Source organism: Oncorhynchus keta, chromosome 18, assembly GCF_023373465.1.
Source record: "Oncorhynchus keta strain PuntledgeMale-10-30-2019 chromosome 18, Oket_V2, whole genome shotgun sequence".
Lineage (NCBI taxonomy): Eukaryota > Metazoa > Chordata > Actinopteri > Salmoniformes > Salmonidae > Oncorhynchus > Oncorhynchus keta.
This window is the reverse complement of record NC_068438.1, coordinates 20,413,328-20,665,083: the sequence shown is the minus strand read 5'-3', so window position 1 is coordinate 20,665,083 and position 251,756 is coordinate 20,413,328. Positions and strand designations below refer to the sequence as shown.

General features: G+C 42.4%; 4 protein-coding genes, 2 long non-coding RNA genes and 1 pseudogene across 12 annotated transcripts; 3 read left to right on the top strand and 4 right to left on the bottom strand.

Annotated features, from left to right (window-relative positions):
* Window positions 1–2,103: 2,103 nt before the first annotated feature.
* On the bottom strand, window positions 2,104–3,771 carry LOC118396968 (uncharacterized). Its single transcript, XR_004828300.2, has 3 exons — window positions 3,685–3,771; window positions 2,365–2,449; window positions 2,104–2,253 (listed from the first exon to the last, which is right to left on the bottom strand). It is a non-coding gene; the product is annotated as an uncharacterized LOC118396968 (long non-coding RNA).
* Window positions 3,772–4,448: 677 nt separating this feature from the next.
* On the top strand, window positions 4,449–11,846 carry LOC118396966 (uncharacterized). Of its 2 annotated transcripts, none has more exons than XR_004828298.1 (4): window positions 4,449–4,484; window positions 8,032–8,117; window positions 8,250–8,374; window positions 11,015–11,846. It is a non-coding gene; the product is annotated as an uncharacterized LOC118396966 (long non-coding RNA). The 2 variants fall into 2 exon arrangements; XR_004828299.1 differs by lacking the exon at window positions 4,449–4,484 and adding an exon at window positions 7,830–7,913.
* Window positions 11,847–15,205: 3,359 nt separating this feature from the next.
* Window positions 15,206–23,861, top strand: LOC118396862 (P2X purinoceptor 5-like; annotated as a pseudogene).
* Window positions 23,862–38,612: 14,751 nt separating this feature from the next.
* LOC118397423 (protein FAM222B-like) lies at window positions 38,613–43,911 on the bottom strand. Of its 2 annotated transcripts, none has more exons than XM_035792146.2 (3): window positions 43,357–43,911; window positions 41,410–41,540; window positions 38,613–41,229 (listed from the first exon to the last, which is right to left on the bottom strand). In XM_035792146.2, the coding sequence occupies exons 2-3, from the start codon at window positions 41,492–41,494 to the stop codon at window positions 39,044–39,046; spliced, it is 2,271 nt and encodes a 756-aa protein (XP_035648039.1). In that variant the 5' UTR covers window positions 41,495–41,540; window positions 43,357–43,911; the 3' UTR covers window positions 38,613–39,043. The 2 variants fall into 2 exon arrangements, with proteins under 2 accessions (XP_035648039.1, XP_035648040.1); XM_035792147.2 differs by having other exon boundaries at window positions 43,612–43,911.
* A 136-nt stretch (window positions 43,912–44,047) lies between these two features.
* LOC118397422 (flotillin-2) lies at window positions 44,048–76,772 on the bottom strand. The gene is made up of 11 exons (XM_035792143.2): window positions 76,560–76,772; window positions 70,596–70,677; window positions 69,414–69,504; window positions 67,104–67,227; window positions 60,227–60,345; window positions 59,664–59,777; window positions 58,253–58,372; window positions 57,718–57,932; window positions 57,222–57,405; window positions 48,140–48,289; window positions 44,048–47,843 (listed from the first exon to the last, which is right to left on the bottom strand). The coding sequence occupies exons 1-11, from the start codon at window positions 76,606–76,608 to the stop codon at window positions 47,805–47,807; spliced, it is 1,287 nt and encodes a 428-aa protein (XP_035648036.1). The 5' UTR covers window positions 76,609–76,772; the 3' UTR covers window positions 44,048–47,804.
* Window positions 75,879–111,488, top strand: LOC118397420 (polypeptide N-acetylgalactosaminyltransferase 17). Of its 4 annotated transcripts, XM_035792140.2 has the most exons (14): window positions 75,879–76,097; window positions 97,363–97,447; window positions 97,623–97,654; window positions 97,814–98,034; window positions 98,368–98,551; window positions 101,176–101,360; window positions 104,256–104,430; window positions 104,951–105,148; window positions 105,349–105,466; window positions 105,770–105,955; window positions 106,426–106,563; window positions 106,761–106,856; window positions 107,441–107,602; window positions 111,201–111,488. In XM_035792140.2, the coding sequence occupies exons 2-14, from the start codon at window positions 97,445–97,447 to the stop codon at window positions 111,333–111,335; spliced, it is 1,833 nt and encodes a 610-aa protein (XP_035648033.1). In that variant the 5' UTR covers window positions 75,879–76,097; window positions 97,363–97,444; the 3' UTR covers window positions 111,336–111,488. The 4 variants fall into 4 exon arrangements, with proteins under 4 accessions (XP_035648033.1, XP_035648032.1, XP_035648034.1 ...); XM_035792139.1 differs by lacking the exon at window positions 75,879–76,097 and having other exon boundaries at window positions 96,729–97,447; XM_035792141.2 differs by lacking the exon at window positions 75,879–76,097 and having other exon boundaries at window positions 96,731–97,447; window positions 101,194–101,360.
* Window positions 111,489–112,752: 1,264 nt separating this feature from the next.
* On the bottom strand, window positions 112,753–234,403 carry LOC118396965 (calcium-binding protein 8). 2 transcript variants are annotated; one of them, XM_035791355.2, is made up of 6 exons: window positions 233,708–234,403; window positions 210,555–210,679; window positions 193,411–193,554; window positions 184,885–184,997; window positions 127,847–128,003; window positions 112,753–121,042 (listed from the first exon to the last, which is right to left on the bottom strand). In XM_035791355.2, the coding sequence occupies exons 2-6, from the start codon at window positions 210,670–210,672 to the stop codon at window positions 120,915–120,917; spliced, it is 660 nt and encodes a 219-aa protein (XP_035647248.1). In that variant the 5' UTR covers window positions 210,673–210,679; window positions 233,708–234,403; the 3' UTR covers window positions 112,753–120,914. The 2 variants fall into 2 exon arrangements, with proteins under 2 accessions (XP_035647248.1, XP_035647247.1); XM_035791354.2 differs by lacking the exon at window positions 233,708–234,403 and adding an exon at window positions 231,978–232,356.
* Between the last annotated feature and the right edge of the window lie 17,353 nt (window positions 234,404–251,756).

The window sequence follows — 251,756 nt, the reverse complement described above, 5'->3', positions numbered from 1 at the left end:
CAATCAAATTGTGCCAGCTGAGAAAATGTTGTGCGTGGCAGTGCAGAGGAACGTCAGCGGGTGAATTCAGATGGCTCCCTTGGAAAGATGATACCCAAAATTATTTTTTGGGGATATAAAGACAACGCTGTATCAACAAAAAATGGATTGCAACTTGCAAAACATGTGGGAAGAAAATTACAGATGGAGGCGCAACAATTTCCAACTTCATTCGACATTTTAAGAAGTTGTGGCTAATATTGCCGACAGCTATATATTTTATTACTTTACTAGTGTATCATGTAGGATAACGTAACGTTAAATCAATGAGCCTCCACACAGTCAGTCAGTGCGGGAACATGATCATTGCAACCAAGATTGTGGGGGGGGGTGTCTTTCTCATGGCTACCCATGTATTTCCATGTAAATATACCGTTTATTTGGAAAGTAATAAATATATAGATATTTTTAAAAGCATTCATGATTTGCGTAAATGTAATATACTAATTATTACTCTTGTAATACAATTTCATATTTTTAACATTTGGTGAAGAGCACGCGTAGCACATATCTCCTGCACATCAGTGTTTATTGCTATATTGTTACTTCGCCACCATGGCCTATTTATTGCCTTTACCTCCCTTATCTTACCTCATTTGCACACACTGTATATACTTTTCTACTGTATTGTTGACTGTATGTTTGTTTATTCCATGTGTAACTCTGTGTTGTTGTATGTGTCGAACTGCTTTGCTTTATCTTGGCCAGGTTGCAGTTATAAATGAGAACTTGTTCTCAACTAGCCTACCTGGTTAAATAAAGGTGAAAAAAAGAGCCCATTATGACTTGTTTAGGACTCAAAACTCAAAGTTAAAGACTTGATACTTGACGGTCTTGACTTGGGATTTGAGTGCTAAGACTTGAGACTTGTGACTTGTAAAACAATGACTTGGTCCCACCTCTGCTGTTCAATGCATAGCTGCAGTAGAAGGTCATTCTTAGAAAGGGAGAAATTACATGCAAACATACAGGTGTAACTCCATTAGATCTTCCACACTATAAATGACCATCTGGATCACTGTGATTCTTAACTAAATCGGGTATCTCGAAATATAGATCCTTGACTATTATGCAGAAGTTGATCTGCCTCAACGTTCACCCAATAGACCATTTTACAAATACAAAATGTAAAAAAATAAGCTAAATCAAAAAGGGTACTTTTGAGATATAAATATTTTAAATGTTGAATAAATTAATGGAAAACATTGTATTTCAGAATCTATACATACTCTATATTTGAGCACACAATAAGGTGTATAATGACAACAATATGTTGTCTGTATCATGTACGGTTCACAGATCATAGGGTCTTACATGAGGCATGTCTAGGTCTGAAGGGCCTAAAATTGCCACTTTCATCATGAGTTTCTAAAAAAATGCTTTGTGTGATACAAATGTAAGAAGCATGTAAAACATTTTCCTCACAATTAAGTTTCTATGTAAGAATTGCCAGAACAATCTGAGATACCAAAAACATTTTCCATCAACAATCTGAAAGGAGGCCCAAGGGAAAAAATCAATTTGACGTAGTAGGGAAATAGATCTGATAGAGAAATAGACCATCTAAATGGTACACACCTCTGTGATTGAACGCCACAGTAGGTGAATTGAAAGCGGAATGTAAAAGAGTGATCAGTCCTGGTTTTGGGCGAGCCATTCTGGCTGTGGTTGGAGGAATCTGGACTGTGCCCAGGTTCAGGGGGGGTCATTCTGGAAAATGATGATGATGAACCCTTGTCTCAGTACCCAAGGGGAACTTCTCGATGGTGGATTGTCAACTTTGCTGATTTCCTCTGAAGGGAATGTTTACAGACTGTTGATAACTGATATAATTTCACACTATCATGCTGCTGAATATGTTCTTTCCACAATGCAACTTTTGTATTAAGGCAAATTAAGGCAAATATTTTCTGACCTTTCAGGATGCCAGTTGGCATTTTAAATATGAGAGGCAATCTCTTGGTGATCTCAACTTGGCCCTCATCGACCATAGCCTTGATGACCACTGTCAATATCTTCCTGGCACATTGGAATAAAAGTGATGATAACGTCAGCCTTTAAGTGCTACAGCAAAAAAATGTAAGAGATTTAATATTAGTGGAAATAGTTAGTCTACTTAGTAGCTAACAGAAAAGACAAGGAACTGGTCTGTCTCTCACATGAGATAGTGGCAACGAACGATATCTAATGCCCTGCAGTGTCCACCAGGTTCATCTGTGTGAATTTGAATACACATGACATTAGCAATTAGCCAAAACCACACATACTTTATAACCAATGATATCGCCATTTGACTGATCAGGAATGAACATTTAAGATACTTACTGTGGCGTATCACGGACAAGCCACCAGGGGGAGACTCGTTGAGGCCTGGTGACAGACGGAGTCCACATCACACGGCGGTGGCTCCCTCGTAGCAGTGTGAACAGACAACACAGAGTTACACATGGAGTAAACAATTAACAAGTCAATAACACAGTAGAAAAAAAGGGGAGTCTATATACATTGTGTGCAAAAGGCATGAGGAGGTAGGCGAATAATTACAATTTTTCAGATTAACACTGGAGTGATAAATGATCAGATGGTCATGTACAGGTAGAGATATTGGTGTGCAAAAGAGCAGAAAAGTAAATAAATAAAAACAGTATGGGGATGAGATAGGTAAAAATGGGTGGGCTATTTACCGATAGACTATGTACAGCTGCAGCGATCGGTTAGCTGCTCAGATAGCAGATGAATGAATGGAGAGATAGAACGTTCTCCGCTGAGTTTATACATTAAACGGTAGCGCTGTTTAATGTATAATGTTGTCAATTAAATTAGGTTGCTGTTACTCCTGAGCAGGTCTCGAACCCTCTACCTTCCAGCCTGCTCGTGCGGCAGAGTCGATTTCCGCGTTTATAAACCCAGGGTCGTTACACTACTCCCCCCTTTCAAAGAGCGCGTCCTCGCGCTAGCTTGCGAGTCTACGTTTTACAGGAACGCGCTCACGCACTGTCATGGATGCAAGGTCCGATCACTTCTGACACCAGTGTAATGAAACAGCAGGGAGCAGGTCTCGAACCCTCGACCTTCTAGCCCGGGGTCCGGCGCACTATCGACTGTGCAGCGTGCTCGTACGGCAGTGTCGATTTCCGCGCTTATAAACCCAGGGTCGTTACAATACATATTATTATTCCACCCACTCTAGTTTAACCACCTATAAACTATCAACATAAAAAAAACATTATAAGGTCCAGACTGTTCCAACCTATTAAATATTTGTTATGCTATTTATACTTTGTGTACCATATCCATATTTGCATTAATTAGCATACAGCGTAATGGTTTAAATGTCAACCATAAGAACACAGTGGTGTTGAATTGTTCAAGCTAGAGACACAAAACCAACTTTCACATGTTAAGTCTATCCTAACCTATCAATAAAATGTATCCGTCAATACAAGCTAGCAAGCACACACATTTTCTTTAGGAACTGTACTTTTCTAGTATCTTTCTACATATATTTTCTTCCTTTCAGCTTCACGGTGAGCACAAACACAACTAAACTATTATATACATTAACGTTACAATAACACCACAGGCGCATCACGCCAAAATGACAATCAAGAGTACTACACCTAAGTTAAGTTAAAAAATTCTTACATTTATATTTTCGTAATATTTAGTAGCCAGTGTTAGGTCCCTGACATAATAATTTGGTGTGGATTCCAGGAGAGATGTGTATTCCCTGTGAATGCAGAAGTAAAAGTGAGTTCTATCCTTTCTCATGACACCTATAATGTGAAAGGATTCATGAAATCAACATATAAAACAGCATATTTCTCTTAAAATGTCAGCAAAAATGACATTTAAGAAATATATTAGTCAAAGTAACTTATACTATACATTGCATGCGGAAAGTATTCAGACCCCTTGACTTTTTCCACATTTTGTTAAGTTACAGTCTTATTCTAAAATGAATGAAAATCCAGATCAGTCTGCACACAATACCCCATAATGACAAAGTGAAAACGTGTTTTTAGAAATTGTAGCTAATTTACAAAAAAAATATTAAACAGAAATACCTTACTTACGTAAGTATTCAGATCCTTTGCTATGAGACTTGGAATTGAGCTCAGGTGCATCCTGTTTCCATTTATCATCTTTCAGATGTTGCTACTATTTGATTGTAGTCCTGTGGTAAATTAAATTGATTGGACATGATTCTGAAAGGCACATAGCTGTCACGAGTCCGACCGAGGGTGGCTTCCTTCCCGGGCGGGTGGCGCTCGGCGGTCGTCGTCACCGGCCTATTAGCTACCACTGATTGTCTTTCCTCCCCCTCCTTGTATGTTTATTGGTAGCACCTGTTTATGTATGATTAGTTTGTCTTTATTAGACAGCTGGCCCGCCTGGTTGTTGTTCGGGATTATTTCAGTGTAACCTTCGGCTCTGTTGTAGAGGTAAGTGTTAGTGCCTGGTCGTGATTTTTCCGTTGTACATTTTCATTCCCTGTGTTTGGGGCCGTTACTATTGTGAGCACCCTGTGGTGCGTTGGTGCTATTAAAGACGCACAGCATTGCACTCTCTGTCTCCTGCGTTTGACTCCACACCCACGACACCCGGAGCATTACAATAGCTGTCAATATAAGGTCCCACAGTTGACAGTGCGTGTCAGAGCAAAAACCAAGCCATTAGGTTGACAGAATTGTCCCTAGAGCTTGAAGACAGGATTGTGCCTCAGCACAGATCTGGGGAAGGGTACCAAAACATTTCTGCAGCATTTAAGGTCCCCAAGAACACAGTGGCCTCCATCATTCCTAAATGGAAGAAGTTTGGACCCACCAAAACTTTTCCTAGAGCTGGCTGCCCGGCCAAATTGAGCAATTGGGGGAGAAAGGTTTTGGTCAGGAAGGTGACCAGGAACCCAATCTGTAGAGATTGGAGAACCTTCCAGATGGACAACCATCTCTGCAGCACTCAACCAATCAGGCCTTTATGGTAGATATATGTTTGTATAATTTAATTATGCCGATGTGCTTTCATCAATTGAAAGCCCTTCGTCTATTTTATGAGAATTTGCAAGATTTCTTGTTTGCATAAAATTGATGCAGACCAGTCTTTAAATAATAGGTAATAGAATTTATTCTCGGAGCGCGCTCCCACTCAAAACAAATGCATCAGTTTAAATACAGATCATGATGTCATTTCACTGTCTTAAATGAACCCCCCTCTCGACAGGACAAAGTAAGGTGAAGAGTTCATTCTAACTTACTAACACACTCCCAGATAACTTTTGACCCCTCAACATTATCGATCACCACTGAACTGACAGGTTTAATTAACAGAAACCCTAGGAATGCACTCACTGCCTAATCTAAAAACCCCAGAGCTAAGTTTCAGGTTGGGTCAACCATAGGCTAACGACATGTGTTTACACAGTCCACAACCCATTTGTTCCTGTGCAGTTGGAATGGTTTTATTACTCCTTTCTCCTGTCACACAATTTCTTCCTATGAACTCATATTGTCTATTTAAACATACAGAGTATAAGTTTATCTAGACACAATTCTATTTAAAATGGGGATATTGTTTATTCATTTATCCATAATAAATCCATAATAAATTCAACAATATACCAGACGGAAGCCACTCCTCAGTAAAAGGCACTTGACGGCCCGCTTGGAGTTTGCCAAAAGGCACCTAAAGGACTCTCAGACCATGAGAAACAAGATTCTCTGGTCTGATGAAACCAAGATTGAACTCTTTGGCCTCAATGCCAAGCGTCACATCTGGAGGTTACCTGGCACCATCCCTACGGTGATGCACGGTGGTGGCAGCATCATGCTGTGGGGATGTTCTTTAGCGGCAGGGACTGGGAGACTAGTCAGGATCGAGGCAAAGATGAACGGAGAAAAGTACAAAGAGATCCTTGATGACAACTTGATCCAGAGTGCTCTAGACCTCAGACTGGGCGAATGTTCACCTTCCAACAGGAACCTAAGCACACAGCCAAAACAACGCAGGAGTGGCTTCGGGTCTCTGAATGTCATTGAGTGGCCCAGCCAGAGCCCGATTGAACATCTTGAACACGATCTAACATCTCTGGAGAGACCTGAAAATAGCTGTGCAGCAACGATCCCCTTCCAACCTGACAGAGCTTGAGAGGATTTGCAGAGAAGAATGGGAGAAACTCCCCAAATACAGATACAAATACAGTTCCAAGCTTGTAGCAACATACCCAAGAAGACTCGAGGCTGTAATAGCTGCCCAAGGTGCTTCAAAGTACTGAGTAAATGGTCTGAATACTTATGTAAATGTGATATTTCATATAATTTTGTACTTTGTTTTCCAAAAATAAAAATAAAACAGTTTTTGCTTTGTCATTATTGGGTATTGTGTGTATATTGATGAGGGGGAAAAACAATTTAATCCATTTTAGAATAAGGCTGCAATGTAACAAAATGTGGAAAAGTCAAAGGGTCTGAATACTTTCCAAATGCACTGTATATACAAAAGTGTGGACACCCCTTCAAATTAGTGGATTCGGCTATTTTAGCCACACCTGTTGCTGACAGGTGCTTAAGATCAAGCACAAAGCCATGCAATCTCCATAGACAAACACTGGCAGTAGAATGGCTTACTGAAAATCTCAGTGACTTTCACCGTGGCACCATCATAGGATACCACCTATGATGGCACTGTCATAGGATGCCAAGTCAGTTTGTAAAATTTCTGCCCTGCTAGAGCCGCCCTGGTCAACTGTAAGTGCTGTTATTGCGAAGTGGAAATGTCTAGGAGCAACAACAGCTCATCCACGAAGTGGTAGGCCACACAAGCTCATAGAACGAGACCACCGAGTGCTGAGGCGCGTTGCACGTAAAAATCTTCTATCCTCGGTTGCAACAGTCACTACCGAGTTCCAAACTGTCTCTGGAAGCAACGTCAGCACAACAACTGTTCTTCAGGAGCTTCATGAATTGGGTTTCCATGGCCGAGCAGCCATGGATCACCATGAGCAATACCAAGTGTCAGCTGGAGTGGTGTAAGCTCGCGCCATTGGACTCTGGAGCAGTGGAAATGCATTCTCTGGAGTGATGAATCACTCTTCACCATCTGGCAGTTCAAAGGGTGAATCTGGGTTTGGTGGATGCCAGGAGAACGCTACCTGCCCAAATGTATAGTGCCAACTGTAAGGTTTGGTGGACGAGGAATAATGGTCTGTGGCTGTTTTTCATGGATCTGGCAATACTCCTTTGTTCCAGTGAAAATAAATCTTAACGCTACAGCATACAATGACATTCTAGATGGCATTCTACATTCTATGCTTCCAACTTTGTGGCAACAGTTTGGGGAAGGCCCTTTCCTGTTTCAGCATGACAATACCCCTGTACACCAAGCGAGGTCCATACAGAAATGGTTTGTCGAGATTGGTGTGGAAGAACTTGACTGGTCTGCACAGAGCTCTGACCTGAACCGCATCGAACACCTTTGGAATGAATTGGAACGTAGACTGCGAGCCAGGCCTAATCGCCCAACATCAGTGCCCAAGCTCACTAAATGCTCTTGTGGCTGAATGGAAGCAAGTCCCCAATGCAATGTTACAACATCTTGTGGAAACCCTTCCTAGAAGAGTGGAGGCTGTTATAGCATTAATTCCCATGATTTTGGTATGAGATGTTCGAGAAGCAGGTGTCCACATAGTTTTAGTCATGTGATGTATGTCTACAATGGTTAAATGTCACTATTTTGACTTAATGAGAGTATGCTGCCTTTAGAGTAGTAAATATGTGATATTCCTCCAGGCCTTTGGAGAGTATCTCATTAAGTGTGCAGTCACAGATGTACAGGAAATCACGGTTGAGGCTGAAACTTCAATCAGAGAAGTTCAGGTTGGTAGATGCACTTTTATTGACTTCCTCTGCGATATCGAGATGAAGATCCATGCCCATTTTATGATTTGTATGTCCAAAATGTTTTGTTGTGACCATCCATCATCAATCATTACAGGTTCATCTGAGAAGATTACAGCTAATGCCACTCTGGGATTTGATGAAGATCGATTCGAAGCACTGGAATTGAGATCGATGGAATCGGTGAGTTAAACGTTCAATAATAGAGATGTCCAATTTAAATAATAGAATAGATAGTTCAACATTTTTTATTTATTAATTGTCCTACGTTATTGGAAAAGTTTAACTGTCTTGCTCTGTCTGTTCTGTTTTGAGGTTCTGCTTCTTAGGTGGAGGTGATGATAATGAAACTGGCAGTGGAGAAATCATTGCCTGCCATCATAGAAGGCTCCACTGGAGACTTTCTATTCCTAGCCATAATCATTGTCATACTTAATAAGGTAATAATGAATCTTTTGGATGTTTTTGTATATCAAACCCATTTAACTACTTTAGCTGGGCTTGCTTGAGCTTGTATGTGGTAATGGAACCAATAGAATAGTCGTGGAAGTGCAAACCCTGTCAATCTGGCACTCAAGACAGGTTAAATCAAACACCCAAAATATTTGAAAGATTTCAAGTTGTATTTGAACACATCTGACTGCAATGTGTGTACAGTACATCAATTTGATCAAAATATCAATGCATCACTGTTCTAATGAGTGACGCTCTGTCGCTGGTAAGATTAGTGCTAAATGCTAAATGAGCCTTTTGAAAGCTGGAGTCTTGTGTAACTTGGGGGATTTGACCATAAATAAACATTGGAACTGCACGCTGGATCTGCATGGTGTTCCACTGAACTTTAGCCATGGCAGCCAAAATACCCGTAAGGAATTTTAATCGTTGACTGATTTAATGAGAACTTTGAAATATGACAAAGCCACGTGATCCAATAGATGCTTTGTCTTGAGTATTTTCTTCAATATTCTTTGGTATTCTTTTGAGTATTGTACATTTCTACATATTCAGATAATTGACTTATAGCCTACTGTGATGACTGTGTTTTAAAATATTTGCTATTGTAACGTTTTATGAAATACTGTATTACTAATTTCAAATATAGCACACCTTTTCAATTTGACTCAGATTTGTATTATGAGAACTGAGAAAAATGAGGAAAAAAAAAACCCGCACAAAGCCCTTAATAGTATCACTGCTCTTTATTAAGCTTTACGTATTGTGGACATCGCAACTGAGGTGACACTTATGGAATCATGTAGTGACCTAGAGGGGTGTTGAACGGATCGAAGTGTGATTTGTATTTGTTTTTTTGGGGGGTGGCCGACCTTTGCTTTGGTGGCAGCTTTGCATACTCTTGGCATTGTCTCAACCAGCTTTACCTGGAATGCTTTTCAGACACACTTGAAGGAGTTCCCATATAGGTTGAGCACTTGGCTGCTTTTCCTTCAATCTGTGGTCCAACTCATCCCAAACCATCTCAATTGTGTTGAGGTCGGGTGATTGTGGAGGCCAGGTCATCTGATGCAGCACTCCATCACTCTTCATCTTGGTCAAATAGCCCTTACACAGCCTGGAGGTGTTGGGTCATTGTCCTGATGAACAACAAATGATAGTCCCACTAAGCGCAAACCAGATGGGATGGCGTATCGCTGCAGAATGCTGTGGTAGTTATGGTGGTTAAGTGTGCCTTGAATTCTAAATAAATCACCAACAGTGTCACCAGCAAAGCACCCCCACACCATCATCCCTCTTCCGCCATGCTTCATGGTGGGAACCACACATGCAGAGATCATCCGCTCAACTACTCTACGTCTCACAAAGACACGGCGGTTGGAGCCAAAAATCTCAAATTTGGACTCATCAGACCAAAGGACAGGTTTCCACCGGTCTAATGTCCATTGCTGGTGTTTCTTGGCCCAATCAAGTTTCTTCTTCTTATTGGTGTCCTTTAGTAGTGGTTTCTTTGCAGCAATTCAACCATGAAGGCCTGATTCACACGGTATCCTCTGAACAGTTGATGTTGAGATGTGTCTGTTTCTTGAACTCTGTGAAGCATTCATTTGGGCTGCAATTTCTGAGGCTGGTAACTCTAATGTACTTATCCTCTGCAGCAGAGGTAACTCTTGGTCTTCCTTTCCTGTGGCGGTCCTCATTAGAGACAGTTTCATCATAGCTCTTGATGTTTTTTGTGACATTTTTTGCATTGTCTTAAAGTAATGATGGACTGTCGTTTCTCTTTGCTTATTTGAGCTGTTCTTGCCATAATATAGACTTGGACTTTTACCAAATAGGGCTATCTTCTGTATACCATCCCAAAAATGTACTTTTAACAGGGCACATCTGTTAATTTAGATGCATTCCAGGTGACTACCTCATGAGGCTGTTTGTGGTAATGCCGGGAGTGTGTGGGTCTGTCATCGGGGCAGGGGGTGGCTGCTTTGAGGAGACTCAAGTATGGAGAATATTTTGATTTGTTTGGCACTTTTTTGTTTACTGCAACGATTCCATATGTGTTTCGTGGTTTTGATATCTTCACTGTTGTTCTGCTGTGTGGAGAGTGGTGAAAATGAGCAGGAACCCTGGACTGGGTGGGTATGTATAAACTGTATATATTTGCAAAGAAATATATGGGGGATTGGAAGTGATGCAGACAATTACATTGATGGAACCTACAATTTATCTCCAATATTAATGCTGATCTATCCTTGGAAAAAAATAAAAAAATAAAAAGAACTCAGGAAATATTTTTGTGTTTTTGGACATATTTAACCCCTTTTTTTAATGGGCAAAACACGACCTCCATACATCCATTCGTTTTTATGTGATACGTTCAGATGAGTCCCGTGACACTTTTGGAGGACATACAGCAAAACAGAGAACAGTATTGTGTTTTGGAGAGTCTTAGGGTCACATTATACTGAACACAAATATAAACGCAACATTTAAAATGTTGGTCCCATTTGTCACGAGCTGAAATAAAAGATCCCAGAAATTTTCTATTTGCACAAAAACTTTGTCAAATGTTGTGCTCAAATTTCTTTGCATTTCTCCTTTGCCAAAATAATCCATCCACCTGACAGGTGTGGCATATCAAGAAGCATTGAGCGTGTTTGGGATGGTCTGAATCGACATGTACAAGAGTGTGTTCCAGTTCCTGCCAATATACAGCAACTTCACAAAACAATTGAAGAGGAGTGGGAGAACATTCCACAGACCACAATCAACAGCCTGATCAACTCTCTGCGAAGGAGATGCCACGCTGCATGAGGCAAATGGTGGTCACACCAGACTGGTTTTCTGATCCATGCCCCTACCTTTTTTTATCTGTGACCATCTGTATTTCCAGTCTTGTCTTGAAATCCATAGATTATGACCCAATGAATTTTATTTCAATTGACTGATTTCCTTATATGAACTGTAACTCAGTACAATCTTTTAAATTGTTGCATGTGGCATTTATATTTGTGTTCGTTGTAGTACAAAAAGAAAAACTACCTTTATGTATCGGCCTCATGGCCTTCATCAGAGCGTGTTTATAATTTGCGCACTTATGTAGACATTGCTCCATCCACATCTGTTCAATGCATCGAATGGGTTTGGAGTTGAGGGAAAATAAGCAAGTGTTACCAAATATAACAATGTGCATTTCATATGTATTCTATTGAAGTGTGTACATAAAATGCAAAAAACAAGTTTGTAAAACCACAATGAGGACATCAACTTAGTTTTCATAAATCATTGGGTACAGAGCAAGAAAAAAACATTAATTTATTTAAGCTCTAGTACTGCCAATATTAAAAACAGTCAAATGCATTCGTGAATTCAATCGCTTGTTGCAGTTTATTCAGTGTTTAATTAAAGGCTCCCTTTGTTTCATTTTATAATTAAAATGCTTGACTCTATTTAACAACATGGATGACTTGTGTGCTGTGTGATGATATGCACAATATTGCAGTAGGCCTTTATGTCAATAAGTAAATTACACAACAACAGTTAGAGTAAACAGGACTTTTAGGCCTACAGCTCCATGTCATTTCAATAACTTAGCTTCTCAAAGATGTCCTTTAGTGATCAAACTAGCGTTGATGGCAACAATGGCTAACAGGAAAATAATATGACGTTGTGCACGCTAACATAATTACTCAGCACGCCGCAAACTGTGCTGCAGTATGACACAACGTTTAAAGGAAGAACAACGTATGAATGCAGAGGTTGTGCAAAGTGCAACAATATGATGAAGTGTGAATATTTCTGCCACCCACATACAGGAAAACTGTTCCAAATAAATGACAATATTATGTGCTCCACCACCCATGTTATCCACATGATAAAATGTCCATGTGGGCTGTTATGTAGGTAAAACCTCTCGTTCTCTCAACCAGAGAATTAGTGAACATAAAAGTTCATTCAGGAGAAACGACAAGGATTATGCAGTTACAAGACAGACAGACAGACAGACAGACAGACAGACAGACCCATTCAGCTTTTCCTAAATTTACCCTTTGCAGTTTCATCACCAAGATTTTTGCCTTGAATGCAATGTATTTATTCACTTATGCATCAATACCCTGATGTATACAGTGGGGCAAAAAAGTATTTAGTCAGCCACCAATTGTGCAAGTTCTCCCACTTAAAAAGATGAGAGAGGCCTGTCATTTTCATCATAGGTACACTTCAACTATGACAGACAAAAAGAGATAAAAAAAATCCAGAAAATCACATTGTAGGATTTATAATGAATTTATTTGCAAATGATGGTGGAAGTATTTTGTCACCTACAAACAAGCAAGATTTCTGGCTCTCACAGAACTGTAACTTCTTCTTTAAGAGGCTCCTCTGTCCTCCACTCGTTACCTGTATTAATGGCACCTGTTTGAACGTGTTATCAGTATAAAAGACACCTGTCCACAACCTCAAACAGTCACACTCCAAACTCCACTATGGCCAAGACCAAAGAGCTGTCAAAGGACACCAGAAACAAAATTGTAGACCTGCACCAGGCTGGGAAGACTGAATCTGCAATAGGTAAGCAGCTTGGTTTGAAGAAATCAACTGTGGGAGCAATTATTAGGAAATGGAAGACATACAAGACCACTGATAATCTCCCTCGATCTGGGGCTCCACGCAAGATCTCACCCCGTGGGGTCAAAATGATCACAAGAACGGTGAGCAAAAATCCCAGAACCACACAGGGCGCAGTTTTAAAAAACTGGCTTATTGGAAGTCCTCTTTTTAATGCCTCGGGGTGGAAGCTGTCCCTCTATAATAGAGTATTTCTGTCCATTTATTTTCTGTACAGTCTTGTAAACAGGGTTCCATTTGATTTCTTGTACATGTACAAGTTTATGTACAAATTTAGTGTCACATTCAATAGTGAATTTGAGTTTGGGGTCAATGTCATTAAGTATTGCCATAATGTCTGACAGCTCTTCTCCCGTTCCTCCCCATATGCAAATAATTTTGTCAATATAGACACCACTTCAGGATTTTATTGAAAAATAGACTTTCAGTTTTTTTCCAAAATGACCCACATAAAAGTTAGCATAGCTTGGAGCGAATGTGGAGCCCATCAATGTTCCATTCGCTTGGAGGTAGTATTCATCATCAAACCTGAAAGATTTACGTCAAAACATTTTCAGCCAGTTTGGGGTATTTGTTAGTATCTCGGGCTCTCAAATAGTGAGATAGGGCTGACAGCCCCCATATGGGGAATGCTGTTATATAGACTCTCGACATCTACTGTAATGTGAAAAAACATGACATTTCTACCTTTAGATTTGGTGGTATAGAGAAAGTCAAGATATCAGACAGGGGAGGTGACATAAATAATACTCTGAGCAAAAGAGAATGTTTTGGGATTTTAACCTTCCAGACATTATTCCCTAAAGGTCTTAATGATAAAATGCCCATACATGTTATGTTGTAAATGTCAACATTAATTATTGCCACCACTTCCGATAACTCTATTTTTTGCAGACACACAACCGAAAACAACCGCCCACAAAACACACTAGAAAACAGGCTCCCTAAATATGGTTCTCAATCAGGGACAATGATTGACAGCTGCCTCTGATTGAGAACAATACCAGGCCAAACACAGAAATGGCAAATCATAGAAACTAACATAGACAACCCACCCAACTCACACCCTGACCATACTAAAACAAAGACATAACAAAAGAACTAAGGTCAGAACGTGACACTGGGTGGTTTGAGCTCTGAATGCTGATTGCCTGAAAGAGTTGGTAAACATTTATTTTTACTGCTCTAATAGCATTCGTAACCAATTTATCATAGCAATAAGGCACTTCCACGGCTGTTCTTAAGCACGTTGCATCGTGCATAAGAACAGCCCTTAGCCGTGGTATATTGGCCATATACCACACCCCCTCATGCCATATTGCTTAAATATAGAGCAGTCATAATAGCAAGAGCAGTGTGCAGGTTAATAATTTTTTTATCATCTTATTCAACTGTTACCATGCACCTGCAACAAAGATATCTCAGATTTGCGAGTTTCTTTTGAATTTTGTATTATGAGAATTTATGAAATATAACAAAGCGATGTGATTCATGAGCCACTTTGTTTTGCATTTGTTAATTATTTTGTTACATATTGTATATTTCTACATATGGAGATAATTGACTTACACTAAGGTTTACTATAAAATATTACTCATATGTCTACTGTATATTTATGTTTACATAGGTGTGAATTGCCTCAGCATTTTGTTTTCAAATGTTTGCTCCAAAGAACTAAATAAAAAATCTGTAAAGTGAAACATGATTTTCCTGTTATAAATTTCAACATGCTTTGTAAAAGGTTAAATAAAGTCTGAGCTGCTGCTGAAGTGTATTTTTTTATTTTGAGCCTGATGAGTGAGAACAGAGTTAGTTGGTTAGTAAGGCTTTTCTTCACTATATTCAAAACGGAAATAACCTACCTGACAAGAAACCCTGTTGTGGAGTGAAGTTACATACTTTACTTCGAACTTTTGACATCTTGCAAACCATTGCCATCTATGCCTCAGATTGAAAAGCACACATGGGCTCACTGTTCTGACACGTTTCCCCTCCATTTCATCTCTAAAACCAACAACAAAAATACTATGAAATCAACATCGGAACAATTCCCAATGTAGTTAATTTTTCTCTGGTCATTTTGGCACCCATGAACAAGTTCTGGACTGTGATGGCTTCTGTGGGTTCAAGGGTTGCAGTAGCTGTATAACCGACTGTTTTGTTCAAATTTACAGTATCACGGCCGGGGAATGGCTTCCAATAGCTGTAAAAGCAAAATTCTTTCAAATGTTCTTTCCTGTCTTAACTACAAGACTGGAAAATTCATAATTGCAGAAAGCAAGAGTCGGCACTTTGTACAGAGTTATACAATTATCCGTCATTGGATACCTTGTTGGGTAAGGAACTTAACAAATGAATTTCCACATTTTCAAGATGTATCCACTTATACTGATCTAAGGGCATATTAAATGTTATTAATCAAATACAATCTAGTCCATATTTGTTTGTTCACATAAACGTAACGTGTAAAATATATTCCAATCAATATTTTAAACCCCTAGTAAGCTCCAACCTGCATTTAGATCTTCTTGATACGAAGTTATGAAGCTTAAGATTTTTAGCTATCATGAAGATCCTTCCATCCAGCATTATATTTTTGATAAGCGTCAGTCTGGTATAATTCTAAACTTAAGCAGATTTTTTTTTATGCTCATTGAGATAGCTATATTGTCCTCCTGGTCTACACAGGTATGTATTCCTGAGCTATATTGTCCTCCTGGTCTACACAGGTATGTATTCCTGAGCAAGAAGTCCTACCAGGCCAAGGAGGAATCTATCCAGAGTACTGTGATGACCAAACTGAAGGGAGTGGCGGTCACCAACACCCAAGAGTCCGGACGGATGGTGTGGGAGCCTGTGGACTATGTCATTCCACCCCAGGTCAGACTAACTACAATCCCATTTAAGTCCTTTGATGTTAGGTATTATTTCTATCTCATCCACTGTGCTTGACTGCTAGAATAAATAGAATTATAAACTGGGTGGTTTGAGCCCTGAATGCAGCTTGGCTGAAAGCCTTGGTACTGAATAACAGACCGTATACCACAGTATGACATATGTATTTTTACTGTTCTAAATACATTGGTGTAACCAGTTTATAATAGCAATAAGGCACCTCGGGGGTTTGTGGTATATAGCCAACATACCACTGCTAATGGCTGCATTCAGGCACTCCGGGTTGCAGTGTGCGTAAGAACAGCCCTTCGTTGTGGAATATTGGCCATATATCTCACCTCCTGCACCTCCTGCGGTTCCAATGGTAACCGCCCGTTCCACCCCGTCCCTCCCCCCGGAAGCCTCATCGTCAGAGAAAAAAACTCTGTATCACATCTGTTGAATGTGTTTGTTTACCTTTATGCACACATTTTTGTGGTCACTCTTCCTTCATTTTTCTCACTGTTAATCATGAATGGTGAAACGTCTATACAGCATCTGCATGCCAATATTTTATCTCAATTAATTTAATGAGAATATGCATTTAGAGCTTCTTGATAGGAAGTTATGAAGCTTGAGATTTTTAGCTATCATGAAGATCCTTCCATCCAGCATTATATTTTTGATAAGCATCAGTCTGGTATAATTTTGCCACAATATATTCATTGATGAATATACTGTATATGTTTCATATAACTGTATATATGTTTCAAGTAGATTGATGAACAAAGAAACTGTAAGTCAAAACATTGCATTCAAGGCAAAAAAGTTGGTAAAGCTGCAATGGGTAAATCGATAAAAAAATACTCAGACAGGAACACAGGCAGACAGACATATAAACTCACAGACAGGCATGTTTCCCTCTCTCTATTCACAATTCTCTATCTCTCTCTTCTCTCTCTCCCTCCCACCTTCCTTCTGTATCCATCTCTTTGCCTGCCTCTGTCTCTATCTACCTCCTCTTTATCCCCCCTCCTTCACCCTCTCCCTCCTTCTCCCTCCCTCCCTCCCTCCCTCCCGACAGACTTATCCACTCAGAGTTTGAGTTTTCCCCCAATTATCCAATTATGTGGATCCCCAATTATTTATTTTTCTTTGAATGCAATGTATTCACTTATACCCTGATGCCTATCTATGCTTCAATATCCTGTCTGTGGAGGTGGGAGAGAGTAGAGAGAGGTGTATGTGTATATGCGTTAAGTAGATTGACACACAGATAAGTCAATACATTGCATTAAAGGCAAAAAAGTTGGTGATAAAGCTGCAATGGGTATATTGATGAAAGACTCGGACAGACAGACAGGCAGGCAGAATATTTCACCAATATACCCATTGCAGCTTTATCACTAACTTTCTTGCCTTGAATGCAATGCATTGATTAATGCATCAATACGTTGATGCATATCTTTTCACTTTGAATATAATGTATTGACTTGTGTCGTGTCTCGTGATCGATATTCTTCTGCAAATGCGTGCCACACTGACGCTTATCAGTTGATACCAGGCTGGTTTAACACTCTTACATTTTTTTCTTATAGGGTGATGCAGTTTTTTTCATTGTTACCAATTTTATTGAGACACCAAACCAGAAGTTGGGCAACTGTCCTGAGGTAAGGAAATTCCCTTTCTTTGCTTTGTGTTGTCACCTTTAATCACCCTTTAAAAGTGCAATATACACTGTATTTGGTCTGTATTTGTTAAACCATACCAGTTTGTTTGGTATTGTTTCACAGAGCCCTGATGTGCCGGATGGCCACTGTAAGGGAGATAAAGACTGTGCAAAGGGAGAATCAGTGAAAACTGGCCATGGTAGCAATTTTTGAAGACTCAAATTGAATTGAAACAAGATATTATATATACTGTCTCCTTTACTCTTCACAAACAAAATATAATTTTCTGTAGGATTTAGGACAGGCCGCTGCTTGAGAGACAATGGGAAATCCAGTGGTAAGTGTGAGACATATAGCTGGTGCCCCATTGAGAGTTGCCACCAACCACAGTAAGTGTGTCATGACATGACAAAATCTAATAAATGTTTTGCATTCTACCAGGAAATGGCAGAAAAATCCAAAAGTATTAACGGAGACAAAACGAATAATATCATACATGTGTTGAAGTCCCAAGACCAACTAGAAGATAACAAAGCAAAAGCAATACTATTCAGAAAACACCTACACAATGTCCACTCTTGTCGCAATGACCCACACTTTGACCTTGTAAATATTGTTGTCTGTACTTCTCTATCAACCTCACACCTGACACTTACCTCTCTCCCGACACCAGTAGACCAGTAGGCTCGATCTTAGGCCCCACGCTTTTCTCAATTTACATCAACAACATAGCTCAGGCAGTAGGAAGCTCTCTCATTCATTTATATGCAGATGATAAAGTCTTATACTCAGCTGGCCCCTTAAACACTCTACAACAAAGCTTTCTTAGTGTCCACCAAGCTTTCTCTGCCCTTAACCTTGTTCTTAACACCTCCATAACAAAGGTCATGTGGTTTGGTAAGAAGAATGCCCCTCTCCCACTGGTGTGATTACTACCTCTGAGGGTTTAGAGCTTGAGGTAGTCACCACTGTCCTTCTCTCAGCACATATCAAAGCTGCAGGCTAAAGTTAAATCTAGACTTGGTTTATTTTATCGTAATCGCTCCTCTTTCAACCCAGCTGCCAAACTAACCCTGATTCAGATGACCATCCTACCCATGCTAGAATACGGAGACGTAATTTATAGGAAAGGGTGCTCTCGAGCGACTAGATGTTTTTTTTTACCATTCGGCCATCAGATTTGCCACCAATGATCCTTATAGGACACATCACTGCACTCTATACTCTTCTGTAAACTGGTCATCTCTGGATACCCGTTGCAAGACCCACTGGTTGATGCTTATTTATAAAACCCTCTTAGGCCTCTCTCTCCCCTATCTGAGATACAGTACATACTGCAGCCCTCATCCTCCACATACAACACCCGTTCTGCCAGTCACATTCTGTTAAATGCCCCCAAAACACACACATCCCTGGGTCGCTCCTCTTTTCAGTTCGCTGCAGCTAGCGACTGGGACGAGCTGTAAAAAACACTCAAACTGGATAGTTTTATCTCCATCTCATCATTCAAAATCTCAATCATGGACACTCTTACTGACAGCTGTGGCTGCTTTGTATGATGTATTGTTGTCTCTACATTATTGACTTTGTGCTGTTGTCTGTGCCCAGCAATGTTTGTACCATGTTTTGTGCTGCTACCATATTGTGCTGCTGCCATGTTGTGTTGCTACAATGTTGTTGTCATGTGGTGTTGTTGCCATGCTGTGTTGTCATGTGTTGCTGCAATGCTATGTTGTTGTCTTAGGTCTCTCTTTATGTAGTGTTGTGGTGTCTCTCGTCGTGATGCGTATTTTATCCTGTATTTTTATTATTAATCCCAGCCTCTGTCCCCGCAGGAGGCCTTTTGCCTTTTGGTAGGCCGTCATTGTAAATAAGAATTTGTTCTTAACTGACTTGCCTAGTTAAATAAAGTTTAAATAAATAGAAGAATCCACCCCGATTCATCACTGTCGAAGAAACTAAGATCCATCTGAATTTAAAAAAATAATCTAAACATCTGGGGTAGACAACAACATTGACAGCACACGCAATAAAAATAAAAAAAATCACCCAATGAATACCTACACCACTTCCTTCTGCCTTGGAAATCTGCAGTTGTTATAATGATTCACAAACCTGATAAAGACCCATACAACATCACAAGCCACAGACCAGTCAGCCTCCTCAGCCATGTTAGAAAGCTGTTTGAGTGAGTACTCATCCAAAGCCTGAGCAGCCACACTGAGGAAATGGGCCTTCTTAGAGTCCATCAGGCTTCATAAAAACAAGATCAACTACAGTTAAGACTTTCAGAAGAAATTCTCCAAAATTTCAAGAAAACATTTTTTTACCCTGGCCGTCTTCTTAGATATAGAAAAGGGATTCGACAAGATGTGGCATAATGAGTTGCGCTATCGACTTGCAGACTCCAATCTTAAACTACCACCTTCCATCAAAAACATCAACACCAGCTTCCTCCACAACCGCACAAATAAAGTAAAGGCTTCCACAGCAATATCCCCACCATTTACCCCTGAAGCAGGTGTCCCGAAGGGGGCAGTCCTATGGCATTCCTGCTATATATATTAGACATCTATTAACCCACATCCACCATAGGTCAAGTTTCACAGTTTGCTGACAACCTCTTCTACTGGTCCAGATGTCCTCAACTTGCTGCCAAAAAACTTGAGCTAGAGACATGGTCTAACATGTGGTGCGTAAAGCTGAACCCACAAAATACTTAATGTGTCCTCTTTACAAGACGCACCATCCAAAAAACAAAGAAACCCATTGAAATCAAGCTTTATGGCAAATTAATTAATGTAGAAAAAGTGGCTAAATTCCTTGGCATCACCTTTCAGAAGAACATGCACTGGACAACACATATCGCAAACATAAAGAGAGTAAGGGACGAAAAAGACTTAACCACTTAAAAACAATGTGCGGAAGAAAATATAGAAAATCACCTCAGATAGTGTTTAAAGTCTATATCAGCTACATCCGATCTCTCGTTAAATACACCCTACCAGCCTGGATAACAGCCTCACCACAGCAGATTAATTGGCTACTGACAATCCAAAACATAGCAATAACAATGCCCTACAGACTACCAAGGTACACCAGTAATCATTACACCCACAACATATCTGGACTCAGTCAATCATTGGTCAGAAGTTCATCAACAGAGCCATGCATAACCCATTACTGAAGGAAGCTGTGGAAGAGGCCAAATGGACCACAGACACACCCATGTCCAAAATGCTCCAAGGTTGAAACTGACCCAACACATTCCATTATTCCGACATAGCCGTGCACAACTGACTCCAATCAGACATCACCATATGTTATTTTATACATACATTTTCTTTTTAAATATACAATTACAGTTTATATATTTTTTCTTGTTCTATTCAATTTAGAGATATCTAACCCTTCCCCCTACCCTTACCCTAATCCGGGTTCGTATCCTCTTCCACCCCTCACCCAACCACCACCCCTTACCGTAAAACAAGGGTCCATATCCTACACACGCACACACACACACACACACACACACACACAGGCACGCACATACACGCACACATAAGCACATATACACACACACACGTGTACACAGTAGTAATCTTCCTTCCCTTTCATCTCTTCAGGGATGAACATAAACACATGTCTATTTTAAGAGAAGCTGAAAACTTCACAATATTCATAAAGAATTTCATCAGATTTTCCAAATTCAGTTTCTCAAAGTAAGTTATGTTAAAAACACATACAAAATAGACAGACTGATGGATTTCTGACAGAGTTTTCTTCAAATGTTTAAATGTATAAACTAGAGCTGGAGTCTATTAATTGGTTAATATGAAGTATTTCAGAGTTAACTTTCTGCAATTTGATATAAAAACATTTATCTTTAAAAAGTTTCACCCAATTATGAGGGCCAATGTTCAGGACACAGCTGACAAATACCATTTGAAGAAATGTCACTATGATGAGCTCCTTGAACCCTATTGCCCCATATTTAGTCTGGGAGACATTGTTTACCGGACTGGACACAGCTTTCAGGACATGGTTTTGAGGGTCAGTTTTCACAATTGAAAAGTGTATTTGTTGTTGTTATTGATGATGACGTTGATAAGGATGAGGATGTTTTTTTTCAATTACTTTAAGCAGTTAAATGTAGACTCTGTAAGACGTGCATACCATCCAAGACTAAGCCACCAACAAAATACTTGTACATAAAAAGAATGTAAATAATAGAGCATTTCACTATCACTACTCTCTCTCTCTTTCCAGGGTGGTTCAATTGGAATTCTGATGAAGTGGAAGTGTGACCTTGACAGAGATCACTCAGAATGCAAGACACGGTACAACTTTACTCGCATTGACATTAATGCATCCAGAGAGTCCACAGGATTCAACTTCAGGTGACACACATTTGCGCACACACACACAATCACGTGCACACACACTCACACTCACGAAGTTGACAAATACTACTTCATTTGAAGTCATACTTCAATCTTCCACATTTTTGGTACTCTCATAACAGACATGCTCAGTATTACAAGAATGAGTCTGGAGAAGTCTACCGAACACAATTTAAAGTGTATGGCATACGCATCAACATCATGGTGCATGGAAAGGTATGCAATATGTCTTATTATATGGCTTTTCAGGATGAATGCATCTATTTTGTTTCCTGATGTTTTGACTCCCTTATTGTTACTTTCTTCTATTTTCTACTACAGGCTGGAAAGTTCTGTATCATTCCCACCGTTATCAATACTGGCTCAGGTCTAGCTTGTATTGGTGGTGTATTATTCAACAGACCTGCACATACCTGTACAGTCAAAACAATACTTTCAGATCAACTTGTTTTTTGAAAAGATGACATTCGTATTGAGATTATACATATCAATTTCACAGAAGAGGCTGGTGGTCTGTAATGTCTGTAATGGTAGAAATGGAATGGTAGCCGTTCCATGTATTCCATTACAGCCATTCCAAAGTGCCCGTCCTCTTCTAGCGTCTCCCACCAGCCTCCTCTGCAATATAGGTATATAGTATATTCTATATATTTTATTGTATAATATTATTTTATATATGTTCATGGGCCTCGTTTTATTGCAGGGGACCTGGCTCTGTGATTGGATTCTTCTCTACCTGATGAAAAAGAGGGATTTCTATAAGGACTGGAAGTTTGAAAACGTCAAGAAGTATGGCATTTACAATAAATATTTGCCTGAGTTGCATATATTTTCCTGGTAACAGAGATGAAGAGATTCTTGTTATAAAATGTAATGTTCATTCACACTCCCCCTTCTACAGGAAAGACAGAAACGTGTCTAAAATCACAGAACACTATAACGGTACAACAGAGGATACAAAACAAATCCCAGAAGAGCAGCAGCTCACTGACCAATCACCTGAGGTTTAACACCATGGCAGCAGCTCACTGACCAATCACCTGAGGTTTAACACCATGGCAGCAGCTCACTGACCAATCACCTGAGGTTTAACACCATGGCAGCAGCTCACTGACCTATCACTAGAGGTTTAATCATGACAGGGCAGCAGGGTAGCCTTGTGGTTAGGGCGTTGGGCTAAGGTTCCAAGTTCGAATCCCCTAGCTGACAAGGTATGAATCTGTCATTCTGCCCCTGAACAAGGCAGTTAACCCACTGTTCCTAGGCTGTCGTTGTAAATAAGAATTTATTCTTAACTGACTTGCTTAAATAAATGTACTTTTTTTTTTAAACAGTAGCTCACTTAGCCGTACCTAAAGAAGCTGGTTGAGAGAATGCCAAGAGTGTGCAAAGCTGACATCATGGCAAAGGGTGGCTACTTTGAGGAATCTCAAATATAACATACATTTTAATTTGTTAAACACTTTTTTGGTTACTACATGATTGCATATGTGTTATTTCATTGTTTTGATGTCTTCACTATTATTTTACACTGTAGAAAATAGTCCAAATAAAGAAAACCTTTGAATGAGTAGGTGTGTCCACATTTTTGACTGGTACTGTACATACAAAGGTACAGTATATAACACCATAAAGTATCATATGTTAATGAACTTGACAGTTTTGCCATGCATGCTTACTCTATCTATCTAGAATCAAGACTAGACAAGAAATGAGTGAATGAGCAAACTGGTATTTTATACTGTCTTGTCTGGTCACTGATCACTTGTGAGGTAACACCTTAAGACATACTTTCTGGGTGAGTTCAAATCTCAGATATCATTATTTTAGCTGAATTAGTTAACGATGATGGCATACCAATAGACTACATATGAAGATATAGTGTTAGATTAAGATATTCACGTAACATTTAAGGTATCAATATTAAGCTATTTAAATTAGGATAGGATGAACTTTAATGTTTTATTTTGTATTTTTATTTTATTTTTCCAGAACAACAGCAATGCCATCCATCTTGTCTAGTGAGTGAGTGGGAGGAGCAGGACAGACAACATCTTCCTCCTCTTTATCTAACCCCAAGCCTAACAACAGTGTACCACACCCAAAGGACTGGACCCCAATGGACACCCAAATGAACTGGACTGGACCAAGTCCTGATAAGGAGTCTACCACATAAGTTGATGTGCTACATTTTGGTACTCATTTTTTACAGACTCATACACAAGAGCAACATAATACTGTATGTAATTAATTTAACATCTCTTTAACAATGTGACAATGTTGTGATAAGGTCCGTGGAAGTTAGGCGTCTAAATGTCAGGTAATCCAAAAAGACAAAAAGGCGACCAGTTGGATACAAAAACATACTGTAAAAAATATTATGTTATTAAATATTATTAAATATTATATACTTAATATTTTACTGTTTGTGAAACACAAAGTTAAGTCCTATAAAAAAAAATTCAGGCAGGTCTACTGAACCGCTAAACCGTAGGCTAAGTAACAAACACAAGTCCAACATTTATCGTAAACTGTTAAACTACCTGTTCACTGCTCTCTACCGGGGATGTACAACTCATTCCTGGGCCCAGCATACCACCTGAGCCAGTGATACGCACCGGAACCGTGGAGAGCGGTGGATGGCCTCAATCCTGGGCCCAATATCCACAGGTCGTCTCCGCTGTGGAGGTGGGTGAGTGCTATGGTCCTATGGTTTCTCTCGACTCACCCGGCTCCAGGATAGACTTTGACTCTTCAAACATACCAGAGTCGCTATATGCGATCCCTGACTCTGCTTCTGGTACGCAAGCTATTTTAATTAGTTCCCCGCATCCAGTGCAGGCGGGAGGGATTGTTAATTGCGCTACCGAACTGCCACTAATCAAAACGGCCTAAACCCAGCCGTCAGAAAACACAGAAAATTTAACTTTTTTCAATGTGTCAATCACTCTCGTGTCATCTGGGACCCACGAGCTAAGCCCTAGGGACTACTAGGGGGGCACTTGAACATTCGTGGTGTCATTCCAAAAAGTGATCAAATTCAACATCTACTCACAGACTCCAACCTTGACTTTCTCTGCCTCTCAGAGACATGGCTCCATAACCACTCTCCATATGCTGCTTTGATTGTGCCTGGCTACAATGTTTTCAGGAGAGACAGGATTGAGGGGGTGTGATTATTTACATTAAAGAACATATCCGATGTAAACCAATTGAGTGGTCATGTGATAATGAACTAGAATGTATCGGCCTGAACGTTACACTGTCTCCCCAAATGTCTTTTACCCTCATTGGAATGTATAGGCCACCTTCCACCAAAAGTGTGTTTTTTGATCAGTTTAATACCATGCTTAGGGAATGTGATTTTGGGAAAGAGGTCATCTTAATGGGAGATTTTAACATTAATTATGAAGACAAGTGTTGTAGGAAAACCCTCAAACGGATCACTAATACCTTTGACCTTACACAGCTAGTTAAAGGGCCAACCAGGGTGACTTGTTGCTCTAAAACACAGATTGATTTGGTGTTCAGTAATAAATCAGAGAGAGTGACTAAATCATTCAATATGGTTACTGGGCTGTCTGATCATAATCTGACACTTATAGCTAGAAAGCTGTCTAAGAGCAGGTTTAACCTCTCTACTGTTAGAGAGCCGGATCAACTCAGAATACCTAAGAGTGAATTAAACTATTTTGAAAAAGCAATTAAGGGAATAAACTGGAATGATCTCTTGTCCTATACAGACGTGGAAGCTGATAGTCAGGTTTTTCTATCCACAATCCAGACTACAATAAATGGCTTCCTAAAGAAAATCAAATCCAAACCTGGCCAAAAGAGCACTCTTCCTTGGCTAAATGGAGAAATCTGGAAATTGATGAAAGAACGAGATTATGCTCTAAAAATAGCCCTAAAATCTAAATTAGAGCATGACAGACGTAGGTTTACCATGTTGAGAAATAAGGTGATGAAAGAAATCAGACAGGCCAAGGCAAACGTTTTTATTAACATAATTGGTGAAGCAAAGGGAAATTCTAAATTGATATGGGAGAATCTAAAAAAGTTAACAGGGAAAGACCATAGTAACACTGCAAAAAGACTGTTATTCACCATGATTTCTAATCTAACACAGGATGCAGTCGAAATAGCAATAGCCTTCAATACTTTATTGACCCTGTCAGGGTACTGACACAGAACCCCTCCACTGGTTTCTTGGGCTCAGTGCTAGTGAATGACACTCAACCTGTCTTCATCATAAGGGAGGTTTCTGAGTCAAAGGTGAACAAGGTGATTAGCTCACTAAAGAACTCTAGAGTCATTTTTTTTTTTTAAAGCCAAAGATGTGTTTGGGATGGACTCTACCTTTCTTAAAAACTACAAAGAGTCACTCATTGGCCCCATTACTAAGGTCACCAACAAATCTATTGGTCTCCGTGTTGCCAAGGGTATGGAAGTCAGCCATAATAATGACCATCTTTAAATCGGGCGACCCTGCTGACGTGAGTAACTACAGGCCCATTAGTATACTACCTGTGGTGTCCAAGGTTGTTGAAAAGTGTGTAGCAGAACAACTGATTGCCCACCTCAACAACAGCCCCTTTACATTACACTCCATGCAGTTTGGCTTCAGAGCGAAACACTCCACAGAAACGGCCAACTGCTTTCTTCTGGAAAATGTGAAGTCTAAGATAGACAAAGGGGCCGTTGTTAGGGCTGTGTTTCTGGACCTAAGGAAGGCTTTTGATACTGTTAACCATGATATTCTCATCACAAAATTGTCCAAGTTCAACTTTTCCCCTGATGCCTAGAGATGGATGAAATCATACTTTGAAGGCAGAACTCAATGAGCAATGAGCTGTCGCCCACTCTTAGCTATGATGTGGGCGTGCCCCGAAGGTCAATACTAGGGCCCCCAGCCTGTACATTAATGATCTGCCTTCTGTCTGTACTGGGTCTGAAGTTCAAATGTATGCAGATGATACAGATGATATGTGCATGCAAAGAGCAAACAGCAAGCTGCACCAAGAACTCACTACTGTAAAGGTCCAGGTTACAAAGTGTCTCAGTGACTTGTGTTTGCATCTCAATGTGAAAAACTGTTCTTCACAAAGAGGGCAACAGATGCTACTGAGCCAGATGTCTATGTGTCAGGGGAGAAGCTCCAGGTGGTATCTGATTTTAAGTACCTTGGCATCATACTTGATTCCAATCTCTCTTTTAAAAAGCATGTGAAAAAGGTCATTCAGATAACCAAATTCAACCAAGCTAATTTTCGATTTATACGAAATTGTTTGACTGCAGAGGTAGCAAAACTGTCCTTCAAATCTATGATACTCCCCCATTTAACATACTGCTTGACTAGTTTGGCCCAAGCCAACATTAAAACCAATTCAGTCTGTCTACAAACAGGCTCTCAAAGTGCTTGATAAGGAAGCCCAATAGCCATCATCACTGTTACATCCTCAGAAAGCATGAGCTCCTGAGTTGGGAAAATCTTGTGCAATACACCGACGCATGTCTTGTATTCAAGATCCCAAATGGTCTGACTCCCCCTCAACTCAGTATTTTTGTTAACTTCTTGCGACTAGCAATCCCGGATCCGGGAGCGTAATCATAGCCTCAAACGAATTAGCATAATGCAGCAGACATAAATACCCCTAGAAACTGTTCCTATTCATGAAAATCGCAAATGAAATATATTCAAACACAAGCTTAGCCTTTTGTTAATCACACTGTCATCTCAGATTTTCAAAATAAGCCAACGCTAGACAAGCATTTGTGTAAGTTTATCATGGCATAATGCTATGCTAGGCTCTGCTGGCAGCAGACAACATTTTCACGAGAATAAGAAAAGCAACCAAATTAAATAATTTACCTTTGAAGAACTTCAGATGTTTTCACTCAGGAGACTCCCAGTTAGATAGCAAATGTTCATTTTTTCCAAAATTACATTTTTTTTTAGGCAAAATAGCTTTTGTTTGTTCTTCACGTTTGGCTGAGACACTACAACACCAAACTTTTTTCCAAATTAGCTCTATAATATCGACAGAAACATGGCAAAAGTTGTTTAGAATCAATCCTCAAGGTGTTTTCCACATATCTATTCGATAAAATATCCGTCGGGACAATTGGTTTCTCATAAGAAGTGATTGGAAAAATGGCTACTTGTGAAATTTACGCAAGATTTTCTGCCGGAGCCATCATGTGACCACTTGCTAAATGTGGTCCCTTACGGCTATTCTTCAACATAAATGCGTAAAAAGACGTCACAATGCTTTAGACACCTTGGGGAATACGTAGAAAACGTAAGCTCATTCGTAGCTCATTCACATCCATATAAGGAGTCATTGGCATGAGGCGGTTTCAAAAAATGCGGCACTTCCTGATTGGATTTTTATCTGGGTTTCACCTGTAACATCAGTTCTGTTGCACTCACAGACAATATCTTTGCAGTTTTGGAAAGTGTTTTCTATCCAAAGCTGTAAATTATATGCATAGTCGAGCATCTTGTGACAAAATTTAAAACGGGAACGTTTTTTATCCAAAAATGAAAATACTGCCCCCTAGTTATAAAAGGTTAATGTATTTACTTGTGAGTGCCCTTGTTCGTTGTGTAGTTCTGAACAGAACTACAGAGTTCACTCTTCCATTCGCTTCTGAAGCTGCTTATTTGAAGATAAGCCAGCTGTACCGATGGTTCCAGTGGGGTGAAGAGAGTAGCGTACGGTGACTTGAGACTCGTAGCAGGATGGGATGGTTTGAATAGTGTGAGATATTTGACTCAGGACAGCTAATCAGCTGTATCAGTGATTGTCTGAGAGGGGAGTTTGTCGCTTCTTCCTCCTCGTGTTGATAGTCAGGATTTAGACCACTTCAGACATGGGCTGCAGCTCCCTGTCTTTCCTGGTTCAAAGAAAGGTGAGTTTAATTCTTCACCTCATGTTGAGGTTCAAAGTTCCAACCATTTCAGACATGTACCTTCCCATCCTACGCATTTCTGGTCTAATGTTAATTTCGTTACCAAGGCATTTTATGCACTCTGGCCTTAAGGGACGGCTCTGTTCATCTGACATACCCTTCGGACCTCACTCGGGATGTGGCTACTTAATGTGTAAAGGATATGATTAGAAGTTATCTCTTATGACTCCTAAAATCACAGTCATATCTTAACAATAATACTTTCATCATTGTTCATATCATATGCACAACATATTGGATGGAAATTTGACAGATAAAGGGGGTATCCTTTCCAAGTTACAGTATTTCATCCATACAGTTTCAATGACATCACAAAATTAAGAACAACATGACATTAGTTTTCTACATCTCCCCACTGACCATTCCCCACATTCTTTATGTTAGAATTATTGTTCCATTATCCACTTTTTGGACGTTAGAGAGTTTTGGGCGGGCAAATGTCTCTGGAGACAAAGGGACATTCCTTAAGCCAATACTGGAGGGTAGAGAGAGAGTCCTCTCCTGCTTAATTTACGGTGAGAGAAGGTCTGGTTATTGTCAGCCATTGCCAAGCTGATCTGATCCATTGTGATACTCATATGACAGTCATGACACCACAATGGAACTGTTCAAGTTCACCATTGGCATAGGAGACCTGGAGTTCATGGAGCAGGTCCAGCACAAAGAGGTGTGTACATGGGATCTGTATTGTGAGACCTTTATTTTGATAGTGAGACTTTAATGAGATTTTTCTGGCTCTGGGGTATGTGCTCATTTTATGTGTTATTTAATTTTTTCCCCGAGTAAGGTGTGTGGTACTGATTGAATTGAACCTTTGTGTCTTATACTGAAGTTGTCATAGTGCCTCTGAATCATCATTCTTTATCATCGGCCTTACAGGTGTTTTAGGTTCTACTCATATCCTACATTGTGCTCACCTACGCCCACCATGCTTATCACCCTCATGGGAAAGACAGTGGAAAAGATGTCCAGAGAGCAAAAGGATCTAGCAACTACAGGTAAACAAACCCACTGACGAGTCAGTCTGAAAGTGATTCTAAAAAGAAAATGGCTTACGATAATGTGTATAAAAATACATTACATGTATGTGCTTGTGTGTAAGCAAGTGACTTGCTTAGAAGTCTGGATTGGGGTGTGTGTGTGTCCACAGAGAGCCTGTGTACTATCCTGGACCTGGAGAGCTACCTGCCCATGTGTCTGAAAGAGAAACTGTGCCCAGGAGAGGTGCAGAAGAAAGGATTGTTGGCCGGAGATGAAAGTAGAATGTTTTTCAGGTAAACCCCCTTGGGCTGATTTCCAGGCCAGAAATTAAGCCTAGTCCTGGACTAAAAAGCTATTTCAATGGAGATTCTCCATTAAACATTATTTTTACTCTAGAACTAGACTTAATCTTTGTCCGGGAAACCGGTCCCTTGAGTACCTTCCTATAGTAGGACAAAGGATAGCCTTGCGAGAATACGACACCTGGTTATGTACAGTACCAGTCAAAAGTTTGGACACACCTACTCATTCAAGGGTTTTTCTTTATTTTTACTATTTTCTACATTGTAGAATAATAGTGAAGACATCAAAACTATGAAATAACACGTGGAATCATGTAGTAACCAAAAAAAGTGTTATATATATATATAGTTGAGATTCTTCAAAGTAGCCACACTTTGCCTTGACGACAGCTTTGCACACTCTTGGAATTCTCTCAACCAGCTTCACCTAGAATGCTTTTCCAACTGTCTTGAAGGAGTTCCCACATATGCTGAGCACTTGTTGGCTGCTTTTCCTTCACTCTGCAGTCCAACTCATTCCAAACCATCTCAATTGGGTTGAGGTGGGGTGATTGTGGAGGCCAGGCCATCTGAGGCAGCACTCCATCACTCTAATTCTTGGTCAAATAGCCCTTACACAGCTTGGAGATGTGCTGGGTCATTGTCCTGTTGAAAAACAGATGATAGTCCCACGAATCGCAAACCAGATGGGATAGTGTATCGCTTCAGAATGCTGTGATAGCAATGGTCGTTAAGTTTGCCTTGAATTCAAAATAAATCACTGACAGTGTCACGAGCAAAGCACCCCCACACCATCACACCTCCTCCTCCACGCCTCACGGTGGGAAACACATATGCAGAGATCTGCTCACCTACTCTGTGTCTCAGAAAAACACAGCGGTGAGAACCAAAAATCTCAAATTTGGACTCATCAGACCAAAGGACAGATTTCCACCGGTCTAATGTCCATTGTTCATGTTTCTTGGCCCAAGCAAGTCTCTTCTTCTTATTTGTGTCCTTTAGTAGTGGTTTCTTTGCAGCAATTCGACCACAAAGGCCTGATTCATGCAGTCTCCTCTGAACATGTGCCTGTTACTTGAACTCCGTGAAGCCTTTATTTGGCCTGCAATTTCTGAGGCTGTTAACTCGAATTAACGTATCCTCTGCAGCAGACGTAACTTTGGGTCTTCCTTTCCTGTGGCAGTCCTCACGAGAGCCAGGATCATCATAGCGCTTGGTGGTTTTTGCGATTGCACTTGAAAAAATGTTTAAAAGTTATTGAAATTTTCCGTATTGACTGACCTTCATGTCTTAATGATAGACTGTCGTTTTTCTTTGCTTATTTGAGCTGTTCTTGCCATATTATGGACTTTTACCAAACAGGGCTATCTTTTGCTGGGCTGATGAAACAGTGGATTAGGGCGGCAGGTAGCCTAGTGGTTAGTGTTGGGACTAGCAACCGAACGTTTGTGAGATCAAATCCCTGAGCCGACAAGGTAAAAATCTGTCGTTCTGCCCCTGAACAAGGCAGTTAACCTACTGGTCCTAGGCTGTCATTGAAAATAAGAATTTGTTCTTAACTGACTTGCCTTGTTAAATAAAAGGTTAAAAAAGTATATTTTGTATACCACCCGTACCTGGTCACAACATAGCTGATTGGCTCAAATGTATTACAAAGGAAATAAATTCCACAAATTAACAAGGCACACCTGTTAATTGAAACAGATTCCAGGTGAATACCTCATGAAGCTGGTTGAGAGAATGCCAAGATTGTGCAAAGCTGTCATCAAGGCAAAGGATGGCTACTTTGAAGAATCTCAAATATAAAATATATTTGGATTTGTTTAACAATTTTTTGGTTACTACATGATTCCGTGTGTGTCATTTCCTAGTTTTGATGTCTAAACTAGTATTCTACATTGTAGAAAATAGTAAAAATAAAGAAATACCCTTGAATATGTAGGTGTCCAAACTTTTGACCGGTACTGTATGTGAGATTATGCAACAGGTGGGTCTAATCCTGCGCGCTGATTGGTTAAAACCGCATTCCAGCCAGTGTCTATCCCCCAAATTACCACATGCTAAATCTATGACGTTGAAATGCCTATTTACTCTGTTCCATCTGACTGCGCAATCCACTGTCTCATCAGCCCAGCAATTGTTAAACTTGATCTCCAGCGATAAGGACGTTGCCAGTATGACAATGGAACATTCAGAACAAACGACTGGGTCCTGTCCAAAGATACAGAACAAATAGAATGAAAGTCTGGGTCGCGTCTCTGGCAACCGAACCAATAGAACGAACGACCAGCCGGCTTGGGTAGCAACCCTAGATTTGTGTCCGGACTATATGAAAATATGTCAGTCATTATTTGAATATGTTGGAAACCCTTTGTATAAAAGTGATAATGCCATTGAAGCTGGTGTTTGGAGGATATATTGGCACGGTAACAACAACTGTGCCAATATATCCTCCAAACACCAGCTTCTCTGGCATTATCACTTAATTAGGCAATGGCTACAGTGGTTATATTGTTGCAGGTGTGACCTTAAGTATTTTTATACATGTTTAGAGTTGAGGAAGTAAATTGGGAAAAATGAGACCTGGGTATAGTCAAGGAGGATCCTGGAAACTGTGACATAATCAGACCCCACCCTCGTGTGCCATCAGACCACACCATAACACGTATGTATGGTGACAAACAGATCTGTAGAGCTAACGGAGGTTATTCCTCATCTGCTCAAGTCCATTATTGAAACTAATAAATCTGAACTATATTTATTGGCCTTTATTCGATACATTAATATACATATAAAGAGGTGTTGTCCAGTATGCTACAGAAGGTGCCAGTATGAGGCAACAATGATTAGCAGAACCATATCCACTCAAGCTGACGTTTGTATTTGCAGGGAGATGGCTCTATCCTGAAAAGGTTGTCCACTTGCCGCAGCTCCACATCCATGAGCTCTGGAGTCTTGAGTTCATCCTACCTAACCTCACACACCCTAGACGGTGATTTCTGACATGTTTGCATTGGTGTTCGTCAAATCTTACATTAGCACACCAACCATATGACTATTGGATATTATTTCAAGACTGTCAACAAATCCATAAAAAATGTATAATCAATGTTTGGGAATTATAAACAATTGGAAGTGTTTAACTTCATTCCATCCATGAATTGATATAGAATGACTTTTAGAAATGTTTTATATCCTTTGAAAATCCCCTGTTTCATAGACATCTCAAGCCTTGCTGTTACAAATAAAATAAACTGAAAATAAAAAGGTATCAGTTTTGCAAATGCAAACTTTATTTTGGTTAGGGGGGAATGTTAGTGCAAAGCATAGTTCAAGGATAGGTAAACTGGAATAACACAACCACTGCCATTCATCTCACATTTCCACTTATGTGGAGCAAAAACACTCACCAGCACCATTAACATCACAGTCCCACATTCTGTTCCTACAACTGTCTAGAGGGCAGCAGACCACTATTTTGTCACAACCTTAAAATAGCATGATTCTTTAAAACTACTACAAACCAACATGGCGAAAGAATGTTAGCATCCAAAATGGCACACTACTTTCGAAATAGTGCACCACTTTTGACTATGACCCTAGGTCAAGTCGTACACTATGTAGTGAATAGGATGCCATTTCAGACATAGAATGTAACTAGGCTTTGGGCCATGGTGATTATGGTTGAGGGGAAGGCTTGGTGAGTTTGGTCAGTGATTTAGCAGCAGCCGTTCAGATTCCCAACATTGTCTGGAATCATTGTGGTATGTAAACGCGGACGCCTGTCCAATATCAGTAGTTACAGTTAGAAGCTTGGCCCCCCCCAAAATGGATAGATGTGCACCACTGTGTAGTGTGCACACGTGTGTGCATAAGTATCTAGGCTTTACACCCTTTCTCTCGCACACACCCACACATACTATTTCATATGAAATGTCTCCGCTGGGCTTAATATTAGAAAGTGTAACTGTAAACCTGACATTCTCGGGCTGTAGCATGGCTGTAGCATGGCTGTACAACATTATAGAACAAGTAAATCAGGTCAAATGGAACAGGTACATCGCTTGGTTCACTGCAGCAACAGTTGGTCCATTTCCACTACACAGATTTACGATCTCGCATTTCAAAAATCCATGACAACACATAAATAGGAACCTTTATTCCAATAGTACAACCCATACATCATTACTATACACACACACACTTGTGTGTTCAGATTAGAATTCGATAGCAGCTTCAAGGGCCAGGCACATCAGGAACACAACAGTAGTAAGAGCCAAACAGAATCTAGCTACTGCCCTCAGGGAAGAAAGCTCAATCCATAACATTAAAAGGTGCTACACAGAACATCTCCCCTATGTGGAAGCTAGGAGAAGTGCAACAGCACAAGGCTGCATTCAAAACAAATGTACCATCTCCCCCACAACATGGAGACACACGCTTGAGCCTTTTACTTTCGGGTTTTGGTCCACCAGCTTTAAACAGCTGTAAAAAAATGTTTTTTGTTATTAAAAAGATATTTCACAGCAATTTAGATGGTACAATGATTCCCTCCACTATTCAGTGCTTATTTTTCTCACAAACTGAAAATGAGCGAACCGTGTAGAATTTTAGCAACCAGGAAATTAGAGACATTTTTACATTGGCTGCTTGACCGATTTCCACACAGGCAAGGCAAAACAGCTTTCCCATTTTGACAGATGCCGCTCTGGCGGGAGAAATCAATAGGTGTTTATAACAGCACTGGCGGGCAGGTAAGTAATACTGTGAAACACTTATCATTCCCCTAGTACTGCAGATATATTATGGCAATTTTCTGAATGACAATGCAAAAAAAAAAAAAAAAAGTGTAGCGCCTTTAAGGCTACATAACCCCTATAAATAAAATTACCTCTATGACTTAACCTTTCCATCGCTTACTGAATGCAGCTAGTTGAGACATCAGTTTGCATTGTTTTGTGTCTGATCATATGCGTTACTATGGCACCCGTGTGGAAAAACCTATGGCTTTAGGATGCAGTGTTCAAATAAATAAATTAGCTAAGAACTAAATTAGTGTAGGGCATTTGTCACGTCGAAACAACGAAAGAAACGTAGTCCAAAGACCATAGTTACAGCCCAGTGCCACACACCTATGAAACTCTACTTCACACTATTCATACTTATTATCCTTTAAAAGGAGGACTTTTACTTAGCAATTTAACAATGGCCTTAAATGAAAACATATGCAGAAACAATTTTCGATATAGGATGCGACACCATGCACTGTTTAAGGAAATCCGGCATGGTGTAAGAAGTCAACATTTAAGGTAGAAGGTAACTAATATAACATTTAAGGCTTTTTCCCCAAGAGTTATCAGGGAGGAGGAAAGAGTAAGCCAAATTAAACTGAGGAAAAACGCAGAATGCTAGACCCATAGAAATATCATTACTTAGACGTAATTATATTTCTATGGCTAGACCCATCTACAAGCATGAGGTGGTAACCTGCCTTTAAAATAACTGGACTGAACCTCGGTTCTCCTTTCTAGGTAGTAGAGAGACAATACAGTTAGGCTAGCAAGTGAAGGAAAAGAGGTATCCCAATAAGCAAGCCAGATCTGTTTTCTGAAGCGAACCAGCTTCTGTTAGCGTCACATTCAAGCTCAGTCTTTAGCCGTACTACGACAGTGGATTTTGCTCACACACCTGCCACTAATTCTAGCAGGCTTGTAACTGCACGTTGCACATGGCTAGTCGAATGCCATACTTTTCATGAAGACTCAGTTGACCAAAGTTAACTCTTCAAACCTGCTTCGTAGGATACCCCTCAGCTTACCAGAACCCCCAGACAGGTAAAGATCCACAAGGAATCCATTCACTTGTTTGCAGTAGTATAGTGGTGAAACAAATAAATATTTTAACCTTCCGGTATGTTCGGTTGTACTTGCATACTTGCAAGTGATCAATTTGGTCTAAGCAAACAGACAATTCCTTTCAAGATCAGGGGATTGATCCTACTGGGTTCACATTATTCAAAAAACAATTAATGTTTTTCCCAAAGGGAGGTTTTGTTCCTTTTGTAAATGTTTAGCATGACATTTCGATTCTCTTAGTCCTCATACTGAAAGCGTCACTGGAGAAATTCAAGTAGAGACAACTTAATTTAAGTAACAGAACAAGGTAGCGATAAAAAAAAAACGTTAACTAAAAATGACTTCAAAAGTACTCCGACTTAAGCTCTTATCACACACAAGAGGACAGGACAAAATGGTTGTAGCAGTACCTTACTCTATATGGGGAGAGATTGAAGTAAGAATATACTCAGACATGAACCTGATTCATATTAGCATACAAAAATACCCATTCAAATGTAAACATGGGGTGTTATTTCCTGGCCTATTTTCAGCCGCTGCATTGGCAGCTATTAGGCCACTAATGTTGTAAAAGGGCGTGGTTGGTTCCATGACAACCTGGGGATATCTATGGTAATTATGTGGAAAGGAAGTAGCCCTACTAGGTTCTCTACTTAGTCCTAGATCACAATAGAGTATTCCAGAAAATACTACAAGAAGCAGATGTCCATGTTGTGGTATGACACAACATGGACAAGCATCTGCCTCTAACCCTAGGAAGCTCTTTGCCACCTTCTCCTCCCTCCTGAATCCCCCCTCCCTCCTCCCTCTCTGCAGATGACTTCGTCATTTTGAAAAGAAGGTCGATGACATCCGATCCTCGTTTGCTAAGTCAAACGACACCGCTGGTTCTGCTCACACTGCCCTACCCTATGCTCTGACCTCTTTCTCCCCTCTCTCTCCAGATGAAATCTCGCGTCTTGTGACGGCCGGCCGCCCAACAACCTGCCCGCTTGACCCTATCCCCTCCTCTCTTCTCCAGACCATTTCCGGAGACCTTCTCCCTTACCTTACCTCGCTCATCAACTCATCCCTGACCGCTGGCTACGTCCCTCCCGTCTTCAAGAGAGCGAGAGTTGCACCCCTTCTGAAAAACCTACACTCGATCCCTCCGATGTCAACAACTACAGACCAGTATCCCTTCTCTCTTTTCTCTCCAAAACTCTTGAGCGTGCCGTCCTTGGCCAGCTCTACCGCTATCTCTCTCAGAATGACCTTCTTGATCCAAATCAGTCAGGTTTCAAGACTAGTCATTCAACTGAGACTGCTCTTCTCTGTATCACGGAGCGCTCCGCACTGCTAAAGCTAACTCTCTCTCCTCTGCTCTCATCCTTCTAGACCTATCGGCTGCCTTCGATACTGTGAACCATCAGATCCTCCTCTCCACCCTCTCCGAGTTGGGCATCTCCGGCGCGGCCCACGCTTGGTTGCGTCCTACCTGACAGGTCGCTCCTACCAGGTGGCGTGGCGAGAATCTGTCTCCTCACCACGCGCTCTCACCACTGGTGTCCCCCAGGGCTCTGTTCTAGGCCCTCTCTTATTCTCGCTATACACCAAGTCACTTGGCTCTGTCATAACCTCACATGGTCTCTCCTATCATTGCTATGCAGACGACACACAATTAATCTTCTCCTTTCCCCCTTCTGATGACCAGGTGGCGAATCGCATCTCTGCATGTCTGGCAGACATATCAGTGTGGATGACGGATCACCACCTCAAGCTGAACCTCAGCAAGACGGAGCTCCTCTTCCTCCCGGGGAAGGACTGCCCGTTCCATGACCTCGCCATCACGGTTGACAACTCCATTGTGTCCTCCTCCCAGAGCGCTAAGAACCTTGGCGTGATCCTGGACAACACCCTGACGTTCTCAACTAACATCAAGGCGGTGTCCCGTTCCTGTAGGTTCATGCTCTACAACATCCGCAGAGTACGACCCTGCCTCACACAGGAAGCGGCGCAGGTCCTAATCCAGGCACTTGTCATCTCCCGTCTTGATTACTGCAACTCGCTGTTGGCTGGGCTCCCTGCCTGTGCCATTAAACCCCTACAACTCATCCAGAACGCCGCAGCCCGTCTGGTGTTCAACCTTCCCAAGTTCTCTCACGTCACCCCGCTCCTCCGCTCTCTCCACTGGCTTCCAGTTGAAGCTCGCATCCGCTACAAGACCATGGTGCTCGCCTACGGAGCTGTGAGGGGAACGGCACCTCAGTACCTCCAGGCTCTGATCAGGCCCTACACCCAAACAAGGGCACTGCGTTCATCCACCTCTGGCCTGCTCGCCTCCCTACCACTGAGGAAGTACAGTTCCCGCTCAGCCCAGTCAAAACTGTTCGCTGCTCTGGCCCCCAATGGTGGAACAAACTCCCTCACGACGCCAGGACAGCGGAGTCAATCACCACCTTCCGGAGACACCTGAAACCCCACCTCTTCAAGGAATACCTAGGATAGGGTAAGTAAGGGTAAGTAATCCTTCTCACCCCCCTTCTCCCCCAACAAGATTTAGATGCAAGTGGCTGTTCCACTGGTTGTCATAAGGTGTATGCACCAATTTGTAAGTCGCTCTGGATAAGAGCGTCTGCTAAATGACTTAAATGTAATGATGTAAATGTATGAGTAAGTATTCTTCATCATTAGAATTACAATCAAAAACCCTTAATCTGGCACTAAGGTTTAACAGATACCTTTAAGGGCTAAGGACCTACTTTTAAAACACATAAGTCAGCGATTAAACATTGAGAGCAGGAGCAACCGACTAGGGAGAACAGTCAATTGATCACTTGCAAGAACTCTACAACATGTGGACACCTGATTATAATCTTGAATCATTCACCAACCATGACACACAACTGGTGAGGTGAAGACTGCCATCTATCTAATAATCTTGAATCATTCACCAACCATGACACACAACTGGTGAGGTGAAGACTGCTATCTATAGCCTGGGTGATGAGCGGGGATATTTCTATCGTTGCCTAGCTCTGGGCCCTGGGCTAGAGCTCTACCCATGGGGGGCCTGTGCATCTTCCCCATGGCACCTGGGTTATGCTGGAATGCCTGGAAATCCCCAGACAGGTAATCAGACACGTTCTGCTTAATCAGCTTGGTCTGACCCGAACCTGGGAACCCGGGTCTGGCTCCTGGTCGGTACTGTGATCCTGGTGTGCTGCAGTCTATGGAGGCCCCTGACGGGCCCCCCTGGAAGGCCAAATCCAGAGGGCCAAGACCATCACTATTGCCTGCTTGTAGGACACTGCCCCATGGAGCCTGCAGGTAGCACCCGTTGGTGGAGCTGGGCATGGTGCCACCCGGTGGGCCGGTTACAGTGGGCGAGGGGGTTGTCTTGTCTGATGGGTGTTTAAGGTAGAAGGCTTGTGGCTGTGAGGCCAGCAGCACGTGGGGATAGTTGAGGGTCTTGGCAGGGAAGACAGGCCCAGAGGGGATTTCTCTCCTGGGGTTCTTGCTGGGGTTGGTTCCCTCAGGCAGGTGCTGCATGTGCCCCAGCTGGTGCTGGTTCCAGGAGTGTTGCTGTTGGAGTTGCTGCTGTAACTGATGTTGTAGCTGTTGCTGCTGATGAACCTGTTGGAGCTGCTGTACCTGATTATGTTGTTGCTGCTGGTGAACCTGTTGTAACTGCTGTACTTGCTGCTGCTGTAACTGCTGCTTTATGTCAGTGTGGAAAGCAGGTGGCAACCTGTTCATGACAGCTATGTTGGGCTGTAAGCCACCAGCAGGGCCCTGGGACTCTCCAGGGACCTTCTCTGTGGGGCCCAGCAGGCCGGAGGGAAGGAGGTCCAGATTGTGGGGTGTGTTGACCCTGGAGCTGGCATTGATGAGAAGGTTACGGCTGATGGGGCTGGGGTTGGCTATCTGGCCCTCACACACCGAGGTGGCACCCATTCCGGCCCGAGCCTGACAGAACTGGTTGATCTGGTGCACGATGATGCTCAGGTCTGTGCCCGGCCGGTTGTGGTGCAGGCAGGCCGCCATGGATAGCGGGATGGTGGAGGTAGATACAGTTACGTTTGGCGGGACGTCTGCATCTGGCAGCTTCCTGGGGCCGTAGGGGGGGCCTGGCTGGGGCTGCAGGGCAGAGGGAGGGCCAGGGCCGGCACCGGAGGCCTGGGGGAACTGCTGAGATGGGGGGAGGCCCTGGGAATGTTGCAGACTGGGTGGAAGCTGGGACTGGGCTACGTCAGGCTGGTGCCGGAGGCCCTGGGGGAGAGGCTGTGACAGGCTCTGGGGTTGCTGCATGCCCTGGGAATGTTGCAGACTAGGTGGAGGCTGGGCCTGGGCTAAGTCAGGCAGGTGCCGGAGACCTTGAGCCTGAGCCACAGCCTGCTGTACTAAAGCTTGTTGGTGAGGAAGAGTCTGGTGCTGCAGCGTCTGAGGATGAAAAAGATGCTGCTGCTGTAAGGTTTGTGGCCGAGTCTGATTTTGCTGTCGTAAAGTCTGCGTGTGAGGCAAACTTTGCTGCCGCTGGATATTCTGGGGGTGCGCCAGATTCTGCTGTTGCTGCTGTACAGTTTGCAGCTGGGACAAGCTTGGTTGCCGCTGTAAAGTTTGAGGGTGGGCCATGTTCTGTTGCTGTAAAGTTTTAGGGTGAGGTTGAGGAATATTCTGTGGCTGTGAAGTCACACGATGAGCCATGTTGTGTTGCTGTACAGCATGCTGTGGATGTGGGTGGGGGAGGTGCTGTTTCTGGTTCAATGCCTGGTGTTGGGTTTGGGACATGCCCTGGAGGTGGGGGACAGGCTCGGGGAGATTTAAAGAGCTTTGAGCGACAAGCGACCCGCTGTGGAGGTTCATGGCTTCTTTGGGAAGCAGATGGGCTTGGCTGCCGTCTGTGTCTTTGATGGCGCTTTTCCCGGTCGAAGTGCGAAGGACGGCTAGGAGGCCCGCTCTGGTGCTGCTGACCTGAGACTGGTAGGGGCTGTGGCGCTGGCTGGACGTGTCCAACCCGTTCACTGTGCGGCGGATGTGCTTTCTCTGAGGTACTTTGACACTGTTGGGGAAGATCTTTATGGTCAGAGGCTTGTTGGCGACTTTCTTAGCAAAGGCATCTAATTCTGCTGGGGTTGGATAGTTGGCAGATCTCATCTTCTGTGTAGTGTCCCCTAGGATGGAAAGAAGGACAGAGAGAGACAGAACAAGGAATTTTTGCATAACCAAAGTTTCTTCATTCAACTAGTGACTGGAAAGGATTTACAACTCATTAAGTAGAAATATGAATAGGAAACTGATTTTAGATTTCTATGAAACTATAGTATTCAATTCTATCAGATAAAAACACTTACATTGCTGAAGTCCAGTGTTCATCTGCGTGTGGGAGAGAAATCGGGTTGTAGGGTCACCTGATGATGCTGGCAGACAGGCCAGCATGTCACACTTCCACTAATGCAACATGGGAAACACTCTCCTCACCATGCTGAGAGAGAGACGCCACATTGACCATGTAAAATGACTCAGCCATAAGGCTATTTATTTCCTGTACATTGTAACCTTTCTTAAATGGCAGTCAGTTGGTAATCAGCCCGGATTTATGCCTCAGCCTTTTACAGCAAACACCCAGCCTTCCGCTAGACAGACAGAGCAGAGGGCTTAAGATGGAGACGCCGTTTCTCCTTTCCCAGGGCACAGCAGGACATACTGCATGATGGCTACTGGCTAGAGAACCTCAAGCTGGTTCCACCAATCTCTGTATCTGCATCCCAAATTACACCCCATATAGTGTACTACTCCTGACCAGGGCCCATAGAGTGGTATAGAGTGGTGAGGAGGAAGAGGAGCTCCACAGACCCTTAGCCTCCAGAAGTAATTTAGCCATTGCGATGTGTAGTTGATATTTTGTCAAGTTTTCTTGAGTCAATTAACTCGACATTATTAATGAGTAATCCAGTAAAGTCAGATTTAATCAACAACTACAAGTCAGTTGAAAAAAGGGTAAGGGTACAAGACCATGTACATATGGAAAAATCCCTACATGTTGTCACAGTTCCAAGACCAGTCAGATACTTCCAGCTAACCCTATGCCAATGAAGATGGTGGACCTCAAAACTGAACTTGGATCAGTTAAGTAGCAATGATATCCTCCGCCAACTGTCGTCTTACGACATATCTTGAAACGGTCATGACTTTAACAAAACACAATTTAAGTTTCTTTCCAGCAAATGACTTAGTTACATGATTGTATAACTAGCAAAGGAGTCTTGAAGTTGAGAGTACAGTATATGAAGTTTGGTAATGAGGTTGAAAACTAGCATAGTTCCGTTAGCCAGCTGGTTTAAATAAAATGTTATTGGTCACAAAGACATATTTAGATGTTATTGCGGGTGTACCGAAATGCTTGTTTAGCCAGGGAAAATGAGCTCAGGTCTAGTGCTTATGTGTAGCTCAGTTGGTAGAGAATGGCACTTGCAACCCCAGGGTTGCGGGTTCGATTCCTTTTTTAAAATTTATCTAACCAAGTCAGTTAAGAACAAATTTTTACTAACAATGACTGCCTACTCCGGCCAATCCCTAATGATGCTGGGCCAATAGTGGGGGACCAGTAAGAAAATGTATGCACTCACTACTGTAAGTCAATCCGGATCAGTCTGCTAAATGACTAATGTAAATGCTTTACAATACTAAGTGATGCAGGACAGCTGTGTTTAAAGTATGTAATGGTGCTTTAACGTCACCCAGAACACCTTTCAGTTCTGGAACAAAGCTAAATTTGTCAGAACCCAGAAGTCCCAATGACTCAAGAATGCAAAGTCTTACACTGACCAGTTCTTGAAAAGGATGGAGCTACTAGTTACAATAAATATACTCAGACAGTCTGATGACTAGGTCTACCATAAAATGTTATTGCATCATTGCGTAAATATCAATAAGTCATTCAACGTTGGCTCTGGCCTGGGTAGGGTTTCTCTGATCTAGAATGCGAGGACATTAATATAACTAGTTATGAACAAAGACCTTATAAATACAAACTAGCTGGTGTCATCGTTGAGTAGCATTGTCGTCTAGTAGTCAATAGACCACTTAAAATGTAAATGAGCGCTAACTATTTAGCTACACAATATTAGCGTGCCAAAAATTACTTTTTTTCCAAACAAACTACACAACACAGGCATTGTAGTTCTAATCAGTAACGTTGCTTAGGCTAACGTACTGTTTACACGAGAAGTTAACCATTAAGTTAGTCAGTTGATAAAGAAGCAAGCAATATAGCGATCAAACAAGCTAGTGTTAAATACCTCGAGTCATAGCACCACAAAGCATTGAACACTTCTTTGTGCTGCTAGCGATCAGCTAGGTTAACTAGCTAACGTTAGCCAGCTATCATAACCGGCGTCTGACAGCTACTGAAGTAAACATTTTGCAAAAGGAAACGCTGGAAAGTCATAATTCGCAAAATACATACTCCCCCGCGAAATCAAGAGAAAGGTATTTGTGAAAACATTCTTGAGAGATGATCGAACATCGATATTTTGGTTATGATGTTAGCTCACCGATGCTTTTTCTACTGCTTGCTTTCTGCAACAGAAACTTTGAGAAGGCATGCGCATTAGGCACCCGGAGTTCTAGGCCCTTTATTCGGTATATTTTAGGTGTGCATACTGAATGCCTGACTAATATTCCTTGGTGATCTGACAAGAGATGGAAGTGCTGAGATTCTTCATGCAAGAGGTTTTAAAAACGAATTATGATAAGGATTGATTGAATGAATGACAAGCCTTGGCTCAAGTTAGTCTTGCTAGAATGCAATACTTTACTAACTGGTTTTACATGCCATGAATGTGTCAGCCAGCTTTGATCATACTGTTCACCCCAGACCATATATCAATATCTATGATGTACACCCACCCTGTTGTCTACTGAATTATTACATTGCCATTAGAAAAACAGCACAACTATTTGTTGTAATTTCATTAGAATGACAGATGATGACAAATATGGTAATTTTATATAATGTTACAGATGAATAACATTCACACATATGTAGGGTCACTTGTGTCCTGTTGAGAAAAAACATCTACATTACCACAAAACTGGTGGCATAAGTACATGCACTGTGAATGATTCTCTACATTTGACACAACAGTAAAGTGATGATTTTCACACAAAAAATTACAAAAGCACATTCCAAATTACCTCTGGATCAAACATACAATTTGTAGACAAACCACTGAAGACATTGTATGCTTAGCCAGAACAATGCATTTGGACGTGAAGCCACAATGCAACTCAAAAATCAAAATTACAGCTGCTACACAACTGACACATTTTCACAGTATTAGAAAAATTACATTGGCTGCAATGAGTCAAATCAACGAGGGCAGCAAAAAATAAACATAACAGTTTCACAGTCCTTCATAGTAGTAACTTACAGTTGACTTATTACAAAGAACGTTACGATATGTCTGGGAGGGGGAAAGGACAACATTTTTCCAATTGAACATTGTTTGAGAACTGATATTCTTTACAAAAAAAGCACTGAGCAAGTAAGAATCGGTCTACTTACATGATAGCTGGACTTTTCCCATCTTGGTTTGCCATTTCCCATGATCTTATGTTAAATAGTGCAAGTCACCAAATCAGTGATGATGGCATCCACATATATTAAAAATGAACAAGATCTGCCATTTCCCTATCCTTGTACAAAGGGCTACTCTCCACCTTGTTTAAGATTATAACGTAAATAGTGATACTAAACAAGAAGAAAGTTAGTCTACCTCCACAAAAAAAGCCAATATAATCAGATTGTGATTATCCGTCTTGGAATGAGCTCAACAAACAGATCATAAACATGGAGGTAATGTGGAATGACAATAGTATAACAGCACATATACCCATTCTCAATTATATTTCATTAAAAGCAAGATAAATTACTAAATACATTGAATAGCATTGTCTGAACAGGAGTGATATCTTTCTCTGACAAGTGTATGATATACAAAGTTATCTTTAGCTAAAATTACATTGTGCACAGAACCTGAAGGGCTGTCTTACATGGTTTAACATTGACATATTACTATATAAAACTGCAACCCCCCCCCCCCCAAAAAAAAAATAAAAAAATAAGTGTCTCAATGTTAGTCAAGTCACACTAATCAAATTAAACATGAAATTAAGAAATCAACAGAATGAACAAACTCATTTCTTAAACATATCCCAGCTCATGTTTTTTTTATATATATATAAAAAAAAACTTGTGTATAATAAAAAATGATAAGGTGCAATGACTAGTATTTGGCTATGAGTAACACCATTTTACTTCTTCTTTGACTCAAAAACCCTTCAATATTTCACATACTGAACCTTCTCCAGGGCAAAGAGTTCTCTCAATAAATTACCCTGGACCATAGCATCCCACAAAATTCATAATCTCTCCCTCAAACTTCAAGTCAATTCAGTACTTCAACTTACTTTGAGCCAATTCAGAAACATGCATCGTAGCCAAAGAAATAAAGGTCTGGCAATCAGGTTTCTGTGATTAGTTTTAAAAAAAAGGCCATTATTGTTGCTATAAATGAAAGTGTTAGGAATAATGTACTAAACATATTTTTTTACAACATACAACTAAATGAAAACACATGATTGCTTGTTGAGTGGGAAGAATTCCCAGTTACTCAGAGTTTTGTAGTAGAAGCCTAAATAAATTTGAGGATAGCACCTTATTTTAAGTAGCACTTCATACAAATTGTCACCTGATTGTGAAAACCCATAACTCATCATAAAAGGATACAAATAAAATCAGTTAAATTAAAAGTTATACACAGAGTACAGTAATTTCCATAACCTATACAATAATCACATGATAGCAAGAATGGATAATGACTCAGTAATCATGAAGTGTATAATTGGCAAGGTGAGTACACCTTTGGAAGAAAATCACTGAGGTTGCTCTTCTTAACAGCTAACTGTTCACTGAAATTACATGGTAAGGTAGAGACTAGAGGTATATAAGTTAAACAAAAAAAGGCTCAGTTCATGCTAAATGATAACAATGCATCCCATGTGATCTACTGATTGTAAAAGTCTTTCATGATTAAAAAAGTAGTGAACTCGAAGATACATAGAGTATATAAAGGAGCAGCAGTACATGCAGATATTCTGGTCCTGTAGAAATTAAGGCACCAGAGGTAAAAAAAAATTCACTTCATATAAAAAAATATATATACAGTGGGGAGAACAAGTATTTGATACACTGCAGATTTTGCAGGTTTTCCCACTTACAAAGCATGCAGAGGTCTGTCATTTTTTTAATCATAGGTACACTTCAACTGTGAGAGACGGAATTTGAAAAGACAATCCAGAAAATCCCATTGTATGATTTTTAGGTAATTAATTAGCATTTTATTGCATGACATACGTATTTGATCACCTACCAACCAGTAAGAAATCCGGCTCTCACAGACCTGTTAGTTTTTCTTTAAGAAACCCTCCTGTTCTCCACTCATTACCTGTATTAACTGCACCTGTTTGAACTCGTGACCTGTTTAAAAGACACATGTCCACACACTCAATCAAACAGACTCCAACCTCTCCACAATGACCAAGACCAGAGAGCTCTGTAAGGACATCAGGGATAAAATTGTAGACCTGCACAAGGCTGGGATGGGCTACAGGACAATAGGCAAGCAGCTTGGTGAGAAGGCAACAATTGTTGGCGCAATTATTAGAAAATGGAAGAAGTTCAAGATGACGGTCAATCACCTTTGGTCTGGGGCTCCATGCAAGATCTCACCTCGTGGGGCATCAATGATCATGAGGAAGGTGAGGGATCAGCCCAGAACTACATGGCAGGACCTGGTCAATGATCTGAAGAGAGCTGGGACCACAGTCTCAAAGAAAACCATTAGTAACACACTACGCCGTCATGGATTAAAATCCTGCAGCGCACGCAAGGTCCCCCTGCTCAAGCCAGCGCATGTCCAGGCCCGTCTGAAGTTCGCCAATGACCATCTGGATGATCCAGATGAAGAATGGGAGAAGGTCATGTGGTCTGATGAGACAAAAATAGAGCTTTTTGGTCAAAACTCCACTCGCCGTGTTTGGAGGAAGAAGAAGGATGAGTACAACCCCAAGAACACCATCCCAACCGTGAAGCATGGAGGTGGAAACAAGGAGTGGCTCCGTAAGAAGCATCTCAAGGTCCTGGAGTGGCCTAGCCAGTCTCTAGACCTGAACCCAATAAAAAATCTTTGGAGGGAGCTGAAAGTCCGTATTGCCCAGCGACAGTCCCGAAACCTGAAGGATCTGGAGAAGGTCTGTATGGAGGAGTGGGCCAAAATCCCTGCTGCAGTGTGTGCAAACCTGGTCAAGCACTACAGGAAACTTATGATCTCTGTAATTGCAAACAAAGGTTTCTGTACCAAATATTAAGTTCTGCTTTTCTGATGTATCAAATACTTATGTCATGCAATAAAATGCTAATTAATTACTTAAAAATCATACAATGTGATTTTCTGGATTTTTGTTTTAGATTCCGTCTCTCACAGTTGAAGTGTACGTACCTATGATAAAAATTACAGACCTCTACATGCTTTGTAAGTAGGAAAAACTGCCAAATCGGCAGTGTATCAAATACTTGTTCTCCCCACTGTGTGTGTGTGTGTGTGTGTATATAATTTCAAGTGTATTGAAGGCAGTCTATGGGAGTGCATAAAACAGATATCAGAGTAGAAGGGAGAGATTGTTTTCAGGACTGAGCATAGGTCATCTTCTGCAGTAGTGGGATCTGTTGAATAGAAAACAAAAACAATTAAATTTAGGTTAGAAAAAAATATTGTATTCTAAGGTTTAATTTCAATATTTCTGAAAAAATTGCATGTAGGCTGGAAAATCCAACAGCACCAATAGGATCCTATGCAACATATGAGCTAATTCATAGAATTACTAGAACAGACATTACCACTCTTTTCAAGTCAATGTTCCATGATAGGTGGACCATCTGGCAGCAATAATGAGTGTAATTCTATTTCTATAGACACACTAATATATGTTTCACATACCATAGACCACACCACTAATTACCTTTGATAGGTCAATTCCAGTGAGGGCGTTGACGGACACTGGAAGTTCAGCCAGGAGGCGATTCACTTCACCAGTCACACGGTTGCCCTTCCCGCTCAGGATGACTATCTCATTGGTCCTGGCCAGCGGTGCCGCCACCTTGGCTGCAATCTAGAAAGACACGGGCACATTGAGATGTTTTTTTTTTGTATTGTGCTCACATCACAAGACAGGTTTAAGGTATATGATGTCATATTACATCAACCCCTGGTTGAACAAATCACTTGTGAGTCACTTTAAAATGGTGTAATCTCCACTTGTACTACCACCTCTAACACTGGCTGACAAAGATACTGTAGATAACCACTGGTGGGTTATGACTGATACTACTGTACTTTGTCCAGTCAAAAAGAAACAAACAAATAAATGTCAAACACTGGCTTGTCATTATTACAGTGATGAGATTAACTGTTTATTACTGCTTTATTCATATTAAATGTGACTAGGTTTACCTGGGGGCATGATAATGAGTGTGTCTACCAATGTTGTGTTCAAGACCAGTCAGAGCCAAGACCGAGACCGGGAGAGGGACAAGGGGTCCGAGACCGAGTAAAGACTGAGACCAGAAAAATGTCCAATTCAAAACCACCATTTGCCAAATCACCACCATAATAAGAGTTAAAAATGTCCAATATTTCTGTGTTCATATTTCAGAACATATGGATTCTTTGGACATTCAGAATACTGAAAAAATGCATGCTGATGGAAAATATAGCGACTCTACAAATTATTACTAACCCAAACACAGTGGGGAACAATGGGCCTTCTACACTTTCAGAGAAGGGCTAAGGATTTATAAAATAATGATTATAATACAATAATGATAATTATATAACTATCTTCAATGATGTTCTGATTTAATCTCTTCAGTTTTTGTTGGAAAGGGTTAACACTGAAGGGGGAAAAAATCCAATCAGGATATAACTTCACTGATCTCTAGGGAGCTAAATCTAGCTAGTTAAAAATCAGCCATTGGATAGGCTAAATAAAGGTGTCTGGGATTCAACTGTATTAGGACAAAATTTGGAGTGACAGTGGAATCAACCAATCACATTTTGACTTAACGGGTAGGACTGTTTTTACAAAAACATATGGAAACTTCTGCCTTCTTGCTGGCCAACTGGTCACTGCTCAATAGTGAGCTGTAGTTTTCCCACGGTCTAGCTAGATGAAGTTTGATTTGAACAAAATCTATTTGTCACAAGCGCAGAATACAACAGGTGTAGTAGACCTTACTGTAAAACGCTTACTTACAACCCCTTAACCAACAGTGCAGTTCAAAAAAAGAGTTAAGAAAATATTTACCAAATAAACTAAAGTAAAAAATAATAAACAAAGTTGCAAGGTTATATACAGGGGGTACCGAGTCAATGTGTGAGGGTACAGGTTAGTCAAGGTAATTTGTACATGTACACTACAGTTCAAAAGTTTGGGGTCACTTAGAAATGTCAGTTTTTGAAAAGAAAGCAATTTTTGTCCTTTAAAATATCAAATTGATCAGATATGACGGTAGGGGCGGCAGGTAGCCTAATGGTTAGAGCGTTGGGCCAGTAACCAAAAAGTGTTATGGACAGATAGATTAATCTAAGTTTGAGGTGTTCAGATCACAAAGAAGAACATTCGTGAGACGCAGAAAAGATGCTGGAGGAGCACTTGACGCCATCTGTCAAGCACGGTAGAGACAATGTGATGTTCTGGGGTTGCTTTGGTGGTGGTAAAGTGGGAGGTTTGCACAGGGTAAAAGGGATCTTGAAGAAGGAAGGCTATCATTCCATTTTGCAATGCCATGCCCTGTGGACAGCGCTTAAATGGATCCAATTTCCTCCTACAATGACCCAAAACACAGCTCTAAACTATGGAATAACTATTTAGGGAAGAAGCAGTCCGGGTGGCCATTTAAAAAAAAAAAAAAACTTTATTTAACTAGGCAAGTCAGTTAAGAACAAATTCTTATTTTCAATGACGGCCTAGGAACAGTGGGTTAACTGCCTGTTCAGGGGCAGAATGACAGATTTGTACCTTGTCAGCTCGGGGATTTGAACTTGCAACCTTTCGGTTACTTGTCCAACTCTCTAACCACTAGGCTACCCTGCCGCCCCCTAATTGCAGTCTATGGCTTGGGGGTAGAAGCTATTAAGGAGCCTTTTGGTCGGAGACTTGGTGCTACGGTACTGCTTGCCGTGCGGTAGCAGAAGGAACAGTCTATGACTTGCGTGACTGGAGACTTTGACAACAATTTGTGGGTCTTTCCTCTGATATCGCCTAGTATATAGGTCCTGGATGGCAGGAAGCTTGGCTTTGAGTACACGTCCTGGTAATCCGTCTGGCCTCGCGGCTTTGTGAATGTTGACCTGTTTAAAGCGAGTCACTGGTACTCCCTGCTTTAGTGTTTGCTTGTAAGCTGGAATCAGGAGGATAGAATTATGGACATATTCACCAAATTGAGGGCGAGGGAGAGCTTTGTATGAGTGTGTGGAGTAAAGGTGGTGTAGAGTTTTTTTCCCCCCTCTGGTTGCATATTAGACATTGCACATGCTGGTAGAAATTAGGTGAAACAGATTTAAGTTTGCCTGCATTAAGGTTACCGGCCAATAGGAGCGCCGTTTCTGGATAAGCATTTTCTTGTTTGCTTACGGCCTTATACAGCTCGCTGAGTGCAGTCTTAGTGCCAGCATCGGTTTATGATGGTAAATAGACGGCAACAAATCATACAGATGAGAATACTATTGGTAGATAGTGTGGTCTACAGCTTATCATAAGGTAGAGCAATACCTTGAGCCTCCTTTAATATTAGACATCGCACACCAGTTGTTTTTGACAAATAGACACGCACCCCCGTCCATAGTCTTACCAGGCGTAGCTTCTCTGTCCTGCCGATGCATAGAAAATCCCGCCAGCTTTATCCATGCTGTCATTCAGCCACAACTCGGTGAAACATAAGATATTACAGTTTTAATGTCCTGTTGGTAGGATAATCTTGCTCATAGATTAATTTTGTTTTCCAATGATTGCACGTTGGCCAATAAAACAGATGGCAACTAACTCGCCTATGAATTCTCAGAAGGTAGTCCGATCTCCACCACCCTTTTCTCCATCTATCCTTCACGCAAATGACGGGGATTTGGGCCCGTTCCCGATAAATCAGTATATCTTTGCGTCGGACTCATTCAAATCTTTGTCCAGTTCGAGGTGAGTAATCTCTGTTCTGATGTCCAGAAGTTATTTTCGGTCATAAGAGACGGTAGCAGCAACATTATGTAGAAAATAAGTTATTTTAAAATGGAACTGAAAGCAGTTTAGCTAAATTAAATCTTATGAAAATGTGTTCATATACACCCCCAGAAAGAATGAAACTTTTTTTTATGACAAGCGACCACTTAGATATGATCATTTTCACGTTTTCATCAATTCTTAGAATGTTTGGGAATTACGTATACTAAGGCAGCTGTGAAAATTATATAGTATTATAGAGTGGGAAAGAGGCCTTGCGTTTGGACTATTAATAGACACTGCAGTAGATAAAACTGAATAAAAACCTCTGTCTTGTCCAGAACCGGAGTCTACACAGACCAGTGCGCTATAGCCAATCAGAGCTACTGTAGGCCTTCATACAAACAAGCCATCACAAGGGCCTGCCTTTATTCACTTTGAACTGGACTGTGTGTTTACAGGCAGTTGCAACAGCGCAACTTTAGATCATTAGAAAGCATTCACCAAAAGCCAAAATACACCTGAATGGATTTCTGCAAATATGTAAACACCACAGGAGTCCTCTTACATCTGGGAACTTTACAGTCCTATTGAGCGTTCTTGACCAACTATTACTGTTTTTGCCTACTTTCACTGACACCTGTCATATCAGTTGTTCTGTGCTCTGGCACACTCAGACCAGAGTGCTCTGAAATCAGAGTAAACAACCAGAGTGAATTTGCCAAATCAAGAGATATGCTAACTGGATAACAGTCATTCAAGTTTTTGCTAGCTAACCAAATGACACCTGCATCTCTAGCTGTGTATAGCCACTGAAAAATTATGAGTGGAGAAAGTCCGTCACTCCCACTCCAATGGCATCCGCCTAGCCGCTAGCTAGCTAACATTAGGCTCTGTGCTTTTAGCTTGCTACATAAATAGATATGCTAGCCTATTAGCCACATTGACTGACTTTTGATCATTGCCCTTGCTAGGTTGATTGTATTGATATTCCTAGCCTTAGTTACATTTGTCCGAATGGAGGCAGCAAACAATGTACTAGGCCAGCTGTGATTTACAACCAGATAATATTTTTCGTACTAATAAGACATGTATTGGTGAATTATATTAACTTCTTCGAGATAGGGGGCGCTCTTTTAATTTTTGGATAAAAAACGCTCCCGTTTTAAACAAGATATTTTGTCACGAAAAGATGCTCGACTATGCATGTAATTGACAACTTTGGAAAGAAAAAACTCTGACGTTTCCAAAACTGCAAAGATATTATCTGTGAGTGCCCCAGAACTAATGCTACAGGCGAAACCAAGATGAAGTTTCATACAGGAAATGCCCCAGATTCTGAAGACGATGTGTTCTAATGTCTCCTTATATGGCTGTGAATGCGCCAGGAATGAGCCTGCCCTTTCTGTCGTTTCTCCAAGGTGTCTGCAGCATTGTGACGTATTTGTAGGCATATCATTGGAAGATTGACCATAAGAGACTACATTTACCAGGGGTCCGCCCGGTGTCCTGTGTCGAAATTATTGCGTAATCTCTAGGTTCCATTTCTTCAGAAGAGAAAGTCAACTGCCACGAAGGATTTATCATCGATAGATATGTGAAAAACACCTTGAGGATTGATTCTAAACATCGTTTGCCATGTTTCTGTCGATATTATGGAGTTCATTTGGAAAAAAGTTCGCGTTTTAATGACTTAATTTTCGTTTTTTTTCTTACCCAAACGTGATGAAGAAAACGGAGCGATTTGTCAACACAAATAATATTTTTGTAAAAACTGAACATTTGCTATCTAACTGAGTCTCCTCATTGAAAACATCTGAAGTTCTTCAAAGGTAAATGATTTTATTTGAATGCTTTTCTGTTTTTTTTGTGAAAATGTTGCATGCTGAATGCCAGGCATAATCCTATGCTAGGCTATCAATACTGTTACACAAATGCTTGTTTTGCTATGGTTGAGAAGCATATTTTGAAAATCTGAGATGACAGTGTTGTTAACAAAAGGCTAAGCTTGAGAGCAAATAGATTTATTTCATTTGCGATTTTCATGAATAGTTAATGTTGCGTTATGCTAATGAGCTTGCAGATATATTTACACAATCCTGGATACAGGTTTTTTTCGTAGCTAAACGTGACGCAGAAAACGGAGAGATTTGTCCTAAACAAATAATCTTTCAGGAAAAACTGAACATTTGCTATCTAACTGAGAGTCTCCTCATTGAAAACATCCAAAGTTCTTCAAAGGTAAATTATTTTATTTGAATGCTTTTCTGTTTTTTGTGTAAATGTTGCCTGCTGAATGCTAACGCTAAATGCTACACTAGCTATCAATACTGTTACACAAATGCTTGTTTTGCTATGGTTGAGAAGCATATTTTGAAAATCTGAGATGACAGTGTTGTTAACAAAAGGCTAAGCTTTTAGAGCTAGCATATTGATTTCATTTGCGATTTTCATGAATAGTTAACGTTGCGTTATGGTAATGGGCTTGAGGCTGTAGTCACGATCCCGGATCCGGGATGGCTCGACGCAAGAAGTTAATCATGCATTGAACTGCATCCATCTATTCTGCCAACAATACCTTAGTGTACGTCATGGGAAGTTGAGTGAAATATAGCATTTTAAAAACCTTGTATGTAGTTGGTTTTGTAGCATAAAACTGAGAATTTGATATTTTGGACTAATATCATGATTGTCTGTTTTATATCTGCATAGTAGTTAAAACACTCAGTTCCACTTTAAACTTTAGGTCACGGGTTACTTTGTGTGCTAAATGTGAAATGTATTGGGATGTAATAGTTACACATTTATTGGGAAAAACTTAATGGTATTGTATTCTTATGATTGGGACCTGCTGGCTTATGTCTGAGTTTACAGACTGCTTATCCTTTAACTTCTTTGGGACTGGGGGGGCAGTATTGAGTAGCTTGGATAAAAAGGTGCCCAGAGTAAACTGCCTGCTACTCAGGCTTAAAAGCTGTAATATGCATATAATTAGTAGATTTGGATAGAAAACACTGAAGTTTCTAAAAAACCGTTTGAATGATGTCTGTGAGTATAACAGAACTCATATGGCAGGCAAAAACCTGAGAAAAAATCCAACCAGGAAGTGGGAAATCTGAGGTTTGTAGTTTTTCAAGTCATTGTCTATCGAATATACAGTGTCTATGGGGTCATATTGCACTTCCTAAGGCTTCCACTAGATGTCAACAGTCTTTAGAACCATGTTTGAGGCTTCTACTGTGAAGGAGGGGGGAATGAGAGCTGATTGAGTCAGGTGTCTGGCAGAGTGCCATGAGCTCAGTCTCGCGTGCTCCCGTGAGAGTTAGCTGCGTTCCATTGCATGTCTACAGACAAAGGAATTCTCCTGTTGAAACATTATTGAAGATGTATGATAAAAACATCCTAAAGATCGATTCTATACTTCATTTGACATGTTTCTACGAACTGTAATATGACTTTTCGTCAGAACTTTCGCCTGGACTTGCCCGCGCCTCGTGAGTTTGGATTTGTGTACTAAACGCGCAAACAAAAAGGAGGTATTTGGACATAAAGTCCATAATTTATCAAACAAAACAAACATTCATTGTGGAACTGGGATTCATGGGAGTGCATTCTGATGAAGATCATCAAAGGTAAGTGAATATTTATAATGCTATTTCTGACTTCTGTTGACTCCACAACATGGCGGGTATCTGCATTGCTTGTTTTTGTGTCTGAGCGCCGTACTCAGATTATTGCATGGTTTTCTTTTTCCGTAAAGTTTTTTTGAAATCTGACACAGCGGTTGCATTAACTTTTTATGGCTGCAGGGGCAGTATTGAGTAGCTTGGTTGAAAAGGTGTCCATTGTAAACGGCTAGCTCCTCAGTCTCAGTTGCTAATATATGCATATTATTATTAGTATGGGATAGAAAACACTCTGAAGTTTCTAAAACAGTTTGAATTATGTCTGTGAGTATAACAGAACTCATATTGCAGGCAAAGACCTGAGAAATTCCACTTCCTGTTTGGATTTTTTCTGGGGGTGGCAGATTTTCAACCTAGCTCTCATTGAAATTACAGCGAGATATGGATGAGTTCATTTCCTACGCCTTCCACTAGATGTCAACATTCAATAGAACTTTGTCTGATGACTAATGTGAAGGGGGGTCGAATGAGACAGGAAATAGTCACCACTGCCACGAGTTGACCATGCTTTCACTATGCGCGTTCACAAGGGAAGGACCTGCGTTCCACCTCTCATTTGAAGTCATTATAATTCTCCAGTTGGAACGTTATTCAAGATGTATGTAAACAACATTCTAAAGATTGATTCAGTACATCGTTTGACATGTTTCTACTGACTGTTACGGAACTTTTGGACATTTCGTCCCGTTATAGTGGACGCGCTTTGTGACTTTGGAATTGTTTACCAAACGCGCTAACCAAAGTAGCTAATTGGACATAAACAACAGACATTATTGAACAAATCAAGCATTTATTGTGGACCTGGGATTCCTAGGACTGCATTCTGATGAAGTTCATCAAAGGTAAGGAAACATTTATCATGCGTGTTCTTTTTTCTGTTGACTCCAACATGGAGGCTAATTTTTCTATTGTTCTGAGCGCCGCCTCAGATTATTGCATGCGTTTCTTTTTCCGTAACTTAAAAACAGAATCTGACACAGCGGTTGCATTAAGGAGAGGTATATCTATAATTCCATGTGTATAATTTGTATTATCATCTACATTTATGATGTATTTCTGTTGAATGATGTGGCTATGCAAAATCACTGGATGTTTTTGGAACTAGTGAATGGAATGCTCCAATGTAAACTCAGATTTTCTGATATAAATATGAATTTTATCAAACAAAACATGCATGTATTGTGTAACATGAAGTCCTATGAGTGTCATCTGATGAAGATCATCAAAGGTTAGTGATTAATTCTATCTCTATTTCTGATTTTTGTGACTTCTCTCTTTGGCGGGAAAAATGGCTGTGTTTTTCTGTGACTAGGTGCTGACCGAACATAATCGTTTGTTGTGCTTTCGTCGTAAAGCCTTTTTGAAATTGGACACAGTGGCTGCATTTACAACAAGTTTATCTTTAAAATGGCGTAAAATAGTTGTATGCTTGAGGAATTTTAATTATGGGATTTCTGTGGGTTTTGAATTTGGCGCCCTGCAATTTCACTGGCTGTTGGTGAGGTGGGACGCTACCGTCCCACATATCCCAGAGAGGTTAACATCATGCTGTGTGTGACTGCTGTCTTTCCATCGTCCCTATGCAATGGTGTAGTGGTGCCTGGAGAAGTGGGTATACTCTAATTTTGCCAAAGAAGTTCCCAAACGGCCTGCCCAGTGAAGGAAAGGCACCCTGTGTGACAAAATCCTGTGTTTTTTTTATGAGTTTTGCTATAGATTTTTCAGAATTGCACTCTCAATATCACATTTTTTTTTTTTTTTGAAAAAAAAGACAGTCCATAACCATGTTTAAACCACATCAAGCTTATTGGATGGGCCTGCCAGGGCTCCCCAGTGGGTGGGCCTCTGTCCACCTAGGCCCATCCATGTCTATGATGCAAACAGACACTCACTGCCGAGACCGAGTCAAGACCGATCTGACACCAAGCCAAGACAGAGATACTCAATATATGGTTTTGAGACTGGTCTTGAGTACTACAACATTGGTGTCTACAGTAAATCTACACATTACTACCTCAACATGAATACATCTGGTTAAAGGCCTCGTCAAGGCAGTAGTGATTTAATCTGATTAAATCTAAACAATTCAAACACACATGTAGATACACTGCATTTAAAAACAATAAACACAATATGACTTGTGTTACCTTGGGTAGGGCCTCCAGGACCAGAGCAGTCTTGGCTGCCTCTCCATACTGCTGGTAGGCCTCAGCCTTCAGCCTCATCTTCTCAGCCTCAGCCTTCCCTATAGCCTCTATGGAGCAGGCCTCTGCCTCGCCTATCCTCCGGATCTTCTCTGCCTCTGCCTGGGCCATCAGAACCTTCTTCATCCTGAAAGACACAACACACTCGTATCAGAACAAATTGGAAACTAGATTGATTTCCGAAACAAACAATTTGTATGTAATTCATATGCTATTATTGTGTGATTACCATTTAACCTGATCACTTAGTAAATACCGGGACATTTTTGCACTGTTAAATGAAGTGCTACCAATCTATATGTCTTGAAGCATTCCAGACTGCACAAAAGTTGAGTGGAATCACTAGTGAAGGACATAGTTTGTATGTTACAGATAGGTAAACATATAATGGGAAATAGACTGTGGATATGTTCTGTTATAATATAAAAGGTGTTCCTACTTCTGTCCCTCAGCCAGCTGCTGCATCTTGTATGCCTCTGCCTCGGCAGGCCTCTTCACCATGGCGATGAGCTCCTTCTCTGTGCGGACAATCTCCTTCTCCTCAATGGTGATCTGCTTCTTCCTCTGAACCACTTCAATCTCTATCTCCTCCAGCCTGATCTTCTGCTGTTCTTTAGCTGCCTGCAGCTCATAGGCCAGCTGAGCTTCTGCTTTCTGGAGACACAGGGACAGAGAGAGACATGACCATGACGTCCATGTTGAAGCACACAGACAGAGAGACAGGATCATGTTGATAGAGGAGTTTTAATGTTAAGGTTGGCTGGGGGGAGCATTTGGCTGCTTAGGGCTATATTCAATATTCATTCCAGGCTCTCTGATCACGTAAGATGTCGCATTACTTAAATTACTAACGCCTAATGATAATTAAGACTTGGATGGACCAACATCATAGAATCATTTAGTAGACTGGAATTTCTACCACACTGTACTGATTTAACTGGCATTCAAGAGTGGAGCATAAAGTTCATGCAGACCTTGGTGTTGACTTCTTGGTTGAAAGCAGCCTTCTGCAGTTCAAGTTTTCGTTTGGAGTCGGCCATCTTGGTGTCGGCCAGGAACTTGACATCCATCATCTCCTTCTTGCACTCTGCTTCCTGACGAGAGAGTGAGAGAGAATATACATGAGAGAGAGGGTGAGAGGAAATTAATAAAATGAGCATACAAACCCCTCAAATGAAAAGTATGTATATTAATACAGACAAACAGAGCCCCAGAAATAACTGCCTGTCACAACTTCCGCCGAAGTTGGTCCCTCTCCTTGTTCGGGTGGTGTTTGGCAGTCGACGTCACCGACCTTCTAGACATTGCTGATCCATTTTTCATTGGTTTTGTCTTGTCTTCCATCACACGTTATTTACTGTTGTGCCTCGTCTCTTACAAAAGCTTTCCAGAACATGCAAACTGCTTTTTATACTGTTCAACATACCTTGTGTCAATTGAAGCTTATCCTCAATACTGACACAATTAAACGAATGGTGTTTTCTAATGCAAGAAATAGACCTCTGAACCTTTCACCTATTACTACTACCTGTCAGGGCAAGGAGATTGAGGTTGTAACTTCATATAAATATCTTGGCATTTTAATTGATGACAGCCTCTTTTAAATTGCATATTCAACAACTTACAAAAACATTGAAGCTGAAAATGGGATTTTATTTTAGGAATAAGGCCTGTTTTTCTTATTTGTGCATTTTTATTGTTCAGAAATGTGGTGGGTACTCTCTTCGTTCACTGGACTTTATCCTGCTAACTGTTCCAAATGTCCGAACTGAATTTGGTAAAAGAGCTTTTATGTACTCTGCGCCATCGTCTTGGAACACCTTACAAAATACTTTTAAACTGGAAGGACTTGACCCGATTGGTGTTTTTAAATCACTGATGAAGGATTTGAGGCTGATTCCCTGACCTGTCAATGTTTTTAATTTGCTGTTTTATACTCTTGTGAATTCAATGGTTTTTACTAGATTTACTTGTAGTTCTTCATGATGTCTGTCTGTAATTGTTTTGTAAAGACTTGGTGCTGCCTATCTTGGCCAGGGCGCTCTTGAAAAATAGATTTTAATCTCAATGAGCCCTTCCTGGTTAAATAAAATAAAACATTTGGTTTCAATCCCATCAATTACATGTTGTGTATTTAACCCTGTTTCCCCTTATGTCTTTGTTGGTGATTGTTTGTTGTATGTTTTGTGCAAGTCATGTTCTGGTGTGCGACGGGTTTTGTACCCTTTTTATATTATTTTTGTATATATTGGTTTTCTGAGTTTTTTAGCATTTATTAAACTGCTCCATTTATACCAAGTTCACACTCCTGCGCCTGACTTCTCTGTCACCAGCACACACTCATTACACTGCCCTCTGGAATTAATCAAGTTCATTGAATCTTACTCTTATCCCAGCATCCCTTTCTGCCTCTGCCACACCGATGTCTGCATCCCTCTGAACTGCTGCTGTCTGAGTTTTCCCCAGGGAGCTCAGGTAGTCCAGTTTATCATAGACATCCTACAACACGCACACACACACACACACACACAAGCTCAGATTACAACACACAACCTGAGACACTTGAGGGAACAAAAATGTCAATAAAATGTCCAACAACATGTGATAACATCTAATTGATTGTAGCCCTGAAGAGCTGATAATTAAAAGTGGATCTCATTGATGGGAACTGTGACAGTCTAGGCTAATTCTTATCTATTAGAAATTCTACCAGTCCACAATCAATCATAATCAACAACGGTGAAGGCAAGTTAATTGGAGTCGCCTCCCAATCAACATCATCCATTAAATTCCATAGGAAAACAAGCACCAATACACATGGAATGCAAAATATATATGTATATATTTTTTAAAGTCACACGATAAACACAGCAAAGGCAAAAACAACAACATTCAAAATATAAAAAAGGTGTGTTTAACTGCCTTCATGGCACCCCCAACAGACTCACCTTGATAGTGAAGCTGAGGATCTCGATGCCCATCCTGCCCACATCGGGAGCTGCCACCTCCCTTACCAGCTGGGCAAACTTGTCCCTGTCCTGGTAGATTTGCTCCACTGTCAGTGTGCCTGTGGAGAGGGGAGAGCAGCAGAGCCCGTCAGTGTCTCTACAACACTGGATATAGACCAACTTCACTTACTGACTACTTTATTAAAGCTATCCTACATGGTTGTCAAATAATCACTGAAATTCATGGGTATTTACATAGACAAAATGCATTGTTAAAAGCACAGATCTACAAAGTCGTCATCATCATATAGTAAAACATTATAAAAATCTCATAATACAGAACACAATGTTTACTTTTCAATAGTGCAGTCTATATATTCTTGGATTTCATGTTTGTGGTTTTAGAAGTTACCAATGGTGGAAAAAGTACCCAACTGCCATACTTGAGTAAAAGTAAAGCTACCTTAAATCGAAAATTACTCAAGTAAAAGTCACCCAGTAAAATTCTACTTGAGTAAAAGTCTAAGTATTTGGTTTAAAATATACTAAGTAAAAGTATAAATCATTTAAAATTCCTTAAATTAAGCAAACTGGATGGCACCCTTTGTTTTTTTTTTCATTTACAGAAAACCAAGGGCACACTCCAACATTCAGATATCATTTACTAGTGACGGGCATTCCGTCTCTTTTCAGTGAGCTGGCTTGTTCGGCTCAGCTCAGCTCACCAAAAGGAGCTGGCTCTTTTGGCTCTCAAATGGCTCATTAAAAAAATATATGTTTTGTATTTTTTCAAGTCAAACAGTTTGAGATACTATGACTATGATTGGTGTTAAAACAAGTCGAATTAAATTAAATTATACTCTACCTTAACCACAACGTATTTAAAAATGCATTGGTTTGTTATGGAAAAGAATGCTATTAAACATTTTTGGATTTAAAGTATACATTTTGTATGTATATTACCAAATGCATATAAATCTAATCATTCAAAACGGTACACAATCTGAACAGTATAATAGAATATTGCACCATATCAAAGAAAGATAAATAACAATTTGCAAAACTGCAGCATCCCACAAATTGAAAATGTAAAAAAAGATGCTATTACATGTGCATTTAAAGTTTAACTTTAATGTATATAAACAAAGTGCATATAAATCTTACAAACAGATGCATTGACAATGGCCAGGGTAGAGATGATGGCATCATTTAACTCAAGAAACCGCTTCAACATATAAAATGTTGAATTCCAAGTTGTAGTGCAGTCTTTTTTAGGCCTCAGCTCAGACATCCCCATCTGGCGTTGTGTAGACTTTAATTTTTCAGCACCTACTGTGCTCCTGTGGAAGTATTCCACAGCTGCTTTCACTTTGTCCACAGTGGGCTTCATCACCTTCAGAGCATCTCTTACAATCAGGTTGATTGTGTGGGCAAGACATGGATGGGTCCATTTTAACATTTTCATGGTTTTGGTTATGTTAGCTGCATTGTCGCTAACAAAACAGACCACTTTTCCATCTACTTGCCATTCTCTGGCCACTCTCAACAGTTCCTCTGCCAAGTTCTCTGAGGTGTGTCTGTCGCTGAACTCAAAGCAGTCCAGAAGACAAAAAATATTCAATGAAGTGCAAGTAAACGACAAGTAAGAAGTGGTTACCCTTGACGTCCAGCAGTCAGTGCAGTAGCTTTTTGGACTCTTTCCTGCACTGAAGCCTGTGTGCTCTCGTACAGTTGTGGAATAAGTGATTTTTTAACGAGTTTTCCTGCTTGGAATTGTGTACATTGGATTTAGACTACTGCTATAATTTCTAAAACCTCTGTACTCCACGATCAAAAATGCCTGGAAATCGGTGGCAATCATTTTAGCCAATGCAATATCAATTTGGCCTTGTTTTGCTACGGACATAGACTTGGCATAAACTGGTCCATAGAAGACTGCGTTGCTGTGGGTCACGGAGTAGGCCTACTTAACTGAGTGGATACATCTCCACGTGTGGAAATGGCAAATTCTACACTGTGTTCTAAAATTGTCTACATGATTAAAATGCATCTAAATGCTACTGTGCTTCCGACTCATTTTCCAGCTGTTGTTTTCACAGCTGTACTTCCTCTCTCTCCTCGACTGCTAAGTGTGTGACTGAGTGAGTTGGCTTGGCCCTTCCTCACTCATCTTTGGTTCATTGGTTGACACTGCGTGTCTGATTGACAGGAACAACAGGTGAGGCTGTTAGTCAGACCAGACAGTCAGAACAAATGTGTGCGTTTGAGCATTTAGGCCTATATTATTTTTTCGTTCTTTGAATTACTTAATTCTATTCATTTAAATCTTCTGATTATTCATATGTTAATTTTTATATATTTCTATAAATAGATTGGGCTATTCTGCTATGCGTGCCGGCTCCCAACGTTCACCTACAAGAGCTCTTAGGCTCTTAGAGCAGTCTCGTTCGCGAACGACCCATTACTATAATTTACAAACGAAGCATGTGTGTTTAGTGAGTCCGCCAAATGAGAGGCAGTAGGGATGACCAGGGATGTTCGGTTGGTAAGTGCGTGAATTAGACTATTTTCCTGTGCTGCTAAGCATTCAAAATGTAACGAGTACTTTTGGGTGTCAAGGAAAATGGAGTAAAAAGTGAAATATTTTCTTAAGGAATGTATAGTGAAGTAAAAGTACAGATACCCCAACCTGAAAATTACTTAAGTAAAAATACTTTAAAGTACTTTACCCTTTCACACATTCAGGCTCTCATTACATTTAGAAAAATTATTTGAATTTAGACAGGCTATATTTAGTACTTGAACAGCTTGAACAGATTGTTTGAAAAGCTACCTATCAGCAACTTGTTGAATCACTACCCAGCAAAAACCATGTGTGTATTGTTAAGTTCGTGTTTTAAGTATCCCTATATTTCTGTTATTATGGTGCTATCCCTCTGTTATTAGTGTGCCTACGCAGGAGTCTCATTGTTGATTAACCTAGCCTGAGTGCAATGGCAACCATGTATTGTGCTATTTTCAGTGTTAACATTGGTAGCAGAGGATGGCTAATAACGACAACGTGCCACCTCGTATTGTAATATCCGTTGAGGTCGTATGAAAGTTGGAAAAATTAACTAGGAATCTGGACACGGGTTACTAATCTGGACAAGAAAAAGCAAGCACTTGCGGTGGTATTATCGCTCGAAGGAAGAACAAGCGATACAGCACTGGAAATATCCGTTGAGGATTTGAAGGAGGATGACGGTATGGGAACTTTCACTAGAGCACTGGATTCTGTGTTTAATAAAGAAGATGCCTACGAGACATATTCAAACTTTGACAGTGTTACTAGAAACATTTCGGTTGCGATGACGGACTACATAATTGATTTCGAACAGAGTAAAAAAATGTAAAAAACATTTAACAACAAATCAATACAGGAAGTACATGTGGGAACACAAGTATATATAAATAATATACAAAGGACAATTGGCCCAGGGGCGGGGCTAGGGGGTACAATATCACATTACACAAGGACCTAAAGGGACATACATAGAATAATAAGTTTAACAGCTTTTTTGTTAGTAGAGTATTTAATTGTCTTAAAATAGTTACAAAAATAAATGTAAGGTAAGAAAATGTGGTGTTTTGTTTGTAAATTTACATTTGTGAATATGAAATTTGTCCAAAACAACAATGAAATTAATTACATTAAAAAAAAAATATTTTTTTTATTTTTTTTTTAAATCGGCTTATTTCTATTGTAGGTAAAGAATCCAAGCAGTACATCTCTCCACAATAGTGTAAAATCTTCATAAATGTGTTCAATTCTAAATCTGCTGTTATCTTGCCACAGTTTTCTTACATGAATACAATGCCAACAAAAAGATGCAACACTGTTACTGGGTGGTCATTACAAAAGGAGCAATTTGAGTTGATGTTTTCCTTAAACTTCTTCATATAGTAGTTGGCAGGATAATATTTATGAGTAATTTGAAAGGAAACTTCCTTAATTTTGTTAACAAGTAGGTATGTATGTGTGTGGCAACATCCAAACTTTTTCCCAACAGATATTATCAATAAATTAATTCCAATAAGGCATGACATACAACATCCTGCTGAAACAAGGATCGTATCTCTCTGTTGTTGAATGGATCAAAAGAGAAACAAATCTTTCCTACTGATGAGTCAACAGGGTCAAAGGAAGGTAGGCTCTGAGGGTCAGGTCTTGACACATTCCTGAACATGTTCCTGAATAATAAAACAACACCTAAAACAATTGCAAAATCTTTAGGTGTTACAGGGACCTTGTAAAGTGATAAGAATTCCTTATAACTGAGTAAAATACCCTCTGCATTTACCAGTTGGCTCACCAATAGGATATTATTTCGGAACCAATATTCTAAAAACAAAGAAGGATTTTTATATAATATATCCCAATTATTCCATGTGTGGAAAAAAACATGCTTATAAATTAAGGACCATGACAAGAAAACCTGCCGATGAAAAGCAGAAAGTTTCACTGAAACTTTGTCAATATTATAATTGCAAACCAACGAAGTTAAAGGCCACCAAAAGTAGAGAAGACATGAGGAATAAAATTCCACATAGAAGTGGGGATTCTTAGGGATTGGTTTATCCAATTGATCTTAAAAGTATTATTTAAGGTAATAAAGTCCAGAAAATTCAGCCCATCATTCTCATAAGTGTTCATTACAACAGTTTTCCTAATGTAATGGGTACGGTTTCTGCACAGAAAGTTGAAAAGCATCTGGTCTATTGCCTTGCTTATTTTACTGTCAAGATAAATAGATAGAGCGCCATATGTTAGTCTAGAGAGACCTTCAGCCTTGGTTATTAGGACTTCCCTTTAAAGATATTTTAATGCTCTTATTTAAAAAATAAAATTCTAGTAAGCCTCTCGACTTCTGCTCCTTTGTAATGGTTATGCCTAAATATGTAAGTTCTTCTTTTACTGAAATACCATAATATGAAGGTGTCACACAATCGTTGACAGCCATGAGTTCACATTTATTAATGTTAAGATATAGACCAGACGCTTTGGAAAAGGATTGTATCACATTGATCGATATGGGAATTTGGTTAGCATCTTTCATAAAAAGTGTAGTATCGTCAGCCAGCTTGCTTATAATAATTTCTTTACCAGCTATGGAAATACCTTGTACAGGACTATTATTTAAAGAATTTGTAAGAAGTTGGGTGATTAATAAAAACAGGTACGGAGAGATAGGACAACCTTGCCTAATTCCTCTCTTTAACTCAAATCTAGGTGAGGTGCCATATTTCAATTTGATAGAGCTGGTACCATTTGAATAGAGAGTCATAATATCCTTAAATAAAAAATACCCAAAGCCAAGTCTCTCAAGGGAGTGGAAGAGGAACTGACGCTCTGTGTCAAATGCTTAAAAAAAATCTAAAAAATAATATGAAGCTATCCTCGGTTATTAGGTCTGAGTAGTCAAGTATGTCTAATACTAGTCTGACATTGTTAGAAATATGTATGTTCCTCATAAAGCCAGACTGCAAGTAGTAAGGCTAATATCTTAAAGTCATTATTAAGAAGACAAATTGGACGCCAGTTATCGATGAGCAGCACTTCTTTTTTAGGCTTAGGTATCAGTGTTGAGTTAATGTTTTAAGTATCCCTATATTTCTGTTATTACGGTGCTATCATTATTAGTGTGCTTGCGCAGGAGTCTCATTGTTGATGAACCTGGCCTGAGTGCAATGGAAACCATGTATTGTGCTAATACGGTTGTGTAAAAGTTGTTAAACTGGAACCTTGTCATTGTGTCATTTTGAATTAACGTGTGTGGGACGCTTAAGTGATAATGCCCGAGGAGCCAGTGTTTCATCCTTCCACAAGATATAGTCCCGACAGATATCGAAGGTTGCTACCCAAGCCGGCTGGCCGTTTGTTCTATCAGTTAGGTTGTCAGAGACGTGACCCAGTCAAGTATTTTTGTTTTGTATCTTTAGGCGCAACCCAGTCGTTCGTTCTAAATGTTCCAATGCCATACTGGCTGGCAACATTCTTACACCTTGCTTGCTAGCAAGCAAACTATGGCTAACTTAGTCACGTCAAACCGTTCAGCCAGAATAACAGAAAAGTAGCTGCATTTGCGTTTGTCTAAGCTGTTTTCTAGTGACATTTATTTGGATGCATCCATAACAATGAGCTAATGATGTTCGATTTCGCCTGGCATACAAAATGTGCTCTCTCGCCAGGACACTGCTGTTCAAAGAAGCTAGCCAACACCACAGCTAACATAATCACTTCATACTGAAGCTGGAAAGACAGCAAACTAGCTAAACTTTCCCCCCCGTTTTACCTGTTTTCTATTGACATTTCTTTGTATACCTGTATATCAATAAAAATGATGGCAGTTGATTCATGATTTCGACTGGCTGAGAAAAGCTGCCTGCCCATTATTCTCCTCCCGACACTTTCATTACTATGGAACAGCTAGAGATCGAATTTCAATATTGAAACATTGTTGCAAATGTCGGAGAGACAGACAGCAAGGATTATACAAATCTCCACTGTTGAGAATATATGCTAGTCTAAAAGAAATTGGAGACAATGTCTAGATGTTTTTTTTATAGTGGATATCAAATGGCTGGGCTGATGTGAGATGGAACAGAGTAAATAGGCATTTCAACGTCATGCATTTAGCCAGTGGTCACTTGTGGAATAGACACGGGTTAAAACTGCATTCTAGACAATCAACATCCAGGATTAGACTCATCTGTTGTATAATGAGGTTTAGCCACTGATTTACATCAGCTAACAGAGAACAAAGCTGAAAACAACCAACTGAAATCAACAGATGACCATAATAGACAAAGATCACTTTGTAAAGATTCTCCTTACCTAGAATTGAGCGTAAATGTCCCTCCAAGGTTTGCAAAACCACTCCTTTGATTTCAGGGACGGATTTGCCCAAAAACTGCTCACAAGCAATTGCCAAAAGATCATGATCTGTCATCACTTTGATCTGGAGAAAAGATGAAGGAAAGGGTTAGAAGGACTGTGGCCAGGTTGCATGCGCAAATATGAATCACTGTGCTTTAACTTGATCTATGGCTATAAGTTAGTTTACACAAGGATTTAGTCCTTGGTTTACATTAATGTATTTTGCATACCTTGGAACAGAATCTTTCCTGTGTCACAAAAAAAGCTTACAGTACATGGAGTAGCTACTGCAGCAGTTGTGGTCCTTCTGTAGCTCAGTTGGTAGAGCATGGCGCTTGTAACGCCAGGGTAGTGGGTTCGATTCCCGGGACCACCCATACGTAGAATGTATGCACACATGACTGTAAGTCGCTTTGGATAAAAGCGTCTGCTAAATGGCATATATTATTATTATTATTATAAACTGGTATGCCACAATGAGATATTAAATCAATAAGTTAGAGTTATAAATAAGGAAGACATACAGTTGAAGTCGGAAGTTTAAATACACCTTAGCCAAACGCATTTAAACTTTTTTTTTATTTTTTTTTTTACAATTCCTTAAATTTAAACCTAGTAAAATGTATTGTCTTAGGATTACCACTTTATTATAAGAATGTGAAATGTCAGAATAATAGTAAGAGAATTATTTATTTCAGCTTTTATTTCTTTCATCACATTCCCAGTGGGGAAGAAGTTTACGTACACTCAATTAGTATTTGGTAGCATTGCCTTTAAATCAATTTACTTGGGTCAAACACTTCAGGTAGACTTCCACAAGCTTCCCACAATACATTGGGTGAATTTTGGCCCATTCCTCCTGACAGAGCTGGTGTAACTGAGTCAGGTTTGTAGGCCTCCTTGCTCGCACACACTTTCAGTTCTGCCCACACATTTTCTATAGGATTGAGGTCAGGGATTTGTGATGGCCACTCCAATACCTGGACTTTGTTGTCCTTAAGCCATTTTGTCACAACTTTGGAAGTATGCTTGGGATCATCGTCCATTTGGAAGACCCATTTGCAACTGACTGATGTCTTGAGATGATGTGGATATATTGAAGCAACATTTTCCTGACTCATGACGCCATCTATTTTGTGAAGTGCACCAGTCCCTCCTGCAGCAAAGCACCCCCACAACACGATGCTGCCACCCCTGTGCTTCACGGTTGGGATGGTGTTCTTCGGCTTGCAAGCCTCTGCCTTTTTCCTCCAAACATAACGATGGTCATTATGGCCAAACAGTTCTATTTTTCTTTCATCAGACCAGAGGACATTTCTCCAAAAAGTACGATATTTGTCCCCATGTGCAGTTGCAAACCGTAGTCTGGCTTTTTTATGGCGGTTTTGGAGCAGCTTCCTTGCTGAACGGCCTTTCAAGTTGTCGATACAGGACTCGTTTTAATGTGGATATAGATACTTTTGTACCCGTTTCCTCCAGCATCTTCACGAGGTCCTTTGCTGTTGTTCTGGGATTGATTTGCACTTTTTGTAACAAAGTACATTCATCTCTAGGAGACAGAACGCGTCTCCTTCCTGAGCGGTATGACAGCTGCGTGGTCCCATAGTGTTTATACTTGCATACTATTGTTTGTAAAGATGAATGTGGTACTTTCAGGCATTTTGAAATTGCTCCCAAGGATGAACCAGACTTGTGGAGGTCTACAATTTTTTTTCTGATGTCTTGGCTGATTTCTTTAGATTTCCCATGTCAAGCAAAGAGGCACCGAGCTTGAAAGTAGACCTTGAAATTCATCCACAGGTCCACCGCCAATTATGCCAATTAGCCTATCAGAAGCTTCTAAAGCCATGACATAATTTTCTGGAATTTTCCAAGCTATTTAAAGGCACAGTCAACTTCATGTATGTAAACTTCTGACCCACCGGAATTGTGACACAGTGAATTATAAGTGAAATAATTTGTCTGTAAACAATTGTTGGAAAAATTACTTGTGTCATGCACAAAGTAGACGTCCTAACCGACTTGCCGAAACTATAGTTTGTTAACAAGAAATTTGTGGGGTGGTTGAAAAACGAGTTTCAATGACTCCAACCTAAGTGTATGTAAACCTCCAACTTTAACAGTATTTTCAAATTCAATGTTGTCAATTCGATACAATTGACAAAATTATACTTTGTCATTGTTTTCACTGACAACGCATTTTGTGAGACAAACGAAGGAGGCATGTCATGGTGGTAACTTGTCTCTTTCCAGCATTTTATTTTTTACCTGTGCCACCCCAGTGACAGTGATGGCGACTCCTTCAGCAGTCTCAACATCCTCACACTTAGGTTGGAGTGTCATAACCTCCAGTGTAATCCTGTATGAGGAAAAACAGTATTTGAAGTAATCCAGACCTTAAAGGGGCAACCTGCAGTTGAAACAATAACACGTTCTCTTCCCACTGTTTGGGTAAAAAGCTATGCGATGGGGCTGTAGAAATGCAACCACTGAAATTCATAGAGCTATGGATGCAAGGACCCACCAATCCTGAAGTTAACAGGCAGAGGAGAGAAAAAGCTCTGCATCAGTATTATGGGACAATGTTGTCACTGACAAAACATCTGGAGCAGAAGTAATGGGATAATTTGGAGGCTCAGCTGAAATATCTTCTCTCATCATTGAATAAATATTATTGGGAAGTCACATGAGGAGTTTCACAATGGCGACATTTCAGCCATGGAATATTTCTATAGTGGAATGTTTATTGTTTCTGGAGATTTATTACCTCTATTGCCACACACTTCCTTGACACACGGCCAAAATGACTAGAGACTAGTTACTGGCTATTGAGCAAACCTGCCAAATTTAACCTGAAGAAAACCTAAACAAAACATTGCATTGCATGCTTTCATGTAAACCCAGGGGATAATGCCTTACAGTCAGTTAATAAACTGAGGACAGCAGCTAACCTACAGTGAAAAAGGGTAAGAATTGTGCCAAGTGACACATTGGAAAGAAGGCAGAAGAGTGAATGTGTACTGTAGTTTAAGAAGGTGAGGCCAAGTGTCCTTTGCAGTGTTTCCATTTGAAACATCCAGAACTCATTAACACAATGTAGGTCAGTAAGTAAAGTATGGCACAGAATAAAATAGTCTTTCACGCAAGCCACCTGGCTGATTGTCAGGCCGCATATGGGTGTGCTTAGTGAATTATAGGCTATCATTGTGGAAAGCTAAGATGTTGGATAACCTGTTGGAGCCGTGTTCATAAATAATAGAGGGTCTCTAAACCTTAGGAAGCCCTTTTATCAAATGTAGTATTTGTACGGAAACGTGTAGGATTATTTAGCCATTGAAGAAATAAAACGAGCCTCCTCCAGGCCATTAGCAAAACAACCCATAACTGCTGATAGAATTGTCTGCTAAATGACTTAAATGTAAATGTCTATGCCATCATCAACGGTCTCACCTTTGAATGTCAGTGATGAGCCACCAGGCCCAGGCCCAGCCCCCCACCATGTAGGTCTTCTCATCTGAGCCACAACAGGCACCTGAGAAATGAAACAGACAAGACGTGAGTCAGTGGCACAAGATTTCCATTGGGGAAAGACTTCCATCATTCATCAGCATTCATTATTGATACTCAGTTGACACCCTTGTCCGAGACCTTCTTAGGTTGTTAGCATAACAAGTCCTTTGTCTTGCTGCCCTGCACTAGCTATGCTACTACAGGGCCAAATGTAAAATGTTTAGGTATAGGCTACTCGTAAACTTCTATAAGGCTAGCCTACATGATTACCTAGCCTTGTGTATAATTTTCCTGCAAGCTCAGAAATCCCTTGGCCTTAGAAGCTAAGTGTATATCCTATTACAGTGTATATAGCTAAGGATGTAGTAACAAAACCAATCAAAACATGGAAGTGTCGGTATCATTTAGCTTAGGGCTGACCCCAATTCGTCGACTGGTCGAGTGTTTGGTCGTTAGGCTATTTGTTCGACCGAGATTGTGTGAGTTACTGCTTGACTAAAACACATATTTGTGTGCCGATCTCAGTGAACTAATCCATTGCGGAGGCCTAGACTGAAAGCCAATTTACGCTTGATCTGAAAATGTGAGCGGAGGCTCCATATCGAGGGTCTGAGACAATTGTGGATTCTCCAGAGGAATGCAGAGGCCAATTCGAGCTTTGTACAGTATCGCCATGCGCCTCCCAAATGTTGTAACAACGTGGAGGGCTCTGTATAGCTCCGCATTGACATGATTGGTTGACGGTAGGTGGGGGCGGTAGATCTTGTATAAACACACATTCACTTCCTTGACAACAGCTCTGAACTGCTCTGTGAAGTGCAAGAAGTATGAATGCCCTGACTTCTGCTGAGGCCATAAATGTAAATGCTGCATGGCAAATGCAGACGTCAGATTGAAATGCACCCAGCTGTACAACGCTCTTCTCTCTACAGAATGCGCACTCTCCAACCAACTTGTGCACATTCATGGTTTCATAACTTCATTGTGTGAATTGTTTGCGATTTATTGTTGCGAGTTCAAATCTCATCACGGACAACTTGAGCATGTTAGCTAATTAGCAACTTTTCAACTACTTAATACTTTTAGCTACTTTGCATGTTAGGTAACCCTAACATTAGCCCCTTTAGTTAACCCTGACCCTTTAACCTAACTACTAATATTAACCCTAACCCCAAGCCTGAGCTAAAGTTAGCCACCTAGCTAGAATTCATAACATATTGTACATTTTTCAAATTCATAATGGAATAGACAACAGGTGGAAATAATAGGCAATTAGCAAGACACCCCCAAAAAAGGAGTGATTATGCGGGTGGGGACCACAGACCACTTCTCAGTTCCTATGCTTCCTGGCGGATGTTTTGGTCACTTTTGAATGCTGGCGGTGCTTTCACTCTAGTGGTAGCATGAGACGGAGTCTACAACCCACACAAGTGGCTCAGGTAGTGCAGCTCATCCAGGATGGCACATCAATGCCAGCTGTGGCAAGAAGGTTTGCTGTGTCTGTCAGCGTAGTGTCCAGAGCATGGAGGCGCTACCAGGAGACAGGCCAGTACATCAGGAGAGGAGGCCGTAGGAGGGCAACAACCCAGCAGCAGGACCGCTACCTCCGCCTTTGTACAAGGAGGAGCAGGAGGAGCACACACATAATTACCTCCAGCAGGCCACAAATGTGCATGTCTGCTCAAACGATCAGAAACAGACTTCATGAGGCTGGTATGAGGGCCCGACGTCCACAGGTGGGAGTTGTGCTTACAGCCCAACACCGTGCAGGACGTTTGGCATTTGCCAGAGAACACCAAGATTGGCAAATTCGCCACTGGCGCCCTGTGCTCTTCACAGATGAAAGCAGGTTCACACTGAGCACATGTGACAGACGTGACAGTCTGGAGACACCGTGGAGAACGTTCTGCTGCCTGCAACACCCTCCATGACCGGTTTGGCGGTGGGTCAGTCATGGTGTGGAGTGGCATTTCTTTGGGGTGCCACACAGCCCTCCATGTGTTCGCCAGAGGTAGCCGGACTGCCATTAGGTACCGATATGAGATCCTCAGACCCCTTGTGAGACCATATGCTGGTGCGATTGGCTCTGGGTTCCTCCTAATACATGACAATGCTAGACCTCATGTGGCTGGAGTGTGTCAGCAGTTCCTGCAAGAGGACGGCATTGATGCTATGGACTGGCCCGCCCGTTCCCCAGACCTGAATCCAATTGAGCACATCTGGGATATCATGTCTCGCTCCATCCACCAACGCCTAGTTGCACCAGACTGTCCAGGAGTTACTTTAGTCCAGGTCTGGGAGATCCCTCAGGAGACCATACGCCACCTCATCATACAGGCACGTGGAGGCCACACACACTACTGAGCCTCATTTTGACTTGTTTTAAGGACATTACATCAAAGTTGGATCAGCCTGTAGTGTGGTTTTCCACTTTAATTTTGAGTGTGACTCCAAATCCAGACCTCCATGGGCTGATAAATTTGATTTACATTGATAATTTGTGTGATTTTGTTGTCAGCACATTCAACTATGTAAAGAAAACAGTATGACTGCTAACCACTACACAGAGACTATATCGTTGTCACCTCACAGTCAACATAGCTACTGGAACTAATGGGTTAGTAAACCCACTACAATCATGCAGTAGTGTACAGTCAGAACACAGTTTAACAGTTACACCGGCAGGCCCCAGGGGCATTAAATTAATTAAACCAAAATCTTACCTTGAATTGTTAGATTTCCAATTTTGGCTAGCCATAACCAGCTAGGTAATATAACACCCTTCTCTGTTTGAGCCAGGTGTTTGTATAGGCTAAACTAGCTGTTGGCATTCAGCTAGCTAAAAAAACATTTTAAAAAATACAACCAAATATAGCTAGCTCTCTCTTGCACCTCCTTAAATTTGAGAAGAAATACATTTGTTCAAAACTGTTTAACAATTGTATTTCTCTCTGAGTCAACTATTCACCACATTTTATGCTGTGCAAGCTAGCTTTAGTTTATGCTTTCAGTACTAGATTAATCCTCTGATCCGTTGATCGGGTGGACATGTCAATTCATGCTGCAAGCTCTGATAGGTTGGAGGACGTCCTCCGGAAGTTGTCATATTACTGTGCAAGTCTATGGAAGGGGGTGAGAACCAAGAGCCTCCTGGATTTTTTTTATTGAAGTCAATGCACCCAGAGGACAGAAGCTAGCTGTCCTCCAGCTACAGCCTTGGTGTGACCCTAGAGTGTGCTGCTGAGGCTACTTTAGACTTTCATTGCAAAACAGTGTGTTTTAATCAATTATTTGGAGAAGTTAAGACATTTGCTAAAGTTCTATCTAAAAAAGGACAAATTTAAATGTTTCAATATTTTTGTTTTTATGAAATTCACCGAGGATGGTCCTCCCCTTCCTCCCATGAGAGCCTCCATTTTACCATACGAAACATATCATACTAAATGATATCTCATATTTACGTACAGAACAATACGAAATTCTCTGACACCAGGTTGGTTAACCAGCTGGTAACAACCTAGCCCAAGATGTACTCTTAAGGAGCCTAACTTTACTGTTACTTATTAAGGTTCTTTCAGGACCCTGTCTTTCAAAGATAATTCGCAAAAATCCAAATAACTTCACAGATCTTCAGTGTAAAGGGTTTAAACACTGTTTTCCATGCTTTTTTAAACCATTATTTAACCAGGCAAGTCAGTTAAGAACACATTCTTATTTTCAATGACGGCCTGGGAACTGCCTGTTTAGGGACAAAACGACATATCTGTACCTTGTCAGCTCGGGGGTTTGAACTCGCAACCTTCCAGTTACTAGTCCAACGCTCTAACCACTAGGCTACGCTGCCGCCCCGCTTGTTCAATGAACCATTGAACATTCACCTGTGGAACAGCCGTTAAGACACTAACAGCTTACAGATGCAATTGAGGTCACAGTTCTGAAAACTTAGGACACTAAAGTGGCCTTTCTACTGACTCTGAAAAACACCAAAAGAAAGATGCCCAGGGTCCCTGCTCATCTGCGTGAACGTGCCTTAGGCATGCTGCAAGGAGGTATGAGGACTGCAGATGTGGCCAGGGCAATAAATCGCAATGTCCGTACTGTGAGACGACAGCGCTACAGGGAGACAGGATGGACAGCTGATCGTCCTCACAGTGGCAGACCCCGTGTAACAACACCTGCACAGGATTGGTACATCCAAACATCCCACATACGGGACAGGTACAGGATGGCAACAACTGCCCGAGTTACCCCAGGAAGGCACAATCCCTCCATCAGTGCTCAGACTGTCCGCAATAGGATGAGAGAAGCTGGACTGAGGGCTTGTAGGCCTGTTGTAAGGCAGGTCCTCACCAGACATCACCGGCAACAATGTTGCCTATGGGCATAAACCCACCGTCGGTGGACCAGACAGGACTGGCAAAAAGTGCTGACGAGTCGCGGTTGTGTCTCACGAGGGGTGATGGTCGGATTTGCGTTTATCGTCAAAGGAATGAGCGTTGCTCCAGAGTACAGGACTCGGTGTGAGATCGATTTGGAGATGGAGGGTCCGTCATAGTAGGCCATCTCAACACTGTGCGTTACAAGGAAGACATTCTCCTCCCTCATGTGGTACCTTTCCTGCAGGCTCATCCTGACATGACCCTCCAGCATGACAATGCCACCTGCCATACTGCTCGTTCTGTGCGTGATTTCCTGCAAGACAAGGAATGTCAGTGTTCTGCGATGACCAGCAAAGAGCCCGGATGTCAATCCCATTGAGCACGTCTGGGACCTGTTGAATCGGAGGGTGAGGGCTAGGGCCATTCCCCCCAGAAATGTCCGGGAACTTGCAGGTGCCTTGGTGGAAGAGTGGGGTAACATCTCACAGCATGAACTGGCAAATCTGGTGCAGGCCATGAGGAGGAGATCCACTGCAGTAATTAATGCAGCTGGTACCCACACCAGATACTGACTTACTTTTGATTTTGACCCCCCTTTGTTCAGGGACACATTATTTCATTTCTGTTAGTCACATGTCTGTGGCACTTGTTCAGTTTATGTCTTAGTTGTTGGATCTTGTTATGATTTAGGCAAATATTTACAAATGTTATGTTTGCTGGAAAATAAACGCAGTTGACAGTGAGACGTTTAATTTTTTGCTGAGTATGTTATTTTCAGAGGTAGACTGGCCCTTGCAGCCAAACACTTCATCTATCGATTCTCAATTGTGATACGGTTCTAGAAACACAATACACACTTAACGTATACTGTTTTAACTGGCTTTATTACAGTTGCAGACGACAGCAACACGTTTATGGCGGCCTTCTTCGGTTACACACAGGTGTTCCGGGCATGCTAGATTGCTAATTAGTACAGGTCTGTCTGTCTTCCGGGTCTGTCTCTGTCTTCCGTAAACAGTAAACAGGGAAATATAGCTGTGTGGGAACACTAACCCTATAAAAGGTGTGTATCAATGTAACATTTCGTTTTTTTGAGAATGGTTTCTCTGATATGAAAGATACAGTCCTTATGGTTCACAAATCATATTGCAAGCAATGTGTGTTAATGTTCAGACTGAGCGGTGCTCCAAACAAAACTACCCAGACAATAAAACTTGCCCGTACAGATAAAACTCCCCCAAAGAAGACGCCTTCGTCCATTGACTCTTAATGTGTAATGTAATACAACTTAAGAGACATTATCAATGGCTAGTAACAACTAACTAACGTTCGTGACGAGACATGATTTATGTTTATCCATCGAGCAAAAGCAACGCAATTACTGTTTCATTAACTAGCTAACGTTAGCTATACATTAACTGAAAACACTTGGCAAACGAACAGGTTAACAAAATACCCATACATTAATAACAATTAAGCATTTTGTTGGCTAGCTAACGTTAGCATGCAGAACACCTAACGTTACCAGAAACAACCACGGCTTCATTTGGTCCAACTGTAAAGCAGCTACCCATCTTCTTCCGGTGATATATCCTCACAAATATGCGTGAACCCGTCCTGTATTGTAATATACTTTGGTTGTGTGGTTTAAAAAAGTCAATATTCACAGCGTCTCTGCCACTATTCAATATCCTGCAAGCCCTCGCCCCAAATCAAGACTGTGACTTAGCTAACGTTTGCCCTTCCCACTTCAGGGGGCTCCCTCCCTTCCCATGCAGTGTGCACTCGTAACCGCTAGGGAGTAGCATTTTCTAAACTGTACTGTCTTTGGAAATAACCAATGGTAGTAGCGAGCATTTACTGTCTACTATCTGACTAACGTTTCGCCCTGCCTGTCTGTATCAACGATGCACACATATGGAGCCAGATACTTGCCAAAAGGTTGAACAAACACATCATTAACATTATAACAAAATCTATATGTAAATTATTAGGATTGTAAGAAAAGCCATGCGTGAAACAAAGGTTACGTATGTAACCACGGTTATATGAGCTATATAGATCACTCTAATATATTGGTATCACTCTGCGCCGGAGGGATACATCCGAGGTGAGGATTTACAGATTTACTCCCGTGTACACCTGTATCATGGATGGGGTCCGCCCCTATATATAGACCCAATGTCCGCGACACACATTCTCTACATCATTTTTGAGGCGCCTCTAGCACCGTAGAGGATTGGAGTGATCCATACAGCTCACATAACCTTCGTTATGTTTCACTATATTGGATCACTGAAATATATTGGTATACCCGTACCAGATTTAATCGGTGCTAGGGGACCCTGGCCATCCAGCGGCAAAGTCCCAGCTCGGCATCGAGACACAGGGGCCATCAATGTGGAAGGGGCGGGGGAGGTCTCGGCACAGACCCCGGAAGGAGAGGCAACACCCAGGAGCGCTGAACCAACCGCAAAGGGAGATTTCCACATTTACCCAGCTGGCCGCAGCACAAATATCAGTGAGGGGCTCTCCTCTCAGTAGAGCCCAGGAAGCAGCCACACCTCGTGTTGAATGTGCCACCACAGATCCCAGCACTGGCCTGCCAGCCAAGCGGTTTGCTGTCATAATCATGTCCACAATCCAGTGAGAGAGCCTTTGCTTTGATTGCCCAGCCCACAGGACTCTTTCACCATAGCAGACAAAGAGCTGGTCTGTTGTTCTAACTGACCGTGTCCGCTCCTCATAGGCAGCCAGTGCCCACACAGGGCACAGCATGTCGGAGGGAGGCCCAGACTCCCTCGCCACTGCCAGAGGGTCATAAGCAGACAGGCTAAAAGAGATGTTCACATGCCTGTCTGACAGAATCATCGGGAGGAATGAACGGTTGGGGCGGAGAGATATACTCCTCTTACCGGGGTTCATCTGGTAGCACTCAGAACTTACCAAAAGAGCATTGAGCTCACCCACCCTCTTCATGGAAGTAAATTCTACCAAATAAGCCACCTTCTTAGAGAGGTCTTTCAGGGAGGCAGACTCCAACGGTTCGAAAGGCGGCTTTGCCAAAGCTGCCAAGACCACACCCAGATCCCAACTTGCCATTGAGTGGGTCCTAACTGGAGGTAGGCAACAAACACCCTTCATAAACCTGGAGACCAAGGGACGCCCCACTGGCCTGTCCATCCACCCCACATTGCACGCCGATATAGTGGCCAAATACCTTCTGGGTGTAGAGGTTGCGAAGCCCTCTTCCAAGCGAGACTGCAGGTATTGAAGGACATACTGCACCCCGCATGACTCGGGCACAACCTCAATACCAGTGCACCAAGAGCAGAACAACTGCCAGTGCAACTGTAGCCGGTGCCCCTGCGCTCTGCATGGTGTTCATTATGCCCTCCTGTAGTCCTAACATGGACCGTTGGTGCCGTTCAGCGGCCAAGCCCATAGACTGAGGCGGTGTGGTCTCGGATGCCACAGAGTTCACCCGGTCTGAGACAGCAGGTCGGGTCTCAGGGGCAGTTGCCAAGGTGTCCCAGACAACAGGGACAAGAGAAGGCTGAACCAGGGTCGTCTGGGCCAGTATGGCGCTACCAGCATCCTGGTCCTGTCCAGCACAGCCTAGATCAGGGGAAAAGGGGGAAATGTGTAAAGCTCCAGCCCTGGCCAATCATAAGCCAGAGCATCCAAGCCCAGATGTCCAGTGTGCATTGCAAACAGGTCCACCTGCGCTCTCCCAAACTTGTCCCACATGTGCTGCACCCCTGGTGATGTAGGCTCCAGTCCAAAGGTGGTGGTCCCTCCCTCAAGAGCATATTTGCTGCCACATTCAGGATGCTAGGTACGTGCGCTGCGCGTAGAGGTGCTAGACGTCCCTGAGCCCAGAGAAGAAGCTCCTGTGCCATAAGATGGAGGTGGTGGGACCTCAGTCCACCCTGATGGTTGAGGTAAGCCACCACCATTCTCACCAGGACATATCTTCGCTTCGGGTATTGAAGGAAACACCGCAGGGATAGCAGTACAGCTCAGAGCTCTAATGTATTGATGTGCCTGCCGCTCCAAGGAGGTAGCAAACAGCCTCTGGCCAACCTGCCCTTGGTCACATCCCCCCAGACGATCTGAAAGGCGTCTGTGCTGACCAGCTCCCGGCGGCACATCCTCAGCATCTCCATCCCCTTAGAGAAAGGAGCGACAGCGCCACCTCAACAATGCCCTGAGGCACTGTGCGATCACCTGTAGCTGGCGGTGACGGTGGCGCTTTGGGTGCAGCCGGTGGGAGTTGAACCACTGTTGAAGAGGCCAGAGATGGAGCAGGCCCAGGGGAATCAGCAATGAGGCTGTGGTCAGCAATCCCAACATGCATTGTCAGGACCAACACCACCCACCCCTGCTGAAGGTGGTCAAGGCAAGATAAGATCGCCTGAACCCTTCTGGTGGGCAGGCGTGCTCTCATGAGGACTGAGTCCAGTTCCATGCCAATGAAGGCCACCCTCTGGGTGGGCGTCAAACGACTCTTCTTGTTGTTTACAATAATGCTCAGCCAGCCAATGTGGTTCAGGAGCATGTTTCTGTCTGACAGGACTTGAGTCCTGGTCGGGGTACAAATCAGCCAATCGTCCAGGTAATTGAGGATCAACAATCCTCAGGACGTGAGAGGTGCCAGGACAGTGTCCATGCACTTTGTGAAAGTGCGGGATGCCAAGTAGAGGCCTTGACCATGAATTCGTAAGCTGTCCCTTTGAAAGTGAATCATAGGTACTGCCAATGAGCTGGGTGAGCAGGAACATGGAAGTACGCATCCCTCAGGTCCAGCGTCACAAACCACTGGTCCCTGGACACAGCCTGCAAAATGTGGGCTGGGGACAGTATGTGGAACCTCAGAACCTTCAAGTACTCATCCAGAACCATCAAAACCCTCTGTCTCTTTTTGGAACCACAAAATAAGTAGAACCCACCTAGCCATTATGATGTCTTAATCCTGCGGATGACACCATTGTCCAGGAGTTAGGAGATTTCCAGCCTCAGGGTTTTCTTCAGTGGGTCAGCCACCGTGGAATTGGAGTCGGTAGCCCTTTCAAGCATTATGGACAACACCCAGAGGAACTCCACACCCTCCTCCCACTTTGTCCTTTGAGACCGGGAGAAGTGGCCAAGGCCGGGGACGGGTGTGTCAAGGGTCCTGCCGGGGCCCGCCTCTCCTCTGAAGCCCTGAGTGCCTGGGTCTCCCAGACACGTCCCTATGGCGGTGACGGTTGACAGGTTGTTTTTCCATCGCACACTGTGCCTCTCCCCGCTGTCGTCCCTCAGCACGAGGCGATGGGGCAGGAGAGGGATACCACTGTCATTTGGGTGCAGGTGGGTGGCGACGGTCCATCTGCCTCGGACCCGGGTCCTGAGGAGGCGGCATGAACCGTCTCATGGTCTCCTAGTCCCTACGAATCTTATCGGTCCACTCGAGAATGTCATCAACCCCTTGGCCAAATGTCAGACCTGGGGTGATGGGGAGAGTGGCAAATGTGCTCTGGAGAGCAGCTGGCATACGGGATTGGGCCAGCCAGAGATGGTGCTGGGAGGTAACCACCTGCGCCATGGCCCGTTTGTTGGCATGGGCCACATCCCTCTGAAGCAGGGACAGCAGGTGAGACACCTCCATCGCTTCCTGAAGAAGCTCCTCTGTGCCCTCCTGCAGCCGGGGCAACAGAGTCTGCAGGTAGGCCTTGGATGCATTGGTAAGGCGGCCAAGAGAGCAGAAGGACCCATATGTGGCTTTCAAGTCCTCATCAAAAACTCTGGAGGGTCCCGGCTTCAGTCGTGGGTCCGGTCCAGGAGGACCAAGGAAGCTATCATGGTGTCCATGGTTGGGTACTCCCGGAGGCCGAGTGACTCTGCACACGCAACATAACTCCATGGTCCAATCTCTGCTTTTTAATCAGAAGCGACCCCTCGCAGAGGACCAGCTCTCCTGCAAGACCTAGCGGAACTCAGCAGAGATGGGGACAAATGGAGAGTCATCACTGTCCACCAATTTGATGTCCAGTGAAGTGGTTACCCGAGTGAGTAGGCTCCTCATTATTAAAAGAGACCCTAGCTAACAGGTCTCTAAATATAGCCTCTAAATACATTTTAAACAACATAATTGAAGAAGCACTGGCTGATAGGGAAAACAGATCTGGTAATAAGAATAGGTTATAGATAGTCTTGACCATTTGGGACCCCTTGGCTATTTCGCTCAGGACATGTTATAGCCCAGACTTAATCAATACTTTGTTTTGTCTCATTAATTGATATGGATATAGCCTCTGCGTGATGGGTTTGTGCAAATCAAATGGCTATAACAATTCTACATACAGAGAGGAATTCACTAATACAACCGTCAAAATGCCTAATATAAGGCCTTCCCAAATACTGGAAAAAGTGTGATTGATTAGGTTACATGATCACCACAGTAGACCCACGCATCTATAAAAAATAAATTATGCAATTATATGGCCATTAAATAACACACAACAGAATGGCATATTTAGATAGCGGAATAGGCATAGCCTAAATGATATTTACTTTCTATTTGGCAGCTCAGGCGGATATTCTAGACAAGGCTCTTCTGTGTCTTTATCCTTCTCACACAAGTCATTGGCTCAAGCCTTCAGGGCTCTAAAGGGACCCCAACACAAGTTGTCTTCATTTTCTCGCGGACATCTGTATGGTTTGAGGTACAAACTTATGAAAGTTCGCTTCGTAAGTGTAATATCTTGTGTGGAACTATACTCAATGACTGTTTGTAGCCTGGAGCAGCTGGCCACATGGCCAGCCCCTCCGCTTGAGTGCTCCACTCGCTGCACAGGGTTGATCTGTATCTTCCTCCCGTGATTTGTCATACTTGTGTTTCGTTAGCGTTACACTACGACTCTGTGTGCATCCATTAGCATGGTGACTCTTGCTGCCACAAACTTTAATTTACCTTACACAACTTGACAACTGGCTTGTTCCATGTGTGTGTTGTGAATTGCTTTAACCGCGCCTTAGGTGCAGGTTCTCTGCAGGTATTTTTTCTTGTTCTTTCCCCTGCAGAGTGTAAGAATATTGTGGTGGGGCTTTCCACTACGTTGAGACATTAACTTGGTGTCAGGCATATGTGTATAGGTGGCACGGAAGTCAGGCGCAGGAGAGTCAAACAGAGTGTGAAATGGAGTCTTTTAATAATGTCATAGTAACATGCTCCATAACACTAAACAGGAAAAGAACATAAACAAATATGGGTACGAAGACCCGTCGCGCACCTATACAACAAAAACACTACACTGACAATAAACAATCTCTGACAAAGACATGAGGGGAAACAGAGCGTAAATACACAACAGGTAATGAATGGGATTGAAAACAGGTGTGTGGGAAGACAAGACAAAACCAATGGAAAATGAAAAATGGATCGATGATGGCTAGAAGACCGGTGACGTCGAACGCCGAGCACCGCCCGAACAAGGAGAGGCAACGACTTCGGTAGAAGTCGTGACACTTGGGAGTTCCTTAACTGAATTACTTCATCATATGGTGCTGTTTTTACTGCTTGGATATTAAACCGGCAAGGTAACATTGCAGTTGGTGTAAACAAAAAACAGATAAATCAAATCCATTACCTGGTTGCTGTTTTTTTTTGTCTGCTTGCTTTTCCCACACGGGTCTTCCATGTTTTTTTTGCAGAGATACTGGGTAATTTATGCCTCCCTGGGTTCCTATTCCTCCAAGCAGGTCACGACATAAGCTCTTCCAGGGCGTTGGACCCCTGCTCCGTTGCCTTGTTGGCTTGGCTGAGCTTATGGCTTCACTTTGTGAGAGGTGATGGTGGCATCCCCCTGGGGATCCGCAGAACTTGTGTATGCACTGCCTGGGTTTGAGCCACGCGGAGAGGGTGGTAGAGCGCCCTACTGGATGCCTGTTCTGTGTGTTGTTCTCAGAATGCCTGCACCTGGCGCGATTGAAGGCCATGTGCGAGTGGGTCGGCCAGGCTCTGGCTCAGGCTGGGGACAAGCTCCCTGCCTCAGGAGTGGTGCACCCGCAAGCTGTTAGTCCCTCTACTGGGCCCGGTACCACTCCCAGGAAGCTTGGCCGGAGCCACCGCAGGCAGAGCCTATCTACTGCTAGTCCTGGACGGTGACAGGAGTCACCACCTTGAATGGAGGGCGCATGCCCTGCATCAGGAGGTTGATAGCTTTGATGGCGACGACAGCTGTTCCCTGTTGGCCAGTGATAGGCAGTTCCTGGGGGACGATGCTGGCACTGTTCACCACCGTGAGCGGAGATACCAGACTGACAGGCCATCAGAAGCCGGCAGCAGGGCTTCATCAGCCCCAGTGGCTCAAGAGGATAACTTCTTATGGCTTGAATCCCGCTAAAGGGATCGATATGACAACAGCCAGTGAAAGTGCAGGGCACTAAATTCAAAACAACAGAAATCTCATAATTAAAATTCCTCAAACATAGAAGTATTTAACACCATTTTAAAGATAATCTTGTTGTAAATCCAGCCACAGTGTCCGATTTCAAAAAGGCTTTACGACGAAAGCACACTAAACAATTATGTTAGGTCTGCACCTAGTCACAGAAAAACACAGCCATTTTTCCAGCCAAAGAAAGGAGTCACAAAAAACAGAAATAGAGATAAAATTAATCACTAACCTTTGATGATCTTCATCAGATGACACTCATAGGACTTCATGTTAGACAATACATGTATGTTTTGTTCGATAAAGTTCATATTTATATACAAAAATCTGAGTTTACATTGGTGCGTTATGTTTAGTAGTTCCAAAACATCCGGTGATTTTGCAGAGAACCACATCAATTTACAGAAATACTCATAATAAACATTGATAAAAGATACAACTATTATGCATGGAATTATAGATACGCTTCTCCTTAATGCAACCGCTGTGTCAGATTTAAAAAATAAAAAATAAAATAATAATAAGCACACCATGCAATAATCTGAGTACAGCTCTCAGAGAACAAATCAAGCCATACAGATATCCGCCATATTGTGGAGTCAACAGAAGTCAGAAATAACATAATAAATATTCACTTACCTTTGATGATCTTCATCAGAATGCACTCCCAGGAATCCCAGTTCCACAATAAATGTTTGATTTGTGTGATAAAGTCCATCATTCATGCCAAATACCTCCTTTCTGTTCACGCGTTTAGCCCAGTAATCCAAATTCATGACGCGCGAGCAGATGAAAAGTTCCGTTACAGTCCGTAGAAACATGTTGAACGAAGTATAGAATCAATCTTTAGAATGTTTTTATCATAAATGTTCAATAACGTTCCAACTGGGGAATTCCTTTGTCTTCAGAAATGCAATGGAACTCAAGCTAACTCTCACCTGAACGTACGTGGTCAGCTCATGCCACTCTGCCAGACCACTGACTCATCCAGCTCCCATTCCCCCCTCCTTCACAGTAGAAGCATCAAACAAGGTTCTAAAGACTGTTGACATCTAGTGGAAGCCTTAGGAAGTGCAATTTGACCCCATAGACACTGTATATTTGATAGGCAATGAATTGAAAAACTACAAACCTCAGATTTCCCACTTCCTGGTTGGATTTTTTCTCAGTTTTTTGCCTGTCATATGAGTTATGTTATGCTCACAGACATCATTCAAACATTTTTAGAAACTTTAGAGTGTTTTCTATCCAAATCTACTAATAATATGCATATATTAGCAACGGGGCCTGAGTAGCAGGCAGTGTACTCTGGGCACCTTATTCATCCAAGCTACTCAATACTGCCCCCAGCCATAAGAAGTTTTAAGGGGAGTCCTATAATAAAAACGGTTATAAAATACAAATAGAGTTCTAAAATTATTCCGCAAAACATCAATACCCAAAATTATAGCCTAAATTGCAATGCCTACAAGTTGAAGGCCTATTTTGAATTATTAAAGTGATATGCTTAAGAACTTTGGAGAATTTAGATAATTTTGAATTAAGTAAACAAATGGATAAGACATTTTTATTCTCTTTTATTTAGTTTCTATTGCAACTCAGACAAATGCCTGAATGGATGAATTAAATGTTCCAAATATGTTGGAATGACGGGTTGCACGGATCATGCATGCTCTGCACTTTATTTGGCTAGTAGTCAAATAGTCCTACATTAGGGTATAATGACTATGGCTGCATGTCTCCAGAAGGGCATCGTCTGAGGCTGAGGCGTGCTTTTCTGAATAGGCATGGTGCTGTGGTGCTGCATGGATATTTTTATTTAACCTTTATTTAACTAGGCCAAGTCAATTAATAACATATTATTATTTACAATGACGGCCTACGCTGGCCCTCTTGGGCCAATCAGTGTATCAAAATGGTGACTGAGATATCACGTGTGACTAACGTATGTACAGTTGACTACTAATTTTGTAAATGCCGGATCTCTATGGCAAGATTCATCATTCACCCAAGTTTCGACAAAATCGGGCTAGTGGTGTCTTAGATATCGCGTTAGTTAGGGATCCCTAATAAATACAAAATATCCCTGAGCATCTGTGCTAAATTCCATCACTCTAAGTCAAACAGATCAAGAGATATAAACATGTGCCCATTATGGCGCCACCTTGAGGTCGATATGAATGTTCTTGCATATGTTAAGTCTTGACAGTATGTTGTTACAATACACAGTGGTGGCAAAAGTACTCAATTGTCATACTTGTGTAAAAGTAAAGATTCCTTTAACAGAAAATGACTCAAGTAAAAGTGAAATTTACCCAGTAAAATACTACTTCAGTAAAAGTCTAAAAGTATCTGGTTTTAAATGTACTTAAGTAGAGTGGTATAAAAAGTACCAAATTGTCATACTTGTGTAAAAGTATGAAGTAAAAGTAAATACTATACATCAAATTCCTTATATTAACGGACGGTACTATTTTCGTATTATTTTACATTACGGACAGAAAGGGGCACACTCCAACACTCCACACTAATTTACAAACACAGTAGTTGTGTTTCGTGAGTACGCCAGCTCAGAGGCAGTATGGATGACAAAGCGTTATATTGATAGGTGCCATAATTCTGCCCTACTTGAGCATTCTAAATGTAACGAGTACTTTTGTGTCAGGGAAAATGTAAGGAGTAAAAAGTACATTATTTTCTTTAGGAATGTAGTGGAGTAAAAGTAAAAGTTGTCAAAAATATAAATAGTAAAGCACAGATACCCCAAAAAACAACTTAAGTAGTACTTAAAAGTATTTTTACTTAATTTACACCACTGACAATACGGATATCGTTGACTGATTTATATGCATTTATCTGCCAGACCACGCCCACGTGAATGTTTATTGGTCAATATTGTTTTAGGTACTAGTCTGGAAAATATGGACAAAGCCGTTGAAAGGCTTTGTCCATAAATGCCACATATCAAGTGTTGTGCAGATGGGTCATTTGGTTCCAGAAGAGTAGCGTTGTGTTTTTCACAAAATTCTAAATGGTGGAAAATCCATCATAGCAGACCTTATGGGTCACTGAAGCAAATTTGTAAGGAGAGGGACCTACATACAGAATTTTGTGATTTTTGGGTCGTGACATTTCAGTTAGCATTTTCAATCTCTTGTTATAGCGCCACCATCTGGTCAATCAGTGTTATTTAATACGCTTAATTAAAATATATATATATCTGAGTTGTGCTTGTTGTTCAAACGCGTTTCTCCCCTCTCATTGGCTAGAATGGTCCCACCTGATCTGAACCTCCTCCCGACTGTCTTCTAGTCTGAGTACCAGTCTCTTTAGCTAACATTTCACTCCTTGCCACTCCTTCTCATTGCCAAAGAGTCGTTGGCACATGACATGGAGTACAGGGAGTGGATTAGTTAAAGAGACTGGTGCCCAGGCTAACCGCCTTCCATTTTGAAGACATTTATTTTAATTGTAAACTAAATTATCTTACATTCTGCAATAAATAGTTCACCCAACTAAAGATAAACGTCTGGAAAGGCAGTTCTATGTGGACGCGTGATGAACTGCTCTCAACCGGTGCCAGTGACCTTTATTTAGGGAATCGGCAGTACCGTATAATAGACATTTTCAAACACATCCTGCTTTGATAATGGGGCTTTTGGCCTAATAGTATTAATGTATAATGTCAGCTCTAGGCCTACTGAAGTTGAGCTGAGTCTGCTGAGTGCCATGCCATATCATATTTTTTGTGTGCCACCCTGTGGTCCAAATCTATAACAGCTTGTTATTGACAGTGTTTCATGGAATACTGTACCACATAGTTTTTCATAGATAGGTGTAGGCCATCATCATTATCATTAGCAATATCATCATTCTTGCAACTAATGGATAATTCCAATGAGCTCATTTTATACTTTCTGGTAGTAGTATGTTTTTGGCATTTGTTTCATTAGTCTATTGTTGATATTGTCCCAAAATCTTTTGCATGTCAGCAAGTTTAAAATGTATAACTTTCAAAATACAGAAAAATAGCCTGTATGATGTATTTGACATTATATGATGCAAAATGCATATCTGGGACTAGAAGTCAGAGGACATCAACATGCTGAATTTGTTGCTCCTAGTCTACAGTTAGCAACAGTAGTCCCAGATAGTGTGAAAATAATGTGAAATATTCTGGCTAATTAAGTCTAAATGCTTGTAATTTTCCCCACCTAATCCAACTCAATAGTTAATCTGCCAGCCAGTGGAGTGGGTAAATCAGAATATGCATGACACCAGCGACAGCCTGCCTGTCTGCTCCACATTAATCCCAAACCTCTCCTCTCCCTTTGAACATATGTCCTCCAGGCGAGTCGTTAAAAGAATCCCAGCGCTCTGGAGAGAGGAGAGAAGAAGCAGAGTCTGATCTGGCTTTTTTCTCCTGTTTGTTAAAGCCCACAACCTTATAACTGCGACTCGTCTAATGTGCGGCGTTCACAGTTGGTTTGGTTGCCTTGCCTGTCTTCTCTCACAGAGACAGAGAGAGGAGCAGGAGCTCTTGGATAAAGATTCACCGTAATTACTTTCACTCCACAACTACTGAGAGAGAGAGGGAGAGAGAGAGAGAGAGATGGAAGCCAATGTTGCATTAACGACCCGTTGTGCAATGGCAGCAATTATCAAGTGCAACACTGCAGTTACGGGCCTGTCCGCCATCATCAGGATTACACAGGCACTTGCATGTATTTCCTGGAGGATTGGAGAATGGCGTGTCTGTCGCTGTGGAAAATTACCTTTTAGAGATGTCATTATTTATTTATTTGCAGTGCACAGTCTGAGAGCTGTGGGATCGATTCATGGGATTTGCGTTGTAAATCAGCTCATTTAGAGATACTGAAATAGTTGTGTTGATGCAACTTCTAACTCGTTCCCACTGTTTGAATGTCCTAGATTGTAATCCAAACTGATATGTTCTGAAGTGAAAAAAATGTGAAACACAATCTAAAACACACCACACACATTTTACAGTTACCATCCGTACAACACAGTAAATGTCCAGTCTGTTGTCCTCAATGCTGCAGCTTATAGTCCACTCACAGACTAATGCATCTAGTAAAATAGTACCCCAGCATGGCCCATAGATATCTTTCCTCTCTAATACTCAGGCTACTCCAGATTGCTGCATGGGAACAGACTTCTAAGAGCATCATTGGCTCTCATTACCTTGAAGCCTTCAGGCATGGCAGTAACTAGGGCAGGCTATATGAGTGAAGAAAGTACATCCGTAGCCCCACACACACACAGGCCCAACAGAACCTCCTGCTGTTTCCTCCATTTGTCTTTGAAAGTCTATCTGAACAAAATCTCTGCCCGCTCAACTGTTAAAATGCATAGAATATCATATGAAAGGACACAGAAATTAGTGGACCACTGCCACTATACAGTCTTAGAAAAAAGGTTCCAAAAGGGATCTTCAGCTGTCCCCATAAGGTACAACCGTTTTTGGTTCCAGGTAGAACTATTTTGGGTTCCATGTAGAACCTTCGGTGTAAAGCTTTCTACCTGGAACTTTTTTTTATATTAACCTTTATTTAACTAGGCAAGTCAGTTAAGAACAAATTCTTATTTACAATGATGGCATACCACGGCCAAACCCTAACCCGGACAACGCTGGGCCAATTGTGCACCGCCCTATGGGAATCCCAATCACAACAGATTGTGTTACAGCCTTGAACCGAACCAGGGTCTGTAGTGACACCTCTAGCACTGAGATGCAGTGCCTTAGACCGGGTTCTGCTATGGGGACAGCTGAAGAGACGTTTTAAGTTCTAGATAGCAAGAGTGTATGTCTATGTGATGGTTTGTGTACAGCATGTGACTATACTGACATCAGTTGGAGTTGACAGCTTGCATAGTTTCAACACAGCCAGCCAATGGGAGCATGGGAATAGAGTTGTACACACACACTCCAGGCCATGGAAGCACATGAATGGGGAAGAGGGTGGCTTAGCGTCGGCTCAGAGTGACAGTGACAGGATGGGGAAATGACTGGCTGACGCACAACTTAACAGCAGATGCTGTGCTGCATTGAGCCGCAGACTGGTGTGTGTGTGCGTGTCCGTGTGTCGTGCTTGTGTGTGTATTTTGGTGGGAGAATGAGATCGTACAGTAATGACCATCTTTACAAAATCATTCAATTGAATTACCTGAATCTGTCTTCTGTGAACTATGTAAGGAATGATTTAACCATGACTGGGAGGCAGAGGAAGAAGGCAGAGTATTGAATGCTTCTCTGGACGGCCAAACAAAACTGCATAGTGTTTCTGGCTCTGAGCTCCACGGAGAAGTACTGAGGTCCTCCGAGGCCCCATTCACTGGGGAAAAGATTTAGCTCAATCCAACGTGAAGGTCAATTTGTCTCTGTATCTGCCAAAGCCAACTAAACCTCAATGAATTGTGTGTTTGGATCCGTGCTTAGAGACATACTCTCCCATGGGACTGATACATTTATCATTGCATAAATGAGCAGGCGGTTGGTACGAGATGGAACTGGACTTTTTGGTTAGACCTCTACTGTAGAATACACAGATCCCCTTCCAATTCCAATTAAGGTTATGGTTGACCAAAACGTGTTTCCAGTGTATGTTTAACATGAAGAGTTGCGCCTCTTACTCTTATGCGGTGACTACAAATCCAACCCATTCACTCACTGAGATGATCCAGTGTGATCCACCCAGAGACAGTATGGCATCATACTCTGAACATTCTGCAGATTGGGGAGAATAGAGTATATTGAGGACCAACTCTACAATACTGCAGTGTTATCACATCAAACTTGTAGACTTGTGTGATGATGAGTCAACAAAGTTTCAGATTTCTACACTAATTATAGGATAATCTCATGCAATCCCTCCCAGCCATGGAGCTAGCCTCCCTCCAGCCCCCTCCTCACACTTCTGATTATCTCCAAGACTTTGTACTTCACTTTCACCACAGTTCCCTGAGCGCTTGTGTGTGTGTAATCCACTTTCACTGCGTTTCAGTTCCCTGCCCAACAATGGCACTTCCTGTTTTATCATTTAGATGCTTGTTATTCAGGCAGGTCACCCGTGATACAAGTCAGTATTCGACATCCATCCATGTCTGAGGACGTCGGGTGATGATGTGGAAACCGGCCACTAGGGGCAGTTTTGCTAAGGAGTTAACCTTAACCTTTGCCTTTACCGTAACCATTTAGAGTTAATGCCTAACCTTAAGCTTAACATTAAAAATGTGGAGTTAGTGCCTAAACGTACCCTTAAACACCACTAAATTTGACATGTGGAACAACTTTGAAGTTCGAAGTTTGAGAAACATGGTAGAATGTCTAATTCTGACGTGAGACTGTGAGAGCTTGTAGCGTTGTTTGGCTTTTGGGCGTTGATAGCAAAATCATCCTGTTCTCATGTACCGTCTCTAAGATCATTGTGTATTATATACATGGTCAGATTTTTTTGCATTTAAACTAAAGTAAACCAGTTGGCATTTTATACCTTTGACAAAGGCTTCAAGCTGAAAAGTCGCTGCTAATGAATTGAGTGAAAATAAAATAATATTTAATGTGTAAATATGTACATGAATACCTATACTTTTAGACATATTTACTGTACACAACCCTCTGTGTGTTTTATACAACATTGACTCTGTTAGGTTTTTGCATCAAGAACCTTTTAGTGGATGTTCTATAATAGTCAACAAATCTGTCATCAGAGGATACGTAGTGCCTTTAGATCTCTAACAACCGACAAAATGTTATCTCTTGCTGAAAGATGCTGTAGAATAGATTATAAAGGGGCTTTGATTCATCAACCTCAGCCTGAACTGTAATGACCAGCAAAGGGCCTGAAATCAGGAAGAACACAGAAGATCCAGAGGATAAGAGAATACGATGCCTTTATGAACAAGTCATTGTGATCTTAAAACCCACTTGGATTAAAGTAGGCCTACTGTAGTTGTAAAAGAATATCAGTCCATTCATGTAGTATTACTAAAATTCAACAAAATGCTCATAACCAGCCTCACGAGGCATATGATGATGTCATTGCTCAAAATTACATTTAGCCTTAGTTCCTTCTGTCTTTTTAAAGTCAGACGATAAATTATTCTCCAGTATCTTGGATTGACGGGGGTGACAAGAGTGCTTGAGATTGTTACATCAACCCACTCAGTAAATATTGAGTAGTCTCTCTAAATCCCCCGTTGTTCCTCAATCTATGCTGCCCCTTTCTTTCTGTTGGGTTATTATGTACCCTTCAGGATCTCTCTCTCTCTCTCCCAGACCCTTCTATCTGTACCTCCTCTCTCTCTCTCTCTCTCTCTCTCTCTCTCTCAGACCCTTCTATCTGTACCTCCTCTCTCTCTCTCTCTCTCTCTCTCTCTCTCTCTCTCTCTCTCTCTCTCTCTCAGACCCTTCTATCTGCACCTCCTCTCTCTCTCTCTCTCTCTCTCTCTCTCTCTCTCTCTCTCTCTCTCTCTCTCTCTCTCTCTCAGACCCTTCTATCTGTACCTCCTCTCTCTCTCTCTCTCTCTCTCTCTCTCTCTCTCTCTCTCAGACCCTTCTATCTGTACCTCCTCTCTCTCTCTCTCTCTCTCTCTCTCTCTCTCTCTCTCTCTCAGACCCTTCTATCTGTACCCCTCTCTCTCTCTCTCTCTCTCTCTCTCTCTCTCTCTCTCTCTCTCTCTCTCTCTCTCTCTCTCTCTCTCTCTCAGACCCTTCTATCTGTACCTCCTCTCTCTCTCTCTCTCTCTCTCTCTCTCTCTCTCTCTCTCTCTCTCTCTCTCTCTCTCTCTCTCTCTCTCTCAGACCCTTCTATCTGTACCTCCTCTCTCTCTCTCTCTCTCTCTCTCTCTCTCTCTCTCAGACCCTTCTATCTGTACCTCCCCTCTCTCTCTCTTTCTCTCTCTCTCTCTCTCTCTCAGACCCTTCTATCTGCACCTCCTCTCTTATCTCTCTCTCTGGCCTTTTTGAATTTATATCCTCTCTTTCTTTCCATTCTCCCATTCTCCTGTCACTGTCCCTTAGACTCTCTTCCCCCTCCCTCCCTCTCTCCCTTCCCCATCTACCCCAGTCTCTCTCCCACTCTCTGTCTCCCTCCTGCTCTACCCCCCTCTCTCTCCCTTTCTTCCTCTCAATCCCTCTTCTCTGAGCACCTACATAGATCAGAGAGGGTATGTCTCTCAGTTAGCTGCTCAGTTACCAGACTCCTTGATTCCTCCCAGCTATCTGGGTGACCTATTTCTGCGTATACTCATGGATTTTAATGCTGTGATATTAAGTAAAGCATATTTCAACAGTAACTCAACCATCCACAGTCAAGAGGAGGAGAATAGCTCCCACACTATCTTTAAAGTCTTGTTCCTCAGTCATGTTGATGTCTTTTTATGAAGTGACTCTGGATCCGACTTTTCTGGACCCCTCTTCCCAACAGCTAAAGGTCCAGAAGCTTCTGCTCGTGCATGATGGTCTACTTTATGCATGGTCTTTGCTCTACTCATAGAGAACATAATACGGCAAAGGGTGCTTGTTTAATAAAGTTAGATCAAAGCTGAATAAATTTTTGCGAGAGCGGACTCTTACACGTTCTATCTTTCCTACCTTTGTAGGAGCGGGACGATATATGGTGATCAATATTTATTTCCAGGCAATGTAGTAAACTATAGCCCTTATCATATTTAGGAAATGAATGTCCTTGAAAAGATAACTGCCCCATGCTTCTTCACCCATGCATGTAGCCTACTCTATTTAATTGATACCAAATCCACACCTGATCTCACACACCCAACTAGGAGAGGCGAGGTAGGCTACTGAACTTGAGCAGCAAGAATGATGAGACCTGGACACTTACACTTTCTCTTGAGCTACATTTTGAATATAGGGTGTAGCCTACCTTTTAGGAGCCGGACAATTTGCAGGCAGAGAAATAAATTGCGCCAATCTAGCTCGCAATGGTATGCCCATGTTGCGCCTTTTCATTTTCAATTATGATATTTTTTTGGATTGCACCTCGACTCACGTCGGTGAAGTGCCCGCCACTTATTTCCATTGTCAATATTTATTTACAGACACTAGTAGCCTAAACTAAATATAAAATAAAATGCTATTGGTCACATACACATATTTGGCAGATGTTATTGCGGGTGTAGCGAAATGCTTGTGTTCCTACTCCAACAGTGCAGTAGTATCTAACAATACACAAACAAAGTAAAAGTAATGGAATTAAGAAATATATAAATATTAGGATGAGCCATGTCGGAAAGGCATTGACTAAAATACAGTAGGATAGAACACAGTATATACATTCAGATTGAGTAAAGGAGTATGTAAACATTGTGAAAGTGACAAGTGTTATATTATTAAAGTGGCCAGTGATTCCATGTCTATGTATATAGGGAAGCAGCCTCTAAGATGCAGGGTTGAGTAGCTGGGATGTAGCCGGCAGTGGTGAATAAAGTACCAAATTGTCATACTTGAGTAAAAGTAAAGATACCTTAATAGAAAATGAAAGTTACCCAGTAAAATACTACTTGAGTAAAAGTCTAAAATTATTTGGTTTTAAATATACATAAGTATCAAAAGTACATGTAATTGCTAAACTATACTAATAATTTCAAATTCCTTATATTAAGCAAAGCAGCTGGCCACATTTTCTAGTTTTTTATTAATTTACGGATAGCCAGAGGCCTTGTAGGCATCTCGAAAAGGCAAGTATCAGTGGTCTAGTGTTTTTCCTAAGCGAGTACTACGGTCAATGTGTTGATAGAACTTTGGTAGCGGTTTCCTCAAATTTGCTTTGTTAAAATCCCCAGCTACAATAAATGAGACCTCAAGATATGTGGTTTGCAGTTTGCATAAAGTCCAGTCAAGTTCCTTGATGGACGCCGTGGTATCGGCTTGAGGGGGAATATACACGGCTGTGACTATAACCGAAGAGAATTATCTTGGGAGGTAATACAGTTGGCATTTCATTGTGAGGTATTCTAGGTCGGTTAACAAAATTACTTGAGTTTCTGTATGTTATCACAATCACACCAGGAGCAGTTAATTATGAAACCTTTCTTCTTCACGGAGAGTTCTTTATTCCTGTCTGCGCGATGAACTGAAAACCCAGCTGGCTGTATAGACAAGGACAGTATATCCCGAGAGCCATCATTCCGTGAAATAGACAATGTTTGTCATGACTTCCACCGAAGGTGGCTCCTCTCCCTTTTCAGGCGGTGATCGGCGGCCTTCGAGCTGCCACGGATCCATTTTTCCTTTTCATTTGTTTCTCTCTGTTTTGTTTACACCTGTGTCCTATTAGTTGACTTCGGTGGGTTTATTAACCTCTGCTGCCTGCTAGTCTTTGTGTGGGATTGGTTGCTGTGGTTACTTTGTTAGGGGTGCGTGTCTGCACCACGGGGTTTTCTTTCTCATGGCAGTTGTACCGTTTTGGTATGTGTTTAGGAGTTGAGGTTTCTCCTCCATGTGTAGCGTTTATTTCACTGTGTGTGGTGACCTCGTTTGGGCGTGTTCCCCCCCCATGTTGTTGTTGAGTTGGGACTTCTGAATAAATAATTGTGCCACTGGGACTTCCTTGCTCTCCTGCTCCTGATTCCTGCACCTCCTTCTAGGAGGCACGTAACAATGTTACAGTCCCTGATGTCTCTCAAAGTTAATTTCTTTGTAAAGATAACTGCCACTTGATTCTTTGAGTATGCATAGGTAGGCTGTCATTGGAAACAAAAATTTGTTCTTAACTCACTTGCCTCGTTAAATAAAGGTTACATACAAATAAATAAATAAAATAGGCTATAGCCTATAGAAAAGGAAAGGTAGACTAGAACTTGAAGCAGTGAATGCTGAGAATGTGTGAATAATGCGACAAAGATGTGCTTTTAATACAATAAGTAGACTAATGCATACAAAGCAGAAAGACAAATGTTTACAAATAGTCTGCGGGGAATAAAATGTATCCCAAAATTGTCTGTCTGGTTGAGAGAATGCCAAGAGTGTGCAAAGCTATCATCAATGGGTGGCTACTTTGAAGAATCTCAAATATAAAATATATTTAGATTTGTTTAACACTTTTTTGTTCACGACATGATTCTATATGTGTTATTTCATAGTTTTGACATCTTCATTATTATTCTTGCAATGTAGAAAATAGTGAAAATAAAGAAAAACACTTAGATTAGGTGTGTCCAAACTTTTGACTAGTACTGTATATCTCAAGAAGATCTAAACGCATCCCCATTAAAATGAGATAAAATGGTTGGTATGCAGATGCTGAATGTACCTTTCACCGCTAAAACTTTAAGATTTATCATTCACATTTTACAGTAGAAATGTTAAGGGAGGTTCTCTTCAAGTAGAGCACAGACTGTGTAAAGTAGAGAATCCGACACATGCACAGAAGCTTCGGGAACTGTAGGTTTTGGGAAAAGGGGTCCAGAAAAAAATCCAATCTGCAGTTTCTGCTGTCTTTTTAAGTATGCGATAATTACATTTAAAAAACAGACTAAAAATGATGTCAGTATTCCGATCAGCTTTGTAATTGTAAAATAGTTAGGCCTATGTGTTCATTGAAAGTCTTTGAAAGATAAAAGTGGGGGAAATGGTGTTCATTATAAAATAGGTGTTTCGAGTCCTGGATGCTGATTGGCTGACAGCCGTGGTATACACGGCCATATCCCATGGGTAAAACAAAACAGTTATTTGAATTGCTCTAATTATGTTGGTAACTAGTTTATAATAGCAATAAGTCACCTCAGGGGTTTGTGGTATATGGCCAATATACCACAATATATAAACAATATATGGTCAATATACCACGTCTAATGGCTGTATCCAGGCACTCCATGTTGCGTCTTGCAAAGACTGATTGGCTGATAGCTGTGGTATATCAGACCATATAGCACGGATATGACAAAACATTTTATTTTTACTACTCTAATTACGTTTGTAAACAATAGCAATAAGGCACCTCGTGGGTTTGTGGTATATGGCCAATATACCACACCCTCTCGGGCCTTATTGCTTAATTATGTCACAGTTTTATGTTATTTCAAATACATTATTTCAACTTGGAACATTGGCATACTGTTGCCTACAATAATCATGGGAGGAAATTTTCAGTCAAAATATGATTATAATGCAGTATAATTGCAGATAATTGGTGTGAGTCAACTCAACCTACCCACCCGCATCAACGATCTTTAAAATTAACTGTGTGACTGGTTGCCACACTCACCAGGAACGTTCAATACGAATATCTTCCTAGGAATCCCATTCCGTGTTTTCCTGCGCGCCATTATTAAGCGCTATCTAGCGCATAGGAATAATTTGGCAAAATTAAATAACAGGACCTTATAAGAAATCGGCGAAAATAAGGGTACAGGGGGATAACGTTTTGCATTATTTTGAATAGTCAGAATATGAGAAGACACCTCGGATGGAGTTATTTCAGCCGCATTTCTGTGCTGCATATGATGTGTTTTTCATTGGCTATGCTGCGTCCACGGACCGTTATATTTTAGGCTGACTGGTTGTGTAGCAGTCTACTCGTGCAATACACCGCTCAAAACATCTCATAATTATTTTTCCTACACGTGGAGGATCAAAACTGCACAGAGAATGCTTAAACATGGGATAGGCCTATGCGTTTTATGTGGTCAGTATTTATCTGCTACGATTTTGAAGATCCGACAAACAGCGGCTCAGTATGCAGTCCTTCTCAATCGCGTCATAGCCCACTTCTGCTGAATGCAAAGAAAGACAGACTTGAGACTCTTTAAATATTTAAGGATGTGGACTCTTCGAAACTGAAGATATACTAGTCTCTTTGTTTAACATATTCTATGCATGATCTTCTATCAATACATTTTAAACAGAGAAGTCACGGATGAGAGCCCATGACCAGGCTCCAAAATTACCCCGAACGAGGACGCAGCCCTACAATTACTCCAATGCGAAATGGTAGGTGGTTAAAGATTATTAGTGAAATGTTGTAATTAGTCTACGTTATTTTACAAAATGAGCAATAGAAATATGTTTCAGCTTTGTTTCTCTGTCCAGCAGATAATAACCTAGCCTATCAATGCGCACACAGAGTTCAATTTGACCATAGCAATTATCTACTGTTGATTTGCAGCACCAGCTTCTCCAGGTGGAATGTCGTCTACGGTATATATATATTTTGAAAATGCCTTCATAAACACAAATCTACATTGAACCTTATTGCGCATCACAAAGAGGAGGACTCCTGAATTTGTCCTGATTAATTCCAAAAACACTGCTATTTGGATCCCGGACATCAACAACTTTAATGGCTTTTGTGTTCAGACGATGGAGAGTGTTATTGGTGCTGAACGTGATTGCGGTTGCGGGGTTCATGACGCTTTGGACCAAGTGCACCCACAACCGAGTGACAAAAACCACCGGTCAGGACGATGTGAAAAGACAATCACGCTCTAACGGCACGGCTCAAGGTTTGAGCATCAGTCATGAAGTATTACTAAAGAGACTCGGGTCATTGGAGGACGTGGTCTACAGACAGCTTAATGGTAGGCTATGACTCTAGCACTCTCGCCTACCCACCTAAAAACAATGACTATGGCTCATTGGTTATTTTTTATTTGCTGTCACTCAAAATCTACCATGGTTGCTGTTATTTACATAGTCTGCGGCTCAGGATCCATCCAAAATGGCACTCTATAATTAGTGTACTACTACTTTTGATCAGGGCCCACAGGGTAGTGCACTATATAGGGAATAGGGTGCCATTTGGGACACAAGTTTAGTATACAGCTATCTCCTTTGTTAAAAGTCAATCATTTTCAAAACAACTAAGCAAACGTGTTATAGCATAGTGACCTTTTCTTGACTGTGAACTACAGGTCTGTCCAAGTCGCTGGGGCTGATTGAGGGTTTCGGGGGGCGAGGTAAAGGGGGCCTCCCCGCCACCCTAGCCACAAAAGAAGAGGATGACGCAAAAGTACTGAGAGAAAAGTATGGATACAACGCTTACCTCAGCCAAAAGATATCACTGGATCGGTCCATACCAGACTACCGGCCCAGCAAGTAAGTTTTAGGCACCCTATAGTGCACTCTATAGTGCACTCTATTCCTTATATAGTACAGCATTACTTTTGACCAGGGTCGCCCTTACTGTAGCTCAGTTGACAACAGTGTTTCAGTACAATAGACCCACTACAATTTTCATGTGCTTTTATGTTTTTCCAAAGACCAATCCAAGCATTAGTGTGTGTGTGTGTGTGTGCACTTCGTATTATTTGATACCCATATCTAGATCTCAGCCATATCTTGGGCTCATGCTCTAATCAAAACTGATAAGCATGATAGTGTATACTTTGCTGTCTTAGTTGTTTCGCTGCTACTGGGTTGTTGCCATGGTCGGAGAGACTAATGATTAAAGCTATGTCAGCAGATGTTTTTGTTTTGGCACCACTTAGCTTTGTGGTTAAAAATACAATATTCTTAAAACCATCTATTAATATCTCTGTAGCCTAATCCCTCTTTCTTTGTTGTGCTTTTTTGTGGTCTTATTTGTTATGAAGTTGCAGTCAAATGCGCCAATTGACACGTGCACACACTCTGGACGCACACACGCACGCACGCACGCACGCACGCACACACACACACACACACACACACACACACACACACACACACACACACACACACACATACACACACACACACACACACACACTCTGGACACACACACACACTCTGGACACACACACACTCTGGACACACTCACACTCTGGACACACACACACACACACACACACAAGTAAATGTAATTGCTAAAATATAATTAAGTATCAAAAGTAAAAGTATTAATCATTTCAAATTTCTTATATTAAGCAAATCAGAAGGCACCATTTTCTTGTTTTTTAAATTTACGGATAGCAAGGGGCACACTCCAACACTTAGACAGAATTTACAAATGAAGCATTTGTGTTTAGTGAGTCCGCTAGATCAGAGGCATTAGGGATGACCAGGGTTGTTCTCTTGATAAGTGTGTGAATTGGACCCTTGTCCTGTCCTCCTAAGCATTCAAAATGGAATGAGTAGTTTTGAGTGTCATGGAAAATGTAGTGAATGTAGTGAAGTAAAACAAAAAGTTGTCAAAACTATAAACAGTATAGTAAAGTACATATAAATAAAAATACAACTTAAAACTTGTAACGTTCATCCTCTTCTTCTGACGAGGAGTAAGAGAGGTCGGACCAATGTGCAGCGTGGTAAGTGTCCATAACGATACTTTATTTACATGAACAATAAACTACAAAATAACCACGTGAAATACCGAAACAAACTAAACAGTCCCGTGTGGCACAAACACTGACACGGAAAATATTCACCCACCACTCAAAAGTGAAACCAGGCTACCTAAGTATGGTTCCCAATCAGGGACAACGATTGACAGCTGCCTCTGATTGAGAACCATACCAGGCCAAACACAGAAATACCAAAACATAGAAAAGGGAACATAGACAACCCACCCAACTCACGCCCTGACGATACTAAAACAAAGACATAACAAAAGAACTAAGGTCAGAACGTGACAAAACTTCTTCGGGATCGGTGTCCCGTCCACTGGACAGTTGAGCTAATGTAGGGTAATGCGATTAGCATGAGGTTGTAAGTAACAAGAACAATTCCGAGGACATAGACATATCTTATATTGGCGAAAGCTTAAATTCTTGTTAATCTGACGGCACTGTTTAATGTACAGTAGCTATTACAGTGAAAGAATGCCATGCTATTGTTTGAGGAGAGCGCACAATTTTTAACATGAAAAGTTTTTAAGAAGCAAATTAGGCACATTTAGGCAGTCTTGATACAAAATTTGGAACAGAAATGCAATGGTTCATTGGATCAGTCTAAAACTTTGCACATACACTGCTGCCATTTAGTGGTCAAAATATAAATTGTACCTGGGCTGGCATAATACATTATGGCCTTTCTCTTAAATTTCAAAGATGATGGTACAAAAGACATACAAGAGAACATTTTTTCTTTCTTTCTATTATCTTTTACCAGATCTATTGTGTTACATTTTCCTACATTCCTTTCACATTTCCACAAACTCCTTTCAAATGGTAAACACTCCAAAACAAAAGTCTCTTTGAACTATTAGGATGTAGCCAGCCACAGATTCCTCACTCCCTCTCATCAAGGCTGGCTCTCGTTATAACGAAAGCTACAATAAAAATAGGCCTCTTATCTCTCTCTCCCACAGTGCACCCACTGTGAGCCTAGGGAGAGGGGGGGGGGGTACGTTTTTTGAAAAATGTGATTGTGGGGAACAGGAAGAGGCACATGGTTCTCATTTTCAATTGCAAAACAAAAATGTGTGAGCTCATCAACAGGGATCATAATGTATAGAAGAGACTTGGAGAAGAAGAATCTTGCGTGGTGGTAATGAACTTGGAAACCTACATTAGAATGTTGGGCAGTACCAAAAGGGCGGGCTACATTATATTATATACATATTATATAGGGCTACTTAAGACATTAGCTTTATATAAGAGGGTTCAAGTACCGTATTACTGAACATCGAATGATGGACTCACCGTTTGCCTTTATCTGTTATATATAAGGATGTATTAGTGTTGGATGTAATTAGTGATGATAGCTAATGATGTGTTTCTGCATATGTCTTTGTGTGTGAGTGTGTGTGTGGTCTCCAGGTGTAAAAAGGCCAGCTTCCCCAGGGATCTTCCAAACATCTCCCTTATCTTTATCTTTGTCAACGAGGCGTTGTCAGTAATCCTCCGCTCGGTCCACTCAGCTGTCAATCACACACCGGCTCACCTCCTCAAAGAGATCATCTTGGTGGACGACTACAGCGATGATGGTGAGGAGAAATATACATGCACGCACTCACATTTTGGTGAAGAAATGGTATAAGAACATACACACATCCACACATCCAATATACACTACTGTTCAAAAGTTTGTGGTCACTTAGAAATGTCCTTGTTTTTGAAAGAAAAGCTTTTTTTTGTCCATTAAAATAACATAACATTGACATAACATAACATTGATCAGAAATACAGTGTAGATATTGTTCATGTTGTAAATAACTATTGTAGCTGGAAATGGCAGATGTTTTATTTTTTATATAGACGCACAGAGGCCTATTATCAGCAACCTTCATGTCACGGTTGTCATAAGAACGGGCCCAAGGCGCAGCGGATATTGAGTTCCACATATTTATTTCAAAAGTGAAACCAAGTGAAAGCCAAAACAATAAATCCAATAGACGAAGTGACTCCGTGGTGCACAAACACAAAATAATAGCCCACAAACACAGGTGGGAAAAATATATACTTAAATATGATCCCCAATTAGAGACAACGATTACCAGCTGCCTTTAATTGGGAATCAAAGAAAACACTAACATAGAAAATATAAACTACAATGCCCCCTAGTCACGCCCTGACCTACTACACCATAGAGAAACAAGGGCTCTCTATGTTTAGGGCGTGACACATCACTCCTGTGTTCCAATGGCACGTTGTGTTAGGTAATCCAAGTTTATCATTTTAAAAGTCTAGTTGATCATTAGAAAACCCTTTTGCAATTATGTTAGCACAGCTGAAAATGTTTGTCCTGATTAAAGAAGCAATAAAACTGGCCTTCTTTAGACTAGTTGAGTATCTGGAGCATTAGCATTTGTGGGTTTGATTACAGGCTCAAAATGTCCAGAAACAAATCACTTTCTTTGAAACTAGTCAGCCTATTCTTGTTCTGAGAACTGAAGGCTATTCCATGTGAGAAACTGAAGATCTCGTACAACGCTGTGTACTACTCCCTTCACAGAACAGCGCAAACTGGCTCTAATCAGAATAGAAAGAGGAGTGGGAGGCCCTGGTGCACAACTGAGCAAGAGGACAAATACATTAGAGTGTCTAGTTTGAGAAACAGATGCCTCACAAGTCCTCAACTGGCAGCTTCATTAAATAGTACCTGCAAAACACCAGTCTCAATGTCAACAGTGAAGTGGCGACTCCGGGATGCTTTGGTTTAAAAAACAAGGACATTTCTAAGTGACCCCAAACTTTTGAACAGTAGTGTACATTGATACATATTCATATGATGTACAATTTGTTTATGCATTTAATGTAGTGATATTATAAATGATATTATATTCTATGCTTTATAAAGACATCCTTGTCCAACATGCTGTTTTGCTGCACAGACAGAACAGTCAAATCAAGGCAAGAGAACATGTCTGTTTGACAACATCCATCCAGGAAGGGGGACAGGAAGGGAGGAGAGGGACAGTGGTGAAGAAAGTAAGCAATGGGCAGAGAGAGAGGTGGTTAGAGAGAGGAAGACAGAGACAATGAAAGGTGCAAATAGAAATGAAGAGGGAGAGATGTGGGTAGAAGGAGAGAGTGAAAGGGTGGAAGAGAATTTAGTACAAAGTGAGGGGCAGAGAGGGAAAGAGAAAAAGGAGATATAGACTGGTCAATTTCCCCAATGTTCCTGGCACGGAGGGATGGCATAGGGCCAGCAATCCATCATGGAGGGAGAAAAAGAAGCTATTGCAGTGGTTGAGATGGAGAGGCATGCAAATAAATAACACACACCCTCTTACTGTCTGCATAACTCTTCTCCACTCAGCCACACATCCACTGCATACCCGCCTGCACATTTAGAAGGGTGCAATTGTGGCCTGCAATTCGGGGGATTCCTGCATGTGGGCATTCCCCTTTTTATACTTCTATTTGTAAATGTTTAAGCTAGGACATGCGGGAGGCAACCGTAACTTGCTAGCCTTACACCGGTAGATAGTGTCCTTCATCCCGACCTGTTGGGCACTGTTTTCCTGCAGTTCAGTTAACAACGGCGAGGGCAGGTGTTCGGCAGATGGGAGCAAAGAACAATGTGTGCTAGCTTAGCCAGCTAGTCCGGTACACAGCAGGCAGGAGGCGGGGGTGACACTGTGTGCTAGCTAACTAGCAAGATAGCATGCAGTGTCACTAACTCACAAGCTAGCTAGTTAGCTAGCATACAGTCCCCCCATCCTCCCACCTGCTGTTCTAGCAGTAGGCGGTGGGATACTCCGGTAGAGAGTGTCCTTCGACCCCCCTCGGGCACTGTTTTCTCAGCAGGCGGGAGGCTGGGGCGACACTTTGTGCTAGCTAGCTAGCAAGCTAGCACACAGTGTTTCTAACAAGCTAGCTAGTTAGGGCTGCCGCCTGTCGGGCACTGTTTTCCCGCAGTTCTGTTAATGACAGTGAGGGCAGGTGTTCGGCAGGTGGGAGCAAAGGATACTTACTGTCTACAGGTGTCACTCCATCTATCTAGCAAGGAGGACTCCGGGAGATGATGTGGGTGAAAAAAGATGTCGTGCTGGCTCATGCAGGAACCAATGGCCTGCTGAGCACATCCACCAGTGTTTCTGTGAGAGGAGTGGGGGTTCTGAGAGTGTGTTCAGGTGGGATAAACTGATCAGTTGTGCGAGAGAAAAAAGATAGAACAGAAGCCATAGCTCAGGATACACCCAACTCCCCCTGGTGTTGTTGTGAGACTGTTAGAAAGCACTGGAGTGCTGGGGCCCATGAAAACAGAGGAATTTCCCCTCTCTCTCTCTCTCTGTGTGTGTGTGTGTGTGTGTGTGTGTGCTCACATGCACTTGAGTGTTTTTCTGAAAGTGTTTGTGGGTGTGCTTCTGTGTGTGTCTGCATGCATATGGGTCTGTGGGTATAGCTTTGATTATTTGTATTTGGTTGTGTCCTAGAACAACTGAAAGGGCCATTGGAGGATTATGTAAACAAGCGTTACCCAGGCCTGGTGAAAATGGTGAGGAACCAGAAGCGTGAGGGACTGATCCGTGCCCGCATCGAGGGCTGGAAGGCAGCCAGTGGCGAGGTGACTGGATTCTTCGATGCCCACGTTGAGTTCACACCCTCCTGGTGAGTGTATGTGTGGGTTTCAACTTGAACTTTGAGTTGTTGGGATCGATGGTTTAACAAACTTTGACTTAAAGTGTGGATCAGAAGGAATACTTGAATTTAGCAGTTGTGCAGCAATGTGAGATTTTCCAGCGGAAGGAATTGCATACTACTACTAACCATCTAGCCATCTAGCATACTGTATCTCCATGACCATATTTGTGATGAAAGTCTAAAGAAGTGAATTGCCATAAGATTTTATGAAATGACGGTTTTAAAAGTATGCCTAGTATTCAAGTACTGTCACAGGTTTGGTATGTTCTTTATGTACACACTAGAGTTGACCAGTGCCCACAGAACTACCCACTACACAGGGAGCTGCTTCTCCCTATGGAGTCGCAACCCTTTGAGTCGACTCAAAAATAAGAACTTATAAACCTAACTCAGAAGAACTAGGGGGACTGACTTGGAGTCATAGGGAGGAAGAAGAGAGAAGATCTTAAGAAACCTCCAACCCCATCTAGCAATCTCTCTATGTCAGGGCTGAGCCGGTTCTGACCAGAATCAAAGAGGACCACAAGAGGATCATCCTGCCCTCCATCGATAACATCAAGCATGAGACGTTTGAGCTGGAGCGCTACGAGAACTCTGGCCATGGCTACAACTGGGAGCTGTGGTGCATGTACATCAACCCCCCCAAACAGTGGTGGGATGACGGGGACACCTCCGCACCCATTAGGTAGGCTACAAACACACTGACACGCATATGCACACAGGAACGGGCATGCGTACACACACACACGGCAACACATATGCACACACACAGGCACACACACGGGCACACCTGCACGCGCACACACACAACTAAATTAACACTTGCATTTAGAGAACCCAATTGACAAAATGAGGAAAACAGAATCCCCTTCTTTCCCCCTGCAGAACTCCTGCAATGATTGGTTGCTCCTTTGTGGTGAACCGGGACTACTTTGGGAACCTGGGGCTGCTGGACTCTGGCATGGACGTCTACGGAGGAGAGAACATCGAACTGGGGATCAAGGTTTGTGTGGCACCCATTTTTCTGTGAAGGCTGAGCATAATTGGGCCCTGGTCAAAAGTAGTGCACGATAAAGGGAATATGGTGCCATTTGGGATGCAATCATTGTATGTTAGGGTGGCGAGAGGCAGGGTGTATGAATAGTGCATTCTGTATTTGTTGTGTGTCTTGTCCTATTTCAGCAAGTACGCAATTGTGGTTCTCTGAGTAGAGCTAAGCATTGCCTTCTTATTGCAGAACATTTGTTGTGTGTGAAGGTATGTGTTCTGTTCTCATAATATTTTCTCCACCAACATGCACTACCAGGTGTGGCTGTGTGGGGGCAGTATGGAGGTGCTGCCCTGCTCCAGGGTGGCTCACATTGCCAGGATGAAGAAGCCCTACCACAGCAACATAGCCTCCAGCACGCGGCGTAATGCCCTGCGTGTGGCCGAGGTCTGGATGGACCAGTTTAAGTCGCATGTCTACCTGGCTTGGAACATCCCAATGGAGGTGAGTTGCCCCTAAATACTGATTTAAAGTCTGTATTTTTTTTCTGTTTTTTTGGGCATATGCAAATGTATGTTCAGATGGAACTCTAGGTCAGGGAGTCGGATGAAGTTGATCTATGACCAGTTTTGAGTACATAAATTCAGATAAAACGCCTATACCCCAACCTAGATTTTCAGTAGTCTATTAAAATGAATCTATTCATTATCCTAACTACATTATACAGTATATGTACACCATATGTTTCATTGCTAATGTTACATATTTGTAATTGTGACTGTGTCTCAAATAGCACCCCATTCCCCATATAATGCACTACTTTTGACCAGGGCTCTATGAGGTTAGCCTCACGAGCCACCTGGAATTCCGTGCAGCGAACCATTATTGTAAGCTTGCAAGATCAGGATGGCTCGCGAGGCTACATTGGGGTGCCATTTGGAACACAATCTGTAATCAACCACTCCCTGTTCCAGAACCATGGGATAGACTATGGAGACATCTCTCAGAGGGTAGCATTGAGGAAATCTCTGCAATGTAAGAACTTTGAGTGGTACCTGGACAACGTCTATCCAGAGATGAGGAGGTACAACAACACCGTCTTTTATGGGGAGGTGAGTCTGACTGATGACAGGGTCTACACAAAGTTTTTCTAAACACTCATCAAACACTCATAAGATGCTTTTAGCAGCCAAGTAGCTTTCTCCATTCATAAACATTTTCCTACCTGTTCTCGCTTTGTCTTTCTCTCTTTCTCTCTCTATCGCCTCCACCCCTCTCTTTCTCTCTCTCTCTTGCTCTTTCCCTGTAGATTCGTAGTAGCAAAGCGACCCATCTGTGTATGGACCAGGGAGAGAAGGTGAACCACACAGCCACCCTGCACCCCTGTCACGGAATGGGACCCCAGGTAACCTATTATACTAGTATATGTCCCAAATGGCACCTTATTCCCTACTTAGCTATTTGGGACATATTCTAGGTTCACCGGAGATGCACTGTGCCTGCAAGCTGTGAGAGCAAAATCAGCAGGGAAACGTTTTTATACCATGCATTTTTCTTTTATACCAGAATGTGTTTTTTTTAACCAAATGACATGATGTGGTTCATACACAAACATAGACAAAACTACCAGAATGTAGCCCTTTGCCCCTGTGACATACAAATGTAGCAGATATCATGACTGGTTCTACAGTCAAAACAGTATCAAAATCATATTATGTTAATGCTTTAGAGTTTTCTAAAGATCCACTTTGAATGAGAGCAGATATGATATCATATCACAAATTATTTCAATTAATTTCAAAGAATAGAAACTATTTACCATCCGCCACTTACTTAATTTTGTCTCCCTGTGCCTCTCTCCTACCAGTTGGAACACCAAAGAGGGTCAGTTCTTCCTGGGTGCTCTGGCCAGTACAGGGGAGAACACATATAGTTGTTGTTGATAGCCTTTGACCAGCCATTCACTGTAGTGTCTCCCTGTTCCTTTAGTTGGGTCGGTACACCAAGGAGGGACAGTTTTTCCTCGGTGCTCTGGGCAGTACAGGGGAGGAAACACGCTGTCTGATGGACGATCAGGTCTCCAATTTTCCTCAGCTCCTCAACTGTGACAAAGTCTCCAACACCAGGCTGACCACATGGCACTTCTCTCAGGTCAGACTCATGTTGACATAGTTTTTATTTTTAACTGTGGCTCATTATTTCCAATTAAGTTGCTCTTATACCGTGTTACTTACTTACTTATTTACTTACTTACTCGTCTTTGCGCACAGGGCCGCAACAAGCCCCTGCCATGCCAGACCTGTGTAGGCTAACCCTGTGTAGTAACACTGTAATATAACCACATTGTAAGGTCCTGTGCAGGCTAACCCTGTGTAGTAACACTGTAATAACACCACATTGTAAGGTCCTGTGCAGGCTAACCCTGTGTAGTAACACTGTAATATAACCACATTGTATGGTCCTGTGCAGGCTAACCCTGTGTAGTAACACTGTAATATAACCACATTGTATGGTCCTGTGCAGGCTAACCCTGTGTAGTAACACTGTAATATAACCACATTGTATGGTCCGTCCTGTGCAGGCTAACCCTGTGTAGTAACACTGTAATATAACCACATTGTAAGGTCCTGTGCAGGCTAACCCTGTGTAGTAACACTGTAATATACTGTAACCACATTGTATTGTCCTGTGCAGGCTAACCCTGTGTAGTAACACTGTAATATAACCACATTGTATGGTCCTGTGCAGGCTAACCCTGTGTAGTGACACTGTAATATAACAACATTGTAAGGTCCTGTGCAGGCTAACCCTGTGTAGTAACACTGTAATATAACCACATTGTATGGTCCTGTGCAGGCTAACCCTGTGTAGTAACACTGTAATATAACCACATTGTATGGTCCTGTGCAGGCTAACCCTGTGTAGTGACACTGTAATATAACAACATTGTAAGGTCCTGTGCAGGCTAACCCTGTGTAGTAACACTGTAATATACTGTAACCACATTGTATTGTCCTGTGCAGGCTAACCCTGTGTAGTAACACTGTAATATAACCACATTGTATGGTCCTGTGCAGGCTAACCCTGTGTAGTGACACTGTAATATAACAACATTGTAAGGTCCTGTGCAGGCTAACCCTGTGTAGTAACACTGTAATATACTGTAACCACATTGTATTGTCCTGTGCAGGCTAACCCTGTGTAGTAACACTGTAATATAACCACATTGTATTGTCCTGTGCAGGCTAACCCTGTGTAGTAACACTGTAATATAACCACATTGTATGGTCCTGTGCAGGCTAACCCTGTGTAGTAACACTGTAATATAACCACATTGTATTGTCCCGTGCAGGCTAACCCTGTGTAGTAACACTGTAATATAACCACATTGTATGGTCCTGTGCAGGCTAACCCTGTGTAGTAACACTGTAATATAACCACATTGTATTGTCCTGTGCAGGCTAACCCTGTGTAGTAACACTGTAATATAACCACATTGTATGGTCCTGTTCAGGCTAACCCTGTGTAGTAACACTGTAATATACTGTAACCACATTGTATTGTCCTGTGCAGGCTAACCCTGTGTAGTAACACTGTAATATAACCACATTGTATGGTCCTGTGCAGGCTAACCCTGTGTAGTAACACTGTAATATAACCACATTGTATGGTCCTGTGCAGGCTAACCCTGTGTAGTAACACTGTAATATAACCACATTGTATGGTCCTGTGCAGGCTAACCCTGTGTAGTGACACTGTAATATAACAACATTGTATGGTCCTGTGCAGGCTAACCCTGTGTAGTAGCACTGTAATATAACCACATTGTATGGTCCTGTGCAGGCTAACCCTGTGTAGTGACACTGTAATATAACAACATTGTATGGTCCTGTGCAGGCTAACCCTGTGTAGTAGCACTGTAATATAACCACATTGTATGGTCCTGTGCAGGCTAACCCTGTGTAGTAACACTGTAATATACTGTAACCACATTGTATGGTCCTGTGCAGGCCAACCCTGTGTAGTAACACTGTAATATAACCACATTGTATGGTCCTGTGCAGGCTAACCCTGTGTAGTAACACTGTAATATAACCACATTGTATGGTCCTGTGCAGGCTAACCCTGTGTAGTAACACTGTAATATAACCACATTGTATGGTCCTGTGCAGGCTAACCCTGTGTAGTAACACTGTAATATACTGTAACCACATTGTAAGGTCCTGTGCAGGCTAACCCTGTGTAGTAACACTGTAATATACCGTAACCACATTGTATGGTCCTGTGCAGGCTAACCCTGTGTAGTAACACTGTAATATACTGTAACCACATTGTATGGTCCTGTGCAGGCTAACCCTGTGTAGTAACACTGTAATATACTGTAACCACATTGTAAGGTCCTGTGCAGGCTAACCCTGTGTAGTAACACTGTAATAACACCACATTGTATGGTCCTGTGCAGGCTAACCCTGTGTAGTAACACTGTAATATACTGTAACCACATTGTATGGTCCTGTTCAGGCTAACCCTGTGTAGTAACACTGTAATATACTGTAACCACATTGTATGGTCCTGTGCAGGCTAACCCTATGTAGTGACACTGTAATATAACAACATTGTATGGTCCTGTGCAGGCTAACCCTGTGTAGTAACACTGTAATATACTGTAACCACATTGTAAGGTCCTGTGCAGGCTAACCCTGTGTAGTAACACTGTAATATACTGTAACCACATTGTATGGTCCTGTGCAGGCTAACCCTGTGTAGTAACACTGTAATAACACCACATTGTATGGTCCTGTGCAGGCTAACCCTGTGTAGTAACACTGTCATATACTGTAACCACATTGTAAGGTCCTGTGCAGGCTAACCCTGTGTAGTAACACTGTAATATACTGTAACCACATTGTATGGTCCTGTGCAGGCTAACCCTGTGTAGTAACACTGTAATATACTGTAACCACATTGTAAGGTCCTGTGCAGGCTAACCCTGTGTAGTAACACTGTAATAACACCACATTGTATGGTCCTGTGCAGGCTAACCCTGTGTAGTAACACTGTAATAACACCACATTGTATGGTCCTGTGCAGGCTAACCCTGTGTAGTAACACTGTAATATACTGTAACCACATTGTAAGGTCCTGTGCAGGCTAACCCTGTGTAGTAACACTGTAATATACTGTAACCACATTGTATGGTCCTGTGCAGGCTAACCCTGTGTAGTGACACTGTAATATACTGTAACCACATTGTAAGGTCCTGTGCAGGCTAACCCTGTGTAGTAACACTGTAATATAACCACATTGTATGGTCCTGTGCAGGCTAACCCTGTGTAGTAACACTGTAATATACTGTAACCACATTGTAAGGTCCTGTGCAGGCTAACCCTGTGTAGTAACACTGTAATATACTGTAACCACATTGTAAGATCCTGTGCAGGCTAACCCTGTGTAGTAACACTGTAATATAACCACATTGTAAGGTCCTGTGAAGCAGAAATACAAAATGCTAGAAGCTGCCTGGAGGGGACTGTTGCTGACACAGTGATCAGGGCCTGTATTCATAAAGCATCTTAGGGTAGGAGTGCTGATCTAGGATCAGATCCCCCTTGTCCATTCATTATACTTTAAAAGGCTAAACTATTCCTAGATCAGCACTTTTAGTCTGAGAGTCTTTATGAATACTGTGAGGTCACATGAAGGTAGTAGCCTACTCAATTGAGAACATTTGATTTCCTCTGTCCTTCAGAACGACTCAATCATCAACAGAGCCACGGGTCGCTGTCTGGAGGTGATACAGGCGAACGTTTACTTCGGACACTCACTGGTGCTTCAGACCTGCTCTGGACAGAAGTGGAACATCAAAAACACAATGAAGCAGTAGCCACAGCATGATGCAGAATTATTATTTGACCAAGATAGTGTTATTGTACTGAATTGAATCAGTTGTCATACTGTATTATTAAAATTCTTCAGTTGGTGTTTTCCAAGATTGTCTTCCAATAAACTGCTGGTCTGATGGTTTAAAAAAAAAAAACATTTGTGTACACAAATAATTATTACACCACATGGGGTGAATAAGTTGACACCATATTACGAAATCATACAGCCTTTACTGTAACAGAGTTATTCAACTTTATTCAATCGATTTCAAAAGACTGTCAGCGGGCTAACCCAGCTGGCTAGCATCAGCGGAGGGCACTTCTAGCAGAGCCATGAGAATGCGGCTGGTGTATGAATAGAACAATCACACTGACTATGTGGAGTGTCTGTGAGGGAGTAAAGGAGGAGGCAGCCATTAAAAACACGAGGAGGCAGTCAAGCAGACCATGGCCCTTATTCATAAAGATTCTCAGAGTAGTAGTGCTGATCTAGGATCATTTTAGCCTATTTAGATCATAGCGAAGAAGATTACATGGACTTGATCCCAGATCAGCACTTCTACTTTGAGACCCTAAGATACAGGCACAGGACCAGGGCCTGGCTTCAGATTAGAAGTGCTGATCAAGAAGTTATGACCACGGAGTCACGCCAGCACTGACCCCCTAGATCCCTGGTAAGTGAGCCTGCTGTCCTCAGGTAAACACACACACCCAACAAGGTCCATACACTCATACTTCCATGTTAATGAGCACACCTAGTCAGGTTAAAGAACAATTAGGCAAGCCTAGGGCCCCTAGACTCAGCGAGTATAGTGTAACAGTGGGCTGTATAATCGGTTCACCTAGTAATTAGGATCAGTTTTGCCTTTTAGATCACAATGAATAAGATTACATGGATGGGGGGCTGATCCTACTCTGAGATGATTTGTAAATATGAGCCCTGATCTATAACTTACAACCAGGTTTACAGAAAAGCTATTTACTGGCTTATACATCCATCTTGTTGTGTTATCCTACACAACACTAGTCCTATCTGATGGAAGACAATGAGAAAAACAACCTTTACCGAAAAAAGAGATGTTTTATTGCATAAATGCTTTCCATTTACTTTTTTTTTTTTTTTTTACAGATTTTAATATTTACATATACAATATTCAGGCTATTCTTAATATTAACTTAAATCTGGACTAAAAAGCACTTTCAATGGAGATTTTCCATTGATCTTGCTTTTTAGTCCAGCACAAGGCTTAATCTGTGTCCGGGAAACTACCCCTACATGTTTTAATGGTGTGCATGAAAAGTTTGTGTACATGTGTACGTGTATGTACTGATATATATACATATATACATACACACACACATATATATATATATATATATATATATATATATATATATATATATATATGTGTATTTTATGTACAGTGTCCATACAGCACATACAGTGCCTTCTGAAAGTAATCAGAACCCTTGACTTTTTCCTAATTTTGTTACGTTACAGCCTTATTCTAAAATTGATTAAATACATACAAATCCTTAGCAATCTAAACACAATACCCCATAATGACAAAGTGAAAACAGGTTTTTAGAAATGTTTGCAAATGTATTAAAAATAAAAACAGAAATATCTTATTTACATAAGTATTCAGACCCCTTGCTATGAGAATTGAAATTGAGATCAGGAGCACCCCTGTTTACATTGATCATCCTTGAGATGTTTCTACAACTTGATTGGAGTCAACCTGTGGTAAATTCAATTGATTGGACGTGATTTGGAAAGGCACACACCTGTCTATATAAGGTCCCACAGTTGACAGTGCATGTCAGAGAAAAAAAACAAGTCTGCAGGTCGAAGGAATTGTCTGTAGAGCTCTGAGACAGAATTGTGTCGAGGCACAGATCTGGTGAAGGATACCAAAAAATGTCTGCAGCATTGAAGGTCCCCATCAGCTTGGAACCACTAAGACTCTTCCTAGAGCTGTCCGCCCGGTCAAACTGAGCAATCAAGGAAGAAGACCTTGGTCAGGGAGGTGAACAAGAACCTGATGGTCACTCTGACAGAGCTCTAGATCTCCCCCGTGGAGATAGGAGAACCTTCCAGAAGGACAACCATCTCTGCAGCACTCTACCAATCAGGCCTTTATGGTAGAGTGGCCAGACGGAAGCCACTCCTCCGTAAAAGGCACATGACATCCCGCTTGGAGTTTGCCAAAAGGCACCTAAAGGACTCAGTCCATGAGAAACAAGATTCTCTGGTCTGATGAAACCAAGATTGAACTCTTTGGCCTGAATGCCAGGCATCATATCTGGAGGAAACCTGGCACCATCCCTATGGTGAAGCATGGTGGTGGCAGCATCATGTTGTGGGGATGTTTTTTAGCGGCAGGGACTGGGAGCCTAGTCAGGATCATGGCAAAGATTAACTGAGCAAAGTACAGAGAGATCCTTAATGAAAACCTTCTCCCGAGCACTCAGGACCTCAGACTGGGGCGAAGGTTCACCTTCAACAGGACAACGACCCTAAGCACTCAGCCAAGACAAAGCAGTAGTGGCTTAGGACAAGTCTCTGAATGTCCTTGAGTGGCCCAGCCAGAGCCTAGACTTGAATCCGATCAAACATATCTGGAGAGACCTGAAAATAGCTGTGCAACAACGCCCCCCATCCAACCTGACAGAGCTTGAGAGGAAGTGCAGAGAAGAATGGGAGAAACTCCCCAAATACAGGTGTGCCAAGCTTGTAGTGTCAAACCCAAGAAGATTCGAGCCTATAATCGCTGCCAAAGGTGCTTCAACAAAGTACTGAATAAAGGATCTGAATACTTATGTATAAATGTGATATTGTTTTTTTATTTTTAATAAATGTGCAAAAATGTCTAAAAAACTGTTTTTTCTTTGCCATTATGGGGTATTGTGTGTAGATTGATGATGGGGGGAAAAACAATTTAATCCATTTTAGAATAAGGCTGTAACATAACATAATGTGGAAAAAGTCAAGGGGTCTGAATACTTTCCGAAGGCAATTCAACCACCATGCTACTGAAGTGAGACTGTGTTAGTTTTCCAGCCTAATTCACCATCAGTTTTAATTATTAAGAAATGCATTGATTCTGTGAGGGCAGGTACAGCTCCATCACCTGTAACTGTGTAATATACCCAGGCTAGAGCCTCTTATGTGGGCTACTATGTATTTATTTCTTCATAAACATAAGGCTCTGACGATACCCTGGTATTACAGTGTATCGTGGGGTTAGGGCAGGGCTGTGTCCCAAATGACTCACGATTCCCTCTATAGTGCAATACTTTGACCAGAGCCCCATGGGTCCTGGTCAATAGTAGTGCGCTACATATGTATTAGGGTACCATTAATGAAGCGGACAAGGGTGACGGCTCAAAACAGCGAAATAAGGAACAAGCTCCAGTTTGACAGAATACATTATATAATGAATGAGGAGAGAATTTGCCATCTATTAGGCTTAAATTGGTGGTCTCAACAATATTAAATCCAGTGCGGCCTACTATATCTGCAAGATGATATTGCACACAAATCAGTGCTTTTACTTTGACATCATAAAACACATATGAAAACTTCACAGAGGAGCCATCCATCCAAGCATGATGTTAAAATGAAAGGGGACATTCATAGATCATACTTCAACGCAAACCTCTTCAATGTGATTAGAAAAGAGCTTTTCTGCCATGGGAAAGATACATAATTCCAATAAACACACTAGTATGTACAGTTGACGTCGGAAGTTTACATACACCTTAGCGATATACATTTCTCACAATTCCTGACATTTAATCCTCGTAAAAATTCCATATCTTAGGTCAGTTAGGATCAACACTTTATTTTAAGAATGTGAAATGTCAGAATAATAGTTGAGAGAATGATTTATTTCAGCTTTTATTTTTTTCATCACATTCCCAGTTGGTCAGATTTTCACATACACTCAATTAGCATTTGGTAGTTTTGCCTTTAAATAGTTTAACGTGGGTCAAACGTTTCGGGTAGCCTTCCACAAGCCTCCCACAATAAGTTGGGTGAATTTTGGCCCATTCCTCCTGACAGAGATGGTGTAACTGAGTCCGGTTTGTAGGCCTCCTTGCTCGCACACGCGTTTTCAGTTCTGCCCACACATTTTCTATAGGATTGAGGTCGGGGCTTTGTAATGGCCACTGTAATGGCCACTCCTGTAATTTTCATCATAGGTACACTTCAACTATGACAGATAAAATGAAAAAAAAATCCAGAAAATCACATTGTAGGATTTTTAATGAATTTATTTGCAAATTATGCTGGAAAAAAAGTATTTGGTCAATAACAAAAGTTTATCTCAAAAGTTTATCTCAATACTTTGTTATATACCCTTTGTTGGCAATGACAGAGGTCAAACGTTTTCTGTAAGTCTTCACAAGTTTTTCACACACTGTTGCTGGTATTTTGGCCCATTCCTCCATGCAGATCTCCTCTAGAGCAGTGATGTTTTGGAGCTGTTGCTGGGCAACACGGACTTTCAACTCCCTCCAAAGATTTTCTATGGGGTTGAGATCTGGAGACTGGCTAGGCCACTCCAGGACCTTGAAATGCTTCTTACCAAGCCACTCCTTCGGTGCCCGGGCGGTGTGTTTGGGATCATTGTCATGCTGAAAGACCCAGCCACGTTTCATCTTCAATGCCCTTGCTGATGGAAGGAGGTTTTCACTCAAAATCTCACGATACATGGCCCCATTCAGTCTTTCCTTTACACGGATCAGTCGTCCTGGTCCCTTTGCAGAAAAACAGCCCCAAAGGATGATGTTTCCACCCCCATGCGTCACAGTAGGTATGGTGCTCTTTGGATACAACTCAGCATTCTTTGTCCTCTAAACACGACGAGTTGAGTTTTTACCAAAAACTTATATTTTTGTTTCATCTGACCATATGACATCCTCCCAATCTTCTTCTGGATCATCCAAAATTCTCTCTAGCATACTTCAGACGAGCCTGGACATGTACTGGCTTAAGCAGGGGGACACGTCTGGCACTGCAGGATTTGAGTCCCTGGCGGCGTAGTGTGTTACTGAGGGTAGGCTATGTTACTTTGGTCCCAGCTCTCTGCAGGTCATTCACTAGGTCCCCCCGTGTGGTTCTGGGATTTTTGCTCACCGTTCTTGTGATCATTTTGACCCCACGGGGTGAGATCTTGCGTGGAGCCCCAGATCGAGGGAGATTATCAGTGGTCTTATCTGTCTTCCATTTCCTAATAATTGCTCCCTCAGTTGATTTCTTCAAACCAAGCTGCTTACCTATTGCAGATTCAGTCTTCCCAGCCTGGTGCAGGTCTACAATTTTGTTTCTGGTGTCCTTTGACAGCTCTTTGGTCTTGGCCATAGTGGAGTTTGGAGTGTGACTGTTTGAGGTTGTGGACAGGTGTCTTTTATACTGATAACAAGTTCAAACAGGTGCCATTACTACAGGTAACGAGTGGAGGACAGAGGAGCCTCTTAAAGAAGAAGTCACAGGTATGTGAGAGCCAGAAATCTTGCTTGTTTGTAGGTGACCAAATACTTATTTTCCACTATAATTTGCAAATAAATAACTAAAAAATCATACAATGTGATTTTCTGGATTTTTTTTCTCATTTTGTCTGTTATAATTGAAGTGTACCTATGATGAAAATTACAGGCCTCTCTCATCTTTTTAAGATGGGAGAACTTGCACAATTGGTGGCTGACTAAATACTTTTTTGCCCCACTGTATGCTTGGGGTCATTGTCCATTTGGAAGATCCCTTTGCGACCAAGCTTTAACTTCCTGACTGATGTCTTGAGATGTTGCTTCAATATATCCACATCATTTCCCTGCATCATGATGCAATCTATTTTGTGAAGTGCACCAGTCCCTCCTGCAGCCCTGTGTTTCACGGTTGGGATGGTGTTCTTCAGCTTGCTAGTCTCCACCTTTTTCCTCTAAACATAACGATGGTCATTAAGGCCAAACAGTTCTATTTATGTTTCATTTTTGGCGGTTTTGGAGCAGTGGCTTCTTCCTTGCAGAGCGGCCTTTCAGGTTATGTCAATATAGGACTTGTTTTACTGTGGATATAGATACTGTTGTACCTGTTTCCTTCAGCATCTTCACAAGGTCCTTTGTTGTTGTTCTGGGATTGATTTGCACTTTTCACACCAAAGTACGTTCATCTGTAGGAGACAGAACGCATCTCCTTCCTCAGTGGTATGACGGCTGTGCAGTCCCATGGTGTTTATATTTGCGTACTATTGTTTGTACAGATGGTACCTTCAGGAGTTTGGAAATTGCTCCCAAGGATGAACCAGACTTGTGGAGGGTTACAATTTTTTCTGAGGTCTTGGCTGATTTATTTTGTTTTTCCCATGATGTCAAGCAAAGAGGAACTGAGTTTGAATGTAGACCTTGAAATACATCTACAGGTACACCTCCTATTGACTCAAATTATGCTAATTAGCCAGTCAGAAGCTTCTAAAGCCATGACAACATTTTCTGGAATTTTCCAAGCTGTTTAAAGGCACAGTCAACTTAATGTATGTAAACTTCTGACCCACCGGAATTGTGATACAGTGAATTATAAGTGAAATAATCTGTCTGTAAACAATTGTTGGAAAAATGACTTGTGTCATGCAGAAAGTAGATGTCCTAAACGACTTGTCAAAACTATAGTTTGTTAACAAGACATTTGTGGGGTGGTTGAAATACGAGTTTTAATGACTCCAACCTAAGTGTATGTAAACTTCCCACTTCAACGGTATGTTCCACAAACAGTGCAGTTAATCGAACCAACATTTATTTTGGTAGAACATTCACCATTTCATAAAACGTTTAATACAGATAAGATAGATAATAATCATAATATTATACTTCAACATTTCACGTTCTGATGATTATACATCTGAATACAAGGGATGGATAATTCAGCTAACATTTCCGCATAACCTTCATGTAATAAATGAGAGCACTACAGTATGCAGAGCGACACCATGTTGGCGGAGCACTAGCTCTGGTCCATGGCGTTAGTGCGGCCTGCTAACTCTCGGCTCAGGGTATATTAGGCTCTATATTTCCCTCACTAACTTTAAACATCAGCTATCTGAGCAGCTAACAGATTGTAAAGCTGTACAAAGCCCATCTGTAAATAGCCCATCCAATCTACCTACCTCATCCCCATATTGTTTTTATTTACTTTTCTGCTCTTTTGCACACCAGCATTTCTACTTGCACATCATCATCTGCACATCTATCACTCCAGTGTTAATTTGCAAATTTGTAATTACTTCGCTACTATGGCCTATGTATTGCCTTACCTCATGCCATTTGCACACACTGTATATAGACTTTCATTTTTTTCTATTGTGTTATTGACTGTACACTTGTTTATTCCATGTGTATCTCTGTGTTGTTGTTTGTGTCGCACTGCTTTGTTTTTATCTTGGACAGGTCGCAGTTGTAAATGAGAACTTGCTCTCAACTGGCCAACCTGGTTAAATAAAGGTGGAAAAAAAGTGTTTGCAGGCTGCACTAACACCCTGGCTAAGAGAGCACATTAATTTGTTACAAAAAATATCAGAATTCTGGAGCCAACCTCTAGATGGGGCTCTTGCACCAGTCTGTGATTCTACTCTCCTCTCTGCTCATCGGAACTTATTATACAGTGCAAAAGGGTGGGTGAAGGAACCCACAAATGATGGACTGTTCCTACCAAAAATACACATTTGTAACAGAAAACAACAACTGTTTAGTGTTCTTCATTCAGTACATCTCTATTGAGTTCTATGGCTTTGACCAGAGAGCTGTGTCTGTCTGTCTACCTGCCTGTGTATTGTGACGTGGAAGGCATTAGCATCTGGTTTCACAGTGCTCTCTCCTTCCCTCCACCTCTAAATCTGCTAGAGCACACTGTACCAACAATCATGCACATAGAACACCGTCAACCAATACACTTAGACAACAACAACATGGGTTACATACAGTGCCTTGCGAAAGTATTCGGCCCCCTTGAACTTTGCGACCTTTTGCCACATTTCAGGCTTCAAACATAAAGATATAAAACAGTATTTTTTTGTGAAGAATCAACAACAAGTGGGACACAATCATGAAGTGGAACGACATTTATTGGATATTTCAAACTTTTTTAACAAATCAAAAACTGAAAAATTGGGCGTGCAAAATTATTCAGCCCCTTTACTTTCAGTGCAGCAAACTCTCTCCAGAAGTTCAGTGAGGATCTCTGAATGATCCAATGTTGACCTAAATGACTAATGATGATAAATACAATCCACCTGTGTGTAATCAGCCTGAAATGTGGCAAAAGGTCACAAAGTTCAAGGGGGCCAAATACTTTCGCAAGGCACTGTACATATTTACATATAAATGTTGGACTTGATCGCATGCAGTACTGTAGCTATTACAAGCAGTCCTCAGCAAAACTGAAGGTGGTTTCAATATTACCATGAGAGTCAATACAATACAGGAGTTCAGACCTACCTACCTCAAGAGGAATTAGATCATAGGTAAATTACAGCCCAGACTTTTCACAGCTATGGTCTTCCAAACACTGTTCTGTTTAGCACTGGAGAACCTTCCACAGAGAAAGTAAGAGTGAGGTATTTTTCAATTTTACATATTGGGAAAATATTGGCCACAAGAATACCAACCCGATTTCACTCCTTAACTCCGGATGAAAGCTTCTAGAACAGCTTAAACACCAGCCCTACAGCAGACGACACCATCATGCCTGTCACATCCAAAGCCTTACTGTATGCTCCAATGATGAGCTGGCTTCCACCTCCCCTCAGGAAACTAGAATAACAGGCCAATTAATTCAGTGTGTGTGTGTGTGTGTGTGTGTGTGTGTGTGTGTGTGTGTGTGTGTGTGTGTGTGTGTGTGTGTGTGTGTGTGTGTGTGTGTGTGTGTGTGTGTGTGTGTGTGTGTGTGTGTGTGCGTGTTAGTGCATGCATAAGTGCGTGTGTGCGTAGCCAGATTGCAGCGGTGCATCCCGTAGCTCTTCAGGCTCATCAGGCTGCAGCGCAGGAGGCACTCCTAACTCCAATCTCTCTCACACAGATACAATTGAGGATATGTCTCAATCTACAAGGATGCCGCCTTATACAGATACACGGAGGGCCTGTCTCAATCCACCATTCTGCCTTCTGAGGCAAGAAGTTAAAATTGCCTTCTGAAGTACCTTCATATGAAGACTCTGGGTAGGGAAGGGAAGAGAAGAAGAGTACTGAACTCCTGTACTTGTGTTTTTATTGCATTAGGGAACAGAGACAGCAGAGTAAGCGAAAGTCAGCCCTTGAATGTCCCTGCCAGAGTAAAGGGGTTATGAGGGGTCTCGCTGGCCTCCTCATGCTGGCTTCTCAGTGTCGTTGGATGTCGGACTGTCATTCACTCAGAAAAATATGGTGGTTCATCAGTCAGTGTTCTTTGTTTGTAAGTCACCATCAGTGAGGCATTTTTGAAGTTGTTTTTTTTCTTCTAAAGAAACTGGAAATGACCTCACCCACTGTCATCATGCACATGCAGGTTTGTTTTTCCCGCTCAGAGTGGGCGTGGCCGGGCGTGGCTACTCCAGGCCGTTCCGCAGCATTTGATTGGCTGCGATGAGCATGACACTGATGATGAAGGCCATGGCGAAAGCGCAGATCAGACTCTTCCTCACGCACGTCTGCCGGTTCTTATTTTTAGAATGGACTAATAGAAAAGAGAAAGGGGGGGAAAGAGAGAAAGAGAGAGAAAGCCAGAAAGAGAAAGATGCATTTAATTTCCAGCTGGCACATCACATTACACATCATATTTTTTGCCATTTGCCATTCTCTGTGTAAGAAAGGGAAAACGAGACAGCCTAATACCAAGTCATTTTCAGCAGTGTGGTGAGAAATTACTATTGAACAAACTGCACCAGGCTCTCTTGTGAATCATATAGTTTAGGTGTCAGAAAGTGAGTAAGTGATTGAGGGAGGGATGGAAGAAAGAAAGGAAAGGAGTAAGTGGCAGGGAGAGTGACTCTGGCAGAGAGAAAGCAGAGGTGAGATCAATCCTATGCTTCAGGTGAGGCTCTGTTCTCTGTCAGATCATGTGTTTGTGTTTGTGGCTGCAGCACAGTGGGACCCAAGAGGAAAATAGAACTGACACAAATATACAGTACAACTGGACAAATATGCACACACACACACGTGAGCATGCACACATTCACACGCACACGCACACAAACACAAAGACACACAGACACACACACACACACACACACACACAGCTTGAAAGTCATAGATACTCGCCCCGTTTACCCGCGAAAAAAGATAGTGCCGAAGAACATGGCTGGCGTTTTACATTCTCCCAACAAATTGTGCTATTTTCTTAGTTTTTTGCGTTTTGTGTAACTTATTTTTTTTAATGATTTTGTACATAATGTTTCTGCTACCGTCTCTTATGACCGAAAATAACTTCTGGACATCAGAACAGCGATTACTCACCGCGGAAGAAACTTTTTCCTTTAACGAGTCCGACAAGAAGGATATCATGCTTTCACTGAAACAGGCCCAGATCCTCGTAATTTGCTTGAAAAAAAGATGCAGGAAAAGGGGCACAGATCGGGATGCCTTCTGAGAATCCGTAGGCGAGCAAGTAAGCTCCCACTGCCACGTCTGTAGCCATGAAGTGCTTTGAAAGTGTGGTGAAAGGACAAAAACCTCTCCCTCAATGTAAGGAAGACAAAGGAGCTGATCGTGGACTACAGGAAAAGGCAGGCTGAACAGGCCCCCATTAACATTGAAGCGGCTGTAGTAGAGTGGATCGAGAGTTTCAAGTTCCTTGGTGTCCACATCTCCAATGAACTATCATGGTCCAGCATACCAAGACAGTTGTGAAGAGGGCACGACAAAACCTTTCTCCCCCCAGGAGACTGACAAGATTTGGCATGCTTCCCCAGATCCTCAAAAGGTTCTACAGCTGCATCGAGAGCATCCTGACCGGTTGCATCACCTCCTAGTATGGCAACTGCTCGGCATCTGTCAGTAAGGCGCTACAGAGGGTAGCACCTTAAGGCGCTTCTGAACATCCAAACTTCCGAACATCCATATAATAGGCGGTGTCAGAGAAAAGCCCATATAATTGTCAGAGACTCCAGTCACCCAAGTTATGGACTGATTTCTCTTGCTGCAGCATGGCAGGCGGTGCCGGGGCACCAGGTCTGGGACCGAGGGGCTTCCTTGACAGCTTCTGACTAAAGCCATAAGACTGCTGAACAATTCATGAAATCGCCACTAGATTATTTACATTGACCCCCCTTCCTTTTGTATACTGCTGCTGCTCGCTGTTTATTATCTATGAATAGTCACTTCACCCCTACCTACATGTACAAGTTGCCTTGGCTGACCTGTACCCCCGCAAACTGACTCGATACCGGTACCCCCGGTGCATAGCCTCGTTATTGTTATTATTATTGTGTTACCTTTTATTATAATTTTTGACTTTAATCTTTTGGTAAATATTTTCTTAACTCTTCTTGAACTGCACTGTTGGTTATTAAGGGCTTATAAGTAAGCATTTCAGGGTAAGTTCTACACATGTTGTATTCCGTGCATGTGACAAATACAGTTTGATTTGATTTGAACTTCAGGCCATGATATCATTATCCGGTTCAGACTACCTCCGGCATGAAATGGTAAGTCAGCAAATCTCCCTCCCCTGCCCAATCAGTGACCTGGAAACAGCGGAGCTGGTTTACAGGGCCGTGGTACCTGTGGTAATTAGATGGGCTGGGCCAATGACCTGCAGGTACAAAGTCCTGTGTAGGCTGCCCCCACCTCCCTTTACATTTCACTCTCTCACAAGCTATTTACAACTATGATGTCAGAAAGCACTGAACAAATCACTTTACTTACACAAAAGTCAACTTTAACAGTTTTTTTTTGGTTAAAATTAGTCATCAAAATGAGCTAAAATGTATAGATTTGTCATACCTGTATCATGAAGCATTTTACGATAACACAATCAATTGTGCCCTACAGCGACATCAAGTATTTATTTCTATAGGTCAGACTGTTCATTTAGACTTTGGAGCCTGATATTCTCTTCCCCTACGTCACATATGTCAGAGTCAAGGCCCGCGGGCCACATCCGGCCCGCGAGAAGGTTTTTTACGGCCCCTGGGATGATCTTGATTTATTATTAGAACCGGCCCGCAGACCGCAGCAAGCCGGCAGCCCGCAGATCTTTTACACGCACCAATACTACATTTCCCACAATGCAACGGTGACGCACCGAGCAGTAGGCTGCTTCATTTCAATATTTATTGGCACAGCAGTTGTCAGCATCACAGTAAAATTAACTTTCAGATACCCATCAAAAATGGCAAAACGGAAGGTGGACACTGAGAACCGGGGTTTCAAACAAGGTGGGAGTCGGAGTATTTGTTCACGGAGGTAGCTGGAAAACCTGTGTGTCTTCTGTGTGGAGAAAGTGTGGCGGTACTGAAAGAGTATAATCTGAGACGACATTATGAAACGAAACACGCGGACAAAAACAAGAATATGGACATGGAACAAAGGCTACAAAAGGCAGAGGAATTAAAACGAGGCCTCAAATCTCGACAGGCTCTGTTCAAAAGCCAAATCACAAGGCCAGGCTGCTGTCAAGGCCAGTTTTATTTTGGCAGAAGAGATCGCTAAATCAGCCCGGCCATTTACGGAGGGGGATTTCATCAAAAACTGCATGATTAAAGTTTGTGACGAAGTTTGCCCAGAAAAAAGGCAACTCTTTTTAAATGTGAGTCTGAGCAGAAACACCATTGCCGAGAGAGTAGACCAGTTGTCCATCAATCTAAAAGAACAGCTTGTGAAAAAGGGAAAAGATTTCATTGCATATTCCTTGGCTGTGGATGAGAGCACCGACATTTCTGACATTGCCCAGTTGTCAATTTTCATCCGCGGAGTGGACTCCAGCCTAAGCGTGACAGAGGAGTTTTTGGCTTTACGTCCTATGCATGGCACAACTACGGGGCATGATTTGTATGAAGAGGTGTCAAGATGTGTAAATGAGATGGAGCTGCCTTGGGAAAAACTCGTGGGTTTGACAACCGACGGAGCACCTGCGATGTGTGGACACAGGAGCGGACTGGTGGCGAAGATACGGGAAAAGATGCAAGAGGAAAACGCGACAGGTGAGCTGACAGCTTATCATTGTATCATACACCAGGAAGCGTTGTGCGGTAAAGCCTTGAAAATGGAGCATGTAATGAGCATCATCACGCGCACAGTTAACTTTATCAGAGCCAAAGGTTTGAATCACCGCCAGTTCAAGGCATTTCTGACGGAGTTAGAAACGGAGCATGGTGATTTGCCTTATCACACAGAGGTGCGATGGCTAAGCCAGGGAAAGGTGCTTCAAAGATGTTTCGAGCTTCGTGAGGAGATTTGTCTGTTCTTGGACAGCAAAGGGAAAGACACAACACAACTCCGAGACGAAATGTTTCTGTGTGAAATGGCTTTTCTGTGTGACATTACGAGTCATCTGAATGCAATGAACTTGCAGCTGCAGGGTCGGGATCGTGTCATCTCTGATATGTACAGTACAGTGAAGGCATTTAAAACCAAACTGACTCTGTGGGAGACGCAGATGCGGAAAGAAAATTTGAGCCACTTTCCCAGCTGCCAGACCATGAAAGAGAAGCTCTCTACCAGTGCGTTCCCGAGCGCACAGTTGGCTGATAAAATAGGTATGCTTGCCGCTGACTTTCGACGCCGATTTGCTGACTTTGAAGCACAAAAAAGCAGGTTGGAACTGCTCGGTAACCCATTTGCTGTTGACGTGGAAAGCTCACCACCAAACCTCCAAATGGAGTTGATTGACCTCCAATGCAATGATGCACTGAGGGCAAAATATGCGGCAGTGGGTGCTGCGGGGTTCGCCCGTTTCCTCCCGACACAATGCCCCAGCTGCGCATCCAGGCTGCTCAAACGTTGTCTATGTTTGGCAGCACATACCTGTGTGAACAACTGTTTTCTTTGATGAACTTGAACAAAACATCACACAGAAGTCGACTTACTGCTGAACACCTCCACTCAATTCTGAGGATTTCCTCAGCTCAGAGCCTTACCCCGAACATTGATGAACTTGTGGAAAAGATGGGACACCACCAAGTATCACCCTCAACCTCAAACAAGTGAACATTACTGTGCAATCACGTATTTAGAGTTTTTACTCAGTTCAAGTTTAAAAGTTAAAGTTTAATATTTGTTTTCACTGCATGTTACTTCTCCTTAAACAAAGTGTTGTTTTTGATTAATAGATTTTTGCACTTTATTTTATTGTATTTCAATCCAATTATATTTTAAAAATATTTCAGTTGAGTGGATGATAGAAAATTGCTATTATTGTTTTTTTCTTTGAAGTAAATTTAGCCCACTTTTGCTAAAATAGAAAATATAGGCTACTGATGGTGCCTTGAATACCGGTTTCTTTCATTTAATGTTCATGTTATGGGGATTTTTATATAAAGGAAATTTGTCTTTTGTGTCTGTTGAAAATGAAAGATTACTGACAGAGCCATAAGAAAATATTGCTTTATTTATCTGATCATATTGGAATATATTTGTTAGGTTTTCAGTAGGTTCAATTAGGTTCACTAGACTATATGCGTCATTTAAAAATTTTTCTAATGAACATTCGAACAGTCCGGCCCTCGGCTTGTAGCTAAATTTTTTATTTGGCCCTCCGTCCATTTGACTTTGACACCCCTGCTACGTGATTTAGCCCATAGTGGTGCTAACTGTAACTCCCAGTCACAAACCCAGTTGAAACATCCCATTCACACAGAGGACACATTGTAATCTCTCAGTCTCACCTTCCGGTTTTAATACTCTGATAAAGCACCTTACAATCCATGTCCAGCCCTGATGTCTGTTGCCACTCTTACAGCAGTAAATTTACAGGCCATTTCGAGTCTGCTGCATCGCACAGGCTTTCCAGTTTCACAAGGAGCAGTGTGTCTCAGACTGCAACAGAGAGAGATTAATAAGGGAATGACCTCTGAGTGTCTATTTTAGCTCTAACCTGAAAGGCTACAGAACCAACAGCTTACTGGGGAAGGAGGTTCTAGTTGGACTCAGATCTCAGAGCAAATGCTACATTTTATGTTTTGTAATGATTCACCTGAACACTGGTCTCCTGCTCCTGACATTCAATGGTTGTATCATCTTCACTACAGACATAATAGGGTCATTCCAATAATTCCGTGCCTTTAGAGAAGTGTAACTTGGTCCAAAAAGTGTTTTGATTCCACCTAATTTTAACATTCTGTCAAAAACAGCACATGTTCAACTTCATAAAAATATGTTTTCCCATCTCAAGTGGATACTTTTAAAATAGACTTTAGGAAGTGCCTATTGAATTCCAAATAAAGTAACAGGGTTGACCGTAACAGGTTGCCGATGTCATCTTAAATCAGCCATACATCCCTTTGTGAATGAGGGAATGGAAGCTTATTGTGTGCAACAGTGAGTGGTAATTGAGTGCAAGCTGCACCAAAACAATTGAATTGCTAAAATATTTCTAGCCGGTCTATCTATGGGTAACAGGGTTGACGTGTTAAACTCAAACCGCTCAGTTTTCCACCACGAAACCAGAAAAAGGCCAAAAAGAGTAGAACCAACTCACCTGCTTTGATACTATGATTTGACTATGAGATGTTCAATGTTTCTTTTGAAAAAACATTTTAAAATGAATAGTTTCAACATATTAAAACGAGTGTAATTCACTTAACAGGGTTGATCTTAAAATAAAGGACAGATGTAAATGAATCACTAATCACATTAAATAAATAAAAAGTCTTTAAAAATGCCTATGTCAAAGCAACAAAAAATAACTCGATTTTTACAATGATGGTGAAACTTGGAGACATTTTTGGATCAAGTGGTTTGAAATCTTTCTAGAAGTGACACAGGGCTGATGGAGGGACATGTCAAAATTGTGCATTTTGGCACATTAGCAAGCCTTTATTCATATAAGAAAATAGGATTTATTGAATTCTCCATGTGGTCTATATTAAAGGGCACTTCAATTAATATAGCAGGCTTTTAAAATTCTATATTGGTGCAATATTTGTACTTAAAATATCAAAGGGATGCCAAACGCATTCTTTTCGTGGAACGACCCAATAACAAACAAATAATAAAGATTCATATCAACCTAAACACCCTTCCCTGCTGCTATGGTATTCATAACTCCCTGATGACACCTTTTTTCATCATAGCCCAGGTGACCAAATGACTTCCTACACCATGAACACCTTCAATCAATAAATCAGCAGGTGGAGTCTGACGGTTATGGATCCTGATAGGTGGAGTCAGATCCATCCTGACGGGTGGACGGGCGTGCAGCACTCTCTGCTACACCGATGACAGCTAGCAGACTCTCTCTCTCCCACACATCCACCCTCCATCTCTCTCTCACGTCCACCATCCATCTCTCTCCACAGGCTACAGAATCTACTCAACTCACTTCCTTCAAAGTCTGCCTGACAGTGTCCCGAGTTCTCGTTGAGGCTCTCCTCCTCGTTGATGATGATGTTCTCGATGTCCTTCATGGTCAGATGGTCTCTGAAGGCGTGGAACAGGATGTGTTTCAGCTCCTCAAGGGTGATACGCTGCATGTCAAACTGCAGGGGGGAGGAAAAGGGAGTAAAAGTGATTTTTTTTTAAAATGTTTACAAAATGTAAATTTTTTGTTGTGGTAAAATAGTCATGATTACTCTACTGAGGTACCTTTTGTCTGATGGATGCACATCATGCAACTATTTCTGTAATATACTTCAATACAGGAAATCCAGACTAGGGACGCTAAAATAAAAAATAAAAAATGAAATTAATGCTATTTCAAAGTCTGATTGAAGGACCAAGCAATACGACAGGACAAGTAGAATGCAACGCTTGCATTTTAGCTTCATGTGTTTTCTAGTTCATTCCTCTGTACATTCACTCTAATGAAAGTAGCTACTGCAAGTGACTAGAGTTATAGCCTTAAAGTGATTGATCTCACCTCAGGTGTTGATGAATGGCTGATGCTTTTGAACTATTATCCAAAGCAATCCAATATAACAAGAAATAACACCCAGAGCCATATGCCAAAAGCTTGGAAGATTCCCAAAGTCCTTGGCAACGTTTAAAAGTTTAAAAGTTTACTTTGCAGGTATTTCTCCAGTTTTTGCCACCTTACACTGGCTGTCTGTGGTATTAAGAATTCATATCTCGATCCCCTAAAATCAATCTGATGGTTCCAATTCAACAATATACAAAGATCTATCAAACATAATTGAGAATGTATTTGCAGTGAAAGCCAACAGTGCACAAAGAGACATTGATGCTGCTGACACAAAAGTGAAAGACTAGAATAATTTATCCTTTTTTTATAGATTTTTTACCCAGGTAATCTCATTCAGATATCTATTTTTCAAGAGAGACCTGGTCCAACTAAGACAGCGGCAGGGGAGAACAATGTTTCAGACAAATCTCAGACATAACAATTTACAGACATAGTCACACCATGAACAAATTATAGACGTAGACACACACACATATCAAAGGTCACTTGTTAAGCTGTGGCCAATGGGAGTTGACCTGGTTGACGGGAGGCCTGGGAAAATAAGAGCGAGAGAGACGTTGAAAAGGATGGACATTACATTATGTATCTGGTGAAGAAAAATTATAAAAGAAGACGATAAAAATATAAATAAACCCATACCTACCGAGTTTTGAAGGGAAATTCGATTTTATTTTATGAGAGAGTTGTTATAATTTTGTTAAGAAAGACTTAGTGAAGACTGAAGCTACCGTCTCATCGTGGAGGTATTTGACAGCCTTGAGGTTAGCCATGGCTGTCCATGGAGAACAAGAGCACCTCCTCCCAGCTGCCCACTGCACTGAGGCTAGGTAACATGGTCACCACCGATAAATCCATGATAATCGAAAACTTCAACAAGCATTTCTCAACGGCTGGCCATGCCTTCCTCCTGGCTACTCCAACCTCGGCCAACAGCTCCACCCCCGCTGCAGCTACTCGCCCAAGCCTCCCCAGCTTCTCCGTTACCCAAATCCAGATAGCAGATGTTCTGAAAGAGCTGCAAAACCTGGACCTAAACAAATCAGCTGGGCTTGACAATTTGGACCCTCTATTTCTGAAACTATCCGCCGCCATTGTCACAACCCCTATTACCAGCCTGTTCAACCTCTCTTTCATATCGTCTGAGATCCCCAAGGACTGGAAAGGCGCCGCGGTCATCCCCCTCTTCAAAGGGTGAGACACCATGGACCCAAACTGTTACAGACATATATCCATCCTGCCCTGCCTATCTAAGGTCTTCGAAAGCCAAGTCAACAAACAGATCACTGACCATCTCGAATCCCACCATACCTTCTCTGCTGTGCAATCTGGTTTGCGAGCCGGTCACAGGTGCACCTCAGCCACGCTAAAGGTACTAAACGATATCATAACCGCCATCGATAAAAGACAGTACTGTGCATCCGTCTTCATCAACCTGGCCAAGACTTGACTCTGTCAATCACCATATTCTTATCGGCAGACTCAGTAGCCTCGGTTTTTCTAATGACTGCCTTGCCTGGTTCTCCAACTACTTTGCAGACAGAGTTCAGTGTGTCAAATCGGAGGGCATGTTGTCCGGTCCTCTGGCAGTCTCTATGGGGGTGCCACAGGGTTAAATTCTCGGGCCGACTCTATTCTCTGTATATATCAATGATGTTGCTCTTGCTGCGGGCAATTACCTGATCCACCTCTATGCAGACGACACCATTCTGTATACTTCTGGCCCTTCCTTGGACACTGTGCTATCTAACCTCCAAACGAGCTTCAATGCCATACAGCACTCCTTCCGTGGCCTCCAACTGCTCTTAAATGCTAGTTAAACCAAATGCATGCTTTTCAACCGTTCGATGCCTGCACCCGCACGCCCGACTAGCATCACCACCCTGGATGGTTCCGACCTAGAATATGTGGACATCTATAAGTACCTAGGTGTCTGGCTAGACTGTAAACTCTCCTTCCAGACTCATATCAAACATCTCCAATCTAAAATCAAATCTAGAATCGGCTTTCTATTTCGCAACAAAGCCTCCTTCACTCATGCCGCCAAACTTACCCAAGTAAAACTGACTATCCTACCGATCCTCGACTTCGGCGATGTCATCTACAAAATGGCTTCCAATACTCTACTCAGAAAACTGGATGCAGTTTATCACAGTGCCATCCGCTTTGTTACTAAAGCACCTTATACCACCCACCACTGCGACCTGTATGCTCCAGTCGGCTGGCCCTCGCTACATATTCGTCGCCAGATCCACTGGTTCCAGGTCATCTACAAGTCCATACTAGGTAAAGCTCCGCCTTATCTCAGTTCACTGGTCATGATGGCAACACCCACCCGTAGCACGCGCTCCAGCAGGTGTATCTCACTGATCATCCCTAAAGCCAACACCTCATTTGGCAGTTCTCTGCTGCCTGTGACTGGAACGAATTGCAAAAATCTTTGAAGTTGGAGACTTTTATCTCCCTCACCAACTTTAAACATCTTCTATCTGAGCAGCTAACCGATCGCTGCAGCTGTACATAGTCCATCGGTAAATAGCCCACCCAATTTACCTACCTTATCCCCATACTGTTTTTATTTATTTACTTTTCTGCTCTTTTGCACACCAGTATCTCTACCTGCACATGACCATCTGATCATTTATCACTCCAGTGTTAATCTGCTAAATTGTAATTATTCGCCTACCTCCTCATGCCTTTTGCACACAATGTATATCGACTTTTTTTTTTATTAAAAAAAAAATTCTACTGTGTTATTGACTTTTACTGTTGTTTACTTCATGTGTAACTCTGTGTTGCTGTCTGTTCACACTGCTTTGCTGTATCTTGGCCAGGTCGCAGTTGTAAATAAGAACTTGTTCTCAACTAGCCTACCTGGTTAAATAAAGGTGAAATAAAAAATAAAATAAAAGCCTAGCATCGTGTGACACCGAGAGAGATTTGCTTGGGAAAGATGAATGAGTTCATGTTCCCATGGGATACCGATTACAGCTAAAGAGTCCTGTCTGCATTGATAGCTGTGCTTGCTGTGGAACTTGTGAGGAAACCAGCAAGGAACTGTTATACTTCACTGAGGAAATATCTCCGAGTAACGTTAGTGAGTAACCACAACGGTGGGATGCTTCTGGACTTTATGTGTGTCGTCATTTAAGGTTAAGCAAGATTGAAATAATTTGGACATGGGTTATTATTATTTTTTACATTTTGATGTGGTGCATTAATAATAATAATAATTCCATCTGAAGTTAATAACCTATTTGTCATCACCCTAGATAGTTTACAATAGGGATTCTTATTGGAGATGTCCTTCTCACCTAACATCCCATGCTGTTGAGATACTCTATGTAAGTTAATATTGTGAGAGTCATATTCAAGCCTGTTGAGAGGGTTACATACCACTGTGTGAACCCTTAATGACAATCACATTCATCAGTAAGACGAGTCAATCAAACTTGTAAGCTGCTCCAAAGAAACAAGATCCTGGAGTTTCAAACCGGTCTGTAGAGCATTCAAAGACCACACAGCCGAGTAACTAAAACACTTTTTAGCCATGGGAATCTTAGGGCACTTTCTCACACAGTTAGTTTGAATGCTTGACTTGCACAAAAGTTGTCAGTTTAGTTTGTTTGGAGCTATGTGAGACATATCAAACAGTGATTAAATGCTGGCCAAGGATCATGCAAACTGCTTTGAGACAATAGGTCCTATGAGAGGGTTGGGCTTGGACTTCTAGTGAATTCTGGAGTGTTTGCTATTTTAGTTTTTTAGTGGAGAGCAATCAAGCTCAAGTGGAAAAAAAGATAGAAAGGCCCTGAGACAATGGATGTGCTGACAGATACACCAGTTTACATGGAGTAAAGTGTTGGACTGAAAAAAACACAACGTGAGTATAGCAAGCAACCCAGTAATCTATCCATACAATCAGATCCTCAGACAAGGTTACTATTCCCACAGTGGGAATAAAACTGCTTAACCTTTTATTGCAGTGGGCTAAATCAGGGTCACACAAAGTGTAGTGTGCCTTGGTAGTCTTAAACAAATCTACTTTGAAACAAAAGTATACACCTCACACGCATGGTTATGTGATTAAAAAAAGAAGACACCTGTACCATGTCAGATATAGAGTTGAAATGTATTAAACTTTTGAGTTTTCATACCAATATTGCACTTTATATACTGAGTGTACAAAACATTAAGAACAGCTGCTCTTTCCATGAAATAGACTGACAAGGTGAATCCAGGTGAAAGCTATTATCATTTATTGATGTCACTTGTTAAATCCTCTTCAATTAGTGTAGATGAAGGGGAGGAGACGGGTTAAATAATGATTTTGAGGCTGTTCTGGGAAGGGGGGGGTGCAATTTAATATTAGGAGGGTGTTCCTAATGTTTGGCATACTCAGTGTACATCACAGAGGAGTGAAATATAACAAAACCAGATATTTGTGGCATTTTGTTTTAAATAATGTTGATTTAATTATGAAAAAATATGAATAATATTCCACCCACTAGAGAGCGATTTGGTCATTTGACTGCAGGAAAGGGGTACCACTTCAACAACAATTAACAATTCTCCAAGACAATGATAATATTTCTATGAACTTCCTGCCGAAGCCTAAATTCTCTCTCTCTCTCTCTCTCAACATAAAATAAATAACATTTTGTTATCTCACAGACTCAGGGTAGGGTAATGAATAGTCATCCAATCATGCTTCACATTTGTATCCTGGTTCATAAAGATTTATTGGCCTAGCTAATTGAAGCTTCTGGATGTCAGTATTGTTGCTTTGTTTGCAAAGCTGGTAATTTATGAAAAAGACCAATAGGCAGGTTGAAGTGGTAGTAGAAAGATAAATGAGATGATGCATGACAACAGAGTTATATATCAAAGGCTTTTATGTGTAAATTAAGGGCTCAAGTAGTGAAGTATGACTGTACTAATTCAATGTTTCACTAGAGTTCTTCTGTAATGAATTAAATGGGGTGCCACACGACACACGCCAGCCAGGGCAGGTGAGAATGAATGTCTAGACTCTAGATTACACTTTAGCGCTTTCAACTAGGACGGAAACACTATGGTAACTACTGTGGCAATTTTCATGAGACTCATATAGAGTAGGATGAAAAAAACATATTTTATGAATGTCGTACACTACAAAAGCCATCTTAACAAATTGCTTAATCAGTGTTATTCTGTGAGTTGAGTGGACTTCAAAAGGACAAGAACTTGAGCTAATGTGTCAGTGTGTTTTAATCAACAAACTCTTCTCAAAGTCCATTGAATTTGAACAAGCTTGTTGAGTAAAATTACAAATTCATGTTTGCTCAAAACAACTAAAAACTATGCCCATCATTATCATACTTCCCAGCATGCTCTCTTGCAGATAGATTTTTCATAATGGTTTGTTTCAATTCCTGTGTTTTTGTATATACTTTGATTGGTTGATTAATTTTATGCTACACAAACATGAATAACATACATTTTTCTAGACTAATCCAATCTGTTAGTAGCTGGTTTTATTGCATCTGTTGCTGAGATGGCTGTTCCAGTTTAGGTATTTAGGTATTTAGGTAGTCTCAATAATTAATCTTTCCTACCCTGGCAATTCTCAGTGCAGGATGCAGCCCCAGAATTTTGGGCAACCAATCAACTGTCGTCAAGTCTGACACCTCGAACAAGCTCACGTTTGAAATGAAGGAAAGCCAGTGAGGGAAATAAGAATAATTGTTAGCTAGCCACTTAATATAACTTGTTTTTTTCTAAATGTATTGGGTATATTACGAATATAACTGTCATCTGCTGTCAAAATCAGCAAACAATTTGAGAGCACTCTGTGCTTAGTAGCTTTGACTGCATGCACAGTGCATTCAGAGTCATTCAGTGTCTAGCCACACTACAAACACAATTTTACCAGATTCCCTTGAAGCAATTTTAATGACAGTCCTCCACAATATACCTGAGCATTTACTGATTAGCAAGGGGTCGTCTGTGTTTAATTTAATTTAGTATTAAAAACACAGTTTGAGATCATTTTGAGTCCCGTGGGTTCCAGGACCGTGTGAACGGTCTCATCTGCCTCTGCTTGTTTTACAATCCGATACGTCAGTCCTTATTTGTTCTGCTGATAAGGGTGGGTCGGCTGTACTTATGGATAGTACAGTTTATGTACATGAGTGTCATAGACAGCTGCTTGACAACACCCTTTACAAGAAACACAGAAGTGACCCTACTTCCCAATTTCAGAATACTATCTTTACTGTCCTAGATGGGTATTTAAGTTCTGGTCAGATAACCAAAAAAATAACATGACTTTTTGGCTATTCAGCACCCTAAAATTGCCACTTTCTATACTTTGCCGAAATTACACAAGAATGTTACAAAACCTCCAGGGCGCCCTATTGTAGCGGGCATTGATGCAGTAACGGCCCCTCTATCTACTTTTGTTGACTTTTTTATTAGACTACTCGCAGAACAGCTACCCTCCTTTGTAAAGGACACCAGCAGTATGATCTCTATCATTGAATCTCTTGATCCCCCTCCCTGAGAATACCTTGTTAGTAACTTTTGACGTTGAGTCGTTATACACAAATATTCCACACGAGGGTGGTAATTGAAGCGGTAATTGAGGGTGGTAATTGAAGCTATGGAATATTTTCTTCTGTGACCCTAATGAACTACATTCCAGTGCATGCATTATAACAGTATCACATTTTCATTTAATTTCATTACAGTACAACGGGTTGATTTGTTTGATCGTAGCTAGCTACATAGCTAGCTACATAGCCATCTTTGTATCAAAGATAATTGTGTAGTCTAGAGCGATTTTCTAGGTTAGCTAGCCAGCTATTGTCGTTCTTTAACGCAACGTAACGTAATCAACACTGCTAGCTAGCCAGCTAGCCCCGAATAGCAGCACTGTAGAAACTATTACACTCAACGGAACGACTTGATTAGTGTAGTGTCAACAACGCAGCCACTGCCAGCTAGCCTACAAAGTCAACAACGCAGCCACTGCCAGCTAGCCTACTTCGGCAGTACTGTATCATTTTAATCATTTTAGTCAATAAGATTCTTACTACGTAAGCTTAACTTTCTGAACATTCGAGACGTGTAGTCCACTTGTCATTCCAATCTCCTTGCATTAGCGTAGCCTCTTCTGTAGCCTGTCAACTATGTGTCTGTCTATCCCTGTTCTCTCCTCTCTGCACAGACCATACAAACGCTTCACACCGCGTGGCCGCGGCCACCCTAATCTGGTGGTCCCAGCGCGCACGACCCACGTGGAGTTCCAGGTCTCCGGTAGCCTCTGGAACTGCCGATCTGCATGCCTCCCTCCAGTCCCTCGACTTCTTGGCACTGACGGAAACATGGATCACCACAGACAACACTGCTACTCCTACTGCTCTCTCTTCGTCCGCCCACGTGTTCTCGCACACCCCGAGAGCTTCTGGTCAGCGGGGTGGTGGCACCGAGATCCTCATCTCTCCCAAGTGGTCATTCTCTCTTTCTCCCCTCACCCATCTGTCTATCGCCTCCTTTGAATTCCATGCTGTCACAGTTACCAGCCCTTTCAAGCTTAACATCCTTATCATTTATCGCCCTCCAGGTTCCCTCGGAGAGTTCATCAATGAGCTTGATGCCTTGATAAGCTCCTTTCCTGAGGACGGCTCACCTCTCACAGTTCTGGGCGACTTTAACCTCCCCACGTCTACCTTTGACTCATTCATCTCTGCCTCCTTCTTTCCACTCCTCTCCTCTTTTGACCTTACCCTCTCAACTTCCCCCCATACTCACAAGGCAGGCAATACGCTCGACCTCATCTTTACTAGATGCTGTTCTTCCACTAACCTCATTGCAACTCCCCTCCAAGTCTCCGACCACTACCTTGTATCCTTTTCCCTCTCGCTCTCATCCAACACTTCCCACACTGCCCCTACTCGGATGGTATCGCGCCGTCCCAACCTTCGCTCTCTCTCCCCCACTACTCTCTCCTCTTCCATCCTATCATCTCTTCCCTCTGCTCAAACCTTCTCCAACCTATCTCCTGATTCTGCCTCCTCAACCCTCCTCTCCTCCCTTTCTGCATCCTTTGACTCTCTATGCCCCCTATCCTCCAGGCCGGCTCGGTCCTCCCCTCCCGCTCCGTGGCTCGACGACTCATTGCGAGCTCACAGAACAGGGCTCCGGGCAGCTGAGCGGAAATGGAGGAAAACTCGCTTCCCTGCGGACCTGGCATCCTTTCGCTCCCTCCTCTCTACATTTTCCTCTTCTGTCTCTGCTGCTAAAGCCACTTTCTACCACTCTAAATTCCAAGCTTCTGCCTCTAACCCTAGGAAGCTCTTTGCCACCTTCTCCTCCCTCCTGAATCCTCCTCCCCTCCTCCTCCTCCCTCTCTGCAGATGACTTCGTCAACCATTTTGAAAAGAAGGTCGACGACATCCGATCCTCGTTTGCTAAGTCAAACGACACCGCTGGTTCTGCTCACACTGCCCTACCCTGTGCTCTGACCTCTTTCTCCCCTCTCTCCCAGATGAAATCTCGCGTCTTGTGACGGCCGGCCGCCCAACAACCTGCCCGCTTGACCCTATCCCCTCCTCTCTTCTCCAGACCATTTCCGGAGACCTTCTCCCTTACCTCACCTCGCTCATCAACTCATCCCTGACCGCTGGCTACGTCCCTTCCGTCTTCAAGAGAGCGAGAGTTGCACCCTTCTGAAAAACCTACACTCGATCCCTCCGATGTCAACAACTACAGACCAGTATCCCTTCTTTCTTTTCTCTCCAAAACTCTTGAACGTGCCGTCCTTGGCCAGCTCTCCCGCTATCTCTCTCAGAATTACCTTCTTGATCCAAATCAGTCAGGTTTCAAGACTAGTCATTCAACTGAGACTGCTCTTCTCTGTATCACGGAGGCGCTCCGCACCGCTAAAGCTAACTCTCTCTCCTCTGCTCTCATCCTTCTAGACCTATCGGCTGCCTTCGATACTGTGAACCATCAGATCCTCCTCTCCACCCTCTCCGAGTTGGGCATCTCCGGCGCGGCCCACGCTTGGATTGCGTCCTACCTGACAGGTCGCTCCTACCAGGTGGCGTGGCGAGAATCTGTCTCCTCACCACGCGCTCTCACCACTGGTGTCCCCCAGGGCTCTGTTCTAGGCCCTCTCCTATTCTCGCTATACACCAAGTCACTTGGCTCTGTCATAACCTCACATGGTCTCTCCTATCATTGCTATGCAGACGACACACAATTAATCTTCTCCTTTCCCCCTTCTGATGACCAGGTGGCGAATCGCATCTCTGCATGTCTGGCAGACATATCAGTGTGGATGACGGATCACCACCTCAAGCTGAACCTCGGCAAGATGGAGCTGCTCTTCCTCCCGGGAAGGACTGCCCGTTCCATGATCTCGCCATCACGGTTGACAACTCCATTGTGTCCTCCTCCCAGAGCGCTAAGAACCTTGGCGTGATCCTGGACAACACCCTGTCGTTCTCAACTAACATCAAGGCGGTGGCCCGTTCCTGTAGGTTCATGCTCTACAACATCCGCAGAGTACGACCCTGCCTCACACAGGAAGCGGCGCAGGTCCTAATCCAGGCACTTGTCATCTCCCGTCTGGACTACTGCAACTCGCTGTTGGCTGGGCTCCCTGCCTGTGCCATTAAACCCCTACAACTCATCCAGAACGCCGCAGCCCGTCTGGTGTTCAGCCTTCCCAAGTTCTCTCACGTCACCCCGCTCCTCCGCTCTCTCCACTGGCTTCCAGTTGAAGCTCGCATCCGCTACAAGACCATGGTGCTTGCCTACGGAGCTGTGAGGGGAACGGCACCTCAGTACCTCCAGGCTCTGATCAGGCCCTACACCCAAACAAGGGCACTGCGTTCATCCACCTCTGGCCTGCTCGCCTCCCTACCACTGAGGAAGTACAGTTCCCGCTCAGCCCAGTCAAAACTGTTCGCTGCTCTGGCCCCCCAATGGTGGAACAAACTCCCTCACGACGCCAGGACAGCGGAGTCAATCACCACCTTCCGGAGACACCTGAAACCCCACCTCTTTAAGGAATACCTAGGATAGGATAAGTAATCCTTCTCACCCCCCCCCCCCTTTTAAGACTTAGATGCACTATTGTAAAGTGACTGTTCCACTGGATGTCATAAGGTGAATGCACCAATTTGTAAGTCGCTCTGGATAAGAGCGTCTGCTAAATGACTTAAATGTAAATGTAAATGTAATGTAAATGTGATTTCTTTATTCAGACAAAGGGTACTGCTATGGGATCCCCCATGGCTCCTAACTATGCTATTTGTATATGGGTTACATGGAGAAACAGTCTCTTTTCAATCCTCTCAAAAATGTTTTCTTAGCTAACATCATTATTTGGAAACGGTATATTGATGATATTTTTGTTCTATGGAGGGGTGATGCAAAACAGATCCAGGCATTCCATGCTTTTCTTAAATCTTGTTCTGATCATTTGAGATTTACTTTGCAATCTGACACGTCAAATCAGTGTCAGCTTCTGATCTTGTGTGAAGATAATGTTCTATAGACTGATGTTTACAGGAGACCTACTGATCGTAACAGTTTGTTGAGGGCTGATAGTTGTCACCCACTTCCCTTGAAAAATAGTTTACCTTACAGGCAATTCTGTCGAATCAAAGGAATTTGCAAAAAACAATCAGATTTCGACAGAAATATGGCTGAGACGCAAAGAAAGTTCAATGAGAGGGGCTACAAAAATGATCAGATTAATATTGCCATTGGGAAAATTCTAAACAAAATGAGACATGACGTTTTTCAAGGTCAGTCTCGCAAAAAGACGCATTCTTGTGTTCTAACCACCCCGCTATTCAAAGCGTTCTGAACAAATTAAGGGAATTGTTCACAAACATTGGCACATTCTAAAATCCGATGATAGTCTCGGAAATGTGTTTTCGGACCATCCCTTGCTCGTATTCTCGCGGGGCAGAAATCTCAGAGACCAATTGGTACACTCTGATTTACCACCCCAAAATATTCCTGAACAACGTCTATTTACGCCCCTACTGGATGGAAATTACAAATGTAATGGCTGTGCTGAATACAATGGCACTTATAAATGTAGATCCTTCAAACACCCACAAAACAGGGAAATCGATCCCAATCAAAGGTGTTATTACGTACTCCACTAAGGCAGTTATTCATCTTATAACTTGTCCTTGTGGTAAAAATGATGTAGGTAAAACAAAGCGCGAAGTAAAAGTACGTATCTCAGAGCATCGTAGCACCATTAGATGTAAAAACTTTACTTATCCAGTTGCGGCCCACTTCTTGGAGGCAGGCCACTCGATTTCGTCTCTGCGTTATATTGGCATCGAACATGTCACCCTCCCTAGGAGAGGGGGTGACCTTGATAATTTATTGTTAAAACGAGAGGCTGCCTGGATCTTTAACTTAAAGACCATTGCGCCCTTCGGTCTCAACGTAGACTTTGATCTGAAGCAATTCTTGTGATTATTGTGACTTTGCCATTGTAATTGTTTGTAAGCTTGTGTAGTCAAATTCATTTATGATCGTATGCTATCCATTTGTTGTTTGTATGCTGTTCTTTGTATGTCATTTTAATATTTGATAATTAACCAATGATATTAGGCCACTCTTGGCCATGATTACAGACACCTGTGTCTTTTGACACTACATAAACGAGTCATCCCGCAGTGTTTGTGATTATACCCTGATGAAGACAGCTTGGCTGTCAAAACGTTGGTAATTACATTTTTGCATCTGACCTCCTAGAGTGTGCGGCTCTCTTTTATTTTCAAGTTTTCTACTCCGCTAGCCAGCACCTCGCCTAAATAGGTGTGCGTTTCTTTTTCTTCTAGATGGTTCAGCTATATGCCCAAATGCTGAGTAAAGTCACAATCCTATTGCAGCTGGTTGCCTAAAAAATTGTACGTTAAAAAATGGTACGTTAAATTAACATATATATTTTACAGTGTAGGATGACAGAACAGGATATTACATTCGCTAGTTGCCTAATAACTCAGCCACTGTCTGGCTCTGGAGGTCTTTAACTAATCACAGACAATGATACAATATACTGTAGTATCTGTCCTAATAGCCAAACAATCATACTACTTAGAATTGAATCTTTGAATCTTAGACTGATTCAATGTATTGGGCTTGCATTTCTAAGCGTGTGCTAGTATATAAAGTGATGAAATTGCTGAGGTATTAGTAACATATTAGTATGAGGAGCATGCGACAACAACACCTTTGTAAGGGAAGTGGAGCTCTCAAACCTTTAAAGCTCTTAAACCCACTTGACAGAAAGAGTGTCAAATACCCTATTTCACACTCCCAATCAGGTATGTCACACAGCCAGTCACGCAGGCAGTGTTTCAATCCACCTGTTCCAAAATACTGCATTTGGAAAACACGAGTTGTATTAAGTCCATATTGCCATTCATGAGCAGCACCAGTCTGAAACAGCTGCTGTAGAAGTGGCACAGAAAGACACTGCTTGTCTCCTTTCCTCCTCTCTCCTATCCCACTGGGTTGATAGACAAATGGTGTGTGTGTCAAAGAATTGTCAGACTCCAGCCACCCAAGTCATAGACTGTTCTCTCTGCTACCACACCGATGCACCATGTCTGGAACCAACAGGACCCTGAAAAGCTTCTGTCCCCAAGCTATAAGACTGCTAAATAGTTAACCAAATAGCTACCCAGACTATCTGCATTTAGCACTTTTTGCACTTTTTAAAACTCATCACATACGCTGCTGCTACTTTTTATTATCTGTCCTGTTGACTAGTCACTTTATTTCTAGTTATATGTACAAATCTACCTCAATTACCTCGTTACCCCTGCACATCAACTCAGTACTGGTACCCCGTGTATAGAACCAGGTTGTCTTTACTCATTGTGTATTTATTATTACATGTTATTACTTTTCAATGATTCTATTTTATTTCTCTCTGCATTGTTGGGAAGGGCCTGTAAGTAAACATTTCACTATTATTCTACACCTGTTGATGACGAAGCATGTGACGAATAAAATATGATTTGATTTGTGTGCGTGTCCGCGGGCAGATCCACTTGGCTAAACTCTGCCACACTAAAAGGAGAGCTCTCTCACTGGCTTTGTTTTGCTAGGACTGGTCCCAGATTTGTTTGTGCTAATGATGACTCTCTCTCTCTCAGTATATTTATACACCACCTGGCAGAGTGAGTGACAGTTAGGGGTGAGTGGTTACAAGGAAGGAAGCACAAGAGAGAAATGGGAATGGGGTTCTATGCAGTGTGGCCAGTGAAAATACAGTATATTGGCACTCTTCAACAGAATCCACTGTCTGGAGCCGAGAGGCTGTGTCAGTCACAGTGCAGTGGCTTATCGATGTACTCTGACCACCTTGCACATCAGTCCACTTAAAGGCAATATGTGACACAATCTGATTTCTCCTGCTGGTCTGAACACCACAGGTTCAATACAACCAGACTAGACAGAGTGAAGTTCACCCCACACCCCCATGTGTACTGCTTCTACCTTATGCAAGGCACAGGAAGAACCATAAATGAAGTAGCAGCATATAATTAAGCAATATCTCATGAGGGGATGTGGTATATGGCCAATATACCACGGCTAAGGGCTGTTCTTACGCACAACGCATTGCAGAGTGCCTGGACACAGCCCTTAGCCGTGTTTAATTGGCTATATACCATTAACCCCAGAGGTGCTTTATTGCGATAAACTGGTTACCAACTTAATTGGAGCAGTAAAAATAAAAGCTTTGTCATACCCGTGGTGTATGGTCTGACATACCATGGCTGTCAGCCATTCAGCATTCAGGGCTCGAACCACCCCGTTTAAAATGGGAAATATTCTCCCATTCTTTCACCAAACACAACTATCTTTTCCATATTCTTCCATCAAAATGTTTGCTCGACCTGCCTCCTGTTTCCCCTCCATGGCAATGTTATCTCTAACCTTCAAACTGTAGGTGTTTGAGTGAGAGCAAATATGGAAGCTGTACATTTGAATTCTTGAACCCTCTGAGTTCTTCTGTTTCTTTACTTGTCTACTGGCCAGTCCCAGTGTTCTCAGGTACAGCAGTAGCTCTGTCACAGTGACTGTTCTGGTACTCCCTGCATTACCTTGGTGATGGTTTCTCTCTGCACTATGTTTATGCTGGGACATAGACACTGACAGGAATGCAAAGCAGTTACATCTCAAATATGAGCACCTGAGGAGAGAGGTGGCTGCCTGAACGCAGTGCATTCTCCTCATCACAGGCAGATAGGGTGGCTTGGGACCCTAAGTAGGCCAACAGGGGTTTGGCAGTTGTTTAGTTGGGAAAACATACAAACATAGAATCTGTCGGCTGCGTAATTGTGTATTGTCAGGAAGGGATGTAAACAAAGGTTGGTGGAAACTACATATAGTCTTAAATAAGTTTGTCTTACATGTTATAACAAAGACTAGTCAAGACTCATCATCAAAATGGGTTATACCTGTAGGCTTTAAATAAAGTATTACTAATTTCCAAGCCATTAGAAAGGCCTCCAATCCTCAGAGCCAGACTGTTTCTTATCTAATTCCCAGATCCCATTAAGCAGGGGACACTGCATCACTGTTCCATTATCACAACGGTTACCCAACCATCAGTGTGCCATTATCACCACGGTTCCCCAACCATCAGTGTGCCATTATCACCACGGTTCCCCAACCAGAACTGGAAATATAGGAACCCTGTGAGCTGCTTCTTCCATGTGTTATGACAACACCTGTTACAAAAATAACGTTGTTTTATAGCTCAGTAAAATGTTAATATGGATGTCGGAAGGATGTGCTGCCCATCTTTAAGGTTTAGTAGTATTTTGGTATTTTTCCCAATTAGACGCTGCCAAGGCAACGGCTACTCTTCCTGGGCTCCAGGAACAGGTACTAAACTGAACAGGCAGTTTGGTACCTTCAACACCCTCGCACAAAGACCAAAAGTGATGCAGTCAATCTCTCCTCAACTTTGAGCCAAGAGTGATCACCTGCATGTTACTGACATTTGCCCCCCGTGTACATCTAAATGCAATACGCTCTGAACTGTTCTTGGCCAACTGCAATTTACCCATGTCCCTCTTTGCCGCACGTAACCATACAACTGGGCAGTAATCCGAGTGCAACAAAACTAGGGCCTGTAGGACCTGTCTGGTCGTCTGAGATGTCAAGAAAGTAGAGCAAAGCCTTATCATGGACAGATCTCTTCCCATTTTAGCAACCATTGAGTCTATATGTTTTGATAACGACAGCTCACTATCTAGGGTTACACCCAACAGTTTAGTCTCCTCAACGTGCTCATTATTCAATAATAGATCTAGATGAGGTTTAGGGTTGAGCGAATGCTTTTAGTTTTTGAGATATTTAGCACCCGCCTATTAGTAGTTACTCATTCTAAAACTGACTGAAGCTCTATGCTAATGATGACAGTTATTTATTTTACTGTGGTATGTACACGGTTGCGTCATCAGAATGCATAGCCACACAGGGTTTATTCAAGGTGATTGGAAGGTCATTAGTAAAAACAGAAAACAAATATTTGCAATTATTACATTTAAATTACTCCTGAGCTTTTTAATATAGTTCTTTATATAACTGTTCCATAGCATATTTTCTTATCATTTCTGTTTAGTTTAGTTATATGACTTCTCAATTTACTGTATGTTTTCCAGTCTGCTGTTTTGTCAGACTTATTTGCTATTCCCTAACAGCTTGTGATGGACAGAGGATCCTGATAGGAAAAGGCCTTGACATCTTTTAGTCTGTTAATGTTAAAGTTGAGGCCTAATGAGCACTGACTGACTGCACAAGAATAGACGTCATGATGTAACTCTACAAGCCTTACAGTATGTAGCCTAACTATGCAGGTTTCTGATCTTTCAAACCAATCTTTTCAGTCATTATGCAAGATTATAATCTCAACTGAAATTATTTATACGCTCCAACCTGAAGAAGACTCATGTTTATCGATTCTGTTCTGACAGTTTGCTATTTCTAGCCATAGGTGTCACACCCTGACCTTAGTTCCTTTTTTATGTCTCTATTTTGGTTTGGTCGGGTGTGAGTTGGGGTGGGCATTCTATGTTGTTTTTCTATGTTTTCTTTTATATGCGTTTGGCCTGGTATGGTTCCCATTCACTGGCAGCGCTCTATTGCTGTCTCTGATTGAGAACCATACTTAGGTAGCCATCTTCCCACCTGTTGTTTGTGGGTAGTTGTTCCCTGTTTTGTGTTTTCACCTTTCAGGACTGTTTTGGTTTTCATTTCTTACATTCACTTGGTTATTTTGTATTTTCATGTTCTGTTCTAATAAATAATCATGGACAATTACCACGCTGCGTTTTGGTCCGATCCTTCCTACTCCTCATCCGATGAAGATAAAGATCTTTACAATAGGTTTATGTCCGAAATGTGGTAGTTGACGTGGTAGTTGCTGTAATTAAAATAGCCGCTCAGCAACCATATCGATCTCAGCCTCTAAATAGCATATCCCCAGTAAAACGTGTTCCTTTAGAAGATATGTACGGCTCAATGGACTATTTTTTTTAACATTAGCTTGCGCTAACTAGGTCTGAACCAATTAATGTTGATTTAACTAAGAAAGTCAGTTAAGAACAAATTCTTATTTACAATGACGGCCTACCGTGGCCGACTCTGGGCCAATTGTGCGCTGCCCTATGGGACTTCCAATCACGGCCAGTTATGATACAGCCTTGAATTGAACCAGGGTCTGTAGTGATGCCTCTAGCCCTGAAATGCAGTGCTTTAGACCGCTGCGCCACTTGGGAGACCAATAATTAGACTACAGCAGAGGGTGTTGACTGTGTGTGTGTGTGCGTGCGTGCCTGGTGTGTCCCTAAAAGTGTTGACTGTGCCTGATTGGGCATACAGGGTGTGAGAAAGACAATGGGTCCATGATCCACCAGGGTGGATCATGAGTATGATGAGAGTCATGATGAGAGTCACAGAGTGTATGATGCAACACTGATGCCCATGCAACACTGGACACTATTGGCAGTCCAGAATGATCCGTAATAGGGCTATTAGGGCAACAACTCCAGAACGACAGGAAGCCTTGCTGGTCCTAGGGGTGAAGTGAGGTTCCTGTAGGGTTGTAAAGAAGACCCAAGTTTGAACCCAGTCAGTTACATCAGGAGGTTTGGAAATGGACTGGAAGGACAGATGGCTTCAGGTGACGAGGACAGCAGTCTGTCACATTACAACGTGTCCAGATTTATTAACCAGATTGAGCCATCGCAGGCCTCCCCTCTGTGCAGATCTCCCTTTCTTCCTCTCTGAATATGTCAAGAAAGTTCACGCCAGTCACGTGATTTCTCTCAGACAGCTAACAGACAATACCTTTATACAGTCCTGTTTACTCTGATAAACAAGTGTAATGACTCCAATAACCTACCCTGGGTTATTGATTAGAGGAAGCACACGTCTAAATATACTCATACTTTCATAATCTCAGTGTATGGGTGGTGTGGGACTGGGACTTTCATAATCTCAGTGTATGGGTGGTGTGGGACTGGCACTTTCATAATCTCAGTGTTTGGGTGGTGTGGGACTGGCACTTTCATAATCTCAGTGTATGGGTGGTGTGGGACTGGGACTTTCATAATCTCAGTGTTTGGGTGGTGTGGGACTGGGACTTTCATAATCTCAGTGTATGGGTGGTGTGGGACTGGGACTTTCATAATCTCAGTGTTTGGGTGGTGTGGGACTGGCACTTTCATAATCTCAGTGTATGGGTGGTGTGGGACTGGGACCTTCATAATCTCAGGGTATGGGTGGTGTGGGACTGGGACTTTCATAATCTCAGTGTATGGGTGGTGTGGGACTGGGACCTTCATAATCTCAGTGTATGGGTGGTGTGGGACTGGGACTTTCATAATCTCAGTGTATGGGTGGTGTGGGACTGGGACCTTCATAATCTCAGGGTATGGGTGGTGTGGGACTGGGACTTTCATAATCTCGGTGTATGGGTGGTGTGGGACTGGGACCTTCATAATCTCAGTGTATGGGTGGTGTGGGACTGGGACTTTCATAATCTCAGTGTATGGGTGGTGTGGGACTGGGACCTTCATAATCTCAGTGTATGGGTGGTGTGGGACTGGGACTTTCTCATAATCTCAGTGTATGGGTGGTGTGGGACTGGGACTTTCATAATCTCAGTGTATGGGTGGTGTGGGACTGGGACTTTCATAATCTCAGTGTATGGGTGGTGTGGGACTGGGACTTGCTCTTCCCTAATCTTCCCTGAGATCGTAAACTAACTTTTTGATTTGACCAACAGCAAATATAAACAGTACATATTATTTGGACCACAAAGAGTAGACAACACAACTACAGTGAGACAGTGACAAAGGCTGGGATTCAATTCATAGCGCAGCACACTGGACAGACAACAATATGGCTTTTAAAGGCATTTTCTCTGACGTTCACGGAGGTCACATTCACTGTAATTGCTGTGCATATTGGCTCAATCAGAAATTCTCTTTAAATGTCAAGCAGGCTATAATGCGTATCTTGCAGAGATTGTATTGAATCCCGGCCTACCACTAACATAGTCACAAACACGGTTATGTTCCGTCTTATTTGTACACCTGTGTACTGCACAGCACAGGCATAGCTGTGATTATCAAGCAGCCTCAGATAAAAAACACTTGGATCTCACTAGGTATTAACTAATGTGAGGAAACCTGACAGGGAGCCATCGATAAACATTACAAGAAGCATTCAACACGCTCCATTTCCAGAGCCCAATTAAATACCAATTCCATTCACTTTCACTTTGCAGCCAGGAGATCTTACTGACACAATGCCTTTGTCACAGAGTGTATTCATTCACAAAGGACACCAGACCTCAATTATCTAAAAAAGCAAGCCAAGGGTGAAGAAGGTAAGGAAACAGACAGATAACCTGCGGGCATGGCGTCAGCTCTCAATAGGCTATTACTGCTGTATGATTAATCAAGGGGAGATTAGTTCCATTAACCCCAGTAGAAGAGGGCTGCCTGGGGGGAAAGGAGCTGGTTGGCTGGGGCTCGCCTCCCTCATTACTAGGGTTTAGTGGATCTAGAATATGCCTGGTGTTAGTCATTACCTCTACCACAACAGGGAGAGGGAAGATAAGATGAGATAAGATGGGAGGATAGATAATATAATAATATACTGTATATGCCATAGATAGAGAAGAGATAGAGGAGCAGATGATAGAGGAAGAGAGGGATGGAGGTGAAGGAAGATAATGAAATCAAATGTGTAGTAACTGAGTATGTGAGTATAATTGAGTCACATACATTAGGGGAGAGTGGGTTTGGTTCTCACAATTTTAATAATAATAAATAATATATGCCATTTAGCAGACGCTTTTATCCAAAGCGACTTACAGTCATGTGTGCATACATTCTACGTATGGGTATGGTCTTTTATGAGTACTGTGACAAGCTATCCCTGTCCTGAACTAACCCAGCCCAGCTCTCAGCTACATTGATACAGTGTCTCTGTTATTCAGCCTATCTGAGCCTCATAACCTTCAAAGAACTGACACACAAGATGAAACTGATGCATATGGCAAAACCTCACAGGAGGCATTGTCTCTTCCTTCTCTCCTCTCTGCTCGCTCTGGGGCTGGCTGGTTATTGTGCCAGGCCTAAAAACAACCACCTACACAGGAACAGACTCGACAGGAGGGGAGCGCTACATCACCACTTTTGGCTCCCGCCCTATTCCCATATCTGAAATTAAAATAATCTCCACTGAAACGTCACATAAAGCACTCTGTTTAAATATGCATGCTCTGTTGTCCAGGACTGCATTACCCAGCATTCCTAGAGTGCTCTCTAAGCCACAGGATGTTAATTCATAGGGAGGTTGCACACATTTAACAATGATATGCTACTTATCATTTTATCTATAACAATTTATTCAAGATTAGAGTTTTTTAAAATGTAACTTTAGACATTTATTTTGGGATTCCACCCCTGTAAAATAATCTCTTTAATGATGCTCTCTTTCTAAAATTGTTGCAACCCCTATTACTAGCCTGTTCAACCTCTCTTTCGTATCGTCTGAGATACCCAAAGATTGGAAAGCTGCAGCGGTCATCCCCCTCTTCAAAGGGGGAGACAATCTAGACTCAAACTGCTACAGACCTAAATCTATCCTACCCTGCCTTTCTCAGGCCTTCGAAGCCAAGTTAACAAACAGATCACCGACCATTTCGAATCCCACCCTACCTTCTCTGCTATGCAATCTGGTTTCCGAGCTGGTCATGGGTGCACCTCAGCCACGCTCAAGGTCCTAAACTATATCATAACCGCCATCGATAAGAGACAATACTGTGCAGCTGTATTCATCGACCTGGCCATGGCTTTCGACCCTGTCAATCACCACATTCTTATCGGCAGACTCAGCAGCCTTGGTTTCTCTAATGACTGCCTCGCCTGGTTCACCAACTACTTCTCAGACAGAGTTCAGTGTGTCAAATCGGAGGGCCTGTTGTCTAACCTCCAGACGAGCTTCAATGCCATAGAACTCTCCTTCCGTGGCCTCCAACTGCTCTTCAATGCATGTAAAACTAAATGCATGCTCTTCAACCGATCGCTGCCCGCACCTTCCCGCCCGTGGACAACTACAAATATGTGGACAACTACAAATACCTAGGTGTCTGGTTAGACTATAAACTCTCCTTCCAGACTCACATTAAGCATCTCCAATCCTAAATTAAATCTAGAATCGCCTTCCTATTTCGCAACAAAGCATCCTTCACTCATAGCCCCATATACTACCCACCACTGCGACCTGTAAGCGATCGGTTAGCTGCTCAGATAGCTGATGTTTGAAGTTGGAGAGGGAGATAAAAGTCTCCAACTTCAGCGATTTTTGCAATTCGTTCCAGTCACAGGCAGCAGAGTAGTGGAACGAAAGGCGGCCGAATGAGGTGTTGGCTTTAGGGATGATCAGTGAGATACACCTGCTGGAGCGCGTGCTACGGATGGGTGTTGCCATCGTGACCAGTGAACTGAGATAAGGCGGAGCTTTACCTAGCATGGCCTTGTAGATGACCTGGAGCGAGGGCCAGCCGACTAGAGCATACAAGTCGCAGTGGTGGGTAGTATAAGGTGCTTTAGTGACAAAACGGATGGCACTGTGATAAACTGCATCCAGTTTGCTGAGTAGAGTGTTGGAAGCAATTTTGTAGATGACATCGCCGAAGTCGAGGATCGGTAGGATAGTCAGTTTTACTAGGGTAAGCTTGACGGCGTGAGTGAAGGAGGCTTTGTTGCGGAATAGAAAGCCCACTCTTGATTTGATTTTCGATTGGAGATGTTTGATATGGGTCTGGAAGGAGAGTTTGCAGTCTAGCCAGACACCTAGGTACTTATAGGTGTCCACATATTCATGGTCGGAACCATCCAGTGTGGTGATGCTAGTCGGGCATGCGGGTGCAGGCAGCGATCGGTTGAAAAGCATGCATTTGGTTTTATTAGCGTTTAATAGCAGTTGGAGGCCACGGAAGGAGTGTTGTATGGCATTGAAGCTTGTTTGGAGGTTAGATAGCACAGTGTACAATGACGGGCCGAAAGTATATAGAATGGTGTCGTCTGCGTAGAGGTGGATCAGGGAATCGCCCGCAGCAAGAGCAACATCATTGATATATACAGAGAAAAGAGTCGGCCCGAGAATTGAACCCTGTGGCACCCCCATAGAGACTGCCAGAGGACCGGACAGCATGCCCTCCGATTTGATACACTGAACTCTGTCTGCAAAGTAATTGGTGAACCAGGCAAGGCAGTCATCCGAAAAACCGAGGCTACTGAGTCTGCCGATAAGAATATGGTGATTGACAGAGTCGAAAGCCTTGGCAAGGTCGATGAAGACGGATGCACAGTACTGTCTTTTATCGATGGCGGTTATGATGTCGTTTAGTACCTTGAGTGTGGCTGAGGTGCACCCGTGACCGGCTCGGAAACCAGATTGCATAGCGGAGAAGGTACGGTGGGATTCGAGATGCTCAGTGACCTGTTTGTTGACTTGACTTTCGAAGACCTTAGATAGGCAGGGCAGAATGGATATAGGTCTGTAACAGTTTGGGTCCAGGGTGTCTCCCCCTTTGAAGAGGGGGATGACTGCGGCAGCTTTCCAATCCTTGGGGATCTCAGACAATATGAAAGAGAGGTTGAACAGGCTGGTAATAGGGGTTGCGACAATGGCGGCGGATAGTTTCAGAAATAGAGGGTCCAGATTGTCAAGCCCAGCTGATTTATACGGGTCCAGGTTTTGCAGCTCTTTCAGAACATCTGCTATCTGGATTTGGGTAAAGGAGAACCTGGAGAGGCTTGGACGAGGAGCTGCGGGGGGGCCGGAGCTGTTGGCCGAGGTAGGAGTAGCCAGGCGGAAGGCATGGCCAGCCGTTGAGAAATGCTTGTTGAAGTTTTCGATAATCATGGATTTGTCGGTGGTGACCGTGTTCCCTAGCCTCAGTGCAGTGGGCAGCTGGGAGGAGGTGCTCTTGTTCTCCATGGACTTCACAGTGTCCCAGAACTTTTTGGAGTTGGAGCTACAGGATGCAAACTTCTGCCTGAAGAAGCTGGCCTTAGCTTTCCTGACTGACTGCGTGTATTGGTTCCTGACTTCCCTGAACAGTTATTGCAGTCCGCCACAGGATGTTTTTGTGCTGGTCGAGGGCAGTCAGGTCTGGAGTGAACCAAGGGCTGTATCTGTTCTTAGTTCTGCATTTTTTGAACGGAGCATGCTTATCTAAAATGGTGAGGAAGTTACTCTTAAAGAATGACCAGGCATCCTCAACTGACGGGATGAGGTCAATGTCCTTCCAGGATACCCGGGCCAGGTCGATTAGAAAGGCCTGCTCACAGAAGTGTTTTAGGGAGCGTTTGACAGTGATGAGGGGTGGTCGTTTGACTGCGGCACCGTAGCGGATACAGGCAATGAGGCAGTGGTCGCTGAGATCCTGGTTGAAGACAGCGGAGGTGTATTTGGAGGGCCAGTTGGTCGGGATGACGTCTATGAGGGTGCCCTTGCTTACAGAGTTAGGGTTGTACCTGGTGGGTTCCTTGATGATTTGTGTGAGATTGAGGGCATCTAGCTTAGATTGTAGGACTGCCGGGGTGTTAAGCATATCCCAGTTTAGGTCAACTAACAGAACGAACTCTGAAGCTAGATGGGGGGCAATCAATTCACAAATGGTGTCCAGGGCACAGCTGGGAGCTGAGGGGGGTCGGTAGCAGGCGGCAACAGTGAGAGACTTATTTCTGGAGAGAGTAATTTTCAGAATTAGTAGTTCGAACTGTTTGGGTATGGACCTGGAAAGTATGACATTACTTTGCAGGCTATCTCTGCAGTAGACTGCAACTCCTCCCCCTTTGGCAGTTCTATCTTGACGGAAGATGTTATAGTTGGGTATGGAAATCTCTGAATTTTTGGTGGCCTTCCTGAGCCAGGATTCAGACACGGCGAGGAGATCAGGGTTAGCAGAGTGTGCTAAAGCAGTGAGTAAAACAAACTTACGGAGGAGGCTTCTGATGTTGACATGCATGAAACCAAGGCTTTTTCGATCACAGAAGTCAACAAATGAGGGTGCCTGGGGACATGCAGGGCCTGGGTTTACCTCCACATCACCCGCGGAACAGAGAAGGAGTAGTATGAGGGTGCGGCTAAAGGCTATCAAAACTGGTCGCCTAGAGCGTTGGGGATAGAGAATAAGAGGAGCAGGTTTCTGGGCATGGTAGAATATATTCAGGGCATAATGCGCAGACAGGGGTATGGTGGGGTGCGGGTACGGCGGAGGTAAGCACAGGCACTGGGTGATGATGAGAGAGGTTTTATCTCTGGAAATGCTGGTTGTAATGGGTGAGGTCACCGCATATGTGGGAGGTGGGACAAAGGAGGTATCAGGGGTATGAGGAGTGGGACTAGGGGCTCCATTGTGAACTAAAACAATGATAACTAACCTGAGCAACAGTATACAAGGCATATTGACATTTGAGAGAGACATACAGCGAGGCATACAGTAATCACAGGCGTTGAATTGGGAAAGCTAGCTAAAACAGTGGGTAGACAACAGCTAATCAGCTAGCATAACAACAGCAGGTAAAATGGCATTGACTAGGCAACAGGGCCGACAGATAAAACTAACAAGCAGAATGGAGTACCGTGATTAATGGACAGTCCAGCGTGCATCAGCTATGTAGTCAAGTGATCAGAGTCCAGGGGCAGCGGTGGATGGGGCAGGGTGGCTGGACTGGTGAGTGTTATCCAGGTTAAAAAAACTAACAATGACTAAATAGCTTGTAGCTAGTTAGCTGGTTAGCTTCTGTAAGTTCTTGAGTGTGTTCTAAAAATTAAAAAAGAATAGCGATTCCGTATCACATTGGGTGAGGCAGGTTTCCGGAAGGTATAAACAATTTTGTTTTTTAAATCGGGAAGAGATAGAAAGTACATATGGGCCACTGCATGTTTGGGACGCGGCGATGCAGACGGTTAGCAGGCCTGTGCTAACAAGCTAACAGATTAGCAGGCCGGGGTAAACAAGGTAGTAGTTAGCGGACCTGGGCTAAACAAGCTAGCAATTAGCATGCCGAATTAGCAAGCAAGGAGATAGCGAGGGCTAGAGAGTTAGCCTTTGGAGGACGTCGCGATGGGGTGAGTCTGTTTATTCCTCTTCATGCAGTGACATCGATAGACCGGTCGTGGGTCCGGGTATTGTAGCCCAGGAGTATGCTAGGAGCACAGGAGCTCTGGCCGGGCTAGCTTCAAGCTACGTGGGTGGAAACGCTAGCCAGGAGTAATCAACCAGGGTTGCGGTTTAGCGCGATAGCTAGTTGTGAAGATCCAGCTGAAAAATGTTCCGTTTGCGTTGGGAATCCGGGTATAAAAAAAATAAATAGGTCCGTTATGCTCTGGTTAGCGTCGCGTTGTTCGAACTGGCGAGAGCTTTCCGAGCTAAAGGTTAGCTGATGACCGGTTAGCTGAAGACCGCTAGCATAGCTGGTGGTTAGCTGGCTAGCTTCAGTTGAGGGGTTCCGGTTCCGAAGTAAATATAAATACTTTAGGAAAAGTAGCTACATTGGTTGAGGCGGGTTGCAGGAGAGTATTTGGAAGCTTAGGTTTAGCAAAATGTTTTTAAAGATATGCGAAGAAAAATATCTAAAACGAAAAAGAGACGATATTTACAGAGAGATGATACGACAGGACGACTTACTGCTTGCTACGCCATCTTGGCTTTCAGATATTCCTACCATAGTATACACGATAGTATTTTTTCATGTGGGTAGTCACTTCATACAAACACATTTTTTTCTCCAAGTTTCCTGTCCTTGCGTTCACAACTCGATTACCTTTGACCTTTTTCAAAAAGAGGCGAGGAGGGGATGGAGGATGGAGGAGAGGAGGTGAGCAAAACCAATTGAGATTCTCCCATACAGACTTCCTTCTTCTCGCCGGATCCAGCACTGATGGAGTACAGCAGTGAGTGAAAAGTTGGACCATCTCTCCAAAGAGCAGGCAATGCTAACATGGAGGACTCTCCCGTCAAAACAATGTGTACTACGGTGACCTTAAAGCAAATGTTAACACCATAAACCATGATGAAGGATGTCATTTCATTTCAACGCCATATATCATTTCAGGAGTCTCTACCACAAGAAATGTCATGCAAATTCAGTTTTTAACATCCATCTTACAGTTATAAATGGGATGTGTTTAGTGTGTAAGAACTGATGAAATACCCCAGCAATAAATACAGAATCTCCGCCATAAAACATTCATAAATAAATGTATGAGACATCCAGATTGATTGATAACCATAGCATTAAGGTTTGGTTCACTTTATATATTAGCACACACTTAGAAATGCAAGCCAGTCTGTCTTTGATTCAATGATTTCATTCTAAGTAGTAGGATTCATTTGTGGATATTGGGACAGAGACTACAGTATACAGTAATGTCAATAATGTCATTGTCTGCCATTGGTTAAAGACCTCCAGAGCCAGACAGTGGCTGTGTGCAAACTGTGTCATCACGCCTTACAGTTGCTCTGATTTATTAGGCAACTAGCGAATATAATATCCTGTTCTGTCATCCTACAACTCTCATAAAATATTCAGTTTTTGTCATCCTACGACTCTCATGAAATAACCCGTTTTTTGTCATCTTAAAATATTTTGTTTTTGTCATTCTTTATGACTCATCAAAATGTCCACATCCTACAGTAGTTACAGTAGTATTGATTTCCTAGCTGAAAGCACTAAAGTATAATCCAGAGTCTACATTTTATCCTCACCTGCTTTGGCTGGCGTGTACAGTGTGGCACCCCATTTCATTCATTACAGAAAAATACTAGTGAAAAATGGAATTAGTACCTTCATACTCACTACTTGAGCACAACATTTACAGTACACATAAAAGTATTTGATTTAATAATCTGTTGTCATTTTTTAAAATCAATTAGCAGCTTTGCAAACAAAGCAACAACACTGAGATCCAGGAGTTTCAATTAGCCTGGCCAATAAATCTTTATGAAGCGTGATAAAAATTTGAAGGATGATTGGATGACTATTCATTAGAGTCTGTGAGATAACAAAATGTCATTGGTTTTTAAGATGTAATTGTATGTATATATATATTTATGTATATATATGTGAGAGACGCACTGTTGTTTCCTCTCTCTTTGTCAGAAAAAGTTTATTAAAAAGAAATATCACATCTCAAGCCTAGTGCTTTTGAGTGTGTGATAGTGCTGCTTTTCCGCAGGAGTTCTATCAAACATTGGAACCTCTGATCTGAGCAATGGGAGAAGGAACAGTATTCAAATACAGTACAATGTTACCAAACCATGTTTGGTTCTTGAGTTCTTCAGACATACTAGTTCTTCCCACAGAAAACTGTGTTTATGTTAACTTTATATATAATAACAACAGAACTAAGTCACGTCTTTTATGGCACATGTTGACGAGTTTCTTGTGTCTGTCTCAAAGGATCATTAGTTAAATGGATACTCGGTGTGTCAAACTCAGTTTCACACACAGTTACACAGCTGAACATAAATCTCTTGCAGAGCTCACACAAAGTGATTATCATTATTCAGCATCTGACTGTGTGAAATTGTATCTTCTATCAGCAGTAGCTAAAGACCCACATGTTCTCTACCTCATGCTATTATCTTATTTCATTAATGAATATTACAGTCCGTTCCCTATTGCTGTCTGTGTTTCGGAAAGTTAACTGTCCAACCAGATGTTATTGTCTGTACAATGTAATCCTGACAAAGTGCGGGAACATGACAAGAGGGAATCTAGAATGCCACTGTGCCACAACCAGGGACTTTCGTAATGACTCAAATGTATGTTTATTGGTGTGTGTGTATGTGTGTGCCTGCCTCTCTTTTTTCAGAGGAACTGTAATGATGACAGTTAGCTGGGTTTGGAGTGATTAAGACAAATTGAGTAATTTTTACAGCAATAAGAAGCCTGTAATCCAGACTCCTGACCTTTAACACTAGCTGGAACCAAGGGATGAGATGAGAACATTACACTACTGTTACTCAAAGTTGATTAGACTTTGTCTGCTGTGACGCTGTGCCTCTTCCTCCACCGGTATGCAGAGACACATCGTTTGTCATGGAGGAATATTACGAAGATTTTTCTCTCTATTTTTTTCTCTCTCCTTAAGCAGATCAGGCAGGCACGCAGGATGACGCCCCCACAGTGCATTAACATCCTCGGCGCGGCGCCGGCCTTAAAGACATCAGACATCAGAGACACAGTGGAGGCGCGTGTCATTAACTGTCGCAGTGTGTCAGTCAGCACTGGAGAGAGAGGGGTAGACTGTGGAGACATATGGACCGGATTCACAAATAGGCAGTTGTCCCAAATGGGACCCTGTTCTCTGGTCAAAAGTAGTGCACTATAGGGAATATGATGCCATTAGGGACAAAGTCATAGTCTTCAAGTAGGAGTGTTGATATACTGAAGGATCCATTTGGACTGAAGATCAGTACTCCTACTCTTAGATGCTTTTTTAAATATGGGCCCAGGTCTTCTTCCCTGACCACTCTCTCTTTATACACAGCATCATTTATAATCCCTCTCTTTATACACAGCATCATTTCACAGCTGTATGGTCAGAGATGGTCTAAGGTTGAGATATTGATTTACAAAGTGCTTTGTTCAGACTGTGTTTGACCTCTAGGAATCCATTTTTATTTATTTAATTAGGCAAGTCAGTTAAGAAAAAAATCGTATTTACAATGTCAGCCTAGGAATAGTTGGTTAACTGCCTTGTTCAGGGGCAGAACAACATAATATTTTCTTTGTCAGCTCTGGGATTCGATCTAGCAACCTTTCAATTACTGGCCCAACACTCTAACCACTAGGCTATCCATCTTTTATTTTTTTTATTTTTTTTTACATTTCACCTTTATTTAACCAGGTAGGCCAGTTGAAAACAAGTTCTCATTTACAACTCGACCTGACCAAGATAAAGCAAAGCAGTGCGACAAAAACAACAACAACACAGAGATAAACAAACGTACAGTCAATAACACAATATAAAAATCTATGTACAGTGTGTGAAAATGTAGTAAGACTTGGGAGGTAAGGTAATAAATAGGCAATAGTGGCGAAATAATTACAATTTGGCACTGGAGTGGTAGATGTACAGATGATGATGTGCAAGTAGAGATACTGGGGTACAAAAGAGCAACAACAAAAATATAACAACATGGGGATGAGGTAGTTGGGTGTGCTATTTACAGATGGGCAGTGTACAGGTACAGTGATCGGTGAGCTGCTCTGACAGCTGATGCTTAAAGTTAGAGTGGGAGATCTAAGTCTCCAGCTTCAGTCATTGGCAGCAAAGAACTGGAAAGAATGGCGGCCAAAGGAGGTGTTGGCTTTCGGGATGACCAGTGAAATATACCTGCTGGAGCGCGTGCTACGGGTGAGTGTCGCTGTGGTGACCAGTGAGCTGAGATAAGGCAGGGTTTTACCTAGCAAAGACTTATAGATGACCTGGAGCCAGTGGGTTTGGCGACCAATATGAAGCGAGGGCCAGCCAACGAGAGCGTACAGGTAGCAGTGGTGGGTAGTATATGGGGCTTTGGTGACAAAATGGATGGCACTGTGATAGACTACATCCAGTTTGCTGAGTAGAGTGTTGGAGGCTATTTTGTAAATTACAGAGGATCGGCAGGATAGTCAGTTTTACGAGGGTATGTTTGGCAGCATGAGTGAAGGAGGCTTTGTTGCGAAATAGGAAGCCAACTCTAGATTTAATTTTGGATTGGAGATGCTGAATGTGAGTCTGGAAGGAGAGTTTACAGTCTAACCAGAAACCTAGGTATGTGTAGTTGTCCACATATTCTAAGTCAGAACCGTCCAGAGTAGTGATGCTAGTTGGGTGGGTGGGTGCGGGCAGCGATCGGTTGAAGAGCATGCATTTAGTTTTACTAGCATTTAAGAGCAGTTGGAGGCCAGGGAAGGAGAGTTGTATGGCATTGAAGCTTGTTTGGAGGTTAGTTAACAGAGTGTCCAAAGAAAGGACAGATGTATACAGAATAGTGTCGTCTGCGTAGAGGTGGCAAGAGCAACATCATTGGTATAGACAGAGAAAAAGAGTCGAACCGAGAATTGAACCCTGTGGCACCCCCATAGAGACTGCCAGAGGTCCAGATAACAGGCCCTCCGATTTGACACACTGAACTCTGTCTGAGAAGTAGTTGGTGAACTAGGCGAGGCAGTCATTTGAGAAACCAAGGCTATTGAGTCTGCCAATAAGAATGTTGTGATTGACCGAGTCGAAAGGCTTGGCCAGGTCGATGAAGACAACTGCACAGTACTGTCTTTTATCGATGGCGGTTATGATATCGTTTAGGACCTTGAGCGTGGCTGAGGTGCACCCATGACCAGCTTGGAAACCAGATTGCATAGTAGAAAAGGTAGGGTGGGATTCAAAATAGTCGGTGATCTGTTTGCAATCCGGTGATCGGATTGCAGCCCTAAGAAGTTAACTTGGCTTTCGAAGACCTTAGAAAGGCAGGGCAGGATGGATATACATAGGTCTATAACAGTTTGGGTCTAGAGTGTCTCCCCCTTTGAAGAGGGGGATGACTGTGGCAGCTTTCCAAGCTTTGGGGATCTCAGACAATACGAAAGAGGGGTTGAACAGGCTATTGGGATATTGTGTTTAACTAAATAATGTGATTCCCCGACTTGGATCCTAGAGGGTCACAGTTTACTATTGTTGGCAAACTAACTTTTTTGAACTTCAAAACCCTAGCAGTATAGTATCTGCCCCGACCTGTACCTCAGACACTATCTGTACCTTAGAGACCATTTGCACTGACTCACCACACATCCAATTCATACACACACACACACACACACACACACACACACACACACACACACACACACACACACACACACACACACACACACACACACACACACACACACACACACACACACACACACACACACACACACACACACACACTCGCACACAGACAAAGTTGCTGTTCTATTCTATACAGATCTACTATCATAATTCCATCACTCTGTCGCCTCAGATAATGTTTCTGCGCAGCAGGAACTGAAAATTGTAGAGCATTCAAGGTTTAAAAACGCTTCTAAAGTTTGAATTATCCACTTAAAACATGTCAGAATTGATTTGCCCTATCAAAAAATATATCAACCCTTACAAAAATGTCCATTAATTATAAACCACATAATTCCCATTTCCTGTTGCTGCAGGATTATTTTCCTGCTGTGAGAAGCAGAGTCAAATTAAGATAATGCAATTGCTCGACCGAGACACTATATATTTGTAAATACAGTGGGGATTTACCATAGGTACACTGTGAGAGATGGAATCTAAAACAAAAATCCAGAAAATCACATTGTATGATTTGTAAGTAATTCATTTGCATTCTATTGCATGACATAAGTATTTGATATATCAGAAAAGCAGAACTTAATATTTGGTACAGAAACCTTTGTTTGCAATTACAGAGATCATACGTTTCCTGTAGTGGTTGACCAGGTTTGCACACACTGCAGCAGGGATTTTGGCCCACTCCTCCATACAGACCTTCTCCAGATCCTTCAGGTTTCAGGGCTGTCGCTGGGCAATACGGACTTTCAGCTCCCTCCAAAGATGTTCTATTGGGTTCAGGTCTGGAGACTGGCTAGGCCACTCCAGGACCTTTTGATGCTTCTTACGGAGCCACTCCTTAGTTGCCCTGGCTGTGTGTTTCGGGTCGTTATCATGCTCTTACTGAGGGAAGGAGGTTGTTGGCCAAGATCTAGCGATACATGGCCCCATCCATCCTCCCCTCAATAAGGTGCAGTCGTCCTGTCCCCTTTGCAGAAAAGCATCCCCAAAGAATGATGGTTCCACCTCCATGCTTCACGGTTAGGATGGTGGGCCTGGACATGTGTTGGCCTGGACATGTGCTGGCTTGAGCAGGGGGACCTTGCGTATGTTGCAGGATTTTAATCCATGACGGCGTAGTGTGTTACTAATGGTTTTCTTTGAGACTGTGGTCCCAGCTCTCTTCAGGTCATTGACCAGGTCCTGCCGTGTAGTTCTGGGCTGATCCCCCACCTTCCTCATGATCATTGATGCCCCACGAGGTGAGATCTTGCATGGAGCCCCAGACCGAGGGTGTGTCACGCCCTGGTCTAAATATATTATGTTTATTCTTCATATTATTTCGGTCAGGCCAGGGTGTGACATGGGTTATTGTGGTGTGTTTTTGTCTTGGGGTTTTGTGGGGTGTCTACGTAGTCTATGGCTGCTTGAGGCGGTTCTCAATCAGAGTCAGGTGATTATCGTTGTCTCTGATTGGGAACCATATTTAGGCAGCCATATTAGTTGAGTGTCCTTAGTGTCCTTGTTCCTGTCTTTGTGTTTGCACCAGATAGGGCTGTTTCGGTTTTCATTATTTCATTTAATTTATTTTTGTAGTTTCTGCATGTATAGTTTTTCCTTCATTAAAATATATCATGGATCGCAATCTACACGCTGCATTTTGGTCCGACTCACCTTCACCACAAGAGAACCGTTACAGGGTGATTGACCGTCATCTTGAACTTCTTCCATTTTCTAATTATTGCGCCAACAGTTGTTGCCTTCTCACCAAGCTGCTTGCCTATTGCCCTGTAGCCCATCCCAGCCTTGTGCAGGTCTACAATTGTATCCCTGATGTCCTTACACAGCTCTGTGGTCTTGGCCATTGTGGAGAGGTTGGAGTATGTTTGATTGAGTGTGTGGACAGGTGTCTTTTATACAGGTAACGAGATCAAACAGGTGCAGTTAATACAGGTAATGAGTGGAGAACAGGAGGGCTTCTTAAAGAAAAACTAACAGGTCTGTGAGAGCCAGAATTCTTACTGGTTGGTCGGTGATCAAATACTTATGTCATGCAATAAAATGCAAATTAATTACTTAAAAATCATACAATGTGACATGCTTTGTAAGTAGGAAAACCTGCAAAATCGGCAGTGTATCAAATACTTGTTCTCCCCACTGTATGTCATACTTGACATAGCACATTCATATAATCTATACTGAATTTCATATTGCGTACATATGATTTTATTACTATGCATATTAACTTAATCTAATTACCTGTTATTTTTATTTTGACTTTGACTGATTATCATTTATTTTGATTATTGTACAGTAATATTTCACTGCACCTTTTATACCTGCTGTAAACTGTGTATGTGACAAAAACTATTTCATTTGTTTTTGTGAGTCGGTCAGTCTAAAGCAACATCTCAATAGGACAATAGCATCGTATTTTCTGAACCAATAGTCTAATTTCAATGGCATAATTCTAGCCTGAGAGATCTAGAGGATATGTTTATTGATGCACAATATCAGATCATGTTTTATAACTTTATCGTTGTCTTAGTTGCCCCGAGCAAATCGTTTTATGAGTCCGTCTTTCTTCCCAAAGGTTGTAGGCTACCTTTTCTACCCCTCTTCATGTGAAGAAATAGGAAAGAAATGAATGTAATATCAAAAAGGACAACTCTGAGCCACTGATGTTCAGGTTTTAAAATGATTGTCCATCTGTCACCAGAGAGAATATGGCAGACATGCAGACTAACAAGGAATAGCTGTGGGTACTTGTGGGGTTCTTCTCATAACAAGGAATTTACTGCCATTCAATGTCCTGTCCATTTGTACATCACTATCTGTTATTTGGATGTCGCCAACAAAACAATAAACAATACAAAACGACCGTGAAGCTTAACAGGGCTATAATGCCTCAAACAAAGTCAACCACCCACACTGAAAGGAGGGAAAAAGGGCTACCTACCTAAGTATGATTCCCAATCAGAGAGAACGATAGACAGCTGTTTCTATAAGGAAACATAGAAAGCAAAACATAGAATGCCCACCCCACATCATACCCTGACCTAACAAAATAGAGAAATAGAGAAATAAAATGTCTCTAAGGTCAGGGCGTGACACTATAAGTGCTGTGAGAGAAGCCTGTTAAATTATGTCCCTTCTTGCCTATAGCAAATCATAACACAGGGAAGCAATTATTATTAGTTAATAATTAACTCACCCAGTTAAAACATCCACTGTGTAACTGATGAGACCCGGAATAAAAACAAAAAAAAGTATTCCTCTCTCTCTATCTCTCCTCTCTCTCTTCTCTACAGAAATATTCTTATGGTCCATGTATTATTCATCATATTTGATTTGCTTCAAAAAGAGATACCCCTGCACAAAGGGAAAGAAAATGAAAGATTAATGGAAGTGATTTATGATGAGAGTAAAATATATTAGGCAGAGTGCCGGCTAACGCCCAACACATCTTAAACTGTCTGAATACGGCAGGGATCAGAATAAGAAAACCTAGCTATAGGCTTAGATTAGATACAGCACAATATTCTTATTTTAAGGGAAACAGTTTGTGTCAAAACATCAGCAAATCTACAAACAATGTATAGCTTCAGAATGTGTTAAAAACCACTATGGATTGTCAGTTCAATCATAGCTCAACGAATTGGAGAATGGTACATTTCCCCAGCTTAATCCCTCAGCTTTATAGCCATTTGGCTGCAACACAATTCACAACTGTGCCTGAGGGAAAACAACAAACAACACATTTGTGTGATATTGAAATCACTTAATCTTACTGGTTTGTGCGTTTCAGAGATGAATTTCGTACAAGGGAAATAGGGAAATAGAAAAGGTATTGAACCTTCCTGACTGTAATAATAAGCACTGCTCCAGACTGGTGTGGAAGGAGAAAAAAAATCAGTATGTGAGGCTGTGTGAATAATTAGAACGTTTCAACCTCTTAATAATAGTCTCATCCATGCTGTGCTCTGTCAAAGCTTCTCTAGGCAGGTCCTAATCAGTCATCTCACCTGGCTGTCAATTATCTCAGTTACAGGAAAAGGTATTGATATGTTAGGCACAAGCCAAAAAAATACAAAATATACTTTATTTCAGAATATCTGGAGATGACGCAGACAGGCATTCTGTTTAATATTAGGTTAGTAAGAGTACTGCTGCCTGCCCCTCAGCCCATTTAACATCGGACAGATCAGGTAACTTGACCTGTCCCACTGGGCACAGAAAACCAATCAACATCTATTCCACATCGGTTCAATATAATTTCGTTGAAATGACATGGAAACAACGTTGATTCAACCAGTGTGTGCCAGTAGGGTGCGCATTTTTCAAAACAAGTAGGAGTTTCCAGAATAACATAAAACTGAAATCTAGGGCCTATATTTATAAAGTATCTCAGAGTAGGATTGCTCTGCCCCATTGTCCATGTAATCGTACTCATTATGTGTAACGGCCGTTGGTGGAAGAAGGTGAGGACCAAAGCACAGCGTGGTACGTGTTCATAATTTATTAAATAGAACTGAACACTAAATAAAAAGTCATAAAAAGAACAAGCAAAACAGCTCCGTCAGGTACAAAACAGAAAGAAACTACCCACAAAACCCATGTGGGCAAGAGCTACCTAAGTATGGTTCTCAATCAGAGACAACGATAGACAGCTGTCCCTGATTGAGAACCATACCAGGCCAAAAACAAAGAAATACAAAAACATAGAAAAACGAACATAGAATGCCCACCTGAGTCACACCCTGGCCTAACCAAAATAGAGAATTAAAGCCTCTCTATGGCCAGGGTGTGACATTATTACCTAAAAGACTAAACAAATCCTAGATCAGCACATACTCTGAGAATATTTTTGTATATGGGCCCTGGAGGTGAGATGATCTGAAACGAGAAGGGTTTAGATGACTTTGTAGGATAGCCTAATGTAAACTGAACTGTTCCAGGGGTAATGCATGTCATCTTTAAGATGGAAGCATTATGGAAACTTTATGAGGCCAAGGTCTGTGAGTTCCTGACCAATCAGTCTGACTTGATCTGTATTCAAGAATTATTACATTTTCAGAACAGTCAAAACTCTGGTGTGAGGGAAAGAGCAACCTTTTACATTTTTAATAGGAATGAAATGAATCCCAACTTGTGTATTCCTCTCAGACAGGCTGACTCTGAATTCATCACAGTAAACATTGTCTCTCTCTCTCCCTCTCTTTTTAAGAATTAAATTGACTTAACATAAATGCCTGAAGTTACCCATTAAACAGTGTTTGTTTAAATATTTCAGGATGTATTACAGTCCAGCAAAATGTCATGCCTAAATAATGAGTAGTGGTTTGCAGGCGTTGTTTATTTTGAGAGAGAAAGAAAGAGAGACACCGACTAACTGACTGACTGTAGACTGTGAGAATAATGCAATGGTAATATCTCTTACACAGATTCAGTTCACTGAGGCTGTATGAAAGCAGCAGGTCATATAAAGGTTTGGTGATGTGTTCTGGTAATATGAAATAAATTAGTAGAGATCTAGAGTTGTGTCTAGAGTTCATTAAGGTTTCACAGGCTATGAAGCCCAGAGAGAAAGGCCAGCATTTTTTATCATTAAAGAGACTGCATATTGTGCATATGTCACGGATGGGGTTCTGTGAAACTCACTCCTCAGCCTGACGTGTCAGGATGTTTGCGAGGCAGATGTCCTGAGTTTGATTCTCGGTATGAGGTGTATCGGGGAAGAGGTACAGCAAAGCCAGCACAGTGCAGTATTTTAAAATGGTGAGCTGAACCACTAGGTTTGTTGTGGAGTAAATTTGGGGAGGGAATGTCATAGATGGGGATCTGTGAAACTCATTCCTCAGCATGAAGTATTGCCACTTGTGCCACTGATTTGTGGCCTTTTTCAGTAGCGTGATTGGTTAGGACGCTTTAGAAGGTTAGTCACGTTTGTTTGAGAGGCAGACGTCCCAAATTCAAGTCTCGGTATGAGCTGGATTGGGGCTAAACAAGCAGTGTGATGTCCTTTACATATAATCATTTCAAATATGGATTTAGAAAAGTAACTTGAGGTATAATCTATCGTGGACAGATATATGTGTGTAACCATAGAATCTGTCGCGAAGGGATGGGATGTGTGGGACAATGAGCAGCAAGTCATTGATTATTTTGACTTATCAAGATTGGGCGAATGCGGTGCTTAAAGTGCTTTGCTTCGACTGGCTCACACATGTGCCCACATGGGCTTTGGTTGAGAGTTTAATTTTGCATGGGTGGAGACCTCACAAACCAGAACTCTCAATTTCTAACGTATAGACCCATAATTTAATCATGCAGCTGACCAAATTATGCAAGATTTTAGTTATGGGTTAACCAAGATTACTTGAGGTACCTTGGTTGTATAATGTGATGAATATGCACACACGTGATCTGGTCAATGGTTGCTAGGGGCTTATAAAAAAACTGGAGAGGACAAACAGTTTGCATATTGACACTAGGGTTGTAACAGTTCACCAAACTGTTCAGTATGTATTGCAGTTTTGGGGTCACGGTTCGGTTCAGTTTCGGTACTACAGGAAAATTAAATGTTATTCACAATCTTCAGCATTCACAATGTTCCTTGCATTGTCTGTTGTGACCGGATTGTTATGTTGGGTCTCTCAAGTTTCCACTCTGATGCTGCCTTTTTAACTGTGTGGGAGATGGTACCGACAGACATGACTGTTCTGCTTCTAGATCCTAAGCCACTTTGTACTATTCCATTTTTTGTGTGTTATTTCTTACACTACTAGCCAAGAACATTTTTTGTGTTATACAAAACATATTTCCGGCTGTGTGTAATATCAGAGAGGTGGTAACTCACCAGCACTATGACCAGGAATACAACTTTCACGAATTGGATCTAAGAATGGACAATCTGACAAAGCTCCGAGTTCACGAACGCCCAGAGCACACTCTGGCACTCCAGATAATATTTACGAACACACCCGTAGTATAAACCAGCCTTTATTCTTGAAATCTTTGGTTGTTTAATACATAGCCTCACATGTGAATCCTTAAAGAGATGGGTGGGGCTAAAGCTTAAGAGGGTGTGAACTATGCTGAATGGGTGTAGACAAAGAAGAGCTCTCCACTAGGTACCAACATTTTCAAGGGCCACTTTATCGAAAGTGAGGTTACAAGTTTACCAACCTTCAAAGCAGAATTACTTTCCCATTGCTCCTCAACTGTAGTGTATGATATACCATTTTCTAGCTCTGAGTCTCTACTTTTATCCAATGTAAAAAAAAACACAATTTCAAATGTTGCTACATAAGACCGAATCGAGATGATCGGTCACATATGAACTGATACAAAAAACAACACTTGATTCAACACTTACAGTTTTTCAATTTAAATTATTATACAAAAATATTGCCACCAACATAATGCTAAATATATGGGGCATACAACAATCTCAGCTCTGTAGATTTAGCTGCGAAATCACCAGATCATTTATTTTGGTATTGACCCTATGTAGCCTGTTTCTGGTCACGGGTTCAGGAATGGTTAAATAATCACAACATTATCTTAAAATGAACCTTACAAATAGCAGTGTTGGGCAATTTAGAAAACCATAGTCAATCAATTAATAATATAATAATACTCATACGAAAGGTTTTCATCTTTCGCTCACAATCTGTGGGTACTATGCGATTATTTTTCAAAATTGTTATCAAGATGGCGTAGCAGTCAGACATCTTTGTCCTTCGTCTTGTCGTGTCCCGTGTATATATATTTTTTCTTCGCATACCTTTTAAAAATATTTTTCGAAACCTCTACTTTAAAATACTCTCCCGCAACCTGCCTCACCCAATGTGGTGTGGATCTGCTTTTTTCTAAAGTACCTTTCTTTACTTCTGAACCGGAATCCCCCAACAGAAGCTAGCCAGTTAACAAGCTACTAGCTAGTAGTCAGCTAAACACTGCTATCTGTCATCAGCTAACCTTTAGCTCAGAAAACTTTCGCCAGTTTGCACAATGCGATTCAAACCGGAGCATACCGGACCTATATACTCTGGACTCTGATCTCTCTTTTGACGAACATATCAAGACGGTTTCAAGGACAGCTTTTTTCCATTTACGTAACATTGCAAAAAATCAGAAACTTTCTGTCCAAAAATGATGCAGAAAAATGAATCCATGCTTTTGTTACTTTTAGGTTAGACTACTGCAATGCTCTACTTTCCGGCTACCCGGATAAAGCACTAAATAATCTTCAGTTAGTGCTAAATACGGCTGCTAGAATCCTGACTAGAACCAACAAAAATGTATCATATTACTCCAGTGCTAGCCTCCCTACAGTGGCTTCATGTTAAGGCAAGGGCTGATTTCAAGGTTTTACTGCTAACTTACAAAGCATTACTTGGGCTTGCTCCTACCTATCTTTCCGATTTGGTCCTGCCGTACATATCTACACGTACGCTACGGTCACAAGATGCAGGCCTCCTAATTATCCCTAGAATTTCTAAGCAAACAGCTGGAGGCAGGGCTTTCTCCTATAGAGCTCAGTTTTTATGGAATGGAGGTATGTGTATGGGTATCTTTCTACTTCCGGGTTGGAGCGAGCGGTCACATCCGCACTTCGGTCCGCAGGTAGTATAACTTTTCATTACATTTCATTACATTTCATTATAGTACAACGGTTTGATTTGTCTAATCTTAGCAATTTCTTCTTAGCTAGCTACATAGCCGTCTTTGTATCAAAGATAATTGCGTAATTATCGTACTTCGTCGTCCTAACGTAGTCTACACTGCTATCTGCCCAGCAGCTAGCCAGCAGCTAGCCAGCTAGCAAACGTCCACCGTCTACCGAATAGCAGCACTGTAGAAACTATTACACTCAACTGAACGACTTGATTAGTGTAGTGTTAGCTAGCTACATAGTTGTCTTTGCTGTCTTCGTATCCAAGATAATTGTGTAGTTTAGAGTGTGTAGTCTTAGAGTGATTATCTTAATTTACCGAGGTTAGCTAGCCAGCTATTTGTCGTCCTTAACGTAGGAGACACTGCTAGCTAGCCAACAGCTAGCCAACGTCTACCGAATAGAACTTCCACACTCAACAACCCGGTCGCATTCCGCTTCGCTCCACAGGTAGTATCACATTTTCATTTAATTTCATTACAGCACAATGGTTTGATTTGTTTGATCGTAGCTAGCTACATAGCTAGCTACATAGCCGTCTTTGTATCAAAGATAATTGTGTAGTCTAGAGCGATTTTCTAGGTTAGCTAGCCAGCTATTGTCGTTCTTTTAACGCAACATAACGTAATCAACACTGCTAGCTAGCCAGCTAGCCCCCGAATAGCAGCACTGTAGAAACTATTACACTCAACGGAACGACGTGATTAGTGTAGTGTCAACAACGCAGCCACTGCCAGCTAGCCTACAAAGTCAACAACGCAGCCAATGCCAGCTAGCCTACTTCAGCAGTACTGTATCATTTTAATCATTTTAGTCAATAAGATTCTTGCTACGTAAGCTTATCTTTCTGAACATTCGAGACGTGTAGTCCACTTGTCATTCCAATCTCCTTGCATTAGCGTAGCCTCTTCTGTAGCCTGTCAACTATGTGTCTGTCTATCCCTGTTCTCTCCTCTCTGCACAGACCATACAAACGCTCCACTCCGCGTGGCCGCGGCCACCCTAATCTGGTGGTCCCAGCGCGCACGACCCACGTGGAGTTCCAGGTCTCCGGTAGCCTCTGGAACTGCCGATCTGCGGCCAACAAGGCAGAGTTCATCTCAGCCTATGCCTCCCTCCAGTCCCTCGACTTCTTGGCACTGACGGAAACATGGATCACCACAGATAACACTGCTACTCCTACTGCTCTCTCTTCGTCCGCCCACGTGTTCTCGCACACCCCGAGAGCTTCTGGTCAGCGGGGTGGTGGCACCGGGATCCTCATCTCTCCCAAGTGGTCATTCTCTCTTTCTCCCCTTACCCATCTGTCTATCGCCTTTTGAATTCCATGCTGTCACAGTTACCAGCCCTTTCAAGCTTAACATCCTTATCATTTATCACCCTCCAGGTCCCCTCGGAGAGTTCATCAATGAGCTTGATGCCTTGATAAGCTCCTTTCCTGAGGACGGCTCACCTCTCACAGTTCTGGGAGACTTTAACCTCCCCACGTCTACCTTTGACTCATTCCTCTCTGCCTCCTTCTTTCCACTCCTCTCCTCTTTTGACCTCACCCTCTCACCTTCCCCCCCCTACTCACAAGGCAGGCAATACGCTCGACCTCATCTTTACTAGATGCTGTTCTTCCACTAACCTCATTGCAACTCCCCTCCAAGTCTCCGACCACTACCTTGTATCCTTTTCCCTCTCGCTCTCATCCAACACTTCCCACACTGCCCCTACTCGGATGGTATCGCGCCGTCCCAACCTTCGCTCTCTCTCCCCCGCTACTCTCTCCTCTTCCATCCTATCATCTCTTCCCTCTGCTCAAACCTTCTCAACCTCTCCTCCCTTTCTGCATCCTTTGACTCTCTATGTCCCCTATCCTCCAGGCCGGCTCGGTCCTCCCCTCCCTCTCCGTGGCTCGACGACTCATTGCGAGCTCACAGAACAGGGCTCCGGGCAGCCGAGCGGAAATGGAGGAAAACTCGCCTCCCTGCGGACCTGGCATCCTTTCACTCCCTCCTCTCTACATTTTCCTCCTCTGTCTCTGCTGCTAAAGCCACTTTCTACCACTCTAAATTCCAAGCATCTGCCTCTAACCCTAGGAAGCTCTTTGCCACCTTCTCCTCCCTCCTGAATCCTCCCTCTCTGCAGATGACTTCGTCAACCATTTTGAAAAGAAGGTCGACGACATCCGATCCTCGTTTGCTAAGTCAAACGACACCGCTGGTTTTGCTCACACTGCCCTACCCTGTGCTCTGACCTCTTTCTCCCCTCTCTCTCCAGATGAAATCTCGCGTCTTGTGACGGCCGGCCGCCCAACAACCTGCCCGCTTGACCCTATCCCCTCCTCTCTTCTCCAGACCATTTCCGGAGACCTTCTCCCTTACCTCACCTCGCTCATCAACTCATCCCTGACCGCTGGCTACGTCCCTTCCGTCGTCAAGAGAGCGAGAGTTGCACCCCTTCTGAAAAAACCTACACTCGATCCCTCCGATGTCAACAACTACAGACCAGTATCCCTTCTTTCTTTTCTCTCCAAAACTCTTGAACGTGCCGTCCTTGGCCAGCTCTCCCGCTATCTCTCTCAGAATGACCTTCTTGATCCAAATCAGTCAGGTTTCAAGACTAGTCATTCAACTGAGACTGCTCTTCTCTGTATCACGGAGGCGCTCCGCACTGCTAAAGCTAACTCTCTCTCCTCTGCTCTCATCCTTCTAGACCTATCGGCTGCCTTCGATACTGTGAACCATCAGATCCTCCTCTCCACCCTCTCCGAGTTGGGCATCTCCGGCGCGGCCCACGCTTGGATTGCGTCCTACCTGACAGGTCGCTCCTACCAGGTGGCGTGGCGAGAATCTGTCTCCTCACCACGCGCTCTCACCACTGGTGTCCCCCAGGGCTCTGTTCTAGGCCCTCTCCTATTCTCGCTATACACCAAGTCACTTGGCTCTGTCATAACCTCACATGGTCTCTCCTATCATTGCTATGCAGACGACACACAATTAATCTTCTCTTTCCCCCTTCTGATGACCAGGTGGCGAATCGCATCTCTGCATGTCTGGCAGACATATCAGTGTGGATGACGGATCACCACCTCAAGCTGAACCTCGGCAAGACGGAGCTGCTCTTCCTCCCGGGGAAGGACTGCCCGTTCCATGATCTCGCCATCACGGTTGACAACTCCATTGTGTCCTCCTCCCAGAGCGCTAAGAACCTTGGCGTGATCCTGGACAACACCCTGTTGTTCTCAACTAACATCAAGGCGGTGGCCCGTTCCTGTAGGTTCATGCTCTACAACATCCGCAGAGTACGACCCTGCCTCACACAGGAAGCGGCGCAGGTCCTAATCCAGGCACTTGTCATCTCCCGTCTGGACTACTGCAACTCGCTGTTGGCTGGGCTCCCTGCCTGTGCCATTAAACCCCTACAACTCATCCAGAACGCCGCAGCCCGTCTGGTGTTCAACCTTCCCAAGTTCTCTCACGTCACCCCGCTCCTCCGCTCTCTCCACTGGCTTCCAGTTGAAGCTCGCATCCGCTACAAGACCATGGTGCTTGCCTACGGAGCTGTGAGGGGAACGGCACCTCAGTACCTCCAGGCTCTGATCAGGCCCTACACCCAAACAAGGGCACTGCGTTCATCCACCTCTGGCCTGCTCGCCTCCCTACCACTGAGGAAGTACAGTTCCCGCTCAGCCCAGTCAAAACTGTTCGCTGCTCTGGCCCCCAATGGTGGAACAAACTCCCTCACGACGCCAGGACAGCGGAGTCAATCACCACCTTCCGGAGACACCTGAAACCCCACCTCTTTAAGGAATACCTAGGATAGGATAAAGTAATCCTTCTCACCCCCCCCCCCTTAAAAGATTTAGATGCACTATTGAAAAGTGGCTGTTCCACTGGATGTCATAAGGTGAATGCACCAATTTGTAAGTCGCTCTGGATAAGAGCGTCTGCTAAATTACTTAAATGTAAATGTAATGTGTCCCTCCAGACAAGCTTCAATGCCATACAACTCTCCTTCCATGGCCTCCAACTGCTCTTAAATGCAAGTAAAACTAAATGCATGCTCTTCAACCGATCGCTGCCCGCACCTGCCCACCCATCCAGCATCACTACTCTGGACGGTTCTCTTAGAATATGTGGACAACTACAAATACCTAGGTGTCTGGTTAGACTGTAAACTCTCCTTCCAGATTCACATTAAGCATCTCCAATCCAAAATTAAATCTAGAATCAGCTTCCTATTTCACAACAAAGCATCCTTCACCCATGCTGCCAAACATACCCTCGTAAAACTGACCATCCTACCGATCCTCGACTTCGGCGATGTCATTTACAAAACTCTCCAACACTCTACTCAACAAATTGGATGCAGTCTATCACAGTGCCATCCGTTTTGTCACCAAAGCCCCATATACTACCCACCACAGCGACCTGTATGCTCTCGTTGGCCGGCCCTCGCTTCACACTCATCGCCAAACCCACTGGCTCCAGGTCATCTACAAGTCTTTGCTAGTTAAAGCCCCGCCGTATCTCAGCTCACTGGTCACCATAGCAGCACCCACCATGTCGCTCTTACTGCTGGTGATTCTCTGATCCACCTCTATGCAGACGACACCATTCTGTATACTTCTGGCCCTTTGGACACTGTGTAATGTAAAACATCACAGCACAATAAAAAATATATACGGCATATGGAAACCAAAAGAGAATGGTCTATTGTGATAGGTGGGATGGGCTGAGAGTGGCTGAGGGAGGGGTTGGATTAAGAGCATATGTTCGGTAATGTATTATTGATATTTATATAAAAGTAACATGTATGTCAAATGTATATGTAAAATGTATGTATATGTAGCAGAAATGCTGTAAAAACAAAAAAAGGTATGTGTCCTCTGAAGAGCGGGGGTGGGGTGGGTTAATAAAATTCAAATAATAATAATACATTCGACATTCACAAGACAGGGACATCAAGGGAACTGTAGACTACAGTTAAGATGAAATCTGAACAGTGACCGTGGGTCGATAACCTCTCACATAGCCATAATATTAAGTTATTGCATTTTCTCCCCGTTCCCATCTTCGCACCGCAAAAGAAGCGTGACAGAGAAAACATTACTAATGTCAAATAGATTGAAGAATTAATTATATTGATTTATGACAATATTCTGGTGAGCAAGGGTTTATTTAGTCTTCTAGGGCAACATATAATGACAGAAGAGAAGCTGCATGTATCTAATCATACAGAACCAGTCAAAAGTTTGGACACACCTACTCATTCAACGGTTTTTCTTTATTTTTACTATTTTCTACATTGTAGAATAAAAGTGAAGACATCAAAATATGAAATAACTTATATGGAATCATATAGTAACCAAAGAAGTATTAAACAAATCAAAATATATTGTATATTTTAGATTCTTCAAAGTATCCACCCTTTGCCTTGATGACAGTGTTGCACACTCTTGGCATTATCTCAACCAGCTTCATGAGGTAGTCACCTGTAATGGTGACTACCTCTATAGCCTACAGATTATTTTTATATTAGTAAATTTGTGTCTGGTGCGGGCCTTAGATTTGAACTTTATCACATATAGTCGTGGTTGCGAATGGGTTATTAGCAATTGTGGGCGGGTGAACAAACACCTGACCTGCGCACCACTAACGTGTACTGTTACACCCCTAATTGACACTGTGTGAGATTAAACTTGATTTAGTTCTGTAGAAAAACTTAAAAAACTATTTGTCAAAAACAAAACAAAAACTTTTTCCAACAGTATATTTGTTGCTCTTACATAGGCCTATATAATACAAATAACATTGTCTTATCACGTCAGTAGGCCTACACTCGTTAAATAACCTCTGTTGCCGTAGGGAGGAGAATAAGACTGAAGTGTAGATAGAACATGCTGTGACTTTGATGCTTCTAATATTCTCCTCATGTCTGATTCAGAGCTGCAGTTGATCTATCATTAGCCTACCGAGCTTGTTGGGGTCTGAGAGAGAGAGCGAGAGATATAGAGTGTGGTACAAGTGTTGCTCCTTTTCCCTCCCCTTCTCTGCTCGGGGACTAATTAATATAATCATTTGTCAGTAATGGTGAATGTAGCAAGAGCCTTGCAAGTCACCCACACCCGCCTGCAATTACTAATAAACCTGCCAGACTATAGCCTATGTGATAAAGTTTATCTGAGAATAAGTTTCTGAAAAAAACCCGAAATGTAGTCTATATATAAAAATTGCACAAGAATGATTCATTTATTGTAACGATGTTCGTCTGAGGAAGAAGGAGTAGACCAAAGCACAGCGTGGTACGTGTTCATATTTCCTTTAATTAACTGAACACTAAATACAAAAGAACAAAAGAACAAGAGAATAAATAAAACCCGAAACAGTCCCGTATGGTACTGACACGGAAAACAACTACCCACAACGCATAGTGGGAAAACAGGCTGCCTAAGTATGGTTCTCAATCAGAGATAACGATTGACAGCTGCCTCTGATTGGGAACCATACCCGTCCAAACACCTAGAAATATAACACACAGAACCAAAACATAGAATGCCCAACCCAACTCACGCCCTGACCAAACTAAAATAGAGACATAAAAAAGGAACTAAGGTCAGGATGTGACATTTATGGATTTTTTTTTAAGGTACTGTTTTCTGTTTATTCAACCCGCCCGCCACTCACCTGCCCTTCATCCACACAATATTTAATGACCCTAAACACACCAGTGGTGACCGCGGTTATGAGACAACCCGTACATCACTATTCTAATGAGAAACTGAGTAAAAGAAGGAACACATAAAGCTCTCATAACACTTGTTTAATTTGGATCCTCATCTTTGTGTGCTGGTCAGAGGCAGGGAGAGTAAGAGGGAGAGGAAGAGGGAGAGTAATGCCTTATATGCTCTCAGGAATACTGATGGAGACTTACTCAGAGTGTAGAGAATATCAAAGCAATGACACTCAAACGCCAAACCACATGAAAAGCTGATGAGGTGCGCTTGTAATTCTGGTATCATTAGAGAAACCCTCTGAAAGCGAGAGGCAGATTATTAACATTACCATCAACACGAACATGAGATGTTGCTGTTGTTTAATTACATGCACATATTCACCCCAATGGGATAATTAGGTACATTAAGAACTGCTAGAGTACAGGTGAGTGAGTAGGTAGGTAAGAGCCATGACAGAATGTTAAATAATTTCTTACTGAACCAACCTCCTACTGGGAAGGATGTGAGTGTGACATCATCACCCCAACATTAGTAGATTTAATTGTTTATCTACCCAGCGAATCATAAACTTACATTTAAGGTGCATTTTCACTTACTCCATTGACCTCAATGTATGACTCATCTAAAATTTGACTTGAGGAAATTCACTTAGATTGAGTGTGACAGTATGTCATGGGGTTTTGTAGTCAACTGCTAAAAAGATGGTTGACTGAGTAGCTTTCAGATAACAGAAAAACAGGACTCAGAAATGGCACTGGTCTTAAGAACTCTTCTGCACCAGATGCAGAACCGCTGAAGACCTCTAAAGTCTGAAGTGTCTAATAATACCTTGTGCCTTCTTCAGCATGCGTCTTAGAGTGACTGAGCTGAGGAGCCTTAATTATTAATATTTTTATTTTATTTTTTATTTCACCTTTATTTAACCAGGTAGGCCAGTTGAGAACAAGTTGTCATTTACAAGTTCTCAATAACACAATAGAAAGAAAATCAATGTTCAGTGTGTGCAAATGTAGAAGAGTAGGGAGGTAAGGCAATACATAGGCCATAGAGGAAAAATAATTACAATTTAGCATTAACACTGGAGTAATAGATGTGCAGATGATGATGTGCAGGTAGAGATACTGGGGTGCAAAAGAGCAAGAAGATGAATAACAATATGGGGATGAGGGAGTTGGGTATGCTATTTACAGATTGGCTGTGTACAGGTACAGTGATCGGTAAGCTGCTCTGACAGCTGATGTTTAAAGTTAGAGAGGGAGATATAAGTCTCCAGCTTCAGTGATTTTTGCCATTTGTTCCATCATTGGCAGCAGAGAACTGGAAAGAAAGTTGGCCAAAGTAGGTGTTGGCTTTCGGGATGACCAGTGAAATATACCTGCTGGAGCGCATGCTATGGTGACCAGTGAGCTGAGATAAGGCGGGGCTTTACCTAGCAAAGACTTATAGATGACCTGGAGCCAGTGGGGTTGGCGATGAATATGTAACGAGGGCCAGCCAATGAGAGCATACAGGTGGGTGGGTAGTATATGGTGGGTGGTGGGTAGTATATGGGGCTTTGGTGACAAAACGGATGGCACTGTCATAGACTACATCCAGTTTGCAGAGTAGAGTGTTGGAGGCTATTTTGTAAATTGCCAAAGTCAAGGATCGGTAGGATAGTCAGTTTTACGAGGGTATGTTTGGCAGCATGAGTGAAGGAGGCTTTGTTGCGAAATAGGAATCCGATTCTAGATTTAATTTTGGATTGGAGATGCTTAATGTGAGTCTGGAAGGAGAGTTTACAGTCTAACCAGACACCTAGGTATTTGTAGTTGTCCACATATTCTAAGTCAGAACCGTCCAGAGTAGTGATGCTTGTTGGGAGGGCGAGTGCAGGCAGCAATCGGTTGAAGAGCATTGATTTCGTTTTACTAGCATTTAAAAGCAGTTGGAGGCCATGGAAGGAGTGTTGTATGGCATTGAAACTCGTTTGGAGGTTTGTTAACACAGTGTCCAAAGAAGTATACAGAATGGTGTTGTCTGCGTAGAGATGGATTGGAGAATCACCAGCAGCAAGAGCAACATCATTGATGTATACAGAGAAAATAATTGACCCGATAATTGAACCCTGTGGCACCCCCATAGAGACTGCCAGAGGTCCGGACAACAGGCTCTCCGATTTGACACACTGAACTCTATCTGAGAAGCAGTTGGTGAACCAGGCGAGGCAGTCATTTGAGAAACCAAGGCTATTGAGTCTGTCGATAATAATGCAGTGATTGACCGAGTCGAAAGGCTTGGACAGGTCGATGACTACAGCTGCACAGTACTGTCTTTTATCGATGGCGGTTATGATATCGTTTAGGAACTTGAGCGTGGCTGAGGTTCCCCCATGACCAGCTCGGAAACCAGACTGGATAGTGGAGAAGGTACGGTGGGATTTGAAATGGTCGGTGTTCTGTTTGTTAACTTGGCTTTCGAAGATTTCAGAAAGGCAGGGCAAGATGGATATAGGTCAGAGCAGTGGGCAGCTGGGAGGAGATGCTCTTATTCTCCATGGACTTTACAGTGTCCAAAAACTTTTTGACATTAGTGCTACAGGGTGCAAATTTATTTTTGAAAAAGCTAGCATTAGCTTTCCTAACTGACTGTGACACACACGCACAAACACAAACAGCCTGGTGTCTCTCAGTGAGACTGAGCTGAGGAGCCCTGCACCTGCTTGGTGACACACATAGCCCCTGATGGAGAAAGAACCTGACACAAGATGCCACAGAGAATAAAAAACAGCACTGTCCTCATCCTCCATCTTCCCCTCTGAGGCATAAGAGATTTATAAAATGCCAGAAACTTTCGTAAGGTTACTCTCCTCATCTCCCAGCTAATGCTTTCAGTGTTGCAGAATTGTTGTGTGTCTGGCCGTCACCCTGATTCATGTATGGGAGAAGCTGGCTATTCAAATCTATTCAGATTTCACCTCGGATGTGTTCTGCCAAGAGGTACAGTCATAACGCTGTTATGTGAAAGCTTTGCCGGTCTTGTTTGATGATGATCCTTATAGCACTTTATTACTTTGTTCTTGTTCATCATAGCCACTTTCTGGTTTTCATTCCATCAATCAATCAAATACAAGTATTTATATAAAGCTATTTTTAGATCAACAAAGTGCTTTACAGATGTAGTAAATGTCCACTGGGCACAAACTGTTTGAATCAATGTTGTTTCCACGTAATTTCAACGACAAAAAAATAAATGTGATTATGTTGAATCAACATGGAAAACTGATTGGATTTGCTAAAAGTCAACAACGTAAAGGACGTCAACAATGTAAAGGAATTTCCGAAATGTTTGTATTTTTTTCACCCAATTTTTATCCTAAAGCCAACAACATGCTTCAAATGTTTGTTGATTTCATGTTGAATTCATATTAGTTGACAACTCAATCAAATATAAATCAAAACTGACATTGAAATGAGGTCTGTGTCTAGCGGGTAGAGAGTACTATATTCATTAAGGTTAAGTGTTTGTACTCTATTTACTGTAACTGAAACACATCAATATGGAATGGAAGTTGGGATAGCGCCCATATGGTTGTTGTTAGCATTTACCATGAATGATAATAAGCTGTACTTTTACCCTTTGATTGGCAAAAAACAACATTTCAGTCTCTTTAGCTAATCCACTCCCTGTACCCCATGTGCCAAAGAGACTGGCCTTTCTGCCATTTTCAAATATGAATGTTCTATCATTAATGAGCTCAAGGAGAGCAGAATATTTGATCCTGTTTCGATCACCCTCACAGCTATCCTCCAATCACAACGATTATGCAAATATTGGAACTCTATCACTTTTTATTCTCTCCACAGAACAACTTGTTATCCGGTTGTTAAGCAACCTTTTTTTTCTTTGATTGTCCAGATGAAACCAGTCAGTCAAATGTTGCAAGCTCACATCTAAATTCTCAAACTAAATAAATACTGCAATTACAACCACAAAACGCCTTAGTTTTATTTTAAGCCTCAAAATACAAAAGCCAGCTAATAGCTAAATGTTCGCTTTTGACTTTGTTACTAATTCTATTTGAGGCTCCACGTTTTCATGCCATGGAAAATATTTCCAACAAACAATGAGCAACTCCGTGGTAAATCCAGCGCATATTGAAAGAACCTCTTTGGCATTGACAAGGAGTGGCAAGGAGTGAAATGTTAGCTAAAGAGACTGGTACTCAGACTAGTCTTAACTACAGGACATGCTGGTTCAGCATTCTTCTCTCTAACTCTTTCTCTCCACCTACTTAATTGAAGGATTCTTGCCTGAAAACACAGTGGTGCAAGTTAAAATCCCAAAGAGTACCTCTGTTTTTACACCTCCCAACAAGCCCCTTAATGTAAATTGCTATGTAGTCTAAGTAAATATAGATTAGGTGAATTCAATTAACAATTGAAGTTACTGAGAAGCAAAGAAAATAGAAAAGTCTGTTTTTTGCTCGACTTGAATGCAGAGACGTTAAAGTAAAAAATATATAAAAATGATTCTGTCAAACTCATTCAGAGAGCAGGGAGCTCAGGTGGATGAATAGTCAGCTCTCAATTCAGAAATAAATACTACCAAATACTACACACAAAAGGTTTCTGACTCAGAGAGACAAGCTATTGTATGTAAAAAAGAACCAGTAAACAGGAAATGGGCAGGAGAACCATTGAGCAACAAAAACAGGTGTCACACACACACACACTTTTATGCAAGTTAATGCAGGAAGCCGGACATAAAAATGTAAAACTGTAGGCTACAATACATCGACCATGAAGAATGAGGAGGGATTATCAGGATGGAATCACATTAAGATACTTTTTTTCTGAAGAGCAAAGATATATACGGTATATCCTCACAAATAAAATTAGATTAGCAAGATTATCAACCAAGCGCCTCTGGATATTCATTTATCAAACAGTGATAAATGTGAGCATGAATGTGAGGGAACCAATTCCTCCAGAGACATAAAACCAACTCTATCCCCCCTCTTTGGAGGACAGCTGTAGACACAATTTTGAAAGTAGTAGCTAGAAATAATCTGAGCAACTCCAATTCCCTGATTTCCCCCTTTATTTGTTGTTGAAATATAACACTTCAGACAACCACACGCTCTGATCTCCATCCTCTCTTCTCATATCAGCAAGCCAAGGTCAGAGCAGCTCATCTCAGTCAAACAGGATTGGCACGGAGACCACAGTGTCTGCACCTGCAGCACCAGAGTGCATGTCCTCACAATGTAAACCAAGAGCCCCTGCTCACCAGAGACAAACCGGGTCACAGCCATGATAGCATCAGAGAGAGAAACCTGCCAAGTGTGCTCCACATAGCCAAATGTCCCTCTCTTTTTCTCTATTTTTCTTTCTCTCTCTCCCCCTAGAGTGTTGTTCTCATAGGGATGCTGTGATTTTCTTGTCATGATGGGTGAATTTCTTTTTAAAATGTGTATATATTGATCGGCAAATACAGGACTAGTAAAGGCCCAGCGCACTACTTTTGTGAAAATGTATTTTTTCAAAACATATACAGTACCAGTCAAAGGTTTGGACACACCTACTCAAGTTTATTTTTTATTTTTTTTTAAACTATTTTCTACATTGTAGAATAATAGTGAATATATCAAACTATGAAATAACACGTAGATTATGTAGCAACCTAAAAAGTGTTAAACAAATCAAAATATATTTTAGATTTTTTAAAGAAGCCACCTTTGCCTTGATGACAGCTTTGCACATGCTTGGCATTCTCTCACCAGCTTCACCTGGAATGCTTTTCCAACAGTCTTGAAGTAGTTTCCACATATGCTGAGCACTTGTTGGCTGCTTTTCCTTCACTCTGTGGTCCAACTCATCCCAAACCATCTCAATTGGGTTGAGGTCGGGTGATTGTGGAGGCCAGGTCATCTGATGCAGTACTCCATCACTCTCCTTCTTGGTCAAATAGCCCTTACACAGCCTGGAGGTGTGTTTTGGGTCCTTGTCCTGTTGAAAAACAAATGATAGTCCCATTAAGCGCAAACCAGATGGGATGGCGTATCGCTGCAGAATGCTGATGTAGCCATGCTGGTTAAGTGTGCCTTGAATTCTAAATTAAATCCATGACAGTGTCACCAGCAAAGCACCCCCACACCATCACACCTCCTCCTCCATGCTCCAAGGTGGGAACCACACATGTGGGGATCATCCGTTCACCTACTCTGCGTGTCACAAAGACACAGCGGTTGGAATCAGAAATCTCAAATCATCAGACAAAAGGACAGATTTCCACCAGTCTTATGTCCATTGTTCGTGTTTCTTGGCCCAAAGAAGTCTCTTCTTATTATTGGTATCCTTTAGTAGTGGTATCTTTGCAGCAATTCGACCATGAAGGCCTGTATCACGCAGTCTCCTATGAACAGTTGATGTTGAGATGTGTCTGTTACTTGAACTTTATTTGGGATGCAATCTGAGGTGCAGTTAACTCTAATGAAGTTATCCTCTGCAGCAGAGGTAACTCTGGGTTTTCCTTTCCTGATGACAGACAGTTTCATCATAGCGCATGATGGTTTTTGTGACTGCACTTGAAGAAACTTTCAAAGTTCTTGACATTTTCCGGATTGACAGACCTTCATGTCTTTAAAATAATGATGGACTATAATTTCTCTTTGCTTCTTTGAGCTGATCTTGCCATAATATGGACTTGGTCTTAATCTACCAATTATGTGCATATTCTAGCTTCTGGGCCTGAGTAGCAAGCAGTTTACTTTGGGCACACTTTTCATCCGGAGGTGAAAATAGTGCCCCGTACCTTAGAGAAGTTATGAGCCCCTAACCATCAATGCAGTAAAAAAAAAAATATAGGAATAAGAATAAGAAAAAACAACTAATTAAAAAGCAGCAGTAAAATAACAATAGAGAGACTATATACAGGGGGGTACCGGTACAAAGTGGGGGGGCACTGGTTAGACAAGGTAATTTTTATTTATTTTTTTACCTTTATTTAACTAGGCAAGTCAGTTAAGAACAAATTCTTATTCTCAATGACAACCTAGGAACAGTGGGTTAACTGCCTGTTCAGGGGCAGAACAACAGATGTCAGCTCGGGGATTTGAACTTGCAACCTTCCGGTTGCTAGTCCAACGCTCTAACCACTAGGCTACCCTGCCGCCCCAATTGAGGTAATATGTACATGTGGGTAGATTTACTAAAATGACTATGCATAGATGATAACAACAGAGAGTGATGGCGATGTAAAAGGCAGGTGTGGGGCCATTTGATTAGATGTTCAGGAGTCTTATGGCTTCGGGCTAGAAGCTGTTTTGAAACCTCTTGGACCTGGACTTGGTGCTCTGGTACTGCTTGCCGAGGGGTAGCAGAGAGAACAGTCTATGACTAGGGTGGCTGGAGTCTTTGACAATTATTAGGGCCTCCCTCTGACACCGCCTGGTATAGAGGTCCTGGATGGTAGGAAGCTTGACCTCAGTGATGTACTGGACCATACACACTATCCTCTGTAGTGCCTTGCAGTCAGAGGCCGAGGCAGTTGCCATTCCAGGCAGTGATGCAACCAGTCAGGATGCTCTCGATGGTGCAGCTGTAGAACCTTTTGAGAATCTGAGGACCCATGACAAATCTTTTCATTCTCCTGAAGGGGAATAGGTTTTGTTGTACCCTCTTCACGACTGTCTTGGTGTGCTTGGACCATGTTTGTTTGTTGGGGATGTGGACACCAAGGAACTTGCAGCTCTCAACCTGCTCCACAACAGCCCCGTCGATGAGAATGGGGGCATGCGCGGTCCTCTTTTTCCTGTTGTCTACAGTCATCTCTTTTGTCTTGATCACGTTGAGGGATCTCTGACCTCCTCCCTATAGACTGTCTCATCGTTGTCGATCAGGCCTACCACTGTTGTGTCATCAGCAAACTTAATGATGGTGTTGGAGTTGTTTCTGGCTGTGCAGTGAACAGGGAGTAAAGGAGGGGACTCAGCATGTACCCATGAGGGGGTCCTGTGTTGAGGATCAGCGTGTGCAATAGAGATTGCATCATCTGCGGATATGTTAGGTCGGTATGCAAATTAGAGTATTTCTGAGTTAATGGTGTTGATGTGAGCCATGACTAGCCTTTCAAAGCACTTCATGGTTACAGACGTGAGTGCTATGGGTCGGTAGTCATTTAAGCAGGTCTTCTCGGTGTTCTTGGGTACAGGGACTATGGTGGTCTTCTTAGAACATGTTGGTATTATAGACTCGGACAGGGAGAGGTTGAAAATATCAGTGAAGACACTTGCCAGTTGGTCAGCGCATGCTCGCAGTACACGTCCTGGTAATCCATTTGGCTCTGCGGCCTTGTGAATGTTGACATGTTTAAAGGTCTTACTCACATCGGCTGCGGAGAGCATTATCACACAGACTTCAGGAACAGCTGGTGCTCTCGTGTGTTTCAGTGTTATTTGCCTTGAAGCGAGCATAGAGGAAGTTTAGCTCATCTGGTAGGCTCGTGTCATTGGGCAGCTCTCGGCTGTTCTTCACTTTGTAGTCTGTAATGGTTTGCAAGCCCTGCCACATCTGACGAGCATCAGAACCGGTGTAGTACAATTCGATCTTAGTCCTGTATTGACGCTTTGCCTGTTTGATGGTTTGTCGGAGGGCATAGCAGGATTTCTTAATAGCTTCCGGGTTAGAGTCCCGCTCCTTGAAAGCGGCAGCTCTAGCCTTTAGCTCTATAATCCATGGCTTCTGGTTGGGGTATGTACAGTACGTACGGTCACTGTTGGGGCTACTTCATCGATACACTTATTGATGAAGCCAATGGCTGATGTGGTGTACTCCTCAATGCCATCGGAGGAACCCCGGAACATATTCCAGTCTGTGCTAGCAAAACAGTCCTGTAGCTTAGCATCTGCTTCATCTGACCAACTTTTTATTGATCGAGTCGCTGGTACTTCCTGCTTTACTTTTTGCTTGTAAGCAGGAATCGGGAGGATAGAATTATGGTCAGATTTTCCCAATGCAGGGCGAGGGAGAGCTTTGTATGCGTCTCTGTGTGTGGAGTAAAGGTGGTCTAGAGTTATTTTCCCTCTTGTTGCATATTTAACATGCTGATAGAAATTTGGTAAGACGAATTTAAGTTTCCCTGCATTAAAGTCCCCGGCCACTAAGCAAGCTGCCTCTGGGTGAGCGCTTTCCTGTTTGCTTATGGCGGAATACAGCTCATTGAGAGCGGTCTCATTGCCAGCATCATTCTGTGGTAGTTTGTAGACAGCTATGAAAACTCTCTAGGTAGATAGGCGAGCAAAACCTTGAGACTTCTTTAGATATTGTGCACCAGTTGTTATTTACAAAAATCACCAGACGCCGCTGTTCTATCCTGCCGGTACAGTGTGAAACTAGCCAGCTGTATGTTGATAATGTCGTCGTTCAGCCACGACTCCGTGAAGCATAAGATATTACAGTTTTGAATGGCCCCTTGGTAGGATAATCTTAACCGTAGGTCATCATTTTATTTGCCATTGATTGCACATTAGCAAGAAGAACGGGTGGCAGTGGGAGCTTACTTGCTCGCCTATGGATTCTCAGAAGGCAGCCCAATCAGCAGCTCCTTTTACGGGGATCTGGGCCTGTTCCAGTGAAAGTAGTATATCCTTCTCGTTGGACTCGTTAATTAAAGGAAAAGGTTAATCTTCCGCGTAGGTCAGAGATGTTATTTTCCTCATGAAACTGGTTGAAGGCAAAGGGTGGCTACTTTGAAGAATCTCTAATATAAAAAATATTTAGATTTGTTTAAAACTTTTTTGGTTACTACATGATTCCATATGTGTTATTTCATAGTTTTGATGTCTTCACTATCATTCTACAATGTAGAAAATAGTAAAGATAAAGAAAAACTGTATATTTATTTTGTATAATATATATATTTTTCAGATTTTTCAGGGGCTGCTGCAGCACCCTCATTACCCTTACTTCCCGTGGCTATGGTTGTTCTCTCTCTCCCTTACATTCTCTAACTCTTTCATTCATTCGCTTTCACCCCCCACTTCTTTCACTCGCTCGAATCTTCTCACCTTGCCCCTTCCACTCACTCTGTTACTTATCTTTCACACACACACACACACACACACACACACACACACACACACACACACACACACACACACACACACACACACACACACACACACACACACACACACACACACACACACACACACACACACACACACACACACACTATAATTGTGTTCCCCTCTATTACACAGTCATGCCATCTTAGTCATCCACTCACTACTCTGACTCCCTCGCTAGCTATAATCCTCTCCCCCCTCCATTATGGTTCAGTGCAGGAACATCTGGCCAAATGGCACATAGATTATGTCCTGCCAGCATCTCCAAGGCAGGAGGCACTGCCACCAGACAAGACAACATCTGTCCATCAGGAACTGACACACTACACTCTTTGCTGCCTCTACACTGATCGTCATTGTGCAAATCAAGATGAATAAATATCTTCGATTTCACTGCCAGCTATTGCACAACTTGGCCATGGCTGCAGCTATTGCAGGCCACTGCTTGGTAAAGGAAATGTGAGAGAAGATAGAGGTGAAAAGAGAGAAGTCCTTACCTGCCAGAATATGCTGTCTATCGTGCTCCCAAGGAAGCCCTCCCTGGTTTCAGACGACAGGAGCTTGGGTCCTAGGATCGTCATGAACTCATCGAAGTCCACCTGCCCGTCTCCTAAGAAACACAGTCAGACACACAGTATGACATGTCTTACTCAAAAAAATAGTTTTTATTTCAAATCAGTAAAAAGGACAATAACTGTATTTTATACCAAGTCTTCATTTGAGTATGTGTTCCTTCCCTTCAATACCTATTCTCCTTCCTCCTTCATCTTCCTAATTTCCCTGCAGAAGAGGTTGTGTGCTGCCCATGCAGGGCAACTCAATCTGCCCCTTCACTCGTACTCTCCTCCCTCTCCCCTGACGGGGGTGAACTCCTTAGTCACGCTGGCACTGTCACGTTTGATGCCATCGATTGTCGATCTCTGTGCCCATGCATATGCAGAGTGGGATCCTGCATCATCACTGGGGACAGTCAGGCAGTGCAGCCAGTGCAGCCAGGGCCCTGAACTATCGTGATGGATGGATGAATGGCTGGATGGATGGACGGATGTGATTTAAACCAAGAACACTTCCTAACAAAAGCAGCTGATGCCAGGCATCATGTATTATGAGCATAACACCCCTATATAAAGCAACAGGAGCGATTGCAATACTGAGATCTCCAATAAAGACCACAAGCTCCTAAGCAATCCACCAAGGGCATTCTGCTGAGCTGGATAACAATCTGAGGGGTCGTTCTGACAGTGGAACAGATTATCAGAGCAACTCAATGAGTCCATCCATATCTTATAGAGATCAGCTGGACTGTTGCAGCTGCTGCTCAAAGAGAAAAAAAATCAATGGCCATCCATGAATGTGTCACGTGTCTCTAATTCGCCTTGCTGCTAGCATGGCAAAGACACAATAAACACCCTCAAATCCCATTCATCTGGTAATGTACCTGGCTATGGACACCTCCTCCATTTGATCACCATGATCTTTGTGTTGCGTCTATAGACAAGAAAATGAAACGAGATTGAGGCAAATTGCTTTGAATAGAACACAAATTGATGTTTTGAAAACATCTCTCACTGTAATGACAGAGATGTAATCGCAACAACAATCCAGCCAACCCTCCTTATCTTGGCCAGGGTGTCCTCATTCAGTCACAGCAAGAAAAATCAACTGAGAATTTCAAAGGCATCGCAGATGACAAATGGTCCTCCAGTCCTCCCCCTCTACCAAACCAACAGGTTTGATTGCTGTCACACCTCAGAGTGTACAAGCAATATCTATAACAAATATGACAGATAGGTCCTCCTAGATGTTCTAACTTGTCAAAGCAGGAGATGAAAGCGGTATATCAAGCAAACCTTCAATTTGACAGCAGGTATACTTTAATAGTAGGGGAGGATACATCGTTTCACAAATCATTCTTATCTGGAGTGGAGAGCAGTCCACAACCTTGAGCATTCAGGTATGACTTTCCGATCTTCCTGAGATCAGTCCACTACAGTTTTTCTAGCAATTCTGCCTCAAAAAACAAAAACAAACAAAACAACAAACATTTGAGCGGAGAATACAAGCTAAAAAAGAGACAATTGGGTGAAAAACGTTTTGAATATTTCTCCAATTATCCAGTGTTTTGACACATCTAATAATTCCACAGAAGGTTTATTTCCAAAACACTTTATCCAACCATTTTTCACATTTCTTTCATCAAAAATGATTGCTTATGGTAACTTCATGTGTACCCATGTGTTATTGTTTTCAGTCATTGGAATTGCAGTAGGCATGAACATATTGTTGCTTCAGGTTTAATTGAAGAGTTTGACAGAGATTTTAGATGTGTATGAAAATGTGTTGTTAGCAAAACGCTAGCCTATTTTCATTGTTTAGCTGGAATGGAATGTTTGTATCTTGTATATTTGACTGTGATATGTGGTTGTCTCACCTTGCTATCTTAAGATGATTGCACTAATACTGTAAATGGCTAAAAATGTCACATGTACAGTTGAAGTCGGAAGTTTACATACACTTTTAGGTTGGAGTCATTAAAACTAGTTTTTCAACCACTCCACAAATGTTTTGTTAACAAACTATAGTTTTGGCAAGTCGGTTAGGACATATACTTTGTGTATGACACAAGTAATTTTTTCAACAATTGTTTACAGACAGATTATTTCACCTGTAATTCACTGTATCACAATTCCAGTGGGTCAGAAGTTTACATACACTAAGTTGACTGTGCCTTTAAACAGTTTGGAGAATTCCAGAAAATGATGTCATGGCTTTAAAAGCTTCTGATAGGCCAATTGACATAATTGGAGTCAATTGAAGGTGTACTTGTGGATGTATTTCAAGGCCTACCTTCAAACTCAAGGCTTCTTTGTTTGACATTATGGGAAAATCTAAAGAAATCAGCCAAGACCTCAGAAAAAAATGGTAGACCTCCACAAGTCTGGTTCATCCTTGGGAGCAATTTCCAAACGCTTGAAGGTACCACATTCATCTGTACAAACAATAGTACGCAAGTATAAACACCATGGGACCACGCAGCCATCATACCGCTCAGGAAGGAGATACGTTCTGTCTCCTAGAGAAGAACGTACTTTGGTACGAAAAGTGCAAATCAATCCCAGAACAACAGCAAAGGACCTTGTGAAGATGCTGGAGGAAACAAGTACAAAAGTATCTATATCCACAGTTAAACTAGTCCTATAACGACATAACCTGAAAGGCCGCTCAGCAAGGAAGAAGCCACTGCTCCAAAGCCGCCATAAAAAAGCCAGACTACCATTTGCAACTGCACACGGAGACAAAGATCGTGCTCTTTGGAGAAACGTCCTCTGGTCTGATGAAACAAAAATAGAACTGTTTGGCCATAATGACCATGGTTATGTTTGGAGGAAAAAGGGGGAGGCTGGCAAGCCGAAGAACACCATCCCAACCGTGAAGCACAGAGGTGGCAGCGTCATGTTGTGGGGATACTTTGCTGCAGGAGGTGCACTTCACAAAATAGATGGCATCATGAGGCAGGACAATTATATGGATGTATTGAAGCATCTCAAGACATCAGTCAGGAAGTTAAAGCTCGTTCGCAAATGGGTCTTCCAAATGGACAAGGACCCCAAGCACACTTCCAAAGTTGTGGCAAAATGGCTTAAGGACAACAAAGTCAAGGTATTGGAGTGGCCATGACAAAGCCCTGACCTCAATCCTAAAGAAAATGTGTGGGCAGAACTGGAAAAGCCTGTGAAAGCAAGGAAGCCTACAAACCTGACTCAGTTACACCATCTCTGTCAGAAGAAATGTGCCAAAATTCACCCAACTTGTAATCACGTGTGTTGTGTGTGTTTGTTTGTGTGTGTACGCATGTGTTTGTTAGCGTAAATATGTGCAACACAGTTCATTAAGATGAAAGGGAGCAAGGGACCACAGCAAACATTTTACACATAGACAGTTTAGAGACAGATATTGTTACAATGGGACTGTGGGATGTGTTAAGTGCTCTTTCGGTGTGTGTTTGGATAGTAGGATCCTTCATGCTTATTTAAAGTGTAAAGTGGAGGTTGTGATATGAAAGTATGGTGCGAATGAGTGCTCATTACTGTGTGCATGTAATGTACTGTATGTACATGCAAATGTGTGTGCATAATGGTGAATGAGCACTCATGTCAATGTATTTATTATGTTTGTGATTATGTAGTCATACTGTGCCTTCGGAAAGTACTCATTACCCTTGACTTTTTCCACATTTTGTTAGGTTACTGATTTATTCTAAAATGGATTAAATAGTTTTCCCCCCCCCCTCATCAATCTACACACAATACCCCATAATGACAAAGTAAAAACAGGGTTTTAATACTTTTACAAAAATATCTACAAATAAAAACTGAAATATCACATTTACATAAGTATTCAGTCCCTTTACTCAGTACTTTGTTGAAGCACCTTTGGCAGCGATTACAGCCTTGAGTCTTGGGTATGACACGACAAGCTTGGCACACCTGTATTTGGGGAGTTTGTCCTATTCTTCTCTGCAGATCCTCTCAAGCTCTGTCAGGTTGGATGGTCGCCGGAGGAGATGGCTGCCGTGTTACAGGCTCCTAACCAATTGTGCTATTGTGTGTGTTTGTTTGCGTTATTTGAAATGTATTTTGTACATAATGTGTCTGCCACCGTCTCTTATGACCAAAAAGAGCTTCTGGGTATCAAGACAGCGATTACTCTTTACCATCAGCTGCTACTCGCTGTTTGTTTGTTACCTATGCATAGTCACTTCGCCCCCACCTACATGTACAGATTACCTCAACTAGCCTGTACCCCCGCACACTGCCTCGGTACCGGTGCCCCCTGTATATAGCCTCGTTATTCTATTTGTGTTACTTTTTATTATTACTTTTTATTTTAGTCTACTTGGTAAATATTTTCTTCTTCTTGAACTGCACTGTTGGTTAAGGGCTTGTAAGTAAGCATTTCACGGTAAAGTCTACACTTGTTGTATTCGGCGCATGTGACAAATAAAGTTTGATTTGATTTTATCCAACGTCAAATCATTGGATAATAAAATGGAAGTGGCTGAACGACGACATGAATAAAATACAGCTGGCTGGGTTTTCAGTCCATCGGCAAGATAGAACAGCTGTGGTGGTCTCTGGGGTGGCAGTCTGAGTTTATTTGTAAATAACAACTGGTGCACGAAATCTGATATTAAGGAAGTCTTGAGGTTTTGCTCGCTTCAGGTAGATTATCTCATGATAAGCTGTAGACCACACTATTTACCAAGAGAGTTTTAATCTATATTCTTCGTAACTGTGTATTTACCACCACTGGCACTAACACGGCACCCAACGAGCTGTATAAGGCCATAAGCAAACAAGAAAATCGTCATCCAGAGGCAACGCTCCTGGTGGCCGGGGACTTTAATGCAGGGAAACTTAAATCTGTTTTACCTCGTTTCTATAAGCATGTTACATGTGCAACAAGAGGAAAAAAACTCTAGACCACCTTTACTCCACACACAGAGACGCATACAAAGCTCTCCCCCGCCCTCCATTTGGCAAATCTGACCATAACTCTATCCTCCTAATTCCTGCTTACAAGCCAAAAGTACCAGCGACTCGCTCAATAAGGAAGTGGTCAGATGACAAAGATGCTAAGCTAGAGGACTGTTTTGCTACCACAGACTGGAATATGTTCTGGGATTCTTCAGATGGCATTGAATAGTACACCACATCAGTCACTGGCTTCATCAATAAGTGCATTGATGACGTAGTCCGTTACAGTGACCGTATGTACATACCCCAACCAGAAGCCATGGATTACAGGCAACATCCACACTGAGATAAAGGGTAGAGGTGCCGGTTTCAAGGAGCGGGACTCTAACCTGGATGCTCACAAGAATTCTCGCCATGCCCTCCGATGAACTATCAAACAGGCAAAGCATCAATACAGGACTAAGATTACTACACCGGCGCTGACGCTCGTTGGATTTGGCAGGGTTTGTAAACTATTACGGACTACAAAGGGAAGCACAGTGAGGGAAGCTCAGTGAAACAAGGCTATGCTCGCTTTGAGGCAAGCAACACTGAAGCATGCATGAGAGCATCAGCTGTTCCAGACGACGGTGTGTTCATGCTCTCCACAGCCGATGTGAGTAAGACCTTTAAACAGGTCTCCATTCACAAGGCCGCAGGGCCAGACAGATTACCAGAACGTTTTTCTTCCGAGCATGCACTGACCAACTGGCAAGTGTCTTCACTGACATTTTCAACCTTATATTTGACCGAGACTGTAATACCAACATGTTTCCAGCAGACCACCATGGTCCCTGTACCCAAGTACACTAAGGTAACCTACCTAAATGACTACCGACCCGTAGCACTCACATCTGTAGCCATGAAGTGCTTTGAAATGCTGGTCATGAATCACATCAACACCATTATCCCAGAAACCCTAGACCCACTACAATTGGCATACCTCCCCAACAGATTCACAGATGATGCAATCTCTATTGCACTCCACACTGCCCTTTCCCACCTGGACAAAAGGAACACCTATGTGAGAATGCTATTCATTGACTATAGCTTGGACCCTGGAACAAAACACCTACCTGCAACTGGATCCTGGACTTTCTGACAGACCACCCCCAGGTGGCAAGGGTAGGCAAAAACACATCTGCCACACTGATCCTCAACACAGGAGCCCCTCAGGGGTGCGTGCTCAGTCCCCTCCTGTACTCCCTGTTCACATTTGATTGCATGGCCAAGCATGACTCCAACACAATCATTAAGTTTGCCGACGACACCTGATCACCAACAACGATGAGACAGCCAGTAGGGAGTTGAGCTGGCAGTGTGGTGCCAGGACAACAACCTCTCCCTCAATGTGATCAAGACAAAGGATATAAATATCATGGTCCAAACACACCAAGACAGTCGTGAAGAGGGGACAACAACGCCTATTCCCTCTCAGGAGACTGAAAAGATTTGGCATGGGTCCTCAGATCCTCAAAAAGTTCTACAGCTGCACCATCAAGAGCATTCTGACCGGTTGTATCACCGCCAGGTATGACAACTGCTTGGCCTCCGACCGCAAGGCTCTAGAGATGGTAGTGTGTACGGCCCAGTACATCACTGGGGCCAAGCTTCCTGCCATCCAGGACCTTTATTGCCAAAGACTCCAGCAACACTAGTCATAGACTGTCCTTCTGCTACCACACGGCAAGCAGTACCGGAACGCGAAGTCAAGGTCCAAAAGGCTTCTTATCAGCTTCTTCCCCTAAACCATAAGACTCTTGAACAGCTAATAAAATGGCTACCTGGACTATTTGCATTGTCCCCCTACTCAATTTTTATGCTGCTTCTACTCTCTGTTAATTATCCATGCATAGTCACTTTACCTCAACCTACATATACATATTACCTCAATTACCTCAACTAACCTGTGCCCCTGCACATTGACTCTGTACCAGTACCCCCTGTATATAGCCTAGCTACTGTTAGATTCTTCTAAAAAACTGTTTTACTTCACTTTATTCTAATAAATACTTTCTTAACACGTATTTTTCTTTAAACTGCATTGTTGTTTAAGGGCTTGTAAATAATCATTTCACTGCAAGGTGAAACCTGTTGTATTCGGGCCGATGTGACAAATACAATTTGATTTGATTTGAGAGTTGTTGAACTGCTATTTTCAGATCTCTCCAGAGATGTTCGATCGGGTTCAAGTCCGGGCTCTGGCTGGGCCACTCAAGGACAGAAACTCCTGCGTTTTATTGGCTGTGTGCTTATGGTCATTGTCCTGTTGGAAGGTCAAACTTCACCCCAGTCTGAGGTTTTGAGGGCTCTGGAGCAGGTTTTCATCAAGCATCTCTCTGTACTTCGCTCAGTTCATCTTTCCCTTGATCCTGAATAGCCTCCAAGTCCCTGCTGCTGAAAAACATCTCCACAGCATGAGAGTCTTTTGGGGCCTTTTGGCAAACTCCAAGCGGGCTGTCATGTGCCTTTTACTAAGGAGAGGCTTCAGCCTGGCCATTCTACCGTAAAGGCCTGATTTGTGGAGTGCTGCAGAGATGGTTGTCCTTCTGGAAAGTTCTCCCATCTCCACAGAGGAACTCTAGAGATCTGTCAGACTGACCATCGGGTTCTTGGTCATCTCCCTGATCAATGCCCTTCTCCCCAATTGCTCAGTTTGGCCAGGCATCCAGGTCTAGGAAGAGTCTTGGTGGTTCCAAACTTTTCCCATTTAAGAATGATGGAGGACATTGTGTTCTTGGGGACCTTCAATGCTGCAGACATTTTTTGATACCCTTCCCCAGATTTGTGCCTAACCAAATCTGGTCTATGGTCAATTCCTTCGACCTCATGGCTTGGTTTTTGCTCTGACATGCACTGTCAACTGTGGGACCTTATATAGACAGGTGTGTCCCTTTCCAAATGATGTTAAATCATTTGAATTTACTACAGGGGGACTCCAATCAAATTGTAGAAACATCTTAAGGATGATCAATGGAAACCGAATGTACCTGAGCTCAATTCTCATAGCTAAGGGTTTGAATACTTTTGTAAATAAGGCATTTATTTGTGTTTTGTATTTGTAATACATTTGCTCAAATTTCAAAAAACTTTTTTCGCTTTGTCATTATGTGTATTGTGTGTAGATTGAGGAGGATTTTTATTTAATCAATTTTAGAATAAGGCTGTAAAGTAACAAAATGTGGAAAAAGTAAAGGGGTCTGAATACTTTCTAAGGGAACTGAATGTAGGAACATGTGTATGAATGTGTAAAAAAGGAAGAGCAGGATCTATTTATGTATATGTGTGTTTCTGACAGTGTGTATATGACCATGTCTTGGTGAAGGCGTGATCGTGGTGTGTAAACAGGAGGGAAGGGATCTCTTCATGTTTAAATATGTATGTGTGCGTGTAACAGAGTGGGCTCCTGTCTCTCACTGGACTCGAACATGGGACCTTCTGTTGCATGTGCAACTTCATGTGTCTGTGTACTGTAAATGTGTGAAATGGGTACTGAAGGTGACTCACCATCCATGTCTAGTCTCTGCATGATGATGGCCAGCTCCACCTCACTGGGCATGTATCCCAGGGACCTCATGGCCATACCCAGCTCCTGCTTGGAGATGAACCCGTTCCCATCCCGGTCCAGCACTCTGAATGCCTCCCGGATCTCTGTCAACACAAGGAGGAGAGGAGAGGATACACCATGGTTAGGAATTATTTTAACTCTGTGCCTTATATCAAGAACATTGCAAATTACATCTGCAATAACCTGCTTGGCAACTTAGATGTTGGTGACAAATAAGCTTGCTCTGTGTGTACGACAAGCCGCTGTACTGTGTCAGTTTGAAAGATACCCATCAGCGTCAAGCCTAAAAGTCAGCAGGCTCCTCTCTGCTTTCATGAATTAATATTTTATTAGTGTGTCTACAGAGAAAATTGGGCTTATGGCAGGGAGGCAGTGAGCAGGGAGAGTGAGACAGAGAACTGGAGAGAGAAATAGAGAGAGGGGGGATAGAAGGAAAGAGAGAGAGGGGGAAGAGAGAGATGCAGCGATATTGTAAGAGAGAGAGAGAGGCAGCCAAGGATGTTTTTAAATAAATCAAATCAAATTTTATTGGTCACATACACATGGTTAACAGATGTTATTGTGAGTTTAGTGAAATGCTTGTGCTTCTAGTTCCAACAGTGCAGTAATATCTAATAAGTAATCTAACAATTCCACAACAACTACCTAATACACACAAATCAAATTAAAGGAATGGAATAAGAATATATACATATAAATATATGGATAAGCAATGACCGAGCGGCATAGGCAAGATGCAATAGATGGTATAAAATACAGTATATACACATGAGATGAGTAATGCAAGATATGTAAACAGTATTAAAGTGGCATTATTAAAGTGACTAGTGATCCATTTATTAAAGTGGCCAATGATTTCAAGTCTGTATGTAGGCAGCAGCCTCTCAATGTTAGCGATGGCTATTTAACAGTCTGATGGCCTTGAGATAGAAGCTATTTTTCAGTCTCTCGGTCCCAGCTTTGATGCACCTGTACTGACCTCGCCTTCTGGATGGTAGCAGGGTGAACAGGCAGTGGCTCGGGTGGTTGTTGTCCTTGATAACCTTTTTGGCATTACTGTGACATTTAGTTTTTGGTATTTGTTTTTTTATTAGGATCCCCATTAGTTGTTACAAAAGCAGAAGCTACTCTTCCTGGGGTCCACACAAAACAAGAAACATGACATAATACAGAACATCAATAGACAAGAACAGCTCAAGGACAGAACTACATCATATTTTTTTAAAGGAACACGTAGCCTACATATCAATGTATACACACAAACTATCTAGGTCAAATAGGGGAGAGGAGTTGTGCCCGAGGTGTTGTCATATCTGTTTTGTGAAACCAGGTTTGCTGTTTATTTGAGCAATATGAGATGGATGGAAGATCCATGCAATAAGGGCTCTATATGATACTCTACGCTACTCTACGGATACTCTACGCTTTCTTGAATTTGTTCTGGATTTGGGTACTGTGAAAAGACCCCTGGTGGCATGTCTGATGGGGTAATTGTGTGTGTCAGAGCTGTGCGTAAATTGACTATGCAAACAATTTGGGATGTTTCTTTTAAAAAGAAGAAGTGATGCAGTCAGTCTCTCCTCAACTCTTAGCCAAGAGAGACTGGTACGCATAGTATTTATATCAGCCCTCTGATTACAATGAAAAGCTAAATGTGCCGCTCTGTTCTGGGCCAGCTGCAGCTAAACTAGGTATTTCCTTGCAGCACTGGACCACACGACAGGACAATAATCAAGATTAGACAAAATGAGAGACTGCAGAACTTGCTTTTTGGAGTGTAGTGTCAAAAACACAGAGCATCTCTTTCTTACGGACAGACCTCTCCCCATCTTTACAACCATTGCATCTATATGTTTTGACCATGACAGTTTACAATCTAAGGTAACGCCCAGTAATTTAGTCTCCTCAACTTGTTCAACAGCCACACCATTCATTACCAGATTCAGCTGAGGTCGAACACTTAAGAAAGGATTTGTACCAAAACAGACTGCAACTCTTTGTTAAAGGTTTCAGTGACTTCATTAGCTGTGGTTGCTGATGTGTATATGGTTGAATCATCAGCATACATGGACACACATGCTTTGTTTAATTCCAGTGGCAGGTCATTGGTAAAAATAGAAAAGAGTAGAGGGCCTAGAGACTGCCCTGCGGTACCCCCAACTTTACATGTTTGACATTAGAGAAGCTTCCATTAAAGAAAACCCTTTGAGTTCTATTAGATAGATAGCTCTGAATCCACAATATGGCAGAGGTTGAAAAGCCATAACACATATGTTTTTTCAACAACAGCTTATGGTAAATAATATCAAAAGCTGCAATGAAATCTAACAGTACCCTTCCACAATCTTCTTATTATCAATTTATTTAAACCAAGCATCAGTCATTTGTGTCAGTGCAGTACATGTTGTGTGCCCTTCTCTATAAGCATGCTGGAAGTCTGCTGTTAATTTGTTTACAGAGAAATAGCACTGTATTTGGTCAAACACAATCTTTTCCAACAGTTTGCTAAGAACTGGCAGCAAGCTTATAGGTCTGCTGTTAGAACCAGTAAAGGCTGTTTTACCACTCTTGGGTAGCGGAATTACTTTGGCTTCCTTCCAGGCCTAAGGACAAAGACTTTCCTCTAGGCTCAGATGAAAATAGGACAGATAGGAGTGGATAGAGTCAACTACCATCCTCAGTAGCTTTCCATCTAAGTTCTCAATGCCAGGTTTGTCATTATTGATTGCTAACAATAATTTTCCCACCTCTCCCACACTAAATTGACCAAATTTAAACTTGCAATGCTTTTCACTTAATTATTCATTTTTTTATGCATGAATACAATTGCTCACTGTTCATTGTTGGCGTTTCCTGCTTAAGTTTGCCCACTTTGCCAATGACGTAATCATTCAAATTATTGGCAACATTGGCAATGATTTTGTGATGCCTTCAGCCATCTGATTCGATGAAAGATGGAGTTGAATTTGTCTTTCTGCCTATAATTTAATTTAAACTACTCCAAAGTAGTTTTTCCATCATTTTTTATATAATTGATCTTGGCTTCATAATACAGCCTGTCAGATGTGCAGCCATACTTAATAGCCACTCCTTTTCCCCATCTCTTTCAACCATACAGTTTTTCAATTCCTCATCAATCTATGGCGACTTAACAGTTCTAACAGTCAGTTACTTAACAGGTGCATGTTTATCAATAATTGAAAGAAGCAATTTCATATATTCATCAAGTGCAGCATCTGGATGATCCTCATTAATCACATCAGAACAACAAATATTTTTAACATCATCCACATAAGAATCACAGCAAAATCTTTTGTATGATCTCTTATACACTATTTTAGGCCCAGCTGTTGGAACTTTGGCTTCCTGGAAATAGTAAGTATATTGTAATCACTGCATCCAATGGGTACGGATACAGCTTTAGAACAAAGTTCTTCAGTATTAGTAAAAATGTGATAGATACATGTGGATGATCTTGTTCCTGTAGTGTTTGTAAACACCCTGGTAGGTTGATTAGTAACCTGAACCAGATTACAGGCACTGGTTACAGTAAGAAGCTTCCTCTTGTGTGGACAGCTTGATGAAAACCAGTCAATATTCAGGTCCCCAGAAAAGTTGACCTCTTTGTTTACACCACATACACTATCAAGTATTTCACACATATTATTTAGACACTGACCAACCACAACACTTCAATAACACTTGACATAAGATCTTCTCTAAGCATTACAGGGATATGGCTCTGAATATATATAGCAACACCTCCCCCATAAGCATTTCTGTCTCTTCTATAGATGTTACATCCTTGTATTGCTACTACTGTCTCATCAAATTAATTATATATTAGAAATGGCTAATATATGAATGTTCTGATGTTAGCAAGTTATTGATTTCATTAACCTTATTTCTAAGGCTACATACTGTATATTAATATGGGCTATTTTCAGCCCTTTCCTGTGTAGCTTATCAGAGATAGACAAAATACTGAAAAGAGCAAACAAAGCAAGAGAAAAAAATATACATTCAGCAGTCCCTAGATTAATTGGTGTGTGTGTGTGCTGTGGAGTTGAAGCCACGAACCTATAGGCTTGGCTCTCTCTCATCCCTTCCAGGCTTCTGGGAGGGAGGGTGGACAATGAGCCTGTCATAGCGGATGTAAGCGATGTCCTCACACGCTCTGGCAGCTTTCATGGCTGGGATCAGTTCTTTCCTCACTGGCGAACAGCTTCAGGATAGTCCTTGCTGAGGAAGATATACGTTCCTCACAAGTTCTTGGCTCTTTCCAGAACAGCTATCTTGTCCTTGAACCTCAGAAACTTGACCACTATCGGCATTGAGCCTATCACCTGGGCTGGTGGTGTGTTTTCTAGTCCTGTGGGCGTGCTCCACCTCAATCTTCTTGTGGTCCATCTTCAATATTTCAGAGATCATTTCCCTCACCTTGTCCTCAGACTCCGTCCAGGTCTCATGTGGAGATTCTGCAAATCCGTCCACAACCATGTTGTTCTGCCTTGATTGTCCCTTGAGATTTATCCATCATTGTTATCATGGATTCACACACTGAACTGATGTCCTCTCTCAATGACTTACAGATTGCTGTCATCTTGCCGTTCTCCTGTTTCAACTCATCGACTTGACCCTGTGAGAACTGAAAACTGTTCTTCAGGTCCTGGACCTCTCTGGTCAGGTCGTCCATTATTTTATTAGTAGAATCCACAAGTATTTGGACAAAACACTTGAAGCTATTTTCTTGTTAATGTATCAACTGCTTGTAGGACTCTTTAAGTGTGTTTAAAAGATTGTTCACATGTGATAGAGACACACCACTGTCCTCAACGGTACTCCCGCCGGCTTTGGTCTTTGTCATGGTAGCTAGCAACGTAAGGTTTCGCTGTTACTACTCGCAATTCCAGATAGGGAAGATCACAGGGAAGATTGAAAACAACAAACAGCAGGGATCTAGACAGCCACAAAACCGGGACAATCCGTGGTCCCAGCCACAATGGCTTACCACGTCGCGGGCTGTGTTCAAGATAACCCAGCAAGCTTGATATACAGCTAGCTAGCAAATACCTCCTCAGACCCGTCCTTGGTCAGGAAGATCACTGAACAGAGACTAGCACTCACAGCAACTGATGCCAACTGCATCACGGGGTCCAAACTAAGAAGTTAGATAGCTACCAAGAACTTTCCAACACACTTTCAAACAACAAACTTTTCAAAACAACAAAACCGAGCCCTCACTCACAGGGAGTACAGGAGGGGGCTGAGCATGCACCTTTGTGGAGCCCCAGTGTTGATGTTCAGCGAAGTGGGGATGTTGTTTCCTACCTTCACCACCTGGTGGCAACCCGTCAGGAAGTCCAGGACCCAATTGCAAAGGGCGGGGTTGAGACCCAGGGCCTCAAGCTTAATGATGAGCTTGGAGGGTACTATGGTGTTGAATGCTGAGCTGTAATCAATGAACAACATTCTTACATAGGTATTCCTCTTGTCCAGATAGGGCAGTGTGATGGCGATTGCATTGTCTGTGGAAATATTGGGACGGTACGCAAATTGAAGTGGGTCTAGTGTGACAGGTAAGGTGGAGGTGATATGATCCTTGACCATTCTCTCAAAGCACTTCATGATGACAGAAGTGAATGCCACGGGGCGATAGTCATTTAGTTCAGTTACCTTTGGCTTCTTGGATACAGGAACAATAGTGACCATCTTAAAGCATGTAATAGAGATGGAATGTCAGATCTCTAAAGAACACTATGATTGCATGGTATGCTTCAGCACACAGCTGAAAACTGAATAGTTTGAGGCTGGGTACTACTGGAATACATACAGTGGGGCAAAAAAGTATTTAGTCAGCCACCAATTGTGCAAGTTCTCCCACTTAAAAAGATGAGAAAGACCTGTAATTTTCATCATAGGTACACTTCAACTATGACATCCAAAATGAGAAAAAAAATCCTGAAAATCACATTGTAGGATTTTTAATGAATTTATTTGCAAATTATGGTGGAAAATAAGTATCTGGTCAATAACAAAAGTTTATCTCAATACTTTGTTATATACCCTTTGTTGGCAATGACAGAGGTCAAACGTTTTCTGTAAGTCGTCACAAGGTTTTCACACACTGTTGCTGGTATTTTGGCCCATTCCTCCATGCAGATCTCCTTTTGGGGCTGTTGTTGGGCAACACGGACTTTAAACTCCCTCCAAAGATTTTCTATGGGGTTGAGATCTGGAGACTGGCTAGGCCACTCCAGGACCTTGAAATGTTTCTTACGAAGCCACTCCTTCGTTGCCCGGGCAGTGTGTTTGGGATCATTGCCATGCTGAAAGACCCAGCCACGTTTCATCTTCAACGCCCTTGCTGATGGAAGGAGGTTTTCACTCAAAATCTCACGATACATGGCCCCATTCATTCTTTCCTTTACACGGATCAGTCGTCCTGGTCCCTTTGCAGAAAAAACGTTCTTTGGATGCAACTCAGCATTCTTTGTCCTCCAAACACGACGAGTTGAGTTTTTACCAAAAAGTTATATTTTGGTTTCATCTGATCATATGACATTCTTCCAATCTTCTTCTGGATTATCCAAATGCTCTCTAGCAAACTTCAGATGGGTCTGGACATGTATTGGCTTAAGCAAAGGGACACGTCTGGCACTACAGGATTTGAGTCCCTGGCGGCGTAGTGTGTTACTGATGGTAGGCTTTGTTACTTTGGTCCCAGGTCTGTGAGAGCCAGAAATCTTGCTTTTTTGTAGGTGACCAAATACTTAGTTTCCTACAATGTGATTTTTTGTTTTGTTTTTCTCATTTTGTCTGTCATAGTTGAAGTGTACCTATGATAAAAATGACAGGCCTCTCTCATCTTTTTAAGTGGGAGAACTTGCACAATTGGTGGCTGACTAAATACTTTTTTGCCCCTCTTTAGATTTAATTCACCAGGACCAGTGGCCTTGCAACAATGCAACAATGTATTAGACAGGACTGCCCCTCACCCAAGACATAGGCTAACTCAAACATTAATTAATTCCAAACGTGTCCCAGATATGGGATAGAATGTCATACACTTGGGAATACATGTGCTAACAACAAAATGAATCTTACGGGTCCAGTCTTGAAAAGACCATGTCAATAAACAAAACATCTGTCGTGGAAGGATCAGAATTTGTTGGTAACATTTGTAAGATGTTTAATATTCATCAAATGTGTGTAAATTACTTCTCATCAGAGTGGTATTTTTGTATAATACTGTGGCGAGGTTGCAGTTATCTGTTCTATGTCAAAACTAAGTTGCATGGGCCACAGAGAGGGGAGAGGTCAAAGTGTCATCATGTGTAAACATATATTTTACTCCCTACCTTTTCTAGTGGGGAAAGAAGGGTGGCAGTGTCTGGAATCACTATATGCTCCCTCTAATGTTGTTTCTAACTTAATCTATAGCCTCATTCTCCTCTCCGTGAGTTTGTCCAGGAGGTTGTATTTTGAGTTGGTTGTATCTAAATGACAATTTGATATATGCCTGTTGATATGGAGGATTTGGTTTATGGTTCTGGGGTTTGGGAAAGGAGACAAAGCTGAACGATGAATCATGTCTATGCTGTCTGACTATGGGTGTCTTTGCTATTAAAAGGAACTCAGTTGCATTGTAAGGGGGCTCTCAGAGAATTCACTGAGAGACACTGAATTTATCTGAGAGTCACAGGATTGTGATAGAGCTCATATAATTAAAGATGGACTTTTATAACTAACTCTGACGTGTGTGTGTGGTTTGCTCCCATGATTTGGTAAATAGAGGAAATTTCCACGACACATCGTAGTGGTAGAGTTCTTCAAAGAAACCATGAGAAGGAGCAAACAACAGGTTAACTGATACTTATTGTAGTGTAAAGATAACCTAAGCGTGAAGTAAAGTTTCATGCTAGGGGAGGCCTGCCCATGCTGCCAATCTTTAGCCTATCCTTGGTCAATCACCTGTCAAGCATGTGCTGAGAAGCTGTCATTTATTCATAGCCAGTCAGGATTAGTAGGAGTGATTTGGAGCTCTGAGTTGCAAGGAGGACAATGGCGTGTAAATGTCATGTTTTTTCTCTGTATTTAAAATCACCTCGTAAAATCTGAAATGATATTTCGGATCATAAAAGCACTCAGATGTTACCGAGGGTTCAGGTTAGTTGTTGCCTCTGAAAAGTATTTTGTCCTTCCCTGCTTCCCAAAACATCTGGCCCGAGCAAACACACTCAGCCATTATCATTCATAACAGAGTACAAAAGCTTGTTCTAACCAGAGACACTCGTTTTAGCAATGTGTTTGTGAAAGAGAACACACACACACACACAGCACAACAAAACAGAGAAAAACACAAGCACATCAAAGGTGTATGGATTTATTTTGGTACATTGAAATTAGCACCTCATGAATAAACCCATCAGGAGGATCACAGCAGAACAGAACAGTGAGTGACTCAGGCCTTTGTAGAGTAGGTTCCTGTGTGAGGGCTCGGGCCCATTTGAACACCAACAACATTCAGACCACGGGTCGTATATTCATACAGCTCTCTCCCGCTTTTTCTCTATTTCATGCACAACTGCTCCCATATCAATCACGTGCTCTGATGCTCTCAAAACCAAAGCTTTACAGGGGAGAATAATTTAACATCCTGTATGACAAAGTAATACCAAAGGAACAGGAATAACCAAGGAAAATGTCAGGTGGAGAAATGAATCAGAGTAAAAAATACTTCAATTTAGAGTCACTTTAACAGCACCCTGCATTGCAATCTAGGCCAAGTGCATCAGCACTCATGTTCAGTAGGGCACACCATAGCAAAACTTTTTACAACATAAAACTTCAATATTTGTTTTAATTGAACAACTTCAAGTATGTGACGACCCTCCCACTCTGTCTGCCGTATTCTCTCTCTGTTATTTCCTTATTAGGATGCTGGTGGGTGGAGTTGGGAGGGTCGTCAGCTACATGGGAAACACCTGGGCCCGGTGTCTCCCAGGATAAATACACCACTTCCCCATTCATGGAGGAGACTCTCTCCATGCAGACACCTTTATAGATTTGGTTGTTTTTCTTGGTGGTTTTTTGGTTGTTTGCTTTAGCATCTTTCAACATCCTGCATTATCACATTCATGCAAAACACTCACTTACACTACTGATTACTGATTACAGACACCATTGTATATTATACTTAGTTACTTATTTAATAAATATATATTTTGTTACTCCTTATCTCCACGTTGTCTCCCTTTTGTTACGGGCTTTGAGCCGGTTCGTGACAAGTAGTAGCTCCTGTTTAGAAAAACGGTGTTAAAAATAGTGTCTCCCTACTGAACGCTACTTATCCCTACTTTCTCAATGTATCAAATGTGTGTTATGTGCTTTGTGATATGAAGTTAGTGCTGTCAGTGCTGTATGTGTCTATAAATTACAATATCATATCCACATCTTGCCTGACCTTTCAGACACAGCAGCAGAAGCAGTAGCAGCACAGATCGGCCTCAACGGAGGCAAGACTACCTGGTACACAAAGCTCTCTACCCACACCAACATCTATTCTACATGCTGCAGTGCTCAGAGCACTGCACACACACATACCAACCACACACAAATCAAACAGTCCAAAACATGCAAGTAGAATAAGACACAAAAGGAAACTACATCCCCTCCAACAGGCTGAGAGTTTAACAATGTGTACCTGTACTAAAGCTGACTGATGACAACGTGCTGTATGCAGTGAGTCAGCTAGTTCAACGCAGTACAGTAACATTGTTTCACTTTAATGGCCATAGATAAAGACACTTACAGGTAGCTACACCAAATTTCCTCAGTAAATATCCCCATGGTAGAAATGGTGAACATTGTTGAAATGGTAGCAGCCTGTGTATAGTACTATGGATCAATTAATAAGCCAAGGAGATGATGGCTAATCATTACTCTAGTGTAGTGTTGTTACAGTGCTTTTGGAAAGTTTTCAGGCCCGTTCTCTTTTTCCACATTCTGTTACGTTACACTCCCGATTGGCGCAGCAGTCCAAGGCACTGCATCTCAGTGCAAGAGGCATCACTACAATCTCTGGTTCGAATTCAGGCTGTATTGGCCTAGCGTCGTCCGGGTTTGGCCGGGGTAGGCCATCATTATAAATAAGAATTTGTTCTTAACTGATTTGCCTAGTTAAATAAAGGTTAATATTTTTTAAAATAAATATTCTAAAATGGATTAGATAGTTTTTTCCCTCGTTAATCTACACAAAATACCCCATAATGGCAAAGCAAAAACAGGTTTTTAGAAATACTTGCAAATGTTCTGAAAATAAAAAACAGAAATACCTTATTTACATAAGTATTCAGACCCTTTACTCAGTACTTTGCACCTTTGGCAGCAATTACAGCCTTGAGTATTCTTAGGTATGATGCAACAAGCGTGGCACACCTGTATTTGGGGAGTATCTCCCATTCTTCTCTGCAGATCCGCTCAAGCTCTGTCAGGTTGGACATGGAGCATCGCTGCACATCTATTTTCAGGTCTCTCCAGAGATATTCGATCAGGTTAAAGTCTGGTCTCTGGCTGGGCAACTCAAGGACATTCAGAGACTTGTCCCGAAGCCACTCCTGCGTTGTCTTGGCTGTGTGCTTAGAGTCGTTGTCCTGTTGGAAGGTGAACCTTTGCGACAGTCTGAGGTCCAGAGTGCTCTGGAGCAGGTTTTCATCAAGGATCTCTCTCTGCGTTGCCCCGCTCCTCTTTCCCTCCAATCCTGAATAGTCTCCCATTCCTTGAAGCTGAAAAACATCTACACAGTGTGATGCTGCCACCACCATGCTTCACCGTAGGGATGGTGCCAGGTTTCCTCTAGACATGACACTTGGTATTCAGGCCAAAGAGTTCAATCTTGGGTTCATCAGACCAGAGAATCTTGTTTCTCATGGTCTGAGAGTGTTAAGGTGCCTTTAGGTGCCAAACTCCAAGCAATCTCAATTTTAGAATAAGGCTGTAACGTAACAAAATAAAATATAAAAAACGTGTCTCTTACTAAGGAGTGGCTTCCTTCTCATATCAAATTAAATGTATTTGTCACATACACATGGTTAGCAGATGTTAATGCGAGTGTAGCGAAATGCTTCTAGTTCCGACAATGCAGTAATAACCAATGAGTAATCTCACCTAACAATTCCAAAACTACTACCTTATACACACAAGGGATAATGAATATGTACATAAAGATATGAATGAGTGATGGTACAGAACGGCATAGGCAAGATGGAGTAGATGGTATCGAGTACAGTATATACATATGGGATGAGTAATGTAGGGACATGTAAACAAAGTGGCATAGTTTAAAGTGGCTAGTGATACATGTATAACATAAAGATGTAGTAGATGATATAGGGTACAGTATATACATATACATATAAGATGAATAATGTAGGGTATGTAAACATTATATTAAGTAGCATGGTTTAAAGTGGCTAGTGATATATTTTACATCAATTTCCATCAATTCCCATTATTAAAGTGGCTGGAGTTGAGTCAGTGTGTTGGCAGCAGCCACTCAATGTTAGTGGTGGCTGTTTAACAGTCTGATGGCCTTGAGATAGAAGCTGTTTTTCAGTCTCTTGGTCCCTGCTTTGATGCACCTGTACTGACTTCGCCTTCTGGATGATAGCGGGGTGAACAGGCAGTGGCTCGAGTGGTTGTTGTCCTTGATGATCTTTATGGCCTTCCTGTGGTGTAGGTGTCCTGGAGGGCAGGTAATTTGCCCCCGGTGATGCGTTGTGCAGACCTCACTACCCTCCGGAGAGCCTTACGGTTGTGGGCGGAGCAGTTGCCGTACCAGGCGGTGATACAGCCCGACAGGATGCTCTCGATTGTGCATCTGTAGAAGTTTGTGAGTGCTTTTGGTGACAAGCCAAATTTCTTCAGCCTCCTGAGGTCGAAGAGGCGCTGCTGCGCCTTCTTCACGATGCTGTCTGTGTGGTTGAACCAATTCAGTTTGTCTGTGATGTGTACGCAGAGGAACTTAAAACTTACTACCCTCTCCACTACTGTCCCATCGATGTGGATAGGGGGGTGCTCCCTCTGCTGTTTCCTGAAGTCCACAATCATCTCCTTAGTTTTGTTGACGTTGAGTGTGAGGTTATTTTCCTGACACCACACTCCGAGGGCCCTCACCTCCTCCCTGTAGGCCGTCTCGTCATTGTTGGTAATCAAGCCTACCACTGTAGTGTCGTCCGCAAACTTGATGATTGAGTTGGAGGCGTGCATGGCCATGCAATCTTGGGTGAAAAGGGAGTACAGGAGAGGGCTCAGAACGCACCCTTGTGGGGCCCCAGTGTTGAGGATCAGCGGGGTGGAGATGGTGTTACCTACCCTCCCCACCTGGGGGCGGCCCGTCAGGAAGTCCAGTACCCAGTTGCACAGGGCGGGGTCGAGACCCAGGGTCTCGAGCTTGATGACGAGTTTGGAGGGTACTATGGTGTTAAATGCTGAGCTGTAGTCGATGAACAGCATTCTCACATAGGTATTCCTCTTGTCCAGATGGGTTAGGGAAGTGTGCAGTGTGGTTGAAATTTCATCGTCTGTGGACCTATTTGGGCAGTAAACAAATTGGAGTGGGTCTAGGGTGTCAGGTAGGGTGGAGGTGATATGGGCCTTGACTAGTCTCTCAAAGCACTTCATGATGACGGAAGTGAGTGCTACGGGGCAGTAGTCATTTAGCTCAGTTACCTTAACTTTCTTGGGAACAGGAACAATGGTGGCGCTCTTGAAGCATGTGGGAACAGCAGACTGGGATAAGGATTGATTGAATATGTCCGTAAATACACCAGCCAGCTGGTCTGCGCATGCTCTGAGTGCGCGGCTGGGGATGCCATCTGAGCCTGCAGCCTTGCGAGGGTTAACACGTTTAAATGTTTTACTCATGTCGGCTGCAGTGAAGGAGAGCCCACATGTTTTGGTTGCAGGCCGTGTCAGTGGCACTATATTGTCCTCAAAGCGGGAAAAAAAGTTATTTAGTCTGCCTGGGAGCAAGCCAACCTGGTCCGTGACAGGGCTGGTTTTCTTTTTGTAATTGTTTTCTTTTTGTAATCCGTGATTGACTGTAGACCCTGCCACATACCTCTTGTGCCATTGAATTGCGACTCTACTTTGTCTCTATACTGACGCTTAGCTTGTTTGATTGCCTTGGGGAGGGAATAGCAACACTGTTTTTATTCGGTCATGTTTCCGGTCACCTTGCCCTGGTTAAAAGCAGTGGTTCGGGCTTTCAGTTTCACCTGAATGCTGCCATCAATCCACGGTTTCTGGTTTGGGAATGTTTTAATCGTTGCTATGGCAACGACATCTTCAATGCACTTTCTAATGAACTCGCTCACCGATTCAGCGTATTTGTCAATGTTGTTGTTGGACGCAGTGTGGAACAAATCCCAATCCACGTGATGGAAGCAGTCTTGGAGCGTGGAATCAGATTGGTCGGACGAGCGTTGAACAGACCTGAGCGCGGGAGCTTCTTGTTTTAGCTTCTGTCTGTAGGCAGGGAGCAACAAAATGGAGTCGTGGTCAGTTTTTCCGAAAGGAGGGCGAGGGAGGGCCTTATATGCGTTGGGGAAGTTACAATAGCAATGATCCAAGGTTTTACCAGCCCTGGTTGCACAATCGATATGCTGATACAATTTAGGGAGTCTTGTTTTCAGATTAAACTTGTTAAAATCCCCAGCTACAATGAATGCAGCCTCAGGATATGTGGTTTCCAGTTTACATAGAGTCAAATAAAGTTAGTTCAGAGCCATCGATGTGTCTGCTTGGGGGGGAATATATATGGCTGTGATTATAGTAAAGAGAATTCCCTTGGTAGATAATGCTGTCAACATTTGATTGTGAGGAATTCTAAATCAGGTGAACAGAAGGACTTGAGTTCCTGTATGTTATTGTGACCACACCACGTCTCGTTAACCATAAGGCATACGCCCCCGCCCCTCTTCTGGCCACTCTGCCATAAAGGCCTGATTGGGTGGAGTGCTGCAGAGATGGTTGTCCTTCTGGAAGGTTCTCCCATCTCCACAGAGGAACTCTGAGAGCTCTGTCAGAGTGACCATCGGATTCTTGGTCACCTCCCTGATCAAGGCCCTTCTCCCCTGATTGCTCAGTTTGACTGGGCGGCCAGCTTTAGGAAGAGACTTGGCGGTTCCAAACTTCTTTCATATAAGAATGATGGAGGCCACTGTGTTATTGGGGACCTTCAATGCTCCAGGAATGTTTTGGTACATTTCCCCAGATCTGTGCCTCAACATAATCCTATCTCGGAGCTCTACGGACAATTCCTTCGAACTCATGGCTTGGTTTTTGCTCTGACATGCACTGTCAACTGTGGGACCTTATGTAGACAGTTGTGTCCCAGTAGAATCCCACCGTACCTTCTCCGCTGTGCAATCTGGTTTCCGAGCCGGTCACGGGTGCACCTCAGCCACACTCAAGGTACTAAATGATATCATAACCGCCATCGATAAAAGACAGTACTGTGCAGCCGTCTTCATCGACCTCGCCAAGGCTTTCGACTCTGTCAATAACCAAATTCTTATCGGCAGACTCAACAGCCTCGGTTTTTCGGATGACTGCCTTGCCTGGTTCACCAATTACTTTGCAGACAGAGTTCAGTGTGTCAAATCAGAGGGCATGCTGTCCGGTCCTCTGGCAGTCTCTATGGGGGTGCCACAGGGTTCAATTCTCGGGCCGACTCTTTTCTCTGTATATATCAATGATGTTGCTCTTGCTGCGGGCGATTCCCTGATCCACCTCTACGCAGACGACACCATTCTATATACTTTCGGCCCGTCATTGGACACTGTGCTATCAAACCTCCAAACGAGCTTCAATGCCATACAGCACTCCTTCCGTGGCCTCCAACTGCTCTTAAACGCGAGTAAAACCAAATGCATGCTTTTCAACCGATCGCTGCCTGCACCCGCATGCCCGACTAGCATCACCACCCTGGATGGTTCCAACCTTGAATATGTGGACATCTATAAGTACCTAGGTGTCTGGCTAGACTGCAAACTCTCCTTCCAGACTCACATCAAACATCTCCAATCAAAAATCAAATCCAGAGTCGGCTTTCTATTCCGCAACAAAGCCTCCTTCACTCACGCTGCCAAGCTTACCCTAGTAAAACTGACTATCCTACCGATCCTCGACTTCGGCGATGTCATCTACAAAATGGCTTCCAACACTCTACTCAGCAAACTGGATGCAGTCTATCACAGTGCCATCCGTTTTGTCACTAAAGCACCTTATACCACCCACCACTGCGACTTGTATGCTCTAGTCGGCTGGCCCTCACTACATATTCGTCGCCAGACCCACTGGCTCCAGGTCATCTACAAGTCCATGCTAGGTAAAGCTCCGCCTTATCTCAGTTCACTGGTCACGATGGCAACACCCATCCGTAGCACGCGCTCCAGCAGGTGTATCTCACTGATCATCCCTAAAGCCAACACCTCATTTGGCCGCCTTTCGTTCCAGTACTCTGCTGCCTGTGACTGGAACGAATTGCAAAATCGCTGAAGTTGGAGACTTTTATCTCCCTCACCAACTTCAAACATCAGCTATCCGAGCAGCTAACCGATCGCTGCAGCTGTACATAGTCTATAGGTAAATAGCTCACCCTTTTTCACCTACCTCATTCCCATACTGTTTTTATACTGTTTTTATTTATTTACTTTTCTGCTCTTTTGCACACCAATATCTCTACTTGTACATGCCCATCTGATCATTTATCACTCCAGTGTTAATCTGCAAAATTGTATTATTCGCCTACCTCCTCATGCCTTTTGCACACATTGTATATAGACTGCCCATTTTTTTCTACTGTGTTATTGACTTGCTAATTGTTTACTCCATGTGTAACTCTGTGTTGTCTGTTCACACTGCTATGCTTTATCTTGGCCAGGTCGCAGTTGCAAATGAGAACTTGTTCTCAACTAGCCTACCTGGTTAAATAAAGGTGAAATAAAATAAAAAAAATAAAAGTGTGCCTGATCATGTCCAATCAATTGAATTTACCAAAGGTGGACTCCAAAGGCACGCAACACAAGGTCAATTTCAAGTCTCATAGCAAAGGGTCTGAATACTTATGTAAAAAATATATTTCTATTTTTTATTTTTAAATTCATTTGCCCAAATTTTTAAAAACCTGTTTTTGCTTTGTCATTATGAGGTATTGTTTGTACAATATATATTTGATCAATTTTATAATAAGGCTGTAACGTAACAAAATACCAAATTAAAAATGTTTTAGAAATGCATCATAAGATGATGATTTCTGTATTTTGAAAGTTACATATTTTGACAACAGGATTGCTGACAAGCAAAACATTTTGGGACTATTTCAACAATGGACAATTGAAACAAATACCAAAATATATTTTTAGGGTGGCATCATTTTATTAATACAGTATTTATGGTATGAGAGCAGCTAGTGTAGTTAATCCCCCCCTCCACTATGAGCACTGTGATGATGTTGTTGTTTCCAGCAGAATCATATCGATCAGGCCTGGGCTGGGTTCCACCGCCGGGCTGGCCAGTGGGGTGATTAGTTTCAGAACAACGTACACACACACACAAGATAAAAGCATTCATAAACACAGACTCACCTACTTCCTCTAATTAATGCCAAGAGAGAGCAAGAGCCCATTAATCAAATTCTACTTGTGCGATAAGTGATAAGAAAATTCATAGTCATAGTTTATAAAGCCAATGCTTTGTTGGCTCCAGCAACAGGGGCAAGCAGTGTTTGTAAATAAATGTTTTGACTGGTCCAACCTCTGTGATTCATGGCTCAGAATACTTACTATCTTACTACTTATCCCATATATAGCCTACTATTTATCCTGCTCAATTCAAACACACAAACCCCGGCCTAAACTCAATCTCTCTCTATGACCCTCACCAGCCAAATCCACAGTCCCAGTCCTAATCTCTATCCCCTCTCACCAGAAACAACCAAGCCCAACCCAACCAAACCAAACCAAGGCCAAACCAACCTAGCCCCAGTAGTACCAGGCCAAGCCATGAGGAGACTCACCATCTAGCTCCTCCACAGAGATGCTGGCCAGCTGGTCACTGTCATTGTCCTCAGACAGAGAGTGACTCAGGTAGTTCCCCTTGTACAGCAGTCCTGCCGTCACATGGTGGAACGGCATCTTGTCCCTGTGTGAGAGAGAAAGGGTGGACTGATTAGTTTAGGATCAGTGAGATCTGAACATGACAGAGAGAGAGAGAGAGAGAGCAATCAGGGGAGTGATTGAAAATGCTTCTTCCACTTTCTCCAACGCACAAGTGGTTATCTCCACCCTGCTACCACGAAAATACTTTTACCTTGCCAACCATACAGCGGGTGAATGCAAGCATTTCGCGAGACTGTGTCTCAAAACCTAATGTATACCCACCACTCCACCCTGGCTTTACAACCAGGTCCACCTCTACAAGACAGCAATCTCAGCATTTGCTAGGACCCTGAAGGATGTCACCCTTAAACGTAGCCCAAGCACCTCACACAGGAGCAACAGAGCAACGTACACCCCGCCCAGACCAACGAGACGCCCTCCCAGACCTACAAGACCCCTCCCGAAGGACCTGCATCGAGAGAACCCACATCAAGAGGACCTACACCCAGACCACAGCATCACCAGCCACACCCCAAACAGCTAAGACCATCTCAAGCAACGCTGGCCACAGCCTATATAGCCCCCATTTCAGACCTAGGCCCCTTCTGCCCACCTCATGCCCCCCGTCCCTGTGGCAAGGACCTCAACATGACAGCAGGACATATGCCCAAGCCATGAGAAGAGCAACAGGCCTAACCCCAACTATTACACCCGCCCAAGCCACATCCTGCAACCTAAGTGGTATGTATCAGATGCTCAACATGCTCTGCTCACACCTACTTTGATGGTCCGGCCCTAAACCACACAAAAACAACACTAGACACTATGGAACACAACGCTTTTACTATCACATTTTGGAATATACAAGGTCTGAGGTCATCTTCCTTTGGCCTAAAGATCAGGAACCCAGACTTCATCAAAGAAATTGGAAATACAGACATTGTCATCCTACAAGACACATGGTATAAAGGAGACGGACACACTGGTTGCCCTCTAGGTTACAGAGAGCTGGTAGTCCCATCCACCAAACTACCAGGTGTGAAACAGGGAAGAGACACAGGGGGGATGCTAATTTGATAAAGAGCAGACAACCCACTCTGTTGAATTAGTCAAAACAGGAACATTTTACATCTGTCTCGAAATTAATAAGGATATTATCTCAACAGAGAATTTTTTTTATTGTGTGCTACCTATGTCCCCCCCCAAAAATCCCCATACTTTAACGAGGACAGCTTCTCCATCCTAAAGGGGGAGATCAACAATTTCCAGGCTCAGGGACATGTACTAGTCTGTGGCGACCTAAATACCAGAACTGGACAATAACCGGACAAACACCTACCTGGAGGTGACAGCATTCCCTCCCCCATAGAGACAACTATGACCAACAAAAACGGGTCACAACTATTGCCGCTCTGTTGGATGCTGGGTATGTACATAGCTGATGGTAGGCTTCGAGGGGACTCCTTTGGGAGGTACACCTATAGCCCATCTCTTGGCAGTAGTACTGTAGACTACTTTATCACTGACCTCAACCCAGAGTCTCTTAGAGCGTTCACAGTCAGTCCACTGACCCCCCTATCAGATCACAGCAAAGTCACACTCTACATGAACAGAGCTATGCTCAATCATGAGGCATCAAAGCCAAAGAAACTAAATAATATTAAGAAATGCTGTAGATGGAAGTAAAGTAGTATGGAAATCTACCAAAAAACTATTAGGCAACAAGAAATGTAATCCCTTCTAGACAATATCCTGATAAAAAGGGTTTTACTGTAATAATGAAGGTGTAAACTTGGCAGTAGAAAACCTAAACCGTATATTTGACATCTCAGCTTCCCTATCAAATAAAAAAAATTCAAGCAGACAACCTAAGAAAATTAGCAACTTTGACAAATGGATTGATGAAGAATGCAAAAACCTAAGAAAGAAATTGAGAAACCTATCCAACCAAAAATATAGAGATCCTGAAACACCTGAGCCTAACCCTTCACTGTGGTGAATCACTGAAACAATACTGAAATACACTACGGAAAAAGAAGGACCAGCACACCAGAAATCAGCTCAATGTAATTGAAGAATCCATACAATCTAACCATTTCTGGGAAAATTTGAAAACTCTAAACAAACAAAAACATGAAAAGTTATCTATCCAAAACAGAGATGTATGGATAAACCACTTCTCCAATCTTTTTGGCTCTATAACAAAGAAAAAACAGCAAAAGCATATACATGATCAAATACAAATCTTAGAATCAACTTTTTAAGGACTACCAGAACCTACTGTATTCTCCAATTAAATTGAATGAACTACAGGACAAAATACAAACCCTCCAACCCAAAAAGACCTGTGGGGTTGATAGTATAAATGATAAAATATACAGACCACAAATTCCAATTGGCTATACTTAAACTCTTTAACATCATCCTCCGCTCTGGCATCTTCCCCAATATTTGGAACTAAGGACTGATCACCCCAAGACAAATTTGATCACAATAACTACCGGGGGATATGCATCAACAGCAACCTTGGGAAAATCCTCTGCATTATCATTAACAGCAGACTCATACATTTCCTCAGCAAAAACAAACTACTGAGCAAATGTCAAATTATCTTTTTTTACCAAATTACCGTACGACAGACCACATATTTACCCTGCACACTCTAATTGACAAACAAACAAACCAAAACAAAGACATGTTTTTTTTATTTCAAAAAAGCTTTTGTCTCAATTTGGCTTGAGGGTCTGCTACACAAATTGATGGAAAGTGGTGTTGGGGGAAAAACATACGACATTATAAAATCCATGTACACAAACAACAAGTTTGCGGTTAAAATGAGCAAAAAACACATTTCTTTCCACAGGGCCGGGGGTTGAGACAGGGATGCAGCTTAAGCCCCAGCCTCTTCAACATATATTTCAACAAATTGGCAAGGGCACTAAAACAGTCTGCAGTACCCGGCTTCACCCTACTATAATCTGAAGTCAAATGTCTTCTGTTTGCTGATGATCTGGTGCTTCTATCCCCTACCAAGTAGGGCCTACAGCAGCACCTACATCTTCTGCACAGATTCTGTCAGACCTAAGACCTGACAGTAAATCTCAATAAGACAAAAGTAATGGTTTATATTATTAGTTACTATAATGTTACTAAGCAGTAATGTATAACGGAAGTGTTATGTTACTACACCTAAAAGAAAATGCACATGGGCACTATTGGGCAGGGGCTGTACAGCACGAGAGGTTTTGACTAAGCGAAACAAACTGTACTCCCGTCTCCTGCCTGGTCATTTCTCCACAACACAAATTCTCCACCCACCTCAAAGGAAGCGATTCTCAAACCTTTCATAACATAGCTATCACCTACAGAAAAATTAACCTGGAGATGAGCCCCCTAACCGAGCTTGTCCTGGGTGTAACATTCGTCATTAAGGGTAGACCAAGGCGCAGAGTGATTTGAGTTCATTATATTTTATTAAAATGTGAACCAGCAAAAAAATACAATAAACAATTCAATGAACGAAAAGCTTCGTCGTGCAAAAATACATGCAATCAAAAAAAGACAAGATCCCACAACTGAAGGTGGGGAAAAGGGATGCCTAAGTATGATCCCCAATCAGAGACAACGATAGACAGCTGTCTCTGATTGGGATCCATACTAGGCCAACAAAGAAAAATAAAACATATATATACAAAAACTAGAGTACCCACCCTAGTCACACCCTGACCCAACCAAAATATAGATAATAAACAGAGATCTCTAAGGTCAGGGCGTGACACTGGGGCTCTGTTCACAAACACAAACATAACCCGCAGAGACCCAGGACAGCAACACAATTAGAACCAACCAAATCATGAGAGAGAAAAAAATACTTGATACATTGGAAAGAAATTACAAAAAACAGTGCAAACTAGAATGCTATTTGACACCTAAACAGAGAGTACAGTGGTATAATACCTGACCACTGTGACTGACCCAAAATTAAGGAAATCTTTGACTATGTATAGACTCAGTTAGCATAGCCTTGCTATTGAGAAAGAGGGAAGATCTAGCTCTCAAGAGAATAAAGGTTATGTGCACACTGCCCACAAAATGAGGTGGACACTGAACTGCACTTCCTAACCCTCTGCCAAATGTATGACCATATTAGAGACACATATTTCCCTCAGATTACACAGACCCACAAAGAATTAGAAAACAAATCCAATTTTGATAAACTCCCATATCTATTGGGTGAAATACCACAGTGTGCAATCACAGCAGCAAAATGTGTGGCCTGTTGCCACAAGAAAAGGGCAACCAGTGAAGAACAAACAACATTGTAAATGCAACCTATATTTATGTTTATTTATATTCCCTTTTGTACTTTAACTATTTGCACATCATTACAACACTGTACATAATATGCCATTTTAAATGTCTTTATTATTTTGGAACTTTTGTGAGTGTAATGTTTACTGTACATTTTTTATTGTTCATTTAACTTTTGTTTATGATCTATTCCACTTGCTTTGTCAATGTAAACACATGTTTCCCTTGCCAATAAATCCCCCTAAATTGAATTAGAGAGAGAGAGAGAGAAATATATCTAATGTTATGTGTCACATGATTTGTAAAACAACAGGTGTAAACTAACCGTGAAACACTTACTTACAGGCCCTTGCCGACAATGCAGCGAAAAATAGAAAAATAATTTAAAAAATAATAACACAATGAAAAAATATACAATGAGTAACTTGAGTAATTGAGGTTGATATGTACATACAGGTAGGGACTAGGCGACATGATAAACAGAAGCAGCAGCGTATACACCGTGCTTTTACACCTGCATTGTTTGCTGTTTGGGGTTTTAGGCTGGGTTTCTGTACAGCACTTTGAGATATCAGCTGATGTACGAAGGGCTATATAAATACATTTGATTTGATTTGATTTGATTTAGCGTATGTAATGACTCAAAAAAGGGTCAATGCAGATAGTCCGGGTAGCTTTTTCGTTAACTACACAGAACAAAAATATAAACACAACATGCAACAATTTCAAAGATTTTACTGAGTTCATACAAGGAAATCAGTCCATTTAAATTAATTAATGGATTTCAAATGACTGGGAATAAAGATTTGCATCTGTTGGTCACAGACACCTTAAAAAAAAGTTATGGGTTTGGATCAGAAAACCAGGCATTACCTGGTGTGACCACCATTTGCCTCATGCAGCGTGACACATCTCCTTCACATAGAGTTGATCAGGCTGTTGATTATGGCCTGTGGCATGTTGTCCTACTCCTCTTCAATGGCTGTGGGAAGTTGCTGGCTTTTGGAACGGGAACACGCTGTCGTACACGTTGATCAAGAGCATCTCAAACATGCTCAATGGGTGACATGTCGGGTGAGTATGCAGGCCATGGAAGAACTGAGACATTTTCAGCTTCCAGGAATTGTGTACAGATCCTTGTGATATAGGGCTTATGCTGAAATATGAGGTGATAGCGCCAGATGAATAGCACGACAACAGGAAAATTCCCTTTGATAAAATGCAATTGTGTTCATAGTCCGAAGCTTATGCCTGCTCATACCATAACCACAACACCATCATGGGGCATTCTGTTCACAACGTCGACATCAGCAAACTGCTTGCCCACACGACATACACATGGTCTGCGGTTGTGAGGCCAGTTGGGTGTACTGCCAATTGCACGCTCCCTCAAAATTTGAAACATCTGTGGCACTGTGTTGTGTGACAAAGCTGCACATTTTAGAGTTGCCTTTTTAATGTCCCATGCACAAGGAGCACCTGTGTAATGTTCATGCTGTTTAATCAGTTTATTGATATGCCACCACTGTCAGATGGATGGATTGTCTTGGTAAAGGATAAATGCTCACCAACAGGGATGTAAACAAATGTGTGCACAAAATTAGAGATAAAAAAGATTTTGTGTGTATGGAACATTTTGGGATTTTTTATTTCAGCTCATGAAACATGGGACCAACATTTTGCATGTTGCGTTTATAATTTTGTTCAGTATATTTAACCAACTATTTAGCAGTGTTATGGCTTTGGGTAGAAGCTGTCAGGGTCCTGTTGGTTCCAGACTTCGTTCATCGGTGCCGCTTGCAGTGCGGTAGCAGAGAGAACAGTTTATGATTTTGGTGGCTGGAGTCTTTGACAATTTTTGGGGCCTTCCTCTGACAACGCCTGGTATGGAGGACCTGGATGGCAGGGAGATTGGCCCCTGTGATGTACTGGACCGTACGCACTACCCTCTGTAACGGCTTACAGTCAGATACCAAGCAGTTGCCATACCAAGTGGTGATGCAGCCAGTCAAGATGCTAATGGTGCAGCTGTAGACATTTTTGAGGATCTGAGAGCCCATGACAAATATTTTCAGCCTCTTGAGGGGGAAAAGGTGTTGTCGTGCCCTCTTCACTATTGTGTTGGTGTGTTTGGACCATGATAATTCCTTAGTGATGTGGACACTGAGGAACTTGAAGCTCTCAACCCACTCCACTACAGCCCTGTCGATGTGGATGGGGGCGTGCTCAGCTCTCCGCTTCCTGTAGTCCACGATCAGCTCCTTTGTCTTGCACCCCTGAGGGGCCCCCGTGTTGAGATAGAGAGTGAAGAACAACAAAGAGAGAGGAAAGAAAGGAAACAAGAGAGAGAGAGAGGAAAAGAGAGTGCAGTCATTAGACTAGAGCTCCTGTCTATCTACCCGAGTGCCCATACAACAAGCTGTAACCCAAACATGGCTGACCTCTATCATTAGCCTGCAGTACATGGTGCTGAACGTGATGAAGAGGAAACACTGGCACTGCCAGTTCATCTGAATAGCTGTAATTATAGCAGGTTAGGGGAAGTGAGGGATGGCGTTACTGAGGCTTCTCTGAGCCTGCACCGTCTACATCAGTCTGTGAGCTTAGAGACTCAGAGTTCTATATGCTGCTGCTCACACAAGCCTACTGATGGTCTTCAACAGTGAGTTAGTGGGATATGTTACTAGAAAGATAAACAACATGCTGAGTCCAAAGTTGACCCTTAATTGGAGACTGGGAACTATCTTGAGTTATTTTTCCCATGTGATATAATCAAAAAAACACAATACAAACCAAATTAACAGAAGGTGACGATGTCCATATTTTCAGATCCCAAAGTAGTAGTTACACTCTCCCACTCGCAGCTTCAGGAATGGCTGAAGAATTGTAACATTTACCTGGAGCTAACTCTGCAAATAGCACTGCTGGTTGACTTGAAAAGACATAGTCAGTCGATCAATAATATAATAATAATCTTAGCAAAAATGTTTATCTTCAATTTACAATCCGTAGAAACTATGAGAATAGAAAGATTCAGAACTTTTGTGAAACATCACAGCACAATTGAAAAAGATATGGCAATTAGACATCAAAACTGGATGGTTTTCAGAGATAGATGGGAGGGGTTGAGGGTAGCTAAAAAATACATTTAAAAAAGATCACTAATGATCACTACTGTGTCTGTAAAAATTGCATATACTGAACAAAAATATAAATGCAACATGCAACAATTTCAATGATTTTACTGAGTTACAGTTCATATAAGGAAATCAGTCAATTTAAATCAATTCATTAGGCCCTAATCTATGGATTTAAAATGACTGGGCAGGGATGCAGCCACCCACTTGGGAGAAAGGCCCACCCACTGGGGAATGAGAATGAGTTTTCCCTACAAAAGGGCTTTATTACAGACATAAATACTCCTCAGTTTCATCAACTGTCCGGGAGGCTGATCTCAGACGATCCCGCAGGTGAAAAAGGCGAATGTGGAGGTCGTGGGCTGGCGTGGTTACACGTGGTCGGTCTGTGGTTGTGAGGCCAGTTGGACTTACTGCCTAATTCTCTAAAATGATGTTGGAGGCTTATGATAGAGAAATTAACATTAAATGATCTGGCAACAGCTCTGTTTGACATTCCTGCAGTCAGCATGCCAATTGCACGCTCCCTCAAAACTTGAGACATCTGTGGCATTGTGTTGTGTGACAAAACTGCACATTTTAGAGTGGCCTTTTATTGTCTCCAGCACAAGGTACACCTGTGTAATGATCGTGCTGTTTAACCAGCTTCTTGATATTTCACACCTGTCAGGTGAATGGATTATTTTGGCAAAGGAGAAATGCTCACGAACAGGGATGTAAACTAAATTTGAGAAAAATAAGCTTTTGTGCATATGGAACATTTCTGGGATCTTTTATTTCAGCTAAAGCATGGGACTGCTGCGTTTATATTTTTGTTCAGTATAGTATGTATAAAATGGAAATGGAAGCCTACGTATTGTTGTCCATTAGTTTACTTCAATTAGCGGAGGGTTGGTAGGGTTAGGGGAAAATAATAAAGAATGAAAATATATTTAATAATAAAATACAGTATATATTTAAATTAATATATATTTACAGAAAATATATATATGGGGGATTGGAAATGGTGCAGACAACTACATTGATAGAAGCCACAATCTTTGCACTTTGAGATATCAGCTGATGTAAGAAGGGCTTTATAAATACATTTGATCTGATTTGAATCTATCTGCAATAATAATGCTGATCTACTCCCCCATAAAAAAGTAATAATAAATCATCTCTCCCACTGTGATGCCAGCATAACAAGGGGGTATGTTTTCCTATTCATTATTGAATAAATCGAAGCCCAGGGGTATCACAGAACAGAAAATAAAAACAGGGAGCGAGAGAGAGCGCAGGGGATTTGGGCGCAAGCACTTCCTTGCTCTAATTGGCTTCTGTTTTGATTAGACACTGAGAGGAGGATGGGAGGACGCCTCTTGAAACTGAATGAGGAGTTAAAAGAAAGAGGCTATGTGTGATATAAACATTTTAAAATCCACTGTACCACTCAGAACCATGTAGCTCATAGGCCAAAGGGTAATGTGGGCTACACTTTCTCAGCTGAACACTCCCCCAACCAACACTCGCAATTGAGGGACATTTGTCATGGTTTGGCTTGCAATCACTCTCCAGCTGAGCAATGTGTGATGCTCTGTATGGTTTCCAGCTTGAGAGCCATCCACTCCACTTACTGTAAACCTATTGCTACCTCCTACATCTATACCTTACTTCCCTAACCACACAGTCACCTCATTTTCTCTACGTCCTGGGTTCAGATACGTATGACAGTACAAGCAGTGTTGTTGCACTCAGTGGAACGAACAAGGCCCTATAATTGCAATAGCTATTCTCGTCATACCAACACGTTAATGGAACACACATCCCTCCTCAGAATGTAAAGTTGAGGCGAATAATAGTAGAGAGAATGATTTATTTCAGCTTTTGCTAAATTTTCATTACATTACATTTTCAAAATGTTCATTACATTGCCAGTGGGTCAGACGTTTACATACACTCAATTCGTATTTGGTAGCATTGCCTTTAAATTGTTTAATTAACTAACTAATTTTTCAGGTAGCCTTCCACATGCTTCCCACAATAAGTGGGTGACTTTTGGCCCATTCCTCCTGACAGAGTGTCACGTTCTGACCTTAATTCCTTTGTTTTGTCTTTGTTTAGTATGGTCAGGGCGTGAGTTGGGGTGGGCAGTCAGTTTGTGTATTCCACCTCGCCGCACTGGCCTGGCTACGGGAGCATTCAACCAGGTAAAGTTGGGCAGGCTTGGTGCTCGAGACTTCCTGTGCGCCTTCACGGTCCGGTCTATCTGGTGCCACCTCCATGTACCAGCCCTCCAGTGGCAGCCCCACGCACCAGGCTGTCTCTCCGTCTTCTCCCTACAGGTGCTCCCGCCTGTCCAGTGCTGTCAGAGCCTTCTTCCTCTCCAGCGCTGCCAGAGTCTCCCGTCTGTCCTGAGCTGCCAGAGTCTCCCGTCTGTCCTGAGCTGCCAGAGTCTCCCGTCTGTCCTGAGCTGCCAGAGTCTCCCATCTGTCCTGAGCTGCCAGAGTCTCCCGTCTGTCCTGAGCTGCCAGAGCCTCCCGTCTGTCCTGAGCTGCCAGAGCCGCCAGTCTGTCCTGAGCTGCCAGAGCCGCCAGTCTGTCCTGAGCTGCCAGAGCCGCCAGTCTGTCCTGAGCTGCCATAGCCGCCTGTCTGTCCTGAGCCGTCAGTCAGCCAGGAGCTGCCAGAGCCATCAGTCAGCATGGAGCTGCCAGAGCCGTCAGTCAGCCAGGACCTGCCGGAGCCGTCAGTCAGCCAGGAGCTGCCAGAGCCGTCAGTCAGCATGGAGCTGCCAGAGCCGTCAGTCAGCATGGAGCAGCCAGAGCCGTCAGTCAGCCAGGCGATGCCAGAATCGCCCTTCACTCCAGAGCTGCCGGAGTCTCCCACCTGTCCGGCGCTGCCGGAGTCCCCCGCCTGTCCGGCGCTGCCGGAGCCCCCCGCCTGTCCGGCGCTCCGGAATCTCTTGTCCTTCCAGCGCTGCCGGAATCTCCCGTCCATTCGGTCCCCAGTCCGAGGTCGGCGGCGAGGGTCGCCACTCTTAAGAGGCCACGGAGGCGAATAGAGAGGCTGAGAAGGACTATGGTGGAGTGGGGTCCACATCCGGCGCCAGAGCCGCCACCTCGGACAGACGCCCACCCAGACCCTCCCCTATAGGTTTAGGTTTTGCGACCGGAGTCCGCACCTTTGGGGGTGGGTACTGTCAGGTTCTGACCTTAGGTCCTTTGTTTTGTCTTTGTTTAGTATGGTCAGGGCGTGAGTTGGGGTGGGCAGTCTATTTTTTTCTATGTTGGTTTTTGTGTTTCGGCCTAGTATGGTTCTCAATCAGAGGCAGGTGTCGTTAGTTGTCTTTGATTGAGAATCATACTTAGGTAGCCTTTTTTCCACCTGTGTTTCGTGGGTGTTTGTCTTCCGTATTAGTGTTCGTACCACACGGGACTGCTTCGTTCATTTCACGTTTATTGTTTTGTATTTCGTAGTGTTCAGTTTATGTATTAAAATAAACATTATGGACACTTACCACGCTGCAAATTGGTCCTCCGATCCTTCTCGCTACTCCTCATCAGAAGAGAAGGACGAGATCCCTTACACAGAGCTGGTGTAACTGAGTCAGTTCTGCACACACATTTTCTATGGAATCGAGGTCAGGGATGTGTGATGGCCACTCCAATACCTTGACTTTGTTGTCCTTAAGCCATTTTGCCACAACTTTGGAAGCATGCTTGGGGTCATTGTTCATTTGGAAGACCCATTTGAGACCAAGCTTTAACTTCCTGACTGATGTCTTGAGATGTTGCTTCAATACACCCACGTAATTTTCCTTCCTTATGACGCCATCTATTTTGTGAAGTGCACCAGTCCCTCCTGCAGCAAAGTACTGCCACAACATGATGCTGCCACCCCAGTGCTTCACGGTTGGGATGGTGTTCTTCGGCTTGCAAGCCTCCCCCTTTTTCCTCCAAACATAACGATGGTCATTATGGCCAAACAGTTCTATTTTTGTTTCATCAGACCAGAGGACATTTTTCCAAAAGGTACGATCTTTGTCCCCATGTGCAGTTGCAAACCGTAGTCTGTTTTTTTTATGACGGTTTTGGAGCAGCGTCTCCTTCCTTGCTGAGCGGCCTTTCAGGTTATGTCAATATAGGACTAGTTTAACTGTGGATATTGATACTTTTGTACCTGTTTCCTTCAGCATCTTCACAAGGTCCTTTGCTGTTGTTCTGGGATTGATTTGCACTTTTCGCACCAAAGTACGTTCATCTCTAGGAGACAGAATGCGTCTCCTTCCTGAGCGGTATGAATGCGTCTCCTTCCTGAGCGGCATGACGGCTGCGTGGTCCCATGGTGTTTATACTTGCATACTATGTTTGTACAGATGAATGGGGTACCTTCACGCCGTTTGGAAATTGCTCCCAAGGATGAACCTGACTTGTGGAGGTCTACAATTTATTTTCTGAGGTCTTGGCTGATATCTTTTGATTTTCCCATGATGTCAAGCAAAGAGGCATTGTGTTTGAAGGTAGGCCTTGCAATACATCCACAGGTACACATCCAATTGACTCAAATTATGTCAATTAGCCTATCAGAAGCTTTTAAAGCCATGACATAATTTTCTGGAATTTTGCGAGCTGTTTAAAGGCACATTCAACTTTGTGTATGTAAACTTCTGACCCACTAGAATTGTGATACAGTGAATTATAAGTGAAATAATCTGTCAGTAAACAATTGTTAGAAAAATGACTTGTGTCATGCACAAAGTTATGTCCTAACCGACTTGCCAAAACTGTAGTTTGTTAACAAGAAATTTGTGGACTGGTTGGAAAATTAGTTTTAATGACTCCAACATAAGTGTATGTAAACCTCCAACTTCAACTGTACATAGTTCAAACAGCAGGTCAGTGCTGGGCTAACTAAACCATCCGCTACTGTACTGTATACATAGTTCAAACAGCAGGTCAGTGCCGGGCTAACTAAACCATCCACTACTGTACTGTATACATAGTTCAAACAGCAGGACAGTGCTGGGCTAACTAAACCATCCGGGCTAACTAAACCATCCACTACTGTACTGTATACATAGTTCAAACAGCAGGTCAGTGCTGGGCAGGACAGTGCCGGGCTAACTAAACCATCCGCTACTGTACTGTATACATAGTTCAAACAGCAGGACAGTGCTGGGCTAACTAAACCATCCGCTACTGTACTGTATACATAGTTCAAACAGCAGGTCAGTGCTGGGCTAACTAAACCATCCGCTACTGTACTGTATACATAGTTCAAACAGCAGGACAGTGCCGGGCTAACTAAACCATCCGCTACTGTACTGTATACATAGTTCAAACAGCAGGACAGTGCCGGGCTAACTAAACCATCCGCTACTGTACTGTATACATAGTTCAAACAGCAGGACAGTGCCGGGCTAACTAAACCATCCGCTACTGTACTGTATACATAGTTCAAACAGCAGGACAGTGCCGGGCTAACTAAACCATCCGCTACTGTACTGTATACATAGTTCAAACAGCAGGACAGTGCCGGGCTAACTAAACCATCCGCTACTGTACTGTATACATAGTTCAAACAGCAGGACAGTGCCGGGCTAACTAAACCATCCGCTACTGTACTGTATACATAGTTCAAACAGCAGGACAGTGCCGGGCTAACTAAACCATCCGCTACTGTACTGTATACATAGTTCAAACAGCAGGACAGTGCCGGGCTAACTAAACCATCCACTACTGTACTGTATACATAGTTCAAACAGCAGGACAGTGCTGGGCTAACTAAACCATCCGCTACTGTACTGTATACATAGTTCAAACAGCAGGACAGTGCTGGGCTAACTAAACCATCCGCTACTGTACTGTGTACATAGTTCAAACAGCAGGACAGAGTTGAACAAACATCAGTGAGAGACAGAGTACACACACACACACACACATGCACACACACAGAGTTGGCTCCAGACCCAGCAGTAGACTGACCAGGATTGGCAACAAATCCCACTCAGTAACTATTGTCTTTTTATTATTTAGTGATTCAAATGCATACTGTTAAAATATAGGCGTACAATACGGAAAGCAGAGGTGGTCTGGATTTCACTCTAAGATTTACAGCCTAATAAAATAGGCAGTAGAAATGTCTCATATTGAGATATAATCATTTGATCAAGCATCAATATTTCACAGTGTTGTAGGCTACTCTCAGTATGCAAACTTTTGACTCTAACACTGGAAGCATGCCTGTATATTCTCTATGACAGATGTCTTTTTTACAGAGAGCTTCAAAAGTTGTCCCGTTTAATTTGCATTAATAATAGACTGTAAAACTGAAACGCAGCCAGCCAGTCTGTAATGTATACCATTACATCATAGCCCACACAGAGCACTAAACTTGCATTTGGCTAGTCTGTTAAATCGGGAGGGAAATCAGGACAGTGTACAGCACTATGTGTAGTAAACATTGCATAGCGACAATTCCTTTTACAGTTGCCAAAACAAACCTAACTGTAATGGTTTTGTGAAAATGAACACAATGTCCTGTACATAATGATTTGTCATATACCCATTACTAATGGCAAACTCATTACTAATGGTGTGCTTTAAAACCAACCGGTGAGAGACAGCGAGAGAGAGAAGCTACATTCCTCCTGCTTGGAATATTATGCATCAGGCCCCACTGCATCACCAGACCACAAATGATATTGTCTATTACGGCTTGCCCCCGGGGAGTGGGTCAGAAGGCTATGTAGATATCTGTGGGGGAGAGGTGGAGGCAAGGTATGACCATTAGCCTGCCACCTACAGGGGTACGTAGCCTCAGTCCTAAGGGAGTGCTGGAAGGCATGACTAATCAACCTGTTGTCTCACTTAGGATTGTGCCTGTGTCCAGAGGCTAGTTATGACACCAATGTCTTGAGGCATACAGAGGGGATCAAGGCATGACCAATCAACCTTCTGTGTCAGTGAAGGCCAAGCCTGTGTGTGTGTCCTATCCTAAGGAATGACTAATCTACCTGCTGCTCAACAAAATATGAAACCCATGTCCTGAAGGCAAGGCAGAGCAAGGCATGGTGAATCAACCTGCTGCTAAAGGACCAACGCTGTGTGTCCAGACTCCAGAGGGTAGGCGTGACTAATCAAACTGCAGGCTGACTGCAGGCTGCAGCAGTGTTATGCATTGGCCTTGTCTGTGATGCCCGGGGAGACCTGATGGCCAGTCCCCATTCCAAGGCCACAGCATGCACACACACAAAGTACATTTTATGATGGCGTTAGACAACGTAACGTATGGTGTTAAGATACTCAGAATTGGATCAGAACAACAACAAATGATCATAGGGCTACACTAAACAAAATTCACACAAAACTTATGGAAGATGCAATTCATGTGCAAAATCAAATCAAAATTAAGTTGATTCACACATATACTACCGTCAAAAAGCCACGTAATTTTCCTTCCTTATGACGCCATCTATTTTGTGAAGTGCACCAGTCCCTCCTGCAGCAAAGTACTGCCACAACATGATGCTGCCACCCCAGTGCTTCACGGTTGGGATGGTGTTCTTCGGCTTGCAAGCCTCCCCCTTTTTCCTCCAAACATAACGATGGTCATTATGGCCAAACAGTTCTATTTTTGTTTCATCAGACCAGAGGACATTTTTCCAAAAGGTACGATCTTTGTCCCCATGTGCAGTTGCAAACCGTAGTCTGTTTTTTTTATGACGGTTTTGGAGCAGCGTCTCCTTCCTTGCTGAGCGGCCTTTCAGGTTATGTCAATATAGGACTAGTTTAACTGTGGATATTGATACTTTTGTACCTGTTTCCTTCAGCATCTTCACAAGGTCCTTTGCTGTTGTTCTGGGATTGATTTGCACTTTTCGCACCAAAGTACGTTCATCTCTAGGAGACAGAATGCGTCTCCTTCCTGAGCGGTATGAATGCGTCTCCTTCCTGAGCGGCATGACGGCTGCGTGGTCCCATGGTGTTTATACTTGCATACTATGTTTGTACAGATGAATGGGGTACCTTCACGCCGTTTGGAAATTGCTCCCAAGGATGAACCTGACTTGTGGAGGTCTACAATTTATTTTCTGAGGTCTTGGCTGATATCTTTTGATTTTCCCATGATGTCAAGCAAAGAGGCATTGTGTTTGAAGGTAGGCCTTGCAATACATCCACAGGTACACATCCAATTGACTCAAATTATGTCAATTAGCCTATCAGAAGCTTTTAAAGCCATGACATAATTTTCTGGAATTTTGCGAGCTGTTTAAAGGCACATTCAACTTTGTGTATGTAAACTTCTGACCCACTAGAATTGTGATACAGTGAATTATAAGTGAAATAATCTGTCAGTAAACAATTGTTAGAAAAATGACTTGTGTCATGCACAAAGTTATGTCCTAACCGACTTGCCAAAACTGTAGTTTGTTAACAAGAAATTTGTGGACTGGTTGGAAAATTAGTTTTAATGACTCCAACATAAGTGTATGTAAACCTCCAACTTCAACTGTACATAGTTCAAACAGCAGGTCAGTGCTGGGCTAACTAAACCATCCGCTACTGTACTGTATACATAGTTCAAACAGCAGGTCAGTGCCGGGCTAACTAAACCATCCACTACTGTACTGTATACATAGTTCAAACAGCAGGACAGTGCTGGGCTAACTAAACCATCCACTACTGTACTGTATACATAGTTCAAACAGCAGGTCAGTGCTGGGCTAACTAAACCATCCGCTACTGTACTGTATACATAGTTCAAACAGCAGGACAGTGCTGGGCTAACTAAACCATCCGCTACTGTACTGTATACATAGTTCAAACAGCAGGTCAGTGCTGGGCTAACTAAACCATCCGCTACTGTACTGTATACATAGTTCAAACAGCAGGACAGTGCCGGGCTAACTAAACCATCCGCTACTGTACTGTATACATAGTTCAAACAGCAGGACAGTGCCGGGCTAACTAAACCATCCGCTACTGTACTGTATACATAGTTCAAACAGCAGGACAGTGCCGGGCTAACTAAACCATCCGCTACTGTACTGTATACATAGTTCAAACAGCAGGACAGTATACATAGCCGGGCTAACTAAACCGGGCTGTAAGCAGGACTAAACCATCCGCTACTGTACTGTACTACATAGTTCAAACAGCAGGACAGTGCCGGGCTAACTAAACCATCCGCTACTGTACTGTATACATAGTTCAAACAGCAGGACAGTGCCGGGCTAACTAAACCATCCGCTACTGTACTGTATACATAGTTCAAACAGCAGGACAGTGCCGGGCTAACTAAACCATCCGCTACTGTACTGTATACATAGTTCAAACAGCAGGACAGTGCCGGGCTAACTAAACCATCCACTACTGTACTGTATACATAGTTCAAACAGCAGGACAGTGCTGGGCTAACTAAACCATCCGCTACTGTACTGTATACATAGTTCAAACAGCAGGACAGTGCTGGGCTAACTAAACCATCCGCTACTGTACTGTGTACATAGTTCAAACAGCAGGACAGAGTTGAACAAACATCAGTGAGAGACAGAGTACACACACACACACACACATGCACACACACAGAGTTGGCTCCAGACCCAGCAGTAGACTGACCAGGATTGGCAACAAATCCCACTCAGTAACTATTGTCTTTTTATTATTTAGTGATTCAAATGCATACTGTTAAAATATAGGCGTACAATACGGAAAGCAGAGGTGGTCTGGATTTCACTCTAAGATTTACAGCCTAATAAAATAGGCAGTAGAAATGTCTCATATTGAGATATAATCATTTGATCAAGCATCAATATTTCACAGTGTTGTAGGCTACTCTCAGTATGCAAACTTTTGACTCTAACACTGGAAGCATGCCTGTATATTCTCTATGACAGATGTCTTTTTTACAGAGAGCTTCAAAAGTTGTCCCGTTTAATTTGCATTAATAATAGACTGTAAAACTGAAACGCAGCCAGCCAGTCTGTAATGTATACCATTACATCATAGCCCACACAGAGCACTAAACTTGCATTTGGCTAGTCTGTTAAATCGGGAGGGAAATCAGGACAGTGTACAGCACTATGTGTAGTAAACATTGCATAGCGACAATTCCTTTTACAGTTGCCAAAACAAACCTAACTGTAATGGTTTTGTGAAAATGAACACAATGTCCTGTACATAATGATTTGTCATATACCCATTACTAATGGCAAACTCATTACTAATGGTGTGCTTTAAAACCAACCGGTGAGAGACAGCGAGAGAGAGAAGCTACATTCCTCCTGCTTGGAATATTATGCATCAGGCCCCACTGCATCACCAGACCACAAATGATATTGTCTATTACGGCTTGCCCCCGGGGAGTGGGTCAGAAGGCTATGTAGATATCTGTGGGGGAGAGGTGGAGGCAAGGTATGACCATTAGCCTGCCACCTACAGGGGTACGTAGCCTCAGTCCTAAGGGAGTGCTGGAAGGCATGACTAATCAACCTGTTGTCTCACTTAGGATTGTGCCTGTGTCCAGAGGCTAGTTATGACACCAATGTCTTGAGGCATACAGAGGGGATCAAGGCATGACCAATCAACCTTCTGTGTCAGTGAAGGCCAAGCCTGTGTGTGTGTCCTATCCTAAGGAATGACTAATCTACCTGCTGCTCAACAAAATATGAAACCCATGTCCTGAAGGCAAGGCAGAGCAAGGCATGGTGAATCAACCTGCTGCTAAAGGACCAACGCTGTGTGTCCAGACTCCAGAGGGTAGGCGTGACTAATCAAACTGCAGGCTGACTGCAGGCTGCAGCAGTGTTATGCATTGGCCTTGTCTGTGATGCCCGGGGAGACCTGATGGCCAGTCCCCATTCCAAGGCCACAGCATGCACACACACAAAGTACATTTTATGATGGCGTTAGACAACGTAACGTATGGTGTTAAGATACTCAGAATTGGATCAGAACAACAACAAATGATCATAGGGCTACACTAAACAAAATTCACACAAAACTTATGGAAGATGCAATTCATGTGCAAAATCAAATCAAAATTAAGTTGATTCACACATATACTACCGTCAAAAAGCTTGGGGTCACTTAGAAATGTCCTTGTTTTTGAAAGAAAGACCATTTTTTTGTCCATGAACATAACATCAAATTGATCAGAAATACAGCGTAGACATTGTTAATGTTGTAAATGACTATTGTAGCTAGAAATGGCTGATTTGTATGGAATATCTACATAAGCGTACACATCACTCTTGTGTTCCAATGGTACGTTGTGTTAGCTAATCAAAGTTTATCATTTTAAAAGGCTAATTGATCATTAGAAAACCCTTTTGCAATTATGTTAGCACAGCTCAAAACTGTTGTTCTAAATAAAGAAGTAATACAACTTGCCTTCTTTAAACTATTTGAGTATCTGGAGCCTCAATCAGCATTTGTGTGTTCGATTACAGGCTCAAAATGGCCAGAAACAAAGGACTTTCTTCTGAAACTCGTAAGTCTATTCTTGTTCTGAGAAATGAATGCTATTCCATGCGAGAAATCACCAAGAAACTGAAGATCTCATACAATGCTGTGTACTTCTCCCTTCACAGAACAGCGCAAACTAGCTCTAACCAGAATAGAAAGTGGAGTGGAAGGCCCCGGGTGCACAACTGAGCAAGAGGACAAGTACATTAGAGTGTCTAGTTTGAGAAACAAACACCTCACAAGTCCTCAACTGGCAGCTTCATTAAAATGGTACCCGCAAAACACCAGTCTCAACATCAAAAGTGAAGAGGCGACTCTGGGATGCTGGTCTTCTAGGCAAAATTCCTCTGTCCGGTGTCTGTGTTCTTTTGCCCATCTAAATCATTTATTTTTATTGGCCAGTCTGAGATATGGATTTTTCTTTGCAACTCTGCCTATAAGGCCAGCGTCGTCCCAGAGTCGCCTCTTCATTGTTGACAATGAGAGTTTCAGAAGAAAGTTATTTGTTTCTGGCCATTTTGAGCCTGTAATCAAACCCACAAATGCTAATGCTCCAGATACTCAACTGGTCTTAAGAAGGCAAGTTTTAATGTTTCTTCATTCAGAACAACAGTTTTCAGCTGTGCTAACATAATTGCAAAAGGGGTTTTCTAATGATCTGTACGCCGATGTAGATATTCCGTTAAAAAATTCGGCAGTTTTCAGTCACAATAGTCATTTCCAACATTAACAATGTCTACACTGTATTTCTGATCAATTGTATGTTCTTTTAATGGACAAAAAATGGCCTTTCTTTAAAAAACAGGGACATTTCTAAGTGACCCCAAACTTTTGAACGGTAGTGCATACTTTAAGTTACAGTGCAGCAGCAGGTACACAGCACAATGCAAGACAGCCAACAGCCAAGGTTGTAACTGTTATAATGTATAGTTAAGCTGGTGCTGAATATCCTTCCTGTAGTTCATATTCATAGCTCCTTCGGCTCCACAGAGGGCTAAAGACACCCTCATCACACTGCTTTAAAACATCTCTAGTTATGAAAACCCTTCACCGGTGTGTACAGCGTTCATAGCCAAAAAAAGAATGATGATAATGTTGCAATGCTAAGCAATGATACTGTAGAACTAGAAATTAAGATTGAGGATTGACACCCGCCAATGTGGCCATGGCTAACAGTTGATATCCGATCATAACCTGTCCATGGCTGACAGTTGATATCCGATCATAACCTGTCCATGGCTGACAGTTGATATCCGATCATAACCTGTCCATGGCTGACAGTTGATATCCGATCATAACCTGTCCATGGCTGACAGTTGATATCCGATCATAACCTGTCCATGGCTGACAGTTTATATCCGATCATAACCTGTCCATGGCTGACAGTTGATATCCGATCATAACCTGTCCATGGCTGACAGTTGATATCCGATCATAACCTGTCCATGGCTGACAGTTGATATCCGATCATAACCTGTCCATGGCTGACAGTTGATATCCGATCATAACCCGTCCATGCTTACTGACAACACAATGTACTCCCTCTGCAGTCTCTAAGAGAAGAGCCGTGTCAACACATTACTAAACCCAGAGCCTACATATACCTCCTTTACCATGACTAGTCTGGTGTAAATAAATACAGTATACAGTATAAAGCCTTTAGCCAACTACTGAAGGTAAGGTGCAGCAGGGTGACAACAGCAGTACCTCTGCTGCATTTCCTCCAGGTGAGAAGTCTAAATGGCACAATGACATGATACATTTCCTCATGATGTAAAGACCTTTGGGTCTTTACACCTCAAAAGGCACAAGAAAGAGGATTTCGACACACACCATCTCAGATTTGGACAATTTCTTTGGATCCTGATATCTCAGCCATTGTAGAAAAAGGCTTTTTCTAAAGTGAATGTTAGGTACTATAATTACTGAATATTATATGAATCATATAAATTAATATGGCCAATTTGGGTTTCGACCAATTAGCTTAATATCGCAGAGATCAAATTATTTTCCGTAATGCTTATCTTATCTGTTTTTATCTACAGAACCGATTTCAGAACAATCTGAAAAGGTGGGTGTCATGGCTTGCTGAAATGACATTGAACGACTCCATTGAGTCATGAGCTCTATGGCTTAAATCTGAACTTTAAAAACCTTTCAATACAGCCATTAAATACTAGCCGCAAAAGGAAAGACTATAAACTATGATTGAAGACATCTGAGGTTAAAGTATACCACCAATATTGATTACAACTCTGGTATTATATATTCAAGTGACAAAGGAAAGATAACAAAATAAATATTCTGCAACTATAATATAATGTGTGAAAAGACAAGCACACAATTCCTAGTCCCACACAGCTCAGTCTACTACACAGGTTATACATGTATGTGAGCAGGTTGTTGGAGACCCCAGTATCCCAGTCCCTGCTGTTCTGTTGCTTACCCATACTGATACTCTGTGTTGGGGTACAGATGCAGTGCAACAGGCTCCTTCACCAGGCTTTCCATCAGGTCTCTGGGGGTAGGGGTTCCTAAGCCCGGTAACTCTCCCTCTCCTTCTCCTCCTACCTCAGGTACAGGCTCCTCTGTCCAACCCAGAGGCTCCTGCTCTGTCATCTCCTCCTCCATCGGACGGCTCCGCAGGCAGAGATTCCTAGTCCTAAACACAGCAGCAACAGCAGGGTGCCTGTCCCCAGACAACTGAGCCCGACTGCTTCCTCCCGAATTTGGGCTTCTCCCAAAGCAGCAGCATCAGTATCAGGAAATCCGTTGTTAATATTTGAGCCATGGAAGTGGCTCACTCACTGACTCACTTTACTGACTCTGCCTCTCCTATTCTCTCTCTCTCTCTCTCTCTCTCTCTCTCTCTCTCTCTCTCTCTCTCTCTCTCTCTCTCTCTCTCTCATTCACTCAAACATACCTCCACATGGGGAAACACAGTTGAAGACTCATTATTGAGTCTTCAACCACCTGAATTTGATTTGATTTATTGAGTCCCAATGACTGACACGGTCTTTCCTCTGCGGCTGCGCTAGCGCTCACACCTAGCAGCGTGTACTCACAGCGCGTAGCAGCATCATGTGCGACAAGAGGTCTAAAAAGGCTACCTGGTGCGCGACATTCTTAAAAATATGTGACATGCAACGATAAGCAAGCGTAAAAAGCGGGCGTCACTGCAAGGCTCAGCAGTGATACAGGCTCAGAGGAGCGCCCATAGCGCCTCACAGCCCCCGCGGGATGGACAATCGGCTCGCTGAGGCAAGGTGTTCTAATGAAATGTGTGAAAACAGAAATTCACACCTCCAGAACATCACAGCTCTCCAGAAGAACTTCCGGTAAATTGTTAACAACACACTCATCATCAGTATGATAGAGGGTCAGTGTTGACATGGAATGATCTGATAATCATAATACATTTGGATCAATTATCAGTCTTAACCAGTCACTAAAATGAAATGTAACCTTTATTTAACTAGGCAAGCCAGCTAAGAACAAATTATTATTTACAATGACAGCCAACCCCGGAAGACGCTGGGCCAATTATTCGCAGCCCTATGGGACTCCCAATCACGGCCTGATGTGATACAGGCTGGATTCGAACCAGGGACTGTACTGACCCTTCTTGCTCTGAGATGCAGCGCCTTAGACTGCTGCGCCTCTCGGGAGCCAATTTGTCTTGGTCTTTTTAGGCCTGCCATACAAGATCTAAATGATGATGCAGTGCTGTGATTAGCTTAGTTTTTCTCTTTATCTACTTCACAATGTCAAAATACATTTTTAATTGATTGATTTTCGAATAAAGCCTGTTCTCTATCACAATAACACCAATAGAGAAATGTAATTATGATGGTCTGATGAAGACTCTGCTATTAATTAAGCCTACTCTAAAATAAAGCCAGAGGATGAATTCGATTCTATATAACACAAATTTAAGCAATTCTAAAATTCAAACATCATACTGAAACACTCTGAAATACTCCATCCAAAATTATATTCACTCCATCAAAGAATGATCAATCATACTAGACAGAGGAACGTATGCTATTAAATAACAACAAGTGTATAACAACCAGCTTGTCTAAGGCAGTCGAAAATGGGATATTTCCAATGGTTACCGAGAAGTTCAAATGTTACTGAATATGACTCAGATTATATCTTGAATTCCAGACTTACCGTTTTTGGAGAGCAGTGGGATGTCTTTGAAAGCGATTAATCAAATCCGTAGTCGACAGGATTCCCGAGTTAGACGCACTTGGATCCAGTTAAAATACCTCCCCTGAATTCTCATAAATGTTGGTATTTTTTATTGTTGAAATAAAATATTCAATTTTTAGCTACAATGTGTAACAATTTATCCACCACAACAAAAGGATGCGTTGGTCGTCTCTCTATTGACAAATCCATGCGTAGCCGACTGGGCACATTCACTGCCCCAGTTCCAGCCGGCGCAATTGAACCGTAGCACTTTTGGACCAAGTCCCACCCATTAATTTTAACAGCCCCTATCAGTCCACACCATATCCATGTGCTACATTGATATTAGGTGCTCACTGCTTATAAAATGTGTCCTATGTAACCGTCCTATAGCTGGCAGATGTATTGGTGCCGAACGCCTGGAGAGGTTGACACGCTTAGAGCCTTCAGCGGCGTTCAAGACGACGCTCCTACACAATCAGTGTCTCAGGAGTTCGGTGTTTAACGGTTGTTTGCCTCGCCAATCCACGTTTTTATGTAAATTCTAGGTTTTCTACGGAGAAACAGTTCCCAACCTTATGAAAATGCTTCAGCCATAAGTTCTTCTTCCAAAGGCTGTTGTTAACCAATGTGCCCCCCGCGCTCAACAAGGAGAGACTGACCAGGCAAGAGTCATTGCTCAACTGGTTTTGCACAGCGTACTATCCGTCAGGTCTGCGCGCCTTATCGAAAAGTGAGCTCATTTGCATCCCAATTTGGAAATGTGGGAGGCTCCAAAATAAATGACAGCAATTATGAAAATGTTTATCTTATACAATTAGGGAACTTTAATATAAATAAAAACATTTAAAAATTGACATGCATAGCCATTGCCCTTTTGAGGTTACAAATAAATGGCTATTAATGCCCATTAATTGTCTTCCATACATTTGAGTAAATTTAGATGAAATGGTCATTGGTCATCTAAATCCATCTCATTCATGTTTTTCAATACTTCATTTTATCTTCCTTTTGGGTGTTCTAGACTTTCAGGCATTTTCAGAAGATTAAACACACTGTATAATTACCATTCCGGAGACTCCTGTTGCAACATTATAGTCTGCATGAATAGAGCGAGATTGCTATAGATTTCACCGTCGCCAACAGAATAATTGTAATTTTCCACATTATACTGAACCATATCTCCAGAAATTCTCTTGACAGGCACTCCTCCCCGGGAGGAGGACTGTGACCAAAAATGGGCTTTTGGCATTTCTAACACACCGGACCATTCTTTTCTGTTAGGCCCCCACACTGTCCATTTTTTCCTCGAGACTCCTACACGGGCATTTTTTTTTGACAGATAAGCATAATTAGATGATTAAATTAACCATGAAACCCACCTTTTCAGATTGTTCTGAAATCGGTTCTGTAGATAAAAACAGATAAGATAATTAATTAACTTATCATTAATAAGTTCGTTTCTATTAATATTTAATACAAATATATCCCAGGGATTTGTATAGCTTCATAATGAAGATTACATTAGATTTGCAGCTAAATCCCATGTGTCTGGATTGGGTGAGAAAATGTGCTTATACCATAATATTTAAAGTCAGTTTTGATTTGAAATTTGTGAGGCCTGTAGTATAGAGGCAGCAAGCTTGAAGTTTGATTTACTTATGACATTATCATTTCATGGTAACTTAGATGATTCAATTAGTTTTCGCATCCACACTAATTAGTTTCATGAATAACTTTACTTACAGTCTTCCATCACTGTAGGTGTTAGAGACAATGTGGATCCAGGCCAATGTGTCCATTGGTACGTACTATCAGAGAGGAAGAGGAAGAGGCCCAACTCGGCGGAATATCTGTCTCTCTCCAGCAGGTGGCGTTTTTTAGTTGTTTCGCCAGGAGATTTTGTGTGGAGGTCAATTAGAGTGTTGAATTTGATCAACAACAACAAAAAATGACTGGTTTATTTGCTACGTGAGGTTTATTTGATCGAATATAAGTTTCATAATGCTTAAGTTGTTACGAGTGTACAGGTATAAGTAGGACAACTTTGGGAAAAAACACTTTATATCGGAGTTGTCTCAAGATGGCTATGCATATTCATGGTACAAGGCTAGTAGCATAGCATCTAATTCCATTGAATACAGTCGGTTGACGTCAACAACCCACATCAAATATTCAAAAAAGGATTACAATGATGAGATGCATCCACCAATCCAAAGAAAGGATAGGCGGGAGCTATACAGCCCGCTGTGCTGCTTTGTGGACAACGACTCCCATTGTTAGGGCAGAGAGACATGTATCTTGTCAGTATATCCATCATCTTCAGTACCATAGAGCACAAGTAAGGACTCAACTTAAAATGTCACCCTCTTTTTTTACTGTCATACTGCAATTACCTACTTCAGTTCCCGCCTGCTATAAATCCAACCACATGGACAGATGGAGGGTGATGGAGAGACACTGGCACATACTCACCATACTGCAACCAGCCCGTGGGTCGTTCCACATCAAAAAGCACAAGAAGAGGATTTTGACACCCACCGAAGTTGAAGTTGTTAGGTTTATACCCCATCCAACATCCAGATATTACCAAGTTTGGACCAATAGATGGTTCAATGTTAAAGGGTAAGTTAATCCAAATTACAAAATGACATATTGGTTTTCCCAATCCATGTGTTGGTTTTGTTGGGCACCATTTCAAATGCTAGCTTTTTAGCATTTGTGTCACAAATTCAATGCAAGTCAATGGTACATATATCAGCATTTTCACACTCCATGTCCAAATCATCCTAAAGTATCTAAAAATGGATTGTGTAACTCAATGATGTTACTTAAAGATGAGTTGTATATGAAGCGTGAAAATGCTAATATAGGTACCATTGACTTGCATTGGATTTGTGCCACAAATGCTGAAAAGTTTGCATTTGAAACAGTGGTCAACCCAAAAATGGGTTGTTGTCGTACCTGGTCTATAGACTGATTAAAGGTTAAGAAAACCAATACGTAATTTTGTAATTTGGGTGATTCTTTAAAAAAGAACGACCTAATAGCAGGAACAGCACCATCTATGGATGGGACAGAAACCCAACTACTTCAATGACACATTTCTCTGAACAGGGGAAAAAAACATAACCAAATTCACTGAGAATACATTACATGAAGAAACAATACTCTGAGCTCCAGCTCCATACTACTTGTCAAACATAAATAACTGATACTATACACTGAGTGTACAAAATATAATGAACACCTTCCTAATATATCGTGGCATGGATTCTACAAGGTATCGAAAGCGTTCCACAGGGATGCTGGCCCATGTTGACTCTAATGCTTCCCACAGTTGTGTCAAGTTGGCTGGATGTCCTTTGGGTGGTGGATCATTCTTGATACAGATGGGAAACTGTTGAGCGTAAAAAACCCAGTTCTTGACACATTCAAAACGGTACGCTGGCACTTACTACCATACCCCGTTCAAAGGCGCTTAAATCTTTTGTCTCGCCCATTCACCCTCTGAATGGCACACATGCACAATCCATGTCTCAATAGTCTCAAGGCTTACAAATATTTCTTTAACCTGGCTCCTCCCCTTCATATAAACTGATTGTAGTGGATTTAACAGGAGATATCAATAAGAGATAATAGCTTTCACCTGGATTCACTTGGTCAGTCTGTCATGGAAAGAGAAGGGTGGGATTGACGTGGGTGTAGGGGGGTCATGGGTGGCTTTTTGATTATTTCTTTGGACCCTCATGTCTTGCTCATTCGTAGAAAAAATGTTGGTCTATATCGGATCTTAGGTACAATAATTATTGAATATTATATGAATCCTATAAATTAAAATGGCCAATTGGGTGTAATCAATTAGCTTAATTTCTCAGAGATTAAATTATATTTCAACAAAATAATGTTTCCGGAAGGAGAAAACCTATTCAGTTGTAAAACTGAATGTATTTTCCACATTTAATCCAACCACTCTGATACAGAGCGGTACGGAGGGATGCCTTAGTCAAATCAAATCAAATCAAATCAAATTTATTTATATAGCCCTTCGTACATCAGCTGATATCTCAAAGTGCTGTACAGAAACCCAGCCTAAAACCCCAAACAGCAAACAATGCAGGTGTAAAAGCACGGTGGCTAGGAAAAACTCCCTAGAAAGGCCAAAACCTAGGAAGAAACCTAGAGAGGAACCGGGCTATGTGGGGTGGCCAGTCCTCTTCTGGCTGTGCCGGGTAGAGATTATAACAGAACATGACCAAGATGTTCAAATGTCAACATCCAAACATCCACCTTTCGGTTACTGGCCTAACGCTCCTACCTGTCATGCTACCTGCAATATTTATGTTATCTGTTTCTATCTACAGAAACCATTTTTCAGAACTATCTGAGATAGTGGGTGTCATGGCTTGCTGAAATTACATGGAACAAACCCTGTGAGAGTAAGTTAATTAACAGAAGAGCATAAAGACATAGGGAAAACAACAACAACAACAACCAAAAACACGAATCCATTCAGTAGCTGAAGCAGGGCCGGATTACCGAACGAGCATGCTGGGTACGTGCCCCAGGGGGCCCACAACAACAACCCCTGGAGGTCGGGGCCCCCCAGATACCATGTGAACACGTCGGTTGTGGGCCCCCTGGAAGTTGTGGCCCCCCCAGATATCGTATTATGAACACGTCGGTCGGGGCCTCCCCAGAAAGCATATGAACACGTCATAAGCTATGGCAAAATGTGTAGAAATTGCAAGAAATTAGCTTTAAATCAGCTAATCTTTCTCTGAGCCTCATGGCAAAATGTGGAAAAATGTGTAAAATAAGCAGTAAGCGACTGAGCCACTTGATAGTTCATTATTCAAACAAATTAAGAGTACAGCAAAGCTAATTAAGTATGCTGTTTGAGTACAGTGGAGATTTTGTTGCTATTCAAGATTTTTTTAAAATCATTATAACCTATTCTTCGCTCTCACACACACACACACACACACACACACACACACACACACACACACACACACACACACACACACACACACACACACACACACACACACACACACACACACACACACACACACACACACACACACACACACACAGTTGGACTTCATCACAACATCCTCTATTCTCCCTATGAGTCCTTGTCCTCCCCAGAGACCCAGCTAGGTCTTTATTAAATCTCTGTTGAACGAGCTGTTATTGATCGTTACATGGCACTTCATTAGAACATGAAGACTGCAGCCGTAACCAGAGAGAGCAGATTGCAGCAGAGTACATTGGATGGGACAGGTAATCGCAGACCCTACATGGCATCCATGCAATCCATGCAGTCAGTGAGATGGTGAGGTTTGTGTCTTTTCGGAACCCACACACACACACACACACACACACACACACACACACACACACACACACACACACACACACACACACACACACACACACACACACACACACACACACACACACACACACACACACACACACACACACACACACACACACAGTTGGACTTCATCACAACATCCTCTATTCTCCCTATGAGTCCTTGTCCTCCCCAGAGACCCAGCTAGGTCTTTATTAAATCTCTGTTGAACGAGCTGTTATTGATCGTTACATGGCACTTCATTAGAACATGAAGACTGCAGCCGTAACCAGAGAGAGCAGATTGCAGCAGAGTACATTGGATGGGACAGGTAATCGCAGACCCTACATGGCATCCATGCAATCCATGCAGTCAGTGAGATGGTGAGGTTTGTGTCTTTTCGGAACCCTGTGTATTCTCCTTGTCATTCAGTGGAAGGAGTTCTGCTGTATGGCTTCTGGTGTACTTCATTTTATCTTGAAAAGCCACTAGGCCGAAGTTCAAATGCCATGTTCACCATTGTGTACATGAAAAAAAGACAAGCTCACTACATTGTTTCATTCCAGTTTATCATTATTTTCTGGTGTATTGTGCTCCACCAGTCGGAATGCTGTAGGAGTAGTGATCTGGTCTAACGCTATGCAGGTCAGTGGAGGTTGTCGCAAGATGTTGAGCTCCCCAGCTCTTGAAGTACTTCTAAGGAACCACTTTGTTTAGGGTGGCCTAGCATGTGTTCATTGTGTCTTTGGCAAGCCTCAGAATCTGTCTGTACTACAAAGCTCCAGGTACATTTTTTCAAGTACAAGTTTATGTTACAAGTTTACAGTTCATTACAACAGATAAAACTGTGGGCTTATGGTCACTGTCTATTGTAGTCTGCAGGCGTGGTCACTACACTGCTCAACACAGAGCCTCAGAAATGTTCAGTAACCTTATTAACGCTGTACTTACAGTCGTGGCCAAAAGTTTTGAGAATGACACAAATTTTAATTTTCACAAAGTCTGCTGCCTCAGTTGGTATGATAGCAATTTGCATATTCTCCAGAATGTTATGAAGAGTGATCAGATGAATTGCAATTAATTGCAAAGTCCCTCTTTGCCATGCAAATTAACTGAATCCCAAAAACATTTCCACTGCATTTCCGCCCTGCCACAAAAGGACCAGCTGACATCATGTCAGTGATTGTTTCATTAACACAGGTATCAGTGTTGATAAGGACAAGGCTGGAGATCACTCTGTAATGCTGATTGAGTTCAAAAAACAGCCTGGAAGCTTCAAAAGGAGGGTGTTGCTTGGAATCATTGTTCTTCCTCTGTCAACCATGGTTACCTGCAAGGGAACACGTGCCATCATGATTGCTTTGCATAAAAAGGGCTTCACAGGCAAGGATATTGCTGCCAGTAAGATTGCACCTAAATCAACCATTTATCGGATCATCAAGAACTTCAAGGAGAGCGGTTCAATTGTTGTGAAGAAGGCTTCAGGGCGCCCAAGAAAGTCCATCAAGCGCCAGGAGCGTCTCCTAAAGTTGATTCAGCTGCAGGATCGGGGCACCACCAGTACAGAGCTTGCTCAGGAATGGCAGCAGGCTGGTGTGAGTGCATCTGCACACACAGTGAGGTTAAGACTTTGAGGATGGCCTGGTGTCAAGAAGGGCAGCAAAGGAGCCACTTCTCTCCAGGAAAAACATCAGAGACAGAGTGATATTCTGACAAAGGTACAGGGATTGGACTACTGAGGACGGGGATAAAGTCATTTTCTCTTATGAATCCCCTTTCCGATTGTTTGGGGCATCCAGAAAAAAGCTTGTCCGGAAAAGACAAGGTGAGCGCTACCATCAGTCCTGTGTCATGCCAACAGTAAAGCATCCTGAGACCATTCATGTGTGGAGTTGCTTCTCAGCCGAGGGAATGGGCTCACTCACAATTTTGCCTAAGAACACAGCCATGAATTAAGAATGGTACCAACACATCCTCCGAGAACAACTTCTCCCAACCATCCAGAAACAGTTTGATGCCTTTTCCAGCATGATGGAGCACCACCATAAGGCAAAAGTGATAACTAAGTGGCCCAGGGAACAAAACATTGATATTTTGGGTCCATGAACAGGAAACTCCCCAGACCTTAATCCCATTGAGAACTTGTGGTCAATCCTCAGGAGGCTGGTGGACAAACAAAAACGCACAAATTCTGACAAACTCCAAGCATTGATTATGCAAGAATGGGCTGCCATCAGTCAGGATGTGGCCCAGAAGTTAATTGACAGCATGCCAGGGCTGATTGCAGAGGTCTTGAAAAAGGGTCAACACTGCAAATATTGACTCTTTGCATCAACTTAATGTAATTGTCAATAAAAGCCTTTGACACTTGTGACATGCTTGTAATTATACTTCAGTATTCCATAGTAACATCTGACAAAAATATCTAAAGCCACTGAAGCAGCAAACTTTGTGGAAATTAATATTTGTGTCATTCTCAAAACTTTTGGCCACGACTATACACTCAAAGCAGACCAAACCTTTGACCAGTAAGCACTGCTGTGAGTGAATCAGTTCTACTGACCCCCCCCCCCCAGCCTTTGCTCTGGGCTGGTATCGACTAAAGCATTATAGCCTAGCAATTAGTATGTCACAGGAGGATTGGAGCTGACATCATGATAGGATACATCACCCATGGACTCAAATTAGCCCCGTTCACTGATTAATGACCGCATAGCGTAGGTGGGGGTTGGGGGACAGAACGGTATCTTACTTTAGGGGTGTTAGGAATTTTAGTGTGTGTTTGGGACTTATCTGTGTGAACAATACCTTACTATAGGGGTGCGATAAACTTCATAGTTTCTTTCTGTCTCTCTCTTTCTCTGTTTGTGTGCCCTTGAAGGTGATGAACAGCATATTTGCGATGATCTTTGTCTTGTGTGTGTGTGTGTGTGTGTGTGTGTGTGTGTGTGTGTGTGTGTGTGTGTGTGTGTGTGTGTGTGTGTGTGTGTGTGTGTGTGTGTGTGTGTGTGTGTGTGTGTGTGTGTGTGTGTGTGTTGTTTGTGTGTGCGTGTGTATGTATGTATGTGTATGTTGCATGTTGCTACAGGAGGTAGGGGCTCCATCGCTGAAACATAACTTATTAGCTCATCACACGCCCTTATGGGGGCAATGCACTCCACCCTCCAGCTTTGCTATGTAATATTCCTGATTTATCATCACACAACGCTACATAAATACCCCCTCCCTTACGTCCACTGTTCTACTGGAAATAGAAGAGTGATTGGAGCCTGGTTTTAACCGAAAGAGATAAATGTTGCCCACACACGCATACTCGGGGGCCTTGAGAAGGCAGTATTTATTCATTCCATTACAGGTGTAAGGAGCTGTAATATTTGTCTGTCTGTCTGTCTGTCTGTCTGTCTGTCTGTCTGTCTGTCTGTCTGTCTGTCTGTCTGTCTCTCTCTCTCTCTCTCTCTCGTGATTTATACTCCAGCCAATGCATCTCTCTCTCTCTCTATCTCTCTCGCTCGCTCGTGTGATTTATACTCCAGCCAATGCAGGTGATCATTATAAGAGGCCTACAGGCTCCTCATCAATTCTCCCTGACGCCTGTCTGCCTGCCCCCACTCCTTATCGTTCTCAGGAGATTGGCGCCGGACCCGGCCATAGCCCAAAGGCAGACATAGAGGTGGTGGGAGGTTGGAGGGTGGAGAGGTTGGGCCTTGAGATTGGAAGGTGGAGGGCAAGGAAAGCTGTTGAAGTCTCTATCCCTTCCTCACACTATAATTTCTTTAGCTGCTTACAGTTTTTCTCAGTCACTTTGGTGCATTTCTTAGATCAAAAGTGCAATTCTTGATACTACTTGTACAAATTCCAAATCATCTAGTCACTTGTGCACATCATTAAAGCAATTTCTTATTCCTTTGAACAAATTGCAATTGATAATGTACAAGTGTCAGCTTTTTTTCCACATTATCAATTGCTCATGTCATGTTGATCAAAATATAGTAGATGGTTCTCTGTTGAATAGTCTTACCCCTCAAAACATCTAGGCATTAGTTCCTTGCATAAGCCATTACATGCAAAATTGTTGAACTATATGTCATAAACTGTCAAGCATAGTTTTACACATTTCTATTAGACCGTTTGTACAAAAACGTGAATTGATGAATCGTGCAGGTGAAATTGACCCTCACTCATGAGGGAATGTAAAGTGTTAGTTCAACCAACAATCAACCAGTTGTCTAAATTGCTCAAAGGTGCATCTCATGAAGAATCAATTGGCAAGCATATATAGACAGACCACAACACAGAGTTGCAATGTTTTACAGTAAAATGTGTGTTCGCATAGTTTCTGTCTATGTGAAAGTGTGCGATGCATCATTGCATTTTTCCCCACATAGGACTGCAAGATTACCTCAAACCGGTGGCAGAGGACGCCTTTTCACACCTCAACAGGAGGAGGCTATTTGCACCATGGTCCTAGCAATTTGGATTTGCCAGGCCAACGGGGAGGAAATATCACCATGTGTGCTGCTATTTCGGAGCATGGTGTCCTAACCCATATCCCCCTTATAGGGCCATACAACACCCAGCATCTACTCAACTTTTTAGAGACTCTCTACAGGGCTCTCATCCCTGATGATGAGAGGGGTCTGTTTAGAGAGGATTTGCCAAAGTATGTGGTCATTTGTGATAATGTGAGTTTCCATCGATCAAACATCATAAGGCAATGGTTTGTGACCCACCCGAGGATGCTCGTAGAATTCCTCCCACCTTATTCACCATTCCTTAACCCAATTGAGGAGTTATTTTCAGCATGGAGGTGGAAGGTGTACGATCGTCAGCCACACACACAGTTGACCCTGCTGGCTGCAATGGATGCAGCATGTGAGGACATCACAGTAGACGCCTGCAGAGGATGGATAACCATTCCAAAATATTCTTTCCACGTTGCATTGGAAGGGAAAATATCCAGTGTGATGTGGATGAGAATATGTGGGCGACAGACAGGAACGTCTGGATGTGTAGAGACAGCACAACAGTGCTGCGGGCAAAGTTGTGCCTTAGGGGTGGTTTCCTGTGTTTCTTTCTAATTTAGTTTTTTTTTGCTTTGTGCCCCTTGGGTTGTCCAGTCTCTTTCAATCAATAACCCACATACAGTAATATGTAAATAGTACTGTTGAAATTGATACATGCCATAAAAGTGCAGCCTTGTGCATTTTCAATACAGTAACTGTCATCCAAACTGTAGCCTAAGTTTACATCAGGTAATACTGTCAAAGTACACAGTTACAATGACAACATGCCTAAACATTTTGACGACCTTGTTTGTGAACAATGACTCAATGACTTATCATTCTGATGACACTGACATGATCATTGGCATGAATATTTACTTTTGAGAGATGTACTAAGGATTTTTAGTGACTGACTGGCTTTAGAAACATATCTATTGTATATTGCAGTTTGTACAAATTGTTCTGAGAAATGCACTTATTATGTTGCACATGTTAGGGATGATGTGAAAAATGCACCAAAGAGAATGAGAAAAACTGTAATGCTGCTGTCGACCTCCCCTAGATACCGGCCGGACAAGACCAAAATTAAAGATGTTTATCCTTTATCTCTGTGGATGTGAAATGGATGAACAGTTTCAGCAAGTTGGGATGATGAAGCTAGGTTTAAATCTGGGACCTCTGTGGGGAGGAATGATGTCTTGTATTGGCAGCAGAAAGAATGATACTGACAATCTGTGAGCTAAGAAGGGAGGGATCAGATGATAGATCTGAACACAGGAGGTGTGTTTCACAACCTTTTTCACAACCTTTTAAACAGGTTTAGTAGCAGTTCCGTATGAAACATCAAAGGTTTCTGCACAGTGTAGTTCTAAATTATAATACGTTTCCAGTCCTCTTTATACAGTGTCACACTTAGACTAGTGTTGGACCCACCATTGGTGTGTGTATGTGCTAACCACAATCTAAATCATAGTTACTCCTCTGATTCACGTATGTCGTGGAAGATTCAGAATTTGTTGGGAACATATGTAAGATGTTTTATATTCATCAAATGTGTGTAAGTTACTTCTCATCAGAATGGTATTTTTGTATAATACTGTGGCGAGGGTGCAGTTATCTGTTCTATGTCAAGACTAAGTTGCATGGGCCACAGAGAGGGGAGAGGTCAAAGTGTCATCATGTGTAAACATATATTTGACTCCCTACCTTTCCCAGTGGGGAAAGGAGGGTGGCAGTGTCTGGAATCATTCTATGCTCCCTCTAATGTTGTTTCTATCTTAACCTATAGCCTCATTCTCCTCTTCGTGAGCTTGTCCAGGATTGGTTGTGTTTAGAATTGGTTGTATCTAAATGACAATTTGATATATGCCTGTTGATATGGAGGATTGGTTTATGGTTCTGGGGTTTGAGTAAGGAGACAAAGCTGAACGATTTATTATGTCTATGCTGTCTGACTATGTGTGTTCTTTGCTATTAAAGGATCTCAGTTGCATTGTAAGGGGGCTCTCAGAGAATTCATGGAGAGACACTGAATTTATCTGAGAGTCACAGGATTGTGATAGAGCTCATATAATTAAAGATGGACTTTTATAACTAACTCTGACTTGTGTGTGTGGTTTGCTCCCATGATTTGGTAAATAGAGGAAATTTCCACGACACGTGTTACTCCTCTGACTTTCTCCTTCCTTTTCCTTCACTCTGCTTCTTCTTTTTCTCTCCTCCTGCATGGTGCTAGCCTTGGGAGATTGTATGTTCTGTACTCGTGTTCTGCGTTAAGGTTCAGAGCAGCAGAACAACCTGATGGCTGGCTAGCTGGATAGCTTGCTGGCTGGTATTGCTGGCTGGTATTGGCCCTGCAGCCCTTGTGAACTTCTGAGACTCAGTGGCTGTGTCCCAAATGGCACCCTATACCATTTGGGACGCGCAGCCAGTCTCACTGTTGTTCTCTTCTCAATAGTGTTCCTCTCCGGCGCACCACCACAACAAGACTTGGCCTTTATTGTTTGTTAAAAGCTAAGGGGGTTCAGGTTTTAATGTGATTGATTGATTTCTTAAGCTTGAGTTTCAGACTTTTACATTTTTTATTTCACCTTTATGTAACAGGTAGGCCAGTTGAGAACAAGTTCTCATTTACAACTCCTCCCTGGCCAAGATAAAGCAAAGCAGTGCGACACAAACAACAACACAGAGTTACTTATACTTATTTCCCTCATTAAAATGCAAATCAATTTATAACATTTTTGTTATGTGTTTTTCTGGATTTTTATGTTGTTATTCTGTCTCTCACTGTTCAAATAAACCTCCCATAAAAATTATAGACTGATCATTTCTTTGTCAGAGGGCAAACGTACAAAATCAGCAGGGGATCAAATACTTTATTCCCTCACTGTAGTTGGATGGGCTATTTACAGATGGGCTATTTACAGATGGGCTATTTACAGATGGGCTATTTACAGATGGGCTATTTACAGATGGGCTATGTACAGGTGCAGTGATCTGTGAGCTGCTCTGACAGCTGGTGCTTAAAGTTAGAGAGGGAGATTTGAGTCTCCAGCTTTAGTGATTTTTTCAATTTGTTCCAATTTGTTCCGGACAAAGGAGGAATTGGCTTTGGGGGTGACCAGTAAAATATACCTGCTGGAGCGCTTGCTACGGGTGGGTGCTGCTATGGTGACCAGTGAGCTGAGATAAGGCAGGGCTTTACCTAGCAAAGACTTATAGATGACCTGGAGCCAGTGGGTTTGGCGACGAATATGTAGCAAGGGCCAGCCAACGAGAGCATACAGGTCGCAGTGGTGGGTAGTATATGGGGCTTTGGTGACAAAACGGATGTCACTGTGATAGACTGCATCCAATTTGCTGAGTAGAGTGTTGGAGGCTATTTTGTAAATTACAACGCCGAAGTCAAGGATCGGTAGGATAGTCAGTTTTACGAGGGTATGTTTGGCAGCATGAGTGAAGGATGCTTTGTTGCGAAATAGGAAGCCGATTCTAGATTTAATTTTGGATTGGAGATGCTTGGAACTACCCATCCCGGATCCGGGAGAATTGTCATCAACGGACACTAATTAGCATAACTCAACAGACAAAAAATATTACTAGAAAATATTCATATTCATCAAATCACAAGTGAAATATAGTGAAACACAGCTTAGCCTTTTGTTAATAACCCTGTCATCTCAGATTTTGAAATTATGCTTTACAGCCAAAGCAAGACAAGCATTTGTGTAAGTTTATCGGTAGCCTAGCATAGCATTATGTCCAGCTAGCAGCAGGAAGCTTGGTCACGAAAATCAGAAAAGCAATCAAATGAACCGTTTACCTTTGATGATCTTCGGATGTTTTCACTGACGAGACTCCCAGATAGACAGCAAATGTTCATTTTGTTCCATAAAGATTATTTTTTATAGCTGAAATACCTCCGTTTGTTCTTCACGTTTGGTTGAGAAATCCACCGGAAACTGCAGTCATGACAACGCTGAAAAATATTCCAAATTAGAACCATAATATCGACAGAAACATGGCAAGCGTTTTTTATAATCAACCCTCAAAGTGTTTAAAGTATTGTGGGTGTACCTGGGCTCGGAGAGGTGGGTCAGGAAGAACTGGGAGGGACTGTCAGAGGCAGTGGTGTCAAGACTGGCCAGGTGGAGGTGGTTCCTGTCCCAAGTGTCATATAGAGGGAGGGTGCTGATAATCAACAACCTGATGGCATCTTCCCTGTGGCGTAAACTGGCTGTCCTCAACCCCTCGCCGGTCTGACCTGCAAGCAAGCTGGTGGACTTTTTCTGGTCGAGTCATTACTGGCTGAGGGCGGCATTGTTGTACATGACCATCCACGAAGGAAGACGGGGCCTGGTGGAACCGGAGAGCAGGATGGCTGCTTTCCGACTAAAGGCGGTGCAGAGACTGCTGTACCATACTGATGTTGGCTGGAGGGAACCAGTATGCACGCTGCTGAGGAGAGCTGGCTGATTAGGGTTGGACCGGCAGCTGTTCCACATGAAGCTGGAGAGGCTGAGTTCAGCAGGTCTCTCAGATTTTTACTCTGCAATATTGAGGACCTGGAAGCTTCTAAGGCCCACACGAGAAGGGGGTGTTGAGCCTGGGCTGTGGATGTGGGAGGAGCCTATTTTACACAACCCAGCCATCCCTTTGAGATCGGTTCAGTCGGCCACACTGCAGAGGCAACTGATGGCAGCGGGTTTACAAAGGCCGGGTGACCTGCGACTGCTGAGAGAGAAGGGGTGGAAAACCCTGGAAGTCCTGGCACAACAAACAGGAATAATGTCTCTTAGGCTGCTGGAGAGATTCCTGGAGGAGGTCCTGGAGGCACTGTCTGAGCCGGTAAGGGGGGGTGTTTGAGCGGCCAAAGGGGGGGGCACCAATGTTTCCGCCACTGCAGGTGACGGCAGAGACTGGAGACTGGCAAGGGGGTCTGGAGGACTTGTTAGATTTTAACACTCCGAGCCTGGGGGAGTTTGAAGGGGTGGGAGGTAAAGGACGCTACAACCTCTGCGTTAAGGTTAGGAACATTAGGAGCCGAATAGGAGTGAAGGCACATCAGTGGCAGGGGGTATGTGGGGCGGAGAGTATGGTGGGTTTTAGGTGGAGGGGCTCTACAAACCCCCAGTACTAAAGAGGTCAGGGGACCTCCAGTGGAGGGTTCTTCATGGAGCCCTGGCCACTAACAACTGGTTGGCACGGGTTGAACCGGGAATCGGGCAGGGGTGTCATTTCTGTGTTATGAAAGAAACTGTGAATCATGTGTTTTCTGTGTGTGCCAGGTTAATGCCTTTAATGTCTCTGTTGGAATGTCTGTGTGAGAGGTTGGGGGGGGGGGGTTACTGTTGGGATATTTTTAATGGGATACAGGTATTCGAATAAGGAGAAGGACAAATATGTTTTGTTGAATTTTCTGTTTGCTCAGGCGACGTTGGCTATTTGGCTAACAAGGAGGAACAGGGTCAAAGGTGGGGGGATAACAGACCCTTTACTATTATTTAATGGGATGGTCTCTGAGTGCCTTAGGGTTGAATTTCAGTTCTATAGAATGATAAAAGTGTGGAGATGTTTCAGGAGATATGGTGTGTTGGGGGGCCTGTCTGTATAGCTGGGGAAGATGTTTTGGATATACGGTTGTAGAAGTGGTGAGGTTTTTTGGTTATCAGGATGTTGTTTTATATCGTGTGGTAGAGGGAAAAGTGAGTAAGGTGAGTACATGTATGCAGTACAGGATACATTTTCTCTCCATGAATAATGGCGTTTTTTGGCCTTTTTGACCTTGCTACACCAGCCACTTGCAATCAACAAATATGCTTCATATACACACCACAATTCCACCTAAACCTGAGACCCCAGCAAAAAAATAGGCTTTTAATTTATGTGACTTTAATTTATCTGCATGTCCAGTCTTTATATTTAGCACCACAATTAAGTGTTTTACCATGTTCTTTTCAGGACAACCAGGGCTACAAGTAGAACACTTTGTTTTAGATAAAAAGTTGCATTATTGCATTTATTGATAACATGTCAATAGAAAAAGGTCTGCCAAAGCAAAAACCTGATTTAAAACTTAATTGATATGAGTGCTATGAGTTTGCTCAGTGGGAAATTAATATCCAACTAGTCAGTGACAACTGTTGGAGTTTGTGACAGAAACTATGTGAACTTATTACAGTATTAGAGACACTATGTCCTGGGAATTCCTATGATCCTCTATGTAGAAGAACCCCTTACTTTCAAACGACTCTTGTGCACTTGTAGGCCTCAAAGAACAAGCCATTCTGACTTTACAGAAGTTTTTGAAAAAAAGACCCGGCTCCTTTCGGGATCCACCCTTGTCTCACAAACACCGCTCTAGCTCAACCCCCGTTAATCACTCAGACCAATGGTTAAAAAAGGAATAGACAAATTCAATGGTACAACCCAGAATTCCGTAGCTCAAACACTCAATGTTTAATAGGGGTTAGAAGTTATATATCGCGACGGTGGGACTCGTTATGTTAAGCCTCAGACACATACTGTATGTGCATCTTTTCCTTGGACTACTTTTCCAGCCAAAGAGGAAGAATGAAGACATGACTCAAGGGGGTTTGGCTTTGTTGTTGTTTTCTGTTGTCTTTTCTCATTATCTTTTCCTATCTTCTACTTTAATGATGTCAACTATGGAAGAAAACCTGTGCATTTTTGGCTCTGTCCTGGCCCTGCTACATCAGACAGTAGGCTAGTGTTGCGGATTCATCTCTGTCTCTTTTCTCCTCGACGCCACAGAAACAGCTTCCTTGACCTCAATAGAAAGTTGTTTATTCATCTTCTGGGGCCCACAATTATTCTCTTTGTCGTCTATCTAATATGCACAAAAGTGCTGCCGTCACGTAAACTCAGACTTATAATAATCTTCTTATTCCTCCCCAAATCTTAGCGTTCTTTACCCGCTTTTATTTGATGTTGCCTGGCTTATTAATGATCTATTAATTCTGTTTACCTCTCTCATTCCCCAGTCAGCCTGTCCCGGTTCCCTGCTGTCTGTGTGAGGGAGAGGGAGAGCTAATTGACAGGGGCAGGCACAGCCTTTGATTTGATCCTAATTCAGTCTGTCTTTCTTTGTTGAGTCACTGTGGGGTGTTGAGAAAAGTGTATTTCTGATCTGTATCGTTCCCCACTGAGTCTTCTAGGAAGTCACCACAGAAACAACAAAGATAATATGATCAACAAGACATAACGAAGATAATACTATGACAGAGAGATGGGCAGTTCTAGGCTTCTCTCATAACTGGTGAATGTAAAATTATCTCTGTCACAAATTAAACTCTTTGAACACTCTATGCATCAGGAATCCTGAGCTGTGAGTGGCAGCCACCTCCACCAGTGAGTGGGCCGGTTGGTCATCTGTCTTGAGGCACATGCTTTGCTAGAGGTCTGAGGTGGTTCCACCCCACTAATTAGAATAAACAACAGGGAAAGGAGAGAGAGGTGGGGGATTCGCTGACACACAGTTATGCCGAAACACACACTGCTAATTATATTGCTAATTTCTATATACTAGACAAAGGTAGTGGGAGATCTTTTTCACTAACACACCTATTCACACACCCAACAAACACACAGAATGCTCACCTTTCAGGTTGGCCTGAACACGAGACCCTGAGCAATGATGATGGTGATGAAGAAAAGTTCTCAACTCAGAAGGCAGGTGACACATCCGTCTCCTTGCCGACAACATCCCTCCAGTGGGACTGAGTAGGTGGGCACGTTGCAGGTCCCTGACACGCAAAAGGAGCAAAAAAGCCAGTTGTTCCTTTAATTCATCTCCATTTTTCACGAGCCAGCTGGCATTTCTCACAAGGCCACAGTCAATATTTCATTGCATTGATTTCCACCCTTCCTTCTCTCTTTCTCTCACCTCCCTTTTCTCCTTCCCTCTTTCCCTCTCCTCCCTTCCTCCCTTTTCTCCATCCCCATTCCTCTCTACCCCCCTCCTTCTCTCCCTCTCTCCCTCCCTCTTCTCTCTTTCTTTCTCATTCGAGACCCCAATTTAGACTCTATCCAGTGTAACTTAATTTTCATAATTGAGTGCTTTTTTTCTGATGCTGTCTACAAGAGTTTATTATCCACCTTTAACAGGACCAAGCAGTATTCTGTCCATTGCGCTATAGCT

Bases quoted from the DNA above. Each gene is read 5' to 3' on its own strand.
- LOC118397423 (XM_035792146.2), bottom strand. From the start codon at position 41,494: ATGCTGGCCTGTCTGCCAGCATCATCAGGTGACCCTACAACCCGATTT. The intron at 41,230-41,409 runs GTAAGTGTTTTT...TTTCCATCCTAG, and splicing joins GAACACTGGACTTCAGCAAT to GGGACACTACACAGAAGATG.
- LOC118397422 (XM_035792143.2), bottom strand. From the start codon at position 76,608: ATGGGTAGCTGCTTTACAGTTGGACCAAATGAAGCCGTGGTTGTTTCT. The intron at 58,373-59,663 runs GTAAGATTCAAT...CTCTCTCGTCAG, and splicing joins AAAGGGATGCTGGGATAAGA to GAAGCAGAGTGCAAGAAGGA. The intron at 47,844-48,139 runs GTAATTAGTGGT...TCTATTCAACAG, and splicing joins CTGGAATTGACCTATCAAAG to ATCCCACTACTGCAGAAGAT.
- LOC118397420 (XM_035792140.2), top strand. The intron at 97,655-97,813 runs GTATATATATAT...TTTTGTGTTCAG, and splicing joins CAGGTGGAATGTCGTCTACG to ACGATGGAGAGTGTTATTGG. The intron at 98,035-98,367 runs GTAGGCTATGAC...TGTGAACTACAG, and splicing joins GGTCTACAGACAGCTTAATG to GTCTGTCCAAGTCGCTGGGG.
- LOC118396965 (XM_035791354.2), bottom strand. From the start codon at position 232,162: ATGGAGGAGGAGATGACAGAGCAGGAGCCTCTGGGTTGGACAGAGGAG. The intron at 210,680-231,977 runs GTAAGCAACAGA...TCTCTCACACAG, and splicing joins AACACAGAGTATCAGTATGG to GGACAAGATGCCGTTCCACC. The intron at 184,998-193,410 runs GTGAGTCACCTT...TGTGTTTCTTAG, and splicing joins GCAGAGACTAGACATGGATG to GAGACGGGCAGGTGGACTTC.